The sequence below is a fragment of the Cololabis saira genome, chromosome 23 (assembly GCF_033807715.1).
Source record: "Cololabis saira isolate AMF1-May2022 chromosome 23, fColSai1.1, whole genome shotgun sequence".
NCBI lineage: Eukaryota > Metazoa > Chordata > Actinopteri > Beloniformes > Belonidae > Cololabis > Cololabis saira.
In genome coordinates this window covers 34,091,467-34,379,824 of record NC_084609.1, presented here as the reverse complement: position 1 = coordinate 34,379,824, position 288,358 = coordinate 34,091,467, and the positions used below count along the sequence as shown (strand labels likewise).

The following is a 288,358-nucleotide window of genomic DNA, read 5'->3' as shown; positions in this document are numbered from 1 at the left end:
GTAGCACTCACCGTTGGCAACAGCAACTGGTGCAGCCAAAAGACTCCAATAGTTATCAGAACCCTTCATCTGACGTATAAGCACCTTAATAGCATTGCTGCCAACGATCATGTCATCTGTTTGCCCTGGAATGACCAATGTTGGGACGAGCAGCTTGAAACCGTAGATGGTCACTTCCAAGTCATAGTGACATGTTGGAGTGACATGGTGGCCCCCAGCACCAATTACAACAATGTCATCAGCAGGACTTCTCTTAATATCAGGGCGGTGTTGTAAAAGGCGCACCACAGCAGCCTCACTCAGGGAACATGACATTGAGCCACTGTCAATCATGGCCTTCAGAACAACATCACCAGCAGCACAAACATCGGTATAGAACAAACTGGCAGCCCTCTGAAGCCTGTGTGTCATTTGAAGTACGGCAGTCTTCCCAGAGGCTGTGACAGAACAGAGAGAGTCATACATGGATTCCAAATCCTCGTCATCACAGTTGGGAGGGTCACGGTCATGATCCACACTGTCCTCCCTTAGGTGTGGAACCATCAGTTTCCCGACTGCTGACTGGAGGTTGGCAATGCCAAGTCTATGTTCCCGGCAGTGGGTCAATGCAGAATGTGCAGCATCTCGACAGACAGAACAGGGCATGTTGTTCAAACCGCGAACCCTGGGGAGTCGTGGACCAGACTGCCTGGTTGAACTCGGAACAGGCCCTTGCTGTAAAACCTTCTCCAACATGCTGATAAGGCGGTTCAAGGCGTCAGGGTCAGTGGCTTGAGGTTGCTTTGAGCTCTGCCTCTCAGCAGGTAGTACAGGTGGAAGAGCAGTAGCAAGAGCATTCACCGACACCCGCTCTTTGGGAGCCCTGCTAGCCGCTGATGCAGTCTCAGAGTGGTACTCATTCAAAATATCTTGAACCTCATGTACTGTCCACTTGTTTATCGTGTTGGACCTAAAGGTCAAAGCCAGCTCAGTGGAGGGGCAGTTCTTTATGAACATGCGTGTCACTTCAGTGCTAGGGCTATCTAGTGTCTTGCCTTGCTCCTTCAGGCGTCCAGCGGCTAGGTCGACAGCACGGTTCAGCCTGAGCCAATAGTCAAACGCACCTTCACCCTTCTCAGGAAGTGTGGTGAAGAAGTCCGCCAGTGGGAGGGACGAGCATGGGACAGAATCAAAGTGCTTCTGCAGAAGGCCATAAATAGCGTCAGGGTTGCGGGTGATGTTGATATCACTGTTCCTGGTCCCAAACCTGACAACATCCCTGGCTTTGCCTCTGAGGTGAACAAGGATCTCCTCTGCTTGTTCCTCAGGCTGCAAATTACACCTTTTAATGAAACTCCTCATGAGTTCCTCCCATTCCTGTACAGAAACAGAGTCTGAGCTGTCACCTCTGAAGCAGGGCGGCTCCTTCAGCTTCCGATGGGACACATATTGCAAATGGGAGACATCAAGTGCATTTGTCGCAGACACATTGGTATGGTTAGGTGGAGGGGCAGCGCCATGCAAGGCAGTACTGGTCAACACATTGGTATGGTTAGGTGGAGGGGCAGCATTGAGTAAGGGGGTACTGACAGACGGACTGAGGTGAGACATAATGTCCTGTGCTACACGTTGACTGACCTGCTGAATTAATACATCACCCATCTGACTGACAATACTGGCAGCAAAGGTGTAGGGGTAGGGACAAGTAAATCTGTACTTTGTCTAGCCCGGTCAAAAGAACCAGTGCCCTGCCTGGCTGTGATAGGGGAAGCTGTGGTCTGGCTAGCCGGGGTAGGGGAACCCGCACCTTGGCTGACTGGGGCACCGGTAACATAAGTACCGGGCTCTGATGCACTCTGGTAACCCGACATAACACCTCTACCCCCCTGAACAGGGCTGTCGAACTGTAAATTCACAGGAGCTATAAGGCCCCTACCTCTACCATACCCAAAAGGAGTCACAAAGAATAACTCATGTCAAGCACACAATCTCACAAAATAAAATAGAAATGAAACTTCAAAAGGCTTGCACAGATAACTGGTAAAATAAAACCAAAAAAATTTCCTCAATCTGAGTTCCTAACCACTCGCACTGCATCAAAACAAAACATCCACCTGACTTCATCAACTGTAGATGAACAGCAACAGCAGAACAGTCCCGGATCGATCGGTAGCATCCACAGCTCAACAGAAGTCTCGGGTCACAGCACCAATGTGACACCCTCTATCTGTCCTGCCTGCTGTCTCGATCAAGGATTCACAGAAGTCCAGGTTGGAGCAGAAGAGTGTGGTTTATTCACCTGAGTAAACAGTGGGACACACAACCACAGCTCAGACACAGTACAACTTGTGGTCATCTCCCTCAGTATTGAATTTCGCTGTACTCATATAGTGATCGTATAGTGGTTATTTGTTTAAACACAAAGTCTGACAAAAATAGGAAAATAAAATACAAAGCTCCTTTTTAATTAAGTGGAAACAAAGTTAACTTTAGTGCTACCTGTTAAAATAAATGTAAAATTTACAGGTAAACCTCTATTCTCCAAGTCTGCATACTGTGCAGACATAACAGCAAAAACAATATTAAACAGTATTGCACATATGCACAGAACATACCTGAGTAAACAGTGGGACACACAACCACAGCTCAGACACAGTACAACTTGTGGTCATCTCCTGTTTAGACACAGCATTCAGAATGTCAGTGGGTTCTTATGTGACAGCCGTTAGCATAACGAGCTAACATGCTAAACGTTTTTTCTACACCATAAAATAAGCAATTACATACAAAACAATACACAACGAATGTTACTGGGTAACATTATAAAAACATGAGTGCATATTTGGTCACTTATATGAAGCATAGATATTTTTAATTAATTCGTTTGTGTCTGAGCAAACAGGAGACCATCTTAAGGCGGGAATATACTCTACGTTGGTGCGTGCGTACCCTGCGTACGTGTCTGTTCGGCTCCCACCGTACCTCGCGTACCACACGACGAGAACGCGTCATACCGATGGTGACCGATAGGGGGCAGTAAGCAAAGCAACAGTTGGAAAAGCTACTTATATTAAGTAGCAGAAGTAGTAGCAGCAGCGGCGGCAGCAGATTAGAAAAACGAACAATTTTACAGGACAATTTTGGATGATGTAGGAGATTATAACATCGTGTGAATGTGTTTGAGTGTGTATGAATGTTGGTGGTGGTCGGAGGGGCCGTTTGGCGCGATATGGCAGCCACGCTTCTTTCAGTCTGCAGCGCAGCTGTGGCTACAGACGGAGCTAACACCGGGAGGATGTGTATGAATGAATAATGATCTCTGTAAAGCTCTGGGTGCCTTGAAGGGCGATATATAAACCACAGCATTATTATTATTATTATTATTATTATTATTATTATTATTATTATTATTATTACTCTTTATTAATTTGTATTACTTATTTATATTACTTTTTTACCCCCTTCCTACCTATGTGTGTGTGTACTGCTGCTACGTGAGTTTCCCCATTGAGGGAGTAATAAAGGACTATTTTATCTTATCTTATTATTATTGCTTATTATCAAAAATGGATAGTCTTTCCAGACTAATTTATCCGGCATTCTCCTTACCCATCTCACGCGTACCTCCGCCGGGGCTCGGCCGGGGGTCGGCCGGGGGTCGGCCGGGGCTCCGCCGGGGCTCGCCATCCGCGGTACTCCCGGGGACTCTAGTCCCGCAGCACCAGTGAGTATTTTCACCGGACATTTTGACCGGAGAGATTATAAAATACCGGACTTCGGCATATTTTACCGGACAACGGAAACCCTGAGGGGAAGTTGCATGGGGAACTTTCTCCAGGGGAGAGCAGCATAGTCATGCCAGCTGGGATCAGACCGGGAACAGCGATACTAGCGGCCAGAGCGAGAACTGCAGGTCGCGTACGCGTTCAGTGTCTTTTTGAGAACGTGCACGTCGACGCGTCAAATGAACGCAGGATACGCAGGATACGCGTGACGTGACGTCACACGTATCCTGCGTCGCGCGTACGCGTTCTGAACGGCAAGTATATACAGCCCTTTACCCTCAGTATTGAATTTCGCTGTACTGAGGATTACCCACAATGCAACACAATATCTTCAAAATAAAATACATCAAATACAAACTGAAATCAAATAGAACTAGCCATGGCTGTGTCCCAAGTTTAACATAATTGAACTATAATCAAAGTATTTCTTAACACTGTTACATATACACAAATATATACGTGTTATTCCCAGAAAATCCCTATTTCAGGTACTGGTTGGCTTGCTCGTGGATCAGGAAAACATCGTATTTTGCGTGATCTCAATATTAATAAGTTGGAATTTTTTTTTTTTTAAACACACACATGCACTTTCGTTTTCCTTTTGAAATATTTCTAAAAAGAAAAAAAAAGGCATATGGTTGTATAACTTGATATTTAAATTACTTAAAACTTTGTGTGACCTAATCTGTTATCCTTGTATTTTCACCTATAAACTTGTGTATGCAGTAGTCCTAAAAGAATGCCCTCTGGTCTGCATAATAGTAATTATTATATAAAATTCCAGAAATATCCTACAAAGAAGAGAACTAGGCTGATCTTTTGTCTTGATTATACTTTCACCACAATAGGTAAAATTCTAAACGTATTACTTTGTAATTTTCCAGGTAAATGATGCACAGATCTGAAATGAATAAAGTCTAGAGCACCTTAATTCAAAATAACCGTGTTGCAAATCTATCGAGTCTCTTTTGATATTACACTGAACTGGGATTTGACCTATCAGCAAACAAAGACCACCAGCAGTTCACTTTACGTTATGAATAATCAAAACTCTTGCGCTCGTTCATAAGATCTTGCAAGTTCATTCATTTGTTGGCTTTATTTAATAAGGCAGTGTGTGTGATAAAATACATTTAAATACGCAATAACGTAACACCTACTGTTTTCTCCAGGGTTTCTCTCAGACACTTTAACTACAGACCGCTACAGTAACGTTATATCACGCACTTGAGGTTGGCTGATGGATGTAAACATGACAAGTAGCCATGTACGTTCGGTGTAAGCAGAAATAAACAGTTAACCAGTCACCAGTAGGGTTGCCACCCGTCCCGTAAAATACGGAATTGTCCTTTATTTGAGAAAAAAATGTTGCGTCCCGTATTGAACTAATACGGGACACGATTTGTACCGTATTTTCATTAATTTTTACACCATATTCTAGTTGAATTATTGAAATAAATGAACCTTTACACCATATTCTAGTTGAATTATTGAAATAAATGAACTTTTACACCATATTCTAGTTGAATTATTGAAATAAATTAACTTTTACACCATATTCTAGTTGAATTATTGAAATAAATTAACTTTTACACCATATTCTTCACCTGTAGGCTATATTATACATCTGGGCTGATGTGGACATACATAGCATAGGAGGATATTTCAGTTACTAGTATGGTTGTCTGTCTGTACAGTCATGCAAGTTCAATGCTATTAAAGCACTTTAAACTTTAAATCAAAGCATTTAGTTTTTTCATATAAAATAAACACATTTTTATTCAGTTTAGAAGTTTTGGGGCTTTTTTTTTTGGCTCCTGCGCTGCTGAAATCAGGACGTCCCTTATTTCTATTTCTGAAAGGTGGCAACCCTAGTCACCAGAGGACTCTGTATAACTCTATGAAGACAAACAGTGAGGACATAACAATGTGGTTGTAATATATATATATATTGAATCAGCCGACAAACGGGTCGGCGGTCCGCTCGTTGGGTTATTATCATTACAGTCATGAATGTAAAACTCATGATAGCATGCAAGCTAGCTTAATCAGAGAAGTCCTTTCACACTTTTAAATGCACAAAAATCACACACGAACAAGTAAATATCTGTTTTACCTACCTTTTGCTCCGCCAGCAATGATATGTTGTCTTCAGAGACCCCTCTGTCTCGGAGGAAATCATCAATATCAGACATTTTCAGTCTTGCCTTGCTCTTCTGCAGTAACTGTGACACACTGACTGAAATCGGTTCGGTTCTGAGATTAAAGTCAGAATTCTGACTTTTTTCTCAGGATTCTGAGATTAAAGTCAGAATTCTTACTTTTTTCTCAGAATTCTTACTTTTTTCTCAGAATTCTGAGATTAAAGTCAGAATTCTGACTTTTTTCTCAGAATTCTGACTTTTTTCTCAGAATTCTGAGATTAAAGTCAGTATTCTGACTTTTTTCTCAGAATTCTGAGATTAAAGTCAGTATTCTGACTTTTTTCTCAGAATTCTGAGATTAAAGTCAGAATTCTGACTTTTTTCTCAGAATTCAGATTTTTTTCTCAGAATTCTGAGAAAAAAGTCAGAATTCTGACTTTTTTCTCAGAATTCTGAGATTAATGTCAGAATTCTGACTTTCTTCTCAGAATTCTTTTTATTTTTTCTAAGTGGCCCTAGACCTAGTCCGTAGACCTCTGTGATGGCATGCTGGCCAATGATATTCCTCCCTCGGCGCCTTCTTTTTACAGTTTTTCTCAATTGCTTAAGCATGATTTTCAAAACAGGGCCCGTGTTTTCAAAACACTACACACAATTAGCACAAAAACACACCAAATTAGCAAAACACTACAGATCCTTTGCAAAATTAAACACGCTTGCAAAAACTATACACTTATTTTTAAAAAACACACTTTACCATATGAAACACACACGTTTCACATTACTATACTCTGTTTGCACAAGTTACACTCTGCTGTGATAAACCTAAAACATTTTTAGCACTTCTACTTCCCTATGATTAGAGTAGGCTACTATCAACAAAGTACAAATATAATGTAAAGTCATCAAACACTACACAAGACCAATGTTGCAGACTAAAGAAACTCATTTATTACCATTTATAACACGCCCAAAATGTTGACATGGAGATTCATAATACTGTAACAGAACATCACTTTACATATTGCAAGTTACTGTAAAAAAAAACAAACAAACTAGATGTTGTCTCTTCTCCTAGCTGGATCTGGCCAGAGAATTTTATCAACATCGCAGGCAATGTTGTCATTAGCAAGACACCTTGGAAAGAAACGTCTTGAATGACGAATCCATCCTTGCATTGCTGGTACCTCCATCTGGTCACAGGCTTCCTCCATGGCTTGGATGAGGGACTTCAGCCTGGAGACGGAGATCATATACTTTCCACCGCCATGCCGAGAAAAACTCTTCTACAGTTTTTTACGATTGAATAAACACAATTTTGATTGTTTTGTTTTGTTTAGCAAAACCCAACACACGAATAGCACAACCACATACCCAATTAGCAAAACACCTTAGCTCCTTTGCAAAATGAACCACTCTTGTAAAAACTATACACTAACTTATCAAAACCATATTTTTTTACCATATGAAACACACACGTTGCATATGACTTAACTCTGTTTGCACCAGTTACACTCTGCTGTTGAAAACCTTAAACACTTTCGGCTAATTCTGCTTCTAAGTGCATAGAGTAGTATGGGTGAAGCACACAGTGAATTTGCAAAACATCACTCGGATTTGCACATCTGTAAACACAATGTCTGCTCACACTTTTTGCAAAACAATACACAGTGAACACTAAACACACTTGTATGCATTACTGTAGACACCACACAGGAGACAAGACTAATGCTGTTGACAATGTTACTTATTTTTTTCCATATACTCAAGCCAACATGGCGGAAAAAAAAAGCATTTCCCAGTTTTCATGAACAAAACATTTTATCCTGTACAACCCCCCCCCCCCCCCCCAAAAAAAAAAGAAAACACAGCACATAAATTGCTACTGTTGGTCTCTTCTCCTAGCTGGATCTGGCCAGAGAATTTCATCCACATCACAGGCAATATCCTCATTCGCAAGACAGCGGGGAAAGAATCGCCGTGCATGCCGTATCCACCCCTGTATGGCTGTGGCCTCAATCTGGTCACAGGCCTCCTCCTTGGCCTGAATGAGGGCTACCCGAGCCAGGGGGTGCAGATCGTAAACCTTCCACCGCCATGCAGAGAAAAATTCTTCAATTGGGTTAAGAAATGGAGAATATGGCGGCAGGAAAAGGACTGTGTAATGTGGGTGCTGCGTAAACCAGTTCTGAACCAGTGCAGAGGGGTGGAATGAAACATTGTCCCAGGTGACAATGTATTGGATCTGCATGTTTATGATTGTGAGGTTGTATACTCTGTCCAAAAATGTAAGGATGTGAGGTGTTTTATACGGACCCATGTTGGCATGGCGGTGGAGGACCCCATTCTGGGTGATTGCCGCGCAAAAGTTAATGTTACCCCCACTGTGTGCCCCGGGACACTAATAATTGCCCTCTGGCCAATTACATTTCTTCCACATTTCTTAAAGTTGGACCTCTTCTCCTTTCAGCTTCACCTCTTCCTGCTTGAAGTCTTCCTCTTCCTCTTCCTTGGCCTCTACCTCTGGCACGGCCTCTGCCTCCTTCTCCTCCTTCTCCGATTCCCCCTCTCATCCTCACTCTTCCTCTTCCTCTTCCTCTTCCTTCCATTTTGGTTAAGTTTGGTGAAATCACCTGCTGCATTTGTATAGTGCTTAAACCTGATTGGTGTGTCTACAATTAAGCAATCTTGTGTTTGCACACCAAATGGCAGTGTTCAATCAACTGGCTCATAGGTGTGGTAATTTGACAGTTAGTGCTTTAGAAGTGCAAGGAAGTGACATCTTGATATACTTCTGTGTCTAATGCATAGACGTGTGTGTTAGTGTTTCAAATCACTGTGTGTATTGTTTTGCACAAAGTGTGAATGGACTCATTGTGCTTACAGTGGTGCAAATCTGGGGCCGAGTTTTGCTCCTTGAGTGTAAGGTTTTGATAATTGGGCAAAACTTTAGATTTTAGTGTTTATTCAATTGTAAAAAACTGTATAGGGTTGAGGAATGGAGAGTATGGTGGAAGATAGAGGACGGTGTTAGCTTGGAGTTATAGCATTGTTGGCCAAAACCATGTTTACTATCTCCCTCTCTTGCTGTTCTGTGAACATAGGAGGCCTTCCCCCTTGTCGTTCCTTGCCGTTCCCTCAATCCTATGTAGAAATCAAAACAGTATACAATAGTACAGTAAAAGGTAACAGAAGTGCTGATAGTGCATAGAATACATTACTGTAAGCAGTTACTGAAACCGTGCAGATGTTTTTGATATGATGCTATTTTTACAATACCTATTTTCCAGTCAAAATGTTCTTATCACACTTGCCACTGTATATTGGCTTAGATTTGGCTGCACTCGCAGTCCAGCCTCCCTCAGCGTCAGGCCGTGGTTGACAACGTGGTCTACCAGTGTTCTCCCAGCTCGGATCTCATTGGTCAGATTCAGTCCTCTTTGAGCACCTTCTTGTCTTCCTCTACCTCCAGCATGGCCTCCTCCTCTGTTGATTCCTCTTCCTCCTCGTCCTCCTCCTCGTCCTCCTCCTCGTCCTCCTCGTTCTCCTCCTCGTCCTCCTCCTCGTCCTCCTCCTCGTCCTCCTCCTCGTCCTCCTCATCCTCCTCCTCATCCTCCTCCTCATCATCATCCTTCTCCTCCTCATCATCATCATCCTCCTCCTCATCATCATCATCCTCCTCCTCCTCATCATCATCCTCCTCCTCCTCGTCCTCCTCCTCCTCCTCGTTCTCCTCCTCGTCCTCCTCCTTGTTCTCCTCATCTTAGTCTTTCTCTGACTCTTTCCATTGTGCTTGAAAACCAATTAACTCACCTGCTGCTTTTTATAGTGAAGACACACCTGATTGGTGTGTCTACAATTAAGCAAACGAGTGTTTGCACACCTGATGACTGTGTGGAACCAACTGGTTGGACGGTGTGCTAATTTGACAGTCAGTGTTTTGGTATTGCAAGGAAGTGACTTCATGATAGATTTTTGTGTGTAATGTACGTTTAGTGTGTTTAGTGTTTTGAAAATCACTGTGTGTAGAGTTTTGCAACAAGTGTGAGGTTGACAATGTGCTTATAGTTGTGCAAATATGGGCTGATGTTTTGCTTCTTGAGTGTAAGGTTTGGCTAATAGCGTACTACTTTTAATTTTAGTGTGTAAGCAATCGAAAAAAACTAATACATTTATTGTGTATGTTAATATAATTTAAGTTATGTTCAAATATTGCAATTTAAATTGCTAATAAAATCCTGGGGCCTCATTTATCAACCGTTTGTACGCACAGATCTGTGCGTAAAGCGTGCGTATGAACATTCCCACACAAAGTATGGAATTTATCAACATGTACCTGTGCGCAGGAACGCATGTAAATGTAAGCACAACTCCGACCATGCGTACACACAAAACCTAGTGGTAGAACAGTGAAACTACAAATAGAACCCAGTAAAAGAGTCACAGAGTTCAGCGATCTCAAACTTCACACATGTTCCCCGTCTCCTCTAATTAATAAAGATACTCAATTAGTAAATTAGCAGACAGTTTGAATAATTGGTGTGACAGCCATAAAAGACACCTGTGGCAGGACGATCTGAAAAGAAAATACAAGTACCATGGCTTATCTTGCACTGTTGGAGGATTTAGAGACCGTGCGCTCCGCAAAAACGAGCTCCGCGGAGAGCGTGTTTTCAAAGAGTGTGCTGATGTTCAGTGAGAGCACGGAGCGGTTTCTCAGCAGGTACCGCTTCCCCAAAAACATTCTGATGGATCTATGCCGCGATTCACAACCTATGTTGGAGCTACATAATTTTGTTCAATAAAGTTTGAAAACCTCCAAGCGGGAGCTGTTGTTGCTGCCATATGGTGAATTGGAGGCGTTTCTGAATGCAAATAACGCTAACCGTGCTCGAGCACAGCAGTTAAGAACAGGTGGGATTTATCATCACTGATGTGCGTACGACCAGTGTCCGCACGTTTGATAAATCTGGATATTTTCTACTTACACACATTCTAAATTTCATTCCTACGACAGAATTTAGAACTTTTTCTACGAACGGTTGATAAATGAGGCCCCTGGAATATTCTGGAAGTTTTCAAAATGTATCTTTAGTAGTTTTTTAAAACAAATGTTTGAATCCAACTGTGTATCAGGTGAACCAATACACATGAAAGCTAGTATAAGTCAATACAGATTTTTGCATTGATCATTTAGCCTATCAATTAATTAGGTTCATATTCATGACAAATGTAGCCCTGCCCCACGTTCACCCAATCTGTTGGTCTTATTATTGTCCCGTCCCCAGCAAAAAGTGTACATGCAGGTTATGCTGTTATATCGTCCCTACCAAAACTTGAGACCAAACCTACGCCCTTGCTTTTTGGGCACGTTTAGGGGGACAAAAAGGCCCTCCTTTCGTCAGAAGAAAGAATAATTCCTACAGATACAAAAGGGCCTTCGCACTGTAAGTGCTCAGGCCCTAAATATAATATAACTATGATATAAATATAACTATGATATAAATATAATACGTATAAGTATACAAACATACAAAGACAACATGACGAAATAGCAAAACACACCCAGATGCTGATCTTTAAAGGGGACATATTATGGCATTTAATGTATATTTTAAAAAGGCCTTGAATGTCTTAAAAACAATCTAAAGCTTGTTTTTTCTACATACATCAGAAATTCAGCCTGTGAGCCATGTCTATAATTTTACCGCTTCTAACCCCTTTTTCTGTGCTCCATTCTAAGGGAAGGGGGGGGTATGATAATGAGGCTCTGTGCTGATTGGCTCCCTGAATGACGTGTAGCAGGGGAGGAGCATAAGCCTGGCATTCAGTTACACGGATCTTAAAGCCTGATTTACGGTTCTGCGTTAAATCGACACGTACCCTACGCCGTAGGCTCTGCATATGGTGAAACGCAGAACCATAAATCAGCCTTTAGTCACCTCAGATTCACACAGGAAGGCTAACAACCACACACACACACACACAAGCATACAAGTGTGGTATTTAAAAATAGAAACTTAGTTTGATTGTGCTTTATTTAAGTTATTACATTAATCAAACCCAGCGAAATCTCCATCCTCCGTTTCTTCATTCATCTGAGCCTGATCAATGAGACCATGAGAACTGCGACGGGCAGAGCCCGCAGCTCTCTGGCCGCGCTCCTTCAACAGTAAACGACGGAGCCCGCTGCCTGAGCGGCAGCCAACGCATCGGCTCCCGCTTGGGCGGTGGTTCCTCCGGGAGGAACCACCGCCCGGTCCTCCCGGAGGAACCACCGCCCGGTCCTCCCGGAGGAACCACCGCCCGGTCTTCGGGCAGAGACGGGTCTTCGAGCCCGCCTCTGGTGAGCAGCTCCCCGGGAGCAGCGTCTCCTTCTCCACTCCAGGCGCCCGCCACGGAGCCTACGCCGTAGGCTCTGCGTTGGTGTAACGCGGAACCATAAATCAGCCTTTTGCTTGGAAGATCTGAAATGAACAGAAGAAAAAAAAAAAGGTCTGTGAGTGGCCCCGGAGCTCCGAGCTAAGCTAAATACTTAGCCCATGCAAAGATCATACTTGTAGACAAATATAAATAACATAAAAAAATAACGTTCTTACCGCTGACTCGTGTGCAGTTGTCGGGTCCGTGCTGTTGGTACTGATCCTTTTATAAGGGTGTTGATGCAAAACCTCATCCGAACTGTCCCTCGCTGTGGAAACAGCCACCGCTGCTGAACATTGGCTGGAGCTCCAGCTGGCGTGGAGAGCTGGTTGTGGGCGTGGTTTCAGCAACGGGGGCCGACCTATGGAAATCAGATTCTCATCGGCTCAAAAAAAGTCACGTGACACTGGAAGACTCAGTCAGGCGGGGGGAGCAGACCCTGCAGAATTCCATGGTATTTTGTCTCCCCTGTGCTGACAGGGTGAGGGGAGACCACTTTATATATGTTAAAACAAGAAAAAACGTGTTTTTCATAATAGGTCCCCTTTAAACACAGTCTTCACTTTTATACCTCAAATAAACTATGTCTTTATATTTCTTCTTAAATTGTTATATGTGTAACCCCTGCCCCAGGTAGCTAATTAGTAATGATGGGGTGTTGTAGTACACTGGAACGGGGCCTGAGTTCGTCTAGTTTTGGCGCAACATACCGGTAAGGACCTGAATAATAATATGAAATAATATGGCGGTGCCTCCAATGATATCTAAGAAGTAGCACAAATTAGGTACTTCCCCTTTAAAATGTCTTGACTGACTTATATTTCAAATAACCACAGAGTATTGACTTTATAATCAAAACACAGATTTATTTTTAGCAAACAGGTATTTTATGAAACAATATGAAAGGTAGTCAAATTAGTTAACAGTTCACTGCTGACCTTTAAAGATGTAATGGTAACAAAGTTCAAAAACCCAATAAGGAACTCACTGTTTTGATCCACATTAAATCAGTGAATGAATGAAAATGACCATAAGTCACGATACCCACAGCCCACACTCACACACGCACTCACACCGGGCTGTTAAAGAAAATGAAAAATAAAATAAAGCGTTGCAGGCCCAGTCGATGCTCGTGAGCGGTGAGGCCAAAAACGAAAGGCCGGTTCACTGGGTTACCAGCATAAAATAAAACAGCACGTGCAAAGGTACTCACGAACCCAACAGTCAGAGATGTGGGGATGAGGGAAAAGGGCAGGAAGGCACGACGTGGTTTCGGCGGTCAGGATGAAGCGGGCAGCTCCACCAGGCAGGAACACGTGCTCTCAAGTACAGCAGCTTCAGCCTCTCACGGTCCAGGGCTCTCCTGGTCCTCCCTCACTCCCATACGGCAAATGTGCAGTCCTGAACCAAATAACTCCTTTTAATTTAAAACCACAGGCTGACTCGTGGCAAAGACTCACAGTAAACACCATTAGCAATTGCTAACCGCAATGCAAAATCACAATATAAAAGTCTATGAGCATGTTAAACCAACGGCTAGCAGCGCTTAGCATTTTAGCTCGTTTTTACACATGTCAAAAACAGTAAGTACATAAAACACATTCATTTACCTCTGGCAGCTTCTCAGAGTACACACACATCCACTACACGACGACTCTCCGTCAGTCTTGGGAGTTTAGAATGTTCTTATTTTAATTTTACTCTAGGCTACAGCATACAGCTCTTGTGCTCGACGCAGCCAAAGCGGCTCTGCCGATATATCATTGATGCGCCCGAGATGACGCTAAGCCCCTCCTACCTGAACAAGGTGAGGACAGGATTGGCTCAGGACTGGTGGCCCAAGATGAGATCATGAGAGGATGCTCCACTGTACCCAAAATTAACACCAACAAAACCCTTTACTCTCTGACTTTTTAACTGTAAATAGAATGCAATTTGAACATGTTATACTACAGCATTTTTAAACATAGTTACCCTTATGAACTATTATTTATTAATAACTTAAAACATTTTATCCTCTAAATAAAGGAATGAAATAAGAGCCACAGGGCTACATATGTTTGTACATTCTTTTAACTCCAAATTCAAATCATTCCACAGTTTGATTCCACAAAGCTGATACACAAAAACTTATTTTTGTTGTACGCACAAATAAAGATTTGAAGTTTAGGTTTCCCTTTAAATTATAACCCCCTTCCCTCCCAATAAATAATTTCTGAATGTTATCCGGTAGCGAATAATTTTTTGCTTTAAACATTACTTGTGCAGATTGAAATGCCACTAAATCTATAAATTTTAATACTTTAGACTGTAGGAATAGTGAGTTAGTGTGATCTCGATATCCAGCCTTATGGATGTATCGTATTGCTCTCTTTTGAAGTGTGACTAATGAGTGTAACCTGGTTTTATAGTTATTGCCCCAAATTTCTGCACAGTAAGTGAAATATGTGTTATTAGCAGGATGTCCAAGTAATTTGCTGAATAGGCTCCAGCTGATCCAAAATGCAGCAGCGCGAGTGCTGACAGGAATCAGCAGGAGAGACCACGTCTCTACAGTGTTAGCGTCGCTCCATTGGCTACCTGTAAAATTCAGAAAATTTAAAATTTCATTACTTGCGTATAAAGCCCAAAATGGCTTAGCTCCGCATTATTTGCAATATCTGATAGTGCCTTATGTTCCTGGCAGAGCTCTCCGTTCTCGAAGTGCAGGTTTACTCTTTGGGCCCGATTTACTAAGATCCTAAATAAAGAGTACTAAATTGCGTGTGCACTGAAAAAGTTTGCGTGTGCTGTTTGCGTGTGGTTTGCGGGTGATCAACTAAGATTGCATGCGCAATTGATAACAGGTGCAAACAGCAGTATTTAAATGAGGTGTTGCGTGTCTTAAGGTTTGCGAGCGCAAACTCTGCGCCATGGAGAGTGGATGGAATGCACAGTCACAAGTCACAAGCGCAAAATTAAATTTGACGAGTTGGAGTTAGAGATATTAGTGGAAGAGGCAAATAAACACATTCATGAACTACAGCAAATAAATTTAAACATTACCAAAAGAAACGCAATATCGGAGAAAACCTGCGATAGAATAAATGCAGTTGGTAACACAAAAAACGGAAAAACGTCTGTTTTTTCATATTTCAATTTTAGGCACAGATCAAAAATACGAAATAGAAAAACGGGCCACAGGACCGAATTTGATTTTAATATTGAATTGGTCGGGTTTGCGTGACCCAGCGGTGCTCGGCATGATCTGAGGAGAAAAAGACAATCAGACACAGAGCTGGAGAGCGCTTTGATTCATCTATTTATGAGTTAAGTTTTTATTCAGATGTCCACAGTATATTGCAAATATTATATATTATATAGCAAACACTGACAGTAAATGTGTGACAGACGGGACCATCATATGGCCGAAAGAAGAGAAGTGTTCAGAACAGCGCACAGAGCGCACACTAAAGGCTGATTTATGGTTCCGCGTCACACCAACGCAGAACCGACGGCGTAGGCTACACGGCGACGCACACCCCACCGCGACCCTATGCCGTCGATTTAACGCAGAACCATAATTCAGGCGAAGCTGCAGTCTCTGCGCTGATCCTGACACAGCGGGTCGGAGCGGATTTGGTCATGATGTTTAACCTGTGTTTTGTGATTAATAAGCACGGGTTTTAATTAAATGTAATTTACGAACGATGATTTCACGTTCAATAAGATAAGTAATGAATAAAATACAAAGTTTTGGCACAAAGGCTTGGCCTGCTTGTGGGCGAGTGGAGGGGGGCACATTAAAAGAAGGTGGCAAGAAGGCGGAGAACTAAAGAAAAAGTGGCCTTTAATAAAACTTGTGCAACCATTTTTAAAATAGCATGTAGCAGAATAAAGACTCTCTCTCTGCGTATTCTTTGATTTTGGATGTCGCCTCCTTGCCACAATAACAGCAGCAGCAGATTAGCACCTTCCTTTCAAACGTATTAAATACAGACGCAATCACAATACGCGCAATTACTTTCAGGCTTGGTAAATCTCATTGCGCGTGGTAAATGGAGCAATTTGCATCTTCCCCTCCCAGTATTTAGGATTTCTGCCGGGTACGCCCCATATTGATTATTCATCAGGGCAAAAGTACTAACTGAATTGCGTGTGCAATTTTGCGCATTTCAGAGACGCAGTCGTCTTTGCACGCCGTTGGTAGATCAGCTCGCACTTTGGTTTGCGTGCTGTCAAGTTTGCACACGTTTTAACACACGCAAACCTTTAGTAAATCGGGCCCTTAGTTCCTACAGTATCCAAATGTAGATTTGGAGGGCGGGCGTTCTGCTATCAGGCACCATTACTATGGAACCAACTTCCAATCTGGGTTAAGGAGGCTGACACCACCTCCACCTTTAAAACCAAACTTAAAACCTTTCTGTTTAGTAAAGCCTATAGTTAGTGTTTAGTAAACCTCTAGCTGGTGTTGGTAAATCTCTAGGTAGTGTAAACTCTAGTGTGTTAGAGTCAGTAGTCATAGTTGTAGCTATAGAACAAGACTATAATAGTTAGTCTCAAATATAGCTTCGTAGTAGATATGCTGCTATAAGCTGCAGGGGGGCACCGACATGATCCGCTGGGCGGTGCCTCTCACCCTTCTTCTCCTCTCCTCTTCCCTTCCTCTCTTCTCCATTTCCATTTTTATTTATTATAAGTATCTCATAGCTATCATGTTTGTCCATCGTTCCTGTAGTTTCTTGTGCCGGCCCCCCTTTTTTCTTCTTTTTGCTTGATTGCAGGCCGGAGCTTCGGGAGCTGCGTGCTGGCCTGCGGTCCAAGGGTCATCCCGTAGCTGCTTCCACCTGCCTGCCCCCCCCCCCCCTCTAGGCATCCCGCTGCTGCTTCCACCTGCCTGCTGTGTACTGCTGACGTCCCCGACCCCCCGAGTCTGGCCTTCGGCAGGAGGGTCCCCCCTTATGAGCCTGGTCCTGCTCAAGGTTTCTTCCCTCCTAAAGGGGAGTTTTTCTTGCCACTGTTTGGCTTAAGGCTTTTCTCCCACTAGGGGAGTTTTTACCTGCCATTGTTTTTGTAATAATTGCTCGGGGGTTTATGTTCATGTTATGGGTCTCTGGAAAGCGTCTAGAGACAACATCTGTTGTATTAGACGCTATACAAATAAAATTGAATTGAATATGGAAGAACTAGTGAACAGTAAAGAATGTGGACGCCTTGTAATCCATAACCTGTTTTGCTCTGTGTGCTTACAGTTTTTCACAATTGTTTAAACACATTTCCTGATAGACTACCTCACTTTCTCAAAACTCTAAACAAAAAAATAAAATCCTACACTTCTCTTGCAAAAGCAAACTCTACCCTCACTAAATGGTATTCCCTTCTCAAATGCCAAACACATACATCATTTGAGTAGACATTTCTAAGCACTCACTGAACACTGATGTGCAGAATGGAAGACACTATAGTATGAATGGAAAACACTATATGAATGTCTCAGTAGAATCATGCATTTGTATGTTCAGTGTTACACCTTCAGCTGTTGGATGGAATATATCACCATATAGTATTCTTATGTATAGGCTACTCAAATAGAAAACAACACACAATTATTTACTGTAACAACACATACATAATATTTTACAGTATGAGTAGGAATGCTAGAAGAAGTGCTGTGTTGTAAGGGCCAAGGGTGGTGGTGATGGAGGACGCCGTGGTGATTGAGTCCAGTTTGCCAGTTTGATTTATTTATTTTTGTTATTTATTTACTTTGCTTCTTTCTTTCTCTCATATATATATATGCATATATATATATATATATATATATATATATATATATATATATATATATATATATATATATATATATATATATATATATATATATATATATATATATATATGTATATATATATATATATATATATATATTTTTTTTTTTTTTTTTTTTTTTTTTTTTCTTCTCATGTAGTACTGTAAAAGGGTAGACAAAATAAGCTTTGGCTTCAGTCTACACCTTTTGGTCCTTGTTTGATATACATGCAAAAAAAAACAACTTTGTATTGACTACTGACTTCTATAACGTGACCAAATAAACATATCAAATCAAATCAATCAAATTGATGGCAGCACACATTGGGCCAAATCCACAAAAGGATTGCGCGGCTTTTGCGGCCGCTAAACCGGTGCAAATGAGACAAAAAGAGAGCGTCTAATTCACAAAGCACCCGCAAAGGGCGAATTGCTCCACAAACTGCGCTGCCAAGCAAATAGTGGCAGTCTGCGCCGGTGCCATTTGCATGCATGCAAATTAGGTAATATTCATAAATTCCGCCCAAATTTGCCCCCTTTCTATGCAAATAAGCCTCATTGCAAAAAGCGCCTAATTCAGAAAGGCAAGCGCTATTTGCCACACGCAAAAATAGTGGAGCAAATACCGTCTTTTGGAAGCGTGTATTAAACTGCGCGCAAACTTCAAGCCTGTGTGATACTGAATGATATTAAGGGTGAAATCTACATTCAGACATGACTGTAGACAATCAGATCAAGTGGGGTTGTGGACTTATCGGATTTAAAAATAAAAGTAACAGGACGTAGTTCAGGATTCATCCATACAATAAGAGGCTGCTTTATTACAAATAATTTCACCATATAAACATATAAATCTAGAATGTGTGTGTTTAACAGCTGACCTGTAGGTGTGTGTAGCAAAGAACATGAATTACCATTAGATCCTGATCTGATCCCGATCCAGTGTTAATGAAGTTACTGGTGCTGTGCCTTGTGCGTAAATGCGCACAGCATTGTAACGCCCACCAATGTAATATTGCCCGCAAACGTAATAAACCACAAACGTAATAAAAATATGCAGATTTTAATGTAATAATCCTGCAAATGTAATACATTTCCCACAAACGTAATAGCCCTGCCTACTACAAACGTAACATGCGATTTCCCACAAATGTAATAACTATTACGTTTGTAGAGATTTATGGGGAAGTGAAAATCTTCAACTTTCAATGTTGTAATAACTTCCCACATATGTAATAATGCAATTAATAATGGTTGTTGGTATGTATATATATGTTACGGTTAATGTAGAAAAACGGCTATTTTGCAAACTAGCCGGTGAATGAAAATTATAATAAAACCCATCCGCACTCTCGGAGCCTGCCCTGCATAATTAATGCTGTGGATGTGTCAGACCCGACACTTTTTCGGGGAGTGTAACGTTAGGCCAACTGAACTGTAGGCTATTCTGTAGTAACTGGACTATATCTACCAAATGAATTACGTTTGCTTAGTTTGTTTTGGTTTAATCAATTTGTGCAAATGGAGGAGGAGGAGAGACCTCATCTCCTCATGCGCTTCGGGTTTGCGCGATTCGGGTTTAGGAGCGCACCTTCTATGAGAGAGACGCAACAACTGTTTGTCTGTTTTGGAGGTGGCAAAGAGAAGAATAGATATTTCCTCACAAAGACTGTTACACTGGATATTTGCGAGTACATTACCCAGACCTATGTTGTGCCCAAATTCAGAGCGCACAGAGCGCACAGAGCAGAGAGCGCTTTGCCACCTCAGTGGCAAAGCTGTATTCTGGGGGGCCAATGACGTGATCTGTAACTTGCATTATTCGTTTTGGAATACTCAATTTAGATATATGGGATTTGGACAAATACGTGAAAGTTGAGGCTATTGTGCTCTCTGCAGTTTTCATTAGGGACCAATCTGTGTGCTGAAATACGGAGAACACTGGAAACAGCTCCGCTCACTCAGACAAGTGCAAATTGCACTCAGCCGCAAAACTTTATGGGCGTGTTTGCTCCGGTATATCATTAGAGCAAAATCTTTTGTGAATAGGACCTTAAAGCAGGGCAAATTGCGGGCGCTAATGCAGCGCAATTCACAGCGCTATTTGCGGGCGCAATCTGTTCTTTGTGGATTTACCCCATTGTTATGTTCCCTCCACGTTGGCCAGGGACCTCTGTGATGGCACACTGGCCGATGATATTCCTCCCTCGGCGCCTTCTTTTTTACAAGGTTGAACCGCTTCATCAATGAATATGAATTCAATGGCAAATTGCTGATTGCATATTGCACAACAGCCTTTGGAGTTTAGAAATGTGATTGACTGTGTGTTCTGTTTGAACAGCAAGAGAGGGAATTCAGGAAGAGTGTGCAGGATATTGGGAATTGTGTGTAGTGTTGTGAGAAATGTGTGGTATGGAATGGGAATTTGAGTCTAGAGCAGTAAATGTGCTTGGAGTTCAGCAGGATTGGTTTAGCCACCTGAAACATGAGTTTCAGGTTGTGCACATTGTGTCTGATGTTCCAATAAATGTGGTTAAACAATTGTGAAAAACTGTAATATGAGATTTCCAGCTAATTTGATCATCCATTATTACTCCAAGAAATATGATTTCGTTTACTGTTTCAATATTGCTGCCATCCAATTCAACTTTTATTTGCATATCACTTCTCCAATTACCAAAATACATTATTTTTGTCTTACTCATGTGTAATGATAATTTGTTATCAGTGAACCATATTTTTAACTTACTCAATTCTGTCGTGAGACCAAGCATTAGTTTTTGTAAATCAGTACCGGAGCAGAACAGATTTGTGTCATCAGCAAATAGCACAGGTTTTAGTACTTAATGGCGCTTTTGCACTAGTACCTAATCGGCCGACATGGCTCGGCGCGGCTAGTCGCGGCTCGTCGCGGCTCGCGTCGGCTCCACCCGTTTTGTCCTCGTTTGTTTTTCCACAGCCAGGTGAGGAGTGGGGGTTGGGGTGAAGCTGCGGTGACTTACTCGATTGCGCAACACCTTTGTTTGTGTCGGCGCTGATGAGAAATCAGCCGCGAGCGGCTGAGAAGAAAACAGCCCGTCTACATCCCTTTTTTAATTCTCTCGTCAGCCACCAGGTTTATGAACATTTGCACCTCAGAGTTGGATCACCAAACAGACGTTTGCGCTTTATAATAAAATCGCCGTGAGCCGCGGGTCGCTCTCGCGCTGACTCCCGCTTCCTGATTCAAACGTCTTACGGCCCCGCCCCCCGACCAATCAGTGGCGTGGAGGGTGGTGACGGCTCCGCCCTCCGACCAATCAGCTGCCTGTAATGTGATGACGTCAGAAATAGTCCAGGCTCAGCCTGGTTAGAACCTCGGCAGAATGGTTACAGAAAAAGTATCGGCTTGGAGCGACTCTACCCGCCTCAGCCCCTAGTGCAAAAGCGCAAGACGGGGCCGTGGCGGGTAGAACCGAGCTGAGGTGGGACTAGTGCAAAAGCGCCATTAGATACTTGTCATAAGTCATTGATGTAAAGAATAAACAATTTCGGTCCCAGCACTGACCCCTGTGGGACACCACAAGAAATGCTCAAACATTTGGAACAGTAATCACACAGCCTCACAAATTGCTTCCTGTCACTCAGATAGCTCCTCACCCACTGTAAAACTGTACCCCTGATGCCATACCGTTCCAGTTTAGCAAGTAAAATATCATGGTAGATTCTTCCACTGAATCTATTAATGCCAATGATGTAGATCTATTTGTCCTGAACCCATACTGACAATCAGAGAGTAATGTGTTTATTTATGAAATTTTCCAGCCGATTATTGAAAAGCTTTACTTTACAGTTTTTCACAATTGTTTAAACACATTTATTGGAACATCAGACACAATGTGCACAACCTGAAACTCATGTTTCAGGTGGCTAAACCAATCCTGCTGAACTCCAAGCACATCCATACCACACATTTCTCACAACACTACACACAATTCCCAATATCCTGCACACTCTTCCTGAATTCTCTCTCTTGCTGTTCACACACAGAACACACAGTCAATCACATTTCTAAACTCCAAAGGCTGTGCAATATGCAATCAGCAATTTTCCATAAAAGGGTCACAGGTGAGGCCGGGGAACAGATGGGGTGGGGAGGATCCGGCCGGAATAACGTGATCCTTCCAGGTTAAGGAGGAGACCTGAGCTCAGTGCAGGGCCCTCCCGGGGTTGGTTGGTAGAGGATGGCAATGACTGTAGCTTAGGTAGGAGCACTGGGGGATATAATGGGGGAAAAAAAAATCAGGGATATAAAAAATTAAAACAAAAAAAAAGAATTGTGTGTTGTTTTCTATTTGAGTAGCCTATACATAAGAATACTATATGGTGATATATTCCATCCAACAGCTGAAGGTGAACATACAAATGCATGATTCTACGGAGGCATTCATTCATTCATTCATTCATATAGTGTTTTCCATTCATACTATAGTGTCTTCCATTCTGCACATCAATGTTCAGTGGGTGCCTAGAAATGTCTACTCAAATGATGTATGTGTTTGGCATTTGAGAAGGAAATACCATTTAGTGAAGAGTTAACATTGTTTTGAGGGTAAAGTTTGCTTTTGCAAGAGAAGTGTAGGATTTTGCATTTTGTGTGTGAGTTTTGTAATTTGTGTTTAGAGTTTTGAGAAAGTGAGGTAGTCTATCAGGAAATGTGTTTAAAAAATTGTGAAAAACTGTAAAAACAGACTACTATCTATCTCATTTAATTAAAATAAAAATAAAAATTATTATGTTGTGATCAGGAGTTTCCAAGTTTTTGTGGGTTTACTCTGTTGCTCCTCTGAGGGCAGAAGCCAGTCATTTAACGCCGCAGTTGTCTTGATGTGTACAAAAGGTAGAAGTGGGCACAACTGGCAGCTTCTGCAGCTGTTGCAAGGAGAGCTGCCGACCCACAGGAAGTCCAGAGTGGACGCGAGTCAGTCGGTCTACGTTAGGGACTCTCGCAGGAAGTTGAGGTAGTTATCATCAGAGGAAAACACCAGTGGGTGTGTCTGAGCCTCTCTTGATTCAGGAGCTGATACCAGCAGGACAAACGGCTGGACATGTTATAAATCAGCCAGGACCGGTCCGGGTTCTGCAGCTCTGTGAGCAGTTTGGATGTTTTAGTTTGCAGTTTAGTTTAGTTTATTGGTCCTTTCAATTTCCACAACACAAATAACCCAAAGTAGCATATTCACATCAGGAAAACTGCCTTCCACCCCCTGAAAAACATTGCACGCCTCCGCCCATCACTCTCTTTCCCCGCCGCTGAAACTCTCATCCATGCCTTCATCACAGACAGACTCGACTACTGCAACAGCATTATTCTCTACGGCTCATCCTCCAAGGTCTTCAATAAACTTCAACACATCCAAAACTCTGCCGCTCGCCTGCTCCCTCACACCCTCCCGTGACCACATCACCCCAGTCCTCCAGAGACTGGACCACATCACCCCAGTCCTTCAGAGACTGGACCACATCACCCCAGTCCTCCAGAGACTGGACCACATCACGCCAGTCCTCCAGAGACTCCTCTGGCTCCCTGTCCCTCAACATCCATTTAAAAGTCCTCCTCCTCCCCCACAAAGCCTTCTACAACCAGCCCCTGCTACCTTACCGACCTGCTCCACCGCCACACTCCCTCCCGCAGTCTCCGATCCTCCAATGCCAACCTCCTGTCTCCAGCACTCAGAACCAAACACCGGACCTGGGGCACCGGACCTGGGGCCACAGAGCTTCTCCATAGCTGCCCCCCCTCTGGAACATCAGCAACTGCTCACACTTACCACCTTCACCCCGCATCTCCACACTCACCTCTGCACAACAGCTTTTAATGTGTCCTTTGTTTCTCATCCTTTTTCTTATCTTCTATCTCTTGTAATTTTTTTATCCTGGGGTTTTTTAATTTTTAATTTTCTTGATCTCAACATTTTATCTTTGTGTCTGTGAAGCGTCTTTGAGATCTTTGAAAAGCGCTCTATAAATAGAATGTATTATTATTATTATTATTATTATTATCATTATCATTATTATTATTATTATTATTATTATTATTATTATTATTAATAATAATAATAATAATAATAATAATGACTTGGATTTATATAGTGCCCTTCTATTACAGTTTTTTCTGAAAGCTTAGGCGCTAATTATGTTCTTGTAGCACAATTTCTAAAACTATTAACACACATAGCAAAACCACTCACTGAGTTAGCGAAATTAAAAGCACAAATACTGCTTTGCACTCAGTTTGTAATTTTGTAACACACACTTTTCAAAACTGTAGGCACAATTCACTGCTTACACTCAATTGCCAAATTTCCAAAACACTCCTAGCAAAATTATACACATGTATGGCTATTATTTACACTATTTTGCCAACTGTCTGGCACACTTTCACATGTGAAAACAATTTTAGAGAATTAGTTCACTTTGCAATCAGCCTAAGCACTATAAATAAGCCACAGGTAAGCTGTCTGTGTGGAGTACAATGGAAGGAGCAAGAAGAGTAAGAATCAGAGGAGGCCGAGGAAGAGGACGTGGAGGTGAAGGAGTTGGAGGAAGAGGACGTGGAGGTGAAGAAGCAAGAGGTTTAGAGGAAGTTAGAGGAAGAGGACAAGGAGCAGCAAGAGGAGGACGAGGAGGGGGAAGAAGAAGGGCCAGAGCAGACCTGATATGTCATCATATGGGACAATGTTAGTTTCCATAGGGCTGCTTTGGTCCGCAACTGGTTTACCGATCACCCACTCTTCATGGCACTCAACCTCCCCCCATACTCTCCATTCTTACTGTAAATCCAATTGAAGAGTTCTTTTCTGCCTGGCGCTGGAAAGTCCACGACCGCCATCCCCATCAACACGTAGCCCTTTTACAGGCAATGGAGGAGGCATGTGGAGATATTGAGCAGGCATCATGTCAGGCCTGGATACGGCATGCAAGGAGGTATTTTCCCCGGTGCCTTGGACTGAAAGGACATCGCATGCCATGTGGATGAGATTTAGTGGCCGGACCCAGAGAGACGGCATGATGTAGGCTGATTGTCTTTTTTTTGTGAATGTATTATTTTGTGTTCTGTGCTGTGTCTTTGTTTTGACGAGTGTGAATAAACACCAATACTTGACGTCTGGATCCCTGTGTGTTTACAGAACTATGACAAAAGTATGACCTCAAACTGACCTAGCCTACCTTGTGCACAGAAAAAGAAAAAGCCAGATGTGTTTTGTATTCATACCATCAGTGTGTAGTTGGCAGATTATGTGCTTAGTAAATGATGGCATGTGTTTACTGTCTGATATGAAAACACCATTTTTACTAAGGTGTGAAGAGTTAATCAAGCTGTGTTTGCTTTTGCAAGAGAACTATAAAGTTTTGATAATTTGGTGAAAGGTTTTCTCATTTGTGTGTAGAGTTTAGCAAAAATAGCCAATGTTGCAAAAAATGTGCTTAAGGATTCAGAAAAAACTGTAATACTTTTGTTTTGTTTCTATTTTCTGTCAAGTTTTCATCCAGTAAAGAATTGTGTGTTGTTTTCTATTTGAGTAGCCTATACATAAGAATACTATATGGTGATATATTACATCCGAAATTACCGGAGTCAAATTCTTTGTTGGACGATCGAACCTGGCCAATAAAGCTGATTCTGATTCTGATTCTGATTCTGATTCTGATCCAACAGCTGAAGGTGTAACACTGAACATACAAATGCATGATTCTACTGAGACATTCATATAGTGTTTTCCATTCATACTATAGTGTCTTCCATTCTGCACATCAGGTGCTTAGAAATGTCTACTCAAATGATGTATGTGTTTGGCATTTGAGAAGGAAATACCATTTAGTGAAGAGTTAACACTGTTTTGAGGGTAAAGTTTGCTTTTGCAAGAGAAGTGTAGGATTTTGCATTTTGTGTGTGAGTTTTGTAATTTGTGTTTAGAGTTTTGAGAAAGTGAGGTAGTCTATCAGGAAATGTGTTTAAACAATTGTGAAAAACTGTTATTCTTCTTCTTCTTCTTCTTCTTCTTCTTCTTCTTCTTCTTCTTCTTCTTCTTCTTCTTCTTCTTATTATTATTATTATTATTATTATTATTATTATCATCATTATTATTATTATTATTATTATTAGTATTATTATTATTATTATCATTATTATTATTATTATTATTATCACACGTACCGCCCACGTCGCACTGAACCAGGAAACGCCCACAAGCAGCTGCTGTGGAAGCGACCCGACTCTCGCTCAGAGTGAAAGTTAATCTGCCGTAACACATCTGGAAGATCAGGCGTTAAACGGGCCCGGTGAGGTGATCCGAGGACGGAGAACGACTGCTGATATAAAACTTTATTTCACTCCTGAACTTTGTCTTTCTACTCAAACAAGTGAAGGTAGGAATTTATTCTCACTTCTGATTTACCTGCATACTTTGATCATTCTTGTGTCTGAAGACAAATCTACATGATTGTTAATGACAACATTTTTATTGGTTGTATTATTGATCAGAAACATCGTGATGATCCGATGATTCGTTTTCTTCATCGATCAAAGTTTGGTGTTTTATTTCCTGGAATAAACCTGTCGTCTCCAGCATTAAAGTCAGACTGCTGTTTCCTGTGGAACCTTTCAAAATAAAGCGTAGTTCCTGGAGGAAATTGTTTGCTGCTTGTGTAACTGTTGTGTGATGAGGCTGTGAAGGAGGAGGACACGTGTCTCTACAGGACACGTGTCTCTGTAGGACACTTGTCTCTGTAGGACAAGTGTCTCTGCAGGACACGTGTCTCTGCAGGACAGTTTTCTCTGCAGGACAGTTTCACCTCTGAGCTTCTTCACATTTACAGAAACCAGACTCACGTAGAGGCCCAGTCTCTTTCTGCTTGTTCAAGATATTCAACTTCCTGTTTGTGCAGTAAAACTCTGTTGTTCACACAATTCTTCTAAAATATATGGGGAGCCAATGTGGGGAAGCCAAGACAGGGGTGATATGTCCATGGTTTCTTCGTTCGTTCGTTTTTATTTATTTCGAATATGTATAAAAAAAAAAAGAAACAAATACAGGTGGGCATTCCACCACATAAAGAAAAAAAAACACATCAAAACACATATTTCAATTACATGTTCGAAAAGGAGTGGGAGGAAGTATAAACTTATTTAATCCCACCCTCTTTCCAGAACTAAACATAAATGATATGCCTGTATTTACTTTTTATACTATACACTAATTTGTATAAATAGATATATATCACTTTTACCAAAAATAACCTGTTTAATGCCAGATGTAAGCTCTATCATAAATATAATATAACTATGATGTAAATATAATATAACTATGATATAAATACAACTATGATATAAATATAATACCTATATCTAAGTATACAAACATACAAAGACAACATGACGAAATAGCAAAACACACACAGCTGGGGTCCGTTTCACAAAGCAGTTTTAGTGAAAACTCGGAGTCTGTTAACCCTGAAATGAGGGAAACTCTGAGTTTTCCGTTTCACAAAGGGAGGTAACTCAAACCAGAGAAATAGGAGTAACTCTAGCCTGTTTCACAAAGAGAGGTAACTTAAGCTCTCGGTCAGTTACCGTAGTAACAGACTCTCTGAATCTAACCTGGTCGGGACCAGGTTTATTTCAGCGGACCTGGGGCCTGTACTACGAAGCAAGTTCAACATATCCAGGATATCTTTTCCTTATCCAGATACACTAAGCGGGACAATTGCAATCACGCTAAGCGGTCACACGACGGCGGTTATCAACTCGGTATATCAACCCAGGTTTCTCCAATCTGGATATGAGCGCGTGCACATAAAAGGGGCAGTGTTTTCAGTGCATGACCAATCGCAAGCATGGAGAAGTCCGCTGTCAGAGCCGCTTATTTCAGTAGCGAAGAGCAAACAATAATTTTACGGAAATATGATGAGTATAGGCATATAATACAGGCAAAAAGCAACACAGTTGCAGCTGCAAAATGCAGGAAAGACAGCTGGCAAAAGATCGCTGACTGTATAAATGCGTAAATTCATAGGGATATAAACATATATTTGAATATTCTGGGAATCTTAATCTTAAACTGTAAACCATGATCAGCAATATTAAAATAATAAAAGGCTTGCAATATTTCAGTTGATTTGTAATGAATCCAGAATGTATGACATTTTTTTTGTTTTTGTGTTTGCATTACAGAAAATCACAATATTCTAATTTTCTGAGACAGTCTGTATATATTGGTTCTATAACTATTGTTGTTGACCGATAACTTGTGCTGATGCTGTACCAAAGAATTGGTTTTTTTTATTTATTTTATTTAATTTTTTATTTTTTCAGGAGGGGGGTATTTAGTATTTTAAAGTGACTTCTCACTCAGAATGTTCGAGGGACGAAATTGAAAATCCCTTTTTTGCTATCCCCTTACAAATGCATCTTCTTTTTCATTTCTTCTTGATTTATTTATTTAATTGGTATTAGTTTTGGATTGACTGTACATCGGATTTTGGGTGATGATTTGTTTTATTTATTCATTGATTGATTTATTTTTTATTTTCTCCTCCACCTCTTTTTTCTTTTTTTCCTTTTTTTTTGGATCGTTCATACAGGTACTCATCAGGGAAAGCAAAGGGGTTTTGGTGGTCCCTGAATACGCGTTCTCTTCGGAGGGATCCTCTCACGATCCGCGCACCAAGCTCCACTTCACCAAGCTTCTCTTCGAAAGGGCATGTCATTTTCCAAGAGAGCTGATTGGTCAGTGGGCGGTGCTTTTACACCCGGCGATCTGTATCTCGAACATAACCTGCTCCGGAGCAGGTTAGCGGTTCAGCATAAGTTACCATGGCGATGTGCCCCGCTAAGAAGCGAACCACCGTCGTAGTCCTGAAAACCCAGGGTTAAACCTGAAGTTACCTCGCTAACCCCAAATCCCGCTTCGTAGTACAGGCCCCTGGAGTTTCTCTCCGTCTCCTCCCTCAGTGGCGTCAATTCAGCCAATGGGTCTTTACGCATCTGTTTTCTGCACCACGGACAGCAAGCGGCAGTTAGAGAGCGGAAAAAGCAAATCTGACAAACGCAATTTAACTCGTTCACTTTATTCATTATGTCAGTGCAACAATATCACAGGGACATCAGATTTTAACTTCAAACAGTTAAAGTCCAAATGCAAAAAGGAGAGGGAGAGTAAAAAAAAGTCAAATATTTCCCTTAAACAGATGTATAAGAGGATTTATATCTTTGAGATGAACTTGCATAATTAATCCATCAGTGGCTAACAGCCTCGTTAATATCTTCTGGACCCATCACTTGCCTTCTTTCTTTTTTTTAAATTGCGTGGTTGTCTGCTTCCTTTTCATTTTTGTAAGTTAGTAACACTGCAGAGCGCACTAAAAACCAGATTGATAGCGACCACTATCGTCAGGGACGCTGGGACATTTCAAGATATGAGGGGGGAATACAAGTGTTGGGATAGATAATACCTAGTGAAATCCATCATGTTGTTCTGATATGCATTTGTAGTTATTTTATATGTATGAAGTAATAGAATAAATCAATACAAATAGATGCAGAGTAATTCCATAAATGTATTTAAAAAAAGCATTTACATTTTCCCCTGAAGCCGAGGTGTGGCGGCTGCCCCTGATCTAAATGACAATAAAATGTCTTTTTTTTTTCCAAAATATGCTCTCATACTCGCCATATGCACGTATTAACACTTCTAACTCCAGTGGCGTGAAGTATGTGGATCTTGAGATGCAAACTAATGTTTCCTCAAAGGGATTTTGTAAATTGAAAAGATAAATAAAGTTAAAAAGAAAAAAAAGAAAATGTATGTCGCTCTTTTGTGTCGCCGGTTGCCATGGTGAATCCTTGTATCATCGCTCTACTGATGATGGCTTTTGATTTCCCTCACGCACGGGCTTAACTCCAGGTGAAACTACTTAGAGTTGAGTAAATTACCTCAAATCCGCTGTTCTGGAACCGAAAACTCAAAGTTTCCGATCTCAGAGTAGATCAACTAAGAGTTCAGGATTAGACTCAGTGTTTGTTGAACCTGCTTTGTGAAACAGACCCCTGCTGATCTTTAAACACAGTCTTCACTTTTATACCTCAAATAAACTATGTCTTTATATTTCTTCTTAAATTGTTATATGTTTGTACATTCTTTTAACTCCAAATTCAAATCATTCCACAGTTTGATTCCACAAACAGTTTGATTACACAAAAACGTATTTTTGTTGTACGCACAAGTGAAGATTTGAAGTTTAGGTTTCCCTTGAAATTACAACCCCCTTACCTCCCAGTGAATCATTTCTGAATGTTATCAGGTAGCGAATGATTTTTTGCTTTAAACATTACTTGTGCAGATTGAAATGCCACTAAATCCATAAGTTTTAATACTTTAGACTGTAAGAATAGTGAGTTGGTGCGATCTCAATATCCAGCCTTATGAATATATCGTATTGCTCTCTTTTGAAGTGTGAGTAATGAGTGTAACCTGGTTTTATAGTTATTGCCCCAAATTTCTGCACAGTAAGTGAAATATGTGTTATTAGTAGGATGTCCAAGTAATTTGCTGAATAGGCTCCAGCTGATCCAAAATGCAGCAGCGCGAGTGCTGACAGGAATCAGCAGGAGAGACCACGTCTCTCCAGTGTTGGCGTCGCTCCATTGGCTACCCGTAAAATTCAGGATCCAATTTAAAATATTATTACTTGCGTATAAAGCCCAAAATGGCTTAGCTCCGCATTATTTGCAATACCTGATAGTGCCTTATGTTCCTGGCAGAGCTTTCCATTCTCGAAGTGCAGGTTTACTCTTAGGGCCCGATTTACTAAGATCCTAAATAAAGAGTACTAAATTGCGTGTGCACTGAAAAAGTTTGCGTGTGCTGTTTGCGTGTGGTTTGCGGGTGATCAACTAAGATTGCGTGCGCAATTGATAGGTGCAAAACAGCAGTATTTAAATGAGGTGTTGCGTGTCTTAAGGTTTGCGAGCGCAAACTCTGCGCCATGGAGAGTGGATGGAATGCACAGTCACAAGTCACAAGCGCAAAATGAAATTTGACGAGTTGGAGTTAGAGATATTAGTGGAAGAGGCAAATAAACACATTCATGAACTACAGCAAATAAATTTAAACATTACCAAAAGAAACGCAATATCAGAGAAAACCTGCGATAGAATAAATGCAGTTGGTAACACAAAAAACGGAAAAACAGCTGTTTTTTCATATTTCAATTTTAGGCACAGATCAAAAATACTTGCATATAAAGCCCAAAACGGCTTAGCTCCGCAGTATTTACAAGATTTGATAGTGCCTTATGTTCCTGGCAGAGCTCTCCGCTCCCAGGGTGCAGGTTTACTCGTAGTTCCTAGAGTATCCAAATGTAGATTTGGAGGGCGGGTGTTCTGCTATCAGGCACCATTACTTTGGAACCAACTTCCAATCTTGGTTAAGGAGGCTGACACCACCTCCACCTTTAAAACTAAACTTAAAACCTTTCTGTTTAGTAAAGCCTATAGTTAGTGTTTAGTAAACCTGTAGCTGGTGTTGGTAAATCTCTAGGTAGTGTAAACTCTAGTGTGTTAGAGTCAGTAGTCATAGTTGCAGCTATAGAACAAGACTATAATAGTTAGTCTCAAATATAGCTTCGTAGTAGATATGCTGCTATAGGCCTCTGCTGCAGGGGGGCACCGACATGATCCGCTGGGCGGTGCCTCTCACCCTTCTTCTCCTCTCCTCTTCCCTTCCTCTGTTCTCCATTTCCATTTTTATTTATTATAAATATCTCATAGCCATCATTTTTGTCCATCGCTCCTGTAGTCTCTTGTGCTGGCCCCCCTTTTTTCTCCTTTGTGCATGTTTGCAGGCTGGAGCTTCGGGAGCTGCGTGCTGGCCTGCGGTCCAAGGGTCATCCCATAGCTGCTTCCACCTGCCTGCGGTCCCCCACCCCCCTCTGGGCATCCCGCTGCTGCTTCCACCTGCCTGCGGTCCCCCACCCCCCTCTGGGCATCCCGCTGCTGCTTCCACCTGCCTGCGGTCCCCCACCCCCCTCTGGGCATCCCGCTGCTGCTTCCACCTGCCTGCGGTCCCCCACCCCCCTCTGGGCATCCCGCTGCTGCTTCCACCTGCCTGCTGTTTGCTGCTGACGTACCCGACCCCCCCAGTCTGGCCTTCGGCAGGAGGGTCCCCCCTTATGATCCAGGTCCTGCTCAAGGTTTCTTCCCTCCTAAAGGGGAGTTTTTTCTTGCCACTGTTTGGCTTAAGGTTTTTCTCCCACTATGGGAGTTTTTACCTGCCATTGTTTATGTAATAATTGCTCGGGGGTTTATGTTTATGTTTATGTTTATGTTCATGTTCTGGATCTCTGGAAAGCGTCTAGGGACAACATCTGTTGTATTAGACGCTATACAAATAAAATTGAATTGAATTGAATATGGAAGAACTAGTGAACAGTAAAGAATGTGGACGCCCTGTAATCCAAAACCTGTTTTACGCTGTTAAGTACTGCAATGCTCTTTGAAACTTTGTTTTGTACATGCTTAATATGAGATTTCCAGCTAATTTGATCATCCATTATTACTCCAAGAAATCTGACTTCGTTTACTGTTTCAATATTGCTGCCATCCAATTCAACTTTTATTTGCATATCACTTCTCCAATTACCAAAATACATTATTTTTGTCTTACTCATGTTTAATGATAATTTGTTATCAGTGAACCATATTTGTAACTTTCTGTTGTGAGACCAAGCATTAGTTTTTGTAAATCAGTACCAGAGCAGAACAGATTTGTGTAATCAGCAAATAGCACAGGTTTTAGTACTTTAGATACTTGGCATAAGTCATTGATGTAAAGAATAAACTATTTGGGTCCCAGCACTGACCCCTGGGGGACACCACAAGTAATGCTCAAACATTTGGAACAGTAATCACCCAGCCTCACAAATTGCTTCCTGTCACTCAGATCCTCACCCACTGTAAAACTGTACTCCTGATGCCATACCGTTCCAGTTTAGCAAGTAAAATATCATGGTTAATTGTATCAAATGCTTTTTTTAAATCCACAAATATTCCAAGTGCGTGCTGTTTCTGATCTATAGAACTTGTTATTTCTTCCACTGAATCTATTAATGCCAATGATGTAGATCTATTTGTGTGAACCCATACTGACAATCAGAGAGTACTGTAGTTTGTGTTTATTTATGAAATTTTCCAGACGATTATTGAAAAGCTTTTCAAGAATTTTGGAGAATTGTGGAAGCGGAGAGACAGGTCTGTAATTTGTGAAGTGGTGTTTGTTCCCAGATTTGTACAGAGGTATTACTTTTGCAGTTTTCATTTTATTTGGGAATGTACCACTCGTGGTTTTGAAAATACCCTCAATTACTCTTTTAATTACACACATATCAATGTCGTCACAGTCCGTGGATTTTTTGCTTTTACATTTAGTAACAGAATGTATGACTTCTTCTTCCACGGCTGTAATAAACATTGAACTTAGATTCCTTTCAATAAAATAATCCTTCTCTCCCTCAGGTGTTACAGTATCAGGTATTTTGCTTGCTAGATCAGGGCCAAAATTCAAAAAAGAATTCATTGAATCTGTTAACATCATTCATATTATACTTTTCTTCGTTGTCCACATTAAAAAAGTTTGGGCAACTGCCTGGTTTTACTCCATTCTTTATCACATTATTTAGTATTCTCCATATTTCTTTACAGTTTTTCACAATTGTTTAAACACATTTATTGGAACATCAGACACAATGTGCACAACCTGAAACTCATTTTTCAGGTGGCTGAACCAATCCTGCTGAACTCCAAGCACATTTACTGCTCTAAACTCAAATTCCCATTCCATACCACACATTTCTCACAACACTACACACAATTCCCAATACCCCGCACACTCTTCCTGAATTCCCTCTCTTGCTGATCACACAGAACACACAGTCAGTCACATTTCTTTTTTTTTTTTTTTTTTTTTTTTTTTACCTTGTCTGCACACATATTATTGATTGATACCATGACGGTAGAAACCAAAAGTGTATATATGTGCATTATTACTATATGTAATATATACATATATATACGCACACATATGCGTACACATACATAAATATACACATACAAACCCAGTGTTTTTTTTTTTGTTTTTTTTTGGGGGGGGGGGGGGGTGACGACATCCACTGCCAATCCAGGAAGCAGGAACACACGGAGACACACGTCAAGCACTGGAAATCTGCAACAAAAAACCACAAACAAAGCACGAAACCGGCACGGAGCCATCCAAAACACGAACAGCAATCGACCTAAATCTTGAGATCTGATCGCAGTCTGAGCTAAGCTATCGCTACCGCTACCTAAACCCAAAAACTAGAGAGCCAGCATGCAGGTGAACAAGCCAGTGTGTATGTCTATGTGTGTGTGTGTGTATGTATATGATCATGCATGTGTGTGTGTGTGTGTGTGTGTGTGTGTGTGTGTGTGTGTGTGTGTGTGTGTGTGTGTGTGTGTGTGTATGCATGTGACTAAATGACTATATGTGTGTGTGTGTGTGTGTGTGTGTGTGTGTGTGTGTGTGTGTGTGTGTGTGTGTGTGTGTGTGTGTGTGTGTGTGTGTGTGTGTGTAATAAACCAAACAAAGCTCCACCTGAAGTGTATCTATAGTGGGGGAGGGGGGGGAGCAACCCCGCCACCCGCGAGACCAGAGGCCGACAAGGAAGAGCCCAGAACCCAGGCCACCGGCAACCCCACAGAGGGGAGAAGTAGGAGGGAGGCAACCCACCGCCTGCGAGGCCCCCCCCCCACCCGGCGGCGGCCGAGGGGGCCCGCGGGCGGGGCCCCCACGGCGCGGAAAGAAGCAGCCAGGGATCCCGCGGCGGCGGACCGCGACCCAGGCAATCCCCGGCCACCCGGTCCGGGCCGGACACGCGGCCAGGAGGCCCTCACCCTTCAGGCCAACGACCCCCACCCGGCAGGGGGCCAGCCTGCCCGGAGAGACAGAGCCGCCCCGGCCGCCGACGCGGGCAGGCGCACCCGTCCCCCACGAAAGTGGCCCTCCAAGACCAGAGGGGCGCCCCGCCGTAGAGGCAGCGGGGGGGACCGGAGACGGGCCCGGAGAGAGGGAACCCCCCAACAAGGCGACACCCGCGCAGGCCCGACAACGGAGGGCCCCAGACCCAGGCATCCCATTCATTCATCCATTCACCTATCCGATACCTATACTAATAATAATATAATATACTTTACATAATAATAATAATAATACTAATAATAATAATAATAATAATAACCATCTTTGTATAATATAATATTGATAAATTATTAAGTTTTTGATGTCCTGCCAATGGAGGCTCAAATCCTCCATGGCAGGACCCTTCCATACCGCATTCTCACCGACACAGACATACAATCACGCACCGTTTCCCCCTCCCCGGGGGGGTCCAGCACCGCCAGAAGGCACCCCAGGCTGCACGGCGGGCCCTGCCAGGCCCGGGTAACCCGACCCACCCGTCCCAGGCCCAGGCCGGTGAGGGAACGCGGGTGATGTGGGACCCCCTCCCGCCCCTTGTGTTGAGTGCATGTGATTAATGCCATAAAAACAGGGAGGAGGGAGGGCCAAGTATCGATTGACACCGACCCCCCCCCCTCCCGAACTACGTGTCCTTGTCAAGTGTATTTATAAAGTGTTGAATGTGCAGTGTCTATTTTGCTGTTAAAACCGTGAGGCGGGGAGTGCCAGGCCCCGCGGGACAGTGCCCCCCACGACCCGGACCCCCCGCCTTTCGCCTATGTGCGTATGAATCGTGTAGGGGGGGCAAGAGGGGGAGCGGAGGCCGAAGCCAGGAAGCAGGACCAGCAAAGCCGGCCCTGATAAGACACCCGCGTCCCCCCACCGGCCGTCCAGTAGACGGGGGCCGGCCCCCCGAGCCGGGCAAGGGCCCCACCGTACCTCCAAGGGTGCCCCCGGCGCCGCCGGAGCCCCCAGACGGAGGGGGAAACGGTCCAACATCCTCCCATTCATACTGACAACATAAGACATAGATACCTGGGAATGGTGCCACCCCGCCGTCGCGCCCGCCCGTGCACCCCCCGGTCAGGGGAGGCCCGCTCCCCGGACCCGGCCCCACCCCCCCCCGAGGCCACCCCGGCGGACACCCCAAGGGTCCCGGAGTCCCCACATCCGCAGGGGCACTTGGCCCCCGCCCAGCGACGGAGGACCAAGGCAGCAATGCCCCCCCAGCGCAGACAGCCACCCCCCCACCCAGGCAGGGCCGGGCCCTCCGGGTGGGACCCCCACGTCCACGGCCCCGCCCCCCCCGGGAGGCCCGGAGACACCCCAGCCACAGCCCCCCGCCCGAGCCCTCCCCAGCCACCCCCCCCCACCGCCATGAGGTAACCCCCCCCACAGGCCCCCAAGGCCCCCACCGGCTAGGGACAGGGCCCCGCGGCCCCCCCCACCGCCCCCCAGGGGCCACCAGAGGCCCGCGCCCCAGACCCCCCAAGCCGACCCCCAACCCCAAGGGCTACGAGATCACCACCCCCCCCGCCCCCACTAGGTAACGAAGCCAATAAACGGGGACCACAGAGAGTGCAATTCAGCCGAATGTTGTTCAGTGGAGGCAGACATTATCTCACTACTAATATGATCTGATAAAAGATTCCTAAAATGGTTGATACATAAACTGGATTTTTGTTTCCAATTTACTAGAATGGTTTTCTTTGCGATACATAAGGCAGTGAGTCAGTCACATTTCTAAACTCCAAAGGCTGTTGTGCAATATGCAATCAGCAATTTGCCATTGAATTCATATTCATTGATGAAGCGGGGTTCAACCTTGTAAAAAGAAGGCGCCGAGGGAGGAATATCATCGGCCAGCGTGCCATCACAGAGGTCCCTGGCCAGCGTAGAGGGAACATAACAATGTGTGCTGCCATCAATCACCACGGCGTCCTCCATCACCATGCCACCCTTGGCCCCTACAACCCTGCACTTCTTCTAGCATTCCTGGACCAGCTCTACAATATCATTGTCCAGCCAGACCAGATGGAGGACACAGAGGTGGTCAGGTTCGTTGTTATCTGGGACAATGTCAGTTTCCACCGGGCTGCTCTGGTCCGTGACTGGTTCACGGTCCATCCAGAAGTTGATGTCCTATATCTCCCTCCATACTCTCCCTTCCTCAACCCAATTGAGGAGTTTTTCTCTGCCTGGAGATAGAAGGTATATGAGAGAAATCCTCAGACACGGATCTCACTGCTGCAGGCCACGGAGGACACATGTGGCGATGTCACTGCTGAGGCCTGTCAAGGCTTCATGCGGCGTTGTAGGAGATTGTTCCCCCGCTGCTTGGCCAGGGAGAACATCGACGTGGACGAGGTCCTGTGGCCAGCCAGGGATGAAAGGCAGGATGCAGCCTAATACTTTTGTTCTGTTTCTATTTTCTGTCAAGTTTTTATCCACAGCTTGCTGTGATGTCCAGTGGACTGCACATTTTGAGTCCAAATACTGTACTCTAAAAATATTATTTGTTGTTACAGTAAAGAATTGTGTGTTTTCTATTTGAGTAGCCTATACATAAGAATACTATGTATAGGTCTCTGTAAAGCGTCTAGAGACAACTCTGTTGTATTAGACGCTATATAAATAAAATTGAATTGAATTGAATTGAATTGAAATACTATATGGTGATAAATTACATCCAACAGCTGAAGGTGAAACACTGAACATACAAATGCATGATTCTACTGAGGCATTCATTCATTCATTCATATAGTGTTTTCCATTCATACTATAGTGTCTTCCATTCTGCACATCAGTGTTCAGTGGGTGCTTAGAAACGTCTACTCAAATGACGTATGTGTTTGACATTTGAGAAGGAAATACCATTTAGTGAAGAGTTAACACTGTTTTGAAGGTAGAGTGTGCTTTTGCAAGAGAAGTGTAGGATTTTGCATTTTGTGTGTGAGTTTTTTAATTTTTGTTTAGAGTTTTGAGAAAGAGAGGTAGTATATCAGGAAATGTGTTTAAACAATTGTGAAAAACTGTAATAAAGACTGGGGGAGGTCAAGGTAGAGGCAATCGCAGTCATCAAAGCGAGATGTAATTACCCGGATTACTTTTTCCAAGTCATTATACGTTCAAAATGATTTAAGGTGGGAGATGTTACGGAGCTGATAAAAACTGTTTTTAACAACAGAGCTTATCAGTTTGTCAAGACTGAGCCCTGAATCCAGTATAACCCCCAGGTTTCTGGCGTGGGATTTAACATGCGGGGTGAGGTGAGCTAGTTTACTTGCAACAGCGTTTGTTGATTTAGGAGGACCAAAGATGATGACTTCTGTTTTAACACTATTTAACTGGAGATAGTTGTTTGACATCCAGACTTTGATATCTTCAAACAGTCCAGGAGAGACTGTACAGAGTTAGTGGATTTTAGTGGGAGGTACAGTTGAGAGTCATCTGCATATAAATGAAAAGAGATATTGTATTTTCTGATGATGTCACCAAGGGGAAGCATGGAGAGGCAGAAGAGCCATGAGACTAGTATGGGGGCCCCTGAGGGCCCCATAGGAGGCAGAGGCAATAGATGAGGAGAACCGGCCAATGGACACAAATAATGTCCTATGTTTAAGATAGGAATTGAACCAGTCCAGGGCTGTCCACTTAATGCCTACCCACTGTTCAAGGTGAGTTAGAAGAATGTTATGATCCACAGTGTTGAATGCAGCAATAAGATCTAATAAGATGAGGGTTGCCTTTTCCCCTGGATCCGTCTTCGCCAGTCGGAAGTGACCAAAAGGAATATTGTCTCGGTGTGTAACTACGCCAAAAGTATGTCGGACTCCGTAGGTTTCTCTGACCCCCTCCCCAATCCGACCAGCGATGACATGTTTAGTCGCATGCTCTCGCTCCGTCGCTGGTTGTATCGGTGGTGTTCAGAAAACGACGTGGCCTTTATTGACAATTGGGAAACGTTCTGGGGAAAGCCCGGCCTGATTAGAAGAGACGGCATTCATCCCACCCGGGCTGGTGCTGCTCTTGTCTCTAGTAATTTGGCCTGTTTTATTAGACCCTCTCCCTGACATCGCAGGGTCCAGGCCAGGATGCAGAGCTGTAGTTTAACACACTTCTCTGCTGCTTCTCGAGGACCAACGCCTGCCAACAAAACTGTAGGATTACATGATGTAACTGGTAACTCTAACCAGGTGCCTAGCAAAATAGAAGTGGTTGCAGTTCCCCGCCCTCCACAAGTTCACCAGGTGTGGCGTTATAGAGGCATTAACCAAAATAATCTTGTAAAAATTAAAACCAATGCACATTTGGTACCAATAAGAGACCGAAAAATTAGATGCGGACTACTAAATATACGATCGTTAAGCTCCAAGTCTCTGTTAGTAAATGATATAATTACAGAGAGTAGGAGTGATGTTTTCTGCTTAACAGAAACATGGTTACAGGAGGAAGAGTATGTTAGTTTGAATGAATCATCTCCGCCCGGCTACTTTAATCATCACATTCCTAGAAACACGGGCCGAGGCGGAGGAGTCGCAGCTATTTATAACTCCAGTCTCCAAATAAAAATTGAATCTAAGTCCAATTATAATACATTTGAAAGCCTCACGCTTAGTCTGAAATTTCCGAGCTGGAAATCAGAGAAGCCAGTTGTGTTAGTGGTAGTGTATCGGCCCCCTGCTGGCGCTTATCTAGAGTTTTTTTTTACCTTTCTGGATTATTGATCAGTACAGATAAATTCATCATAGTGGGTGATTTTAATATTCATATGGATGTTGAAAGCGATAATCTTAAATTAGCTTTCAATTCTCTTCTAGAATCAATGGGTATCTCACAAAAAGTGGACGGGCCGGCGCATTGTTTTGATCATACTCTCGGTCTCGTTCTCACCTACGATGTTGAAACTGATGATCTGTTGGTGTCACCTGTAAACTCCCTTTTATCCGACCATTATTTAATAACGTTTGAATTTAATGTTGTTGATGTTGAAGTGCAGGGCAGGAGGTATTATTTTAGCAGATGTTTGTCTGATGAAGCTATTGCTAAATTTAAGGAGGCCATTGCTCATCTTGCGACAGTGGAAAATAGTGAAGCCTCTACTGAAGCAATAGAGGCCAGTGACCTGGGTTCTACCTCTGATGTTGATGTTGATTTTCTTGTTAGTAACACTGCTGATCTGTTGCACTCAGCTTTAGATGAAGTTGCTCCTTTGAAAAGGAGGGTTTCTAGCCACAGGAGCTTAACTCCCTGGTACAATTCAGATATTCGCATGTTGAAACAAAATGTGCGTAAAATGGAAAGGAAGTGGCACTCTTGTAAGTCTGTAGACTTCTATCGTGAATGGAAAGATATTCTAATAGTATATAAAAAAGCCATTCGCAAAGCAAGAACAGCTTATTATTCAACGTTGATAGAGGATAACAAAAGTAACCCACGTTTTCTGTTCAGCACTGTAGCCAGGCTGACAAAGAGTCACAACTCTGTTGAGCCGTGCATTCCTGCAGCTCTCAGTAGTGAAGACTTTATGAGCTTCTTTAACAGTAAAATCACGAGAATTAGAGAAGAAATCAACCAGCCGGTTGTGGGCGTTTCTTCAGCTTTAGCGACTTCCCTAGGCTCTGACTTGACTCTAGACTGTTTTGATCCTATAGACCTCCCTGAGCTGACTTCACTCGTTAATAGAGCTAAGTCAACCACATGTATGTTAGACCCCATCCCGACTCGACTATTCAAAAATGTTTTTTCTCTTATTGGTGCGACAATACTAGACCAAATTAACCTATCCCTAAGCTTAGGATATGTACCACAGGTTTTCAAAGTGGCAGTAATCAAACCTTTACTTAAAAAACCTTCTCTTGACCCAGACACCTTAGCTAATTATAGGCCAATTTCCAACTTTCCATTTGTATCTAAAATTCTGGAAAAGGCAGTTTCAAGCCAGTTATGTGACTATTTGTATAGAAATGATCTGTTTGAAGTCTTTCAGTCAGGGTTCAGAATGCATCATAGCACAGAGACAGCACTGGTTCGAGTCACGAGTGACCTCCTTATGGCCTCAGATAAGGGATTAGTTTCCATACTGGTTCTACTGGACCTCAGTGCTGCTTTTGACACTGTTGATCATGGCATTTTACTGCACAGGTTAGAGCATGTTTTTTTTTTTTTTTAGGTTTTTTTGGGCTCTAGTGGCCCTTTATTAGAGATGCAGACTGGAAAGGGGGAGAACGGGGAAGACACGCAGCAAAGGTGCGCGGGCTGGATTCAAACCCGCGACCGCTGCAGGAGGAGGACTGTAGCCTCAGTATGGCCCGCTGCTTAACCCACTGCGCCACAGAGCGGCCCAGGTTAGAGCATGTTGTTGGGATTAAGGGGACAGCTCTACGTTGGTTTAAATCATATCTATCTGACAGGTTCCAGTTTGTTCATGTACATGAGGTTTCTTCAGAACAGTCAAGGGTCTGTTATGATGTTCCGCAGGGTTCAGTGCTAGGGCCAATCTTGTTCAGTTTATACATGCAGCCGTTGGGAAGTATAATCCAGAATCACGGCATACACTTTCATTGCTATGCTGATGATACGCAGCTCTATTTGTCTATGAAGCCGGATGAGACAGAACCGTTGGTTAAACTTCAGGCATGTCTTAGGGACATCAAGGAATGGATGTCCAGACATTTCTTGCTTCTAAATTCAGATAAAACAGAGGTTATCATTCTTGGCATCTTAGGAAGGGACTAGATGGTGTTGCGATTGCTTCTAGTGCAACTGTGAGAAACCTTGGTGTTGTTTTCGATCAGGATTTGTCGTTTAAACCATATGTTAATCAGGTTTGTAAAAAGGCGTTTTTCCATCTCCGTAATATTGCAAAAATTAGGAAAATCCTCTCGCAGAGTGATGCAGAAAAACTAGTTCATGCGTCTGTATCTTCTAGACTGGATTACTGTAATGTGTTGTTAGCAGGATGTCCAAGTAATCAGCTGGAGCCTATTCAGCAAATTACTTGGACCTGATCCAGAATGCAGCAGCACGAGTGCTGACAGGAATCAGCAGGAGAGACCACGTCTCTCCAGTGTTAGCGTCGCTCCATTGGCTACCTGTAAAATTCAGAATTCAATTTAAAATTTTATTACTTGCATATAAAGCCCAAAACGGCTTAGCTCCGCAGTATTTACAAGATTTGATAGTGCCTTATGTTCCTGGCAGAGCTCTCCGCTCCCAGGGTGCAGGTTTACTCGTAGTTCCTAGAGTATCTAAATGTAGATTTGGAGGGCGGGCGTTCTGCTATCAGGCACCATTACTTTGGAACCAACTTCCAATCTGGGTTAAGGAGGCTGACACCACCTCCACCTTTAAAACTAAACTTAAAACCTTTCTGTTTAGTAAAGCCTATAGTTAGTGTTTAGTAAACCTCTAGCTGGTGTTGGTAAATCTCTAGGTAGTGTAAACTCTAGTGTGTTAGAGTCAGTAGTCATAGTTGCAGCTATAGAACAAGACTATAATAGTTAGTCTCAAATATAGCTTCGCGGTAGATATGCTGCTATAGGCTTATGCTGCAGGGGGGCACCGACATGATCCGCTGGGCGGTGCCTCTCACCCTTCTTCTCCTCTCCTTTTCCCTGCCTCTCTTCTCCATTACCATTTTTATTTATTATAAATATCTCACAGCTATCATTTTTGTCCATCGTTCCTGTAGTTTCTTGTGCCGACCCCCCTTTTTTCTCTTTTGTGCATGTTTGCAGGCTGGAGCCTCGGGAGCTGCGTTCTGGCCTCTGTTCCCGGCCCCCCCCTCCCATTCCCGGTCATCCCGTTGCTGCTTCCACCTGCCTACGTGGATGTCTGCTGTTGCTGCTTCCGCCTGCCTGCACCCCCCCCCCCCCTCCCTCTGGCCATCCCGCTGCTGCTTCCACATGACTGCTGTGTGCTGCTGACGCCCCCACCCCCCCCCCCCCCCCCACCTCTGGTCATCCCGCTGTTGCTTCCACCTGCCTGCTGTGTGCTGTTGATGTCCCTGACTCCCCCAGTCTGGCCTTCGGCAGGAGGGTCCCCCCCTGTGAGCCTGGTCCTGCTCAAGGTTTCTTTCCTCCTAAAGGGGAGTTTTTCCTTGCCACTGTTTGGCTTAAGGCTTTTCTCCCACTATGGGAGTTTTTACCTGCCATTGTTTATATAATAATTGCTCGGGGGTTTATGTTTATGTTTATGTTTATGTTCATGTTCTGGATCTCTGGAAAGCGTCTAGAGATAACATCTGTTGTATTAGACGCTATATAAATAAAATTGAATATAAAGTGTGCAGCAGACCGTTAGTCACCGTAAGTAAGGGTGTTTTGGTCCTGTGAAGGGTTATAAAACCAGACTGAAAAGGTTCTGCAATGTTTTTCACGTTTGAAAAAGGGAGCAACTGAGAAAAAGAACTGCTTCAGAGCAGCTCGGATCAGTGAAAACAGCTGTATCAGTGACTTCCTCCACCTCCCACTGGTTTCTGACTGCATTCAAGTGACATTGACACTAAAGAGAGGAGAAAACCAGTGCAGGATCAGCTGATCTCTGTACAACACCAGTGATGTGTGTTTCCTCTGCAGATGAAGGTGTGAGTGTGAGCTGATGTGGACGTGAATTCAGCAGAATGGACCAGTGTGAGGACAGAGAGGAGGGAGTCCCTCCCACTAAAACCTCTCTATGTGGGGAACATGAGAGTCGGAGCAAAGCTCAGAGGTGAGATGAGCATCTCTAACTGTCCCTGACTCTTCTGCATGTCAGAGCTCAAGACTCTCATCACCAATCCTCATTATTACAGGAATCAACCTGAACCTGGACCTGGACCTGGACCTGCCCCCAGCTGTGTGTCCTTGAAGAGCGACCAGTCAAAGGAATATGTTATTAACTTCAAAAGAGACCAACGTTCTGCTGTAAAGAGGTGAGTGTATCCAAAATCTGCCAATGAATTATGTTTACGGAAATACTTTTTAAATATACTGAATATTTATTTTATATGTGTAACTTATTTTTCATATAAATAGAATATTTACATTTTGATCTTGTGTCTTCTGTCAGGGTCCATCAGAAAAGAGACTCTATTGAACATGAACCCAGCTGTTTGTCCTTGAAGAGCGACCAGTCAAAGGAATATGTCATTAACTTCAAAGGAGACCAACGTTCTGCTGTAGAGGGGTGAGTGTATCCAAACGCTGCCAATGATTTGCATTTAATACTTTTTAAATAGACTGAATATTTGTATCTGTATAACTTCTTTTTCATATAAATAGAATATTTAGATTTTAAACTTTTGTCTTCTTTCAGGGTCCATCAGAAAAGAGACTTTCTTGAACATGAACACAGCTGTTTGTCCTTGAAGAGCGACAAGTCAAATGATGGATTGATTAAATTTAAAGGAGACCAACAGTCTTCTTCAGAAAGGTGAGATGCATTTAAACACATTAAATGTATTTAAATCAGTTCTTGTGTTAGGAAATGTCCACATGTTTCTTCCTGAGTAGATCCTGTAGTCCTGGACCCCTGTGGTCCTCCATCACCTGATGGTGATCTGAGCTTCCTCCTCATAGATCTTCATCTCCTGTCAGGAGCTTTTTCCTCTGGTTGACACATCTAGAGGTCTTACCTTCCAGATGACTGATCCTGATGATGGTCCAGAGTTAATCAGCTGCTTCATGTCTCCATCAGTTGTCCATGTTCCTGATCTTGTTGTAACTTTTCACTGAGGTCACATGTACATTCTCAGTGGATCAGCAGGACTAGTAAACCTTCAGCTCCACCAGTCCTCTGATGGACGGTCCTCATCCAAACAGGACTTCATGGACCTTCAGCTGTTGTTTGTCTCTGTGAGGACAGTCATGATGTGAACTAATTCTTCCTGGTTCCTCCACAGAGTGGACCAGCAGTTCTCAGAGTCCCCCAGCGGTCCGTCTGTCCAGCAGCATCAGACACAGCTGGACTCCATATTTCTGGTCTGTACATGAACAACAACTGCTTCTCCACCTGTTCTGTTGATGTTTGTCTCCATGCTTGTCTCTGGAGACCAGTGGACTGTCAGTCTGTCCAACATGGGTCTGATGTTTGTCTCCATGCTGGTCTCTGGAGACCAATGGACTGTCAGTCTGTCCAACATGGGTCTGATGTTTGTCTCCATGCTGGTCTCTGGAGACCAGTGGACTGTCACTCTGTCCAACATGGACCTGATGTTTGTCTCCATGCTGGTCTCTGGAGACCAGTGGACTGTCAGTCTGTCCAACATGGACCTGATGTTTGTCTCCATGCTGGTCTCTGGAGACCAGTGGACTGTCAGTCTGTCCAACATGGGTCTGATGTTTGTCTCCATGCTGGTCTCTGGAGACCAGTGGACTGTCAGTCTGTCCAACATGGACCTGATGTTTGTCCCCATGCTGGTCTCTGGAGACCATTGGACTGTCAAGTCTGTCCAACATGGGTCTGATGTTTGTCTCCATGCTGGTCTCTGGAGACCAGTGGACTGTCAGTCTGTCCTTCATGGACCTGATGTTTGTCTCCATGCTGGTCTCTGGAGACCAGTGGACTGTCAGTCTGTCCAACATGGACCTGATGTCCATCTGCATGCTGGTCTCTGGAGACCAGTGGACTGTCAGTCTGTCCAACATGGACCTGATGTTTGTCCCCATGCTGGTCTCTGGAGACCATTGGACTGTCAAGTCTGTCCAACATGGGTCTGATGTTTGTCTCCATGCTGGTCTCTGGAGACCAGTGGACTGTCAGTCTGTCCTTCATGGACCTGATGTTTGTCTCCATGCTGGTCTCTGGAGACCAGTGGACTGTCAGTCTGTCCAACATGGACCTGATGTTTGTCTCCATGCTGGTCTCTGGAGACCAGTGGACTGTCAGTCTGTCCAACATGGACCTGATGTTTGTCTCCATGCTGGTCTCTGGAGACCAGTGGACTGTCAGTCTGTCCAACATGGACCTGATGTTTGTCTCCATGCTGGTCTCTGGAGACCAGTGGACTGTCAGTCTGTCCATCATGGGTCTGATGTTTGTCTCCGTGATTTCAGTCTGATTGTGTCCTTCATGTGGTCTTCTGTTCCAGCTGCTGGAGGACAACATTGTCATGTTTGTGAAGAACGAGCTGAAGAAGATCCAGAGGGTTCTGAGTCCAGATTACCCAGAATCCCTAGAGCATCTGTTGGAGGGTGAGGGTGAAGAGCAGAGGAGGAGCAGCAGAGAGGCGTTTGTTAAGATCACAGTGAACTTCCTGAGGAGAATGAAGCAGGAGGAGCTGGCTGAGCGTCTGCAGAGCAGTAAGAGGATTTCTCTGAACATTTAAGCTGCTGGATAAATGACCCAGAATGCCTCAGGAGATGAACAACATTCACAGATCAGCCACAACGTTAAAACCACTGAAAGATGAAGGGAGGAACTCTGCTCATCTTGTTCCAACAATGTTCTGCTGGAATCAGATCTGCATTCTTGATCCACATGAAGGTTATTTTGACCATTGACACCCAGCTCAAAATGTTTGCAGACCAGTCGCCCCCACATGGTCCCAGCACCCCCCTACAGTAGCACCCTCCCTGTACAGGACAGCAGTGGACCTCAATAAACTGTCCAACACCACAAGATAACTGGAAGATTTTAGTCCTGGTTTTCCTCTTACAGGAATCCTGCTGAACTCCAGATTGTCTTGATGGATCTGCAGATTATTGAATCAGATCATCTTCTGGTGTTTTCCAATCCTAAACCTAAACCACTTCACAGACACCACAACAATAACAAGAACACAACAACCCACAATTCCACAACCCATCAGGGCTGTACTGCTAACATCCTGGTACTAGAAACTCCAGGACTCCAGATGTTCTTGTCACTTCCACGTCCTGAATGTTCAGAGGTGTTTTGGTGGTAAAAGTGATTCTACTCAATATTGGACAGATCATCGTAACATTAGAGTCGATCATTGTCGGTTCACATGCTAATTATTTAGGAGAATTAAGTTGAACTTTATAAAACACTAATTGTTTTTTTTTCCATGTGTATTCAGATGGTTCTGCTGCAGTTTGTAAAAAGCATCTCAAGTCTAAGCTGAAGAAGAAGTGCCAGTGTGTGTTTGAGGGGATTGTTAAGGCAGGAAACCCAACCCTTCTGAAGCAGATCTACACAGAGCTCTACATCACAGAGGGAGGGACTGGAGAGGTCAACGATGAACATGAAGTCAGACAGATTGAAGCAGCATCCAGGAAACCAAACAGAGCAGAAACAACCATCAGACAGGAGGACATCTTTAAACTCCCACCTGGAAGAGATAAACCAATCAGAACAGTGATGACGAAGGGAGTGGCCGGCATCGGGAAAACAGTCCTAACACAGAAGTTCAGTCTGGACTGGGCTGAAGGCACAGCCAACCAGGACATCCAGTTACTGCTTCCATTCACCTTCAGAGAGCTGAATGTGCTGAAAGAGAGAAAGTTCAGCTTGGTGGAACTTGTTCATCACTTCTTCACTGAAACCGGAGAAATGTGCCGCTTTGAAGAGTTCCAGGTCGTGTTCATCTTTGACGGTCTGGATGAGAGTCGACTTCCTCTAGACTTCCACAATAATGAGGTCCTGACTGATGTTACAGAGTCCACCTCAGTGGACGTGCTGCTGACAAACCTCATCAGGGGGAACCTGCTCCCTTCTGCTCGTCTCTGGATCACCACACGACCCGCAGCAGCCAATCAGATCCCTCTTGAGTGTGTCTCCATGGTGACAGAGGTCAGAGGGTTCACTGACCCACAGAAGGAGGAATACTTCAGGAAGAGGTTCAGAGAAGAGGAGCAGACCAGCAGGATCATCTCCCACATCAAGACATCACAGAGCCTCCACATCATGTGCCACATCCCAGTCTTCTGCTGGATCACTGCTACGGTCCTGGAGAAGGTCCTGGAAACCAGAGAGGGAGGGGAGCTGCCCAAGACCCTGACTGAGATGTACATCCACTTTCTGGTGGTCCAGGCCAAACTGAAGAAGGTCAAGTATGATGGAGGAGCTGAAACAGATCCACACTGGAGTCCAGAGAGCAGGAAGATGGTGGAGTCTCTGGGAAAACTGGCTTTTGAGCAGCTGCAGAAAGGAAACCTGATCTTCTATGAACCAGACCTGAGAGAATGTGGCATCGATGTCAGAGAGGCTTCAGTGTACTCAGGAGTGTTCACACAGATATTTAGAGAGGAGAGCAGCCTGTACCAGGACCAGGTCTTCTGCTTCATCCATCTGAGTGTTCAGGAGTTTCTGGCTGCTCTTCATGTCCATCAGACCTTCATCAAGTCTGGAGTCAACCTTCTGGAGGAACAAAGAAACACCTCCTGGTTTAAAATAAGAGCAGAGACTCGCCTCTATCAGAGTGCTGTGGACAAGACCTTACAGAGTCCAAACGGACACCTGGACTTGTTCCTCCGCTTCCTCCTGGGTCTCAAACTGGAGACCAATCAGACTCTCCTACGAGGTCTGTTGGAGCCAAAACAAAGAAGATCACAGAACAATCAGGAAACAGTTAAATACATCAAGAAGAAGATCAGTGAGGATCTGTCTGCAGAGAAAAGCATCAACCTGTTCCACTGTCTGAATGAACTGAACGATGGTTCTCTGGTGGAAGAGGTCCAACGGTCCCTGAGGTTAGGACTTCTCTCCACAGATAAACTGTCTCCTGCTCAGTGGTCGGCTCTGGTCTTCATCTTACTGTCATCAGAAGATCTGGAGGTGTTTGACCTGAAGAAATACTCAGCTTCAGAGCAGGTTCTACGGAGGCTGCTGCCGGTGGTCAAAGCCTCCAAGAAAGCTGTGTAAGGACGAACACGGACACATCTGTTTTAGTTACAATCACTTGTTGTGTTCTTGGAGGAAACCAGTTAAATTCACTGTTCAACTAAGTTCAGGTTCATGTGGGACCAGTTCTCCTCAATGATTCATCTCAGGAAACTTTACAAGCAGAGAAGTGAAATGCAGCTTTGATCAAGACTGTAGTGCAGCAACCCTTATTGATTAATAGTTGAATTGATCAGTATTCATTTAAATTATATGCTTCAATGTATTTGTTGAATTAAATAATCAATGTTTAAATAACATGATTATTTCTCTTTTATCTCCTCTGCAGGTTGAGGGACTGTAACCTCTCAGAGAACATCTGTGCAGATCTGTCCTCAGTTCTCAGCTCTCAGTCCTCCAGTCTGACAGAACTGGACCTGAGTAACAACCACCTGCAGGATTCAGGACTGAAGAAGCTGTGTCCTGGACTGGAGAGTCCACACTGTCACCTGGAGTCTCTCAGGTCAGAATCCACCAAGTGTTCAACTGTGGACCGTTAGAACTGTGGTTGATATTGAAGGATTGTTGATGGGAGTGTTAATAACTGTAACTGAGTCCAGATCAGGTTGAAGCGCTACAGACGGATCGGTCAGAACTGTGTGGATTATGATCGAGGAGAAGAGCTCCACCAAGTCCACATAAACGTCTGTAGTTTAGTCAGTTTCAGGTTATTTCAGTGATCGGGGTGTTTTTTTCTTCCTTTAATTGAGTATCAACAAGTTTGTACACATGTGAACAATCTATAAGCTCCCCTCTCTAATCTGATCTCTTCTTTATCAATTAAAGTTCTCAAATAAGACGTTTATGTTAGACTTTGAAATGTTTCCTATTTAATATTGAATTAGTTTCCATAAAATGATCAAACTGGAGCACCAATAACTGTCAAATGGTGATGACCTCAGCAAGTGTCTGTTCTTCTAACCTCGACTCAGTCTGTGTCTGAAGCTCCACAAGGTGCTGGACTGATCAATATTCTGTCATTGATCCATTTCCTGATCATCTGACTTTGAATGAAAACCAGCAGATTGTTTCTGGAGACTTCAGAACATGTAAGACCAAACAACGTCCCTGGAAACACGAACGCTGGTTGGTTGAGAAAAAAGTCAGAAAGTTAAAGGAGCTTGAGGCAAGAATAAGAAATGAGACTCATTAGCGCCATGACGACCGTCGGGGTTACTGCAGCCAACAGCGAAGCGTCATTTGACGTCACATCTGCAGGACAGCGCAGGAAATTCGGGCCCGAAATTGCAGCACATTTTGCAGCACACAGCCTGTTCAAGGAAACGGAGAGATACACTAGAGGGCTCATTCTTTTTGGTTTGGAACGCTTTATCTGACATTATTACTAGAAAACTTAAAACGTATACGCATTTTTTTCATAAATCCTGCCTCAATCCTGCCTCATGCTCCTTTAAATGTTTATTCAGCTCAAATGAAGCTCATTAAAGTTATCTTTAAACACAGCTGGCTTATCTGGTTGTAAAACTCACTGAAGTGTTGAGGACAGACACGTCAGTCATGGAGTGTGATGTCACATGTTCAGGTCACATGATGCTCTTCACACGTCTCTCTCCACATCTGGATGCTGTCGGCCTCAGCAGCAGTGGGACTCTTTGTATGTTGATGTTCCTCCACAAGTTTAGTTCAGGCTGAAACGTCTCAGCAACATTTGTTGGATTCAGGGTGAATTCCAGTGTTTCTGCTGATCCTCTGACTTCTCCCTCAGCTCCATCATCAGGTGGACACGAGGACAGAGTCAGCTTTAGTCTCAGAGCAGTTCTCTCAGTCTCTGCATGTGTGTTGTGTTGTGTGTCTGCAGGCTGTCAGGCTGTCTGATCTCAGAGGAAGGCTGTGCTTCTCTGGTCTCAGCTCTGAGCTCCAACCCCTCCCACCTGAGAGAGCTGGACCTGAGCTACAACCATCCAGGAGAGTCAGCAGGGAAGCTTCTGTCTAGACTGAAGGATCCCCGCTGGAGACTGGACGCTCTCAGGTAGGAAGACAGAAGGACATCAGTGTGCTGGACTCTTCGTGGAGTTGTAGACATCATCTTTGTGGCTCTCTGGCTTTGAACAGAGATCTTTGAGCAGATTGAGCTGCTGCAGCTCATCTGGTGCTGCAGCAGAGCTGATAGATGCAGTTCACAACTCTGAGCCGTTATTGACCCAGTAAACATCCCAGAACCACAGCAGTGTGGTTTTCAGGCCCGTCACAGCACAATAACAGCTGCACCTTCACTCATCCATGACATGGTCTCCTCCTGCTGCTGATTCAGCAGAGATGAAACCAGATGAAAAGAATGTGTTGAAACTGTGCTGGAAGGTGACGAACACAGGACAGGACTTCAGAGATGCTGCATTCAAGTGCATCTGTCCAAGTGTTGGACTGTTCCTTCATCAATTCAATTCAATTCAATTTTATTTATATAGCGTCTAATACAACAGATGTTGTCTCTAGACGCTTTCCAGAGATCCAGAACATAAACATAAACATAAACATAAACCCCCGAGCAATTATTACATAAACAATGGCAGGTAAAAACTCCCATAGTGGGAGAAAAGCCTTAAGCCAAACAGTAGCAAGGAAAAACTCCACTTTAGGAGGGAAGAAACCTTGAGCAGGACCAGGCTCATAAGGAGGGACCCTCCTGCCGAAGGCCAGACTGGGGGGGTCGGGGACGTCAGCAGCACACAGCAGTCATGTGGAAGCAGCAGCGGGATGACCAGAGGTGGGGGGGGGAGGTTTTGTAAATACTGCAGAGCTAAGCCGTTTTGGGCTTTATATGCAAGTAATACAATTTTAAATTGGATTCTGAATTTTACAGGTAGCCAATTGAGTGACGCTAACACTGGAGAGACGGGGTCTCTCCTGCTGATTTCTGTCAGTACTCGTGCTGCTGCATTCTGGATCAGCTGAAGCCTATTCAGCAAATTACTTGGACATCCTGCTAACAACACATTACAGTAATCCAGTCCAGAAGATACAAACGCATGAACTAGTTTTTCTGCATCACTCTGCGAGAGGATTTTCCTAATTTTTGCAATATTACGGAGATGGAAAAACGCTATTTTACAAACCTGATTAACACATGGTTTAAACGACAAATCCTGATCAAAAACAACACCAAGGTTTCTCACAGTTGCACTGGAAGCCATCGCAACACCATCTAATTCCTTCCTAAGATGCTCTGGACCAAGAATGATAACCTCTGTTTTATCTGAATTTAGAAGCAAGACATTTCTGGACATCCAGTCCTTGATGTCCCTAAGACATGCCTGAAGTTTAACTAACGGTTCTGTTTCATCCGGCTTCATAGACAAATAGTGCTGCGTATCATCAGCATAACAATGAAAGTGTATGCCGTGATTCTGGATTATACTTCCCAATGGCTGCATGTATAAACTGAAAAGGATTGGCCCTAGCACTGAACCCTGCGGAACACCATAACAGACCCTTGACTGTTCGGAAGTTTGTGAGAGCCATGTAATGTCCATGTTTGCTGAAAGAGACTGTGCTGGTCTGACCCCCCTCCTCCTTTCAGGGTGGAGCCTGCTGGACAACGATGGTTGACACCAGGTCCATGGAAGTGTAAGTGTGTTTTTATTTCATTCACACATTCAACCATCTTCACACTGACACATCACTCATTCATGGGTCCATCAATGATCAATGACAGATCAATAATAACTGCAGCTGGGTTGTTTGTCATCTCCATCAGATTCCTGTCAACTCACCATCGACACAAACACAGTCAACGACAACATCAAACTGTCTGACAACAACAGGAAGATGATGTTTGTTAAGGAGGATCAGTCATATCCTGATCATCCAGACAGGTTTGATTACTGGCGTCAGCTGCTGTGTAGCGAAGTTCTGACGGGTCGCTGTTACTGGGAGGTCCAGAGGAGAGGAGGAGTTTGTGTATCAGTGAGTTACAGAAGAATCAGCAGGAAAGGAAACTCTGATGACTGTTTGTTTGGATGGAACGATAATTCCTGGAGACTGGACTCTTATGGTGATGGTGGGTACCGTGTCTGTCACAATGACATAGTAACACCTTCCTCCTCTTCTTCCTCAGTCTCTGACAGAGTAGCAGTGTACGTGGATGTTCCTGCTGGAACTCTGTCCTTCTACAGCGTCTCCCCTGACAGACTGATCCACCTCCACACCTTCAACACCACATTCACTGAACCTCTCTATCCTGGGTTCGGGTTTGGTCCTGGTTCTTCAGCTTCTCTGTGTTGAGTTCAGTCTCCAGAGTCTCCTCCTGTCAGAGAAACTGTCTCTGTTGGACAGAGAGTTGAGTCTGTACATGTCTGTCTCTGTTTCCATCAGAACACCTGAATCACATGTTGGTGAAACTGTTCTGAATGATTCCTTGGAAACTTCTTCCTCTTCCAGTCCTAAAGGTGGCAGAGGTGGACAGAGTACTCGACCCCAGTACTTGAGTAAGAGTACAAATACTATTGGTCAAAATTTACTCCGTTACAAGTAAAAGTAGCTCAGTCAAAATATTACTCGAGTAAGAGTAGAAAAGTACTTGCTTTTAAAGGTACTTAAGTATCCAAAAGTAAATGCTTTTAAATTTACTTTAAGTAAAAGTAAGAGTAAGAGTAAGAGTAAATTTCTTATTTTCCACATCAGTAAATTACTATATTTTTTCTAAATTAATTGTTGCAGCTCTGTCTTGACTTGTTGCGGCTCTGTCTTGACAAACGCAGGCTACTTTGGCGGTATCGTTTTGAGGAGGCTTGACGTATTTCCGCTTTACGTACATCCCAGTGGAGAGCGTGCACTGTGATAGGTCTCCTCCTTTGACAAAAACAGCTTGTGTCCAATAGGATTTTAGGGAAGAAGAAAAAAGAGCAGACCTGAAAGTAACAAGTACTTTTCAGCCTTCCTAGAAATTTACTCGAGTAAAAGTAAAAATATTTGTCTTGGAAATGTATTCAAGTAAGAGTAATAAGTACCAAAGAAATCTAATACTCAAGTAAAGTACAAATCCTCTGGATATGTACTTAAGTACAGTACTCAAGTAAATTTACTCCGTTACTGTCCACCACTGAAAGGTGGAAGCTGCCGTTATTCCAGGATCCACATGTTGTTCTTCTATCTGTTTCCAGTCAGAGCTTCACAGTAAACATCAGCATGTTGTTTCTCTGCAGCTCAATTCAGCTGACATCATTTGATTTGATTCTTATTTTGTACATGTAAAAGACAACAATTAAAGAGAAGATAAGAAAACAAAACAAAGCAAACAAAAAGAAAAAAAACAAAAATAATTTCATACTTTAACACTTAATATCTTAATTACATGTGCAAAAAGGAAGAGGAATAAGTGTAAACTTATTTAATCCTACCCCCATTCACTAATCATTTACTAACATGTATTTATAATAACTAACTATAATTATACTCACACACTGTACATACACCCTTACCTATACATATATACACATATTTGACTATTTCTCTATATAATTGTACACACATGCACATATAAATATTTCTATAAATATGCTTATTTACACCATGCTATAATGACTTGGATTTATATAGCGCCTGTTGAGGAATTTATCAAAACCAGTTCAGAAGTCCGCTTGTGAGTAATGAGTTTTATTCAGTAGCCAGTGGTGAGCAGGACCAGCACAGATCGTGTCTGAGTTGGTGTGCCGACCCAGAGAGATTCTACAACAGGGTTTTTATACAAGAAGTTCAATCAACAAAAGACAGGAATAAACAAGCCAAGTGAGAGACAAAAAGTAATTTACAGTCAGGTGTGATCTTTCAGTTTGGGACTACCCCCTGAGGAGTCAGGAAGTCCATATATGGTATCCTCCGTGGACCCAGTCCTCGTCTCTGCGAGGGCTGGAAGTCAAAGCCACTTCCACGGTGCCATCTCAGCAGGGATTCAGGACGTCGGAACTTGCGTGACAATGTGTCTCGAGCACTGTATGAGACTGGAGCCGCCTGCAAGTCCTCGTCCCTGCAGGGGTCCTCAGGAAGCTGGAACTTGCGTGACAATGGCTCTCAACACGCCCTTCAAGGCACCCAGAGAGCTTTACAGAGATCATTATTCATTCATACACGCTTCCGTCAGTCTGCCCCAGGGAAGCCGGCTGCCATATCGCGCCAAACTGCCCCTCCGACCACCACCATACACATTCAAACGGGGCAAGGTGGGTAAGGTGTCTTGCCCAAGAACACTACGACAGCAAAATGGGATGGAGCGGGATTCGAACCGCCGACCTCCCGATCATTGGACGACCCACTCTACCACCTGAGCTACTGCCGCCCCACTATCTCTATAGTAACTCCATCTGCTCTATATCTATATATATATATATATATATATATATATATATCTAATTACACACGTATTTACACACATACATACACATACACACATACACATATATATATATATATATATATATATATATATATATATATATATATATATATATATATATATATATATATATATATATATACACACATATACACACACATGCATACATACACATATAATTAGCTGCCCATTTCTGTACATAAATATAAACAAATCTACCCATTCACCCAATAGTGTTATATCAGGCCCCTAAAGGCCGCTAAACCCCTTCTTCTTTGTACCTTGTGAAAATCATGTTTTTTACATTTGTTTTTAAACTGGTTAATGTTTGGACATTGTTTTAATTCTGAATCCATTCTGTTCCATAGTTTAACTCCACTGACTGATATAGAAAATCTTTTAATTGTTGTTCGTGTTCTACGAGTCCTAAAATTTACCCCTTAAATTGTACCTCCCTTCTCATAAAACATTTCCTGCAAGTGAGATGGTAATAAGTTGTTCCTTGCTGTATACATGAATTGTGCTGTTTTGAATTCCACTATGTCAAAAAATTTGATTATTTTAGAATTGAAGAATAATTAATTGGTGTGTTCACGAAAACCGGCATTATGAATTATCCTTATGGCATAATGTGGCATAGAATTGTCAAATTGGTTCAATTCACCGTACGAATTGTTACAGATTACTTTTGTAATACTGTATTTGACCCAGTCTTTGTACGTTTTGACGTATAGAAACATAATTCTTGCCATTGTAAGAATGTTATATGTACGTGCTGTACTCTACTGCCTTTACTTTTTAACAACTTGTGCTTTCTTTTATTTTACCTCTTTTCTTATCATTTTATTTCATTTTATTTGTTATTTATGTTTTAAATGTGTCTTGTTGCTTAATGTTGATGTAAAGCACTTTGAATTACCTTGTGTTGAATTGTGCTATATAAATAAACTTGCCTTGCCTTATGGCTCTTTTCTGCAGTATAAATAGTGGTTGCAGCGAGCTTCTATATGTATTTCCCCAAACCTCTAAAAAGTAACTTAAATAAGGCAAAACCAGGGAACAGAACAGAATGCGGAGTGATTTATTATCCAGGAATTGCTTTGCTTTCTGCCGGTTCTTGTCTTATAGTCATGATATCGCTCCACTGGCTTCCAGTGAGTCAAAGGACAGAGTTTAAAATATTACTGCTGGTCTACAAAGAGCTGGATGGTCTTGGACCAAAATACATGCTGGATCTGTTAGTTCCTATGAATCTCCCAGACCTCTGAGGTTCATCTGGATCTGTTAGTTCCTATGAAGCTCCCAGACCCCTGAGGTTCATCTGGATCTGTTAGTTCCTATGAAGCTCCCAGACCCCTGAGCTTCATCTGGATCTGTTAGTTCCTATGAAGCTCCCAGACCCCTGAGGTTCATCTGGATCTGGTTTGTTGTGGTTCCAGAACCAGAACCAAGCAAGGTTCAGCAGCGTTCAGTTATTCTGCTCCTCACCGGTGGAACAAACTTCCTGTAGACCTGAGGTCTGCTCCAACTGTAGATCCTTTAAATCAGGATAAAAACATTACTGTTTACTCAAGCGTACTCTTAAATTAAATACTTACCTGCTGTACTCTACTGCCCTTATTTTTAACAACTTGTGCTTTTTATTATTTTACCTCTTTTCTTATTTTATTTCATTTATTTGGTATTTAAGCATACTCTTAAATTAAATACTTTCTGAAAACCGTGAATGAGATGTACCTGCTGTACTCTACTGGCATTAGTTTTCAGCAACTTCTGCTTTTTATTATTTTACCTTCTCTCATAATTCATTTTATTTGTTATTTACTGTTTAATTGTGTCTTGCCACTTTTAATGTCGATGTAAAGCACTTTGAATTACCTTGTGTTGAATTGTGTTATACAAATAAACTTGCTTTGCCTATATTCATTTTTTCTTTTTGCCTATATTCAGAAAAAACAACAAACACTAAAAGGATTAGTCATCACAATCATTTTATAATCTTTGTCATTCACAATTAAACATTTTGGGAAGCTTAACAGGCAAGATGTTTAAAAATGACAGAATTAAGTAGTTTCCATCTCTAACAGTTTAATTCTTATCCAATATCCCATGATGATATTCTGTCTTGACTCTTAGAATATTTGTTAGCTCATTTCTATTCATTCATTTACTTTCTGCCACTTTAGTTCTTTGCTTTATAAATTATTTAGCGTACTTTCTTTTGCAAACACCATTGTAATCCACAAATAAATGCTTTTCTGTTTATTAGTCATTTCCTTTAGAACAGTGATTCTTAACCATAGGGCCGCGGCCCACACTTGGGCCGCGAGCGCCATCTAGTGGGCCGCGAAAAAAAAATCAGTTTTGTACGTGTGGGCCGCGGGGGCCGCCGGACTGCATAGCAACTCCCGACCAAATGAGGAGAAGAAGACACTCAGCTAGATGTACGTGTAATAGTAAGAGAAATGGTGTGTATTTATAGAGAAAATCCTTCATTTTGCACAGAGTACGTTTAGATCCGCCAGGATCAGGGATCGATTACTTGGGTCTGCGCCCAGAGCGAGCGAGCGCGGCGTGATCATTTATCCCGACGCGTCCCCGCGGCCGGGGAGGTCGGCTGAGGCTGCCGCTCGGGCGGCTCCGTCGTTACTGCTGAAGGATTGTAGATGTAGATGTGCGGGCTGGACTGTTGTTCGGGCTCGCAAAAGCATCAGAAAGACTCGGCTGCAGCACGGCCAGAGAGCTGCGGGCTTGTGCTCGTCGCAGCTGATCAGGCTCGGATGAAATCCGACACGCGCAATCCTGACAACTTATTAATGTAAATAAAACTTAGTAAGTTACTTATAAAGTAATTAGCTTGACTCTTACAGAGATGAGAAGCGTAACAGGTGGAAAGGGAAGTTCAACCCAGAATGGACAGATTCATCCTGTTCAGTCTTCACACTGGGACAAAACCATTGTCTCATATGTTCAGAGACCGTGGCGTTCAAAGTGCGAAAGTGAAACGCCACTGAAACAAAACACAAAGTTTTTCATCACACATATCCACTCAAGTCTGAACTGAAGTCACAGAAAATAAGCTGACCATCTTAAAACATGTTTGGGTCCACATACAGCTGTGAGGCAGCTTTCTCCACAATTAACATAATTAAAACTAAATATCGTTCCAGGCTCATCAATGAGCACCTTCACATGTGTATGAGATCCTGACACCATCCAGCCCAGATTTAAAGTCCTGGCAGGAGAAGTTAGAGCTCAGTTCTGTCACTGAACGACAGAAAGTGGGGGCATAAGATTAAGGGGAAGAAAGGAAAAACTGCAAAACAGTTCAATTGTTAAGATGTGTTTATATTCATTTATTATAAACATGTGTTGAGGCAATTAACAAAGAAAAGGGGAAATTCAAACTGCTGGTAAAAAAATAAAATAAGATAGCATTTGAAAAATAAAATAAAATCTATTTTATTTTTAAGAGAAAAAAATATGTTTAATTCAAGTTACACATGTTAATGGGCAAATATGTACTTTTTTAATATAACAGTCAGATGCAGATGTTGATACAACTATGAGGCTACTTGAATATATATATATATATATATATATATATATATATATATATATATATATATATATATATATATATATATATATATATATATATATATATATATATATATGTATATAAAGAATGATGTTCTGGACCTTCGCTTGAGTAAATTTTCTCTAAATCAGATGCAGATGTTGATACAACTATGAGGCTACTTGAATATATATATATATATATATATATATATATATATATATATATATATATATATGTATATAAAGAATGATGTTCTGGACCTTCGCTTGAGTAAATTTTCTCTAAATGGACCTCTTAATGTTGAATACCCCTGCTATACAGTGTTAATATTTAATGGGCCCCGGGCCACTCTGTACTGAAAAAATTGGGCCCCAAGGTCAGAAAGGTTAAGAACCCCTGCTTTAGAAGACAGTTTTTTTAAATATAAATTCTTTAGATGTGACATCTATATATCATCATCCCAGTTATGCATCACTTAATCGTTTTAAAGGCATTTGATTTTCTTTTGTCGTCCTAATAGACTTTCGACTACCATCAAACACTGAAGACTGGTAAATGGTCGCGTCCTCGTTTATTAAAAGTCCACTTATTGTCCAAGTGTGTATCAGAGGCTTGGACACCACCAGTGGACTTCAGACAAACAATATGCATGAGTTTGTGTCCTCAGTCTTCACTGGGCCACGAACAGAAGATGTTCCTCAAAATATTAACTTGTCCTCTGTACTTTGCTGAAAGTTGAGGCTTTTGGGGTTTTTTTTGGGCCAAAAAGCACATTGTTTTCTGGAAAAGGGTCTCAAGACAGTTGAAGCAGTCTGGCCTGTAGGACATCAAGTATTTGATGTCCCTTATTCCTTATCTCCCCTCCGTCTGTAATGGCCAGTTATGTTTCATAACATCAACTTAATAATGATTCTAAGCCAAACCAAACAACCTCCATAAAACACATTTTGATGAACACACTGAAATATCAGAGCCTGGGAAAACATACATGTTGACCCAGTGTCGACATGACCCAACTCCAGTCCCCGTTTCCAGGATTTGTTTTCCTTTCTTCATCTTTAGGAGAGGACGGATGATTTCTTGGCACCACCTTAATACGTTATAAACTACAGCACATATTTCATCTTGTTTGGAAGTCCATAAATAAAGACTATGCAAGTGCAAAATATTTGTGATCATTATCTAATATGAAATAGCATACCTCAGTTTTGAGTCACACACAAATAAAATATCAGTTTTTATTTAAGCATGTCCTTCCATGTAAAACAAAAAGCTGTAACCTGACTTCAAATTAACAGCCGTAAAAATGTCAATGCCTGGGTTTGTAAATATGCTTGCCTCGGAGATCCTTGGCACAAACGACATGATATAAGACAGGGATGCTCAATTCTGGTCCTCGTGGGCCTGTGTCCTGCACGTTTTACATATTTCTCTGCTTTAACACACCTGATTCTAATTAATGGTTGACATCAGCACGTCATCAAGGTCTGGACCAGGGGTGCCCAGTCTGTGCAATAAATGGGAATGTCACCCAAAGAGAAGGGGGGGGGGGCTCGCTGGCGGTGGGTTGCCTCCCGCCCTCTTCTCCCCTCTATGGGGTTGCTGGTGGCCTGGGTTCCAGGTTCTTCCTTGTCGGCCCCTGGTCTCGCGGGTGGCACACACACACACTCCCATCCCATACAGACAGATATATATATATATATATATATATATATATATATATATATATATATATATATATATATATATATATATATATATATATATATATATATATATATATATATATATATATATATATATATATTCATACATGTACACATACGCACACATAGCTACACATATGCATACACACACACACACACACATACAGTCACTTAGTCATATACATATACACACACACCTACACACACATAGCCACACATACACAGCCACACAAACATATACATACACACATACACACACACACACACACACACACACACACACACACACACACACACACACACACACACACTCCCATCCCATACAGACACATAAACAATTCAATTCAATTCAATTTTATTTATATAGCGTCTAATACAACAGAGTTGTCTCTAGACGCTTTCCAGAGACCCATACCCAGAACATGACCCCCGAGCAGTTATTACATAAACAATGGCAGGTAAAAACTCCCCTAGTGGGAGAAAAACCTTAAGTCAAACAGTGGCAAGGAAAAACTCCCCTTTAGGAGGGAAGAAACCTTGAGCAGGACCAGGCTCATAAGGGGGGACCCTCCTGCCGAGGGCCAGACTGGTGGGTCAGGGACGGCAACAGCACAGCAGGCAGGTGGAAGCAGCAACGGGATGACCAGGGGTGGGGACCGCAGGCCAGCACGCAGCTCCCGAAGCTCCGGCCCAATCATTTTTAAGTCATGGACTTGGACTCCTGTGAACAGTTTTAGAGGCTTCTCTTTTACTATTGCAGTCTATGGGAAAAAAGCTTTCTGGGCCCCATGGGATTTTTTGTTGCAGTACCGCGGCTGGCCACTGGAAAAAATCGGCACACCTTCTGAGTGCGAGACTGGGGGGCTGGTGGTACCCCACAGTGCAGCTCCTTGCTGCCAGACAGGCTGCCATTAAAAAACACTCTTTGCCTTCTGCAGCTCAAGTAACTTCTCACCCAGGACAATACATTTGGTTTAAAACCATAACTTCTGAGTTTTTCAAGCAAAAGACAGTGATCAATAACGTCAAAAGCAGCACTAAAATCTATTAGTACTGCTCCCACTAATCTTTTGTCCTCCATACATTTCAACCAATCATCAGTCATTTGAGCCAATCCCTCTTTTTATGCATGTTGGCTGCCAATGAACAAAAAAGAGATCACAACATGTCTATTCTTCCAAACTGGTGTGTTGTGTGGAGTTAAATTGTGTGTGAAGATGAGCTTCAATACAAAAGAGGCTGTCGGTGGAAATCAGATAGTTTAGTCCATGAGCCAGACCACCAATTGCAATCAAACAGGTGGGCAATTTCTAATATGTTTTTTTTGAGTTGCTACACATCCCTAGTTGACAGTTTGGCATGATAGCACTTGCAGACTGGTAGCTTATTGGTGGTTATCATGCATTTAATATATGGACCCCTATAGCGAAAATACGAGAGCGGCGTATGGTGCTTGTTTGGTATTATGGGACTTGTTGACTACTTGTTGACTACTCAGACTGCCTAAATCAATCTAATATGTTCCTCAGATATTGGAGAACTGAAATAATGGTATTTTAGGTTTCCCAGATGAAATCTGAGGCTGTTCCAGCCTTCTTTTTAGAAAAACTTCATAGGCGGAAATCAAAATGTACCTTTTCTGTTGTGTTTCTTTCCACAGCAGAGTAATTGAATAATATAAACATTAATTTGTGGACCACATTTGACACCCCCCAGGCCCCACCTTTCAGCAGGTACCATATTTATGCCTGTAGCCCTTATACTTTTTGAGATATACTCATTTTTGTGTATGCATGTTGTTTTAGGCAGAATCTCGCCTGGATTTCAGCTGAATAGGGTAAAAACTATATAATACAGATATCACTATGAAACCTTCCCAGTTTATTACCAACCTCAAAACGAAGAAAATATTGATTGCACGTTTTCTGAGATTTTATGTTTATGTATGCAAATTATGCATTACCTCATATATGCACTAATTTGCATAATCTTACAAAACACAAAGTCTGAACATTGTGAGTTATCTGTGGCAATTATGTAGATCCTGAATAGGGTGTCGTATTGTTACAACTCCACCTGCATTTTGGAGCCGCAACAAGAAAGAAGCAGCACCAAAAGATGAAGTATTTATCCCAAGTAATAAGGTGCAGGCAGAGAAAGAAAAGTGAGGGCCCTAGTCAGTGGTCTGCCTGGAAGTCCAACGAAGGGGGTTGAGGGTTCTGCTTGCAGGCCGTAGAAAGGCCAGAAAGCACGAGGGAGAGGTCCAGGGCAAGTCCGTGGGGAATGTGAGGCTCGATAGGGGTCATGAAGAAGACGGCGAGGGTGTCTTGAGAGGTCCAGTATTTCTGGGGAATGAGAGAAACACAGGTGAGCATGGGGCTAGAGACATTCAGTTAGAGAAAAATACAAAACACTTGAGTCATTGAATAGACGGGTGACACCTTCTCAAGATCCGTCCTCAGTTTCAGAATCAGTCAGGTGATCTGAGATCAGATAGAGATCATCCTCTTGTGGTTGATTCTCGCAGGTCCTTAATTTGCATAGGTGGGTGCATTTCAAACCATTGGCCATACACTGGCATTCAGGTAGCTTGCATTCACGGCTGCAGTTGCAAGACAGCAGCTGCAGTACTGCCTCAAGAGTGAGCTGGCCATTGTCGTTTCTGGCCCAGCCATGCTCAACTGGGCTTGGGACGTGGAGATGCTGCTGCAGACTACCTGTTTGAGTTGAGTTAGAGTTATTATATTTGTTTGCAGTATTCACTGAATATGAGCAGAACATTTTATATATGCATAATTAGGAAATAAAGATATTGACATATATTCAGCCAGAACTTTTAGATAGTAGGCCCTCATTTACAGACAGTACTTAACAGAAGTTAAGTTGTATCTGTAATCTTCCAAGATTCAAATCACATCCCAAAAGGAAATCAAGTCCAGCTCAATGGCCATTTTTTTTCCATCTAGAGAACTAGCAGCACAATGTAACTTTCAGCTTTTGTTGAGTTTGGCGGCTCCTTTGGACAAAAGCGGTAGTGCTTTACCAGTAGTGTGGAAGGGTTCCTACCATCCACCGCGAAGTTACATAGTGCCAGTGAAGGAGATATAGACCCCTCAGACCATGATAGAGGTGTCATTAAACCTGTTGTAAGTTGATGTACCATCACAATGACTGGAAATATTATATTAAGGTGGAAAAGTTACATAGTGCTGCTTTAAGACAAAGATTAAATCTGGACAATAACAGCTGAACCTTCTGTGATAATAATATTGAAACAACAGACCATCTATTCATTTACTGCGTGTACTCTGGAAGCTTCTGGGACGACTTACAAGACTGGATCTCAACAAAAAATCTTCTAACTAACAAGAGAGGATATTTTATCTGGGACCACCCCTCGAAGATAAAATAGGTGACTTTGTCCTCAATAACCTGTTGATCCTTCTTCTTTTGTCATAGTTCTTTATTCACACATGCAAATGGGGAAACAGAAAACCAAACTTTTCAGCTTTTAAAAGATACCTGATAAACAACCATCTCAAGCCTTAAGACTGATTAAAAACAAACATGGTAAACAACTCTTTAACGCCTATATAGATCTGAAGATACTTGAAGATGACCAATGCCCCCGCTTCTCACTATTTTTATCATATTGTATTGTTATAATTGTATTCATTTATTTATCTTTAGTTATTAACTTTTTTTTACTTTTGACCCTCCTTTTGTTTATGTTCTTGCTTTACATCTTATCTGTTACATTTACTGTCGCAGTCTTCCAGTGATGCAGAATCTGTTGTGTGCCCTATAAATCTACATGCTGTTTTATATGTTTTATATGCCTCAAGGATTTGTACAATATTCAAGTGTTCAATAAATATTATATATATATATATATATATATATATATATATATATATATATATATATATATATATATATATATATATATACACATGTACATATACAGGACTGTCTCACTAAATTAGAATATTGTGATTTTCTGTAATGCAATTACAAAAACTAAAATGTCATACATTCTGGATTCATTACAAAGCAACTGAAATATTGCAAGCCTTTTATTATTTTAATATTGCTGATCATGGCTTACAGCTTAAGAAAACTCAAATATCCTATGTCAAAAAATTGGAATATTCTGGGAATCATAATCTTAAACTGTAAACCATAATAGGCAATATTAAAATAATAAAAGGCTTGCAATATTTCAGTTGATTTGTAATGAATCCAGAATGTATGACTTTTTTTTTTTTTAATTGCATTACAGAAAATAAAGGACTTTATCACAATATTCTAATTTTCTGAGACAGTCCTGTATATCACATCCAATATGGCAGTCGCGGTGACTATCACAGCAACGGGCCTCCCCGCCGTTTTATAATACATCCATGCTCCCCGCTCAATGAGGTGTCTACGTTTATATGTCTATGGTGGTGAGTGTCCATTCTGCCATCTGGTGGTGACATGTAGTAACTGCACAAAGTGTAAAGTTAGAAGAATTACATTACAAAATGACTTCCTGTTAATTCTTTCAAAATAAAATAAAATACAAGAGCCCTAACGAGTCTCTTTCTAGTGGAACTAGTGCAAAAACAGTCTTCATCCGTCCTCGGTCATTCATTAATGTAATTGCAGTCTGTAATTGATGAATACGTCTGTAATTAAGATGAGTTACACACAATAATGTGGTAAAATGGAACAAACATGTAGTTTCTAGCGTAACCACAAGAGGGCAGTCTTTTCTCATCATCACGCCAAACAAAAGCTACAAAATGGTTTCTGTTTTGTTTTATTTAATCTCATTTGTAATGTTATTATTCCTGCTGCCAAAGTTTGAACAAGGTTCCAGAATATATAACTATAATAGTCTGCTGTGAAGGGCAGTGTATATTATGGTTTCTTTACTTTACTATTTTATTATGTTATTTTACTTCTGTTATTATTATTACTCAATCTTATCTACTTATCTACTTATAAGCTACACCAAGACCTGAATTTTCCTTTCGTTTATCCTGTAAAGGGTCAAATGCCAATGAAGAAGTCTGAGTCTGAGTTTTGCTAACAACGTTTTAATTGCTGAACACCACATGAAAAGTGAAAAATAAAAATCACAAGAAAAGTTACAAGTTGGTTTGATCTGTTAAACAGCGTCAATGAAGAAGATAATTGGGAAATATAAAACGTTAAACATTCATCGAAGGAGGATCTTCCAGATGTGCCGTCCTTGGCTACCTGAGACCGAAGCAACGCCGGTCAGTGTCATGTGACCGACAGACCATGATTTGATTGGCTGGAAGCCGGTTTGACGTCATCATGGTGGATTAGTTATCCTAGTGGCCCGGGTGTTAAAACTGATTTTCTGACATTGAACTTTAACCTCTGAATTCTGAATAACTTTGATAATCTGAATTATTTTACTTTGAATTTCTCATCTTCAATTCTTGAAATTTAAAACACTGAAAAAATTGTGGAGAAAATAAAGTGTTGAAAAATTTAGGTGTTTAATTCAGATGCAGAAAAATTCACATGTATTAATTTGCTGTGGGAAATTCAAAGAAAGAAAGACTTTAGATCCACCGGCTACGTCACATCCAGCGCTGCCAGAGACGTGCAAATGCAGAAAAAAAATTAGCTGACAAAGCACCTCCAGGAAGCGTAAAAAGGTTTATTGAATATTCTGGAGGTTTTTGAATTAATGCCGTCTCCATTACAGGATTTCTGTTTGGATATCTGGGTTTTCTCCTGAATCTCAAGGTAATGGAAACGCCTGACTGGCATCCTGCAGTTGTGGTCAGCAGCACTCAAAAAGAGGTGAAGACACGAAAGTGGTTTCAAATCTCTAGTAAAAGATAACTGCACAAAGAGATGTTTTATTTTGTTATTTAAAATTTAAAATTGTATGATTATGATCTGTTAACTGCAGGTCTGGATCTGGACCCTAGTGGTCAGCAGAAGAACTGCAGGTCTGGATCTGGATCCTAGTGGTCAACAGAAGAACTGCAGGTCTGGATCTGGATCCTAGTGGTCAGCAGAAGAACTGCAGGTCTGGATCTGGACCCTAGTGGTCAGCAGAAGAACTGCATGTCTGTATCTGGACCTTCGTGGTCAACAGAAGAACTTCAGGTCTGGATCTGGACCCTAGTGGTCAACAGAAGAACTTCAGGTCTGGATCTGCCTGTTTTCAACATTTATGTCGTCATAAATATGTTCCAGTCATTGTTGGTATTTAATTATTGTAATATGTATTGAGAATTGTGCAATTAAAATAACTTTATATCTAGTGTGCAATTGGGCAAGTTGCAATATAATACGCACTCAACACGGAACTTTGTGTGTTTTATTAATAATATGATTTCTATGTTCAAAACCAACCTGCCAATGGGACTAGAGATGGAAATTAGCCATACGGCTATAATCTCACATGTTCACATGAATATGTATACCCATTTTTTCAAAAATAAATCAATTTACAAATCTACAAATGTCTTACATATAGTACCTTTAAGACTGACAGCAGTCAGTCTGTGACCATCGCTGTCTATGGTCCTGAAGTCTCAGACAGGTCACAGCCTAGAAGGTCCTACAATAAAACACATAAGATTTCTGAGCATTTACACCTCTGACCACAACGGTATAGACCACAATTGTAATATAAAGTATTACAATATCAAACTGCATTTTGTGAAAACAAACTAAATGCTGATGTTGTAAATGTCAGGGTTTGACACTTCCCCCCAGTTTTTGAGTTTCAGTTCTGTCCCTCCTGTTTCCCATTTGCCCTGATTGTGTCTGCACCTGTGTCTCGTCGTGTCTCGTTATCCCCTGTGTATATCTGGTCTTGTCATTCCTTTGTTCCCTGTCGGTCCGTATTGTTTCTAGCTCCATGTCTCCTCGTAGTGTTTGTCCTTCACGATCCTGGTTTTTTTTGTTAATCCTGCCAAGCAGCGCTTTGTTTTTGCCTTTTTTGTAAATAAACCTTTTTTTGTTGTGAACTCCTGGCTCCTGCTCTCCTGCGTTTGGGTCCTTAACTAAACCGAATCTTAACAGAACGGACCGACCAGATGGACCCAGCGGGAGAGCGCCGCGGTTGGAGTTTTTGGAGAACATGCACTGGGCCGAGGAGGGGGAGTATGGGGACCCCTTTTTGGGAACACGCCTGGCTCTGGGTGGGCCCAGGAGCCTGAAGGCTCAGGGGAGACGACGGCGTCGGCCTCAGCCCCAGCCTGTTCCTGCTCCCTGGGAATCGGCCGAGAATATGCGCTGGGCCGAGGAGGAGGAGTATTGGGACCCCTTTTTGGGAACACGCCTGGCTCTGGGTGGGCCCAGGAGCCTGCTCAGGGGAGGCAACGACGACGGCGTAAGCGCCAGCCCCAGCTTGTTCCAGCTCCAGCTCCTGCACCCGTCCCTGTTCCAGTGGTGGTCCCGGACTCACCTCCCCATGTTCCAGTGGTGGTCCCGGACGCACCTCCCCATGTGTTCCAGTGGTGGTCCCGGACGCACCTCCCCATGTTCCTGTGGTGGTCCTGGACGCACCTCCCCAGCATATAATAATATAATAATAATACAGCTGATCTGTGATATGAGCATCTCTCCATGGTTGATGCTGACGGGTTTCAACCCCATGGTTTCTGGTGCCTGTCCTTGGCTTTTTTTATTTACTTTTTGTATGAACAGCAGCAAAATTGAATAAAATGTCTATTTTTCATTGAAGTACCCATCTTTCTCGTGTTTATTATCATTTGCCACATAATTAAAGCAACCTCATACTAAATTTAAGAAAAAATTACTAATTATCCGATTAATCGACTAATCGATGACTAGTTGACTATTAAAATAGTCGTTAGTTGCAGCCCTATTTAAAATGCATTGTTTTTTTCTAAAATGTTTATTAAAATTGACATAAATTGTCAACCGGACCACAAGCTTTTTGTTCATACTTCTGCTGGTCCTTGGCACAAAAAAGGTTGGGAACCCCTGGTTTAAACGACAAATCCTGATCGAAAACAACACCAAGGTTTCTCACAGTTGCACTGGAAGCCATCGCAACACCATCTAGTCCCTTCCTAAGATGCTCTGGACCAAGAATGATAACCTCTGTTTTATCTGAATTTAGAAGCAAGAAAATTCTGGACATCCAGTCCTTGATGTCCCTAAGACATGCCTGAAGTTTAACTAACGGTTCTGTTTCATCCGGCTTCATAGACAAATAGAGCTGCGTATCATCAGCATAGCAATGAAAGTGTATGCCGTGATTCTGGATTATACTTCCCAACGGCTGCATGTATAAACTGAACAAGATTGGCCCTAGCACTGAACCCTGCGGAACACCATAACAGACCCTTGACTGTTCTGAAGAAACCTCATGTACATGAACAAACTGGAACCTGTCAGATAGATATGATTTAAACCAACGTAGAGCTGTCCCTTTAATCCCAACAACATGCTCTAACCTGTGCAGTAAAATGCCATGATCTACAGTGTCAAAAGCAGCACTGAGGTCCAGTAGAATCAATATGGATACTAATCCCTTATCTGAGGCCATAAGGAGGTCATTCGTGACTCGAACCAGTGCTGTCTCTGTGCTATGATGCATTCTGAACCCTGACTGAAAGACTTCAAACAGATCATTTCTATACAAATAGTCACATAACTGGCTTGAAACTGCCTTTTCCAGAATTTTAGATACAAATGGAAGGTTGGAAATTGGCCTATAATTAACTAAGGTGTCTGGGTCAAGAGAAGGTTTTTTAAGTAAAGGTTTGATTACTGCCACTTTGAAAACCTGTGGTACATATCCTAAGCTTAGGGATAGGTTGATTTGATCCAGTATTGTCACACCAATAAGAGAAAAAACATTTTTGAATAGTGGAGTCGGGATGGGGTCTGACATACATGTGGTAGACTTAGCTCTATTAACGAGTGAAGTCAGCTCAGGGAGGTCTCTGTTCCTGAGGCGGTCCCGCCGCCAGTCCCTGTTCCTGAGGCGGTCCCGCCGCCAGTCTCTGTTCCTGTTCCTGAGGCGATCCTGGATGGATCTGCCCAAAAAATTTAACATCAACATGTTTGACAATCTAGCGGACTGAACGTTTAAGGTAGATTTCAACGAATCCATTGATACCAAATACATCATGCTGGCTGACCGGGAAAGGAGTGAAAAGTTGTTGCAAAGTTGAACTGTTTTACCGCAAAGTTACTATCGACTTCATTTTAAGCTGGCATGTGGTGCAGCTAATTATGGTGGAGTATCATGCTACATAAGAGGAAAAAAATACAAGAGTGACACTTTTGACAATATAGCAGACTGAGCTTTAAAGGAGCATGAGGCTCCTTTTAAGAAATGAGACTCTCTAGCGCCACCCTTCACCACGACGGCAGTTGGGGGTACTGCAGCCAACAGTGAAGCCGGCACGGGAGAACGGGGAGAACGTGCATGCAGCGTCATGTGACGTCACATCCGCAGCCCAGCGCAGGAAATTCGGGACCGAATTGCAGCACATTTTGCAGCACACAGCCTGTTCAAGGCAACGGAGAGATACACTAGAGGGGTCATTCTTTTGGGTTTGGAACGTTTCATCTGACATTATTACTAAAAAACTTCAAACTTATACAAATTTTTTTCATAAATCTTGCCACAATCCGGCCTCAAACTAAAAACTAAAACCTAAAACTACCGTGAAACCATCATATATCTTGAGATTTCAATGAATTATTCGATACATCATGCTAACTTACTGGGAAAGGGGTGAAAAGTTGTAGCCTGTTTTACAGCGAATGGACCATTGCCTGTGCGTCTTCTTTGTTCTGATTGGCAGAGTGTTGGTGCATACCCATACATTCATTTATTTGCAGCAACAAATCATTAACAATTACATCACACTTAATTGAAAGGCTGTTTATTTAAAATAATGTAACATAATGTAACATTGGGAAATTTTCTGGTACTTACCGTAGCCTACATGGTAATTCTCACTTTCCTGCATTCACATAGGGTAGATTAATTTAAGTTCACCAGTCATTATTTACTTGCAAGCCTTTCATTTTCAGTGTTCAGACAGTCTTGGCCCATGTTACTATCAAAAAGAACACAGTCTTAAATCTTGACAAACGTTTTTATTAGGCCTACTTCAAAGAATGGACTACCTTTTCAAGTTTTTGGCTTTTGATATGCAGACATTGATTCAAACATTTGCTCATAAGCCACCAGCATAGGCTCGTAGCCATAGCCCTTAAAATCATATGAGCATGAATGACCTGTGTGCGTGCGTGCCTGCCTGCCTGCCTGCCTGCCTGCCTGCCTGCCCGCCCGCCCGCCCGCCCTTCATTCTTATTTTTGCCCCATGGGAAGGCTTAAGCAGATGTCAGACTCCCAGCTGTCCTTTAAACAATCCAAAGAGCGAAGCCCAGAGACCCAGGCCCATTGTTGCTAAATTCGAACACTATAAACACAAAGAGCAGGTTCGGAGACAGGGGCCACAGCTGCGCGGACTGCCGTTCTCCGTGAACGACCAGTTCCCCCGGGAGATCCTGGACCGTCGCGAGTCCTCTTCCCGGTCCGGAGGAGGTTCATGACGGAGGGATCTCGTGCTGTCATCACTGTGGACAAGCTGTTCGTGATCGGACAATTGTACCGCGACTCCAACATCACGCCCTGGCTCTTCTAAAAAGGATGAGTACAAATTTACTTTCTTCTCCTCTCTCTCTTTCTCACTAACTGGTGATTAGGTTAGATATAGTTACATAAACACTTGGTGATTAGATTAGATATAGTTTCATAAAACATTCTCGGTATATATTAATGTATTAATAATTCTTGCTCTGCTAGTCTCGGTAAGTTATAGGCTCACACTGGTGATTGCCTTTCTCTCTCTTTTTTTTATTTTCTCTATTTTTTTTCTATCATGTTTAGAATTATCTCCCTCCCCCCCATCTCACTCCCTTTCCCCTTTTTTTTTCTTTTTTCCCTCTATGTCCCACTCTGCTGCACTTTCTTTCTCGGTTTGGTAAATTGGTACAAACACACATTTCACACATTTAGAATAACATGGCACACACACATACAACAGCTTCTCATGCAACATTACCACTTGCATATAATGTTACTTTCAATGATTGGATTATGGATAAATTAAAGTTTGTCACCTGGAATGTAAACGGAGCCGGGAACACTTTAAAGAGATTAAAACTTCTTAACCAGATACAAACTCTGCAGGCAGACATTGTCCTACTGCAAGAAACTCATTTAGTTCAAGCTTCAGTAGATGCATTGGCCACGGCACAATTTCCGCATGTTTTCTCTGCCTGTTACAACTCCAGACAAAGAGGGGTAGCAATTCTCATTAATAAAAGAGTAAATTTCCCCGTAAAGGACACACACATTGACTCAGAGGGTAGATATTTAATTTTAGTCTTGCAAATTCAAAGCTTGAATTTATGTATTTCTAATGTATATGGTCCAAATGTTGATGACTCTTCGTTTTTTCACTCTTTTTTCACCTCACTTTCTGCTCACCTAGACAACACAGTCATCATCGGAGGAGACTTCAACATGGTTCTGGACCCTGGAGTGGACAGGCTCAGTAATGCAGGCGGACACAGGAGTTGGCAGTCAGCAAGTATTGTTAAGCAATACATGAATGATCTGGGTCTTTGCGATACATGGCGCTCTTTACACCCAACCCTTAGGAACTACACTTTTTTCTCAGCCGTTCATCACTCATACTCTAGGTTAGATTATTTTTTAGTCAGTAGCTCTCTGATGAGAGATATCTCAGAATCACAAATTCACCCAATCATTATTAGCGATCACGCACCTGTTTCTTTCACTCTGGGGAAGAGGGGGAGCCAAAGTTTGGAGATTTAATACATCATTGCTCAAAGACCCCGACTTTATTAATTTTTTTAAGAAAGAATGGGATATATTTTTACAAAATAACGACCAGCCGGAAATATCAGCGAGCGTTCTATGGGAAGCAGGAAAAGCAGTAATGCGAGGGAAAATAATTTCCTTTTCTTCAAATAAGAAAAAAAAAGACAACTTAAAAACAAAAGAATTAGAATATGAAATAAAGACGCTAGAGGAGGCCTTCCAGACCTCTGCAGACAAACAGTTTCTAGTACAAAGGCTTCGCCTGGAAAACTTTGCACATGCTAACAGATCGGGAAAATACTTAGCCAATCAATTAAAAATAAACAAAGAAAAAACAACCATAACATCCATTAAGGACCAGTCAGGGGGAGTTACACATGACCCCTGTTTAATAAATTCAGTCTTTAGAGACTTTTACTATAAATTATACTCGTCACAAATTGAACCATCTGATCAATCCATTAATGAGTTTCTTGGAGACATTAATCTGCCGAAGTTACATCAGGAACAGGTTACGAATTTAGACTCACCGCTCTCAATAGGAGAACTCCATGAAGCTCTTCAACATATGCCCAATAATAAAGCTCCGGGCCCAGATGGTTTCCCAGCTGAATTTTACAAGGAATTCTGGAGCATATTAGCACCAACATTTTATAAAATGATTCTAAATGCTAGGGAGAATAAAAGCTTACCCTTAAATATGAATTCTGCTAATATTAGTCTTTTATTAAAACCGGACAAAGATCCCTTGCTCCCATCGAGCTACCGCCCAATTTCATTGATAAATGTAGACCTTAAAATAATTAGCAAGGCCCTTACTGAACGTCTGAAAAGAGTCACCCCTTCTATTATACATCCGGATCAAACAGGCTTCATTAAAGGTAGACATTCCTCTACTAATATTCGCAGATTATTAAATATTATAGACTATTCGAGTATCAATAAACAGGAGACTACTATTATATCCTTAGACGCGGAAAAAGCATTTGATAAGGTAAATTGGAAGTTTCTATTGGCAACTTTGCATAAATTTGGATTTGGCGAATCTTTCATTGACTGGATAAAAATATTATACAGCTCTCCCAAGGCACGTGTAAGGACAAATGATCAAATCTCTACAAGTTTTACCTTGCAAAGAGGCACTAGACAGGGTTGCCCTCTCTCTCCCTCATTATTTGCAATATTTATTGAACCTTTAGCAGCAGCTATTAGACAAAATCAAAATATTAAAGGTATACAATGCAAAATATTAGAGCACAAAATAAGTCTTTATGCGGATGACGTACTCCTCTTCCTCCAGAACTCACGATCTTCACTATCACAGACAATTGCACTTATAGAGGGATTTTCATCTCTGTCTGATTATTCTATTAATTGGTCTAAATCCACTGTTTTGTGTGTTAACTGCAATTTTAGGAATATAACAAATACTCAATTACAATCAGGGAACATTAGATATTTAGGCATAAACATCTCCCCTAGGCTGTCAGAGTTAATAAAATTAAATCATGTTCAGCTTATAAAGAAAATAGAAGATGATCTTTCCAGATGGAGCTCTCTCCCCATTTCGCTCATGGGTAGAATAGCCACCATTAAAATGATGGTTTTACCAAAAGTAAATTATTTTTTCTCAATGATACCATGCAAACCCCCTCTTTCCTGGTTTAAATCGTTGGACTCATATGTATCAAAATTTCTGTGGAAAAATAAAACTCCACGTATTAGTTTAAAGACATTGCAAAAATCCAAAGAATATGGAGGTTTAGAATTACCTAATTTTCAGTACTACTTCATAGCCAGTAAGTTACAGTATATTGTAAAATGGTCAAAAGATCATCCTTTAGATAGTCAATGGCTGGACTCAGAGCAAGTGTTTTGTAATGAACTAGAAATCTCAGAGTTACCATTCATTAGTCAAAGTATCAAACATCATCAATGTTTCAAAAGCATTAATATTAGCACAACTTTATCAGCTTGGTGGGAATTTCTTAAAGTAGCTAAAATTTCACTTTTTCCATGTGACCGTACACCCATATGGAACAACCCAGACATCGTGAAAAATGATAAAAAAGATGGTTAATTTCGTTCAATGGAGAGATCAAGGAATACGGTATTTACAGCAGGTAGATTGTAGGAGGACAGTTTGTACCTTTCAATACACTTATTGTTCAATACGGAGTTAGCAGGAATACATGTTTAGAGTATCAACAACTTAAGGCCATAATAAATAAAACATACAAAATTAGCCAATTAGATTTACAACTTCCCGCTAAGATAACAGATTTATTGAATCTAAGCACTTTAAAGTTGTTATCAAAACTCTACAGGTTAGTGTCTAAACTGGACGATTCAGTCTCTCTCCCGATCTCCAAGTGGGAGGCGGATCTCTCTCTGAATACCGACCAGTTTTCTTGGTCACAAATATGCTTAAATACGTTTACTATGACTAAAAACCCAAACTTACAACTTATACAGTACAAAGTTCTTCATAGAATACATTATACTGGACAAAGGATGTTCCAGATGGGCTTTGTCACCTCTAATATCTGTTCACAGTGCACAGAGAACAACAGATAATTATATGCATGCTTTATGGTTCTGTACACCGGTACAGAGGTTCTGGAAGGAGATTTGTGAGGATTTATCCACATGGATCAACCACAGAAACCCAGTGTGCCCCACGGTATGTATATTAGGTCACCTGGGAGACACTCAAATAGAACCTAATTGGACACACCGGCTTCTCACTGCCTTATGTATCGCAAAGAAAACCATTCTAGTAAATTGGAAACAAAAATCCAGTTTATGTATTAACCATTTTAGGAATATTTTATCAGATCATATTAGTAGTGAGATAATGTCTGCCTCCACTGAACAACATTCGGCTGAATTGCACTCTCTGTGGTCCCCGATTATTGGCTTCGTTACCTAGTGGGGGCGGGGGGGGTGGTGATCTCGTAGCCCTTGGGGTTGGGGGTCGGCTTGGGGGGTCTGGGGCGCGGGCCTCCGGTGGCCCCTGGGGGGCAGTGGGGGGGGCCGCGGGGCCCTGTCCCTGGCCGGTGGGGGGCTTGGGGGCCTGTGGGGGGGGTTGCCTCATGGCGGTGGGGGGGGTGGCTGGGGGGGCTCGGGCGGGGGGCTGTGGCTTGGGCGTCTCCGGGTCTCCCGGGGGGGGCTGGGCCGTGGACGGGGGGGTCCCACTCGGAGGGCCCGGCCCTGCCTGGGTGGGGGGTGGCTGTCTGCGCTGGGGGGGCATTGCTGCCTTGGTCCTCCGTCGCTGGGTGGGGGCCAAGTGCCCCTGCGGATGTGGGGACTCCGTGACCCTTGGGGTGTCCGCCGGGGTGGCCTCGGGGGGGGGTGGGGCCGGGTCCGGGGATCGGGCCTCCCCTGACCGGGGGGTGCACGGGCGGGCACGGCGGCGGGGTGGCACCATTCCCAGGTGTCTATGTCTTATGTTGTCAGTATGAATGGGAGGATGTTGGACCGTTTCCCCCTCCGTCTGGGGGCTCCGGCGGCGCCGGGGGCGCCCGTGGAGGTACGGTGGGGCTCTGGCCCGGCTCGGAGGGCCGACCCCCGTCTACTGGATGGCCGGTGGGGGGACGCGGGTGTCTTATCAGGGCCGGCTTTGCTGGTCCTGCTTCCTGGCTTCGGCCTCCGCTCCCCCTCCTTCCCCCCTTACACGATTCATACGCACATAGGCGAAGGGCGGGGGGTCCGGGTCCTGGGGGGCACTGTCCCGCGTGGCCCGGCACTCCCCGCCTCACGGTTTTAACAGCAAAATAGACACTGCGCATCCCAATTTTAAGGACTATCCCGTTTATATGGCCAAGTTCAAGCAATGCCTCTCTAAAGCTAGGATGAACACCAGCTATACAACGAGTTCTTCTCTAAACCTACACTAAAACTTGACGAGCTGCTGGAGAAGTTGTGTTTGTCACTCTATGATGTCCTCCGGCCGCTCATTATCCACATCATCCACCTGGAAACCCTGTCTGAGCTCTGCAGCATCCTTAAGAACGAGATGCTCGAAGACCACGTCCAAAACAACGCTGCACAGATGGGAGCCTTTGATGCTGTGGTGAAGCAAATGCTGGAGGATGTTCAGGAGAGGCTGGTCTACAGGACTCACATTTACATACAGACTGATATCATAGGTTACAACCCAGCTCCAGGGGATCTGGCATATCCTGAAAAACTGGAGATGATGGAGAAAATTGCCCAGAGCTTGAAAGAAGAGCAGATGAAGCAGATGTCACAAGAATCCACGTTTTCTGATGTACAGCTTGAAGATGCTGACGGTAGAAGAAACAGCAGTGTCGCCAGCGTAGAGGCATCTTGTCTCAACACATCTGTCTCTCCCGCGGATCTGCACGGCATGTGGTACCCGACTGTCAGGCGAACGCTGGTTTGTCTGTCCAAGCTTTACAGATGCATAGATAGAGTGGTATTCCAGGGTTTATCTCAAGAAGCCTTGTCGGCTTGCATCCAGTCGCTGCTTAAAGCCTCTGATATCATCCTTAAAAATAAGACACAAGTAGATGGGCAACTTTTCCTGATCAAGCACCTGCTGATAATGCGTGAACAGATTGCCCCATTTCACACTGATTTTGCCATCAAGGAAATCTCACTGGACCTGAAAAAAACACGAGATGCCGCCTTCAAAATCCTGCACCCTAAGGCTGTTCCCAAATTCTTCCGACTCAATAGTCACAATGCCATACTTGAATTCCTGTTGGAGGGAACACCGGAGATAAAGGAGCACTACATCGACTCAAAGAAGGACGTGGACCGGCACCTGAAGTTCAGCTGTGAGCAGTTTATCCAACAGCAGACTCAGATCTTCGTGGGGAACCTTGAGGAGTTTCTCACCAAGGTCGCAGCCCTAAAGACGATGGCAATCCAAGGCGGCCCGACGTACAGCCTGTCTCAGCAGCCTTGGGCGCAGCCAGCAAAGATCAACGATATAGTGATGGCTACCTACCGGGTGATGAAGAGCAAGCTGCCAAGCACTTTACAGAGCATGTCCTTGTACTTGGCCAACAGAGACACAGAGTTCATCCTTTTCAAGCCTGTCCGGAATAACATCCAGCAGGTATTCCAAAGACTGCATGCCTTGCTTCAGGAGGAATACAGCGGGGAAGATCTTCAAATCATCGCGTGTCCATCAATGGAGCAGGTTAATTTACTTCTGTCGGTGAATAAGTAATGTTTGGTGAAGAGACGCTGGTGAACCCCCTCTGGACAAGCGATAAGAAACTGCAGCTACCGCCATGACCCGAAGCTGTGAGGTTGAGTAGGCGAGATGACCAGAAAAACTGTGCCCGTGCTGCCTTCTGGACCACAAATCCTGAACTGATGGCATTAAAGAAAAAAAGAAAATAATTCTCGCACGAGGCCCAAAAATGTTTCGATAGAGGTGTCTGTATTCATGTTGAAGCCTATAACGATCCAGGAGGTGCAGAGTAACGTGTAAGGGTATGAACTGATCATTTTATTTAACTAAAAACTGCTGTTTTGGTCAGGGTTGCTTTCACAGTTTCATCTCTGGACACCAAATCTTTGGGGATAAGGAGAATTTGCACTCTATGTGAAGGTGGGGTGGAGATGGTTCAGACAAGGACACATCCGGACAAATCAGATGCACGTGTCGCCCTACTGAGCAGCCAAGAAGCCCAAGACCAGGAAAAGAGAAATGCTGCAGGATATCATATTCCTTTATTTGGATTCTTTGTAAAACTCTCAGTAGAGCTGGATGATGACGTGTGCTACAGGTGACTCCGACGACTTTCCCAATCAAATCGCAGCACGTCCTTGTCGCTGCTTCTTAAACCTTTTCATCCACCACGTTCTTGTGATGGTCTGATATTTTATTGATGTGTAAAAAGATAAGGGACTCTTATGTTTTATACTTTCTTTTTTTTTTATAACCAGACAGATTAAAAATAAGTATGCATTTGCTCTTGTACAGTAATACACAATGTTCATAAGTGTTTGATCCTCACAGAGTAACAAAAGAAAAATCATCATCATACATATGCTTTGGTGTGTCCCATATAAAGATGACGTGTAAAGGTATTCTATTTATGGACTTTCTGATTAAAAAAGGTTAATGCTCAAAAAAAAATATATATATATATTATTATTATTATTATTATTATTATTATTAGTATTAGTATTATTATTATGTATAGTATATCATATTATTATTAGTATAGATATCGGATAGGTGAATGGATGAATGAATGGGATGCCTGGGTCTGGGGCCCTCCGCTGTCGGGCCTGCACGGGTGTCGCCTTGTTGGGGGGTTCCCTCTCTCCGGGCCCGTCTCCGGTCCCCCCCACTGCCTCTGCGGCGGGGCGCCCCTCTGGTCTTGGAGGGCCACTCCGTGGGGGGCGGGTGCGCCTGCCCGCGGCCGGGGCGGCTCTGTCTCTCCGGGCAGGCTGGCCCCCTGCCGGGTGGGGGTCGTTGGCCTGAGGGGTGGGGGCCTCCTGGCCGCGTGTCCGGCCCGGACCGGGTGGCCGGGGATTGCCTGGGTCGCGGTCCGCCGCCGCGGGATCCCTGGCTGCTTCTTCCCGCGCCGTGGGGGCCCCGCCCGCGGGCCCCCTTGGCCGCCGCCGGGGGGGGGGGGGGGGGGGGTCCTCGCAGGCGGTGGGTTGCAGATGTTGCACTGTTGCAGATTTACAGTGCTTGACGTGTGTTTCCGTGTGTTCCTGCTTCCTGGATTGGCAGTGGATGTCGTCACCCCCCCCCCCCCAAAAAAAAAAAAAAAAAAAAAATCACTGGGTTTGTATGTGTATATTTATGTATGTGTACGCATATGTATGCGTATATATATGTATATATATTAAATATAGTAATAATGCACATATATATACTTTTGAATTCTACCGTCATGGTATCAATCATTAATATGTGTGCAGACAAGGAAAAAAGAAAAAAAATAAATAAATAAAAAAAAACACTGAAAAAAAAGTGGAGACAATAAAGTGTTGAAAAATTGAGGTGTTTAATTCAGATGCAGAAAAATTCACATCTATTAATTTGCTGTGTGAAATTCAAAGGAAAGACCATCCGGCTACGTCACATCCAACGCTGCCAGAGACGTGAAAATGCAGAAAACATGTTTCCACGACACTTTGACACTAAACTGGATTATTAGCTGACAAACCACCTCCAGGAAGCGTAAAAAGGTTTATTGGATATTCTGGATGTTTTTGAATTAGTGCCGTCTCCATTACAGGATTTCTGTTTGGATATCTGGGTTTTCTCCTGAATCTCAAGGTAATGGAAACGCCTGACTGGCATCCTGCAGTTGTGGTCAGCAGCACTCAAAAAGAGCTGAAGACACAAAAGTGGTTTCAGAAATCTCTAATGAAAGATAACTGCCACAAAGAGACGTATTACTTTTTTTATTTATAGGGGACCTATTATGAAAAACAGGTTTTCTCTTGCTTTAATAAAGTGGTCTCCCCTCAGCCTGCCAACTCAGAGAAGGAGGAAAGCAACCCAATTCTGCAGGGTCTGTACAGCCGCCCGGATGAGCCATCCAGTGTGATGTGGATCTAGGAGCCGTTCAGATTCTGCGCCCGTCGTTACGTAACAACGGGCGCGATTTACATAGGTTGGCCTCCGATGCGTGAAACCACGCCCACAACTAACTCCGCCGGCCGGAGCTTCCACCGTTTTTTCGTAGCGGTGTATCGTGTCATTCAGGCAGCCAATCAGCACAGTGCCTCATTATCATAGCTGAATTTCTCATTTATTTAGCAAAAACAATCAAAAGCTTGTTTTTAAGACATTCAAGGCCTGTTTAAAATAGGTATTAGATGCCATAATAGGTCCCCTTTAAGTTTTAAAATTGTACGATTATGATCTGTTAACTCCAGGTCTGGATCTGGACCCTAGTGGTCAACAGAAGAACAGCTGGTCTGGATCTGGACCCTAGTGGTCAACAGAAGAACTGCAGGTCTGGATCTGGACCCTATTGGTCAACAGAAGAACTGCAGGTCTGGATCTGGATCCTAGTGGTCAACAGAAGAACTGCAGGTCTGGATCTGGATCCTAGTGGTCAACAGAGTAACTGCAGGTCTGGATCTGGATCCTAGTGGTCAACAGAGTAACTGCAGGTCTGGGTCTGGACCCTAGTGGTCAACAGAGTAACTGCAGGGCTGGATCTGGATCCTAGTGGTCAACAGAGTAACTGCAGGGCTGGATCTGGACCCTAGTGGTCAACAGAGTAACTGCAGGGCTGGATCTGGACTCTAGTGGTCAACAGAAGAACTGCAGGTCTGGATCTGCCTGTTTCCAACATTTATTTGGTCATAAATATGTTCCAGTCAAGTTGTCCGGAAGCTGACACCAGGACTTGTTCCTTTTTTGCATCTTTGGACAGTAGTTGGCATCGATGTTGATGGTTGATTTGTACCGACAAGATGGCAGCAACCAGAATGACATTTATCCAAGCGGCTTAAAGACAAACCAACACTCATGTGATGACATCATGAACACTTTAATATTGATCAGTAATCCACAAAACCACCTCCCTGAGCTACAGTCTGTACTCTAGATGCTGAAACAGCTTTTGATGGAGGAAAACAGCTGATTATATTTGGTATCTACAGAAATATAGATTTGGTGTCAATCTGATCCAATGGACGATGGAACATAAAATCTGTGGTTGTGGCAATAAAAACATCTTATTTCCAAACAGTTTTCTTGACTCACTGAATCATTAGGTGAGAAAATGAGAGCTGAAAACAACGTTACAGATGACATCATGGAGGGGTTGTCCAGTTCTTCTACAGTGTAGGAACCATAGAGCACATTATCGTTGTTGATTTCTCCTTCTACTGACAAATGTACATAAAAATCATCATAGTACATTTAAAATCAACAAGGCCGATCCCCGGGACCCTGAACATGAAGAAGCAGTTCTAGATAAAGGATGGATCATCTTATTCATCTTGGTGAGAGCTCACATATAAACAAACACTTTACCATGACAGAGACCTGACAGTCCAGTAGTGATGTCATGGCTGGAACAGGAACTGGTGAGAATAAAGACCAGGATGAACCCTGGCTGCACAGCAACCTTGTGCTCAGATTTGTCAGCAGGTTAACTATCAACTGAATGTCAACAAGACCATAGAGGTCATCATGGACCCCAGAAAGAACCAGCCTACACACACCCCTCTCCTCATAGGTGGAGCTGCTGTGGAGATCGCCCAGAGTACAAAGGTTCTGGGGGATCACATTTCCAGTGACTTGTCCTGGTCCACACATACAGCCTCACTGTCAAAGAAAGACAACCAGAGGCTGCACTTCCTACGTCGGCTGAGGAGAGCACACCTACCACCGCCCATCCTCACCACCTTCTATAGGGGCACAATTGAAACCATATCGACCAACTGCATCTCCATCTGGCATGAAAGCTGTACAGCAGCTGATCGAAAAGCCCTGCAGAGAGTGGTGGAAGCTACAGCCAAAGTCACCGGCACTTCCCTCACATCCATCAAGGACATTGCACACAGTCGTTGCCTATCAAGGGCAAACAAAAGGTTTCTGAGCGACAGGTGCAGAACAGCCAGGCTCCATGACAGTTTTTTCCCCCACTCCATAAGACTTTTAAATAAACAGTACCCATTTCCTGTCTACCCTCAACAACGACTGTTTACAGTACTGCACGCAGTGTTTTAGTTTTTAGCCTAGTGTTCTTATCTTTTAGTCTTTAGAGTTTTTAGTGTTTTAATAGTTTGTATTGCTTGCTTTGAGCCAGTGGCAACACAATTTCGTTCTACTTGTACTTGGACTTTTAGTATGACAATAAAGTGAACCTTGAACCTTGAGGTTGTAACTTCATCTTGGCTGATTGCACCTCAGTGATTCCTCTCTGACATCACAGTTGGTCACATGTGCAGCAAACTACCTGCAGCTGAAATGAACTGAATGATCTCAGCTGAACTGAGCTGCAGAGAAACAACATGCTGCTGTTCACTGTGAAGCTCTGGCTGGAAACAGACAGAAGAACAACATGTGGATCCTGGAATAACGGCAGCTTCCACCTTTAAAGGACTGGAAGAGGAAGAAGTTTCCAAGGAATCATTCAGAACAGTTTCACCAACATGTGATTCAGGTGTTCTGGTGGAAACAGAGACAGACATGTACAGACTCAACTATCTGTCCAACAGAGACAGTTTCTCTGACAGGAGGAGACTCTTGAGACTGAACTCAACACAGAGACACTGAAGAACCAGACCTAAACCAGAGCCAGAACCCAGGATAGAGAGGTTCAGTGAATGTGGTGTTGAAGGTGTGGAGGGGGATCAGTCTGTCAGAGGAGACGATGTAGAAGGACAGAGTTCCAGCAGGAATGTCCACATACACTACTACTCTGTCAGAGACTGAGGAAGAGGAGGAGGAAGATGTTCCTCTGTCATTGTGACGGACACGGTACCCACCTCCATCAGAACAATCCAGACTCCAGGAATGATTGTTCCTTCCAAACCTACAGTCATCAGAGTGTCCTTTCCTTCTGATTCTTCTGTAACTCACTGATACAGAAACCTTTCCTCTCCTCTGGAACTCCCAATAACAGCGACCCGTCAGAACTTCTCTACACAGCAGCTGAGAGAAGACATCAAACCTGTCTGGATGATCAGGATATGACTGATCCTCCTCCACAAACATCATCTTCCTGTTGTTGTCAGACAGTTTGATGTCGTTGTGGACTGTGTTTGTGTCGATGGTGAGTTGACAGGAATCTGATGGAGAGAACAAACAACCCAGCTGCAGTTATTATTGATCAGTCATTGATCACTGATGGACTCATGAATGAGTGATGTGTCAGTGTGAAGATGGTTGAATGTGTGAATGAAATAAAAACACACTTACACTTCCTCAGACCTGGTGTCATCCATCGTTGTCCAGCAGGCTCCACCCTGAAAGGAGGAGGGGGGTCAGACCAGCTCAGTCTCTTTCAGCAAACATGGACATTACATGGCTCTCACACACTGATGAAGGAACAGTCCAACACTTGGACAGATGCACTTGAATGCAGCATCTCTGGAGTCTGTCCTGTGGTCGTCACCTTCCAGCACAGTTTCAACACATTCTTTTCATCTGATTTCATCTCTGCTGAATCAGCAGCAGGAGGAGACCATGTCATGGATGAGTGAAGGTGCAGCTGTTATTGTGCTGTGATGGGCCTGAAAACCACACTGTTGTGGTTGTGGGATGTTTACTGGGTCAAGAACGGCTCAGAGTCGTGAACTGTATCTATCAGCTCTGCTGCAGCACCAGATGAGCTGCAGCAGCTCCATCTGCTCAAAGATCTTTGTTCAAAGCCAGAGAGCCACAAAGATGATGTCCACAACATCATGAAGAGTCCAGCACACTGATGTCCTTCTGTCTTCCTACCTGAGAGTGTCCAGTCTCCAGCGGGGATCCTCCAGTTCAGCAGACAGAAGCTTCCCTGCTGACTCTCCTGGATGGTTGTAGCTCAGGTCCAGCTCTCTCAGGTGGGAGGGGTTGGAGCTCAGAGCTGAGACCAGAGAAGCACAGCCTTCCTCTGAGATCAGACAGCCTGACAGCCTGCGGACACACAACACACATGCAGAGACTCTGAGAGAACTGCTCTGAGACTGAAGCTGACTGTGTCCTCATGTTCACCTGATGATGGAGCTGAAGGAAAAGTCAGAGGATCAGCAGAAACACTGGAATTCACCCTGAATCCAACAAATGTTGCTGAGACGTTTCAGCCTGAACTAAACTTGTGGATGAACATCAACATCCAAAGAGTCCACTGCTGCTGAGGCCGACAGCATCCAGATGTGGAGAGAGATGTGTGAAGAGCATCATGTGACCTGAACATGTGACATCACACTCAATGACTGACGTGTCTGTCCTCAACACTTCAGTGAGTTTTACAACCAGAGATAAGTCAGCTGTGTTTAAAGGGGACCTATTATGAAAAACACGTTTTTTCTTGTTTTAACGTATATAAAGTGGTCTCCCCCTGGAGCACAAGTCTTTTCCTGACCCTGCACCCCAACCTGGGACTTGCTGATTGGGCCGGAGCTTCGGGAGCTGCGTGCTGGCCTGCGGTCCCCACCCCCGGTCATCCCGTTGCTGCTTCCACCTGCCTGCTGTGCTGTTGCCGTCCCTGACCCACCAGTCTGGCCCTCGGCAGGAGGGTCCCCCCTGATGAGCCTGGTCCTGCTCAAGGTTTCTTCCCTCCTAAAGGGGAGTTTTTCCTTGCCACTGTTTGGCTTAAGGTTTTTCTCCCACTAGGGGAGTTTTTACCTGCCATTGTTTATGTAATAACTGCTCGGGGGTCATGTTCTGGGTATGGGTCTCTGTAAAGCGTCTAGAGACAACTCTGTTGTATTAGACGCTATATAAATAAAATTTAATTGAATTGAATTGACCCTGCCAACACAGAAAAGATGAAATGCCACGAAATTCTCCACGGTCTGTTCACCCCGCCCGGCTGAATCTTCCAGTGTCACGTGACTTTTACGAGCCGTTCAGAATCTGCGCCTATCGTTACGTAATGATAGGCGCTGATTTCCATAGGTCATCCTCCACTGCTGAAAACACGCCCACAACTAACTCCGCCGGCTGGAGCTTCCGCCATTGTTCAGAATCGTGTGGCTGTTTCCACAGCGAGGGGACAGTAAAAATGAGGTTTTGCATCAACACTTACCCTCATAAAAGGATCAGTGCCCACAGTACGGACCCGGCAACTGCACACGAGTCAGCGGTAAGTGACTTTATTTTTTTTAATGTTATTTATATTTGTCTACAAGTATGATCTTTGCATGAGCTAAGTATTCAGCTTAGCTCCGGGGCACCGGGACTCCTCACCGGACCGGACCGGTGAGGAGCCCCGGGCCCCGGTGGCTCCAGTGTTCCCTAACGGAGCCACTCACTCGTTAGGTAACAGCGGAGCTCTATTAGTAATACATTTTTCTTCTGTTCATGGTTTCAGATCTTCCAAGCACCTGAAGCTGTTCAACGACACCTTCAGAAGACGCACGGTCCTTCCTTGAGCCAGCAATAGGTCATACATGTTATTTATATACAACTTATGTTCTTTTATTTCTTTAACAATAAAGTTGCCATTTGTGAAAATTCAGTGTTGTGATTTCTTTACAGTTCACATGATTCATTTGTCTTGTAACATAAGAAATGAAATGATGAGGGATCGGAGTAAATAACTGTGGTGTACCTGTTTAGAATTAAATGAAATCTTCCTGTGTGAATTAGTGTGAAGACGAGGTGACCCGTTCCTTCTTCAGGTAACTAAATGCTGATTTATGGTTCCGCGTTACACCAACGCAGAGCCTACGGCGTAGGGTATGCGTCGATTTAAGATCCGTTTACACCGTTTAATAACTGCATGCGAGCGTCCGACTATCGCGTCGAGCTGCGTGACATTGGACGCTCTCTGTCCACACTGAAACCGTTAAACTTGCGGCCAGTAAGGACAGTCCAATAGAAAAAAAAATGAAGCAATGGAATTTATTTTCGTCGCCGAGGTTCCCTCGCATGGGACACGCTTTGTGTACGCAGCCGGCTCTTCTGGCCGGAGCAAGGCTTTGTTCCCTCCCCTGCTACACATCATTCAAGCAGCCAATCAGCACAGAGCCTCATTATCATAGCTTCCCCGCCCCTCAGAATCCAGCACAGAAAATGAGGTTAGGAGCGGTAAAACTAGAGACATGGCCCACAGGCTGAATTTCTGTTTCATGTAGAAAAAACAAGCTTTATATTGTTTTTAAGACATTCAAGGCCTGTTTAAAATATACATTAAATGCCATAATAGGTCCCCTTTAAAGATCACTTTAATGAGCTTCATTTGAGCTGAATAAGCATTTGACTTTCTGACTCTTTTCTCAACCAACCAGCGTTCGTGTTTCCAGCGACGTCGTTTGGTCTGAAATGTTCTGAAATCTCCAGAAACAATCTGCTGGTTTTTATTCAAGGTCAGATGATCAGAAATGGATCAATGACAGAATATTGATCAGTCCAGCACCTTGTGGACATCCAGACACAGAGTGAGTCGAGGTTAGAAAAACACACACTTCTGCTGCTGAGGTCGTCACCATTTGACAGTTATTGGTGCTCCAGTTTGATCATTTTATGGAAACTAATTCAATATTAAATAGGAAACATTTCAAAGTCTGACACAAAAGTCTTATTTGAGAACTTTCATTGATAGAGAAGAAATCAGATTAGAGAGGGGGAGCTTAAAAATTGTCCACATGTGGACAAACTTGTTGATACTCTACTGAAAAAAACACCTTGATCACTGAAATAACCTGAAACTGACTAAAGTACAAACAGACGTTTATGTGGACTTGGTGGAGCTCTTCTCCTCGATCGTCATCCACACAGTTCTGACCGACTGTCTGTAGCACTTCAACCCGATCTGGACCCAGTTACAGTTATTAAAACTCCTATCAACAATCCTTCAATATCAACCACAGTTGTAACGGTCCACAGTTGTACACTTGGTGGATTCTGACCTGAGAGACTCCAGGTGACAGTGTGGACTCTCCAGTCCAGGACACAGCTTCTTCAGTCCTGAATCCTGCAGGTGGTTGTTACTCAGGTCCAGTTCTGTCAGACTGGAGGACTGAGAGCTGAGAACTGAGGACAGATCTGCACAGATGTTCTCTGAGAGGTTACAACCACTCAACCTGCAGAGGAGATAGAAGAGAAATAATCAAGTAATTTAAACATTGTTCATTTAAATCAACAAATGAATGAATCATAGAATTTAAATGAATACTGATCAATTCAACTATTAATAAATAAGTGTTGCTGCACTACAGTCTTGATCAAAGCTGCATTTCACTTCTCTGCATGTAAAGTTTCCTGAGATGAATCATTGAGCAGAACTGGTCTCACATGAACCTGAACTTAGTTGAATAGTTATTTTAACTGGTTTCCTCCAAGAACACAACATGTGATTGTAACTAAAACAGATGTGTCCGTGTTCGTCCTTACACAGCTTTCTTGGAGGCTTTGACCACCGGCAGCAGCCTCCGTAGAACCTTCTCTGAAGCTGAGTATTTCTTCAGGTCAAACACCTCCAGATCTTCTGATGACAGTAAGATGAAGCCCAGAGCCGACCACTGAGCAGGAGACAGTTTATCTGTGGAGAGAAGTCCTGACCTCAGGGACTGTTGGACCACCTCCACCAGAGAACCAGCGTTCAGTTCATTCAGACAGTGGAACAGGTTGATGCTTTTCTCTGCAGACAGTTCTTTACTGATCTTCTTCTTGATGTATTTAACTGTTTTCTGATTGTTCTGTGATCTTCTTTGTTTTGGCTCCAACAGACCTCGTAGGAGGTTCTGATTTGTCTCCAGTGAAAGACCCAGGAGGAAGCGGAGGAACAAGTCCAGGTGTCCGTTTGGACTCTGTAAGGCCTTGTCCACAGCACTCTGATAGAGGTCAGTGACGGCTCTTGTTTTAAACCACCAGATGGTGTTTCTTTGTTCCTCCAGCAGGTTGACTCCAGACTTGATGAAGGTCTGATGGACATGAAGAGCAGCCAGAAACTCCTGAACACTCAGATGGATGAAGCAGAAGACCTGGTCCTGGTACAGACTGCTCTCCTTTCTAAAGATCTGGGTGAACACTTCTGAGTACAGTGAAGCCTCTCTGACATCGATGCCACACTCTCTCAGGTCTGGTTCATAGAAGATCAGGTTTCCCAGTTTGCCAGTTTTCCCAGAGACTCCACCATCTTCCTGCTCTCTGGACTCCAGTGTGGATCCGTCGCAGCTCCTCCATCATACTTGACCTTCTTCAGTTTGGCCTGGACCACCAGGAAGTGGATGTACATCTCAGTCAGGGTCTTGGGCAGCTCCCCTCCCTCTCTGGTCTCCAGGACGTTCTCCAGGACTTTCTCCAGGACCGTAGCAGTGATCCAGCAGAAGACTGGGATGTGGCACATGATGTGGAGGCTCCGTGATGTCTTGATGTGGGAGATGATCATGATGCTCTGCTCCTCTTCTCTGAACCTCTTCCTGAAGTATTCCTCCTTCTGTCCCTCTGACCTCTGTCACCATGGAAACACACTCAGGGGGGATCTGATTGGCTGCTGTGGGTCGTGTGGTGATCCAGAGACGAGCAGAAGGAAGCAGGTTCCCCCTGATGAGGTTTGTCAGCAGCACATCCACTGAGGTGGACTCTGTAACATCAGTCACGGCCTCATTGTTGTGGAAGTCCAGAGGAAGTCGACTCTCATCCAGACCGTCAAAGATGAACATGACCTGAAACTCTTCAAAGCTGCACATTTCTCTGGTTTCAGTGAAGAAGTGATGAACAAGTTCCACCAAGCTGAACCTTTACTCTTTCAGCACATTCAGCTCTCTTAAGGTGAATGGAAGCAGGAACTGGATGTCCTGGTTGGTTCTGCCTTCAGCCCAGTCCTGAGTGAACTTCTGTGTTAGGACTGTTTTCCCGATGCCGGCCACTCCCTTCGTCATCACTGTTCTGATTGGTTCATCTCTTCCAGGTGGGAGTTTAAAGATGTCTTCCTGTCTGATGGTTGTTTCTGCTCTGTCTGGTTTCCTGGAAGCTGCTTCAATCTGTCTGACTTCATGTTCATCGTTGACCTCTCCAGTCCCTCCCTCTGTGATGTAGAGCTCTGTGTAGATCTGCTCCAGAAGGGTTGGGTTTCCTGCTTTAACAATCCCCTCAAACACACACTGGGACTTCTTCTTCAGCTTAGACTTCAGACGCTTTTTACAAACTGCAGCAGAAACATCTGAATACACGTGGGAAAAAAACAATTAGTGTTTTATAAAGTTCAACTTAATTCTCCTAAAAGATTCAGCATGGGAACTAACACTGATTGACTCTAACGTTACGATGAGCTGTCCAATATTGTGTAGAATCACTTTTACCACCAAAACACCTCTGAACATTCAGGACGTGGAAGTGACAAGAACATTTGGAGTCCTGGAGTTTCTAGTACCAGGATGTTAGTAGTACAGCCCTGATGGGTTGTGGGTATGTGGGTTGTTGTGTTCTTGTTATTGTTGTGGTGTCTGTGAAGTGGATTTTCCAGGTTTAGGATTGGAAAACACCAGAAGATGATCTGATCCAATAATCTGCAGAACCATCAAGACAATCTGGAGTTCAGCAGGATTCCTGGAAGAGGAAAACCAGGACTAAAATCTTCCAGTTGTCTTGTGGTGTTGGTCGGTTAAACATGTTTATTGAGGTCCACTGCTGTCCTGTACAGGGAGGGTGCTACTGTAGGGGGGTGCTGGGACCATGTGGAGGCGACTGGTCTGCAGAAATGTTTAGCTGGTTGTCAACGGTCAAAATAACCTTTATGTGGATTAAGAAAGCAGATCTGATTCCAGCAGAACATTGTTGGAACAAGATGAGCAGAGTTCCTCCCTTCATCTTTCAGTGGTTTTAATGTTGTGGCTGATCTGTGAATGTTGTTCATCTCCTGAGGCATTCTGGGTCATTTATCCAGCAGCTTAAATGTTCATAGAAATCCTCTTACTGCTCTGCAGACACTCAGCCAGCTCCTCCTGCTTCATTCTCCTCAGGAAGTTCAGTGTGATCTTCACAAACGCCTCTCTGCTGCTCCTCTGCTCTCCATCCTCACCCTCCAACAGATGCTCTAGGGATTCTGGGTAATCTGGACTCAGACCCCTCTGGATCTTCTTCAGCTCATTCTTCACAAACAGAAGACAACATGAAGGACACAACCAGACTGAAGCCACGGAGACAAGCATCAGATCCATGTTGGACAGACTGACGTCCACTGGTCTCCAGAGACCTGCTTGGAGACTGTAGCACGTCTCGTTGCTACGGGGTCACACAAGACAGCAGATACCGGGATCTGGGTAGAAATCTTTTATTTCTTTCTACTGGCAAAAGTTTGTCTCTTTGCAGAGGTTCTCCGTGCATCAGCACCGTCAGCAGAGCTGCACCTCCGCTTCGCTCTGCTTCCGTCCTCTCCCACACACTACTGAAATACACAGAGAGTGATTAGACACACCTGTGTACCGTCAGCTGTTCCAGCCGCGTCACCTGTGCGCCACTCCCCCACACTCCCTCTCTCCCCTGCGGACCCCACCCTGCCACATAACCCCATCGCCCGACTCGGGCCGGGGACCATCCGACCTAGAGCCAACTGTCCCCCCCACCCCCCTCTCGGGAGAGGAAGTCAGGAAGTCATCTGAGCCCCCGGCAGTAAGGGCAGTAAAGCCAGATACCAACGTGTGATCCGCCCATTGGTATCTTTCATGCGATGGAGCCACTGGAGGTGAGCATGATCCGACCAGAGGGTGAATGGGCGCCCCAGCAGGTAGTAGCGCAGGGACCCGACCGCCCACCGAATGGCGAGGCAGTCCTTCTCCACCGTGCTATACCGCCCCTCCCTCTCTGACAGCTTGCGGCTGATGTATAGCACGGGGCGGTCCATCCCCTCCACCTGCTGGGACAAAACGGCCCCCAGCCCTCTGTTCGAGGCATCAGTCTGCAGGACAAAAGGGAGAGAAAAGTCAGGAGTATAAAGGAGCGGCTCCCCACAGAAGGCCTGTTTCACCATCTCAAACACCTGCTGGCACTGCTCCGTCCACTGGACCGGATCTGAGGCACCCTTTCGGGTCAGGTCAGTCAGGGGGCTGGACAGGTCGGCAAAACCAGGAATGAACCGCCGATAATACCCCGCCAAGAACTGCCTAACCTCCTTTTTGGTCTTGGGTCTTGGGCAGGCCGCAATCGCAGCTGTCTTATCTACCTGGGGACGAACCTGCCCGCCTCCCAAGTGGTACCCCAGATACCGTACCTCCCTCCGTCCAACCACACACTTCTTCGGGTTGGCCGTGAGCCCCGCCTGTCTCAGTGAACTGAGCACCGCACCCACCTTCCGCACATGCTCCGCCCAGCTGTCACTGTAGATGATGACATCCTCTAGATAGGCAGCAGCATACGCAGCATGCGGGCGCAGCACTCTGTCCATGAGACGCTGAAACATGGCAGGGCCGAACAAGCTGAACGGAAGTGTGCGAAATTGGTACAAACCGTACGGAGTGGAGAAAGCCGTAATCTCCTTAGACTCTGGAGACATGGGAATCTGCCAGTAGCCCTTGGTCAAATCCAGTGTCGTGAAAAAGTGAGCCGTGCCCAGCCGATCCAGGAGGTCGTCGACCCGAGGCATCGGGTACGCGTCAAAACTGGACACCTCATTCACCTTGCGATAGTCCACACAGAAGCGTATAGACATGTCTTTCTCCTCGGGTCGCACCAGGCTTTGGTGAATTACCGACTGCATGCAGCCAGAATCCACCAAGGCTGAGTGTATACCCCTTACCAGAACCCGGTACATCCCTCCTGAGTCTGGGGAGGATGCCGGCGGACCGGCCACCTGGATCACCTGGCTCACCTCCATCAGCGGGCACTCCCGCCTGATGTGTCCGGGCTGGCCGCACCGCCAGCAGCCCTGCCCAGGCGTTTGAGGGGCCCCCGCAGGGTCAGTTGGCGCGGGCGGAACCGTGTGCGAGCTCTGGGGAGGGGAAAAAGGAGAAGCAGTAATGGTCGTTGGCGGACCCCCGGCTGTGGCGAACCTCCGGCGCGGCGCAGTAATGGGACGCGTTGCCGGTCCCGCCGCTGCTGGGGCCGCCGGATGGACCGCCAGGTGGTCCTCCGCAAGGGTGATGGCCTCCTGCAGGGTCCCCGGGCGATGGCAGCGGACCCACGCCGCCGTCCGGGTGGGGAGCCCCTGCACGAATTGCTCCAGGACCACCTGCTTCATCAGCCGCTTCCCCCCCCCTCCGTCTCGCCGGGCCTCAGCCACCGTACCGCTGTGTCGTGGAGCTGGTGGGCGAAGGTGTAGGGGCGGTCCGTCGGCCCCAGCTTGAGCTCCCTGAAACTGCGGCGGTAGTCCTCCGGGGACCGCCCCAGCCGGTCCATCACCGCCCGCCGCACCTGGGCATAGGTGGCGCGTGCTGCCACTGGGAAGGCGAGAGCCGCCATCTGGGCCTCCCCTGCCAGGAGCGGCAGGAGGCGCACCGCCCATTCCGCCGCCGGCCAATCACAGGCCTCCGCCACCGCCTCGAATGTGTCCAAGAATGCGAGGGGGTCGTCCGCCTTGGTCATCTTCTGCAGGGCCACCCCCGCAAAAGGAGCGGGCGGGCGACCCCCCCTGCCTGCCGCTGAGCCGCCAGCGCATCCAGGGTGGCGGTCTGCCGCTCGGCCTGGCTCCGGATCATGGCCGACATCTCTGTCATCACCTGGGCGAGGGCCGCCACTGTCCGCTCCATCTCCCCTCCGCGTTCCGCTGTCATTTTTGAGGCCCCACATTGGGCGCCACTGTAGCACTGCTCGTTGCTACGGGGTCACACAAGACAGCAGATACCGGGATATGGGTAGAAATCTTTTATTTCTTTCTACCAGTAAAAGTTTCTCTCTTTCTTTCTCTCGCAGAGGTTCTCCGTGCATCAGCACCGCCAGCAGAGCTGCACCTCCGCTCCGCTCTGCTTCCGTCCTCTCCCGTCTCCAGGGCCTGCACACTAATGAAATACACAGAGAGTGATTAGACACACCTGTGTACCGTAAGCTGTTCCAGCCGTGTCACCTGTGCGCCACTCCCCCACACTCCCTCTCTCCCCTGCAAACCACGCCCCAATCCTGCACCCTGCCACAGAGACAAACATCAGACCCATGTTGGACAGACTGACAGTCCACTGGTCTCCAGAGACCAGCATGGAGACAAACATCAGGTCCATGTTGGACAGACTGACAGTCCACTGGTCTCCAGAGACCAGCATGGAGACAAACATCAGGTCCATGTTGGACAGACTGACAGTCCACTGGTCTCCAGAGACCAGCATGGAGACAAACATCAGGTCCATGTTGGACAGACTGACAGTCCACTGGTCTCCAGAGACCAGCATGGAGACAAACATCAGGTCCATGTTGGACAGACTGACAGTCCACTGGTCTCCAGAGACCAGCATGGAGACAAACATCAGGTCCATGATGGACAGACTGACAGTCCACTGGTCTCCAGAGACCAGCATGGAGACAAACATCAACAGAACAGAAGGAGAAGCAGTTGTTGTTCATGTACAGACCAGAAATATGGAGTCCAGCTGTGTCTGATGCTGCTGGACAGACGGACCGCTGGGGGACTCTGAGCTCTGCTGGTCCACTCTGTGGAGGAACCAGGAAGAATTAGCTCACATCATGTCTGTCCTCACAGAGACAAACACCAGCTGAAGGACCATGAAGTCCTGCTTGGATGAGGACAGTCCATCAGAGGACTGGTGGTGGTGAAGGTTTACTAGTCCTGCTGATCCACCGAGAACATGTGACCTCAGTGAAAAGTTACAACAAGATCAGGAACATGGACAACTGATGGAGACATGAAGCAGCTGAGGAACTCTGGATCATCATCAGGATCAGTAAGAGGAACTCTGGATCATCATCAGGATCAGTAAGAGGAACTCTGGATCATCATCAGGATCAGTAAGAGGAACTCTGGACCATCATCAGGATCAGTAAGAGGAACTCTGGACCATCATCAGTAAGAGGAACTCTGGACCATCATCAGGATCAGTAAGAGGAACTCTGGACCATCATCAGGATCAGTAAGAGGAACTCTGGACCATCATCAGGATCAGTTAGAGGAACTCTGGATCATCATCAGGATCAGTCCTCTGGAAGGTGAGACCTCCAGATGTGTCAACCAGAGGAAAAAGCTCCTGACAGGGGATGAAGATCTATGAGGAAGCTCAGATCACCATCAGGTGATGGAGGAACACAGGGGTCCAGGACTACATAGATCTACTCAGGAAGAAACATGTGGACATTTCCTAACATGAGGACTGATTTAAATACATTTAATGTGTTTAAATACATCTCACCTCTCTGAAGATGAATGTTGGTCTCCTTTAAAGTTAATCAATCTATCATTTGACTGGTCGCTCTTCAAGGACAAACAGCTGGGTTCATGTTCAAGAGAGTCTCCTTTCTGATGGACTCTGATAGAAGACAAGTTTAAAATGTAAATATTCTATTTATATGGAAAATAAGTTATACAGATAAAAATATTCAGTCTATTTAAAGAGTATTAAACATAAATCATTGGCAGCGTTTGTGTCATGGTTTGGTTGGTAAAGGACCCAAGTGCAGGAGACAGAGGGAGGCTGGAGTCAGGAGTTCTCAAAAACAAAAGGGTTTTAATCCAAAAAGGTAAAGCAAAGCGCTGCAGAGCAGGATAAATACAAAAACAGGATCAGGACCAAAACACGAGGAGACATGGAGGAGAGAACAGTACGGACCGACAGGGAACCAAGGAATGACAAGACAAGATATACTGAGGGGATAACGAGACAAGACGAGACACAGGTGTGGACACAATCAGGGCAGATGGGACACAGGCGGGGCAAGACAGAACTGAAAGTTACAAACACTGGGGGGGAAGTGTCAAACCCTGACAGTACCCCCCCCTCAAGGGACAGATCCCAGATGTCCCCAGAGTCCTAACCCAGGGTGGGCGGAGGGGGCCTGGAGGAGGGCCCAGGCCACACACGGCCAAAGTTCCGGGGGTCGACCTCGGGACCGGGCAGACCAGCGAGACCGCTCGGGGGGGCGTCCCCGAGGCCTAGGCCTGGGTCTTGGCGGGGGGCGTGACGGGGATTCTTGGCGTGGCTCGGGGACTTGACAGGGCTCGGGAACCTGACGGGGCTCTGGGACCGCCTCAGGAACCGAGGGCTGCGGGACCGCCTCAGGAACCGAGGGCTGCGGGACCGCCTCAGGAACCGAGGGCTGCGGGACCGCCTCAGGCACAGAGGGCTGCGGGACCGCCTCAGGCACAGAGGGCTGCGGGACCGCCTCAGGATCCGGAGTCGGGGCTGACAGGATGCGGGGAACCGGAACAGGGGCTGACAGGATGCGGGGTACCGGAACAGGGGCTGACAGGATGCGGGGAACCGGAACAGGGGCTGACAGGATGCGGGGAACCGGAACAGGGGCTGACAGGATGCGGGGAACCGGAACAGGGGCTGACAGGATGCGGGGAACCGGAACAGGAGCAGACAGGATGCGGGGAACCGGAACAGGAGCAGACAGGATGCGGGGAACCGGAACAGGAGCAGACAGGATGCGGGGAACCGGAACAGGAGCAGACAGGATGCGGGGAGCCGGCGTCGGGGGGCAGAGGATCCCCGGAGCTGCCCGAGTGGGGACCCGGGTCCGTGGCGCTGGCTGCGGGGGTACCCGGGTCCGAGGTGCCGGCTGCGGGGGTACCCGGGTCCGAGGTGCCGGCTGCGGGGGTACCCGGGTCCGAGGTGCCGGCTGCGGGGGTACCCGGGTCCGAGGTGCCGGCTGCGGGGGTACCCGGGTCCGAGGTGCCGGCTGCGGGGGTACCCGGGTCCGGGGCGCTGGCCCCCCCTCAAGGGACAGATCCCAGATGTCCCCACAGTCCACATCCAGGGCGGGCTGGGGGGGAACACGGGTCCTCGGAGCTGGCTGAGGGGGGGCACGGGTCCTAGGAGCTGGCTGAGGGGGGGCACGGGTCCTCGGAGCTGGCTGAGGGGGGGCACGGGTCCTCGGAGCTGGCTGAGGGGGGGCACGGGTCCTCGGAGCTGGAGCAGGAACAGGGGTCGATGCGTCCAGGACCACCGCTAGAGCAGGAACAGGGAGCGATGCGTCCAGGACCACCGCTAGAGCAGGAACAGGGAGCGATGCGTCCAGGACCACCGCTAGAGCAGGAACAGGGAGCGATGCGTCCAGGACCACCGCTGGAGCAGGAACAGGGAGCGATGCGTCCAGGACCACCGCTGGAGCAGGAACCGGCTGGGGCTGGCGCTGGCGCCGTCGCTTCCCCTGGGGCTGAGAACCCCTGGGCCCGCCTCGAGCCAGGCGTGTTCCCCAGAAGGGGGAAACAGGCTGGGATGCGTCCAGGACCACCTCGGGAACAGGAAGAGGTGCGTCCAGGGCCCCCACCGGAACAGGCTGGGGCTGGGGCTGACGCCGTCGCTTCCCCTGGGCCTGCAGGCTCCTGGGCCCACCCAGAGCCAGGCGTGTTCCCCAAAAGGGGTTCCAATACTCCTCCTGGCGCAAAAACTCCATAAAGGTGAGGTAGTCTCCCGCTGGGTCCATATGGTCGGTCCGTTCTGTCATGGTTTGGTTGGTAAAGGACCCAAGTGCAGGAGACAGAGGGAGGCTGGAGTCAGGAGTTCTCAAAAACAAAAGGGTTTTAATCCAAAAAGGTAAAGCAAAGCGCTGCAGAGCAGGATAAATACAAAAACAGGATCAGGACCAAAACACGAGGAGACATGGAGGAGAGAACAGTACGGACCGACAGGGAACCAAGGAATGACAAGACAAGATATACTGAGGGGATAACGAGACAAGACGAGACACAGGTGTGGACACAATCAGGGCAGATGGGACACAGGCGGGGCAAGACAGAACTGAAAGTTACAAACACTGGGGGGGAAGTGTCAAACCCTGACAGTTTGGATACATTCACCTCTTTACAGCAGAATGTTGGTCTCTTTTAAGGGTAATAACATATTCCATTGACTTGACACTCTTCAAGGACACACAGCTGGGTTCATGTTCAAGAGAGTCTCTTTTCTGATGGCAGAAGACAAAAGTTTAAAATGTAAATATTATATTTATATGGAAAAGAAGTTATACAGATAAAAAATATTCAGTGTATTTAAAAAGTATTACCTTTAACATAAATCATTGGCAGATTTTGGATACACTCACCTCTTTACAGCAGAACGTTGGTCTCCTGTAAACGTAATAATCCTGCCAATTGACCAGTCGCTCTTCAAGGACACACAGCTGGGTCCAGGTCCAGGTCCAGGTCCAGGTCCAGGTCCAGGTCCAGGTCCAGGTCCAGGTCCAGGTTGATTACTGTAATAATGATGTTTGGTGATGTGAGTCTTGAGCTCTGACATGCAGAAGAGTCAGGGACAGTTAGAGATGCTCATCTCACCTCTGAGCTTTGCTCCGACTCTCATGTTCCCCACACAGAGAGGTTTTAGAGGGAGGGACTCCCTCCTCTCCATCCTCACACTGGTCCATTCTGCTGAATTCACGTCCACATAAGCTCACACACACACCTTCATCTGCAGAGGAAACACACATCACTGGTGTTGTACAGAGATCAGCTGATCCTGCACTGGTTTGCTCCTGTCTTTAGTGTTAATGTCACTTGAATGCAGTCAGAAACCAGTGGGAGGTGGAGGAAGTCACTGATACAGCCGTATTCACTGATCCAAGATGCTCTGAAGCAGATTTTTTTCTCAGTTGCCCCCTTTTTCAAACATGCAGAACATTGTAGAACCTTTTCAGTCTGGTTTTAGAGCCCTTCACAGGACCAAAACACCCTTACTCACGGTGAGTAATGGTCTGCTGCACACTTTAGATCCAGGGGAAAATGCAACCCTGATCTTATTAGATCTTAGTGCTGCATTCGACACTGTGGATCCTAACATTCTTCTCACTCACCTTGAACAGTGGGTAGGCATTAAGGGGACAGCCCTGATTCAATTCCTATCTTAAACATAGAACATTATCTGTGTCCATTGACCGGTTCTCCTCATCTATTGCCTCTGCCTCCTATGGGGGCCCTCAGGGGTCCATACTAGGCCCATTGCTCTTCTGCCTCTACATCAGGGGTAGGCAAACCTGGTCCTCGAGTGCCACTGTCCTGCATGTCATGCTACCCTGCTTCAGCACACCGTAATAAAAGTACCTGTGTCATCAACGGAATTGTGCAGCCCTGGATGACAAGCTGATGATGATGATTAATTAGAATCAGGTGTGTTAAAGCAGGGTAGCATCTAAGACATGCAGGACAGTGGAACTCGAGGACCAGGGTTGCCTACCCCTGCTCTACATACTTCCCCTTGGTGACATCATCAGAAAATACAAAATCTCTTTTCTCTCATTTATATGCAGATCTTTGGTCCTCCTAAATCAACAAACACTGTTGCAAGTAAACTAGCTCACCTCACCCCGCATGTTAAATCCCACGCCAGAAACCTGGGGGTTATACTGGATTCAGTCTTGACAAACAGATAAGCTCTGTTGTTGAAAACAGTTTTTATCAGCTACGTAACATCTCCCACCTTAAATCGTTTTGAACCTATAATGACTTGGAAAAAGTAATCCACGTATTAATTACATCTCGCTTTGATTACTGCAACTGCCTTGACCTCCCCCAGTCTTTATTAACATGCCTGCAGTTGGTCCAAAATGCTGCAGCAAGACTGCTGACTGGTACAAGGAACCGTGGACATGTCACTCCTGTCTTGGCTTCCATTGGCTCCCCATATGCTTGAGAATTAAGTTTAAAGTTTTACTTATGGATTTTAGGGGTCTAAATGGGCAGGCCCCTGCTTATATCACTGACCTTCTTCAGTTCCAATCAGCCACCAGTCCCTGAGCTCCCCTAGTCAAAGAAAACTACCTGTGCCGTGGTCACGGCTGAAGCTGAAAGGTGATAGGGCCGTTGCTGTGGAACCAGTTACCCTCAGACATCCGATGTGCCCCCACTATCTCCACCTTTAAGATTAAAAACTCACCTCTATTCACTAGCTTTCCCAGTCCCCTAATCCTGTCATTTCTTGCATCTGTGTTTTTAGGTCAAATTTGTGATTTATTTGTTGACACTGAATGATCTCTCTTTCTTTTTTTAAATTATTATTATCATGTACAGCACTTTGGCTAGTAATATTTCAGTTTTAAATGTGCTTTATAAAGACACTTTAGTTAATTACTAACTCAGAACTTTCCTCATTTTCTGCTTCTGAGATTAAAAACATTAAATTGTGTGAACAACAGAGTTTTAAAGCACAAACAGGAAGTTGAATATCTTGAACAAGCAGAAAGAGACTGGGCCTCTACGTGAGTCTGGTTCCTGTAAATGTGAAGAAGCTCAGAGGTGAAACTGTCCTGCAGAGACACGTGTCCTGCAGAGACACGTGTCCTGCAGAGACACGTGTCCTCCTCCTTCACAGCCTCATCACACAACACTTACACAAGCAGCAAACAACTTCCTCCAGGAACCATGCTTTATTTTGAAAGGCTCCACAGGAAACAGCAGTCTGACTTTAATGCTGGAGACGACAGGTGTATTCCAGGAAATAAAAAAACACCAAAGTTTGATCGATGAAGAAAACTAATCATCGGCCGATCATCACGGTGTTTCTGATCAATAATAAAACCAATAAAAAGGTCATTAACAACCATGTAGATTTGTCTTCAGACAAAAGAATGATCAAAGTTTGCAGGTAAAGCAGAAGTGAGAATAAGTTCCTACCTTCTCCTGATTGAGTCAAAAGACAAAGTTCAGGAGTGAAATCAACTTTTAAGTATGAATCCGGTTATCAGCAGTGGTTCTCCGTCCTCGGATCACCTCACCGGGCCCGTTTAACGCCTGATCTTCCAAGTGTGTTATGACAGATTAATTTTCACTTTGACCGTGAGTCCGGTCGCGTCCACAGCAGCTGCTTGTGAGCGTCATAGATATATAAAGGCTAGATGACTCGCCCGCGCTGCTGCCAATGCAGAGCGACGTCGTCACACGGCGGCCATCTTGCCTCGGGGGAGCTCGCTCACTCATAACATTGAGTTTAATGGTGCATGTACTGCTTAAACAACCTTAATTTGCTCAATTTTCAACAGATTTTCAAACAGGTTGGTTTGTTATGAACGTCAGAGATGTAGTTATGACACTGCATACTTGTGAATAATTATAAACATTGACAAACGTACTTTTATATGAAAATAACAAGAAACAGATAGCTATGACATGGTATTTATATTAAATCAATATTTCTATAGTATTCTTAGTAATATTTATATTTACATTATAACATATATACATATAAATATTATTACCTTATAACATGTATATATATATATATATATTATTACATTATAACATGTATTTATATGACATTATAACATGTTTATATATTATTACATTATAACATCATGTATATATATATATATATATATATATATATATAAATATTTACATATATATATATATATATATATATATATATATATATATATATATATATATATATATATATATATTACATTATAACATGTGTATATATATTACATTATTACATTACGGCTTATTTAAAAGCAACAAATCAACAACAAATCCTGAAATTAAAGGTAGATTGATTAATAATATAAAAAACTTATATATAATAAATGAGCATGGTAAATTAGGTGGACTTTTTTTGGGGGGGACTATCGTCTGATTAATCGGCCATTTGATTTTGTGGTGGCAAAAATTGTTGTTCAAAAGAATGTCAGGACACCTCAGCTGTCTTTCGAAGATTTAATGGAAAGAGGACAAACATTCAATTGAACGGAGCCACACAGTCCAACCGGTCACATGAACCGACAGTCCTGAGTGAGCTGAAGAAGATTAGCGACAGGTTATTTTATAGTTGAGAGCAGGAAAAGACAAAACATCACCCATCACCCTGGCAACCGTGCCATGATCTGTGTCAAAGGAACATGACCTTGGCATAGGAATGAAAACAGGCAACAGACAGTGTTATACCAAAATTTTCCATTACATTCCACCCCTTTTAGCATTGTATGCTAAACCATAATAAAATAGGAAATTTTGCACTGACCTACCCCGCGACCAATATGCTCTGTCGCGCACCAGCCAAACGCTAGCACACCCCTTCTCCAACGCGGGAGTCACAGAAAACCCCGACAGAGGATCTTAGGTCACGGGTACAGAAGAGCCAAAACCTCTCCCTCCACTAGGCAAAAGGGGAGAGTCAAAAGACTCAATCTGTCTAGCTACCCTATCATAGATAAGGAAGGAAAAAACCCCCGTAGGGGAAAAACCCATCATGGAATATAAACTAATCTACTTCAAACAATACCAAAACAAATCACATTCAGCACAATAGTCCATGAAGGGAAAAGGAGAAGAGGAAAAAAATCAAAGGCACTGTGTGACTATGCAGTTCAAGGATAAAATGAGATAACATGTAAAATAATAATAATAATAATAATAATAATAATAATAATAATAATAAAAAAATGACAAAATTCCCCACATGTCCTGGCAAAACCCTCCATGGTTTAACCCACCGTACCACAGGGCTAATGCTTGATTCCCTCACAACCTGTCAACAGGACATAACAGCTCATAATCAGTTCAAAACAGCATAAATGAAAAAAACATCATCAACCTGAGGAAGGATTAATGCAGAATATAAATTAAAGTAGCCCTGGATCCTCCATGGAAGGAGGAACCCACTCATGATTGTGGTCCATCTCCTGGGCAAACCGTCGAGGTGCGGTGGGAATGGCAGAAGCTACTAGTTTCTTCACCCATGGCACAATAAAATACAGAAAAACACACAAACCCAAAAGAATAGTCAGTTCAGGGGCAAAGAGGTTGAACAGTGCAGTTTTCCACCCTGAAATGGAAAACCAGGACCTCCTCTGCAAATGCAACAATTCATTCAGGTGTCCGACAACATGTGTCACATCGATCTCGTTGGTCAGCTGCCTCGTCACAGTGGTCATGGTACGGAACCATATGTTGTCCTGTAGCTGCAACGCCGTGTTGGTCATGTTGGTCGTGTTAACAGCAGCCCTTCTCACCAGCCAAAGAGGGGTAGGTGCCGCCTCAGAATCGTGGTCAGGGGGAGGTGAGATTGTCGTGCAGTTGGTCTGTGACGTGTGATCGTGCAGGCTCTCCAACAGCAGCAGAAGCAACCTCACCCCTATGGAGACGACCAGCAGGACGCTGGTCGCCACCCTTAGGCCGCATCCGAGCCGCCTAAGGGGATGCCATCGGCTGTGGCCTCTCGATCAGGTGCGTGGCGTGCGCGTGGATCAGGAACCCGTCGGCAGTGGCTGGCGTGGATCCACGTGGTACGTCCCTCTGCAACCTCGACTGCTGTCTCCATCACCAGAAGCACTTGGAACGGTCTGTTCCACCTCCGAGCTTTCCAGTGTTTACGTCTGAAGTCTTTCACCACGATGTAGTCTCCACTCCGAGGTCATGGAGTTTCGTCTCTGCCAGTTTGGGGAGGGTCGCCTTAACCTGCTTGTTAATATCAGACAAAACAGACGACAAGGTTGCACAATATCGTAACATTTCGTCTTCACAAAGGACAGTCTCCTGCTGCTGCCTCTTAAACGGGCCCAATCCCTGTTTAAAGGTCTCTTGAAACAGGATTTCAAAGGGGCTCAGGCCATTTTTTGCTTCTCTGGCGCGCCACATTAGCACCACATTAAGCTGGGTGGTAGGAGCAATGTTGTCTTATATCCATGCCCATGTACTCACCGACCTGTTTCAGTGCCGCGCTCACAAACGGAGCGCCATTGTCTGAACTGATTTTTCGCCAGAATCCCCCGGGAATCCCTGGGAATTATCAGGTGCATCAAAGCCTTGGCCACTGCGGCGGAGTCCTGTCTTGTTGTGGGAAAAGCTTCAATCCATTTAGAAAACATGCAAATGATAACCAAAAACAAACCTTTTGCCTTCACTGGGTGTAAGTTCAATGAAATCCATCTGCAAATGTTGAAACGTCTGTCTGGTGGGGGCGAGTTGTGTCTTCATATTCACTCCTATTGCGTATTTCACTCACCATCCCCCACCCCTTGACACATGAAACCTTGTGTCAATTAAGCAAAGTGAGGGAAAAAATTATTGGGGAGACATGGCCGGCCGTCGGGCCCCATTCACACCCTGTTAATTACCCTGCAGTCCGCATCCTCCCAGGACCATATTTCAGTGTGCAAAGCCCTTAGTTACAATTCACCAATCTCAACCGAGGTCACAGCCGAGGACGGAAGTAGCAGGGAGACAGATCGTACTTTGAGAGACAAAGGTTGTTTGGACGCAGTTTCTTTTGCAGCTGCGTCAGCTTGAACATTTCATTGAGAGACAAAATCAGATTGTTAGTGTGATCATCACATTTACACACAGCAATTTGTGTAGGCAGGAACATTGTATCCACGTGATGCGCTATGGGTCTACCTGTGGAAAAAATAAAAAAAACGTATCGGGGACAAAAGCCCCAAAAGCAAAACCTGCAATGTTAACTCACGTAGCAGGAGCCCTGGAAGCAGAACCAACAACAAAAAGATCAAAGTCAGCATTGTCAATTGCAACATCACTCAAATTCAGGTCTTGGGGAACAAATGGATGTTAGCGTTGCGAGTGGTTCTCCATCATCCGCTGTTGGCAAAAGGGTAAGGGTTAAGAACTTGCTGTAGCACTTGAAGTCATGTAACCCCCCTTTCCGTCCACAGTCTGGACGAAAAGTCGTGAACAGTCAGGCAGTCCAGGTAGTGGAGGCGTCTGTAACGTCAGTTTCAGGTCAGTGAAGGCGTCGTCAGCCTCGTCAGTCCAGGTACCAGGGTCTGATGCTTGCCTTGTAGGCCTTCTCCATGGGCAATTGCTGCCAATGGTGCCTCAATTTCCGCATAATGCGAGACCCACTGTCGACAAAAACTGGTGGAGCCCAGAATTTACATAATTTGTTTCTTAACGACCAGTTCCGGCGTTTCTCCTTTTGAATGGCCGTAATTCTGCCAGGTGAGAGGGATCTGCCCTCCCCCGAAATGACATGACCCAGAAACGCAACCCTTGTGGCAACAAACTGCAGTTCGGACAGGCCGGCTTGATGCCCCTGTTCAGCCAAAATGGGTCAACAGGTCCAGAGAAGCTTTAACGCATTCGTCTCAGGACTCACTCGCAACCAAGATAACAACAACATACTGCAATAAGCACTTCCAAACTGCCTCTCAGAGCCAATGACAGTAGGCTCATGAACACTATATGGGTCAACGACATGGCATGCATATTTTGGTGTCCGGGTGCATTATTTCCCTTTAAAATGATTTTAATCAATTTATGACATATATCACTTTATTCTATAAAACCTATTTAGTTTGAATACCTCTCAGGTACATTCAGATAATATATGTTACTTTACATTTTGGCATCTCAAACCCCCAAAATGTCAAACGGTACAACCAATGTAAAACTAGGAAAATGTGATTTTATCATAAAACTCTCTATTCTATTTAAAAATGATATGTATGAACTTGACAGCCAAGGTAGCCAATACAGGTGTCCAAGTAGAAGCCCGTCTAATTTAAAATTAGCTGTAAAAGTCAGGTGGCACAACTGATGTCAGTTGGTGCGACCACATAAAACATTCATTTAAACCAATAAATAATAGGTTAAAGTGAACGAATGGTTGACAACTATGATGTGAATAGATATTGTATTAAATGCATTCATTTGTATATTTGTATAATTATTATTCCGTCTTCAAATGTAAAATTGGACGCTAAAGATACCAAATACCTGGCCACTGGAATGCAATAATCTTAAAATATTGTAGATACAACAGAGTTCTTTTAAAAATACCTTCTGCGGAAGCCTTATTTGTCATTGACCCATATCCAAAAAAAAACACAGGGCACTCATTTTACGGGACGAAACCCACTCCTGACGAAACCGTCAATCAACAGTATGTGACTTCACGACAGACAAAATAAAGGAAAATGATTGATATGTAACACGCTTTTCACAATCATACACAGCTCAACGGCAAGAATCCAATTTCCATACAACAAAAACCAGGGTCGTTGCCCTATAGATGTAGGTTTAAAAACACTAAAATACCTTTGTTTGAAGCTTTCACATACATGTACGTGTACACTACATTTCAAATGTTTGGAAAATGGCCAAAAATATCTATATTTTAAGTATTTTAAAAATGGGCTACTCAAAGGCCTTATACGTCCTTGACCCACAATCCGGTTCAAATACAGTATCACAAAAGTGACCTGCAACCATTCGAACGGTAAATCAACCCAATTCTGACAATTCCACATCATCAATTCCCCACACAGGGAAAAGAATGAGTAAAAAACTATTTTACTTGTATCAATTTAACAAAAAAAAAATGTCAACAGAAAGGAAAACGAGACAACATCTCTCTCCCATTCACGCAGCCTCACGTGAACGCTCCCTGCGTGAACGCGCAGTCAGACAAGCGACACGGAGCTTACACACCCACACACACCCACGCGTTTACACACGCACACACAGAGCGCAGGCGCATCAGCAGGTAATGCTGAATTTCACATACATTTCACAACCTCAACATCTCTGTTTATGTTTTTCAGGCCCATGTCAACATAGTAAAGTATCAACATAGTATCTTCACGAAGCCACGCCATCAACATCCAAGTTTATCTGGCAATTTAAATCCCTAGCTAAAAAAGGGGGGGGTCCCAGACCCCCGAAGGTCCCTGACCTTCAACTCAACCCCTCAGCGGGACTCAAACCCACTTTAATGCATTTACAGGAATCCCAATTCAATAAACAGTTCCAGTCATGAACACTAGACAAAAACATTGGACAGGAGAACCATTAGCCAAAACAGGCAAACAAAAATTCCCATTCCACTAGATCCATCGAGAGGAGTGTCTCTTACATCAGTTACCCCTCCTCCTTGCTGGTCACCGGGTCTCTTGACCCCCGGTCGAGCCGACCCCACACGAGTGAACGTATAACATATTACCATCAAAACAAACGTGTAACATTTTACCATCAAAACAACAGTGTAACATTTTACCATCAAAACAACAGCAAACAAAATTTTAGCATCAAAACAACAGCAAACAAAATTTTACCATCAAAACAACAGCAAACAAAATTGACTGTTAGGATGGACTGGAATGCCGAGCAAAAAATAAATAAAACTAAAACGTTCTACCGGAACCTGACAGAAAATAGTGTGTGAATTCAGGTCGAATCCATTTCACTTCTAGTCCATTTATATCACCTCATCTTATTTGTACCTCATTTTTAATTAACCGGGAATGAGGCGTACCAGTCTGGCATGTGATGCAGGAGTTTTCCTGCTGCAGAATAAACAAAAAGTCCCCTGCAACAATGTTCTAACAGCCGAAAGTATTATAATGAAGCCTTTAACTCACTAACAGTTCGGCATGAGTAAAATTACCGATACTTATTTAATTTTACAATTGTTTTCACGTAACTTGAAGTTTTTTATTTATCAATAACCACGTCTGAGACGATACCAATCACGGGAAAGCAGCTACAACAGCATTGGGGTGTGTACCCACACGTCATGAATAACCTCTCCTGACACAATACTCAATTCCAACGTCTATTAATAAATTACGTTATAATCTTAAATCATAACCTAATCTTAAACAGACAAGTGCTGATTTCCCTTCCATTCGGACATTAAACATAAAATCCAGACCTATTAAATGAAAAACAAGGTTCTTGTGTGTATGTGTATTTAGTATTCAGGTGCTCACGTGTTCTGCAGACCTCACAGCACAGCCGGCCTCTGCGTTTCCACCGGACACCTCACCGGCTCTCCTCGCCACCCCTAGACAGTCCGGCCCCCCTTTTCGCGTGGGCCCTCAATGTGTTCTGCCCCCCCGTTGCACTCTTTCAGCCTTTTGCAGCAATAGTCTCACAATTTTCCTGGCGAAACGCAGGCTTTCTGCCAGTCAAAAATGTCCTTGAGACAGCCAGTCTTCCCAGCACTTTTCCTCATCTGTCCGATGGGTGAAACGGGTGAAGATGGGGGAGGGGTTCTCCCACGGGTGGAGTTGGGGGCAGTGGGGGGCAAACGGACGCAGCTGGTTGAAGTCCAGGCGCTGGTGAGCTCTGCCTGAGGTCCCGGCGCTAGTTGGGGGGGCGGGTGGGGCGGGGGGCGCAGAGTCCAGACCGGGTCCAGCTTCACACACTGGGGCACAGTCTGTTTGGGTGTCTGCCTCACTCAGCAACATTCCAATCTATCTAAATTTGTTTTTCATTTTTCTTTTTAGCGAGTGATAACTGGCCTCTTAAACCTGCAAAGCCTCCAGCTGCTTAACGCTCAGGCTTCCTGTTTCTTGTGTTTTCTTTATTTTGGGAATTTAAGTTGTCTGACCCACAGTTCCGACAAAGGTTGTGGGTTCTATTCTTTTCCATAATTAACTATCATATATCTCACATTTAGTGCTGAAAAATCTGGTCCTTCGGAAAAATTACTCCCAGAAGGCTTGTTGAAAAACTGGCCTCCACAACTGATTATTTGATCCTCTCAAACATGTTGCGAGTCTAAATTTTCAGAAGGAGAGAGGAAAAAAAAAAAAAAAAAAAAAAAACACAAAAAAAACAACACCATGGCTAACCAAGGTCTTCCGCTTATCAGGGTTTGTGACGTCACAACAGCCGGAAACACTCGCGCAGCTCTTTCACAGAGAAAGTTGGATTAAAAATATATTAGAAAAAGTCACGGTTCAGATTTGACTGGAGTCCTGCATCTTTTAAATCCTACAGAAGAGTAGTACTTCGGATTACCCGTTTGCTTCCAAATGCTGCATCTTTTAAATCCTACCAGGTATACTTCGGATTACCCACTTAACTCAAACCGGATTCTAGACGCAGAAGCCCACGACATAATCAACAGGAAAACATTCCAACTCCAATTATTTCTCAAAATTATTTGTTATCCTCCAGACAGTCAAGATTGTTAGCCAGACATTAACAGACAGCTCAGAGCACAAACACAAAACCTCCGCTCCTTCTAGGATTGAATGAGGCATCCTAGCCGCCCCCAGATCCCGTCTGGCATACTCGGATTCCCCGAATCCAGAGCCCTCAAGTTCCCGACTTGAAGTAGTCTCCCTCTCAAACCACGGCTACAGGAGCACTCGTGATCCGTCACGTCTGGCGACCCACTGCTGATGTCGTACCGAAAGGCGAGTCTTTTTCTCTTAAACAAAATTCCTTCATCCACTAGAATTGATAGGCATTCTACCACGCCCCCAGACAAAATCTGGCCCTTCGATCACTAACTCCTAGGTCAGTAACAAACAAAATTCCTTCATCCACTAGAATTGATAGGCATTCTACCACGCCCCCAGACAAAATCTGGCCCTTCGATCACTAACTCCTAGGTCAGTAACAAACAAAATTCCTTCATCCACTAGAATTGATAGGCATTCTACCACGCCCCCAGACAAAATCTGGCCCTTCGATCACTAACTCCTAGGTCAGTAACAAACAAAATTCCTTCATCCACTAGAATTGATAGGCATTCTACCACGCCCCCAGACAAAATCTGGCCCTTCGATCACTAACTCCTAGGTCAGTAACAAACAAAATTCCTTCATCCACTAGAATTGATAGGCATTCTACCACGCCCCCAGACAAAATCTGGCCCTTCGATCACTAACTCCTAGGTCAGTAACAAACAAAATTCCTTCATCCACTAGAATTGATAGGCATTCTACCACGCCCCCAGACAAAATCTGGCCCTTCGATCACTAACTCCTAGGTCAGTAATAAAACAGCCCAAGGTCCTCAGACCCTGGCTGGACCAGCCCTCCCCGGTTCCAAATACTTGGACTACCGGCAACATCAGCAGTTTAGGCAGAGAGGAGACGTTAGCGCGCACCTTATTTCGGCCGTTTTCTTTCCAAAACTCACCCAAAAGAACAGTGAGGCGTTTCTGAAGCCACCGGGTTCGTTCGACCCCAGTCGGTGCGGGGACCTTCCCAACCCCCCTCCGGACGAGAGGCCCTCTTCTCGACCTTCACTTGATGGGGGAGTACGAGGTTGTTGCATGCTTAAAACACCTTCGATTCCGGAGGAGAGAAGGAAAAAATCCGGCACAGATGGGGTCCCTTCGTGGTCGCCAAATTGTGGTGGCAAAAATTGTTGTTCAAAAGAATGTCAGGACACCTCAGCTGTCTTTCGAAGATTTAATGGAAAGAGGACAAACATTCAATTGAACGGAGCCACACAGTCCAACCGGTCACATGAACCGACAGTCCTGAGTGAGCTGAAGAAGATTAGCGACAGGTTATTTTATAGTTGAGAGCAGGAAAAGACAAAACATCACCCATCACCCTGGCAACCGTGCCATGATCTGTGTCAAAGGAACATGACCTTGGCATAGGAATGAAAACAGGCAACAGACAGTGTTATACCAAAATTTTCCATTACAATTTGACTTTTGGCATTAACTGTTAAAGGAAAAATCCACTACTGGTCAACCTCTACCTGAAATGTACACAAGAGCATTGTCCAGAAGACCATCAAAGCGAGTGGGAAGGAGCTGTGGTCGTGAACAAGGGCAGGAATGTCGGCGAACGGAGATGGAAGCTCTTGGACTTCTTCACCACGAGTACTGACAGGAATCAGCAGGAGAGACCACGTCTCTCCAGTATTAGCGTCACTCCATTGGCTACCTGTAAAATTCAGAATCCAATTAAAAATTTTATTACTTGCATATAAAGCCCAAAACGGCTTAGCTCTGCATTATTTGCAAGACCTGATAGTGCCTTATCTTCTTGGCAGAGCTCTCCATTCTCAGAGTGCAGGTTTACTCGTAGTTCCTAGAGTATCCAAATGTAGATTTGGAGGGCGGGCGTTCTGCTATCAGGCACCATTACTTTGGAACCAACTTCCAATCTGAGTTAAGGAGGCTGACACCACCTCCACCTTTAAAACTAAACTTAAAACCTTTCTGTTTAGTAAAGCCTATAGTTAGTGTTTAGTAAACCTCCAGCTGGTGTTGGTAAATGTCTAGGTAGTGTAAACTCTAGTATAATAGTTAGTCTCAAATATAGCTTCGTGGTAGATATGCTGCTATAGGCCTATGCTGCAGGGGGACACCGACATGATCCACTGGGCGGTGCGTCTCACCCTTCTTCTCCTCTCCTTTTCCCTTCCTCTCTTCTCCATTTCCATTTTTATTTATTATAAGTATCTCATAGCTATCTTTTTTGTCCATCGCTCCTGTAGTTTCTTGTGCTGGCCCCCCTTTTTTTCTCTTTTGTGCATGTTTGCAGGCCGGAGCTTTGGGAGCTGCGCGCTGGCCTGCGGTCCCGGTCCCATTGCTGCTTCCACCTGCCTGTGCCAATCCCCCCCTCTGGTCATGCCGCTGCTGCTTCCACATGCCTGCTGTGTGCTGCTGACGTCCCCGACTCCCCCAGTCTGGCCCTCGGTGTTACGGTGTCACCTCCACTCATTCCACCTAACACTCACCCTCCACAACAACCAGCCTGCCCCACCCCCACAGCTCGTGCACTGCGTGCTCTTCGCCGCAGGTGATGTGAGTTGTGGGTGATTGGGGAAGGAGCTTCCAGCCAGGTCCAGCACAGCTGCAGCCACTCTCCTCATCAGATCCCTCTGCCTATTTAAACCCCGGTTTTCCAGTCATTCATCGCCAGACCTTCCTTAAGAATGGCCTGGCAAGTATCCCATCTGTGGTTGTCGCATACATAGCTGCTCGTTTATATGTTGACACTCCTGAAGCTACCTTTTGTGATTTTTTGATAACTGCCTCCTTTTTGTTTGCTCCACAGTTTTTGCCCTCACCGTTGTGCTGCGGTCTGGCTTGACCCCTTACCCACCTACTCCACTCCTTCACCCTCCTGTCACCCCAGCCTGCCTTGGATCCAGCCCGCCAGGCCTCAACCCTTTTCCCCCCCAAACAGCAATAAAGGCCCTCCCGGTTATTAAACCAAATCTATGCCATCCTGTGTCGTGCACTTGAGCCCAATGCCTACAGAGACATAACACTCATCAGGAGGGTCCCCCCTTATGAGCCTGGTCCTGCTCAAGGTTTCTTCCCTCCTAAAGGGGAGTTTTTCTTGCCACTGTTTGGCTTAAGGCTTTTCTCCCACTAGGGGAGTTTTTACCTGCCATTGTTTATGTAATAATTGCTCGGGGGTCATGTTCAGAGTCTATGAAAAGCGTCTAGAGACAACATCTGTTGTATTAGAGGCTATATAAATAAAATTGAATTGAATTTACCAGAGGACATGTCTACGGCTGACAGGTCATGAGAGATGTGTCAATCTGGTAGGACTGGGCAGCAGAGGCTGATAGGGACTCTGTGTCATTTTGTGCCGTGAAATTTCCTTTGCTGTTTGGTGTAACAACCCCACAACGGGCCCTCAGCCTTCCAAAGATGTACTTGAACTGGCTGGCGTTAGGGTTGTTATTCCAGCCACCTAACGCAAACATGTATGAGTATGTTAAACTGAAAAAAAGAAATTATAAATAGCCACCCCAAATTAACTTTCCACATAAATGAAGTTCTAGGACATTATCATAGAATTCAGACTGTATCACAGTGGTGACAAATTAAGCAAACAGAAAAGGACAGACAGATTTGTGACACTTCCACAGTGTTTCCCCTAGGTTTTTTTTCAAGGGGTGGTCGAAGTCTATCTTGTCCGTCACTGTAACATTTTCCTGATGAAGACCTAGTTGAAACGTTGCAAACCTATAATAAAAAGTAAGTTTTTTGGAGCTAGTAAACAGTGTGTGGACATTCCTCTTCTTTTTTCTAAATATAATTTATGAACCATACCAGAGGGTTATTCCAAGAAGGAAGTTCAACAAACACTGAGTTAAAGTCTCATCTTGAGGTTATTTGAACCAATTACGACTAAACCCGCTCAGTTGGTTACAACCCACCGGTTATGAATTAACTCAACTAACCCAGAGTTGTGCGTGTTGAATCTATAAAGACATCATCTATCGAAGGTCGAAAAATGGTTAAACGAAGAGCAACTTATATTTCATATTTCACATATTTCACAGAAATGGAGCAGCATGTCTTCCTCGGGGCGTACGAGGACGAGAGGGCAGTGATTAAAAAAAAAAGTAACACTAATACATCTGCCAAAGCACATGATATGGCTTGGCAGAGAATTAAGCCTGAATTATGGTTCCGCGTTAAATCAACGCAGACCTTACGGCGTAGGGTACGTGCACCTCACCGCGTACCCTACACCGTAGGCTCTGCGTTGGTGTAACCCAGAACCACAAATCAGCCTTTACTGTTTGCGTAAGTTCAAGTCAAGGCCATTATGTGAATTTTCTATTAAAAAGTTTGGGGAAACTGGCTTCACATCCTGTTTTCTTATTAATATGATGCTTTCTAATACAGACTACTGAATGATTTATTTATTAGATGTAACCCCGGTGGGCAGAAAAGAAACTGGAAACAGGTCAAAATGAAATATAAAAACATTGTCCTAATTGGTAACTATTTTTTTCAGATATCATGTCTCCCATATGGGCCTTTTATTGTCATGCTCCAACAAGATGCATCTATTTTAAAGCTAATAAGAAGACTGCAGAGGCGAGAACGACTGGCGCAGGGATAACTGAGCCCCTCACCCCTGTCGAGGAGCTGGCAGTATCAGTGAATCGGGGCCGGCCGATGATGGAGGGGTGTCAGTGTGTGACATTTCCCACAGTTTGTGTTTTCTATTCTGCCCCGCCTGTCTTCCATCTGCCCTGATTGTTCACACCTGTGTCTTGTTACCCCCTTGTGTATATCTGGTCTTGTCTTTCCCTTGCTCCTTGTCGGTCCGTACTGTTTCCTTCCTCCATGTGTCCTGCCAAGTTTTCCGTTTTTGCTCTAGTGTTTTTTGTTAATCCTGCTCTACAGCGTTTTTGGTTCCTTCCTTTTTTTTAAAATAAACCCTGTTTTTGCTGAACTCCTGCCTCTCGCTCTCCTGCATCTGGGTCCTCAACCACACCAGCCCGACAGAATGGACCGGCCCGTATCGACCCAGCGGGAGAGAGAGTTTTGCATTCTGGGAATAAGTGTACCGTGAGGCAGAACTCTCTATTCCTGGTTGGCGGCACCCGGAGGAGGAATCTCCCTTCTGGGGAACACGCCTGGCTCGGGGTGGGCCCCGGAGCATTCAGGCTCAGGACGACGACGGCGTCAGCGCCAGCCCCAGCTAGCCGCTATTCCGGCAGTGGTCTTGGGCGCATCGACGGCGGTGGTCCCGGACGCATCAGCTCCTGCTCCGGTGATGGTCCCGGTCCCCCCGCAGCCAGCGCCACGGACCCGGGTTCCCCCGCAGCCAGCGCCACGGACCCGGGTTCCCCCGCAGCCAGCGCCCTGGACCCGGGTTCCCCCTCAGCCAGCGCCAAGGACCCGGGTTCCCCCTCAGCCGGCTCCTCGTATCCTGTGTTCCCCGCCAAATCAAAGTTCCCCGCCAAGTCAAAGTTCCCCGCCAAGTCGTCCAAGTTCCCTGCCAAGACGTCCAAGTTCCCCGCCAAGTCGTTCAAGTTCCCCGCCAAGTCGTCCAAGTTCCCCGCCAAGTCGTTCAAGTTCCCCGCCAAGTCGTCCAAGGCCCACGCCAAGTCGTCCAAGCCCCACGCCAAGTCTTCCAACCCCCACGCCAAGTCTTCCATCCCCCACGCCAAATCTTCCAAGCCCCACGCCAAGTCTTCCAAGCCCCACGCCAAGTCGTCCAAGCCCCACGCCAAGTCGTCCAAGCCCCACGCCAAGTCGTCCAAGCCCCACGCCAAGTCGTCCAAGCCCCACGCCAAGGCCCAAGCCTAGGCCTCGTGGAAGACCCCCCGAGCTGTCTCGCCGGTCTGCCCGGTCCCGAGGACGGCCCCCGGAACTTTGGCCGTGTGTTGGCCCTTAAGCCCACAGCTAGTAGCCTATTTTGTTTTCTATAGGAGGATGATGAACAAGGATGATGATCAATTTCAAATTATTCAACCTACAGTTAAGTCTTCACTTAAGTTAAATGAATATGTACTTCAGGCTGATAACGAGGCAGATGCTGAGGAGCCTGCTACAAGCTCCAATCAATACAGCAACGTAAGAAATAATCATAGTTTATGCGTAAATGGGCCAAACTCCATCAAATGCTGAACACGGCTGCTTTGTTATTTCAGATGTCGGCAAAGGAACTCTACAGGTCCATCTGCAGCGCCAGATAGCCAAGGCTGATCTGGAGATGGAATATTTAAAACTTAAAATTGAGGTAAAGACATGATGTGCAGAACAACCTGTCAGTGATACCATTATTGTATCTTTAATACAATGTTTCTCTTTTCAGGCAATTCAATTCAATTCAATTCAATTTTATTTATATAGCGTCTAATACAACAGATGTTGTCTCTAGACGCTTTCCAGAGATCCAGAACATGAGCATAAACATAAACATAAACCCCAGAGCAATTATTACATAAACAATGGCAGGTAAAAACTCCCATAGTGGGAGAAAAACATTAAGCCAAACAGTGGCAAGGAAAAACTCCCCTTTAGGAGGGAAGAAACACTGAGCAGGACCAGGCTCATAAGGGGGGACCCTCCTGCCGACGTCAGCAGCACACAGCAGGCAGGTGGAAGCAGCAGCGGGATGACCAGAGGGGGGGGGGGGGGCAGGCAGGTGGAAGCAGCAGCGGGATGACCAGAGGGGGGGTGTTGGCGCAGGCAGGTGGAAGCAGCAACAGGATGACCGGGGATGGGGGGGGACCGGGACCGCAGGCCAGAACGCAGCTCCCGAGGCTCCGGCCTGCAAACATGCACAAAAGAGAAAAAAAAGGGGGGCCAGCACAAGAAACTACAGGACCGATGGACAAAAACGATAGCTATGAGATATTTATAATAAATAAAAATGGAAATGGAGAAGAGAGGAAGGGAAAAGGAGAGGAGAAGAAGGGTGAGAGGCACCGCCCAGCGGATCATGTCGGTGCCCCCCTGCAGCATAGGCCTATAGCAGCATATCTACCACCAAGCTATATTTGAGACTAACTATTATAGTCTTGTTCTATAGCTGCAGCTCTGCATCCTGGCCTGGACCCTGCATTGTCAGGGGGAGTGTCTAATAAAACTGGCCAAATTACTAGAGACAAGAGCAGCACCAACCCTGGTGGGATGAATGCCGTCTCTTCTAATCAGACCGGGCTTTCCCCAGAACGTCTCCCAATTGTCAATAAAGGCAACGTTGTTTTCTGAACACCACCGATACAACCAGCGACGGAGCGAGAGCATGCGGCTAAACATGTCTTCGCTGGTCAGATTGGGGAGGGGACCAGAGAAACCTACGGAGTCCGACATGCTTCTCACTATTTTTATCATATTTTATTATTATAATTGTATTTATTTATTTATCTTTAGTTATTTATATATTATTAAAATTATTTATATATTTATAAAATTATTTATATATTTATAAAAAAAAACTTGGCACCGCAGAGGATGGCAGCCACGGTGATTTGGTGCGTGTTACTTTGTCTCGTTTTGTTAAATAACCCGGAACTCTTTCACCAGAAAAGAGCTTATGAACATTAGGGGAACAACTCCAGCGGATTTATTTCCCACCTTTCTCTTACCTTCAGTGGAATTATTGGACATTCTGGTCAAAGGTGCGCTCACCTTTGTTCACGCAGTGAAGCGCAGGAGGAGAGGTAAACGACTGCATTCGCATTCCCCAGTTCCATCCCTCCAACAGCACCCCCCCCCCCCCCTCCCCAGCAGGGGCTGGATTCTCTCCACCACTTCACACCCCAGAGGCCCCATCCTCATCCCCCCACACCACTGAGGCGCCCCTCTCTTGCTGCTTTCCATTTACCTCGGAAGTCGGAACTGGGAATGGCGTCACAGCCGAGTTATCAGCGTTCCAGTTACAAAGTCGGAAAACAAGTTTGTAGTTCGCATATACCACATGAAAAATGTAAATTACACTATAGCAGCATATATATGCCGAACAATACTTGTATACGACTGATTTAGTGTGACCAAAACTAGACAGAAGTGCTACGAATTATTACAGAGTACTTACTGTTTACAGCCGGGGCAGCCATCTTGGAATGTTAACTCGGGGGTGGTGAAGATTCTCTGACTTTCCAAGTAGGAAATCCCACTTCGAGGGGCGTTCCAGTTGAAAATACCGACTCGGAACTCGGAAATTCCGACTTCCGAGGACAAATGGAACGCAGCATCTATCCTGGAGAGGGACGTTAATAAGATATTCAAAAGACTGAACCCCCGCAAAGCAGCAGGACCGGACTCTGTCTCCCCATCCACCCTGAGCACTGTGCCGATCAGCTGTCTCCGCTGTTCACGGACATCTTCAACACCTTCCTGGAGACATGCCTGCCTGCTTCAAAACCTCCACCATCATACCTGTCCCCAAAAAACCAAGGACCACAGGACTCAATGACTACAGGCCCGTCGCCCTGACCTCTGTGGTCATGAAGTCTTTTGAGCGCCTTGTGCTGCCACACCTCAAGAAAATCACCGACCCACTACTGGATCCCCTGCAGTTCGCCTACAGAGCCAACAGGTCTGTAGACGATGCTGTAAACATGGCCCTGCACTTCATCCTCCAGCACCTGGACTCCACAGGAACCTACGCCAGGATCCTGTTTGTGGACTTCAGCTCTGCTTTCAACACGATCATCCCATCTCTGCTCCAGGACAAGCTCTCCCAGCTGAACGTGCCTGACTCCGCCTGCAGGTGGATCACTGACTTCCTGTCTGACAGGAAGCAGTGGGTGAAGCTGGGGAAACATGTCTCTGACCCTCGGACCATCAGCACAGGATCCCCTCAAGGCTGCGTTCTCTCTCCTCTACTCTTCTCCCTGTACACCAACAGCTGCACCTCCAGTCATCAGTCTGTCAAGCTCCTGAAGTTTGTGGACGACACCACCCTCATTGGACTCATCTCTGATGGTGATGAGTCCGCCTACAGGTGGGAGGTGGACCAGCTGGTGACCTGGTGAGGTCAGAACAATCTACAGCTCAACGCTCTAAAGACAGTGGAGATGATAGTGGACTACAGGAGGAACGCAGCCTCAACTGCCCCCCTCACCCTGTGTGACTCCCCAGCAGACACTGTGGACTCCTTCCACTTCCTGGGGACCATCATATCCCAGGACCTCAAGTGGGAGCTGAACATCACCTCCCTCACCAAAAAAGCCCAGCAGAGGATGTACTTCCTGCGGCAGCTGAAGAAATTCAACCTGCCAAAGACAATGATGGTGCAGTTCTACACGGCCATCATTGAGTCCATCCTCACCTCCTCCATCACCATCTGGTACGCTGCTGCCACTGTAAAGGACAGGAGCAGGCTGCAGCGTATCATCCGCTCTGCAGAGAAGGTGATGGCTGCAATCTTCCATCCCTCCAGGACCTGGAGCCTCCAGGACCCTGAAGCGTGCAGGAAAGATTGCAGCAGATCCCTCCCACCCCGGACACAAACTGTTTCAGACTCTTCCCTCTGGCAGGAGGCTGCGGTCCACCAGGACCAAAACCTCACGCCACAAGAACAGTTTTTTCCCGTCTGCAGCTGTCCTCGTCAACAAGGCCCCGGTCCCCCCTCCCCCCCGACTACTACGGACTGCCGCCCCATCCCACTCTACGTTACATTAAAGTAAATATTCCAATCCTGTAACTTTTGTACAGACTCATATCCTGCACTTTAAAAACCTCATAATGTACATTTCTGTTTATACATTTTATTTTATCTCTTATATATTTGTTTTTATATTTGTATTGTATTGCACCAATCACCACAACAAATTCCTTGTGTGTGTTAACAAACTTGGCAATAAACCCTTTTCTGATTCTGATTCTGATTCTGATTCAGATTTTCCTCCATCAAAAGCTGTCTCAGCATCTAGAGTGCAGACTGCAGCTCAGGGAGGTGGTTTTGTGGATTACTGAATAATATTAAAGTGTTTAGGATGGCATCACATGAGTGTTGGTTTGTTCAATTCAATTCAATTCAATTTTATTTATATAGCGTCTAATACAACAGAGTTGTCTCTAGACGCTTTACAGAGACCCATACCCAGAACATGACCCCCGAGCAGTTATTACATAAACAATGGCAGGTAAAAACTCCCCTAGTGGGAGAAAAACCTTAAGCCAAACAGTGGCAAGGAAAAACTCCCCTTTAGGAGGGAAGAAACCTTGAGCAGGACCAGGCTCATCAGGGGGGACCCTCCTGCCGAGGGCCAGACTGGTGGGTCAGGGACGGCAACAGCACAGCAGGCAGGTGGAAGCAGCAACGGGATGACCAGGGGTGGGGACCGCAGGCCAGCACGCAGCTCCCGAAGCTCCGGCCCAATCAGCAAGTCCCAGGTTGGGGTGCAGGGTCGGAGAAAGACTTGTGCTCCGTAATGCAAGCTACAAGCCACCCACGACCACCTGCAGGTTCCGGTGTCCGGCAAAGGATGCTGCAACATGGACAAAAGAGAGAAAAGGGAGGAGAAGGGGGGGCCAGCACAAGAAACCACAGGAGCGACTCTGACACTAAAGTTTACACTACCTAGAGATTTACCAACACCAGCTAGAGGTTTACTAAACACTAACTATAGGCTTTACTAAACAGAAATGTTTTAAGTTTAGTTTTAAAGGTGGAGGTGGTGTCAGCCCCCTTAACCCAGATTGGAAGTTGGTTCCATAGTAGTGGCGCCTGATAGCAGAACGCCCGCCCTCCAAATCTACATTTAGATACTCTAGGAACTACAAGTAAACCTGCACTCTGAGAACGGAGAGCTCTGACAGGAACATAAGGCACTATCAGGTCTTGCAAATAATGCGGAGCTAAGCCGTTTTGGGCTTTGTACGCAAGTAATACAATTTTAAATTGGATTCTGAATTTTACGGGTAACCAATGGAGCGACGCTAACACTGGAGAGACGTGGTCTCTCCTGCTAATTCCTGTCAGTACTCGTGCTGCTGCATTTTGGATCAGCTGGAGCCTATTCAGCAAATTACTTGGACATCCTGCTAACAACACATTACAGTAATCTAGTCTAGAAGATACAAACGCATGAACTAGTTTTTCTGCATCACTCTGTGAGAGGATTTTCCTAATCTTTGCAATATTACGGAGATGGAAAAAGGCTATTTTACAAACCTGATTGACATATGGTTTAAACGACAAATCCTGATCGAAAATAACACCAAGATTTCTCACAGTTGCACTGGAAGCCATCGCAACACCATCTAATCCCTTCCTAAAATGCTCTGGACCAAGAATGATAACCTCTGTTTTATCTGAATTTAGAAGCAGGAAATTTCTGGACATCCAGTCCTTGATGTCCCTAAGACATGCCTGAAGTTTAACTAACGGTTCTGTTTCATCCGGCTTCATAGACAAATAGAGCTGCGTATCATCAGCATAACAATGAAAGTGTATGCCGTGATTCTGGATTATACTTCCCAACGGCTGCATGTATAAACTGAACAAGATTGGCCCTAGCACTGAACCCTGCGGAACACCATAACAGACCCTTGACTGTTCTGAAGAAACCTCATGTACATGAACAAACTGGAACCTGTCAGATAGGTATGATTTAAACCAACATAGAGCTGTCCCTTTAATCCCAACAACATGCTCTAACCTGTGCAGTAAAATGCCATGATCTATAGTGTCAAAAGCAGCACTGAGGTCCAGTAGAACCAGTATGGACACTAATCCCTTATCTGAGGCCATAAGGAGGTCATTCGTGACTCGAACAAGTGCTGTCTCTGTGCTATGATGCATTCTGAACCCTGACTGAAAGACTTCGAACAGATCATTTCTATACAAATAGTCACATAACTGGCTTGAAACTGCCTTTTCCAGAATTTTAGACACAAATGGAAGGTTGGAAATTGGTCTATAATTAGCTAAGGTGTCCGGGTCAAGAGAAGGTTTTTTAAGTAAAGGTTTAATTACTGCGACTTTGAAAACCTGTGGTACATATCCTAAACTTAGGGATAAGTTAATTTGGTCCAGTATTGTCGTACCAATAAGAGAAAAAATATGTTTGAATAGTCGAGTCGGGATGGGGTCTAACATACATGTGGTTGACTTAGCTCTATTAACGAGTGAAGTCAGCTCAGGGAGGTCTATAGGATCAAAACAGTCTAGAGACAAGTCAGAGCCTAGGGAAGTCGCTAAAGCTGAAGAAACACCTACAACCGGCTGGTTGATTTCTTCTCTAATTCTCGCGATTTTACTGTTGAAGAAGCCCATAAAGTCCTCACTACTGAGAGCTGCAGGAATGCACGGCTCAACAGAGTTGTGACTCTTTGTCAGCCTGGCTACAGTGCTGAACAGAAAACGTGGGTTACTTTTGTTATCCTCTATCAACGTTGAATAATAAGCTGTTCTGGCTTTGCGAATGGCTTTTTTATATACTATTAGAATATCTTTCCATTCACGATGAGAGTCTACAGACCTACAAGAATACCACTTCCTTTCCATTTTACGCACGTTTTGTTTCAACATGCGGATATCTGAATTATACCAGGGAGTTAAGCTCCTGTGGCTAGAAACCCTCCTTTTCAAAGGAGCAACTTCATCTAAAGCTGAATGCAACAAATCAGCAGTGTTACTAGCAAGGAAATCAACATCTGCAGAGGTAGAACCCAGGTCACTGGCCTCGACTACATCACTATTTCGCACTGTCGTAAGATAAGCAATGGCCTCCCTAAATTTAACAATAACTTCATCAGACAAACATCTGCTAAAATAATACCTCCTATTTTGCACTTCAACATCAACAAAATTAAATTCAAACGTTATTAAGTAATGGTCGGATAAAAGGGAGTTTACAGGTGACACCAACAGACCATCAGTTTCAACACCGTAGGTGAGAACGAGATCGAGAGTATGATTAAAACAGTGCGTCGGTTTATCCACTTTTTGTGAGATACCCATTGATTCTAGAAGAGAATCGAAGGCTAATTTAAGATTATCGCTTTCAACATCCATATGAATGTTAAAATCACCCACTATGATGAATTTATCTGTGCTGATCAATAATCCAGAAAGGAAATCTGAAAATTCAGACAAGAACTCCAGATACGCACCAGCAGGGGGCCGGTACACTACCACTAACACAACTGGCTTCTCTGATTTCCGGCTCGGAAATTTCAGACCAAGCATGAGGCTTTCAAATGTATTATAGTTGCACTTAGGTTCAATTTTTGTTTGGAGACCGGAGTTATAAATTGCTGCGACTCCTCCGCCTCGGCCCGTGCTTCTAGGAATGTGATGATTAAAGTAGCCGGGCGGAGTTGATTCATTCAAACTAACATACTCTTCCTCCTGTAACCATGTTTCTGTTAAGCAGAAAATATCACTCCTGCTCTCTGTAATTATATCATTTACTAACAGAGACTTAGAGCTTAATGATCGTATATTTAGTAGTCCGCATCTAATTTTTCGGTCTGTAATTGGTACCAAATGTACATTGGTTTTAATTTTTACAAGGTTATCTTGGTTAACGCCTCTATAACGCTGCACCTGGTGAACTTTTGGAGGGCGGGGAACTGCAACCACTTCTATTTTGCTAGGCACCTGGCCAGAGTCGCCAATATCATGTAATCCTACAGTTTTAGAGTCGCTAATTACATAATGCAATCCTACAGTTTTGTTGGCAGGCGTTGGTCCTTGAGAAGCAACAGATGTGTCGCTGAGTGGGGAAAAACGGTTAGACACATGAAGCGGGTGGTGGTGTTCTGTGAGCCCTTTAAGACTACCCTTCCTCCGAACCGTCACCCAGCTGCCCTGCCTGGCCGGCTGCCGGGGAGCTGCAGGGGAGCGGTTACGCTCAGCTGCTACGGGCCGGTCCGCAGAGGATTCTATCGGACTATGGTCTAGTTGGCCAAACCGGACCTCTAACTGACTAAGCCTCGCCTCCAGCCCTGTTAAACTACAGCTCTGCATCCTGGCCTGGACCCTGCATTGTCAGGGGGAGTGTCTAATAACATTGGCCAGATTTCTAGACATAAGAGCTGCACCATCCCGGGTGGGATGAATGCCGTCCCTTCTAATCAGACCGGGCTTTCCCCAGAATGTCTCCCAGTTGTCAATAAAGTCCACGTCGTTTTCTGAACACCACTGAGACAACCAGCGGCGGAGCGAGAGCATGCGACTAAACATGTCTTTTAAGCCGCTTAGATAAATGTCATTCTGGTTGCTGCCATCTGACGGTACAAATCAACCATCAACATCGATGCCAACTACTGTCCAAAGATGCAAAAGGGGAACAAGTCCTGGTGTCAGCCTCCGTACAACTTGACTGGAACATATTTATGATATAAAAAATGTTGGAAACAGGCAGATCCAGACCTGCAGTTCTTCTGTTGACCCCTAGGATCCAGATCCAGACCTGCAGTTCTTCTGATGACCACTAGGATCCAGATCCAGACCTGCAGTTCTTCTGTTGACCACTAGGGTCCAGATCCAGACCTGCAGTTCTTCTGTTGACCACTAGGGTCCAGATCCAGACCAGCAGTTCTTCTGTTGACCACTAGGATCCAGATCCAGACCTGCAGTTCTTCTGATGACCACTAGAGTCCAGATCCAGACCTGCAATTCTTCTGTTGACCACTAGGATCCAGATCCAGACCTGCAGTTCTTCTGTTGACCACTAGGGTCCAGATCCAGACCAGCAGTTAACAGATCATAATCGTACAATTTTAAAGAATAAATAACAAAATAATACATCTCTTTGTGGCAGTTATCTTTCATTAGAGATTTCGGAAACCACTTTTGTGTCTTCAGCTCTTTTTGAGTGCTGCTGACCGCAACTGCAGGATGCCAGTCAGGCGTTTCCATTACCTTGAGATTCAGGAGAAAACCCAGATATCCAAACAGAAATCCTGTAATGGAGACGGCACTAATTCAAAAACATCCAGAATATCCAATAAACCTTTTTACGCTTCCTGGAGGTGCTTTGTCAGCTAATAATCCAGTTTAGTGTCAAAGTGTCATGGAAACACGTTTTCTTTATTTATTCTTTATTTCTTTATTTCTCTGGCAGCGTTGGATGTCACGTAGCCGGTGGATCTAAAGTCTTTCTTTTTCTCCCAGCAGATTTTACGCAGCAAATTACAATTTTTCTCGATTGCTAAGACACAATTCCTGGAACAACTCACCATTTTTCCAAATCTTCGCAAACTCACACCCAACAGTCCAAACATCTAACTTCTGGGTATCAATGAGTCTTTACTAGGGATGCCCCGATACCGATACTGGTATCGGGGCAGATATTGCTCTCATATACTCGTGCTCGCAAAAATTATCCGTTATCACGCACCGAAACCACTTCATTGTTGTCGTAGTTACTTATTAGTGACTCTAGGGGGAGATGTTAAGCCACCCCGCGGCTCACCGGGTGAGTGTGCAGCCTGGCGGTAACTGCATTAGGGCTGTCAGTTTAGCGCGTTAATTAGATTAATTAATTACACTGCTAATTAATGCATTATGAAAATGAACTCAATTATGAGTGGCAAAATGCGCAAGTATTTATTTTTTTTGTGAAGGGGAGAGGGGCTGAGGGGTCACATCTGCTGCTAGTCTAACACGCAAAAAGCACAGGGAAACCCACAACGAGCACACAAGCCTTGGAGATCTGTAAGAGAAAAAACAAACAAACAGAGAACAGGCAGAGACATAAGCAGAAACCATTTCGGGTCCCTGGGACTGAATCAAAGCTACACTACCGCGATTATCTGTCCCCCGAAACTGTAGAGTGAGTATGGAGGTGACTGAGCAGACGTGTATGTCTGTGTAGCTGTGTGTGTAACAGTCAAATCCCTCTTCCTCTTCCTCTCCCTCTTCCTCTTCCTCTTCCTCTTCCTCTTCCTCTCTATTGTCTCTCAACCTCTGCATGGTTGGGATCCATTGTTCCAGTTTGATCATTTTATGGAAACTAATTCAATATTAAATAGGAAACATTTCAAAGTGTGACATAAACGTCTTATTTGAGAACTTTAATTGATAAAGATCAGATTAGAGAGGGGAGCTTAAAGATTGTTCACATGTGGACAATGTGGACCTTCCAGGTCTCTACTCCTCATCACCAGATCAGCCTGGCTGCAGCCAGTCTCCTGACCTTCCTCCTCAGCCTCAACTGGATGAGGCTGAACCTCAATCTCGTGCCAGGGGACAAAGTCATCGTCCTCCCCTGAACTTTTTGCCCATTCCAAAACCCCAGAGACGTTGCAGATCCCCAGACAGGTTTGGTGACTGGGTTGATCACTGAACACGGTTGGGATACAACTTGTCCTGAGGTGGGGTGTAGGTGGATCGCTGCCCTCCTCAGTTAAAAAAAAAGAGTTCCAGTAAAAAGAAAAAAAACAAAAGAGTTCCAGAAATGTTGCGAGTTGTGAATGTTCTGTAAAGTTTGCACAATTTTGTATATTTTTATGGGCCTGTTTAGTTAGTTAAATTACTAGAGTAGTAATTTGGACACTGTTTAGCTGTACATTATGGTCTCAGTACCCTGCGCATTTAAGTTACTGTTGGGATTTCAATATGGATGTACAAGCACAAAAAGGGAGCATTTAATTTGTTTATATGTGTAAACAAGGTGTTATTCTGATTTACCCCCTTTTAGAGCCTGTTGTCTTAAGAGTAATGTCACACCAGATTTGATTTAAGTTGTTAAGCATCACCCCTTTATTTTATTTTTTTTAGTATGTATATACTGGAGATGTTTTGTAGACATTTGTAGACATGAGAAGGATATGCAGTATGCTTTCATGGACATTATATGGTCATTGCTTTTGCCTGAAATTGTTTTGCCACAAGAAGAGAACTCATTTTAAGAATGTGGTAATCAAGGGTGCTATGTGGCATGTTTTCATTTATAATGTCTTATGTTTACCTTAGAAGTAACGTGCTGGAGTGATTTTAAGGGTTTAATAATCATCATCCAGAGTGGGGGGAGTGTTACCGGCTTACTGTGTGTGTGTGTGTGTGTGTGTGTGTGTGTGTGTGTGTGCGTGCGTGCGTGCGTGTGTGTGTGTGATGTAGTGGGTGCAGCGGAGGTGAGAGAGAGACGAGATGTCGGTGTGAGCGTGTGGAAGACCGTTACAAGTTTTTCAGTTACTTTCAGTGTCCGCCCGCAAATATTTTGTTTTGCTCTTTGCAAGGATTTAATAAATGTGTGGTGGTGCAGACAGTATTTTTCCTCCGTCCTTTTTCCTTCACTTTCCCCGGATTCCTAGACGACACTGGTTACCAGCAACGAGCCAGAATCTATAAATAACCACCAGCTCTCCCAACTACGGTTCGGTGATAGGACCTGAAGATAAGAAAGGTAACACAGTGATTATAAACTTTATTTTCTTTTAGACAAAAAAACACTGAAACATATTTTCTCATTGTCTGTGTTTGAGCATGTAGAACTCCTGATTCGTGGATCTGTTGCTCGAGGTGTGGTTATGTGTAGGGGGTTTTCGACGCGGCTCAAGGCTGATTTATGGTTCCGCGTTCCGCACCAAAGCAGAGCCTACGGCGTAGGCTACGCCTTACCCTACGGCGTAGGCTCTGCGTCGATTTAAGGCGGAACCATAATTTAGGCTTCATACTCCCTCATTGTGTGCTCGTGTGCTGTTCTGAACACTTCTCTGTTGGGCTCATTTTGCTGGGACGCCAGGTCCCTCCGCAAAGACACAACTTTTGCAGTATGCGTTCATTGTTGTGTCTAAAAATGATGCGCAGTGCCCACCCAATCAGAACCAGTACAGATATTTTGTGATATTTTTTATATAGGCTATATAAAAAAATAAAATTAGAAAAAAAATAAAGGATCCCCCATCCCCATTGGGTGGGCAGGACGCACGTTTGGGTGGGCACAGCCCCCCTCTTCCCCCCCTAAAACCGGCCTCGTTATTATCACACGTAGCCTACCGGACACGTCGCACTGAACCAGGAAACGCCCACAAGCAGCTGCTGTGGACGCGACCCGACTCTCGGTCAAAGTGAAAGTAAATCGGCCATGACACGTTTGGAAGAACAGGCGTTAAACGGGCCCGGTGAGGTGATCCGAGGACGGAGAACAACTGCTGATAACCGGATCAATACTTAAACGTTGATTTCACTCCTGAACTTTGTCTTTTGACTCAAACAGGAGAAGGTAGGAACTTATTCTCACTTCTGATTTACCTGCAAACTTTGATCATTCTTGTGTCTGTAGACAAATCTACATGATTGTTAATGACAAAATTTGTATTGGTTTTATTATTGATCAGAAACACCGTGATTAGTTGAAATCTTCATCGATCAAACCTTGGTGTTGTGGCAGGCTGAAGCTCGACTCCAGAGGTTGGTAAAACAGGACTTTATTCCCAGACAACGGAATCCAACTGACAACAGAAACTGACAGTTGACAACTAACAGCTGACAACTCAAACAGAACACGCGTTGCTAAGCAACCATAAATGCCCCGTGACCACGCCCCCTTCCGAACAGCCCTGATGGGTGCGAGGTCCATAATTGTGTACGCCACACAGCCCCCCCCAAAACACCCAGAAGGTTGTCCTGGAAGGGCCCATCAGTCCCTCACTGGTGGCTTAATCAGCCGACCATAACAGCTGCGCCGTCCTTCCTGTACCACAACAGGAGCATCACCGTGAGCAGGACGCTGAGGGGAAAACAACAACAGTCTTAGGTGGTAAACTAGAAAGTCCATCCTTTAAAGCAACGACAGGGGGCCTCAGAGGAGGGCGTCCACGATCTATCTAGTGCAACGTGCTCTTTGCGGCCACCTAGGTCTAGTAAAAAGACCTTAGGGCCCCTCTCAAGCACTTTAAAGGGACCATCGTAAGGAGGCTGTAGAGGAGAACGATGAGCATCATGCCGCACGAAGACAAACCGAGCCGACTTGAGCTCCGATGGGATGAATGCTCGCGGAAAACAGTGGTGAATGGGCCCCAGGGTCAAAAAACTATTCAATGCGAAGGAACTGCTTGCTGGGCGAGTTTGCGGAGCCGAACTTTGCACAAACCGAGCATGACCCACGATAAGCGGTCCATGCAGTTACCATCAGAGAGCGCAGCACGCAGTGCTGCTTTGAGGGACCTGTGAAAACGTTCACAAAGGCCATTAGCTTGTGGGTGGTATGCAGTGGTACGGTGTACCTGCACTCCCAAAGCTTCTGCCAACGACGACCAAAGTTCTGAAACAAATTGGGGGCCTCTGTCAGACGTGATGTCAGACGGGACACCCAACCGAGAGACCTAGGCACCCAGGAAAGCACGCGCCACATCTTTTGACCCTGTTGAGGACAGGGGCACTGCCTCGGGCCACCTGGTGGTACGGTCCACCATGGTGAGGTGGTGCGTATAACCCTGTGATGGAGGAAGAGGGCCCACCAGGTCGATGTGGACATGGTCAAACCGCCTGGCTGGAATCGGGAACGGTTCCAGGGGCGCCTTTGTGTGCTGGTGGTCTTTAGCCCGCTGGCATGCTACACATGCGGCTGCCCACTCTTTAACCTCCCTGCGGAGGCTGGGCCAGACAAACTTGGCCCCAACCAGCTTCACCGACGCCCGGATGTCAGGGTGTGAGAGGGAGTGTACTGAGTCGAAAACCCGCCGGCGCCAGAAAACTGGGACCACCAGACGGGGCAGACCAGTGGAGATGTCGCAGAGAACGGCTGGACCTCCAACCTCCACCGCCAAGTTCTCCAGTCTGAGACCGGTACCAGCAGAATTAAGAGTTGCGATGGCCTGGTCAGCAGCCATGGCAGAAAAATCAACTCCCAGATTTACAGGGCACACGAGCGCGTGTGACAGGCAATCGGCCACAAGGTTCGTTTTACCCGCCACGTGCCGAAAGTCCGTGGTGAACCAGATGCCAGATGGCGCTGCTGGCGAGCGGACCATGGCTCTGTCACCTTGGACATTGCAAATATCAATGGCTTATGGTCTACATATGCCGTGAATGAAGGGCCTTCCAAGAAAAAATGAAAATTACGGGTGGTGAGGTACAGCGCCAACGACTCACGGTCAAAGACACTATACTTTCGCTCACTGTCACGTAGTTGGCAGCTGAAAAAAGAGGTTGCCAAACTCCTGCCACCTGTTGCTCTACGACTCCCCCTACTGCTATGTCCGAAGCGTCGGTTGTCAAAGAAATGGGCGCCGAAGGTGAAGGGTGAGCTAAAAGAACTGCATTGGCCAGGGCAGACTTAGCACCCTCAAAGGCACTGATGCGGTCAGGTGTCCAGTCCACTGGGTCACAGCCTTTCTTTTTTTGCAAGGCTCCATAAAGTGGCTGCAGGAGGTGGGCGGCGCGAGGGAGGAAACGGTTATAAAAATGTATCATACCCGAAAACTCCTGCAGCGCCTTAACCGAGGCCGGGCGGGGAAAATCTGGCACCACTTGTACCTTAGACGGCAGTGGAACTGCACCCTGAGTGGAAATCTGGTGCCCTAAAAAAATCAATAATCGGCAAGCCGAACTGGAACTTAGCCGGGTTGACAATAAGGCCATGTTCATCTAACCTCTGAAAGACTAGTTTCAGATGTGCCAAATGCTCCTCTGCTGAGGAACTGGACACCAAAACGTCATCAGGGTAAATGAACACGAACGTGAGGTCTCGCAACACAGATTCCATCAACCTCTGGAAGGTCTGCGCTGCCCCCTTGAGGCCAAAGGGCAGAAATTCAAAAAGCCCAAATGGGGTAATTACAGCAGTCTTAGGCACATCCTCTGCTCTCATGGGAACCTGGTGGTAACCAGGTTCCCATAACCAGGTTTAGTACAGTGTGATGGTTGTCCCTGCTAAATGCGCAGAAAAATCCTGGATGTGCAGGACTGGATAGTGGTCGTGCACTATGACGTTGTTAAGAAATCCCCACACGGGCGCCACGAACCATCTGCCTTTGGTACCATGTGAAGCGGGGAAGCCCAGGGGCTCTTGGAGCATCTAACTATGCCTAAACGCTCCATAGAGGCAAACTCCTCTTTAGCAATGGCTAACTTCTGTGTGTCTAAACGACGAGCATGCACAAAAACCGGGGGCCCTGGGGTGGTGATGTAATGCTCGACGCCGTGCCTGGTTGCCGTGGTGGAAAAGACAGGTTTAATCAGACGCGGGAACACGTTGGAACACGTTGTCTGCTGCTAAAAAACTAGCGTGTGCAAGCGGCCCAGAACCCCCGGTCTCGCACGGGAAAGTCATAAAAGTCACTGCATTGATCAATCGGCGGTTTGCAACATCCACTAGCAAACCGTTAGCACACAGAAAATCAGCACCGATAATAGGAACAGCAACATTGGCGATGACAAAGTCTCTGTCAAACCGACGTCCGTGGAAACAGTCACTGACCGAGTCCCAAAAGTGGTAATGGAGGAGCCGTTAGCTGCGCTTAATGACGGTCCGTTACTTCCGGTCGACCGGTCCGTGGCGGTCGGCAGTAGGAGGCTCAGCTGGGAGCCGGTCAGGTGTCCAGTCCACTGGGTCACAGCCTTTCTTTTTTTGCAAGGCTCCATAAAGTGGCTGCAGGAGGTGGGCGGCGCGAGGGAGGAAAAATTAATCATACCCGAAAACTCCTGCAGCGCCTTAACCGAGGCCGGGCGGGGAAAATCTGCCACCGCTTGTACCTTAGACGGCAGTGGAACTGCACCCTGAGCTGAAATCTGGTGCCCTAAAATATCAATAATCGGCAAGCCGAACTGGCACTTAGCCGGGTTGACAATAAGGCCGTGTTCATCTAACCTCTGAAAGACTAGTTTCAGATGTGCCAAATGCTCCTCTGTTGAGGAACTGGCCACCAAAACGTCATCAAGGTAAATGAACACGAACATAGCACATAAGAGCGAGAAGAGAGTCTTTCTGTTGAAGAATCGTTTTTGCGATTTGAACTCCTCTCTCCGCATGTCCATTCCCTTGTGGATTATGGGGACTTGACGTAATGTGCTGAAAGTCGAACTCTTTTGCAAACTCTGGGAACTCCTCACATGCAAACTGGCCACCGTTGACGCTCACCACCTGGTCTGGGCAACTGAACCTTGCAAAAACAGTCTTTAGCTTTATCACCACCTGTGAGGCAGTGACTGTAGGCATGTGGAGTATCTCGAGAAACATGGAGAAGTAATCTGACACGACGAGGTAAGTGTGCTTGTTATATTCACACAGGTCAATAGCAAGTCTTTTCCAGGGCCGGTCAGGTAGAGGAGTCGAGATGAGGGACTCTTTGCGCTGTGTGTGTCTCATCTCACGGCAAACCTGACAAGTCTGGACTTTCTGTTTGATGTCAGATGAGATGCCGGGCCACCACACTGATGTGTTAGCCCACTTTCTGCATTTTGTCAGACCCCGATGTCCATCATGGATCTGATCTAGGACTTCCGCTCTTAGAGAGCTTGGGATTAACATGCGATATCCTCTTGTGACGATTCCATTGTACTCTGTATGGAACGTTGGCCACATAGTCTGGCCACCCTGACTTGATGTATTGCAGCAGCATCTGAAGGTTACTGTCAGCTGTTCTTATGTAAGCTTTTGTGGTGTAGCTGGCATGTAGTTGACAACTCAACTTCCGAGTGAGTGTCAATCACGTCCACTGTGCACTGTAGTGGGCTACGTGACAGGGTGTCTGCCACAGTCAAGGTCTTGCCCGGTGCATATTCAGCCATTGGTTTGAATCTCATTAGTCTCATTAGCAGTCTCTGGGACCGTATTGGAACATTGTCCAGATCCTTTTTGGTCATCAGTGGAACCAAGGGCTTGAGGTCAGTCACTAACCTAAAGTTTTCAAGGCCCACAAGGTACTTCTCGAACTTTTCACATGCCCAGACGCTTGCCAGGCATTCTTTCTCAATCTGAGCGTATCTGGTTTCGTCGTCAGACACACGATGTGAACAATAGGCCACCGGTTTCCAGTCACCGTTGTGTTGCTGCAGCAGCACGCCACCGATTGCCATAGCTGCTAGCGTCAGCCGACACCGCAGTAGGACGATTCACATCGTAGAATTTCAGAACTGGAGAAGTAGATAGGATGTCTTTGATGCGCTGGAACGCATCCTGCTGTGCGTGGTCCCACATCCATGCAGTTTCAGATCTCAACAGTTCATACAGTGGTTGGCCCACTGTTGACAGATTTGGGATATATTTTCCCAGGTACGTGAACATGCCTAGAACACGTCTCAGCTCCGCCACTCTCTGTGGTGACAGCAACTCTCTGATTGCCTTGACTTTCTCCGGATCGGGCTTCACTCCTGCTTTGTCGATCACCTGGCCAAGGAAATGAAGCTGTTCCTGTCTGAACACACACTTGTCTTTGTTCAACTTCAATCCAGCTGACTCAATCCTCTCCAGCACCTTGCTGAGGTACTGGTCGTGTTGTTCTGGAGTGTTTCCATAAACAAAAATATCGTCCATAAAGACAGCTACTCCATGAAGACCATTTAGAGTTTCAGCCATTTTGCGTTGGAATATTTCCGGGGCACTTGTGATGCCGAATGGGAGTCGCTTGAAGAAGTATCTCCCGAAGGGAGTTATGAAGGTGGTCATCTTGCTACTTTCGGGGTGTAGAGGTATCTGCCAAAACCCTGAGGCAGCGTCAAGGGATGTGAAGATTGTTGCGCCACTCAGCTTTGCAGTTATTTCCTCCAGCAGTTGGGAGGACGCACCTCTCTCTCCTCAAAGCTTCATTTAGCCTTTTCAGATCCACGTAGATGGACACTTTGCCATTCTTTCGTGGAACTGGCACCATCGGTGCACACCAGTCTGTAGGCTCTGTCAGCTTTTCAATGACACTGTTCTCCTCCATGCACAGTATCTTCTCTTTCACTTTCTTTCACCGGTGTCTTTCCAATGACAGTCTTAACTGTTCATCCTCTTTGTTTGTTTGTATGACTGCACCCAGGAAGTATGGGGTCTGTGAAACACTCTCTGTCTCTGTCACTTCTCTGACTGCTTTAGTATGACATTTTGCCTCCCAGTCACCCACCTTTTTGAATTTGTTGCACATTGATTTCAGGGCTGGACACCTTTCCTGGGGCCGTTTCACAAAGCAGATTTAGTGAGAACTCTGAGCCTGTTAACCCTGAAATGAGGGAAACTCTGAGTTTTCCGTTTCACAAAGGGAGGTAACTCAAACCAGAGAAAGAGAGGTAACTCTAGCCTGTTTCACAAAGAGAGGTAACTTAAGCTCTCGGTCAGTTACCGTAGTAACAGACGCTCTGAATCTAACCTGGTCGGTACCAGGTTTATTTCAGCGAACCTGGAGTTTCTCTCTGTCTCCTCCCTCAGTGGCGTCAATTCAGCCAATGGGTCTTTACGCAATACGCATCCGTTTTCTGCACCACGGACAGCAAGCGGCAGAGTTAGAGAGCAGAAAAGGCGTATCTGACAAACGCAACGTATTTTATTCACTATGTCAGTGCAACAATATCACAGGGACATCCCAGTTTAACTTCAAACAGTTAAAGTCCAAATGCAAAAAGGAGAGGGAGAGTAAAAAAAAGTCAAATATTTCCCTTAAACAGATGTATAAGAGGATTTATATCTTACTTTGAGATGAACTTGCATAATTAATCCATCAGTGGCTAACAGCCTCGTTAATATATTCTGGACCCATCACTTGCCTTCTTTCTTTTTTTTTTATTGCGTGGTTGTCTGCTTCATTTTAATTTTTGTAAGTTAGTAACACTGCAGAGCGCACTTTTTTTTAACTTTATTTAAAACTTTATTTAAAAGTTCCAATTACAGTCAGAACATTGACCGTGGACAGTCAGGCATCAAGGAATTAAATAAACAAATACATTATGAGACATAAAGTGGATGAAGTGCATAAGTCATTACATAAGTAACATAAATATAATAAAATAAATCAATTTAAATAAAAAGAAAGAAAATGGCAGGACATATATTATATCTGCAGAGCGCAGTAAAAACGAGATTGATAGCGACCACTGTCGTCAGGGACGCTGGGACATTTCAAGATATGAGGGGGGGGTACAAGTGTTGGGATAGATAATACCTACTGAAATCCATCATGTTGTTCTGATATGCATTTGTAGTTATTTTATATGTATGAAGTAATAGAATACATTAATACAAATAGATACAGAGTAATTCCATAAATGTATTAAAAAAAAAACATTTACATTCTCCCCTGAAGTCGAGGTGTGGCAGCTGCCGTACCCAATTGACGGCCCTGATCTAATTGACAATAAAATTTCATTTTTTTTTTCAAAATATGCTCTCATACTCGCCATATGCACGTATTAACGCTTCTAACTCCAGTGGCGTGAAGTATGTGGATCTTCAGATGCAAACTAACGTTTCCTCAAAGGGATTTTGTAGCATATATCAGGGAACTGACCTGAACTTCGCCGTCCTCCTTGTTAAGTTTTGTCGCCAGACGATACCTGCTGGAAACGCTGTTTTTACTTGGGCGGTCAAATGCAAAACTGTCCGGGGGATTAAACTTTGCCATTTTTCTGAAGCGATGTGTCCGTCGGTACTTCTGACACCATGTAATGGTTTTCAATAGCTCTACACAAATTGTACGATCTGATAGTTTACTCAGAACTTCAATAGGCAGGTGTAAAAACAACAGGAAGCCAGTAGTAGACTATTATAACCATTACGTCACCCGTTGGATCTGTTTACAGCACTGCAGTGATGTAACCCTGGCAACGCAGCACTGCCCAAAGGTGCAGCAGCATACATATATATTGCATATATGACAGACGACACGTGTCTCTGCAGGACAGTTTCACCTCTGAGCTTCTTCACATTTACAGGAACCAGACTCACTTAGAGGCCGAGTCTCTTTCTGCTTGTTCAAGATATTCAACTTCCTGTTTGTGCAGTAAAACTCTGTTGTTCACAAAATGTAATGTTTTTAATCTCAGAAACAGAAAATGAGAAAAGGGCTGAGAGTTAGTAATTAAGTAAAGTGTATTTATAAAGCACATTTAAAACAGAGATATTACTGACCAAATACATGAATGTATGAACGTGAATGAAAATACATGATAATAATAATCTCAAAAAAAGAAGGAAAGAACTTTCAGTGACAACAAATAAATCACATTTGACCTAAAAACTCAGATGCAAGAAATGACAGGATTAGGGGACTGGGAAAGCTAGTGAATAGAGGTTCAATTCAATTAAATTCAATTAAATTCAATTCAATTCAATTCAATTCAATTTTATTTATATAGCGTCTAATACAACAAAAGTTATCTCTAGACGCTTTCCAGAGATCCAGAACATAACCCCCGAGCAGTTATTACATAAACAATGGCAGGTAAAAACTCCCATAGTGGGAGGAAAGCCTTAAGTCAAACAGTGGCATGGAAAAACTCCCCTTTAGGAGGGAAGAAACCTTGAGCAGGACCAGGCTCATAAGGGGGGACCCTCCTGCCGAGGACCAGACTGGGGGTCGGGGACATCAACAGCACACAGCAGGCAGGTGGAAGCAGCAACGGGATGACCGGGGGTGGGGACCGCAGGCCAGCATGCAGCTCCCGAAGCTCCGGCCCAATGGTAAGTTTTTAATCTTAAAGGTGGAGATAGTGGGGGCACATTGGATGTCTAAGGGTAACTGGTTCCACAGCAACGGCCTTTCAGCTCACCTTTCAACTTCAGCCGTGACCGCGGCACAGGTAGTTTTCTTTGACTAGAGGACCCCTCAGGGACTGGTGGCTGACTGGAACTGAAGAAGGTCAGTGATATGAGCATGGGCCTGCCCATTTAGAGCCCTAAAATCCACAAGTAAAACTTTAAACTTAATTCTAAAATATATGGGGAGCCAATGCGGGGAAGCCAAGACAGGGGTGACATGTCCACGGTTCCTGGTACCAGTCAGCAGTCTTGCTGCAGCATTTTGGACCAACTGCAGGCATGTTAATAAAGACTGGGGGAGGCCAAGGTAGAGGCAATTGCAGTAATCAAAGCGAGATGTAATTAATACGCAGATTACTTTTTCCAAGTTATTATTGGTTCAAAACGATTTAAGGTGGGAGATGTTACGTAGCTAATAAACAACTGTTTTTAACAACAGAGCTTATCTGTTTGTCAAGACTGAGTCCTGAATCCAGTATAACCCCCAGGTTAAAGCAGCACAACGTAACTTTCAGCTTTTCTGAGTTTGGCGGTATCTTTTGGACAAAAGCGGTATTGTTTTACCAGAAAGAACACAACGTTTCCCATGAGCACCAGTGCGTACTGCAGGAAAACTCCTGTCCCGTCGCGTGCATTTGTTTTGATGAGAGAAGACGGGACGCTTTTCTGCTTCACCAAGTGAACAGACGGAACGCAAAAAAAAAGATGTTAAACTGCTGGAAAGGAACTGGAATTTACCGGGATACCTTAAACAAGGAAGCCAGGGTGCGGTATATGGAGAAAATAATTATTATTAACGGTCTGGATTCATATGAAATCCCTACTAAAGCATGGAGCTCCTCGTCGGAGCGCCACTCTTTATAAGGGATTACTGCCGCAGTTCTGCAGAAACACCGTCTCCGGCTACCTTGTTTAGGAGTGTTTGGGAGCTGCTTTGGTAAATGTTTGACTCGCCATGTGTTTCAATAAATTTGTATAATAGTACAACATACAGTACATGTTTTGTATCCCTCTTACTTCTCTTTTCTTTTTTTTGACTGCTATATTATGGTGAAGAGGCTCCGAGGCGTGAGCAATATTTTTGTTTTCCTCGTGAGATTATTTTCTTCCCCTGCAGCTACAAATAAGAGTTAATATTTTTTCCTCAACAAACTAGTTTTATCTGAAGAATGGGGTTAATTGCACCGCAGAGAGCTGGCCAGCAACTGCGTTTAGCTGGCGAAGTGGGGAATAAAACTTGTGTTTTGATCCGACCCGGTCTGTGTGAGTGTTTGTGGTTTAAGGCTGATTTATGGTTCTGCGTTAAATCGACGCAGAGCCTACGGCGTAGGGTACGCGGCGACACGCACCGTACGTTGCGCGTCGCCACGTACCCTACGCCGTAGGTCTGCGTCGATTTAACGCAGAACCATAATTCAGGCTTTACTGTGTGGAAGGTTATATTTGGTCGTTACAGCCGCGATCCAAGCGAGCCGACGACTCTTTCACTCTTTTACTTTGTTGTATCAGATACTTGGCCTGCGTGGTTCTGCCTCCGAGCAGGAAACCATTGAAAAGTTAAACCATTAGCGATCTTTTCCCCACGTCTGTTGTGTGTGGAGCTGCTGCAGCTACAACACAGCAACGGGTTACCAGCTTCTGCGGAGCTCTGCGCTCCACGCCCCGCCCATTTTCTTTTTTTTTTTTTTTTTACCTTGTTTGCACACATATTAATGATTGATACCATGACGGTAGAAACCAAAAGTAAATATATGTGCATTATTACTATATTTAATATATATACATATATATATGCATACATATGCGTACACATACATAAATATACACATACAAACCCAGTGTTTTTTTTTTTTTTTTTTGGGGGGGGGTGACGACATCCACTGCCAATCCAGGAAGCAGGAACACACGGAGACACACGTCAAGCACTAGAAATCTGCAACAAAAAACCACAAAACAAAGCACGAAACCGGCACGGAGCCAACCAAAACAATAACAGCAATCGACCTAAATCTTGAGATCTGATCGCAGTCTGAGCTAAGCTATCGCTACCGCTACCTACACCCAAAAACTAGAGAGCCAGCATGCAGGTGAACAAGCCAGTGTGTATGTCTATGTGTGTGTGTGTGTGTGTGTGTGTATATGCATGTGACTAAGTGACTGTGTGTGTGTGTGTGTGTGTGTGTGTGTGTGTGTGTGTGTGTGTGTGTGTGTGTGTGTGATAAACCAAACAAAGCTCCACCTGAAGTGTATCTATAGTGGGGGGAGGGGGGGGAGCAACCCCGCCACCCGCGAGACCAGAGGCCGACACGGAAGAGCCCGGAACCCAGGCCACCGGCAACCCCACAGAGGGGAGAAGTAGGAGGGAGGCAACCCACCGCCTGCGAACGGAGGCTCAAATCCTTCATGGCAGGACCCTTCCATACCGCATTCTCACCGACACAGACATACAATCACGCACCGTTTCCCCCTCCCCGGGGGGGTCCAGCACCGCCAGAAGGCACCCCAGGCTGCACGGCGAGCCCCGCCAGGCCCGGGTAACCCGACCCACCTGTCCCAGGCCGGTGAGGGAACGCGGGTGATGTGGGACCCCCTCCTGCCCCTGGTGTTGAGCCATGAAAATAAAAATAGGGAGGGGGGAGGGCCAAGTATCGATTGACACCGACCCCCCCCTCCCGAACTACGTGTCCTTGTCAAATGTATTTATTAAGTGTTGAATGTGCAGTGTCTATTTTGCTGTTAAAACCGTGAGGCGGGGAGTGCCGGGCCACGCGGGACAGTGCCCCCCACGACCCGGACCCCCCGCCCTTCGCCTATGTGCGTATGAATCGTGTAGGGGGGGAAGAAGGGGGAGCGGAGGCCGAAGCCAGGAGGCAGGACCAGCAAAGCCGGCCCTGATAAGACACCCGCGTCCCCCCACCGGCCATCCAGTAGACGGGGGCCGGCCCTCCGAGCCGGGCCAGGGCCCCACCGTACCTCCACGGGCGCCCCCGGCGCCGCCGGAGCCCCCAGACGGAGGGGGAAACGGTCCAACATCCTCCCATTCATACTGACAACATAAGACATAGATACCTGGGAATGGTGCCACCCCGCCGTCGCGCCCGCCCGTGCACCCCCCGGTCAGGGGAGGCCCGATCCCCGGACCCGGCCCCACCCCCCCCCGAGGCCACCCCGGCAGACACCCCAAGGGTCACGGAGTCCCCACATCCGCAGGGGCACTTGGCCCCCGCCCAGCGACGGAGGACCAAGACAGCAATGCCCCCCCAGCGCAGACAGCCACCCCCCACCCAGGCAGGGCCGGGCCCTGCGGGTGGGACCCCCACGTCCACGGCCCAGCCCCCCCCGGGAGGCCCGGAGACGCCCAAGCCACAGCCCCCCGCCCGGGGCCCTTCCCAGCCACCCCCCCCACCGCCATGAGGCAACCCCCCCCACAGGCCCCCAAGGCCCCCACCGGCCAGGGACAGGGCCCCGCGGCCGCACCCACCGCCCCCCCAGGGGCCCCCAGGGGCCACCAGAGGCCCGCGCCCCAGACCCCCCAAGCCGACCCCCAACCCCAAGGGCTACGAGATCACCACCCCCCCGCCCCCACTAGGTAACGAAGCCAATAATCGGGGACCACAGAGAGTGCAATTCAGCCGAATGTTGTTCAGTGGAGGCAGACATTATCTCACTACTAATATGATCTGATAAAAGATTCCTAAAATGGTTGATACATAAACTGGATTTTTGTTTCCAATTTACTAGAATGGTTTTCTTTGCGATACATAAAGCAGTGAGAACCCGGTGTGTCCAATTAGGTTCTATTTGAGTGTCTCCCAGGTGACCTAATATACATACCGTGGGGCACACTGGGATTCTGTGGTTGATCCATGTGGATAAATCCTCACAAATCTCCTTCCAGAACCTCTGTACCGGTGTACAGAACCATAAAGCATGCATATAATTATCTGGGGTGTTCTCTGTGCATTGTGAACAGATATTAGAGGTGACAAAGCCCATCTGGAACATCCTTTGTCCAGTATAATGTATTCTATGAAGAACTTTGTACTGTATAAGTTGTAAGTTTGGGTTTTTAGTCATAGTAAACGTATTTAAGCATATTTGTGACCAAGAAAACTGGTCGGTATTCTACTAACCTGTACAGTTTTGATAACAACTTTAAAGTGCTTAGATTCAATAAATCTATTATCTTAGCGGGAAGTTGTAAGTCTAAATGTCTAATTTTGTATGTTTTATTTATTATGGCCTTAAGTTGTTGATACTGTTGAAAAATCTACTCCTGCTAACTCCGTATTGAACCATAAGTGTATTGAAAGGTACAAACTGTCCTCCTACAATTACGTGCTGTAAATACCGTATTCCTTGATCTCTCCATTGAACGAAGTTAACCACCTTTTTATCATTTTTCACGATGTCTGGGTTGTTCCATATGGGTGTACGGTCACATGGAAAAAGTGAAATTTTAGCTACTTTAAGAAATTCCCACCAAGCTGATAAAGTTGTGCTAATATTAATGCTTTTGAAACATTGATGACGTTTGATACTTTGACTAATAAATGGTAACTCTGAGATTTCTAGTTCATTGCAAAACACTTGCTCTGAGTCCAGCCATTGACTATCTAAAGGATGATCTTTTGACCATTTTACAATATACTGTAATTTATTGGCAAGGAAGTAATACTGAAAATTAGGTAGCTCTAAACCTCCATATTCTTTACATTTTTGCAATGTCTTTAAACTAATGCGTGGAGTTTTATTTTTCCACAGAAATTTTGAAACACCTGAGTCCAACGATTTAAACCAGGAAAGAGGGGGTTTGCATGGTATCATTGAGAAAAAATAATTTACTTTAGGTAAGACCATCATTTTAATGGTGGCTATTCTACCCATGAGCGAAATGGGGAGAGAGCTCCATCTAGAAAGATCATCTTCTATTTTCTTTATAAGCTGAACATAATTTAATTTTATTAACTCTGACAGCCTAGGGGAAATGTTTATGCCTAAATATCTAATGTTCCCTGATTGTAATTGAGTATTGGTTATATTCCTAAAATTGCAGTTCACGCACAAAACAGTGGATTTAGACCAATTAATAGAATAATCAGACAGAGATGAAAATCCCTCTATAAGTGTGATTGTCTGTGATAGTGAAGATCGTGAGTTCTGGAGGAAGAGGAGTACGTCATCCGCATAAAGACTTATTTTGTGCTCTACCATTTTGCATTGTATACCTTTAATATTTTGATTTTGTCTAATAGCTGCTGCTAAAGGTTCGATAAATATTGCAAATAATGAGGGAGATAGAGGGCAACCCTGTCTAGTGCCTCTTTGCAAGGTAAAACTTGTAGAGATTTGATCATTTGTCCTTACACGTGCCTTGGGAGAGCTGTATAATATTTTTATCCAGTCAATAAAAGATTCACCAAATCCAAATTTATGTAAAGTTGCCAATAGAAACTTCCAATTTACCTTATCAAATGCTTTTTCCGCGTCTAAGGATATAATAGTAGTTTCCTGTTTATTGATACTGGAATAGTCTATAATATTTAATAATCTGCGAATATTAGTAGAGGAATGTCTACCTTTAATGAAGCCTGTTTGATCCGGATGTATAATAGAAGGGGTGACTCTTTTCAGACGTTCAGTAAGGGCCTTGCTAATTATTTTAATGTCTACATTTATCAGTGATATTGGGCGGTAGCTCGATGGGAGCGAGGGATCTTTATCCGGTTTTAATAAAAGACTAATATTAGCAGAGTTCATATTTAAGGGTAAACTTTTCTTCTCCCTAATATTTAGAATCATTTTATAAAATGTTGGTGCTAATATGCTCCAGAATTCCTTATAAAATTCCGCTGGGAAACCATCTGGGCCCGGAGCTTTATTATTGGGCATATGTTGAAGAGCTTCATGGAGTTCTCCTATTGAGAGCGGTGAATCTAAATTCATAACTTGTTCCTGTTGTAACTTTGGCAGGTTAATTTCTCCAAGAAACTCATTAATGGATTGATCAGATGGTTCAATTTGTGACGAGTATAATTTATAGTAAAAGTCTCTAAAGATTGAATTTATTAAACAGGGATCGTGTGTAACTTCCCCTGACTGGTCCTTAATAGATGTTATGGTTGTTTTTTCTTTGTTTATTTTTAATTGATTGGCTAAATATTTCCCCGATCTGTTAGCATGCGCAAAGTTTTCCAGGCGAAGCCTTTGTACTAGAAACTGCGTTTTTGCGTCAATTATTTTATTTAATTCTATTTTAGTTTTCCTTATTTTGTTAAGGATACATTCATCTGCAGAAGTCTGAAAGGCCTCCTCTAGCGTCTTTATTTCACCTTCTAATTCTTTTGTTTTTAAGTTGTCTTTTCTTTTCTTATTTGACGAAAAGGAAATTATTTTTCCTCGCATTACTGCTTTCCCTGCTTCCCATAGAACGCTCGCTGATATTTCCGGCTGGTCGTTATTTTGCAAAAAAATATCCCATTCTTTCTTAAAAAAGTTAGTAAAGTCGGGGTCTTTGAGCAATGATGTATTAAATCTCCAAACTTTGGAGGATGATACGCTCCCCCTCTTCCCCAGAGTGAAAGAAACAGGTGCGTGATCGCTAATATTGATTGGGTGTATTTGTGATTCTGAGATATCTCTCATCAGAGAGCTACTGACTAAAAAATAATCTAACCTAGAGTATGAGTGGTGAACGGCTGAGAAAAAAGTGTAATTCCTAAGGGTTGGGTGTAAAGAGCGCCATGTATCGCAAAGACCCAGATCATTCATGTATTGCTTAACAATACTTGCTGACTGCCAACTCCTGTGTCCGCCTGCATTACTGAGCCTGTCCACTCCAGGGTCCAGAACCATGTTGAAGTCTCCTCCGATGATCACTGTGTTGTCTAGGTGAGCAGAAAGTGAGGTGAAAAAAGAGTGAAAAAACAAGGAGTCATCAACATTTGGACCATATACATTAGAAATACATAAATTCAAGCTTTGAATTTGCAAGACTAAAATTAAATATCTACCCTCTGAGTCAATGTGTGTGTCCTTTACAGTGAAATTTACTCTCTTATTAATGAGAATTGCTACCCCTCTTTGTCTGGAGTTGTAACAGGCGGAGAAAATATGCGGAAATTCTGGCGTGGCCAATGCATCTGCTGAAGCTTTAACTAAGTGTGTTTCTTGTAGTAAAACAATGTCTGCCTGCAGAGTTTGAATCTGATTAAGAAGTTTTAATCTCTTTGATGTGTTCCCGGCTCCGTTTACATTCCAGGTGACGAACTTTAATTCATCCATAATCCAATCACTGAAAATAACATTATATGTAAATGGTAATGTTGCAGGAGTTGGATGTGTGTGTTCCATGTTAATCTAAATGTATGTTTGTACCAATTAACCAACCGGAAAGTGCAGCAGAGTGAGACATGGAGGGAAAGAGGAAAAAAGGAGTGTGACAATTGGGGTGGAGTGAGGGGGAGGGAAATAATTCTAATCATAATTAAAAGAAAAAAGAAAACAGAAAAAAAGATAGAGAAGAGGGGGAAAAGAAAAGAAAAAAAAGAAACGATCACCGATGTGTGACTGTAACTCATTGAGACTAGCAGATCAAAAATTATAAATACTTTAATATGTGCCGAAAATGTTTATGAACCTTTATCTGATCTAATCAACAAGTGTTTATGAAGCTATCTCTAATCTAATTACCAAATGTTTATAAAGCTATATCTAATCTAATCACCATTTAGTGAGAGAGAAAGAGAAAGGAAAAAAAGGCAAATTGTACTCATCTCTCAGAAGAGCCACGGCGTGATGTTGGGGTTCCGGTAGAGCTCCCCGTTCACGTACAGCCGGTCCACGGTGATGACAGCCTGACATCCCTCCGAAATGAGCCTCCTCCGGACCGGGAAGAGGACTCGGCGACGGTCCAGGATCTCCCGGGGGAACTGGTCGTTCACGGAGAACGGCAATCCGCGTAGCTGTGGCCCCTGTCTCCGAACCTGCTCTTTCTGCTTAAAGTGTTCAAACTTGGCTACAATGGGTCTGGGTCTTTGGGCTTCCGATCTTCTTCCTCCAAGGCGATGGACGCGGTGAAACGTGATGGAATTCGCCATGTCTTCTGGAAGCTTCAGGTGGTTGCGGATGAAATCCTGAACGGTTTCCTCAGGATCCTCATCAGCTTTTTCTGGGATCCCAGAGAATACTAAATTGTCCCGCATGCTTCTGCTTTGAAGGTCTAAATTTGCCTCTTTCATGGTCTTATTGTCCCTTTTAAGCTGGCTCATCCCCTCTGTCAGGGATTTTACCGACTCCTTTAAATCCCGGTTTTCAGCCGCGAGCGATTCCACCTGCCGTTGGCTGTATTCCAGGGAGGTCTGGAGCGCTTGTATCTCCCTGTGCAGGACCTCCAGGAGGGACAGACGGTTCTCAAAGCCACTTAGCCGGGCGTCGATGGACAGCAGGGCGTCTGTAGTGGTGTTACCTGGGGGGGAGATGGCTCCAGGTGATTTTTCGTCCCGGGATCTTTTTGACGATGAGGCGTTCGGGGTAGCTGCGTCTTTTTTACCCATTACAATTCTATTGTAATTTTCTTCCATATACTCCTGCAGGGACTCTATGGTTTCTTCCTGATCCAGATTATTTATTAGACCCTCCAGGAATCCGCGATTCCGTGATCGCGGAATTTTTCGCGGATTTCACGGCTGTCCGCGGATTTACAGACCTTCCGTGGATTTCAATGTCTGGTGCAGAAAAATCATTTTTTTTACATGTAATTTTCCTCCCGGCCGCTAGATGTCGCACATACGTAGTAACACTAGCCGGATAAGGAAACAGACAGTCACCACACTCGACTGTGGCCTACAACAACAACATTCCAGCAGCGGTCCTTGGCTTCCACGGAGACAAAGTAAAGTTTAAACTATTAACTACATACTGTAGATATGGGGAGACATTACTACATACAGGATAAAGTAAATATAAACCTTCAGTTATGGAGCGATTTCTCCGTCCGGTGCCGAGTAAGTCAAAGCTTCCTAATATTACCGCGGCTGACAGAGCAAAACAGTACAAAGAACTACACGAGGATGGGGGAAAGTTATTCTGTACAAGTTGCAACAAAGTCATCGATCACAGAAGAAATTCAACAATAAGGGACCACTTGTGTTCCGCTTTGCATCAGAGGCGAAAGTCTGAAACTCCCGCGCAAGTGGCTTTAAAAAGACAAACGACCATAACGACATCACTCAGCAGGCGCACGGTTGCTGCCGAAGAACGTGAAAAGGTATGCTGTTGTTGAATTTTGAACATGATTTAATTCATAATAGCCAATTATCCCCATGTTCCTTATTTTATTGTATAGGAAGTATGTAACTCGGATGGTATAGAAATATAGGCTACCCAAGTACAGTCGTGTGTGTGTGTGTGTGTGTGTGTGTGTGTGTGTGTGTGTGTGTGCGCTAGAGAGAGAGTGTCAAACTCTGTGCTTATATATTTACAGTGAATTTGATAAATTATATTCTTTAAATTATATACAATTAATTAATGCATAATTTTGTTTTACATTGCTTTTTGGCAGGTTTGCTTGGAATGGATCAAAGCTTGTACAGCAACAAACACACCACTGTCCAGATCTGACAGTCCCCTGATGAGAAGTTTCTTGCTCAACAGAGTAGTGAATGGAGGAGCCATCCCTGGCTTTAAACAACTACAAGAGAGGTACACAGTGCTTTTACATTTTTTACTAATAAGTTAACGTAACCTTAAACTGCTGTACCGCCTTTTGGGTGACAGATTTCCCCCATGGAATAATAAAAGTATCTGTCTGTCTGTCTGTCTGTCTTCCAAGGTATCTTCCAGAGGTATACAGCATAGAGAAGGAGGTCATCAAAAACATGATCAAAGATATGCCTGTCTCTGTCATGTTTGATGAAACACCCGATGCAGAAGGACGCTGCGTGCTCAACATAATGGTGTCTCCTCTCGTCAAGGATGAATCTGGAAAAATACGCAGCTACCTGATTGACACCGTTTTCCTAGACAAATGCAATCATTCAACAGTGGCAAGTGCAACAGTCAACGCTCTAAATGACTTTGGAGTGAAACCAGATGATGTGATTTCTATTGACACCGACAATGCTGCATATATGCTTAAGGCATACAAAACTGCCCTCAAAGCTCTGTTTCCCAATTCCATCCATGTGACATGCCTGGCACATATCATGAATCTTGTTGGAGAATCTTTCAGGAAGCCTTTTGCAGAGGTGAACACATTCATGAGGTATTTCTCACAGGTGTTTTACATGGCAGGTGCCAGGAAGAGGAGATACCTGAGCTTTCTCAAAACCTCGGGCACAACAGCAAAAATGGCTCCCAATCCTTGTGGCACAAGATGGAACTCATGGTACATGGCAGCAGCATACCATGCAGAACATTATGCCTTGTACAAGTCCTTTTTCACAGAGGAGCTGGAGATCTGCAGGCCATCTGCCCCCAATTCACTGGAGCAGCTGTATGCCATTACACAAGATGAAAGTCTCTCTATGACACTGCAGCTACACCTCAACATCATTTCTGAAAAGTCACAAGTGCTTCTCCAGCTTTGCAACCTGTTTGAAAGCAACTTGCCTGTCACAATGAAGGTTTTTGACATATGGGAAGATCTACAGATCACATTCGCAGCCAACAAAGAGCTAAAGTTGGAATCATGTGATCACTTCTTTGGTCCAAATCTCCCATATGCAAAGAAGAAGGAGACCCTGGCCATATTTGAACAGGCCTACCAACTAGCAGAAGAGAAGTTGTCCAAGTACATGGATGGTGCTCAGCCGGCCATGCAGTTCTTAAAAGAATGCAGGGTTTTCAATCCCAGATGTATCGTCCTGTTCAGCGAGGATGAGGATCTAAGCAGCATCCCTGGTTTTGAAGATATACCTAAGGAAGAAATCCACCTCTACTTCACAAAGTTTGGTCCAGCTGCAGTCATGGCCTCACTCTCTGGAGTGATTGACATGGATCTGTTTTGGCACAGCATGCAAGAGCCACTACCCCAGCTGTCTAGGTTAGCAATGAGGTACAAGGACTGTGTCACAAACTCAGCTGATGTGGAAAGGTCAAACAGCATTTACAAAATGGTGTTATCATCCAGGAGACGCTCACTGACTGAGGCCAACATCAAGGCATTGGTGTTCCTGTACGTAAATCTCAAAGCACAGTGTGCTCAGGAGTCAGTTAGTGAGAATGATGGTGATGATGATGATGATGATGAGATGCTGTAAATGGCATTTGTTTCACTGAGAAATGGGCAAGTTAAATTGTGGCACTGGAGTTTAAATTTATTGAAACATGTTTGTTTTTGTTAAAAAAAAAGAAAAGAAAAGGAAAAACTGAATCTATAATTTCATTTGCACTGATCACACAGCTTATTGTTATACCTGAATGTTTACATTTACTTTATGCTGTATGCAGTAAATGTTTCCCTTATCCACTGTTATGTAGTTGATAGTTTAAACTTTACTTTATATCCCAGTGGAAGCCAAGGAACGATGCTGGAATGTTGTTGTTGTTGTTGTACACAGTCAAGTGTGTTGAGTTAAAGAATCTGTGTACAGTTTGGACTAATTGCCCATTATGCCAGCATGCCATGCTGTGACTGAATATGTACATACTCTGTTCTGTAGGTTGCTGTACTAGCTGCTGTTCTGTAGGCTACAACTTGATTGATTTTCACAGCACACAGTTGGCTAACTTTATTTTCTGGTTTTCCCAGTGTTCAGGGAACAGTACTATACTGCATTTCAGAGACCAAGTGTCAGCATTTTATATTTTTTATTTTTATTTTTTACTGCAAATGGCCTTCTCTTTCGTTGCAAATAAATATGCCAAAGTGGGACAAAAAAAATGTTGATGTTCATTATTTTATAACCAGTAATAGTATGTTACACACTGTTTTACAGTTTTAGAGTGTTTTGGTAAAAATTTACCTAATTTTTACATTAAAAATGTATATTTTTTAATGCCCGCGGAATATTAACTTTCAAGCCGCGGAATAAAGAATTCCTCTCCGCGGAATTTAAACTTTTTCTTTGCAGATTCCTGGAGGGTCTAATTTATATCTATGTAACCTCTCTGTTGAATAAATTTTCACTTACTGTACAATTTACGATTTATTTGATAACCAAAAGTATATTTTTCAGCTCGACATTGAATGCTGCTGCTGTCTCTGTGTACCTCGTGCTCCTACCACATCTCGCGAGAACTCAGAACTCCTGCGAGAACTCCTCTCCTCGCCCCGCCCATTTTCGTCTCGACTGCGAATCGGGAAGGAGGGGGAAGTGACGTATGCCGTAAAGCAGTCAAAGTTGTAAAGATTTGTAGTTTTTTAGTGTGGCAGGGTTCCTACCATGCTCCTCAAAGTTACATAGTGCCAGTGAAGGCGATACAGACCCCTCAGACCATGACAGAGGTTCATTAAACCTGTTTGAAGTTGATGTACCATCACAATGACTCTGGAAATATGATATTAAGGTGGAAAAGTTACGTAGTGTCGCTTTAATGGTATGGGATTTAACATGCGGGGTGAGGTGAGCTTGTTTACTTGCAACAGTGTTTTTTGTTTTTTTTATAAATGTGTTTATTGTAAACAGGACAATGATAAAAACAATAACAAGAGCAACAAAGCGAGTAGAACATTACTATATACAGTACAGGTGCTTGCTGATCAGAGAAAACAATTAACAATTAATAATAATGGTGAATAACAAAAAGAGAAAGAAAAAAAAAAGAAAAGAAAAAAGGAGCACAATATATCGGAATCTCTTGAGAAAGGAAAAATAAACGGAAAGAAGAGGTGTGCTCCATCTTCACATCGAATCCTGTTTACATTATTTTTTCCATTTTTATAGTGAGCTTTTACCCACTCCCCCCACCCCCCACCCTCGCCCCTAGGTATGTTGAGCCACAAATAATAAAATGACTAAGTTAATAAAAATAAAATCATACGTTAATAAAGGGGGGAAAGCAAATAAGTGAACTGGTTAAAAAATAATAATAAAAAAAAATTTAAAAAAAAATTGTGGTGGGCATATTATCAGCTGGGGGAAGACCAAATAATGCAGTCAAGGGATTAGGTTGTAGTTATGTGTTGAAGGCCTGATCAATTGTGCCAAATATGTCAGACCAGAATTTATTCAGCCTTGAGCAGGACCAAAACATGTGGAGATGGTCAGTAGGTGATTGACTGCATCTGTTGCAAGCATCGTTTCGATCTGGAAAAATTTTAGCAACCCTAGCATTGGTAAAGTGAGCTCTATGGAGCAACTTACATTGCAGTAAGCCGTGTCTGGCACAAATAGATGATGAGTGGACTAAATTGAGAATATCGATCCACTGGCTATCAGAAATGTTGTCATCTAGATTACGCTCCCAGAGCTCCTTGAGAGGTATCAAGGGATCTGGATTCAGGGAACCAATCTGATTATAAAGAATAGAAATCAGGCGTTTTTGGTTAGGGTCAAATGAGAGAAGCTTATCCATTTCTGATTCAGGAGGACGATTAGGAAAATGAGGAAACAGCTTTTGAATAAAGTGCCTGATTTGGAAAAAGCGAAAAAGATGGCTGTTGGGTAAATGGTAAATGGCTTACACTTATATAGCGCTTTCCAGCTGTACTCCTACAGCCCCAAAGCGCTTTACACTGCAAACATTCACCCACACACGCACACATTCACACACCGGTTGTCGGCGGAGCTGCCATAGACAACGGCGCTGGCCTGACAACCGGGAGCAACCGGGGGATTCAGTGTCTTGCCCAAGGACACTTTGGTGGACACAGGCGGAACTAGGGTTCGAACCACTGACCTTCAGGTTCATGGGCGAACGCTCTACCAACTGAGCCACCTACCCCACAAACTTAAATTTGTCTGACAGGGACCTAAAGGAAGAGAAAATCCCATCCTCATAAAGGTCATCTAAGGTAGTGAGACCATTATTCGACCAGACGCGGAAGGTGGGGTCCGTAGACGATGGGGAGAATAAGTGATTGTTTAAAATTGGCGCGTGAATCGAGGCTCTATGTAGTCCATGTTGTTTTCTGAATTGCAGCCTGATCCTAATGGTGTTAGTAACAATTGGATTGCTGGAAATTTTATGGGTCACAACAGGAAGCTGAGAGCATATAATAGAGTGTAGGGATGCAGAGGTTGACAACTCAATATGTACCCAGGGGGGATAAGATTCTGAAGGTTTACATTTGGCCCAATATAGCAACTTGTTAATGTTGGAGGCAAAAAAATAATTACGAAAATTGGGGAGCGCAAGGCCTCCTTCTGATTTAGGGAGTTGGAGACACAATCTTTTAATGCGTGCAGGTTTTTTGTTCCAGATGAACGCATTTAACTGCTGATCAAGATCAGTGAAAAAGGATTTATTGATACACACATGGATGTGTTGAAAAAGATAAAGAAATTTAGGTAGGATGATCATTTTGACAAGGTTGACGCGACCCGCAAGAGAGAGAGGGAGAGAGGCCCACCTAGACACGTCAGCTCTAAGTTTGTCAAGTAATGGCAAGAATTTTTTTGGAAACAGTTCTTTAAAAGAGCTAGTAACAAACACCCCTAAGTACTTGAACCCCTCCGTGGCCATTTTAAAGGGGAATATGGATTGGGGAAGTGCCTTTGCCAGGTAATTTAAAAAAAAATACTTCGCTCTTATGGATGTTTAGTTTGTAGCCTGATATGCGGCCAAACCTATCTAAAATTGATAATATCGCGGGAAGAGAGGATATGGAGTTGGAGATCATGAGCAGCAGGTCGTCAGCGTAGAGAGATAGCTTATGAATCATGCAGTCAGAGCCGGATTAACGCAAAGGCAAACTAGGCATGTGCCTAGGGCCCGATTGACAGGGGGGTCCAGACAGAGGGACAAAAAAAAAAAAAAAAAAAAAAATCTTTCTTTTTTTTTGTCTGCACACATATTAATGGTTGATAACATCCCGGTAAAAACCTAAGGCATATATATATGTGCATTATTACTATATTTAGTATACATACATATATATATACGCATACATACGCACAGGGCCGCCGCAAGGGATGTGCGAACCGTGCAACTGCACGGGGCCTCGCGCCCCATGGGCCTCGCGCTATGGGCCTTTTTTTTCCCCCAATTTTTTCCCCCGTTTTTTTTTCCTTTTTTCCCTTATAAATATCAACAGTCACGTTCCATTACAGACCTAAATGTGTACTAGTCTGTGCATATCAATAAATATATGTGCAATGATGACGCGTGTCTGTTGTTCAATACAACTGATCAGACCAAGCGCAGACACAAGCTGCTCTGATCCAGACGGGTGGAGTTGGAACAAACTGTCGCACAATGTCGAGAGAACGAGACAGATTCAGGAAATTTCCATCAGGGGATGAAAAAAGAAAAAAACGAAAGAAAATGGAAGAGTTTAATGCCTCTCTGAAAGACACGTTTGATAAATTTGTTACAAAAATCACCGATGCGACCGGGTCTCAAGCAGCCATGGGGCCCCGCGTCGAGGCAAGCCCAGATGATGATGAGGCAGGGGAAGGTATCCAGTATTTTGCTAATTGGAGAGTTAAAATTGCGCATATAGACACCCGATCCGACCCGAAAACCCAAAAATTCCCCCCGTCCATTTCATACAGGGCCTCGCAAATCTCCCAAACGGCTCTGCATACGCATACGCATACACATATACACATACAGACATACATACTACAGCACACTTTGTCTTACTGCAAATTTTATTGGTCTTTGTAGATTTGACTTCTTATTTAACTATTCAATTTAATCAACACATTTAATTAAGATTTTCTGCAAAATGCTCACAATCGATAAGATAAGGATAATTTAAAAAATCCCAGTCTGCCTAGTGTAGTCCATTTATTTAATCCGGCTCTGCATGCAGTGGCGATTAATACCCTCAAACTTGTCATGGGTTCTGAGCCAGAGAGCGAGGGGTTCAATGGCTATATTGAACAGGAGCGGCGAAAGAGGACAGCCCTGGCGCGTCCCACGCTGGAGAGAGAAAGGCGGAGAACGAATTCCATTAGTGTGTACAGAGGCAGTTGGAGAGGCATAAAGTAATTTAATCCAGGAAATAAATTGGGAATCAAAGCCGAATTTTTCTAAAATGAAAAATAGGTAGCCCCACTCCACCCTATCGAATGCCTTCTCAGCACCAAGTGTCACTACAATTCCAGGGGTGATAGAGGAGGGTGAGAAAATGATATTAAGTAATCTCCTAGTATTGAAAAAAGAGTGTCTCCCCATCATAAAGCCTGTTTGGTCCGGCGAGATTATATCTGACAATACGCGTTGAAGGCGAAGGGCCAGTATTTTGGCCAGTATTTTGCAGTCCACATTGAGCAACGAAATCAGTCTATAACTGCTGCAGGAAGTGGGGTCTTTGTCTTTCTTGAGGAGCAGGGATATAGATGCCATGGACAGAGTTTCTGGTAATTGACATTACTGAAAGGAGTCATTGTACATCCTGGCTAAAATTGGGGCTAAATGAGAAGAGTACGCCTTGAAAAATTCCACAGTGTAGCCATCGGGTCCAGGGGATTTTCCATTTTGCATAGATTTAATTGCCTCTTGTATCTCAAGGGTAGGGACTGGGCTGCCTAATTCACTAGCGGTGGCCTTGTCAATTTTGGGGTACGTTAAAAAGTCAAGAGGGTTGGGAGTCATAGTGAAGATTGAGGGACATTCCGAAGTATAGAGTTTGGTGTAGAATTCCAAAAAAGAACTATTAATTTCAGCAGGATTGGATGTGAGTTGGCCATTGGGCGATCTGATTTGTGGGATTAGCCTGGACGCATTGGCTGCGCGAGCTTGTTGAGCTAGGAGCCTCCAAGCTTTGTCACCTTGTTCAAAGAAGCGTTGCCTGTATTGTCTCAGTTGTCTCTCAACTATGCCTGTCATAAGAAGGTCGTGCTATGAAAGTAATAAGAGGCGTTTTTTATAGAGTGGGGGGAGGGGGAAAGGGAGTATGCTTCATCAAGTGTGCGAAGTTCGTTGAGAATATCTGTTAGCCTTTTCTGCTCACCTCTTATGTGAAACGCACGCAATGACCTGCCCACGTACAGTGGCCTTAAGTGCCTCCCATAGAGTACCGCTACCAACGTCCGAGGTGTCATTTATTTCAATGTAAGAGGAAATCTGCGTGGAGATAAAGTCTCTAAATGCACTATCTGAAAGTAGATCAGAACTGAATTTCCAGAGTGGAGGGGAGGATGGAGCAGAAGAAAAAATGATGTCTACGGATGTAGGAGCATGGTCTGAGACAGCTATAGGATGGTATTCGCATGAGTTGGTTAGATGTAGCAAATTGTTGTCCAGTAGAAAAAAGTCAATTCGTGAGAAAGATTGACGTCTGTGTGAGAAGAAAGAAAAAGCTTTACTTTGTGGGTTAGTAAATCTCCAGGGGTCTGAGAGGCCTAATTGTGATGCGTAAAGTGGTGTAGTGTAAAACTACATTGGCTGATTTAGAGAGAGTAGTTTGTGTGGGTGATGATCTGTCGAGACCCACGTTCTGAACCAAGTTCCAATCTCCTGCCATAATAATATGACGGTTGTCAGCACTGGGGATTTTAGTGAAAAAGTTCACAAAAAACTGTTCATTGTCCCAGTTGGGAGCATACATCGAAGCTAAAATTACTGGCGTGTTCTCTAAAATGCCGGAAACTATAACATAACGACCGTTGGGATCTAATAACGAGTTTGTCAATTCAAATTTAACGTTTCTGTGGATAATAAGTGCCACTACTCTCGCTTTATGGAGGAATTGTGAGTGGAAGAAATGGCCCATCCATGCCCTTTTAATACGAAGGAACTCAGACGATTTAAGATGAGTTTCCTGTAAGAAAATGATGTCGCCATTGAGATGTTGTAGCCGTGTCATCACTTTACCAATTTTAGTCGCATTGTTCAAGCCCTTAGTATTCCAGGAGATCAAACGAATTCTTCAACGTGACGATGTCATAGCAACCATTTAAAAGATATTTTGAGGAGGAGATGGCCTGAGAAACCACTGTATAGCAGAAGAGGGAGAAAGTGAAGAGAGAGTGATGAGACGAAGCTGATGAGGGAGTAAGAAAGAAGGGTAAGTGGGATTGACAAAAGAGAGGGAAAAAAGGGGAGAAAAAAAAAAAAAAAAAAAAAAAAAACCCCATGTGACCATACCTGAGGCTAAACCCAAAAAAGCACCACAAAATCAAGCTCTATAGCTCAAATCTCAGTAATTACACTAACACTTGTAATTACACTGACACTATTCTTCCGGGGTCTTATTCCCTATCTAAACAGTGGAACCCAGAACAAGTATATCATAAAGACCCAGTGGATAAGTAATGGTAATTAAAATGATAATTCTAAACTTTTATGCAGAAATATCCATGTCGAAAAAAACCATTGAAAAAGAAAAAGAGAGAAAAATAAAAATAAATAACACTTGGTGCAATGAAAAACAACATTACGTGGCCAGAGCAACCAGCCCAATAAGTAAATCAAATACAATGAATCCCTATAGGTGTCAAAAATGAGAAAATAAAGTGGAAATAAAGGTCTCAGCAGGGAAGAGGGGCAGTCTATTAGAGAACATCCGAATCGAGGTTATGCGTGGAGCTAGCGCTCCCCCTACTGGCAACAGGGACCATTGCGTTAATAACGTCAAAAAGTAAACAAATACAGCACGTTACCAGGCTCCCGCGACGGTCAGCCGGAGGAGGACGCGTTGGAACCCGGGCGGTTGGCTGATATGAAGTCCTTGGCCTCAGACACGGAGGAAAGCCTCTTTCTGGATCCATCATTCAGGGTGATGTTGAGCCTCGCCGGGAAAAGCAGCGCCGGTTTAAATCCGAGTTGATACAGTTCAGACATCACCGCTTGGTATTCTCTGCGTTGCTCGAGTATTTCAGGAGGGTAATCCTCGTAAATTGCAATGGGGGTCCCGCGGTACTGGAGCTTCCCTCTCTTAGCTCTTGCCTCGCGGATGATCTGATCCTTCTGTTGGAACCTGTGGAGTCTGATGATCACGGCTCTGGGTCTATGGTCCGGACGCAGCTTGGCGGAGAGTGTACGGTGCGCTCTGTCACACTCCGGGGGAGATCCGAAAAAGCCCTCGCCAAAGACCTCAGACAGAAGCTCTGAGAAAAAGGTGGAGGGTCGAGGACCTTCGATTGACTCAGGTAAGCCAATTATCCGGATATTATTGCGGCGGCTGCGGGACTCGAGGTCCGTGAGCTTGGCCTGAAGCTTGATGTTGCTCTCCAGTAGCTTTGTACACGTCGATTCCAGGCTGTGTATGCGCCCATCTTGTTCGTTCGCATTTACTTCAAGTGAGGCAATTGACTGAGTGTGGTCAGAAACCGTAGCTTGAATGCGGCCCAGTTTGGTTTTGAGTGTGGAGATGGAAGCCTTGAAGTCCGCGGAGAGCGCCCTTCGGTGTTCCTCCAGCAGGGACGCTATGGTCACCATGTTAAGCTCGCTGCTGCTTTCCAGTGCGGGGTCGTTTTTTGTAGCATGTTCTTTCTTGCCCGATTTAGGATGTTTAGAGGCCATAATTCAGCACCAAGGTGTTCGAGGTGATAATTGTATCCACTTGGCAAAAGAAAAAAACAAGGCTATGAGGTTTGAAATGGAAAATGAATACAAGTTTAGGCAGCTACACCCAACGCGTGTCTACTCCGTCCTATCCCGCCGGAAGTCCCCCTTGCAACAGTGTTTGTCGATTTAGGAGGACCAAAGATGATGACTCTGTTTTAAACTGGAGATAGTTGTTTGACACCCAGACTTTAATATCTTCAAACAGTCCAGGAGAGACTGTACAGAGTTAGTGGATTTTAGTGGGAGGTACAGTTGAGAGTCATCTGCATATAAATGAGAGAAAAGAGATATTGTATTTTCTGATGATGTCACCAAGGGGAAGCATGTAGAGGCAGAAGAGCAATGGGCCTAGTATGGACCCCTGAGGGGCCCCTTAGGAAGCAGAGGCAATAGATGAGGAGACCGGTCAATGGACACAGACAATGTCCTATGTTTAAGATGGGAATTGAACCAGTCGAGGGCTGCCCCCTTAATGCCTACCCACTGTTCAAGGTGAGTGAGAAGAATGTTATGATCCACAGTGTTGAATGCAGCACTAAGATCTAATAAGATCAGGGTTGGATTTTCCCCTGGATCTAAAGTGTGCAGCAGACCATTAGTCACCGTGAGTAAGGGTGTTTTGGTCCTGTGAAGGGCTCTAAAACCAGACTGAAAAGGTTCTACAATGTTGTGTATGTTTGAAAAAGGGAGAAACTGAGAAAAAAAACTGCTTCAGAGCAGCTCGGATCAGTGAATACGGCTGTATCAGTGACTTCCTCCACCTCCCACTGGTTTCTGACTGCATTCTAATGACATTAACACTAAAGAGAGGAGCAAACCAGTGAAGAATCAGCTGATCTCTGTACAACACGAATGATGTGTGTTTCCTCTGCAGATGAAGGTGTGTGTGTGAGCTTATGTGGACGTGAATTCAGCAGAATGGACCAGTGTGAGGATGGAGAGGAGGGAGTCCCTCCCTCTAAAACCTCTCTGTGTGGGGAACATGAGAGTCGGAGCAAAGCTCAGAGGTGAGATGAGCATCTCTAACTGTCCCTGACTCTTCTGCATGTCAGAGCTCAAGACTCACATCACCAAACATCATTATTACAGTAATCAACCTGGACCTGGACCTGGACCTGGACCTGGACCTGCACCTGGACCTGGACCTGGACCTGGACCCAGCTGTGTGTCCTTGAAGAGTGACAAGTCAATGGAATATGTTATTCACTTCAAAGGAGCCCAAAGTTCTGCTGTAAAGACGTGAGTATATCCAAACGCTGCCAATGTTTTATGTTTAATACTCTTTAAATAAACTGAATATTTTTTATCTGTATAACTTATTTTCAATATAAATAGAATATTTAAATTTTCAACTTTTGTCTTCTGTCAGGGTCCATCAGAAAAGAGACTCTCTTGAACATGAACCCAGCTGTTTGTCCTTGAAGAGCGACAAGTCAAATGATAGATTGATTAACTTTAAAGGAGACCAACATTCTTCTTCAGAGAGGTGAGATGTACTTAAACACATTAAATGTATTTAAATCAGTCCTCATGTTAGGAAATGTCCACATGTTTCTTCCTGAGTAGATACGTGTAGTCCTGGACCCCTGTGGTCCTCCATCACCTGATGGTGATCTGAGCTTCCTCCTCATAGATCTTCATCTCCTGTCAGGAGCTTTTTCCTCTGGTTGACACATCTGGAGGTCTTACCTTCCAGAGGACTGATCCTGATGATGGTCCAGAGTTCCTCTTACTGATCCTGATGATGGTCCAGAGTTCCTCTTACTGATCCTGATGATGGTCCAGAGTTCCTCTTACTGATCCTGATGATGGTCCAGAGTTCCTCTTACTGATCCTGATGATGGTCCAGAGTTCCTCTTACTGATCCTGATGATGATCCAGAGTTCCTCTAACTGATCCTGATGATGGTCCAGAGTTCCTCTTACTGATCCTGATGATGATCCAGAGTTCCTCTTACTGATCCTGATGATGATCCAGAGTTCCTCTTAATGATCCTGATGATGGTCCAGAGTTCCTCTTACTGATCCTGATGATGATCCAGAGTTCCTCTTACTGATCCTGATGATGGTCCAGAGTTCCTCTTACTGATCCTGATGATGATCCAGAGTTCCTCTTACTGATCCTGATGATGGTCCGGAGTTCCTCAGCTGATTCATGTTTCCATCAGTTGTCCATGTTCCTGATCTTGTTGTAACTTGTCACTGAGGTCACATGTACGTTCTCAGTGGATCAGCAGGACTAGTAAACCTTCACCACCACCAGTCCTCTGATGGACTGTCCTCATCCAAACTTTTTACTTTTACTTTATTTATTTCTCAGGACAATGCACATTGATGAACATATATACATATGTAAATGTGCCAGATTGTAGCACAAGGCTAGTTTCCATCTGTAGTCCAATATAAGCAGGTAAGGTGTTAAAAGCAGAGAAGATAAAAATGCAATAAGAAAAAGAAAACAGAAACAAAGACAAGTACAACTAGAATTTCAGGAAATTTTGATATGGGCATGCCCTACTGCCCATTCGTCCCCTCTCGCTGCTTTGGTTTGGGGCTGTAGTGTTTGTGTTCGGGGTGGTTTTATGTCAGTTTGAGGTGTTTACGGTTGTATTGCATTCATTCCTGTGCTCCCAATAGCTATTAATGGGGCGCGCTTTTTGCCGTCTAGCGTCCCCATGGTAACGCTTTTGACTGAGAAAAGTAATGCCCATCAAGGCACAATGGAGACGCATACAAAGATATATGCCATGCATGGGTGCACATTCTGGTTCAGGCTAGGTTAACGGATAGGTTTTTTTTTCCACCATGGTAAAAAAAAAACATTCGAATGAATGGGGCCATTTGGCATGGATTTTACATTAAACTTTCCTTAGATCACAGCTTCATGAAATTTTAATATGTTGACGGTCACAGCGTGCCGAGTCAGGGAAAATTTGTATGATGTCTCTACGATAATCTGTTGCCTAGCAACAAGCGTCGAAAGTCAAACGGAATAAAAAAAAAATGAAAGGTCAATATCGCAAAAACTTTAAAAATTGGCATAATGAGGTTCTAGGGTCAGTTAGTGCCAGTCAAGCCGAGTGTTTGAAAGTTTGAACGATGTCTCTACGATAAAGTCCGGCCGAGCAATAAGCGTCTGAATTTTCGCCTTTTATTTTGCTTTTTGGCATTTAGCATTGCCACGGTAACACTTTTGACTGAAAAAGGTAATGCCCATCGAGGCACGATGGAGACGCATCCAACGATATATGCCATGCATGGGTTCACATTGCGGTCCGAGCAGCATTAACAGATTGTTTATTCACATGCTCCCCCATACAAATGCATAGGTTTTTGACGCCATGGTAACAAGCCCCATAGGATAGAATGGGACAATTTGGTTTCAATATCTCAAAAGCTGTAAACGACAGCGTAGTGAGACCTCAGTATGTTGTAGTCCACATCAAGCTGAGTCTTTTAACGTTGGAACCAAGTCTCTACGATACCGCGTTGCCGCGCAACAAGCGTCCAAAATTCCATTATCATCAAAATGAGAAAAGTGGAATATCTCAAAAACCGTAATAGCTAGCATGATGAGACTAAAATATGTGTCAGTACAACACGTCCTGGGTTTGTCAATGTTGTAATGATGTCTGTACGATAAACCGTTGCCTAGCAACAAGCGTCCAAAATAAAATAGATTTTTTTTTTAAATTGAAAGTTAAATATCGCAAAAACCGTAATAACTAGCATGATGAAGTTATACGGTCCTTTAGTGACAATCGGGCCGAGTGTTTGAAAGTTTGAACGATGTCTCTACGATAAAGTTCGGCCGAGCAATAAGCGTGTGAATTTTCGCCTTTTTTTTTGCTTTTTGGCAACTAGCGTTGCCACGGTAACCCCTATTACTGAGAAAAGTAATGCCCATCAAGGCACGATGGAGACGCATCCAACGATGTATGGCATGCATGGGTGCACGTTGCGGTTCGGGCCGTATTAACGGACGAAAAAAGAGTGCGGAATAAGAATAATAAGAAAAGGGAAACCTTTTCTGTATACTAATATATCGCCTTCATTTTCATGTTTTTCCTCATTTTTTCGGGCGTGTTTTATTTTTTGGGGATTTTTTTTTTCCACATCAGAGCGGGGTCATGCTGTACACCCGCTGGTGTGACGTGGGACTTTTGCGACTTTAGCTTGTTAGCAAAATGCTAGCAACAATGCTCTTTGGGCCATTCTGGACGATTGCAATATGGTCATGCCACTACTTGGCATGCCCATAATTAGTAAAGACAAGTACAATTAAAGCTGCAAGCAGCGATGAACGGGCCCTCGCACTCACGGCCACCGCCCCCCATAAGCATATCAGAAATGACACCACCCACGACTCTCTATGTCAAAGCATTCAAAAGTTATAGCAGGAAATAGGGACAACCAATCAGAAGAAGGGGCGGGGCTAATTAAGGCCAACGAAGCTCAAGGACTCCATACCGAGTCCCATGACACCACCCACGATTCTCTATGTCAAACCATTCAAAAGTTATGGCAGAGAAAAGTATTCTAGGGGGCGCTGTTGAGCCGTTAGGCCACGCCCATTAATGCCAACCATGAAATATCAAATTTATCGCCAAGCCTGGCTTGCATGCAAAATTTGGTGACTTTTGGAGAACTATCAAATATGGACCAATTAGATGAAGGGGGGCGCGCTTTTTTCGCGTCTAGCGTCGCCACGGTAACACTTTTGAAAGAGAAAAGTAATGCGTGTAGTAGCAAGATGGAGACGCACATTTTGATGTATAACACACCTGGGTGCACGTTACGGTTCGGGCCGTATTAATTGCCGAAGGAATGGCATAAATTGCGCCAAAATTACACAATTAATTCAAAATGGCTGACTTCCTGTTCGGTTTCGGCCATGGCTCCAAGAGACTTTTCTTTAAGTTGTGCCATGATACAGGTGTGTAGGGATTTTCGTGCATGTACGTCAAACCGTATTGTGGGGCTTGAGGCACAAAGGTTTCCGGGGGGCGCTGTTGAGCCATTTTGCCACGCCCATTAATGCAAACCATGAAATATCAAATTTATCGCCAGGCCTGGCTTGCATGCCAAATTTGGTGCCTTTTGGGGAACTATCAAATATGGACCAATCAGATGAAGGGGGGGTGCGCTTGTTGGCGTCTAGCGTCGCCACGGTAACACTTTTGAAAGAGAAAAGTAATGCGTGTAGTCGCAGGATTGAGACGCACATTTTGATGTATAACACATCTGGGTTCACGATACGGTTAGGGCCGTATTAATTCTCGAAGGAATGGCATATATTGCTCCAAAATTACGCAATTAATTCAGAATGTTCAAAATGGCCGACTTCCTGTTCGGTTTCGGCCATGGCGCCAAGAGACTTTTCGTTTAGTTGCGACATGATACAGGAGTGTACCGATTTTCGTTCATGTACGTCAAAGCGTATTATGGGGCTTGAGGCGCAAAGTTTTTTCGGTCTGAACCAATCAGATGAAGGGTGGGCACGCTTTTTGGCGTCTAGCGTCGCCACAGTAACGCCTTTGAAAGAGAAAAGTAATGCGTGGTGTCGCAGGATGGAGACGCACATTTTGATGTATAACACACCTGGGTGCACGTTACGGTTCGGGCCGAATTAACTGCAGAAGGAATGGCATAAATTTCGCCAAAATGACACAATTAATTAAAAATGGCCGACATCCTGTTCGGTTTCGGCCATGGCACCAAGAGACTTTTCTTTAAGTTGGGCCATGATACAGGTGTGTACTGATTTTCGTGCATGTACGTCAAACCGTATTGTGGGGCTTGAGCCACAAAGTTTTCCGGGGGGCGCTGTTGAGCCATTTTGCCATGCCCATTAATGTAAACCATTAAATATCAAATTTTTCGCCAGGCCTGACTTGCATGCAAAATTTGGTGACTTTTTGGGCACGTTTAGGTTGGCAAAAAGGCCCTCCTTCCGTCAGAAGAAAAAGAAAAAGAAAAAGAAAAAGAAAAAAAATTCCTACAGATACAATAGGGCCTTCGCACTGAAGGTGCTCGGGCCCTAAAAATAAAAATTCCTGCAAATACAATACGGCCTTCGCACTGAAGGTGCTCAGGCCCTAATAATAATAAAAATTCCTACAGATACAATAGGGCCTTCGCACTGAAGGTGCTCGGGCCCTAATAATACGAAGAATTCCTGCAAATACAATAGGGCCTTCGCACTGAAGGTGCTCGGGCCCTAATTAAAGCTGCAAGCAGCGATGAACGGGCCCTCGCACTCACGGCCACCGCCCCCCATAAGCATATCAGAAATGACACCACCCACGACTTCTTATGTCAAACCATTCAAAAGTTATAGCAGAAAAAAGGGACAACCAATCAGAAGAAGGGACGGGGCTAATTCAGGCCAATGAAGGTCAAGGACTCCATACAGAATCTGATGACACCACCCACAACTGTCTATGTCAAACCATTCAAAAGTTATAGCAGAAAATCAGGACAACCAATCAGAAGAAGGGGCGGCGCTAATTAAGGCTAAAGAAGCTCAAGGACTCAATACAGAGTCCAATGACACCACCCACAAATCTCTATGTCAAACCATTCAAAGGTTATAGCAGAAAATAGGGACACCCAATCAGAAGAAGGGGCGGGGCTAATTCAGTCCAATAAACGTCAAGGACTCAATACATAGTCCGATGACACCACCCACGACTCTCTATGTCAAACCATTCAAAAGTTATAGCAGAAAATAGGGACAACCAATCAGAAGAAGGGGCGGGGCTAATTTTCATCAATTATGGTCAAGGACTCAATACCGAGTCCCATGACGCCACCCACGACTCTTTATGTCAAACCTTTCCAAAGTTATGGCAGAGAAAAGTATTCTAGGGGGCGCTGTTGAGCCGTTAGGCCACGCCCATTAATGCCAACCATGAAATATCAAATGTATCGCCAGGCCTGGCTTGCATGCCAAATTTGGTGCCTTTTGGGGAACTATCAAATATGGACCAATCAGATGAAGGGGGGGTGCGCTTGTTGGCGTCTAGCGTCGCCACGGTAACACTTTTGAAAGAGAAAAGTAATGCGTGTAGTCGCAGGATGGAGACGCACATTTTGATGTATAACACACTTGGGGACACGTTTACGGTTCGGGCTGAATTAAAGCGACACTACGTAACTTTTTCACCTTAATATCATATTTCCAGAGTCATTGTGATGGTACATCAACTTCCAACAGGTTTAATGACACCTCTGTCATGCTCTGAGGGGGTCTGTATCGCCTTCACTGGCACTATGTAACTTTGAGGAGCATGGTAGGAACCCTGCCACACTAAAAAACTACAAATTTTACGGCTTTGACTGCTTTACGGCACATACGTCACTTCCCCCTCCTTCCCGATTCGCAGTCGAGACGAAAATGGGCGGGGCTTGGAGCTCAGAGCTCCGCAGAAGCTGGTAACCCGTGCTGTGTTATGGCTGCAGCAGCTCCACATAACAGACCAGGGAAAAGATCCTAATGGTTTAACTTTTCAACGGTTTCCTGCTCGGAGGCAGAACCACGCAGACCAAGTATCTGATATAACAGGGTAAAAGAGTGAAAGAGTCGTCGGCTCGCTTTGGATCGCGGCTGTAACGACCAAACACCGGCTTCCACACAGTAAAGCCTGAATTATGGTTCTGCGTTAAATCGACGCAGAACTACGGCGTAGGGTACGTGGCGACGCGCAACGTACGGTGTGTCTCGCCACGTACCCTACGCCGTAGTTCTGCGTCGATTTAACGCAGGACCATAAACAGCCTTAAACCACAAACACTCACAGACCGGGGTCGGATCAAAACACGGGTTTTATTCCCCACTTCGCCAGCTAAACGCAGTTGCTGGCCAGCTCTCTGCGGTGCAATTAACCCCAATCTTCAGATAAAACTAGTTTGTTGAGGAAAAAATATTAACTCTTATTTGTAGCTGCAGAAGAAAAAAATAATCTCACGAGGAAAACAAAAATATTGCTCACGCCTCAGAGTCAAAAAAAAAAGAAAAGAGAAGTAAGAGGGATACAAAACATGTACTGTATGTTGTATTATTATACAAATTTATTGAAACACAAGGGTCTTCAGTAGGGATTTCATATGAATCCAGACCGTTAATAATCATTATTTTCTCCATATACTGCTCCCTGGCTTCCTTGTTTAAGGTATCCCGGTAAATTCCAGTTCCTTTCCAGCAGTTTAACATCTTTTTTTTTGCGTTCAGTCTGTTCACTTGGTGAAACAGAAAAGCATCCCGTCTCCTCTCATCAAAACAAATGCAGCGACGGGATAGGAGTTTTCCCGCAGTACGCGCTGGTGCTCATGGGAAACGTAGTGTTCTTTCTGGTAAAGCACTACCGGTTTTGTCCAAAAGATGCCGCCAAACTCAGAAAAGCTGAAAGTTACGTTGTGCTGCTTTAACTGCCGAAGGAATGGCATAAATTTCGCCAAAATGACACGATTAATTCAAAATGGCCGACATCCTGTTCGGTTTCGGGCATGACCCCAAGAGACTTTTGTTTAAGTTGCGCCATGATACAGGTGTGTACCGATTTTCGTGCATGTACGTCTAACCGTATTGTGGGGCTTGAGGCACAAAGTTTTCAAGGGGGCGCTGTTCTTCGCACTGCAAGTGCTCGGGCCCTAATAAATTAAGTTCTTGACACAGGACTGTAGGTTTTCTTACTAGCTTGTTATCCACTTTGAATTCCAGGCCTTTGGTTTCCTGTTTGGGGCATTTCCCTGTCAGTTTATTAATATTCTGCCATATTTTTTTCCCGTCTCCTTTGGCGTTGTCGATAATCTGAATAAAGAAATTTGCCTTAGCCTTGAGTAGTTCGGATGTTACTTTATTTCTAGCTCTTGTGAAGTTAAGTCTGTCTATATTATGTCCAGACTTAACAGATTGTTTGAGTAGCTGATCCCTTTGTTTTATTAACTTTAAGCAATCAGGGTTAAACCAGGGAAGAAAGTTGCAATTCTTCCTTCCAGGGCGTCCCCTTCTGGAATAAGAAAGCACAACCTCATTCAGTTTTGAGAGAAATAAATCACAGCCAGTATTTGCGTCCTCGCAAACCATGAAGTCACTCCAGTCAATATCTTTTAGAGCTTTATCCACGTTTTCATGTTGGTTATTGGGAATGAACATGTTGGTAGACTTATTTTTGTTCTGAGAGTATGATTGGTCTGAGCGCTTGAGCTTCCTGGAAAAGACGATTACGTTGTGATCAGAGATACCTGTTAATAAATTATGAGTGTTTGTGATTCTTTCTGGTTTATTGGTGAAAAGTAGGTCAATTGTGGACTGTGTGCAGCATGTTATTCTTGTGGGTTGCTTTATTAGCTGAGTGAGGTTAAAATAATCAGTTATAAGTTTAAGTTTTTTTCTGTCTTGTTTATTCTCCCAATTGACGTTGAAATCGCCAAAGAGGAGTATTTCTCGTTTGTGATTACATGTCACAAGGAGTTCTTTAAGTTGGTCGTAAAATTCCGGACCAGCAGTCGGTTTGCGATAGACGCAGATAGCTGTCAGTGACATCTCTCTCGAAAGGTGAATGTCTACACCAATACATTCAAGTGTAATATTGCTGGGGATTTTAATTTCACTGCATTTGAACTTATTCTTTACATACATGAGAACCCCCCCTCCCTTCCCCTGCCCCCTATCTTTTCTGAAAATGATATATTCCTGTAGTGCCACCGCTGCTTCTGGTGAAGAGCTAGTGAGCCACATTTCAGTTAAACCAAAAAAGTCAACGTTAGAATGACATAACAAGTGCTCAATCTGTTTGCGTTTTTGAACCAGGCTGCGAACATTTAAATAACCACCAAATAAACCCCCTGTTTAAAATCTGGGTCCCATACAGTCCAAGCCTGATTTAGTGTCCTGAAGAAATTAAATAGTTTATGTTTTCTGAATACTGGGTTTCGAGGCTTACGTGCTCTCAGTCTTGTATGTGGAGACTGTTCATCTGTCACAACTGGCGATCTCCTCCTTGTCCGCGGGCCCTCCACCAACCGCTCACGCGAGGCGGCCGTGTCTCCGGTGGTACCCAGCCGGAGCTCTTGCAGCTGAGGTGGAGGTCCAGCTAGCAGAGGTGGAGGCCCAGGCAGCAGAGGTGGAGGCCCAGGCAGCAGAGGTGGAGGCCCAGGCAGCAGAGGTGGAGGCCCAGGCAGCAGAGGTGGAGGCCCAGGCAGCAGAGGTGGAGGTCCAGCTAGCTGGGATGGAGGCCCAGCTAGCAGAGGTGGAGGCCCAGCTAGCAGAGAGAGAGCCAGCAGCTGAAGGACTTCATGGACCTTCAGCTGCTGTTTGTCTCTGTGAGGAAAGACATGATGTGAGCTAATTCTTCCTGGTTATTCCACAGAGTGGACCAGCAGTTCTCAGAGTCCCCCAGTGGTCCGTCTGTCCAGCAGCATCAGACACAGCTGGACTCCATATTTCTGGTCTGTACATGAACAACAACTGTTTCTCCATCTGTTCTGTTGATGTTTGTCTCCATGCTGGTCTCTGGAGACCAGTGGACTGTCAGTCTGTCCATCATGGACCTGATGTTTGTCTCCATGCTGGTCTCTGGAGACCAGTGGACTGTCAGTCTGTCCAACATGGGTCTGATGTTTGTCTCCGTGGTTTCAGTCTGATTGTGACCTTCATGTGGTCTTCTGTTCCAGCTGCTGGAGGACGACATCGTCATGTTTGTGAAGAACGAGCTGAAGAAGATCCAGAGGGTTCTGAGTCCAGATTACCCAGAATCCTTAGAGCATCTGTTGGATGGTGAGGATGAAGAGCAGAGGAGGAGCAGGAAGAGCTTTGTGAAGATCACAGTGAACTTCCTGAGGAGAATGACGCAGGAAGAGCTGGCTGAGCGTCTGCAGAGCAGTAAGAGGATTTCTCTGAACATTTAAGCTGCTGGATAAATGACGCAGAATGCCTCAGGAGATGAACAACATTCAGCCACATTAAAACCACTGAAAGATGAAGGGAGGAACTCTGCTTATCTTGTTCCAACAATGTTCTGCTGGAATCAGATCTGCATTCTTGATCCACATGAAGGTTATTTTGACCGTTGACACCCAGCTAAGCATTTCTGCAGACCAGTCGCCCCCACATGGTCCCAGCACCCCCCTACAGTAGCACCCTCCCTGTACAGGACAGCAGTGGACCTCAATAAACATGTTTAACCGACCAACACCACAAGATAACTGGAAGATTTTAGTCCTGGTTTTCCTCTTACAGGAATCCTGCTGAACTCCAGATTGTCTTGATTGTTCTTCCGATTATTGAATCAGATCGTCTTGTGGTGTTTTCCAATCCTAAACCTGGAAAATCCACTTCAGACACCACAACAATAACAAGAACACAACAACCCACAAACCCACAACCCATCAGGGCTGTACTGCCAACATCCTGGTATTAGAAACTCCAGGACCCCCAGATGTTCTTGTCACTTCCACGTCCTGAATGTTCCGAGGTGTTTTGGTGGGAAAAGTGATTCTACTCAATATTGGACAGCTCATCGTAACGTTAGAGTCGATCAGTGTCGGTTTACATCCTGATTCTTTAGGAGAATTAAGTTGTACTTTATAAAACACTAATTGTTTTTTTTCCATGTGTATTCAGATGTTTCCGCTGCAGTTTGTAAAAAGCGTCTGAAGTCTAAGGTGAAGAAGAAGTGCCAGTGTGTGTTTGAGGGGATTGTTAAAGCAGGAAACCCAACCCTTCTGAAGCAGATCTACACAGAGCTCTACATCACAGAGGGGGGGACTGGAGAGGTCAATGAAGAACATGAAGTCAGACAGATTGAAGCAGCATCCAGGAAACCAGACAGAGCAGAAACAACCATCAGACAGGAAGACATCTTTAAACTCCCACCTGGAAGAAATGAACCAATCAGAACAGTGATGACGAAGGGAGTGGCCGGCATCGGGAAAACAGTCCTAACACAGAAGTTCAGTCTGGACTGGGCTGAAGGCAAAGCCAACCAGGACATCCAGTTCCTGCTTCCATTCACCTTCAGAGAGCTGAATGTGCTGAAAGAGAGAACGTTCAGCTTGGTGGATCTTGTTCATCACTTCTTCACTGAAACCAGAGAAATCTGCAGCTTTGAAGAGTTCCAGGTCGTGTTCATCTTTGACGGTCTGGATGAGAGTCGACTTCCTCTGGACTTCCACAACAATGAGGTCCTGACTGATGTTACAGAGTCCACCTCAGTGGATGTGCTGCTGACAAACCTCATTAAGGGGAACCTGCTTCCTTCTGCTCATCTCTGGATCACCACACGACCTGCAGCAGCCAATCAGATCCCTCCTGAGTGTGTTGACATGGTGACAGAGGTCAGAGGATTCACTAACCCCCAGAAGGAGGAATACTTCAGGAAGAGGTTCAGAGAAGAGGAGCAGACCAGCAGGATCATCTCCCACATCAAGACATCACGGAGCCTCCACATCATGTGCCACATCCCAGTCTTCTGCTGGATCACTGCTACGGTCCTGGAGAAAGTCCTGGAAACCAGAGAAGGAAGGCAGCTGCCCAAGACCCTGACTGAGATGTACATCCACTTTCTGGTGGTCCAGGCCAAACTGAAGAAGGTCAAGTATGATGGAGGAGCTGAAACGGATCCACACTGGAGTCCAGAGAGCAGGAAGATGGTGCAGTCTCTGGGAAAACTGGCTTTTGAGCAGCTGCAGAAAGGAAACCTGATCTTCTATGTACCAGACCTGAGAGAGTGTGGCATCAACGTCAGAGAGGCTTCAGTGTACTCAGGAGTGTTCACCCAGATCTTTAGAGAGGAGAGCAGCCTGTACCAGGACCAGGTCTTCTGCTTCATCCATCTGAGTGTTCAGGAGTTTCTGGCTGCTCTTCATGTCCATTGGACCTTCATCAAGTCTGGAGTCAACCTGCTGGAGGAACAAAGAAACACCTTCTGGTGGTTTAAAAAAAGAGCAGAGACTGACCTCTATCAGAGTGCTGTGGACAAGGCCTTACAGAGTCCAAACGGACACCTGGACTTGTTCCTCCGCTTCCTCCTGGGTCTCAAACTGGAGACCAATCAAACTCTCCTACGAGGTCTACTTGAGCCAAAACAAAGAAGATCACAGAACAATCAGGAAATAGTTGAATACATCAAGGAGAAGTTCAGTGAGAATCTGTCAGCAGAGAAAAGCATCAACCTGTTCCACTGTCTGAATGAACTGAACGCTGGGTCTCTGGTGGAGGAGGTCCAATGGTCCCTGAGGTCAGGACGTCTCTCCACAGATGAACTGTCTCCTGCTCAGTGGTCGGCTCTGGTCTTCATCTTACTGTCATCAGAAGATCTGGAGGTGTTTGACCTGAAAAAATACTCAGCTTCAGAGCAGGTTCTACGGAGGCTGCTGCCGGTGGTCAAAGCCTCCAAGAAAGTTGTGTAAGGACGAACACGGACACATCTGTTTCAGTTACAATCACCTGTTGTTTTCTTGGAGGAAACCAGTTAAATTCACTGTTCAACTAAGTTCAGGTTCATGTGGGACCAGTTCTCCTCAATGATTTATCTCAGGAAACTTTACATGCAGAGAAGAGAAATGCAGCTTTGATCAAGACTGTAGTGCAGCAACACTTATTGATTAATAGTTGAATTGATCAGTATTCCTTTAAAATTCTATGATTCATTCATTTGTTGAATTAAATAATCAATGATTAAAGCAGCACAACGTAACTTTCAGCTTTTCTGAGTTTGGCGGCATCTTTTGGACAAAAGCGGTAGTGCTTTACCAGACAGAACACTACGTTTCCCATGAGCACCAGCGCGTACTGCCGGAAAACTCCGGTCCCGTCGCGTGCATTTGTTTTGAGAGAAGACGGGACGCTTTTCTGTTTCACCAAGTGAACAGACGGAACGCAAAAAAAAAGATGTTAAACTGCTGGAAAGGAACTGGAATTTACCGGGATACCTTAAACAAGGGAGCCAGGGAGCGGTATATGGAGAAAATAATGATTATTAACGGTCTGGATCCATATGAAATCTCTACTAAAGAATGGAGCTCCTCGTCGGAGCTCCATTCTTTGGAAGGATTTACTGCCGCAGTTCTGCACAACCCACGTCTTAGGCTACCTTGTTTAGGAGTGTTTGGCAGCTGCTTTGGTAAATGTTTGACTCGCCATGTGTTTCAATAAATTAGTATAATAGTACAACATACAGTACATGTTTTGTATTACTCTTACTTTTCTTTTCTTTTTTTTGACTGCTTTGAAGAGGCTCCGAGGCGTGAGCAATATTTCTTTTTCCTCGTGAGATTATTTTTTTCCTCTGCAGCTACAAATCAAATAGTTAATATTTTTTCCTCAACAAAATTAATCGCACCGCAGAGAGCTGGCCAACAACTACGTTTAGCTGGAGAAGTGGGGAATAAAACCTGTTTGAATGATCCGACCCCGGTCTGTGAGTGTTTGTTTGTGGTTTAATAAACCCGTGTTTTGATCCGACGCCCGTCTGTGTGCGTGTTTGTTTGTTTACTGAGGAACGTTATGTTTGGTCGCACTCGTTACAGCAGCGATCCAACCGAGCCGACGACTCTTTTACTCTTTTAATTTGTTATCTCAGATAATTGGCCGGCCCCCGTGGTTCTGCCTCCGAGCAGGAAAGCGGTGAAAAGTTAAACCATTAGCGATCTTTTCCCCACGTCTGTTGTGTGTGGAGCTGCTGCAGCCACAACACAGCAACGGGTTACCAGCTTCTGCGGAGCTGTGCTCCAAGCCATTTTCGTCTCGACTACGAATCGGGAAGGAGGGGGAAGTGACGTATGCCGTAAAGCAGTCAAAGCCGTAAAAATGTGTAGTTTTTTAGTGTGGCAGGGTTCCTACCATGCTCCTCAAAGATACATAGTGCCAGTGAAGGTGATACAGACCCCCCCCAGACCATGACAGAGGTGTCATTAAACCTGTTGGAAGTTGATGTACAATCACAATGACTCTGGAAATATGATATTAAGGTGGAAAAGTTACCTAGTGTCGCTTTAAATTACATGATTATTTATCTTTAACCTCCTCTGCAGGTTGAGTGGTTGTAACCTCTCAGAGGACATCTGTGCAGATCTGTCCTCAGTTTTCAGCTCTCAGTCCTCCAGTCTGACAGAACTGGACCTGAGTAACAACCAACTGCAGGATTCTGGACTGAAGAAGCTGTGTCCTGGACTGGAGAGTCCACACTGTCACCTGGAGTCTCTCAGGTCAGAATCCACCAAGTGTTCAACTGTGGACCGTTAGAACTGTGGTTGATATTAAAGGATTGTTGATGGGAGTTTTAATTACTGTAACTGGGTCCAGATCGGGTTGAAGCGCTACAGACAGATTTGTCAGAACTGTGTGAGGATGATGATCGAGGAGAATGACTCCACCAATTCCACATAAACATCTGTTCGTAGTTTAGTCAGTTTCAGGTTATTTCAGGGATCGGGGGGGGGGGGGGTTCTTCCTTTAATTGAAGAGTATTGACAAGTTTGTTCACATGTTAAAAATCTTTAAGCTCCCCTCTCTAATCTGATCTCTTCTTTATCGATTCATTTCAATTCACTTTATGTCACTGTGGCAGGGTGGAGGAGGTGCAGCCACTCAGGCTGACGGGACACAGGTGTGGCCCGTCAGCCTCTCCACCCTGCCAGACTTATAAGAGGAGAAGCTGCTGCTGAGACCTGTGGTCAGACTGAAGCTGAAGCTGCTGAGTGATGCTGTGAAGGAGCTGGAAGCATGTGTCTTGGGTGATTATAATAAAAGGGATTCTGCACTAAACTCCGTGTCCTCTCCATCCTGTTGGTCGGGCCCCATGGCACTCGCCGTGCTACAGTCACACTTTGAAATGTTTCCTATTTAATATTTAATTAGCTTCCATAAAATGTTCAAACTGGAGCACCAATAACTGTCAAATGGTGACCGACCTCAGCAGCAGTTCAGAGTTTATTCACAAATAATTTAAAAACACAAATACAGATAGCAATCAATTGAGTTTTGTAAAATGGGACTCCCCAGAAGCTAAATGTAGCTTATGAATAGGGGCCCAGTCACACCGTAAAACAACTATAAATTACACAGCTACATATAATAACCTTTTAATCTAAAAAGAAAACAACAAAAAACAAACAATAATACCCTGAGACCTCCTCAGATTTCCTGGATACAAAGATATTCTTGTAAAAATAATACATCAGGTATTGGTACATAAACATTGACAGATAGTTTTAGAGTTAGACATAATTTGAGAATTAGACATTATTTAATAAGAAGAGACATGATTTAAAAACAATTTTTGTTTTAGTCTCTTTTTGAAAATTGAGAGAGATCCAGACTCTTTTATAGCACGATCAATCTCATCCCAAATTTTTGGACCTTTACAGGTTACACTGAAACTTGTACATTTCAGTTTCCTTTTTATTTCCCTTTAAACGTTGTTTTCCCCTTGTGGTGTGTTCATGAGTGGGAGCATAAATGGGGATGAGATGACAGAGTCTGTCATTGAGTCTAAACACTACATTATACATTACACAGGCATTGTGGAAAATGTTACCCTCAGTAAGTTTCAGAAGCTTATATCCATAAAAAAGAGGATCAGAGGGAGCATTAAATTTGCTCCATGATATAACTCGGATCACTTTCTTTTGTAAGCAGAAGCAGAAGTGTCTGTTCTTCTGACCTCGACTCAGTCTGTCCACAAGGGGCTGGACTGATCAATATTCTACCTGACCTTGAATAAAAACCAGCAGATTGTTTCTGGAGACTTCGGAACATTTCAGACCAAACGATGTCCCTGGAAACACGAATGCTGTTTGGTAAAGAAAACAGTCAGAAAGTCAAATGTTTATTCAGCTCAAATGAAGCTCATTAAAATGATCTTTAAACACAGCTGACTTATCTGGTTGTAAAACTCACTGAAGTGTTGAGGACAGACACGTCAGTCATGGAGTGTGATGTCACATGTTCAGGTCACATGATGCTCTTCACACGTCTCTCTCCACATCTGGATGCTGTCAGCCTCAGCAGCAGTGGGACTCTTTGTATGTTGATGTTCATGCACAAGTTTAGTTCAGGCTGAAATGTCTCAGCAACATGTGTTGGATTCAGGGTGAATTCCAGTGTTTCTGCTGATCCTCTGACTTTTCCTTCAGCTCCATCATCAGGTGAACACAAGGACAGAGTCAGCTTTAGTCTCAGAGCAGTTCTCTCAGAGTCTCTGCATGTGTGTTGTGTTGTGTGTCTGCAGGCTGTCAGGCTGTCTGATTTCAGAGGAAGGCTGTGCTTCTCTGGTCTCAGCTCTGAGCTCCAACCCCTCCCACCTGAGAGAGCTGGACCTGAGCTACAACCATCCAGGAGAGTCAGCAGGGAAGCTTCTGTCTAGACTGGAGGATCCCCGCTGGAGACTGGACACTCTCAGGTAGGAAGACAGAAGAACATCAGTGTGCTGGACTCTTCATAGTGTTGTGGACGTCATCTTTGTGGCTCTCTGGCTTTGAACAGATATCTTTAGCAGATGGAGCTGCTGCAGCTCATCTAGTGCTGCAGCAGAGCTGATAGATGCAGTTCACAACTCTGAGCCGTTCTTGACCCAGTAAACATCCCAGAACCACAGCAGTGTGGTTTTCAGGCCCATCACAGCACAATAACAGCTGCACCTTCACTCATCCATGACATGGTCTCCTCCTGCTGCTGATTCAGAAGAAATGAAATCAGATGAAAAGAATGTGTTGAAACTGTGCTGGAAGGTGACGACCACAGGACAGGACTTCAGAAATGCTACATTCAAGTGCATCTGTCCAAGTGTTGGACTGTTCCTTCATCAGTGTGTGAGAGCCATGTCATGTCCATGTTTGCTGAAAGAGACTGAGCTGGTCTGACCCCCCTCCTCCTTTCAGGGTGGAGCCTGCTGGACAACGATTTCTGACACCAGGTCTGTGGAAGTGTAAGTGTGTTTTTATTTCATTCACACATTCAACCATCTTCACACTGACACATCACTCATTCATGAGTCCATCAATGATCAATGACAGATCAATAATAACTGCAGCTGGGTTGTTTGTTGTCTTCATCAGATTCCTGTCAACTCACCATCGACACAAACACAGTCAACAACAACATCAAACTGTCTGACAACAACAGGAAGATGATGTGTGTGGAGGAGGATCAGTCATACCCTGATCATCCAGACAGGTTTGATGTCTTTCCTCAGCTGCTGTGTAGAGAAGTTCTGACGGGTTGCTGTTACTGGGAGGTCCAGTGGAGAGGAGGAGTTACTGTATCAGTGAGTTACAGAAGAATCAGAAGGAAAGGACTCTCTAATGACTGTTGGTTTGGAAGGAACGATCATTCCTGGAGTCTGGACTGTTCTGATGGAGGTGGGTACTGTGTCCGTCACAATGACAGAGGAACATCTTCCTCCTCCTCTTCCTCAGTCTCTGACAGAGTAGTAGTGTATGTGGACATTCCTGCTGGAACTCTGTCCTTCTACAGCGTCTCCTCTGACAGACTGATCCTCCTCCACACCTTCAACACCACATTCACTGAACCTCTCTACCCTGGGTTTGGGTTCAGGTTCTGGTCTGATCCTGGTTCTTCAGTGTCTCTGTGTTGAGTTCAGTCTCAAGAGTCTCCTCCTGTCAGAGAAACTGTCTCTGTTGGACAGATAGTTGATTCTGTACATGTCTGTCTCTGTTTCAATCAGAACACCTGAATCACATGTTGGTGAAACTGTTCTGAATGATTCCTTGGAAACTTCTTCCTCTTCCAGTCCTTTAAAGGTGGAAGCTGCCGTTATTCCAGGATCCACATGTTGTTCTTCTGTCTGTTTCCAGTCAGAGCTTCACAGTGAACAGCAGCATGATGTTTGTCTGCAGCTCAGTTCAGCTGTATGGAGCTAGAACAGTCTCATAATTCGCAAATGCACACACCGTTTCACAAATGCACAGGACAAGCTTCACAAATGCACACACCGTTTCACAAATGCACAGGACAAGTTACACAAATGCACACACCGTTTCACAAATGCACACACCGATTTGCAAATGCACACACCGTTTCACAAATGCACAGGACAAGTTTCACAAATGCACAGAACAATTCACACGTGCGTAGGACAAGATATACAAATTTATTTTTGATGCACTCACAAATATAACCTGATTTACAAACGTTTTTTTGTCTGTGAGCTGCACTGGATTTGCGTGTGACTTTTGAGACTCCCCTGATGTGACTCGATCCACAAATAAGTTTTTTTTTTAACACAGAAGGATCTGCAACCAATCAGATGTCTTCCTTTGTTTCAGCCAATCATAAGAGCGCACCCCACATGGGTGACGCAGAGCAGTGGATAAAACACAACTTACTCATAAACCAATCAGATTAAAGGGGCGGATACACCTGCTGTTTGAACTGCGTTAGTGCCGTTAGCTTAGAAAAGTGATTCATATTTGGAGTTGGTGGAGTAAAGATAAATAAACAGCAACAGGAGATAAAAGATAAATAAACAGAATGGAGAGGAGATCACTGTTCTGCTTTTCTTGTGATCTCAGTAAAGAAAACAGCGCGATCTGAGATGGTTTGTCAGGCCATTCAACCAGAGCCATCGGGAGAGCTCTTAGTCCTGCCGATGCGGCAACTGATGATGAGAAACAGCGGAGATATATATGCAAATCGGTGTGTGCATTTGTGAAACTTGTCCTGTGGATTTGTGAAACGGTGTGTGCATTTGTGAAACTTGTCCTGTGGATTTGTGAAACGGTGTGTGCATTTGCGAATTATGAGACTGTTCTAGCTCCATACAGCTGAGATCATTTGATTTGATTTTTATTTTGTACATGTAAAAGACAACAATTAAAGAGAAGATAAGAAAACAAAACAAAGCAAACAAAAAGAAAAAAAACAACAAAACAAAGAATTTCATACTTTAACACTTAATATCTTAATTACATGTGCAAAAAGGAGTAGGAAGAAGTGTAAGTGTACTTATTTAATCCTACCCCCATTCACTAATCATTTACTATCACGTATTTACAATAACTAACTGTGGCAGAGTGGAGGAGCTGCAGCCACTCAGGCTGACGGGACACAGGTGTGGCCCGTCAGCCTGAGTGGCTGCCACTCCTCCACTCTGCCACACTAACTATACTATAATTATACTCACACACTGTACTCACACACTTACCTATACATACATACACATAGTTGAGTGTTTCTATATATGTGTACACACATGCCCATATTAATATTTATATAAATATACTTATTTACACCATATGATCTCTATATTAACTCCATCTTCTCTATATCTATATATATCTACTTACACACGTATTTACACACATATATACACATACACCCATACATACATACATACATACATACATACATACATACATACATACATACATACATACATACATACATACATACATACATACATACATACATACATACATACATACACATATATATACACATGCATACATACACATATACATAGCTGCCTATTTCTGTACATAAATATAAACAAACCCATTCACTCAATAGTGTTATATCAGGCCCCTAAAGCCGATAAACCCCTTCCTCTTTGTACCTTGTGAAAATCATGTTTTTATATTTGTTTTTAAACTGGTTAATGTTTGGACATTGTTTGAATTCTGAATCCATTCTGTTCCATAGTTTAACTCCACTGACTGATATAGAAAATCTTTTCATTGTTGTTCGTGTTCTACGAGTCCTAAAATATACCCCTTAAATTATACCTCCCCTCTGTCATAAAACATTTCCTGTAAGTGAGATGGTAATAAGTTGTTCCTAACTTTATACATGAATTGTGCTGTTTGGAATTCCAATATGTCAAAAAATTTGATTATTTTAGAATTGAAGAATTATGGAGCCCCTCTGGTGACATTTGAAAAAAATAAAATAATCCGTGGCCACGCATTAATAACTCGTGGCCACGCTTTAATAACGCGTGGCCACGAGATAATCAATGCGTGGCCACGAGATAATCAATGCGTGGCCACGCATTATGTTTCTCGTGCCCACGCATTATTTTACTCGTGGATGGCATTATAACCTACTGTCTGGACTTCGTGGATGCAACTTCCTTGGTGGGATGGTTATTCATCATTAATAACAGTAATTACAGTCTATTTATATTAAAGAGCAAGAGTATTGTCATGGCGAGTGTAGTAATAACATGTGACATTTGTAATAATGAGTGGCCGCGCATTAATAACTCGTGACCACGCATTAATTATCTCGAGGCCACGAGTTATTAATGCGTGGCCACGAGTTATTAATGCATGGCCACGCATTATTTTATTTTTTTCAAATGTCACCAGAGGGGCTCCGTAAAGAATAATGAATTGGTGTGTTCACAAAAACCGGCATCATGAATTATCCTTATGGCATAATGTGGCATAGAATTGTTAAATTGGTTTAATTCACCGTTTGAATTGTTACAGATTACTTTTGTAATACTGTATTTGACCCGGTCTTTGTACGTTTTGACCGTATAGAAACGTAATTCTTGCCATTGTAAGAATGTGATGTACCCGCTGTACTCTACTGCCCTTACTTTTTAACTACTTGTGCTTTCTTTTATTTTACCTCTTTTCTTATCATTTTATTTCATTTTATTTGTTATTTATGTTTTAAATGCGTCTTGCCGCTTTTAATGTTGATGTAAAGCACTTTGAATCATAGGCGCCGAATTATGTTTTTGCTGGTGGGTGCTGAATGTCATGTAGTGTAGTGTAGCAATTCAGCAACGTAGATTTAACAGCGGTAACGGACATGAACGCCGCACGCACACACACACAGACACACACAAATAATAATCAAATTCTAAACAAATTCGGGTGTTCATCTGAGGAAAAAGGAGGCTATTTTTCTATAGTTCATAACCAAGATCATTCTTTCTTCCATCTTGATCGTTTCTAATCTACAACAGTAGAATTGAATTTTTTTTAATTTCACCGTGCGCCCTGTGACGGCATCTCGGCGGTGTCCAATAGGAAAGAAGGTGGAGGGAGAAAAAAAGGTTGTAGCTTGTAGATCAGAGACGATCAACATGGAAGAAAGAATGATCTTGGCTGTGAGTCTGTGAGGAGCTGTGGGATGAGACTGCAGGACTATCGGGACATCAATAAAAAGGGACAAAAGTGGAGAGAAATCTCACATAATTTGGACACACCTGGTGTGTTTAAAAGTGGTAGAAATGTGATATACTTTTGCTCTTTTAACAATAAAATGTTAATTTAAAAATATAGCATTTCCATGCCTCATCTGGGGATCAATTGAATCATTGATCAATATATGGTTATGAAAAGACCACGTGTCAATACTTTTGCAAACTGAAGCACTACAGGTCCGCTAAAATGACTGACATGAGCTAAAAAAAACAACATAGTTCAGAAAGGTTTTTTAATAAAATATGATTCAGCCTGACCTGGCCATCATGGAGCTCCCGAACGAGCCTTTATTCCCCCAAATCCTGTCTTCATGAGGATTTCATGGACCCATCCCCTCCTTGCTGCTGCTGCTCGTCTCCTCCTCCTCAGAAGAAGAACTAAAGCCAGGGCTTTTCTTTGAATCAGGGACACATGCATTTTGCAAACCGAGCTGTAGCTACTGTACGTCCAAATGAGTGGGAAAACGGCGCCAGACCGGAAAAACTTTTTTTCAGTCGCCAAGCAACTTGCAACAAATGTGTACACAGGTGTATGCGCGCAGGCTCTGCGTCACTCAGACCCTGTGCTCTTGCGCAGCGGCAGTACATACACTTGAATGGGAAAGCCGGCGGCGGCTGTGCGCCCTTTATTTGAAAACCGCTTTAGCCAATCAGTGATTGTTGACATGGGGGCTCCCCTACTCGGCTCTCCCCGTGGGTGCTCGGCCATCTCCGTGGGTGCTCGGGCCCCGAAGCACCCACGGTTCCGGCGCCTATGCTTTGAATTACCTTGTGTTGAATTGTGCTATATAAATAAACTTGCCTTGCCTTATGGCTCTTTTCTGCAGTATAAATAGTGGTTGCAGTGAACTTCTATATGTATTTCCCCAAACCTCTAAACAGTAACTTAAATAATGAAAAACCAGGGAACAGAACAGAATGCGGAGTGATTTATTATCCAGGAATTGCTTTGCTTTCTGCCGGTTCTTGTCTTATACTCATGAAATCGCTCCACTGGCTTCCATTGAGTCAAAGGATAGAGTTTAAAATCTTACTTAAAATACATGCTTGATCTGTTAGTTCCTATGAAGCTCCCAGACCCCTGAGGTTCATCTGGATCTGTTAGTTCCTATGAAGCTCCCAGACCCCTGAGGTTCATCTGGATCTGTTAGTTCCTATGAAGCTCCCAGACCCCTGAGGTTCATCTGGATCTGTTAGTTCCTATGAAGCTCCCAGACCCCTGAGCTTCATCTGGATCTGTTAGTTCCTATGAAGCTCCCAGATCCCTGAGGTTCATCTGAATCTGGTTTGTTGTGGTTCCAGAACCAGAACCAAGCAAGGTGAGGCAGTGTTCAGTTATTCTGCTCCTCACCGGTGGAACAAACTTCCTGTAGACCTGAGGTCTGCTCCAACTGTCAGCTCCTTTAAATCAGGATAAAAACATTACTGTTTACTGAAGCTACTCTTGAATTAAATACTTACCTGCTGTACTTTACTGCCCTTAGTTTTCAGCATCTTTTTATTATTTTTCCTTCTTTTCTCATAATTTGATTTCATTTTATTTGTTATTTACTGTTTAATTGTGTCTTGCCGCTTTTAATGTTGATGTAAAGCACTTTGAATTACCTTGTGTTGAATTGTGCTGTACAAATAAACTTACCTTGCCTTGCCCATATTCCGAAAAAACAACAAACGCTAAAAGGATTAGCCATCACAATCATTTTATAATCTTTATCATTCACAATTAAACATTTTTGGAAGCTTAACTGGCAAGATATTTAAAAATGACAGAATTAAGTAGTTTCCATCTCTAACAGTTTAATTCTTATCCAATATCCCATGATGATATTCTGTCTTCACTCTTAGAATATTTGTTAGTTCATTTCTATTCTTTTATTTACTTTCTGCCACTTTAGTTCTTTGCTTTGCTAATTAAAAAGGTATTATTTTAGCAGATGTTTGTCTGATGAAGCTATTGCTAAATTTAAGGAGACCATTGCTCATCTTGCGACAGTGGAAAATAGTGAAGCCTCTACTGAAGAAATAGAGGCCAGTGACCTGGGTTCTACCTCTGATGTTGATGTTGATTTTCTTGTTAGTAACACTGCTGATCTGTTGCACTCAGCTTTAGATGAAGTTGCTCCTTTGAAAAGGAGGGTTTCTAGCCACAGGAGTTTAACTCCCTGGTATAATTCAGATATTCGCATGTTAAAACAAAGCGTGCGTAAAATGGAAAGGAAGTGGCACTCTTGTAAGTCTGTAGACTTCTATTGTGAATGGAAAGATATTCTAATAGTATATAAAAAAGCCATTCGCAAAGCAAGAACAGCTTATTATTCAACGTTGATAGAGGATGTTACGTATACTAGTATGTATGGGCAGTTTGGTGTTTTCTCCTCTTTGCTCCTGCTTCTCTCTCTCTCCCTCCACTCTGCCTCATACTCACAGGTCCAGCCCATTCCCTCCACTCGGTTCCACCCCTCTCCACCGGTTGGGCCACCACTCAGCGGTCCCACCAATCAATTCAGCTCGTCACCATATAAAAAGCACCTGTGTCCCAGCCATCAGGTCTCTTCTCCTCCTGCTGCAACCCTCCTGTGCTGCAGCCAGCAGTCTCAGTACTTGGTTTCTCAATTCTTAGTTTGTGGAGTCCTCAGTTAACCTTCCACAGTAGTGCATTTTCAGTTTGCAAACTTTCTCACTCAGTTCCTTACGGGGAAGGGACAGGGTAAGATGGGGTACCCTGTACACTGCATCACGTAGGTCATTTTTTGTTAAGTACACCAGGTTAGAGGTGAGTGCCACATGTTGTAACTTCTTTTTTTAGGTAGAGTAGGAAGTTTTATTTTGGCTAGGTAGGTTAGATTTTGTTGACTATTAGAATAACATTGTTTTGATTGTACTCTTTATTTGGCACCACCAGTCCCTTCCCTTAACCTTTTGTGTTGTTGGATTTTCAGAGGCTTTTCGTTAATAAACAAGTCTTTTCTGTTCACTTTAAACATTTGTCAGTTTCCATTTCTTTCATTTTTGGGTATACCCATGTTAATGTCCCTATCGAGCCACTTACCACCACCTTGGGACATTACAGAGGATAACAAAAGTAACCCACGTTTTCTGTTCAGCACTGTAGCCAGGCTGACAAAGAGTCACAACTCTGTGGAGCCGTGCATTCCTGCAGCTCTCAGTAGTGAAGACTTTATGGGCTTCTTTAACAGTAAAATCACGAAAATTAGAGAAGAAATCAACCAGCCGGTTGTGGGCGTTTCTTCAGCTTTAGCGACTTCCCTAGGCTCTGACTTGACTCTAGACTGTTTTGATCCTATAGACCTCCCTGAGCTGACCTCACTCGTTAATAGAGCTAAGTCTACCACATGTATGTTAGACCCCATCCCGACTCCACTGTTCAAAAATGTTTTTTCTCTTATTGGTGCGACAATACTGGACCAAATCAACCTATCCCTAAGCTTAGGATATGTACCACAGGTTTTCAAAGTGGCAGTAATTAAACCTTTACTTAAAAAACCTTCTCTTGACCCAGACACCTTAGCTAATTATAGGCCAATTTCTAACCTTCCATTTGTATCTAAAATTCTGGAAAAGGCAGTTTCAAGCCAGTTATGTGACTATTTGTATAGAAATGATCTGTTTGAAGTCTTTCAGTCAGGGTTCAGAATGCATCATAGCACAGAGACAGCACAGGTTCGAGTCACGAATGACCTTCTTATGGCCTCAGATAAGGGATTAGTGTCCATATTGGTTCTACTGGACCTCAGTGCTGCTTTTGACACTGTTGATCATGGCATTTTACTGCACAGGTTAGAGCATGTTGTTGGGATTAAAGGGACAGCTCTACGTTGGTTTAAATCATATCTATCTGACAGATTCCAGTTTGTTCATGTACATGAGTTTTCTTCAGAACAGTCAAGGGTCTGTTATGGTGTTCTGCAGGGTTCAGTGCTAGGGCCAATCTTGTTTAGTTTATACATGCAGCCGTTGGGAAGTATAATCCAGAATCACGGCATACACTTTCATTGCTATGCTGATGATACGCAGCTCTATTTGTCTATGAAGCCGGATGAGACAGAACCGTTGGTTAAACTTCAGGCATGTTTTAGGGACATCAAGGACTGGATGTCCAGAAATTTCTTGCTTCTAAATTCAGATAAAACAGAGGTTATCATTCTTGGTCCAGAGCATCTTAGGAAGAGACTGGATGGTGTTGCGATGGCTTCCAGTGCAACTGTGAGAAACCTTGGTGTTGTTTTCGATCAGGATTTGTCGTTTAAACCATATGTTAATCAGGTTTGTAAAATAGCGTTTTTCCATCTCCGTAGTATTGCAAAAATTAGGAAAATCCTCTCGCAGAGTGATGCAGAAAAACTATTTCATGCGTTTGAATCTTCTAGACTGGATTACTGTAATGTGTTGTTAGCAGGATGTACAAGTAATTTGCTGAATAGGCTCCAGCTGATCCAGAATGCAGCAGCACGAGTGCTGACAGGAATCAGCAGGAGAGACCACGTCTCTCTAGTGTTAGCATCGCTCTATTGGCTACCTGTAAAATTCAGAATTCAATTTAAAATTTTATTACTTGCATATAAAGCCCAAAACGGCTTAGCTCCGCAGTATTTACAAGATTTGATAGTGCCTTATGTTCCTGGCAGAGCTCTCCGCTCCCAGGGTGCAGGTTTTTACCTGCCATTGTTTATATAATAATTGCTCGGGGGTTTATGTTTATGTTTATGTTTATGTTCATGTTCTGGATCTCTGGAAAGCGTCTAGAGACAACATCTGTTGTATTAGACGCTATATAAATAAAATTGAATTGAATTGAATCTTTAGGTGAGGGCGGATGATTTCTTGACACCACTTTAATGTGTTATAAACTACAGCACATATTTCATCTTGTTTGGAAGTCCATAAATAAAGACTGTGCAAGTGCAAAATATTTGTGATCATTATCTAATATGAAATACCATACCTCAGTTTTGAGTCACACACAAATAAAATATCAGTTTTTATTTAAGCAAGTCCTTCCATGTAAAACAAAAAGCTTTAACCTGACTTCAAATTAACAGCCGTAAAAATGTTAATGCCTGGGTTTGTAAATATGCTTGCCTCGGGGATCCCTGGCACAAACGACATGATATAAGACAGGGATGCTCAATTCCGGTCCTCGTGGGCCTGTGTCCTGCACATTTTACATATTTCTCTGCTTTAACACACCTGATTCTAATTAATGGTTGACATCAGCACGTCATCAAGGTCTGGACAAATCTGACAATGGCACGGTGTGCTGAAGCAGAGAAACATCTAAAAGGTGCAGGACACTGGCCCACGAGGACCGAAATGGAAGACCAGGGATATAAGAGACGGATTTCCATCCTCTCCTGGGGCCTCATGTACAAAGAGTGCGTGGATTTCAACGTGAAACCTTGCGTGGAATTTACACGTACCCAAAAAAAAAATTCAGACGTACAAAACTGTGTGTACACCCAAATCCACGCAGGTTTCTCTGTACATACTGTACCAATCAGCGTGGATTTGAGCGCACATGCGGGAGCACAAAACTCCGCCCTGTTTCCTCCCTCAAATACATATGTTTGAATATGATAATGAAGATAATTATCCATAACCTGTATGTTAGACCCCATCCCGACTCGACTATTCAAAAATGTTTTTTCTCTTATTGATGCGACAATACTGGACCAGCTCAACCTATCCCTAAACTTAGGATATGTACCACAGGTTTTCAAAGTTGCAGTAATTAAACCTTTACTTAAAAAACCTTCTCTTGACCCAGACATCTTAGCTAATTATAGACCAACATTCCATTTGTATCTAAAATTCTGGAAAAGGCAGTTTCAAGCCAGTTATGTGACTATTTGTATAGAAATGATCTGTTTGAAGTCTTTCAGTCAGGGTTCAGAATGCATCATAGCACAGAGACAGCCCTGGTTCGAGTCATGAATTACCTTCTTATGGCTTCAGATAAGGGATTAGTGTCCATACTGGTTCTACTGGACCTCAGATAAGGGATTAGTGTCCATACTGGTTCTACTGGACCTCAGATAATGGGATTAGTGTCCATACTGGTTCTACTGGACCTCAGATAAGGGATTAGTTTCCATACTGGTTCTACTGGACCTCAGTGCTGCTTTTGACACTGTTGATCATGGCATTTTACTGCACAGGTTAGAGCATGTTGTTGGGATTAAAGGGACAGCTCTATGTTGGTTTAAATCATATCTATCTGACAGGTTCCAGTTTGTTCATGTACATGAGGTTTCTTCAGAACAGTCAAGGGTCTGTTATGGTGTTCCGCAGGGTTCAGTGCTAGGGCCAATCTTGTTCAGTTTATACATGCAGCCATTGGGAAGTATAATCCAGAATCACGGCATACACTTTCATTGTTATGCTGATGATACGCAGCTCTATTTGTCTATGAAGCCGGATGAAACAGAACCGTTAGTTAAACTTCAGGCATGTCTTAGGGACATCAAGGACTGGATGTCTGGAAATTTCTTGCTTCTAAATTCAGATAAAACAGAGGTTATAATTCTTGGTCCAGAGCATTTTAGGAAGGGACTAGATGGTGTTGCGATGGCTTCCAGTGCAACTGTGAGAAACCTGGGTGTTGTTTTCGATCAGGATTTGTCGTTTAAACCACATGTTAATCAGGTTTGTAGCATTTTTCCATCTCCGTAATATTGCAAAGATTAGGAAAATCCTCTCGCAGAGCGATGCAGAAAAACTAGTTCATGCGTTTGTATCTTCTAGACTGGATTACTGTAATGTGTTATTAGCAGGATGTCCAAGTCATTTGCTGAATAGGTTCCAGCTGATCCAGAATGCAGCAGCGTGAGTGCTGACAGGAATCAGCAGGAGAGACCACGTCTCTCCAGTGTTAGCGTCGCTTCATTGGCTACCCGTAAAATTCAGAATCCAATTTAAAATTTGATTACTTGCTTATAAAGCCCAAGACGGCTTAGCTCCGCATTATTTGCAAGACCTGATAGTGCCTTATGTTCCTGGCAGAGCTCTCTGTTCTGAGTGCAGGTTTACTCTTAGTTCCTAGAGTATCTAAATGTAGATTTGGAGGGCACGCGTTCTGCTATCAGGCACCATTACTATGGAACCAACTTCCAATCTGGGTTAAGGAGGCTGACACCACCTCCACCTTTAAAACTAAACTTAAAACCTTTCTGTTTAGTAAAGCCTATAGATAGTGTTTAGTAAACCTCTAGCTGGTGTTGGTAAATCTCTAGGTAGTGTAAACTCTAGTGTGTTAGAGTCAGTAGTCATAGTTGCAGCTATAGAACAAGACTATAATAGTTAGTCTCAAACATAGCTTCGTGGTAGATACTGTATGTTGCTATAGGCCTATGCTGCAGGGGGCACCGACATGATCCACTGGGTGGTGCCTCTCACCCTTCTACTCCTCTCCTCTTCCCTTCCTCTCTTCTCCATTTCCATTTTTATTTATTATAAGTAACTCATAGCCATCGGGAGCTGCGTGCTGGCCTGCGGTAACACCCCCCCCCCAAGCTGTTCCCAGCTTTTTTTGAATGTGATTACAGACAAATAGAAACCCTTTTTTTTTGTCATTTACTTTTTATTGGTTTTGATTTTACATGTAAACAAACAAATAGTCAAACAATCAACATGAAGACCTATACATCCGAACAAAAGCATCAAGGGGAAAGCAAAAGCGTACATAAGGGGACTGGTAAACACCTCCAGAAAAAAGAAAAAAAGTACGTACATAAAAAATATTATGATATTCCAGTCTGAAATTACCTGAAGTCCGGTCTAGTGGTAGAGACATATGTAATCCACTTTTGCCAATTATCAATAAATGCCTCTTTTTGTGTTCTTAAATTAAAAGTAATTCTTTCCATTACATAAATGCTGTACACAATATCAATCCATTCATCTACACTAGACCTCCCTCTTCAGCCATTTCTTTGTTATTGATTTCTTACAAGCCACCAGTAATATTCTCAGTAAATATTTATCTTTATTCCTCCATTCCAGTTCCTCTATATCCATCAAATATAACAAATTAAAGCAAAAAGTTATTTTTGTTGAAAACACAGTCTCAAGAATTTGATGGACTCGCAACCAAAATGGGGTCACAACAGGGCAACACCAGAATATGTGATAGTGATTCGCCTCTTTGCTTCCGCAACATCTCCAACATTCTGTCTGATTAGAATATGATCTCTTTTGATATAGAGTGCAAAAATAGCGGATTACATTTTTCCATGCATATTCTCTCCAGAGTGGAGAATTTGTTGTTTTCCATTGTTGTTTAAAAATGTCCTTCCATTTCTCTTGAGAAATTATGATATTGCTTTCAGTTTCCCATCTTGATCTAACATTAGCTGTATTTTAGAAACCCTTTTTACTTTGAGTTTCAGCTCCTTCCCTCCACATTTAAAGTTGTAAAATTGTTTTATTATTATTTAAATTATTTATTTATTTTATAAATAATTATTTATTTATTATTTAAATGTACTTCAGCACATGTAAAAAAAAAATACTGAAAACTAAAAATGTTACAACGTCTACATCTTCTATGCCCATAGAGATATTTTACTGTGAAACAACTGACAGGATGTTCAGGTTGATGATCGTTTCACTGATAGGATGGAGTCCTCCCGTCATCTAGTGGTGATGTGTGGTAAATACATTAAGCCTTTTCTTCCTGTCCAGATTTTAAATCGTATTCACGTGAAAGAACATAGTTGTTCCACATTTGTTGTAGATCTTGGTGGTCCCTTGGTAGCAAGCCGAGTGGGTGGTGGTGGCTGGTGCTGAGCATAGATATACACACGGAGATGCCTCACTGAGCACTGAATCTCACCACATCGCTGCCGTAAACATAAACATACATGTATCAATTGATGAAGTTAAAACGTTTTTTATACTAAATGGAGTTAGTTAGATTATTTACAGGAATTACATAATTGTTTGTATGTGAATGGATCAATGACAGACATTGGCTTAAAACACTTTATTGATATAAAGGTTACATGAAAAGGTACCATAACGTGTACTTTATGTGTTCACATCACCAATTTAAAGAGTAAAATGTAACAGATAACCAAATTAAGCAGGGCATGTACACAACACAAAAACAAGCAAACAAAAAAAAACACAAAACAAAAACAGGGCAATATATTAAAGTGTAAATTTGATCAAAACAGAGGTCCGCTTAGAAGCATTTTTTGACTTCACTGAAAAAAGGACTTAAAACAAATTGAACTGGTTCTTCCACGTTAGGGACGGTTTTAAAGAAGCCACATTTGTGTGTGTAGTGTTTGTCTAATAGGAGAACATTATTTACAGTCAGTGACATGGTCATTAATAAGAACACCATATTTAACTCTGGGATGGTTATTTCTGTTAAATGTATCCCACGTGCACAGATAAACCGGTGATAGTCCTGCAAAAAGGTTGTACACGGTCACATGTGGAAAACAGAGGATTCAAGTCCTCAGTTACTTTCTCACAGAAGACACATTTATCCACTTTAAACCTCTCAGAGAGTCAGTAGTTGGTGCATTTCATTTATACATTTAAACTGCATTTCTTTTAATTGAGTGGAAAGTATAAATATTAAGATCTAATCTTCTTAAGGTCTCTGAGGATGTCCTCCCTTCTAAGCACACCAGAGGCTCAGTAACTGGATAAACATCTTCTGATGAACTTTGTATTGCATTTGACATCAGAAATCAACATTATTAATAGAAAGTGTCTGTAAAAGAGGGGAAACCTTGAAATATATTCAGTCTTGTCTAACCATGGATTGAAGCTGACGAGGAAAAGCTTTGATTATTTGTTTATATTTTGATTGAGTGCAACATATTTGAACATTTACCACAAAACTCAGCATGTTGTAATATGTTTCCATCTGCATCCATTAAGTGAGCAGCAGCCCACATCCCTTTATATACCCGTTCCTCAATAAAAACTGATCTTCTACTAATCCATACATGTGTAGAAGCCATTTCATAGTTTAATTGTTGTGTATGTGTTTAGTTTAGTTTTTATGTATATGTTTTGCCACTAGAGGAGGGAGGGCTCACTCTGATGCTGTCAGTCACACAGGTAATCAGCAGCTGCACTCACAGGTGTTAAAGGTTGGTGATTATCAGCAGTCAGGGCAGAGCGGTGGTGAAGCACATGGTTCTGACCAGAACCCAGTATGTGTTCAAACCAGCAACATCATTTGATATATACGTTTCTTTTTTCTGAACTAACACTCTGCAGTATGGGAATGTCACCCAAAGAGAAACGACATCTGGACAGTGTAATTAATAGGCCTGGAATATGTGTAAAGGACATTCCTAACCACGCAGGTGACTAATTAAGTTTTTGTTTTGAGATAGTCACCACAACATGTCTATTATTCCAAACTGGTGTGTTGTGTGGAGTTAAATCGTGTGTGAAGATGAGCTTCAATACAAAAGAGGCTGTTGGTGGAAATCAGATAGTGTAATGGAAAATTTTGGTATAACACTGTCTGTTGCCTGTTTTCATTCCTATGCCAAGGTCATGTTCCTTTGACACAGAGCATGGCACGGTTGCCTGGGTGATGGGTGATGTTTTGTCTTTTCCAGCTCCAAACTATAAAATAACCTGTCCCTAATCTTCTTCAGCTCACTCAGGACTGACGGTTTATGTGACCGGTTGGACTGTGTGGCTCCGTTCAATTGAATGTTTGTCCTCTTTTCATTAAATCTTCAGAAAGACAGCTGAGGTGTCCTGACATTCTTTTTGAACAACAATTTTTGCCACCACAATTTGGCGACCACGAAGGGACCTCATCTGTGCCGGATTTTTTCCTTCTCTCCTCCGGAATCGAAGGTGTTTTAAGCATGCAACAACCTCGTACTCCCCCATCAAGTGAAGGTCGAGGAGAGGGCCTCTCGTCCGGAGGGGGGTTGGGAAGGTCCCCGCACCGACTGGGGTCGAACGAACCCGGTGGCTTCAGAAACGCCTCGCTGTTCTTTTGGGTGAGTTTTGGAAAGAAAACGGCCGAAATAAGGTGCGCGCTAACGTCTCCTCTCTGCCTATTCAGCTGATGTTGCCAGTAGTCCAAGTATTTGGTACCGGGGAGGGCTGGTCCAGCCAGGGTCTGAGTACCTGGGCTGTACTGGGACCCCATTCAGTTTGCGAGAGGAAAAGCCCCTGGGCTGTTTAAGCCAGGGTCTGAGTACCTGGGCTGTTTATTACTGGGACCCCATTCAGTTTGCGAGAGGAAAAGCCCCTGTGCTGGTCCAGCTGGGGTCTGAGTACCTGGGCTGTTTGTTATTGGGACCCTATTCAGTTTGCGAGAGGAAAAGCCCCTGGGCTGTTTAAGCCAGGGTCTGAGTACCTGGGCTGTTTGTTACTGGGACCCCATTTAGTTTGCGAGAGGAAAAGACCCGCTCTTCGGTGCGACATCAGCTGTAGGTCGCCAGACGTGACGGATCACGAGTGCTTTTGTAGCCGTGGTTTGAGAGTGGAGACTACTTCAAGTCGGGAACTTGAGGGCTCTGGATTCGGGGAATCCGAGTGTGCCAGACGGGGTCTGGGGGCGGCCTGGGATGCCTCATCCAATCCTGGGAGGAGTCGGAGGATTTGTGTTTGTGCTCTGAGCTGTCTGTTAATGTCTGGCTAACAATCTTCACTGTCTGGAGGATAACAAATAATTTTGAGAAATAATTGGAGTTGGAATGTTTTCCTGTTGATTATGTCGTGGGCTTCTGCGTCTAGAATCCGGTTTGAGTTAAGTGGGTAATCCGAAGTACTACCTGCTTCTGTAGGATTTAAAAGATGCAGGACTCCAGTCAAATCTGAACCGTGACTTTTTCTAATATATTTTTAATCCAACTTTCTCTGTGAAAGAGCTGCGCGAGTGTTTCCGGCTGTTGTGGCGTCACAAACCCTGATAAGCGGAAGACCTTGGTTAGCCATGGTGTTGTTTTTTTGTGTTTTTTTTTTTTTCCTCTCTCCTTCTGAAAATTTAGACTCGCAACATGTCTGAGAGGATCAAATAATCAGTTGTGGAGGCCAGTTTTTCAACAAGCCTTCTGGGAGTAATTTTTCCGAAGGACCAGATTTTTCAGCACTAAATGTGAGATATATGATAGTTAATTATGGAAAAGAAAACACGAGAAACAGGAAGCCTGAGCGTTAAACAGCTGGAGGCTTTGCAGGTTAGACCAGTTATCACTCGCTAAAAAGAAAAATGAAAAACAAATTTAGATAGATTGGAATGTTGCTGAGTGAGGCAGACATCCAAACAGACTGTGCCCCAGTGTGTGAAGCTGGACCCGGTCTGGACTCTGCGCCCCCCGCCCCACCCGCCCCCCAAACTAGCGCCAGGGCCTCAAGCAGAGCTCACCAGTGCCTGGACTTCAACCAGTTGCGTCCGTTTGCCCCCCACTGCCCCCAACCCCACCCGTGGGAGCACCCCTCCCCCATCTTCACCCGTTTCAACCATCGGAGAGATGAGGAAAAGTGCTGAAAAGGACATTTTTGACTGGCAGAGAGCCTGCGTTTCGCCAGGAAAATTGTGAGACTATTGCTGCAAAAGGCTGAAAGAGGCAACGGGGGGGCAGAACACAGTGAGGGCCCGCGCGAAAAGGGGGGCCGGACTGTCTAGGGGTGGCGAGGAGAGCCGGTGAGGTGTCCGGTGGACACGCGGAGGCCGGCTGTGAAGTCTGCAGAACACGTGAGCACCTGAATACTAAATACACATACACACAAGAACCTTGTTTTTCATTTAATAGGTCTGGGTTTTATGTTTAATGTCCGAAGGGAAGGGAAATCAGCACTTGTCTGTTTAAGATTAGATTATGATTTAAGATTATAACGTAATTTATTAATAGATGTTGGGATTAAGTATTGTGTCAGGAGAGGTTATTCTTGACGTGTGGGTACACACCCCGATGCTGTTGTAGCTGCTTGCCCGTGATTAGTATCTTCTCAGACGTGGTTATTAATGAATAAAGAACTTCAAGTTACGTGAAAACAATTGTAAAATTAAATAAGTATCGGTAATTTTACTCATGCCGAACTGTTAGTGAGTTAAAGGCTTCATTATAATACTTTCGGCTGTTAGAACATTGTTGCAGGGGACTTTTTGTTTATTCTGCGGCAGGAAAACTCTTGCATCACATGCCAGACTGGTACGCCTCATTCCCGGTTAATTAAAAATGAGGTACAAATAAGATGAGGTGATATAAATGGACTAGAAGTGAAATGGATTCGACCTGAATTCACACGCTATTTTCTGTCAGGTTCCGGTAGAACGTTTTAGTTTTATTTTTTGCTCGGCATTCCAGTCCATCCTAACAGTAAAATTTTGTTTGCTGTTGTTTTGATGGTAAAATTGTGTTTGCTGTTGTTTTGATGGTAAAATTTTGTTTGCTGTTGTTTTGATGGTAAAATTTTGTTTGCTGTTGTTTTGATGGTAAAATTTTGTTTGCCGTTGTTTTGATGGTAAAATTTTGTTTGCTGTGGTTTTGATGGTAAAATTTTGTTTGCTGTTGTTTTGATGCTAAAATTTTGTTTGCTGTTGTTTTGATGCTAAAATTTTGTTTGCTGCTGTTTGATGGTAAACTGTTACACGTTTGTTTTGATGGTAATATGTTATACGTTCACTCGTGTGGGGTCGGCTCGACCGGGGGTCAAGAGACCTGGTAACCAGCAAGGAGGAGGGGTAACTGATGTAAGAGACACTCCTCTCGATGGATCTAGTGGAATGGGAATTTTTGTTTGCCTGTTTTGGCTAATGGTTCTCCTGTCCAATGTTTTTGTCTAGTGTTCATGACTGGAACTGTTTATTGAATTGGGATTCCTGTAAATGCATTAAAGTGGGTTTGAGTCCCGCTGAGGGGTTGAGTTGACGGTCAGGGACCTTCGGGGGTCTGGGACCCCCCCTTTTTTAGCTAGGGATTTAAATTGCCAGATAAACTTGGATGTTGATGGCGTGGCTTCGTGAAGATACTATGTTGATACTTTACTATGTTGACATGGGCCTGAAAAACACAAACAGAGATGTTGAGGTTGTGAAATGTATGTGAAATTCAGCATTACCTGCTGATGCGCCTGCGCTCTGTGTGTGCGTGTGTAAACGCGTGGGTGTGTGTGGGTGTGTAAGCTCCGTGTCGCTTGTCTGACTGCGCGTTCACGCAGGGAGCGTTCACGTGAGGCTGCGTGGATGGGAGAGAGATGTTGTCTCGTTTTCCTTTCTGTTGACATTTTTTTTTTGTTAAATTGATACAAGTAAATTAGTTTTTTACTCATTCTTTTCCCTGTGTGGGGAATTGATGATGTGGAATTGTCAGAATTGGGTTGATTTACTGTTCGAATGGTTGCAGGTTACTTTTGTGATACTGTATTTGAACCGGATTGTGGGTCAAGGACGTATAAGGCCTTTGAGTAGCCCATTTTTAAAATACTTAAAATAAAGATATATTTGGCCATTTTCCAGACATTTGAAATGTAGTGTACACGTACATGTATGTGAAAGCTTCAAACAAAGGTATTTTAGTGTTTTTAAACCTACATCTATAGGGCAACGACCCTGGTTTTTTGTTGTATGGAAATGGGATTCTTGCCGTTGAGTGTGTATGATTGTGTATGATTGTGAAAAGCATGTTACATATCAATCATTTTCCTTTATTTTGTCTGTCGTGAAGTCACATACTGTTGATTGACTGTTTCGTCAGAAGTGGGTTTCGTCCCGTAAAATGAGTGCCCTGTGTTTTTTTTTGATATGGGTCAATGACAAATAAGGCTTCCGCAGAAGGTATTTTTAAAAGAACTCTGTTGTATCTACAATATTTTAAGATTATTGCATTCCAGTGGCCAGGTATTTAGTATCTTTAGCGTCCAATTTTACATTTAAAGACGGAATAATAATTATACAAATATACAAATGAATGCATTTAATACAATATCTATTCACATCATAGTTGTCAACCATTCGTTCACTTTAACCTATTATTTATTGGTTTAAATGAATGTTTTATGTGGTCGCACCACCTGACATCAGTTGTGCCACCTGACTTTTACAGCTAATTTTAAATTAGACGGGCTTCTACTTGGACACCTGTATTGGCTACCTTGGCTGTCAAGTTCATACATATAATTTTTAAATAGAATAGAGAGTTTTATGATAAAATCACATTTTCCTGGTTTTACATTGGTTGTACCATTTGACATTTTGGGGGTTTGAGATGCCAAAATGTAAAGTAACATATATTATCTGAATGTACCTGGAAGGTATTCAAACTAAATAGGTTTTATAGAATTAAGTGATATATGTCATAAATTGATTAACATTATTTTAAAGGGAAATAATGCACCCGGACACCAAAATATGCATGCCATGTCGTTGACCCATATAGTGTTCATGAGCCTACTGTCATTGGCTCTGAGAGGCAGTTTGGAAGTGCTTATTGCAGTATGTTGTTGTTATCTTGGTTGCGAGTGAGTCCTGAGACGAATGCGTTAAAGCTTCTCTGGACCTGTTGACCCATTTTGGCTGAACAGGGGCATCAAGCCGGCCTGTCCGAACTGCAGTTTGTTGCCACAAGGGTTGCGTTTCTGGGTCATGTAATTTCGGGGGAGGGCAAATCCCTCTCACCTGGCAGAATTACGGCCATTCAAAAGGAGAAACGCCAGAACTGATCATTAAGAAACAAATGATGTAAATTCTGGGCTCCACCAGGTATTGTCGACAGTGGGTCTCGCATTATGCGGAAATTGAGGCACCATTGGCAGCAATTGCCCATGGAGAAGGCCTACAAGCATCAGACCCTGGTACCTGGACTGACGAGGCTGACGACGCCTTCACTGACCTGAAACTGACGTTACAGACGCCTCCACTACCTGGACTGCCTGACTGTTCACGACTTTTCGTCCAGACTGTGGACGGAAAGGGGGGTTACATGACTTCAAGTGCTACAGCAAGTTCTTAACCCTTACCCTTTTGCCAACAGCGGATGATGGAGAACCACTCGCAACGCTAACATCCATTTGTTCCCCAAGACCTGAATTTGAGTGATGTTGCAATTGACAATGCTGACTTTGATCTGTTTTGTTGTTGGTTCTGCTTCCAGGGCTCCTGCTACGTGAGTTAACATTGCAGGTTTTGCTTTTGGGGCTTTTGTCCCCGATACGTTTTTTTTATTTTTCCACAGGTAGACCCATAGCGCATCACGTGGATACAATGTTCCTGCCTACACAAATTGCTGTGTGTAAATGTGATGATCACACTAACAATCTGATTTTGTCTCTCAATGAAATGTTCAAGCTGACGCAGCTGCAAAAGATGCTGCGTCCAAACAACCCTTGTCTCTCAAAGTGCGATCTGTCTCCCTGCTACTTCCGTCCTCGGCTGTGACCTCGGTTGAGATTGGTGAATTGTAACTAATTTTGCAGATGGATTTCATTGAACTTACACCCAGTGAAGGCAAAAAGTTTGTTTTTGGTTATCATTTGCATGTTTTCTAAATGGATTGAAGCTTTTCCCACAACAAGACAGGACTCCGCCGCAGTGGCCAAGGCTTTGATGAACCTGATAATTCCCAGGGATTCCCGGGGGATTCTGGCGAAAAAATCAGTTCAGACAATTGCGCTCCGTTTGTGAGCGCGGCACTGAAACAGGTCGGTGAGTACATCGGCGTAGATATACGACAACATTGCGCCTACCACCCAGCCTAATGTGGTGCTAATGTGGCGCGCCAGAGAAGCAAAAATGGCCTGAGCTCCTTTTGAAATCCTGTTTCAAGAGACCTTTAAACAGGGATTGGGCCCGTTTAAGAGGCAGCAGCAAGAAACGGGCCTTTGTGAAGACGAAATGTTACGATATTGTGCAACCTTGTCGTCTGTTTTGTCTGATATCAACAAGCAGGTTAAGGCGGCCCTCCCCAAACCGGCAGAGACGAAACTCCATGACCTCGGAGTGGAGACTACATCGTGGTCAAAGACTTCAGACGTAAACACTGGAAAGCTCGGAGGTGGAACAGACCGTTCCAAGTGCTTCTGGTGACGGAGACAGCAGTCGAGGTTGCAGGGAGACGTACCACGTGGATCCACGCCAGCCACTGCCGACGGGTTCCTGATCCACGCGCACGCCATGCACCTGATCGAGAGGCCACGGCCGTACCATCCCCTTAGGCGGCTCGGATGCGGCCTAAGGGTGGCGACCAGCGTCCTGCTGGTCGTCTCCATAGGGGTGAGGTTGCTTCTGCTGCTGTTGGAGAGCCTGCACGATCACACGTCACAGACCAACTGCACGACAATCTCACCTCCCCCTGACCACGATTCTGAGGCGGCACCTACCCCTCTTTGGCTGGTGAGAAGGGCTGCTGTTAACACGACCAACATGACCAACACGGCGTTGCAGCTAAAGGACAACATATGGTTCCGTACCATGACCACTGTGACGAGGCAGCTGACCAACGAGATCGATGTGACACATGTTGTCGGACACCTGAATGAATTGTTGCATTTGCAGAGGAGGTCCTTGTTTTCCATTTCAGGGTGGGAAACTGCACTGTTCAACCTCTCTGCCCCTGAACTGACTATTCTTTTGGGTTTGTGTGTTTTTCTGTGTTTTATTGTGCCATGGGTGAAGAAACTAGTAGCTTCTGCCATTCCCACCGCACCTGGACGGTTTGCCCAGGAGATGGACCACAATGATGAGTGGGTTCCTCCTTCCATGGAGGATCCAGAGCTACTTTTAATTTATATTCTGCATTAATCCTTCCTCAGGTTGATGATGTTTTTTTTCATTTATGCTGTTTTGAACTGATTATGAGCTGTTATATCCTGTTGACAGGTTGTGAGGGAATCAAGCATTAGCCCCGTGGTACGGTGGGTTAAAACATGGAGGGTTTTGCCAGGACATGTGGAGAATTTTGTCATTTTTTGATTATTATTATTATTATTATTATTATTATTATTATTATTATTATTATTTTACATGTTATCTCATTTTATCCTTGAACTGCATAGTCACACAGTGCCTTTGATTTTTTTCTCTTCTCCTTTTCCCTTCATGGACTATTGTGCTGAATGTGATTTGTTTTGGTATTGTTTGAAGTAGATTAGTTTATATTCCATGATGTGTTTTTCCCCTACGGGGGTTTTTTCCTTCCTTATCTATGATAGGGTAGCTAGACAGATCAAGTCTTTTGACTCTCCCCCTTTTTCTAGTGGAGGGAGAGGTTTTGGCTCTTCTGTACCCATGACCTAAGATCCTCTGTCGGGGTTTCTGTGACTCCCGCGTTGGAGAATGGGTGTGCTAGCGTTTGGCTGGTGCGCGACAGAGCATATTGGTCGCGGGGTAGGTCAGTGCAAAATTTCCTATTTTATTATGGTTTAGCATACAATGCTAAAAGGGGTGGAATGTAATGGAAAATTTTGGTATAACACTGTCTGTTGCCTGTTTTCATTCCTATGCCAAGGTCATGTTCCTTTGACACAGAGCATGGCACGGTTGCCTGGGTGATGGGTGATGTTTTGTCTTTTCCAGCTCCAAACTATAAAATAACCTGTCCCTAATCTTCTTCAGCTCACTCAGGACTGACGGTTTATGTGACCGGTTGGACTGTGTGGCTCCGTTCAATTGAATGTTTGTCCTCTTTTCATTAAATCTTCAGAAAGACAGCTGAGGTGTCCTGACATTCTTTTTGAACAACAATTTTTGCCACCACAATAGTTTTATCTGTAATCTTCTAAGATCTAAATCACATCCCAAAAGGAAATCAAGTCCAGCTCAATGGCAATATTTTTCCATCTAGAGAACTATTAAGACAAAGATTCAATCTGGACAATAACAGCTGAACCTTCTGTGATCAGTGACGTGCAGTGAGGTTCATGGTTGGTGAGGCACTGACTCCTTTAGTGTCAAATTTACAACTATATAAACCCAAAAGGGTAGCTTATTCAATTGGCTACTGGTTATTTCATGTCTCAGCATTCTTTACACAAACACACAGACACACACACACACACACAGACACACACACACACACACACACACACGAGGTACGTATATACGTAAAGATGAGAAAATAAAACGTTACAATTACAGCAGCGAAAGAAAGTGGATAGAGGACAGTTGCTCTGCACCTTCTGTGTGTTGGCCGTCGCAATTCTACAATTCATACAACACAATTGAGAGTTTGTACAGTGTACGCTGTTTGTACACCATAGAGTGGTGTACAAAAACACAGATTAAATTTTGACCTTTAGTGAAATATTCAGTTGTTTTTAAAAAGCTTTTAATTCAGATTTTCTTTCAACTTTTTCTCAAACAAGAAGCCCTAAAGCCAATATCTAAAAACTCCATATACGTTTTATCAACAAAAGGATTTGATTTATAACAACTTAAAAATACATATGCAACAAATGATGGCTCCACCAACGCGAGCGACCCCCGCAGCAAAATTTAACAGAACGCAAGATCAATTTTCTCCACCCCAACGTAGTGGGTATCAAATGAAACTACAAAAGCTACACTTTTTTTTTATAAGATTGAAATGAAAACTACGGAACGAGTATTAGGGCCAGGCAGGAGGAAAAATATAAATTATATTTTAGAGGAGGAAGATTTTTTTTTTCATTATGCACTTCGAGAAAAAAGTCAAAATGTCGAGAAAAAAGTCAAAATTTCGTGAATAAAGTTGAAAGGTTGTGAAAAAAGTCGAAATGTTGAGATCAATGTTGAAGTACAATTTTGAGAAAAAAGTCGAAATGTTGAGAATTATGTTGAAACACAATTTCAAGAAAAAAGTCGGAATGTCAAGAAAAAAGTCAAAATTTTGTGAATAAAGTTGAAATGTTGAGAAAAAAGGCGAAATTACGACTTTATTCTTGAAATTGTATTTCAACATTAGTCTCGACAGTTCGACTTTTTTCTCGACATTTTCAACTTTTTTCTCGAAGTGCACAATAAATCTTTCTCTCAAAAATATTTGTTCTCCTGCATGGCCCTAATATTCCGTGGAAAACTGTTTGTGGTCTTACCTTTATTTGTAGATGAAGTCCATGCGCCTATCCTTCGTCACAAAAACCTCAGTTACCTTGTTGTAAAAGTCCTCCTTATTTTCCTTTAGTTTTAAAAGTCTCTCTGCCTTAATGGAGAATATCGCCAGGGATGAAAGCCGTCCTGGTTACCTTCTGTCCCGCAGTTTGAAACAAACCTTTTAGCACTGGCGTTGGTCTTCCGTTGTTAATCACTTTGACTTTGTCCAGTTGTGAGAAATTTTTAAGTTTAAATATATAATCTTCTTCCATTTTGGCAGTCCGACGAAGCAAAGCGTCAAAATAAACGGCTCGCAGCAGCAGCAGTACACTTGACTCTGTGTGAAGAACAGCAGCCACGAGCAGCCGTTGACTCATGTACGGACGGCAGAGTACTGTCTGCATGGGCCTTTTTCAATGCGGTTTTATGTCCCATCAGCGAAACTAAATATGTCACTTACAAACATTAAACTTTTATGGTTAAAGGCATTAGCCAGACTGTGGAAAATCCGGGTATATAAATGTATTTTCAAACATTATATTGGCGACATGGAGAGATACGGCAACCAGCACGCGCCAATTGCACGTATCAACACAGTTTGTGATGGATTGCGCAATCAGAGGTGAGGCTCGCTGCTGCCTCACCTCACGTTTCAGCACCGTTTTTGAACAGGAAATATGCAAATTCAACGATTTTGACTATAGAAATGTTGAAAATGAATCATACATAAAGATCAGTGGACAAATATTAATATGTATTTGATGTTATCATTATTATTCTTTTTACTTGTCATGATGACAGGTGAGGCTCTGCCTCACCTGCCTCCCCTGACCGCACGTCCTTGTCTGTAATAATAATATTGAAACAACAGACCATCTATTCATTTACTACGTGTACTCTGTAAGCTTCTGGGACGACTTACAAGACTGGATCTCAACAAAAATTCTTCTAACTAACAAGAGAGGATATTATATCTGGGACCACCCTTGAAGATAAAATATGTGACTTTGTCCTCAATAACCTGTTGATCCTTGCCAAATTCTTTATTCATACATGCAACTGGAGAAACAGAAAACCAAACTTTTCAGCTGTTAAAAGATACCTGATAAACAACCATCTGAAGCCTTAAGAGTCTGTCCCTCTTGGAGTCAGCCAGTCCTCTCTTGCGCGTCTCCAGTTAGTTCAGAACGCTGCCGCTCGTCTGCTAACTGGAGCGCGTAAGAGAGAACACATTACGCCCATACTGGCCTCCCTCCACTGGCTGCCTGTGCGTTTTAGAATCCATTTTAAGATTATTTTATTTGTTTTTAAATCTTTAAATGGTCTTGCTCCACCCTACCTCTCGGAGCTTCTTCACCCCCACGCCCCCGCCCGGTGCCTCAGGTCAGCTGACCAGCGGCTCCTCGGGGTATCGAGGTCCAAACGGACGCTCAAATGTGCCCCCTAGTGGTGGAACATTTTACCTCTGCACATCAGACAGGCCTCCTCACTGTCTGCTTTTAAAAATGACCTCAAAACCCACTTTTACTCATTGGCTTTTAACCCAGTATGAGACCTTGCTCTGTTTATAGTGGTTTTATGTAATTTTATTTTATATATATATATATATATATATATATATATATATATATATATATATATATATATATTTATGTTATATATACCACATCAAACATGGCAGACGTGGAGACGTATCACAGCAACGGGCCTCCCCGCTCAATGAGGCGTCTACGTTTATATGTCTATGGAGGTGAGGGTCCATTCTGCCATCTGGTGGTGACATGTGGTAACTGCACAAAGTGTAAAGTTAGAGGAATTACATTACAACATGACTTCCTGTTATTTCTTTCAAAATAAAATAAAAAACAAGAGCACGACGCTAACGAGTCTCTTTCAAGTGGAACTAGTGCATAAACAGTCTTCATCTGTCCTCGGTCATTAATTAATGTAATTGCAGTCTGTAATTGATGAATACGTCTGTAATTAAGATGAGTTACACACAATAGTGTGGTAAAATGGAACAAACGTAGTTTCTAGTGTCACCACAAGGGGGCAGTCTTTTCTCATCATCACACCAGTCATCAAACTGTAGAAAGTTAAACAAAAGCTACAAAATGGTTTCTGTTTTGTTTTATTTAATCTTATTTGTAATATTATTATACCTGCTGCCAAAGTTTGAACACGGTTCCAGAATATATAACTGGATAACAGTCAGCTGTGAAAGACAGTGTATATTATGGTTTCTTTACTTTACTATTTTATTATGTTATTTTACTTCTGTTATTATTATTACTCAATCAACTTATAAGCTACACCAAGACCTGAATCTACCTTTCCTTTATCCTGTAAATGGGTCAAATGACAATGAAGAAGTCTGAGTCTGAGTTTTGCTAACAACGTTTTAATGGCTGACACCACATGAAAAGTAAAAAATAAAAACCACAAGAAAAGTTACAAGTTGCTTTGATCTATTAAACAGCGTCAATGAAGAAGATAATTGGGAGATATAAAACGTTAAACTGTCTATCTAAATTATTTTACTTTGAATTTCTCATCTTCAATTCTTGAAATTTAAAACACTGAAAAAATAGCGGAGAAAATAAAGTGTTGAAAAATTAAGGTGTTTAATTCAGATGCAGAAAAAATCACATCTATTAATTTGCTGTGTGAAATTCAAGGAAAGGCTTTAGATCCACCGGCTACGTCACATCCAGCGCTGCCAGAGACGTGCAAATGTAGAAAAAAAATTAGCTGACAAACCACTTCCAGGAAGCGTAAAAAGGTTTATTGGATATTCTGGAGGTTTTTGAATTAGTGTCGTCTCCATTACAGGATTTCTGTTTGGATATCTGGGTTTTCTCCTGAATCTCAAGGTAACAGAAACGAGCCTGACTGGCATCCTGCAGTTGTGGTCAGCAGCAAAAAGAGGTGAAGACACAAAAGTGGTTTCAAAAATCTCTAGTAAAAGATAACTGCACAAAGAGACGTATTATTTTGTTATTTAAGCTTTAAAATGGTATGATTATGATCTGTTAACTGCAGGTCTGGATCTGGACCCTAGTGGTCAACAGAAGAACTGCAGGTCTGGATCTGGACCCTAGTGGTCAACAGAAGAACTGCAGGTCTGGATCTGGACCCTAGTGGTCAACAGAAGAACTGCAGGTCTGGATCTGGATCCTAGTGGTCAACAGAAGAACTGCTGGTCTGGATCTGGATCCTAGTGGTCAACAGGAGAACTGCAGGTCTGGATCTGGACCCTAGTGGTCAACAGAAGAACGGCTGGTCTGGATCTGGATCCTAGTGGTCAACAGAAGAACTGCAGGTCTGGATCTGGACCCTAGTGGTCAACAAAAGAACTGCAGGTCTGGATCTGGACCCTAGTGGTCAACAAAAGAACTGCAGGTCTGGATCTGGACCCTAGTGGTCAACAGAAGAACTGCAGGTCTGGATCTGGACCCTAGTGGTCAACAGAAGAACTGCAGGTCTGGATCTGGATCCTAGTGGTAAACAGAAGAACTGCAGGTCTGGATCTGCCTGTTTCCAACATTTATTTGGTCATAAATATGTTCCAGTCAAGTTGTACGTAGGCTGACACCAGGACTTGTTCCCCTTTTGCATCTTTGGACAGTAGTTGGCATCGATGTTGATGGTTGATTTGTACGGACAAGATGGCAGCAACCAGAATGACATTTATCTAAGCGGCTTAAAGACAAACCAACACTCATGTGATGACATCATGAACACTTTAATATTGATCAGTAATCCACTAAACTATCTCCCTGAGCTGCAGTCTGCACTCTAGATGCTGAAACAGCTTTTGATAGAGGAAAACAGCTGATTATATTTGGTATTTACAGAGATATAGATTTGGTATCAATCTGATCCAGTGGACGATTGAACATAAAATCTGTGGTTGCAATAAAAACATCTTATTTCCAAACAGTTTGCTTGACTCACTGAATCATTAGGTGAGAAAATGAGAGCTGAAAACAATGTTACAGATGACATCATGGAAGGTTTGTCCAGTTCTTCTTCTACAGTCTAGGAACCGTAGAAGCATATTATTGTTGTTGATTTCTCCTTCTACTGACAAATGTACATAAAAATCATCATAGTACATTTAAAATCAACAAGGCCGACCCCCGGGACCCTGAACATGAAGAAGCAGTTCTAGATCATGGATGGATAATCTTATTCATCTTGGTGAGAGCTCACATATAAACATACATTTTACCATGACAGAGACCTGACAGTCCAGTAGCTATGTCATGGCTGGAACAGGAAGTGGTGTGAATAAAGACCAGGATGAACCCTGGCTGCACAGCAACCTTGTGCTCAGATCTAACAGCAGGTTGTAACTTCATCTTGGCTGATTGCAGCTCAGTGATTCCTCTCTGACATCACAGTTGGTCACATGTGCAGCAAACTAACTGCAGCTGACACGAACTGAATGATCTGAGCTGAACTGAGCTGCAGAGAAACAACATGCTGCTGTTCACTGTGAAGCTCTGACTGGAAACAGACAGAAGAATAACATGTGAATCCTGGAATAACGGCAGCTTCACCTTTAAAGGACCGGCAGAGGAAGAAGTTTCCAAGGAATCATTCAGAACAGTTTCACTAACATGTGATTCAGGTGTTCTGGTGGAGACAGAGACAGACGTGTACAGACTCAACTATCTGTCCAACAGAGACAGTTTCTCTGACAGGAGGAGACTCTTGAGACTGAACTCAACACAGAGACACTGAAGAACCAGAACCAGACCAGAACCTGAACCCAGGATAGAGAGGTTCAGTGAATGTGGTGTTGAAGGTGTGGAGGAGGATCAGTCTGTCAGAGGAGACGCTGTAGAAGGACAGAGTTCCAGCAGGATCGTCCACATACACTGCTACTATTTAAGAGACTGAGGAAGAGGAGGAGGAAGATGTTACTCTGTTATTGTGCCAGGCAGAGTACCGACCATCACCAGAACATTCCAGCCTCCAGGAATGATCGTTCAGTGTGCCAGTTTGATGTTGTTGTTGACTGTGTTTGTGTCGATGGTGAGTTGACAGAAATCTGATGGAGAAAACAAACAACCCAGCTGCAGTTATTATTGATCTGTCATTGATCATTGATGGACTCATGAATGAGTGATGTGTCAGTGTGAAGATGGTTGAATGTGTGAATGAAATAAAAACACACTTACACTTCCTCAGACCTGTTGTCAACAATCGTTGTCCAGCAGGCTCCACCCTGGAAGGAGGAGGGGGGTCAGACCAGCACAGTCTCTCTCAGCAAACATGGACATTACATGGCTCTCACACACTGATGAAGGAACAGTCCGACACTTGGACAGATGCACTTGAATGCAGCATCTCTGAAGTCCTGTGGTCGTCACCTTCCAGCACAGTTTCAACACATTCTTTTCATCTGATTTCATCTCTACTGAATCAGCAGCAGGAGGGGACCATGTCATGGATGAGTGAAGGTGCAGCTGTTATTGGGCTGTGACGGGCCTGAAAACCACACTGCTGTGGTTCTGGGATGTTTACTGGGTCAAGAACGGCTCAGAGTTGTGAACTACATCTATCAGCTCTGCTGCAGCACCAGATGAGCTGCAGCAGCTCCATCTGCTCAAAGATCTCTGTTCAAAGCCAGAGAGCCACAAAGATGACGTCCACAACTCCATGAAGAGTCCAGCACACTGATGTCCTTCTGTCTTCCTACCTGAGAGTGTCCAGTCTCCAGCGGGGATCCTCCAGTCTAGACAGAAACTTCCCTGCTGACTCTCCTGGATGGTTGTAGGGCTGGAGCGTCTGACGTAATGCGGACATGATGACGTTATGCGGAAGGGGAGATCTAACATAGCGGCACCCGGTCACTGAAGAAAACATCTGTTTGACTTCTTTTTTTCGGACTTTTTCTAATAAAAACTCAAATGCCATACGTTGATTACTAACCGGAATACTATTACCACGCACTGGAGGATTTAGCAGACCTAGAGGATTACATCGATCACTATTACAACCACTCCAACATGGACAACAACCCAATCCAAACAAACGGAAAAAAACTTCATCCACAGACACAGACGATCTGCAACCCACTACAGAAATCGAGGTCAGTATACTGCAATCCATAAATAAAAAACTGGACTTACTGGTAACAATGCATGAGGAAATAAAAGAACTTCGGACAAGCCTAGATTACGCCCACATCTACATCCAGAAATTAGAACAGTCAAACAACTCCCTTCAAACCTCCGTCAAAACACTCACTGAAAACATGGACTCATAAAAGAAAACAAAAAAATGGAAGAAACCATACTGGACATTCAAACCAGAAGCATGCGTGATAATCTTATATTTTCTGGCATCCCCGAACACCCATCTGACAACCCAGAAATATTCGTTAAGGATTTCCTGAGAACTGAACTTAAACTCCCTGTAACACTGTAAACCACATCACCTTTCACCGTGTTCACCGTCTTGGATCCCGCACAAACAATTCACCCCGACCCATCGTCAAACTGGAACACTACAAACATAAGGAACTGATTAAAAGCAGAGGAAAGGAACTCAAAGGCACGCATTACGGACTCAACGACCAATACCCACGCGAAATAAATGAACGGCGCAAAGTACTGTACCCCATCTTCAAACAACACAGGCAAAACAATAAACGCGCTAACCTGGTGGTGGACAAACTCTACATCGAAGGACAATTATATAGAGACTCTAAAATAACAGCTCTTCTGAAAACCCATAACCCGCTACTCACATTAACGTGAATTATAAACACCCCTACACTGATGTTCTCCCTGAGGTAAAATACCATGCTCGTCTATACGTTTAAATGTTGATGTGTCTATGTGTATGGTTTGTGTGGTTTCTACCGTTCTTGCTCCCCTTACCCCTCCCCCTTTTATTTGTATCTTTTTTTCTTGTCACACACACACACACACACACACACACACACACACACACACACACACACACACACACACACACACACACACACACACACACACACACTTTTCGTGGTTTATTTGACATTGAATATTTAATATCTCATGGCTCTACCAGTAAAAATAACCTCCTGGAATGTGAGAGGAATCAGCTCCCCTGCTAAGAGAACAAAAATATTAAACCAGCTGAATATATTGAAATCTGACATCTGCTTTTTACAGGAAACCCATTTTACAGAGGCAGAATCTCGGAGACTTACAGCCAGGTGGATTGGCCAGACATACCACTCCGATTTTAACTAAAAAAAAAGAGGTACTTCCATTATAATCAATAAGAATACCCCTTTCTCTCATACCTCAACATTCACTGACCCAGGGGGTCGTTACATTATCATCACAGGAAAAATTGGAAAAGACACAATAACACTTGCAAATATTTATGGTCCTAATACAGACTCTCCCCCGTTTTTTCACTCTCTATTCTCAGCATTATCCAACTTCTCTGACTCTTATATCATTCTAGGCGGCGACTTTAACACAGTACTAGATCCAAACATAGACCGTTCCTCATCAACCTCCATCAATAGATCTAACCAACCGTCGTCCCTTCTTAAACAGTACATGTCAGATTATGGACAGATGGACATCTGGAGACAAAATAATCCTAGCAATAATGAATATTCATATTACTCACCTTATCATAAATCCTACTCCCGCATAGATTACTTTTTAGTCAACAATTCTATCACACATAAGATAACAGACCCAACCATCCATAACATTATAATCTCTGATCATGCACCCATAAGTATTACTTTCCTAGCAGAACACCAACCCCATCCTCCCCCCAGATGGCGCTTCAACAACTCATTACTCAAAGACAAGGAATTTCTGGACTACTTTGAACAAGAATGGGCATCCTTCATCGAAATTAATAATACCCCTGGAATAACAGCATGCACATTATGGGAAACAGCAAAAACCGTCATGAGAGGTAAAATAATATCATACACTGCATACAAAAGGAAAGAAGAAACCAAAAAAGAACACAACCTTCAGAGGGAGGTGAAGAGATTGGACCTTCTAGCCTCTAACACCCCCACCGACTCCGTTATGAAGGAACTCCTAAAGACCAAACACGAACTAAATAATATACTGAATAAGAAAACTGAAGAAACCCTGATCAAACTCCGACAATAACATTTTGAATTTGGAAATAAAACAAGCAAATTTCTAGCAAATCAACTTAAACAACAAATAGAAAACTCCATCATAACCTCAATTGTAGATACATCTGGTAACATAACTCACGACTTTTCCATAATTAATGACTCTTTCAGAACTTTTTACTCAAACCTCTATACTCCAACACAGAATACCCCACTTGCAGAAACTGAGACATTTCTGAGGAATGTCTCCCTCCCCAAACTAACCCAAACGCAATCAGAAAACCTAGACCGACCTCTCTCACTACAAGAAATCACCAAAGCTCTTCATCTCATGCCCAACAATAAATCACCCGGTGTAGATGGCTACACAGCAGAATATTATAGACAATTTTGGCCACTTCTCTCACCACTGTTCTTTACAATGATCTCTGAAATCCACCAAAATAAAACTATACCCCATCACATGAATACCGCCTATATTACACTCATACCAAAACCAAACAAAGACCATACCAGCTGCTCCAATTACCGACCCATATCATTAATCAATACAGACATAAAAATCTTAAGCAAAGCTCTGTCAGTTAGACTGGAATCTGTCATCTCATCACTAATACATATAGATCAAACCGGCTTCATTAAAGGGAGGCATTCCTCAGAAAACACTCGAAGGCTATTTAACATCATACATTTCTATAAAAACAACACCTCTCCAAAAGAAACACCATTCATCATAGCAACCCTGGATGCAGAAAAGGCATTCGATAAGGTGGATTGATCCTTTCTCTTCACCTCCCTTAATCACTTTAGATTTCAACCATATTTCACCAACTGGAACACTATACAACTCACCCACTGCATCTGTTATAACCAATGGAATCATATCAAAACCATTTCAATTACTTAGAGGAACGCAACAAGGATGCCCATTATCCCCATTATTATTTGCACTATTCATTGAACCACTGGCAGCTTCCATTAGACAATGCAACCATATTACAGGTATCCAATCAAAATCACACCACCATAAAATTAGCTTATACGCTGATGACATTTTATTATACATCACAAACCCCTCATCATCACTTCCATCAGTCCATAATCTGATCAGCAACTTCAGTCGGGTGTCTGGCTACTCCATCAACTGGACTAAATCCGAGATTCTGCCTATGGGCGGGTGGGATGCTGAGGCTGGGGACCCCATTTTCGCTCGTACAGCAAAATCTATCAAATACCTTGGAATACACATCTCCCCAAACCTAAATGAATTATTCAAACTCAACTATACCCCCCTATTACAAGAAATAAAAGACAACCTGGAAAGATGGAATAATCTACCACTATCTCTAATTGGCCGTATCTCAACAGTTAAAATGAACATCCTTCCAAAAATAAATTACCTTTTTTCAATGATTAATGTCACCCCACCCCTGGGCTGGTTCTCCTCTCTTAATAGTACAGTCACCAAATTCTACTGGATAAACAATAAACCAAGAATTAAACTATCAACCTTACAAAAACATAAACAGCACGGAGGACTCGGGGCTCCAAACTTCCACCTCTACTTCTTATCACACCAACTACTGTATATCCGTCACTGGATAAATAACATTAACTCACCATTGCTAGAAATAGAAAGTAATTTAACTCAAGAACTAAGCATCCAAAATCTACCATTCATAGACAAATCCATAAAAACTCATCCATGCTACAAAAATAATAACTCTATCAGCACCACTCTTTCAGCCTGGTGGAAATCTAATGAAATTCTCCATTACAGCTTCTCACCATCCCCTCATACCCCTCTTTGGAACAACCCTATGTTTTTAATCAACAAAAAGATTTCTGCATTTTCCCCCTGGATTGAGAGAGGAGTAACCAGCCTGGGACAGCTACTCAATGATGGCCTGTTCGTGACCTTCGACCACATCCAAAAATAGCACAATATACCGGATCACTGCTACTTCCAATTTATTCAGTTAAAAGAAGCCATAAAGAAAAGCATCAACATTAGAGAATTCAGTAACCACAGTCCCCCCCTGTACACTAAGCTCAAATCACTCAAACCTCAGAAAACACTATCTCAAGTTTACAAGATCCTAGCATTCAATGACACCACAATATCAATCCCAATAGACAAATGGACCACAGATCTCAACAACCTACCGACAGACACCAACTGGTTAAACATATGCAATAACACCTTCTCTATGACATGCAACTCCAAAACCTGACTAATTCAGTACAAAGTTCTACACAGAGCACACATTACCACACACAAACTCCACCGCATGGGTTTCATCCAAAACAATACCTGTTCACTCTGCTCAACTTCCGTAGACAACTACATCCACGCCCTCTGGCACTGCCCACCCATCCATAACTTCTGGTCGAAGGGTCATGAACAGGCTATCAGAGATGCTCGGCCTCAGCATCCCCATAAGCCCCATTATAGCATTACTTGGTGACCTATTTTCATTACATATACCCAAACAACACACATAATTTCTGTTAATATCTTTAACTATCGCCAAGAAAACCATACTATTGAACTGGAAAGACAGGACAAAGATATCCATAAACCACTGGCTTAATCTTCTAACAGATCATTCAGACCTAGAAAAACTCACTGCAATTTTGAAAAATAACATCTCATCCTATGAAAACACTTGGTCCCCCTTTCTACAATACATCCAGAGCTGATTCCTCTCACAAATACCTCACAAATACCTCTCTTTTCTGTCCATTTACAACTCTTACTTTATTGTTATTTTTTATGATCATATTAATTAGGGGTGTCACGGTACAGACAAGTCGCGGTTCGGTACGTACCTCGGTTTAGGGGTCACGGTTCGGTACGGGTTCGGTACAACGGAAAAAAAATACAAAAAGTCCCAAATGTATAAGACGAGTTTTTTCTTCCTTTATTTTGATCATAGCATTTGAAAGTTAAAGTTTGTTCAAATGGCTACAAAACTAAAAAGCATCTCTTATTAAAGTGTAAAATAAATAGAATAAAACATTTAACTTGTGCATTAGTGTTTTTAATTTTACCACGGACTGGTTTATGTGAGCGCGGGATGGGACATTGTAACGAGCTCGAGCACTTTTAATAAATACTTGAACCCGGGCTCTTATGATAGTTATTTTAACGTTCAACAACACCTCATCCTACCCATTAAACTACATTTATTCTCACTTTTAGTGAGCCAAGCCTATAGGCCTATGCTGCAGAAAGCAGAGTAAAGTCACAAACTTGTTCAGAAGAACACACACACCCACACACACACACACACACACACACACACACACACACACACACACACACACACACACACACACACACGGCGCTGAAAACTCAGATAGTCACGGACTGACTCAGTTCCATCTTTGATACAGCTTACAAAAAAGAAAACATAACTGGTCTAAATTACACAATCTATTTAGATAGATAGACACAGCGGTCTATAACATAATTTCTGAGCTCTATAACAGAGAATAGACTCGGCGGTCTAGTTGAAAACAACACAAAGCTCATTAAAATAGGCAGGTGGTCAAGAAAGAAATTATTTATGAAGGTTACACTGACTCACAAACGGTAGTTGACTCTTCCATAACCCAAAATAATCCAGGTAACGTGGAAAACGGGGTAACATTCAAAACTTTGTACAAATGTAGTCCTCTTTTAAACTTTAGCGCTAATCTCCTTCACGGCAAATTTGCTGTGACTGTTAAGGCTGATTTATGGTACCGCGTTACACCAACGCAGCGACTACGGCGAAGGTTGCGCGTCGCCGCATAACCTCGCCGTAGACTGCGCCGTACCCTATGGCGTATGCTCTGCGTCGATTTAACGCAGAACCATAAATCAGGCTTTACACCCAATAAACGGCCCTGATGCGTTCAGGACAGTTGTAAATTAAGAATTAGAACATTTTATCGTTATTATAGCCTACAATTTATGATGATATATGAATTGCACATATATTTATTGATAGGCACAGACTAGCACACATTTAGGTCTGTAATGAAACGTGACTGTTGATATTTATAAGGAAAAAAAACGATGATTGATTTTTTTTTTTTTTTTTTTTTTTAACTCAGTCAGACGTATTCGCCGTATGACTGCGTGCACCGAACCGTGACCCCCGTACCGGGATGGGACGGGACGAATACAAATACCGTTACACCCCTAATATTAATATAAGATCATATATTATATATAGTATTACTACATATTATACCTGTCATATATTACTACTGTAAAATTTTTTGAGAAAAAAAAAAATATATATATATATACTTAAAGAAAAAAAAGGGAGGGGTGGTTTCCTTTCTACGGAGCCCCTAAAGGGACACAGATTATTATTTTTTTTACAATGAGTTTTAAGCGTGCGCGTGAAACCTTTACGCGCGCGCGTAAAACCTTTAAGTGAGCACGTAAAGTTGTTTACTTGCAAGCAAAGTGGTAATGTCCTTATAATGGAGTCCCAGGTTAAAATATAGCTCAGCTAAATCCTGTAATGTCATTTCCATTCATAAACAGAGCAGGGCGCAACTGGAGGGTCTCCTGTTCCAGCAAAACTCCCATGCACTTGTTTTTACGTGCTCACGTAGAACAACTTTTAGGCGCTCACTTATAAGTTTCGCGAGAGCGCGTGAAACTTTTTAGTGAATGCATAAACGTTTTACGTGCTCACGTAAACAACTTTACGTGCTCACTTAAAGGTTTTACGCGCGTCCCTTTAGGGGCTCCGTACCTTTCACTGCCGTCCTACTTGCCTCCTGCTGGGGCTCCCGGTCGGGCAACTGGAGTCTGGTGGGGGCCTCCTGCGCGCTTCCCTGACGCCCCGGTCTGACCTCACCCCTCATTGCAAAACATAAATTACCAATTCTAACTCTAATAATTATTTCTGGCATTATCATGATATATTGTTTCATATTATCATATTAAGTTATGAAATCTCATGGGATGTTAAACTATAGTATTACATACAGTATATAATAGTATGTTGATATAATTTGGTTATATGTTATAATATTTTATAAAAATTATGTTATATTTGGATATTACTATATTTATTATGCTATATTTATATGATATCATGCTACACCAGTCTATATGATAATTATTTATTTGTTTACTCTTGAATTAATATTCTCAATTTATGTATCTATTTTCATCATCTTATTTACACTCAAACACGGAACGCACACACACACACACACACACATACTGATGTTGTCTTTTGTCGTTGTTTGCACTGTATGTTAATAAATAAAAAAATAAAAAAATAGTGTTAAGATGGTTGAATGTGTGAATGAAATAAAAACACACTTACGCTTCCACGGACCTCGTCTCAACCATCGTTGTCCAGCAGGCTCCACCCTGAAAGGAGGAGGGGGGTCAGACCAGCTCAGTCTCTCTCAGCAAACATGGACATTACATGGCTCTCACACACTGATGAAGGAACAGTCCAACACTTGGACAGATGCACTTGAATGCAGCATCTCTGAAGTCCTGTCCTGTGGTCATCACCTTCCAGCACAGTTTCAACACATTCTTCTCATCTGATTTCATCTCTGCTGAATCAGCAGCAGGAGGAGATCATGTCATGGATGAGTGAAGGTGCAGCTGTTATTGTGCTGTGACGGGCCTGAAAACCACACTGCTGTGGTTCTGGGATGTTTACTGGGTCAAGAACGGCTCATAATTGTGAACTGTATCTATCAGCTCTGCTGCAGCACCAGATGAGCTGAAGCAGCTCCATCTGCTCAAAGATCTCTGTTCAAAGCCAGAGAGCCACAAAGATGACGTCCACAACTCCATGAAGAGTCCAGCACACTGATGTCCTTCTGTCTTCCTACCTGAGAGTGTCCAGTCTCCAGCGGGGATCCTCCAGTCTAGACAGAAGCTTCCCTGCTGACTCTCCTGGATGGTTGTAGCTCAGGTCCAGCTCTCTCAGGTGGGAGGGGTTGGAGATCAGAGCTGAGACCAGAGAAGCACAGCCTTCCTCTGAGATCAGACAGCCTGACAGCCTGCAGACACACAACACAAGACACATACAGATACTCTGAAAGAACTGCTCTGAGACTAAAGATCACTTTAATGAGCTTCATTTGAGCTGAATAAACATTTTACTTTCTGACTCTTTTCTCAACAAAACAGCGTTCGTGTTTCCAGGGACATCGTTTGGTCTGAAATGTTCTGAAGTCTCCAGAAACAATCTGCTGGTTTTTATTCAATCTAAAATGATCAGAAATGGACCAATGACAGAATATTGATCAGTCCAGCACCTTGTGGACATCCAGACACAGACTGAGTCGAGGTTAGAAGAACAGACACTTCTGCTGCTGAGATCGTCACCATTTGACAGTTATTGGTGCTCCAGTTTGATCATTTTATGGAAACTAATTCAATATTAAATATGAAACATTTCAAAGTCTGACATAAACATCTTATTTGAGAACTTTAATTGATAAAGAAGAGATTAGATTAGAGAGGGGAGCTTAAAGATTGTTCACATGTGGACAAATTTGTTGATACTCATACTTCCTTCAATTAAAGGAAGATAAAAACACCCCGATCACTGAAATTACCTGAAACTGACTAAACTACAAACAGACGTTTATGTGGACTTGGTGGAGCTCTTCTCCTCGATCATCATCCTCACACAGTTCTGACCGATCTGTCTGTAGCGCTTCAACCCGATCTGGACCCAGTTACAGTTATTAAAACTCCCATCAACAATCCTCCAATATCAACCACAGTTCTAACGGTCCACAGTTGAACACTTGGTGGATTCTGACCTGAGAGACTCCAGGTGACAGTGTGGACTCTCCAGTCCAGGACACAGTTTCTTCAGTCCTGAATCCTGCAGGTGGTTGTTACTCAGGTCCAGTTCTGTCAGACTGGAGGACTGAGAGCTGAGAACTGAGGACAGATCTGCACAGATCTTCTCTGAGAGGTTACAGTCCCTCAACCTGCAGAGGAGATTAAGGAGAGATCATAAGGTTATTTAGGAAAGTGTATTTGTAACATTTCATGAACACGACAACTCAAAGTGCTTTACATAAAAACATTTTTTTTAAATGCATTAAAAAGTCAAATAGTTTAATAGCATAAGACCTGGAGTTATGTGGTCCACTTTCTTGTTCTTAGTGAGGACTCGGGTCTCCTGGTCTTAGTGAGGACTCGGGTCTCCTGGTCTTAGTGAGGAATCGGGTCTCCTGGTCTTAGTGAGGAATCGGGTCTCCTGGTCTTAGTGAGGACTCGGGTCTCCTGGTCTTAGTGAGGACTCGGGTTTCTTGGTCTTAGTGAGGACTCGGGCAGCAGGTTCTGGACTGACTGCAGGTCATGGGATGATCTCTGTTGTGAATGTCTTCATCAGGTCACTAAAGCCGGGTAAAATAGTTTAATAGCATAGAATCTGGAGTTATGTGGTCCACTTTCTTGTTCTTAGTGAGGACTCGGGTCTCCTGGTCTTAGTGAGGACTCGGGTCTCCTGGTCTTAGTTAGGACTCAAGTCTCCTGGTCTTAGTGAGGACTCGGGTCTCCTGGTCTTAGTGAGGACTCGGGTCTCCTGGTCTTAGTGAGGACTCTGGTCTCCTGGTCTTAGTGAGGAATCGGGTCTCCTGGTCTTAGTGAGGACTCTGGTCTCCTGGTCTTAGTGAGGACTCGGGTTTCTTGGTCTTAGTGAGGACTCGGGTTTCTTGGTCTTAGTGAGGACTCGGGCAGCAGGGTTCTGGACTGACTGCAGGTCATGGGATGATCTCTGTTGTGAATTTCTTCATCAGGTCACTAAAGCCGGGCATACACTGTGTGATTATCGGCTCGTATTGAGCCGATTTTCCAGTCGTGCGAATATTTTGGATCAGGCCGATTTCGACCCAATCGTTGGTCGTGCCTCATGCAGTATACGTGGGGTAACGACGAGAGATTAACACCTCACGACCCTCGCGTACCCTACGCCGTAGGCTCTGTGTTGGTGTGTGTTCTGTGCGCTGTTCTGAACACTTCTCTGTTGTGCTCATTTTGCTGGGACGCCGGGTCCCTCCGCCGAGACACAACTTTTGCGGTATGCGTTCATTGTTGTCTAAAAATGATGCGCAGAGCCCACCCAATCAGAAACGGTACAGATATTGTGATTTTTTTATATATATATATATATATATATATATATATATATATATATATATATATATATATATATATATATATATAGAAATAAATAAAATTATAAAAAAATAAAGGATCCCCATAACCTTTGATTGAGTGGGCAGGACGCACGTTTGGGTGGGCACAGCCCACCCCTGCCCCAAAACCGGCCTCGCAGTTCCAGTACTCAGAAGTCCGACGGGAGGATTATGATCGTATAGTGTGAGCATCCGAGCATCGGGTCGTACAGTGTGAGACCATAAATCGTGGGCTGTGAACTTTTGAACTCAGCGATCTAGTCGTGCAGTGTGAGATGGGGCTGAATCAAACGATTTAAAATATTGCACAGTATATGCCCAGCTTTAGTCTCCTGTCATTTCAGATCCTGCCCCCTCATCATCCAGGTAATTATCTCATTCCACTCACCTGTGCTTCCCCCCATCTCCACCCCTGGTTTTCATTGTCATCAGTCCTCCTTCAGATACCAGCCCAGGTCCACATGTCCTCTGCCAGATTGTCTAGTGTGTTTGCCCAGCTCTCCAGCACTTCCCAGCCTACTGACACTGCCTGCCTGATATCAAGTCTGTTTCCCCGTTTTTGGATCAGAAAACTTTATTTAAATTCTGCAAGGTAGATTTTTTTAACTATTCAAGCAACAACAACACAGAGATATATCATTAGCTGCTACACCCATCTCACTCATGGTGCACCAGCAACCAGAGCATCACCTGGGAAAACTATCACAACTGGGAGACCAAACAATAAAAAATAATAAAAAACAGTAAAACCACACATATAAAACACACAAAAGCAGTTAGTGAAGGAAACCTCCAAAGTAATATGGCATCCCATAAATCCCTGCACCATCCCATCTGACAAACCCCTCCATGGACAGCTGCCACTACAATAATATGTGGATTGTATTGGTAGCTGCACAATTAAAGCGGTTGAGATTAATAAGTAAACATTTCTCATAGCAAACAAGGACATTAAGTAGCCAAACATATTAAATTAGATGTTTGACTTATCGCTCTGCTGTCCGTGCTGGAAGCCATGTTGAACTGACTGAAATGCACATGCATATAGTGGTTTGAAAGGCTTAATGTGATTGGCTGATGAGTATATTGTCCCCCACGTGTGGTGCGTTCTTATGATTGGCTGAAACAGATATCTGATTGGTTGCAGATCATTCCATATTTTAAAAAATACATTTGTGGATTGAGGCAAGTCAGGGGAGTCTCAAAATCACGCACAAATGCAGCGAAGTTCACAAACCAAAAAACGTTTGTAAATCAGGTTATATCTGTGTGTGCATCAGAAATACATATGTGTATCTTGTCCTACGCAGGTGTGAATTGTCCTGTGCATTTGTTACTATTGAAACTGTTCTAGCTCCATAGACTCCAAGTTCTTTTGTTTTCACTGGATGGGATGAAATCTGGTCCACCATTGTGATTGTGATGAGACCCCAGAGAAACTGCTGTGAAAGGTCAGCAGCTAACAGGGATCTAACAAAACAACCAAACAAACAGTTCTAACGGTCCACAGTTGAACACTTGGTGGATTCTGACCTGAGAGACTCCAGTTTACAGTGTGGACTCTCCAGTCCAGGACACAGCTTCTTCAGTCCTGAATCCTGCAGGTGGTTGTTACTCAGGTCCAGTTCTGTCAGACTGGAGTACTGAGAGCTGAGAACTGAGGACAGATCTGGACAGATGACCTTTGAGAGGTTACAGTCCCTCAACCTGCAGAGGAGATTAAAGAGGGATCATGAGGTTATTCAGGAAAGTTTATTTGTTTAACATTTCATGAAGAAGATAATTCAAAGTGCTTTACATAAACATTCTTAAAAAGTGCATTCAAAAGTAAGAGTTTAATTGCAGCAATTAAAGACAAGTTAAAAAGAATAAAACAAATGAGATGGAAGAAATAAAGGTAGCAGTGCATTGTGGGAGATTACTGAAATGCAGCAGGAAATAAAAATGTTTTCAACTTGACTTAAGGGATAAAGAGAGTTTCAGCAGCCCTGATGCATTCTGGGAGTTTGTTCAACAGCATGGACCAGGAGGTCAGAGATGTATTTTGGTCCGAGATCATTCAGAGATCTAAGACCTGGAGTTATGTGGTCCACTTTCTTGGTCTTATGGCCCTTTTCGACTAGTACCAATCAGCGCTCCCCGACTCGGGACGGCTCGTACCGCCTCCACCCGCTTTGTCCTCGTTTGTTTTTCGACACCCAGGTGAGAAGTGGGCGGGTTGGAGCGAAGCTGCTGTGACGTATTTGATTGTGTGATCTAAAGTTTAACAGAGAAGACAACAACTAAAGATGTAGAACCTGGAGGAGATGATAGATGTGCTGCTGGGTCTGTGACTTGTGTTCGATATCAGGTTAAAAAATGAGAGAGAGAGAAGCTTCAAGCGCCAACTTTTTTATTTGTTATTTTGTTCGTCGGCGCTGATGAGAAATAAAGCCTGAATTATGGTTCCGCGTTAAAACGACGGCGTAGCCTACGGCGTACGGTGCGCGTCGCCGCGTACCCTACGCCGTAGGCTCTGCGTTGGTGTAACGCGGAACCATAAATCAGCCTTCAGCTGAGAGCCGCGAGCGGCTTGGAAGTGACAGAGAGCCTGGTGGATCTTGTCGTTCATTATCGCCCGTCTAGATCCCTTTTTAATTCTCTCGTCAGCCACCAGGTTTATGAACATCTGCACCTCAGAGTTGGATCACCAAACAGACTTTTGCGCTGTTATTGCCTGTCGGATAAAATGAGGAAGCGTGGGCTGCTCTCACACTGACTCCCCGCTTCCTGATTCAAACGTCTCACAGCCTCGCCCCCTGACCAATCGGTGGCCTGTAGTGTGATGACGTCAGATACAGGGCCGACTCAGCACGCTCAGAACCTCGGCAGAATAGGTACACAAAAAGTATCTACTTGGCACGCCTCTACCCGTCTGGCCCGTAGTGGAGAAGCGCAAAACGGGGGCGTGGCGAGTAGAAGCGCACAGAGTAGGTAGTAGTCGAAAAGGGCCATTAGTGAGGACTCGGGTCTCCTGGTCTCAGTGAGGACTCGGGTCTCCTGGTCTTAGTGAGGACTCGGGTCTCCTGGTCTTAGTGAGGACTCTGGTCTCCTGGGCCCTCATTTATCAACCGTGCGTACGCACAGATCTGTGCGTAAAGCGTGCGTACGAGCATTCCCACGCAAAGTATGGTATTTATCAACATGTATTTGTGCGCAGAAACACGTGTAAATATACGCACAGCTCCGACCATGCGTACACACAAAACCTAGTGGTAGAACAGTGAAACTACAAATAAAACCCATTAAACTTTACAAACTTTACATGTGAAGTTTGAGACCGCTGAACTGTGACTGAACGGGGAACATGTGCACATGTTCCCCGTTTCCTCCAATTAATAAAAATTCTCCATAAGTAATTCAGACATTTTGAATAATTGGTGTGAAAAGCTATAAAAGACAGCTTTGGCAGGACGACCTGAAAATAAAATACAAGTACCATGGCTTATCTTGCACTGTTGGAGGATTTAGAGACCGTGCGCTCGGCAAAAACACGCTCCGCAGAGAGCGCGTTTTCAAAGAGCGCGCTGATCTGTTCAGTGAGAGCACGGAGCGGCTTCTCAGCAGGTACCGCTTCCCCAAAAACATTCTGATGGATCTATGCTGTGATTTACAACTCCATCCCAGTCACATCCAGCTCCTGTCCACCCTGGGATGTTTGTGCACCGGAACATTTCAGAGAGAGATTGGAGACATGCGGCAGGACGACCTGAAAATAAAATTTCGCAGCAGAATCATGCCGGCAGTGTTGGATGCAATAATTTCTCTGGCCCTAATTTACACCCAGTTTCCATACACACATCACCAACAAGCCCAAATTAAACGAGGATGTGAGGTAAATCAACCTTTGAACTTGTTTTGTCATTGTGTAACTGTCACATGCGTGGCTAACAGAAGCCACATCAGCCACTTCCTGATGTACTAGGTTTTGAACTGTCCTGTGACAGTTGACCACTGTAATGTCAGGACTCAATCAAACGTTATCACTTCCACCCCATTGTCTACTGTATAATTGTTTACTATGCATTGTCCTTATTAGGGCTGCAACTAACGACTATTTTAATAGTCGACTAGTCACCGACTATTGAAACGATTAGTCGACTAATCGGATAATTAGTAATTTTTTCTTAAATTTAGTATGTCGCTTAAATTATGTGGCAAATGATAATAAACACGAGAAAGATGGGTACTTCAATGAAATATACAGGACTGTCTCAGAAAATTAGAATATTGTGATAAAGTCCTTTATTTTCTGTAATACAAAAATGTCATACATTCTGGATTCAGTACAAATCAACTGAAATATTGCAAGCCTTTTATTATTTTAATATTGCTGATCATGGCTTACAGCTTAAGAAAACTCAAATATCCTATTCAAAAAATTAAAATATTCTGGGAATCTTAAACTGTAAACCATAATCGGCAATATTAAAATAATAAAAGGCTTGCAATATTTCACTGGATTTGTAATGAATCCAGAATGTATGACATTTTTGTTGTTTTATTTGCATTACAGAAAATAAAGAAATAAAGAACACAATATTCTAATTTTCTGAGTCCTGTAGATATTTTATTCAACTTTGCCGCTGTTCATACAAAAAGTTAATAAAATGTCCTATTTAAAACCAAGGACAGGCACAGTGATCATTTAGACATAAATCCATGAATAAATAAACATCTATCCATTATTTTTCATTTTTTAAGAACAGGCAAATGTGTTATATAAAAAATAAAATAAAACGTCTCATATTTTTTCTCCATCAAGTGGGTGAAATCGGTTCTGGATGGCAGGACGTGCTCTGGGTTGAACTGGTGTATCATTTGTTGAAACTCGTCACCCAGACCCGACGTGCTTTCTCTCCAAATGCTTGTGCATTACCAACGTGCTCCCGTGATAAGCAAGGTCTGCTTTGCAAACCTTGCAAGTAATCTTTTATTTACCGTATCGTGGCTAAAGGGCTCCAAAACTTTAGAAGTTAACTTTTGTTACATGCAGCGGCACTACAGGACGGGACGCCGTCATTATTGTTTACCCGCTGCTGCTCGGCAGAGACGCTATCGCGCATGCGCGACTCTCAGCAGAGATTGTATTGAAGTGAGATGCCTCACTCCGTTGGAAAAACACGTCTGGCGACTATTGTCGACAATGGAATTCATTGTCGACAATTTTGATTATCGATTTTTGTCGACAACGTCGACGAATCGTTGCAGCCCTAGTCCTTATATGATCAATTCCTGTCAAAGTTTCTTAATAAAAGCATCTTCTAGAGGGAGGATCTTGGGGAAAGCTCAGGAGTTCTCACTGAGGGCTACGTTGCTCTGCACTCCTGTGTTGCTCTCCCCCCTCCTGCAGGAGTGCGCTGAAAACCCATTCCAAGGTAGTCTTTGTGTCTTTCCTCATTATGAATTTATTTAATATTGTGTTAAACCTAACATTTTTGGTCCCGAAACCCGGGACCCCAACATCTGAGGCGTCAGGACGATGCCCGGTGACGGGGTTCCTCGAGCCAGGAGGGGCACTGAGACTGGGTAAGAAATGCTCCTCTCGATAAATACCTGGGGTATTTAAATGTGTTACTTTAATAGATGGGGTTATGGGGCTAATGGGGTTAGCCTGTGGTCTGGGACCACTGTGGAGAAGTCATGGACTTCACCAACACCCACGGGTCTGGGGACCCAACGAGAGGAGGTTTCTATTTGGAATGGGGTTTTAGGTTTTTTGTGTATGTTTGTTTTGGCCAATGTGTGTTTTGTCTAATGTTCTTGTTTAATGTTCATGACTGAAACTGTCTATGGACAATGTTGTGGTTTCTAAAATTGTGAAGTCAAGTTTCAATTGTTCACTGAAAAGATCAGTGCTAAACTGTCAAAAAGGGAAACTTATGAGCTAAAAGAAACTTAAAGTTAAGAAAAATAGCTGGCTAAAATAGCAGATGCGTGGTTAAACTGAAACTTATGCCTAAAATAATTTCTAAAAGATGCTTAATACGGGAGACGTCCCTAAAAACTAGGAAATAAAAGCTTGTGAAAAAATATTGTGCAAAATAATATACGGGAACTTTAAAAGATTGAAAATAAATTAATTTAAGGCTAAAAGAAAAAACTGATCAAAATGTTCAAAATGGGACAAGGTTCCAGCAAGAGTAAAAAGAAAGAAATGGGAAAGTTGTGAAAAAGAATGGTATAAGAGATGTGATTTGATGGGAAATTGGGAAGTAGGAGAGAGAGGCTGCTGCAGAGTTTGCAGGGCAAGTCATGGTGCAGGGGGTGTGTGTGTGAGTGTAAACGGCTGAAGCAGGCCAAAGGTCATGACAAGCTGCAGATCAGATTGTCTGTGTAAGAAGTGTTGCATGTTGCCTGTCTTGCTACGAGAAGCTGCATGGGATGAGGCTTGGTGAATACAGAGGGAGGTGTCTTCTCATTTGGAGACTGGTGAGTGTTAAATTTTCTATGGGGAAGTTTTTGTTGAAATGATACAAATAACTGTATTTGGATCTGTGTCTGCAAAAGGAGACTTTTTGTAAGCTGGACAACACAAGAGCTCCAGAGGGTGTTTTGTTTAGTGTTTCAAGTGAGAAACTCCCCTCTTGAGGAGGCAGAGAAATTGAGTAATATAGTTTTTTATCATTCTAAGCCCTGAATGAAGGTGTGGTGATGTAGAATTGTCAAATGGGGTTAATTCACTGTTGGATGATTGCAGATTACTTTTGCAATACTGTTTTTGGTCTTTGTATGTTTTAATCGTATGGAAAGGTGACTGTGACATGAGTGTGAAACAAATCAATAATTTGTCTTTACTTTGTCTGTCTTGAAGTCACATACTTATGATTCACAGCTTCATCAGGATGTGTTTTCGTCTAGGGCTACAGCTATCAAATATTTTTGTAATCAAGTATTCTACTGAAAATTCCATTGATTAATCGAGTAATCGGATAAAACATATTTTTGTTTAGTTAAAGAAAAATTATAAATATACATAAGATGTTAGATGTTAGTTGACATCACTAAGACTAAGTTATGTGGTACAGTGGGTTCATGGCTGTGCATTTGAAGACCTTGTTGATGTTGAAGATCCTTGTTTCTAACATAGAAATGCCATTGCACCTGGTGTCACACATAACTTAAAAGGTTGGGTGTTTTTTCCACGTGTTCCAACTTTCATTTGAGTCAAGCTAATTTTAAGTTCTAGTTAAGTTTTAAGTGAGAGTATTGGCAGTGTTCAAAATAAAATTATGAGACCTGCTGTATTGGAGCACATTAGGCACCAGCGCTACTTGTTTTATCCATGAATGATTACAGAGCTAAAATTGTAAACTACCCAGTTTAGCTTTATTATGTTTTTATTTGTCTGACATTTTCTGCCTTTTCTTTTAATTAAAACTGTAGCGGGAACAGAGGTTTATGTACCGGGTAAGGGCTGATTTATGGTTCCACGTTACAACAACGTAGAATGGGGCGCGTCGCTGCATAGCCGTGGCAAGAGAGCCTGTACGGCAGGGCAGCACCGCCAGCCGGACCGGCGCTCTCTGCCCTTGCCAGAGAGTGGCGTAGGCTGCGGCGTAGGCTCTGGGTCGATTTAATGCGGAACAATGATTTTGGCTTTAGAAGGGGAACATGGGAGAACGGACCGGAGGAATATGGCGTGGATTGGGGATGGGAGTTAAGCACTGAGCTACATGAGTCTCCCGTCAGGGCCATTACAGACTGCTTGAGCATGGCATGTTACAAAAACCAAACATGCCCGCCGCCTCTTTCTTCCCCCTTTAACGTGCGCAGCGCATGGATATAGGCACAGGCATGGATCTATTTTGGGCACAGCGTCAGCACGTTGTGTTCCATTTAATGTAGTCGGGGCGTGTGACGGCCTGCCCCTCTCCCTCCTGATTGGCCATTCGGCTTCCTGGATGGAAGTTGTGGCAGGTCGTCAGCCCAATTGGCCTCACCTGTGTGTGTGTGTGTGTGTGGGAGCCAGGGTATCTAGGGGCTGGTTCTGGGTTTCCACCTGCCAATGGGGAACTAAGTATTCTTTCCTCCTGCACAATACTTGCACTCAGCATACTTCATTCACCCACACATAGCATACATGACTGACACTCTACATTTAAACCTACATATACTTTTGGTTTGTTTTGATTTAATTTTTACTTTAATAAATTACATTTTTGAATTTGGTGACTCATGTGTGGACTCCCTCTTTGTCACTAACTGGCCCGGTGTGTGACAAAATGGGGGTTCGTCCGTTGGTCTGACTATTGGTTTTTGATGCTGGCATATGGTTTGTGTTCCTGTTAGGAATTTTAGTTTGGCCATAGTTGTATTTGAAGTTATTTGGTTTCAGAGTGGCTTATTAGTAGCACCTGTTGAAGCCAATTAGTTAGGAACCACTGTTGGGAGTTCCACATGTGATTCTTCTCTTTCTGATTTTCAGTTTTGAAGGAGGTTTTGGTCAGGTGGAGTTTGGGAGTAGGAGAGCATTTGTCCTTAAGTTTTGTTTTTGTGGTTTGTAATGCTTTGGTTGCAATAGATAAGGTGAGGGTTGGAACTTTGAGACTGGTCTTGGGGAAGGTGTGTTTTCCTCTGTCCATATTGGCAGAGTTTTCTTATTTTAGTTTGAGTTGGAGATTGCCGGTAGTCCTGTTTTGTCGGTTTTGTTTAAGGTTATAGATTTACCTGGTTTTTCTTTAGTGGGGAAAGTGCATGGTCCGACGGCCCATTGCGTGGCTGGCCCTGTGCTTACCCCTCTTTTGTTCTTTTTGGCCGGAATCTCCATCTCCCTTTGGTTTTTTACTTTTGGGTTTACCTTTTTTCCTTGTTTATTTTTTCCCCCAGGCTTTGTTTGTGGTTCCAACACTTAAAGTATTGATTTATTTATTTTTTCTTTGTCACTTTGTGTAGATAGTGTAGCATGGCATCTGTAGTGGATGAATTTGTTGATTCGCCGTCAGCAGCACTATTAGATCAGTGTACAAAGGACCAGTTGCTGCTAATTGCTGAGAAGTATGAGCTTGAAGTAGCAGATAGAAAATTAAAGGAGTCTGTTAAAGTCAGTGTGAAGGCAGGTTTGTTGGAGAAAGGAATTCTTAAACCTGGTGTGGGGACTCGTTCTTCAGTTTCTGCAGATACTGTTTTGAGTTTTGAGCAACAAAAGGAACTTTTGTTGTTAAAGCAAAAACATGAATGGCAGCTAGAACTGGCTTTGGAAGAGATGAGGTAAAAGACTGAGAGGGATAAGTTGGAATTGCAGCATAGAAAGCTAAGCTTAATTCAAGAGGGTAAATTGTCAGGTTCGACTGATGGTGAAGGCCCTCTGTATCAGTCTGGTGCATCAGTGCCATCTAATACGAGGCTTTGAGATGGTGAAATTAAACGGAAAAAAAAGAAATTAAACGATTCCTCGAGGCAAAGAAAATTCCTTGATCCTTTTTTGTAATCGAATTACTCGAATTATTCGAGGAATCGTTTCAGCCCTAGTTTCGTCACGTAAAATGGGCGCCGCTGTGTTTTGGATACATTGGAGTGAGGCGTGTTCATGAGCCTATTGTCATTTGCATGTCAGTCAGTGACATTTTACACAGGAAAGGAGTGTGTGGAGAAGAAACAAACCCGTTGAGCAGTTCTTTTAGACACGAACGAACTGAGTGCACACCAGATGTGATCAGTGTGGAGAGGGTTTTGTGACAATGAGTTATTGATTGTTTATATATATATAAGTTCACTGAGGACTAGTGTTTTACGTTGTAGGAAAGTTGCTGCATGGACAGCTTTGTGTCTGTGAGACAACTGAGCCTGAACGGCTAGGACCGTTATGTGACTAACTGTTTGGTCACTGGACCGTGATGTTAACTTGTGTGTTATTACTTTCATAAAACCATAACACACTTGGCGTTGAAATACGAAAATTATGGAATGAAGAGAGTTCTGTGGTCCTTGAGATAGGAGACAGAATTGAACAGGTTTTGCCCCCTTCTAAATCTAAGGTGATGGGAGGGGGGATCTGGGGGATCTCTCTGGGACATAGAGATAACCGACCCTAGAGAATCATTAAGTCAGACTGCCAACTTGCCAGGGTGCAAAGGTCAAGAAGTGGGAGAACCATTTGCTTATCTGGGGAGAAGTCAGGATTCAGGCAGCGATGACAACGAGACCTCCACCTCTGTTGACAATACAACTCAAATTCTAGGTGACACGAAAATCTGTTCCCCCTGGTGGATAAATTGAGCCATGGGAAGTCCCATAGCTCAAACAGGAGGGATGAATAGTATAGTACACAAAGAATTAAAAAAACTTTTTAGGCTCAGGAAAGCCATGGCCTGAATGACGGCCATTAGTCGAACTGTACATGAGAATCGTCTTCTTGTGGGCTGCTGGTTTCTGCTCTCTCTCTCTCTCTATCTTCTAAGCAGGAACTGCTGAAACCAGATCCAGATCCTGATTGGTGAGACGAAAAACATGGTCATCACCCCGTCAGGATGGCCCCTTTGTGGTCTAAATCAGGACACCAACAGCAGTAAATATGGCTGAACGATCTACATGCGTCCACCAGTTGCAGTGAAAGCTAGCCTGAAGATGACTAGCCCAAACTGACATGCAACAACAGACTTGAGAGGAGTCCGAGAGATGGAAGAAACCTTTCCACTAATGACTCATGCTGACATGTTAGGAATTGTTCCTTAAACTCTTTACTTGCATTGCTGTGTTGTAATATGATTACACTGATGTACGTTCATAAACTGAAGCTGAATGTTACCAAAGCTATAGCCCAATTATGTCAGTTAGCCAAAGTTGTGTCAGAAGACGCTCAGCAGGAGACCACTTTTGGGTCCTGGCTGACTTCCGGCCCCTGGACTGACATAATGGCTAGATTATGATTTCGATTATTACTGTCCTTGTACTGTTCTGTGTGTATCATTCTGTGTCTAAGTGCAATGATCCAAAGAACCATCCAACCATCCACTGGACTAAGGAAGTTAGTCCAGTATTGCCAACAACTCCATCAAACTCTAAATGAGGACAACCTGTTTATGATAACACTGGAGTATAGATTGTTTCATTTTGTTTACTGTGAAATGTTTTAAGCTTTTATGTGTCTTGGCCAGAGTGATTGCTCACTAGGAGGGTCGGAGAGGAATTTTGCCCCATATAATCGGGTTTTCGCCTCTCCCTTGACATATAATTACGCGATAAGTCCTAGCTATTTCTTAAATGTTTGACCTTAAATGTTTATGAGGCTATTATTCTAAGCCTAATGGACGGATTTTAGTTGAAGTTTCAAATTGACAAGAGGAGGGAAATGTGAGGTAAATCAACCTTTGAACTTGTTTTGTCATTGTGAAACTGTCACATGCGTGGCTAACAGAAGCCACATCAGCCACTTCCTGATGTACTAGGTTTTGAACTGTCCTGTGACAGTTGACCACTGTAATGTCAGGACTCAATCAAACGTTATCACTTCCACCCCATTGTCTACTGTATAATTGTTTACTATGCATTGTCCTTATATGATCAATTCCTGTCAAAGTTTCTTAATAAAAGCATCTTCTAGAGGGAGGATCTTGGGGAAAGCTCAGGAGTTCTCACTGAGGGCTACGTTGCTCTGCACTCCTGTTGCTCTCCCCCCTCCTGCAGGAGTGCGCTGAAAACCCATTCCAAGGTAGTCTTTGTGTCTTTCCTCATTATGAATTTATTTAATATTGTGTTAAACCTAACAGAGGATTTCACGCCATCGCCGGATTCCCAAACATAATTGGAGCTATATTGCACCCAAATCACAATAAAAGCACCATCACGCAATGAATTTAGTTACGTGAACATGAAAGGATTTCATTCAATCAATGCACAAATAATCTGCGATGCAACTATGTCTCTGTTGCCCGTCGTTGCCCGGTGGCCTGGAGGAATGCAACACTCATTTATTCTGCAGAACAGCTCTATTGGTGTTTGCACCTCCAAGCAGGAGCTTTTGACTCCAACCAAATCTTAATTTATATGGATAATATTCCAAGAAATATATCAAACATGGTCAACATAATTATTTTACAAGCCAAATATCACATACATAAATGCAAATGGAATAACAGCAAACCCTCCATTGTACACCTGAAAAATGAATGTAAACTGTAGTGTTTCTCAATCCTGCTCCTCGTGGGCCCCTGTCCTGCATGTTTTAGATGCTACCCTGCTTCAGAACACCGTGATAAAAGTACCTGTGTCATCAACAGAGTTGGGCAGACCTTGGTGACAAGCTAATTAGGACCATTAATTAGAATCAGGTGTGTTGGTGCAGGGAAACATCTAAAACATGCTGGATAGGGGCCCACGAGGACCAGGGTTGAGAAACACTGTCTTAAACTGATGCGTGAAAAAAACGATATTGCCAAAAGCTTATATGAAACGATGTCTTTGTTTCTTAATTTTTATTAATACACTCCCCATAGCTTGTCAGTAAATGTATCTTTTTTTTTTTGCTCTCAACCCCCCCAAATGTTGAATATTTGTAGATAATTGATTATTTTGTTTCATTTGCCTTTTGTTGTAAACTCTACAGAATTTTGTTCAATAAAGTTTGTAAACCTCCAAGCGGGAGCTGTTGTTGCTCCATATATGGTCAATTGGAGGCGTTTCTGAATGCAAATGACGGTAACCATGCACGAGCACGGCAGTTTAGAACAGGTGGGATTTATCATCACTGATGTGCGTACGACCAGCGTCCGCACGTTTGATAAATCCGGATTTTTTTGTACTTACACACATTCTAAATTTCACTCCTACGACAGAATTTAGAACCTTTTCTACGCACTGTTGATAAATGAGGGCCCTGGTCTCAGTGAGGACTCGGGTCTCCTGGTCTCAGTGAGGACTTGCGTCTCCTGGTCTTAGTGAGGACTCGGGTCTCCTGGTCTCAGTGAGGACTTGCGGCTCCTGGTCTTAGTGAGGAATCTGGGCTCCTGGTCTTAGTGAGGACTCGGGCAGCAGGTTCTGGACTGACTGCAGGTCATGGGATGATCTCTGTTGTGAATGTCTTCATCAGGTCACTAAGTCTCCTGTCATTTCAGATCCTGCCCCCCTCATCATCCAGGTAATTATCTCATTCCACTCACCTGTGCTTCCCCCCATCTCCACCCCTGGTTTTCATGTCATCAGTCCTCCTTCAGATACCAGCCCAGGTCCACATGTCCTCTGCCAGATTGTCTAGTGTATTTGCACAGCTCTCCAGCACTTCCCAGCCTACTGACCCTGCCTGCCTGATATCAAGCCTGTTTCCCCGTTTTTGGATCAGAAAACATTATTTAAATTTTGCATGGTAAATGCAGGGGTTAATTTGTGCCGGATCCTGCCGGAACAAGATCCGGCACCTCTCGATTTTGGCCTCCCTGTGTTCCGGGACTTATTTGGGCAGATCCGGCACCTCTCGTATATATAAAACAATAATAATATAAAAAAAAATTTTTTTAATGTATAAAAAATAATTATATGCATACATTCATTTACAGAACAAATCCCAAGAATTTCATGTTGTTTATAAAGATTTAACGTCATTTGAAAGAGTCGGAGATTTGGTGATGCAATGAAAAGATGGGCCAGCAAACCACGCCCCTGACCAAAAAAACTTTGGAAATTTGCTGGATCTGGGGAGCAAGCAGCGAGCAATGCAAACATGTCAAAAAGACAGCTGAATTTACTGTATTTTTTCAAAAAGAAGGAAGAGTTGCATGATTCTTCAAAACGAATCAGAAAAGCAACAAGCGGCGATGAGGGCAGCTGCAGCACAATCAATGTGGTCCTTGCGCCGCGGAGCACATACACATGAATGGATTTGTGGTTGCTGTGTGGATTATGATCTCACTACAAATAAAAAAAACGGGCTGAAGCCCCCCCAAATTTGATCTCAGCCCCCCCAAAATTAAGAGGACATTTTTCCCTTTCCAACGATACCAATATTGTGTTTGTACAATTTAAAACGGCATTATTTTGGGGTTGATGCAGCCGCGTCTCTGCCTGCAGTCACTGCACTGTGCAGCAATGTCCCGCCCACAGCACCATCTGATTGGTTACACACAGAGACAGGCACGGGAAACAGCCAATCAGTGGTGAAGGCTGTGCATGCTCTGTGCTCACACACAAACATAGCGGAGAATAAGTTTAGCCGGGTAGAGAAGCTCCGGAGCTATGTTTCCAAGGTAAGTTAAGGCAGCAGACACCCTATTATTGTTATTCTAGCTTTCCAAAGTGCACCAGATTGATGCATTTAAATGCATTATGCTGAAAAAATTTCCCGTAGTGGGGGTGGGGGGGGCGGGGTGTGTGTGTTGTGCGTGCGTTCCCCCCCGGGAAATTTCCCCCCCCCCGCCCGGTACCCTCTCGATGTTCCGGGACCTCTTCATGGACAAATTAAGCACTGGGTAAATGTTATTAACCACAAGCAACAACAACACAGAGATATATCATTAGCTGCTACACCCATCTCACTCATGGTGCACCAGCAACCAGAGCATCACCTGGGAAAACTATCACAACTGGGAGACCAAACAATAAAAAGTTTAAAAAAAAACTGTAAAACCACACATATAAAACACACAAAACCAGTGATATGAGTAAAGGAAACCTCCAAAGGAATATGGCATCCCATGAGTCCCTGCACCATCCCAGCTGACAGACCCCTGCATGGACAGCTGCCACTACAATAATATGTGGATTGTATTGGTAGCTGCACAATTAAAGCTGTTGAGATTAATAGCTAAACATTTCTCATAGAAAACAAGGACATTAAGGGCCCGATTTACTAAAGGTTTGCGTGTGTTAAAACGTGTGCAAACTTTTTTTTTTTTCACCTTGTCTGCACACATATTAATGATTGATACCATGATGGTAGAAACCAAAAGTATATATATGTGCATTATTACTATATTTAATATATATACATATATATACGCATACATATGCGTACACATACATAAATATACACATACAAACCCAGTGATTTTTTTTTTTTTTTTTTTTTTTTTTGACGACATCCACCGGCAATCCAGGAAGCAGGAACACACGGAAACACACGTCAAGCACTGGAAATCTGCAACAAAAAACCACAAAGCACGAAACCGGCACGGAGCCAACCAAAACAATAACAGCAATCGACCTAAATCTTAAGATCTGATTGCACTCTGAGCTAAGCTATCGCTACCGCTACCTAAACCCAAAAACTAGTGTGTGTGTGTGTGTGTGTGTGTGTATATGCGTGTGACTAAGTGACTATGTGTGTGTGTGTGTGTGTGTGTGTGTGTGTGTGTGTGTGTGTGTGTGTGTGTGTGTGTGTGTGTGTGTGTGTGATAAACCAAACAAAGTTCCACCTGAAGTGTATCTATAGTGGGGGAGGGGGGGGAGCAACCCACGGCGCGGGAAGAAGCAGCCAGGGATCCCGCGGCGGCGGACCGCGACCCAGGCAATCCCCGGTCACCCGGTCCGGGCCGGACACGCGGCCAGGAGGCCCTCACCCTTCAGGCCAACGACCCCCACCCGGCAGGGGGCCAGCCTGCCCGGAGAGACAGAGCCGCCCCGGCCGCCGACGCGGGCAGGCGCACCCGCCCCCCACGAAGTGGCCCTCCAAGACCAGAGGAGCGCCCCGCCGCAGAGGCAGCGGGGGGACCGGAGACGGGCCCGGAGAGAGGGAACCCCCCAACAAGGCGACACCCGTGCAGGCCCGACAACGGAGGGCCCCAGACCCAGGCATCCCATTCATTCATCCATTCACCTATCCGATATCTATACTAATAATAATATGATATACTATACATAATAATAATACTAATAATACTACTACTACTACTACTACTACTAATAATAATAATAATAATAATAATAATAATAATAATAATAATAACCATCTTTGTATAATATAATAATGATAAATTATTAAGTTTTGATGTCCTGCCAATGGAGGCCCGAATCCTCCATGGCAGGACCCTTCCATACCGCATTCTCACCGACACAGACATACAATCACGCACCGTTTCCCCCTCCCCGGAGGAGTCCAGCACCGCCAGAAGGCGCCCCAGGCTGCACGGCGAGCCCCGCCAGGCCCGGGAACCCCGACCCACCTATCCCAGGCCGGTGAGGGAGCGCGGGTGATGTGGGACCCCCTCCCGCCCCTGGTGTTGAGTGTATGTGATTAATGCCATAAAAACAGGGAGGGGGGAGGGCCAAGTATCGATTTGACACCGACCCCCCCCCTCCCGAACTACGTGTCCTTGTCAAATGTATTTATTAAGTGTTGAATGTGAGGCGGGGAGTGCCGGGCCACGCGGGACAATGCCCCCCACGACCCGGACCCCCCGCCCTTCGCCTATGTGCGTATGAATCGTGTAGGGGGGGAAGGAGGGGGAGCGGAGGCCGAAGCCAGGAAGCAGGACCAGCAAAGCCGGCCCTGATAAGACACCCGCGTCCCCCCACCGGCCATCCAGTAGACGGGGGCCGGCCCTCCGAGCCGGGCCAGGGCCCCACCGTACCTCCACGGGCGCCCCCGGCGCCGCCGGAGCCCCCAGACGGAGGGGGAAACAGTCCAACATCCTCCCATTCATACTGACAACATAAGACATAGACACCTGGGAATGGTGCCACCCCGCCGCCGTGCCCGCCCGTGCACCCCCCGGTCAGGGGAGGCCCGATCCCCGGACCCGGCCCCACCCCCCCTCCCGAGGCCACCCCGGCGGACACCCCAAGGGTCACGGAGTCCCCACGTCCGCAAGGGCACTCGGCCCCCGCCCAGCGACGGAGGACCAAGGCAGCAATGCCCCCCCAGCGCAGACAGCCACCCCCCACCCAGGCAGGGCCGGGCCCTCCGAGTGGGACCCCCCCGTCCACGTCCCAGCCCCCCCCGGGACACCCGGAGACGCCCAGCCACAGCCCCCCGCCCGAGCCCCCCCAGCCACCCCCCCAATCGCCATGAGGCAACCCCCCCCATAGGCCCCCAAGGCCCCCACCGGCCAGGGACAGGGCCCCGCGGCCCCCCCCACCGCCCCCCAGGGGCCACCGGAGGCCTGCGCCCCAGACCCCCCAAGCCGACCCCCAACCCCAAGGGCTACGAGATCACCACCCCCCCGCCCCCACTAGGTAACGAAGCCAATAATCGGGGACCACAGAGAGTGCAATTCAGCCGAATGTTGTTCAGTGGAGGCAGACATTATCTCACTACTAATATGATCTGATAAAAGATTCCTAAAATGGTTGATACATAAACTGGATTTTTGTTTCCAATTTACTAGAATGGTTTTCTTTGCGATACATAAGGCAGTGAGAAGCCGGTGTGTCCAATTAGGTTCTATTTGAGTGTCTCCCAGGTGACCTAATATACATACCGTGGGGCACACTGGGATTCTGTGGTTGATCCATGTGGATAAATCCTCACAAATCTCCTTCCAGAACCTCTGTACCGGTGTACAGAACCATAAAGCATGCATATAATTATCAGGAGTGTTCTCTGTGCACTGTGAACAGATATTAGAGGTGACAAAGCCCATCTGGAACATCCTTTGTCCAGTATAATGTATTCTATGAAGAACTTTGTACTGTATAAGTTGTAAGTTTGGGTTTTTAGTCATAGTAAACGTATTTAAGCATATTTGTGACCAAGAAAACTGGTCGGTATTAAGAGAGAGATCCAGGAAAGAGTGGGTTTGCATGGTATCATTGAGAAAAAATAATTTACTTTTGGTAAAACCATCATTTTAATGGTGGCTATTCTACCCATGAGCGAGATGGGGAGAGAGCTCCATCTGGAAAGAAACGTGTGCAAACTTGACAGCACCCGCAAACCAATGTGCCAGCTGATCTACTAACAGCGTGCAAAGACGACTGCGTCTCTGAAATGCGCAAAATTGCACACGCAATTCAGTTAGTACTTTTGCCCTGATGAATAATCAATATGGGGCGTACCCGGCAGAAATCCTAAATACTGGGAGGGGAAGATGCAAATTGCTCCATTTACCACGCGCAATGAGATTTACCAAGCCTGAAAGTAATTGCGCGTATTGTGATTGCGTCTGTATTTAATACGTTTGAAAGGAAGGTGCTAGTCTGCTGCTGTTATTGTGGCAAGGAGGCGACATCCAAAATCACGAATAAGCAGAGAGAGAGTCTTTATTCTGCTGCATGCTATTTTAAAAATGGTTGCACAAGTTTTATTAAAGGCCACTTTTTCTTTAGTTCTTTGCCTTATATCTTGCAACCTTCTCTTATTGTGCCCCCCTCCACTCGCCCACAAGCAGGCCAAGCCTTTGTGCCAAAACTTTGTATTTTATTGATTACTTATCTTATTGAACGTGAAATCATCCTTCGTAAATTACATTTAATTAAAACCCGTGCTTATTAATCACAAAACACAGGTTAAACATCATGACCAAATCCGCTCCGACCCGCTGTGTCAGGATCAGCGCACAGACTGCAGCTTCATCTGAATTATGGTTCTGCGTTAAATCGACAGCGTAGCCGACGGCGTATAGGCTTGCGGTACGGTTTGCGTCGCCGCGTACCCTACGCCGTCAGTTCTGCGTTGGTGTGACGCGGAACCATAAATCAGCCTTTAGTGTACGCTCTGTGAGCTGTTCTGAACACTTCTCTTCTCTTCTTTCGGATGATGGTCCCGTCTGTCACACATTTACTGTCAGTGTTTGCTATATAATATATAATATTTGCAATATACTGTGGACATCTGAATAAAAACTCAACTCATAAATAGATTGAATCAAAGCGCTCTCCAGCTCTGTGTCTGATTGTCTTTTTGTCCTCAGATCATGCCGAGCACCGCGGGGTCACACAAACCCGACCAATTCAATATTAAAACCAAATTCAGTCCTGTGGCCCGTTTTTCGATTTCGTATTTTTGATCTGTGCCTAAAATTGAAATATGAAAAACCAGACGTTTTTCCCTTTTTTGTGTTACCAACTGCATTTATTCTATCGCAGGTTTTCTCCGATATTGCGTTTCTTTTGGTAATGTTTAAATTTCTTTGCTGTAGTTCATGAATGTGTTTATTTGCCTCTTCCACTAATATCTCTAACTCCAACTCGTTCAATTTCATTTTGCACTTGTGACTTGTGACTGTGCTTTCCATCCAGACTCTCCATGGCGCAGAGTTTGCGCTCGCAAACCTTAAAGGGATTGTGACATGAAAAACACATTTTTCTTGATTTTTTGTGTTTTGTTGGGTGTCTTGACATCAATTACACCCAAAAAACAACGAACTTTTAACATTCAGTGTATTGTGTGCTTTCTGGGATTTTCCGCATAACTGTACAAAAACGGCGCATGTGGTTTGGTGGCGGGCCGTTACGTAACGGCCCGCTAAATCACCGCCCCCTCCACCCAGCTCCCTGTCTCCTCTCCTCTCCAGCGCACCATAAAGGCTGATTTATGGTTCCCCGTTACACCGACGCAGAGCCTACGGCGTAGGGTTACGCGGCGACGCGCACCGTACGCTGAACCCTACGGCGTAGGGCTCTGCGTCGATTTAACGCGGAACCATAAATCAGGCTTAACACGGAGCTGATCAGAGCGTCTTTTGTTCTAATCACCGGAGGAAAACTGCTAAGAACACCCGCGGCCACTGACTGGACTTAAGATAAGGGGACAGTGCTGCTTGCATGCCTTTATTTTTATGATTGTTTGCTGTGGTTCGCCGTGCTGCTTTTCCGTGCATGCTTCGCCTGGCGCTCCCGGCTCTCTCCGACGCCGCTGTGAGCGTATGGCTGGAGGAGGAGGAGGTTTGGAGGAGGAGCGGAGCAATGATTGACAGGAAAGGGGGAAAAGGAAGCATTTTTCACGGCGCAAAAAAACACTGTAATAAAAAGCCAGGAATAGAGTACTAGAGTGAATATTTTCTTGTTACACTCTTTTAGACACATTTGAGGGATGTTGGCCAAGACTTTTAATAGTGTTAAAAGCATGTTAAAAATGATGTCACAATACCTTTAAGACACGCAACACCTCATTTAAATACTGCTGTTTGCACCTGTTATCAATTGCGCACGCAATCTTAGTTGATCACCCGCAAACCACGCATCAACAGCACGCGCAAACTTTTTCAGTGCACACGCAATTTAGTACTCTTTATTTAGGATCTTAGTAAATCGGGCCCTAAGTAACATATTCAATTAGATGTTTGACTTATCGCTCCGCTGTCCTTGCTGGAAGCCATGTTGAACTGACTGAAATGCACATGCATATAGTGGTTTGAAAGGCTTAATGTGATTGGCTTATGAGTATATTGTCCCCACGTGTGGTGCGTTCTTATGATTGGCTGAAACAAGCGAGATATCTAATTGGTTGCAGATCATTCCTATTTAAAAAAAGACATTTCTGGATTGAGGCAAGTCAGGGGAGTCTCAAAATCACACACAAATGCAGCGAAGTTCACAGACCAAAACCCGTTTGTAAATCAGGTTTTATCTGTGTGTGCATCAGAAATACATTTGTGTATCTTGTCCTACGATGGTGTGAATTGTCCTGTGCATTTGTTACTATTGAAATTGTTCTAGCGCCATAGACTCCGAGTTCTTTTGTTTTCACTGGATGAGACTAAATCTCGTCCACCATTGTGATTCTGATGAGACCCCAGAGAAACTGCTGTGAAACGTCAGCAGCTAACGGGGATCTAACAAAACAACCAAACAAACAGTTCTAACGGTCCACAGTTGAACACTTGGTGGATTCTGACCTGAGAGACTCCAGGTGACAGTGTGGACTCTCCAGTCCAGGACACAGCTTCTTCAGTCCTGAATCCTGCAGGTGGTTGTTACTCAGGTCCAGTTCTGTCAGACTGGAGGACTGAGAGCTGAGAACTGAGGACAGATCTGCACAGATGTTCTCTGAGAGGTTACACTCACTCAACCTGCAGAGGAGATTAAAGAGAAATAATCATGTAATTTAAACATTGATTATTTAATTCAACAAATGAATGAATAAATGAATACTGATGAATTCAACTATTAATCAATAAGTGTTGCTGCACAACAGTCTTGATCAAAGCTGCATTTCTCTTCTCTGCATGTAAAGTTTCCTGAGATGAATCATTGATGAGAACTGGTCCCACATGAACCTGAACTTAGTTGAACAGTGAATTTAACTGGTTTCCTCCAAGAACACAACATGTGATTGTAACTAAAACAGATGTGTCCGTGTTTGTCCTTACACAACTTTCTTGGAGGCTTTGACCACCGGCAGCAGCCTCCGTAGAACCTGCTCTGAAGCTGAGTATTTCTTCAGGTCAAAGACCTCCAGATCTTCTGATGACAGTAAGATGAAGACCAGAGCCGACCACTGAGCAGGAGACAGTTTATCTGTGGAGAGACGTCCTGACCTCAGAGACCGTTGGACCTCCTCCACCAGAGAACTATCGTTCAGTTCATTCAGACAGTGGAACAGGTTGATGCTTTTTCTCTGCAGACAGATCCTCACTGATCTTCTTCTTGATGTATTTAACTGTTTCCTGATTGTTCTGTGATCTTCTTTGTTTTGGTTCCAACAGACCTCGTAGGAGAGTCTGATTGGTCTCCAGTTTGAGACCCAGGAGGAAGCGGAGGAACAAGTCCAGGTGTCCGTTTGGACTCTGTAAGGCCTTGTCCACAGCTGTCTGATAGAGGTCAGTGTCTGCTCTTGTTTTAAACCACCTGGAGGTGTTTCTTTGTTCCTCCAGCAGGTTGACTCCAGACTTGATGAAGGTCTGATGGACATGAAGAGCAGCCAGAAACTCCTGAACACTCAGATGGATGAAGCAGAAGACCTGGTCCTGGTACAGGCTGCTCTCCTCTCTAAAGATCTGGGTGCACACTCCTGAGTACAATGAAGCCTCTCTGACATTGATGCCACACTCTCTCAGGTCTGGTTCATAGAAGATCAGGTTTCCTTTCTGCAGCTGCTCAAAAGCCAGTTTTCCTAGAGACTTGATCATCTTCCTGCTCTTTGGACTCCAGTGTGGATCCGTCTCAGCTCCTCCATCATACTTGACCATCTTCAGTTTGGCCTGGACCACCAGGAAGTGGATGTACATCTCAGTCAGGGTCTTGGGCAGCTCCCCTCCATCTATGGTTTCCAGGACTTTCTCCAGGACCGTAGCAGTGATCCAGCAGAAGACTGGGATGTGGCACATGATGTGGAGGCTCCGTGATGTCTTGATGTGGGAGATGATCCTGCTGGTCTGCTCCTCTTCTCTGAACCTCTTCTTGAAGTATTCCTCCTTCTGTGGGTTAGTGAACCCTCTGACCTCTGTCACCATGGAAACACACTCAGGAGGGATCTGATTGGCTGCTGCGGGTCGTGTGGTGATCCAGAGACGAGCAGAAGGAAGCAGGTTCCCCCTGATGAGGTTTGTCAGCAGCACATCCACTGAGGTGGACTCTGTAACATCAGTCAGGACCTCATTGTTGTGGAAGTCTAGAGGAAGTCGACTCTCATCCAGACCGTCAAAGATGAACACAACCTGGAACTCTTCAAAGCTGCACAATTCTCTGGTTTCAGTGAAGAAGTGATGAACAAGTTCCACCAAGCTGAACTTTCTCTCTTTCAGCACATTCAGCTCTCTGAAGGTGAATGGAAGCAGGAACTGGATGTCCTGGTTGGCTTTGCCTTCAGCCCAGTCCTGACTGAACTTCTGTGTTAGGACTGTTTTCCCGATGCCGGCCACTCCCTTCGTCATCACTGTTCTGATTGGTTCATCTCTTCCAGGTGGGGGTTTAAAGATGTCTTCCTGTCTGATGGTTGTTTCTGCTCTGTCTGGTTTCCTGGAAGCTGCTTCAATCTGTCTGACTTCATGTTCATCGTTGACCTCTCCAGTCCCTCCCTCTGTGATGTAGAGCTCTGTGTAGATCTGCTTCAGAAGGGTTGGGTTTCCTGCTTTAATGATCCCCTCAAACACACACTGGGACTTCTTTTTCAACTTAGACTTCAGCCGCTTTTTACAAACTGCAGCAGAAACATCTGAATGCACATGGAAAAAAATCAATTAGTGTTTTGTAAAGTTCAACTTAATTCTCCTAAAGAATCAGGATGTAAACCGACAATGATCAACTCTAATGTTACGAAGAGCTGTCCAATATTGTGTAGAATCACTTTTACCACCAAAACACCTCTGAACATTCAGGACGTGGAAGTGACAAGAACATCTGGGGGTCCTGGAGTTAATAGTACCAGGATGTTAGCAGTACAGCCCTGATGGGTTGTGGGTTTGTGGGTTGTTGTGTTCTTGTTATTGTTGTGGTGTCTGTGAAGTGGATTTTCCAGGTTTAGGATTGGAAAACACAAGAAGATGATCTGATTCAATAATCTGTAGAACCATCAAGACAATCTGGAGTTCAGCAGGATTCCTGGAAGAGGAAAACCAGGACTAAAATCTTCCAGTTATCTTGTGGTGTTGGTCGGTTAAACATGTCTATTGAGGTCCACTGCTGTCCTGTACAGGGAGGGTGCTACTGTAGGGGGGTGCTGGGGCCATGTGGGGGTGACTGGTCTGCAGAAATGTTTAGCAGGGTGTCAACGGTCAAAATAACCTTCATGTGGATCAAGAATGCAGATCTGATTCCAGCAGAAAATTGTTGGAACAAGATGAGCAGAGTTCCTCCCTTCATCTTTCAGTGGTTTTAATGTTGTGGCTGATCTGTGAATGTTGTTCATCTCCTGAGGCATTCTGGGTCATTTATCCAGCAGCTTAAATGTTCAGAGAAATCCTCTTACTGCTCTGCAGACGCTCAACCAGCTCCTCCTGCTTCATTCTCCTCAGGAAGTTCACTGTGATCTTCACAAACGCCTCTCTGCTGGTCTGCTCTTCATCCTCACCCTCCAACAGATGCTCTAGGGATTCTGGGTAATCTGGACTCAGAACCCTCTGGATCTTCTTCACCTCGTTCTTCACAAACATGACAATCTTGTCCTCCAGCAGCTGGAACAGAAGACCACATGAAGGACACAATCAGACTGAAACCACAGAGACAAACATCAGACCCATGTTGGACAGACTGACAGTCCACTGGTCTCCAGAGACCAGCATGGAGACACACATCAGGACAACAGATGGAGAAGCAGTTGTTGTTCATGTACAGACCAGAAATATGGAGTCCAGCTGTGTCTGATGCTGCTGGACAGACGGACCACTGGGGGACTCTGAGATCTGCTGGTCCACTCTGTGAAGGAACCAGGAAGAATTAGCTCACATCATGTCTGTCCTCACAGAGACAAACAGCAGCTGAAGGTCCATGAAGTTGTGTTTGGATGAGGACAGTCCATCAGAGGAATGGTGGTGGTGAAGGTTTACTAGTCCTGCTGATCCACTGAGAACGTACATGTGACCTCAGTGAAAAGTTACAACAAGATCAGGAACATGGACAACTTATGGAGATATGAAGCAGTGGAGGAACTCTGGACCATCATCAGGATCAGTAAGAGGAACTCTGGACCATCATCAGGATCAGTAAGAGGAACTCTGGATCATCATCAGGATCAGTAAGAGGAACTCTGGACCATCATCAGGATCAGTAAGAGGAACTCTGGACCATCATCAGGATCAGTTAGAGGAACTCTGATTTAAATACATTTAATGTGTGTAAATACATCTCACCTCTCTGAAGAAGAATGTTGGTCTCCTTTAAAGTTAATCAATCTATCATTTGACTTGTCGCTCTTCAAGGACAAACAGCTGGTTTCATGTTCAAGAGAGTCTCTTTTCTGTTGGACCCTGATAGAAAACAGAAGTTTAAAATGTAAATATAATAATATAGATCAGAGTAACAAGAACAAGAAACTGGGTTTCCCAGCAGCAGCGAACACACCACGAGATGTTGTAGTATCGCGAGAAGCTACGAGGCAGCAGAATCCAACATGGCGAGGTAATACTTTCGTTTTCAATAAATGCTTTAAAAACGATTATATACTCAGATTAAAATAACGAAAGGGTAGTTTATAGGCAGATTATATAGTTACGAACCCAACCTGGAGCAAAGCAAATCTTTAGACGCATCCATAGACGAGTATTTTGAGAGATTAGTCATGGTGAAGAAGTCTGGGGGCGCGTCCTCCACGCCGAAGCGGTCCCGACCTGAGGATTCCCCTGGAGCAATCTCTCCTCCAGGAAATACCACCGAGGACATTCTGAGGTCTATCGAAGCCCGTTTGGCCTCCCATGACGCCCGTTTATCCCTGGTGGAAGTCCTGCACAAGGAATTCCAGTCATTAAGAGAAGCGGTGGAATATGGTAACCAGCAGGTGGAAAAATTGATGGCTGAAAACACCAGTCTGAAGGAGTCGTGAAATCTATGTCAGAGGGTTTTAGCCGGCTCCAGAATGAGAATAAATCTTTAAAGGAGGCCGTTTTAGACCTTCAATCTCGGTCCATGAGGGACAACCTGGTATTCTCAGGGATCCGGGAGGAGCCTGATGAAGATCCTGAACAATCCGTCCAGGATTTCATCCGGGACCACCTAAAACTTCCGGAAGATATGGCGAACTCCATCATGTTTCACCGCGTCCATCGCCTAGGAGGAAGAAGATCCGAAGCCCAGAGACCCAGGCCCATTGTTGCTAAATTCGAACACTACAAACACAAAGAGCAGGTTCGGAGACGGGGGCCACAGCTACGCGGATTGCCGTTCTCCGTGAACGACCATTTCCCCCGGGAGATCCTGGACCGTCGCCGAGTCCTCTTCCCGGTCCGGAGGAGGCTCATGACGGAGGGATCTCGTGCTGTCATCACCGTGGACAAGCTGTTCGTGAACAAATTGTACCGCGACCCCAACATCACGCCCTGGCTCTTCTGAAAAGGATGAGTACAAAATTTACTTTCTTTTCCTCTCTTTCTTTCTCACTAACTGGTGATTAGGTTAGATATAGTTTCATAAAACATTCTCGGTATATATTAATGTATTAATAATTCTTGCTCTGCTAGTCTCGGTAAGTTATAGGCTCACACTGGTGATTGCCTTTCTCTCTCTTTTTTTTATTATTTTCTATTATGTTTAGAATTATCTCCCCCCCCCCCCCCCCACCTCACTCCCTTTCCCCTTTTTTTTCTTTTTTCCCTCTATGTCCCACTCTGCTGCACTTTCTTTCTCGGTTTGGTAAATTGGTACAAACACACATTTCACACATTTAGAATAACATGGCACACACACATACAACAGCTTCTCATGCAACATTACCACTTACATATAATGTTACTTTCAATGATTGGATTATGGATAAATTAAAGTTTGTCACCTGGAATGTAAACGGAGCCGGGAACACTTTAAAGAGATTAAAACTTCTTAACCAGATACAAACTCTGCAAGCAGACATTGTCCTACTGCAAGAAACTCATTTAGTTAAAGCTTCAGCAGATGCATTGGCCACGGCACAATTTCCGCATGTTTTCTCAGCCTGTTACAACTCCAGACAAAGAGGGGTAGCAATTCTCATTATTAAAAGAGTAAATTTCACTGTAAAGGACACACACATTGACTCAGAGGGTAGATATTTAATTTTAGTCTTTCAAATTCAAAGCTTGAATTTATGTATTTCTAATGTATATGGTCCAAATGTTGATGACTCTTTTTTCACCTCACTTTCTGCTCACCTAGACAACACAGTCATCATCGGAGGAGACTTCAACATGGTTCTGGACCCTGGAGTGGACAGGCTCAGTAATGCAGGCGGACACAGGAGTTGGCAGTCAGCAAGTATTGTTAAGCAATACATGAATGATCTGGGTCTTTGCGATACATGGCGCTCTTTACACCCAACCCTTAGGAACTACACTTTTTTCTCAGCCGTTCATCACTCATACTCTAGGTTAGATTATTTTTTAGTCAGTAGCTCTCTGATGAGAGATATCTCAGAATCACAAATTCACCCAATCATTATTAGCGATCACGCACCTGTTTCTTTCACTCTGGGGAAGAGGGGGAGCGTATCATCCTCCAAAATTTGGAGATTTAATACATCATTGCTCAAAGACCCCGACTTTACTAATTTTTTTAAGAAAGAATGGGATATATTTTTACAAAATAACGACCAGCCGGAAATATCAGCGAGCGTTCTATGGGAAGCAGGAAAAGCAGTAATGCGAGGCAAAATAATTTCCTTTTCCTCAAATAAGAAAAAAAAAGACAACTTAAAAACAAAAGAATTAGAATGTGAAATAAAGATGCTAGAGGAGGCCTTCCAGACCTCTGCAGACGAACGTATCCTTAACAGAATAAGGAAAACTAAAATAGAATTAAATAAAATAATTGACGCAAAAACACAGTTTCTAGTACAAAGGCTTCGCCTGGAAAACTTTGCACATGCTAACAGATCGGGAAAATACTTAGCCAATCAATTAAAAATAAACAAAGAAAAAACAACCATAACATCCATTAAGGACCAGTCAGGGGAAGTTACACATGATCCCTGTTTAATAAATTCAGTCTTTAGAGACTTTTACTATAAATTATACTCGTCACAAATTGAACCATCTGATCAATCCATTAATGAGTTTCTTGGAGACATTAATCTGCCGAAGTTACATCAGGAACAGGTTACGAATTTAGACTCACCACTCTCAATAGGAGAACTCCATGAAGCTCTTCAACATATGCCCAATAATAAAGCTCCGGGCCCAGATGGTTTCCCAGCTGAATTTTATAAGGAATTCTGGAGCATATTAGCACCAACATTTTATAAAATGATTCTAAATGCTAGGGAGAATAAAAGCTTACCCTTAAATATGAACTCTGCTAATATTAGTCTTTTATTAAAATGTATTAGATCCCTTGCTCCCATCGAGCTACCGCCCTATTTCATTGATAAATGTAGACCTTAAAATAATTAGCAAGGCCCTTACTGAACGTCTGAAAAGAGTCACCCCTTCTATTATACATCCGGATCAAACAGGCTTCATTAAAGGTAGACATTCCTCTACTAATATTCGCAGATTATTAAATATGATAGACTATTCGAGTATCAATAAACAGGAGACTACTATTATATCCTTAGACGCGGAAAAGGCATTTGATAAGGTAAATTGGAAGTTTCTATTGGCAACTTTGCATAAATTTGGATTTGGCGAATCTTTCATTGACTGGATAAAAATATTATACAGCTCTCCCAAGGCACGTGTAAGGACAAATGATCAAATCTCTACAAGTTTTACCTTGCAAAGAGGCACTAGACAGGGTTGCCCTCTCTCTCCCTCATTATTTGCAATATTTATTGAACCTTTAGCAGCAGCTATTAGACAAAATCAAAATATTAAAGGTATACAATGCAAAATATTAGAGCACAAAATAAGTCTTTATGCGGGTGACGTACTCCTCTTCCTCCAGAACTCACGATCTTCACTATCACAGACAATTGCACTTATAGAGGGATTTTCATCTCTGTCTGATTATTCTATTAATTGGTCTAAATCCACTGTTTTGTGTGTTAACTGCAATTTTAGGAATATAACCAATACTCAATTACAATCAGGGAACATTAGATATTTAGGCATAAACATCTCCCCTAGGCTGTCAGAGTTAATAAAATTAAATCATGTTCAGCTTATAAAGAAAATAGAAGATGATCTTTCCAGATGGAGCTCTCTCCCCATTTCGCTTATGGGTAGAATAGCCACCATTAAAATGATGTTTTTACCAAAAGTAAATAATTTTTTCTCAATGATACCATGCAAACCCACTCTTTCCTGGTTTAAATCGTTGGACTCATATGTATCAAAATTTCTGTGGAAAAATAAAACTCCACGTATTAGTTTAAAGACATTGCAAAAATCCAAAGAATATGGAGGTTTAGAGTTACCTAATTTTCAGTATTACTTCATAGCCAATAAATTACAGTATATTGTAAAATGGTCAAAAGATCATCCTTTAGATATTCAATGGCTGGACTCAGAGCAAGTGTTTTCTAATGAACTAGAAATCTCAGAGTTACCATTCATTAGTCAAAGTATCAAACATCATCAATGTTTCAAAAGCATTAATATTAGCACACCTTTATCAGCTTGGTGGGAATTTCTTAAAATAGCAAAAATTTCACTTTTTCCATGTGACCGTACACCCGTATGGAACAACCCAGACATCGTGAAAAATGATAAAAAGATGGTTAATTTCGTTCAATGGAGAGATCAAGGAATACGGTATTTACAGCACGTAATTGTAGGAGGACAGTTTGTACCTTTCAATACACTTATTGTTCAATACGGAGTTAGCAGGAATACATTTTTAGAGTATCAACAACTTAAGGCCATAATAAATAAAACATACAAAATTAGCCAATTAGACTTACAACTTCCCGCTAAGATAACAGATTTATTGAATCTAAGCACTTTAAAGTTGTTATCAAAACTCTACAGGTTAGTGTCTAAACTGGACGATTCAGTCTCTCTCCCGATCTCCAAGTGGAAGGCGGATCTCTCTCTTAATACTGACCAGTTTTCTTGGTCACAAATATGCTTAAATACGTTTACTATGACCGGTACAGAGGTTCTGGAAGGAGATTTGTGAGGATTTATCCACATGGATCAACCACAGAATCCCAGTGTGCCCCACGGTATGTATATTAGGTCACCTGGGAGACACTCAAATAGAACCTAATTGGACACACCGGGTTCTCACTGCCTTATGTATCGCAAAGAAAACAATTCTAGTAAATTGGAAACAAAAATCCAGTTTATGTATCAACCATTTTAGGAATCTTTTATCAGATCATATTAGTAGTGAGATAATGTCTGCCTCCACTGAACAACATTCAGCTGAATTGCACCCTCTGTGGTCCCTGATTATTGGCTTCGATACCTAGTGGGGGCGGGGGGGTGGTGATCTCGTAGCCCTTGGGGTTGAGGGTCGGCTTGGGGGGTCTGGGGCGCGGGCCTCCGGTGGCCCCTGGGGGGCGGTGGGGGGGGTTGCCTCATGGCGATGGGGGGGGGGGTGGCTGGGGGGGCTCGGGCGGGGGGGTGTGGCTTGGGCATCTCCGGGTCTCCCGGGGGGGGCTGGGCCGCGGACGTGGGGGTCCCACTCGGAGGGCCCGGCCCTGCCTGGGTGGGGGGTGGCTGTCTGCGCTGGGGGGACATTGCTGCCTTGGTCCTCCGTCGCTGGGCGGGGGCCGAGTGCCCCTGCGGATGTGGGGACTCCGTGACCATTGGGGTGTCCGCCGGGGTGGCCTCGGGGAGCGGTGGGGCCGGGTCCGGGGATCGGGCCTCCCCTGACCGGGGGGTGCACGGGCGGGCGCGGCGGCGGGGTGGCACCATTCCCAGGTGTCTATGTCTTATGTTGTCAGTATGAATGGGAGGATGTTGGACCGTTTCCCCCTCCGTCTGGGGGCTCCGGCGGCGCCGGGGGTGCCCGCGGAGATACGGTGGGGCCCTGGCCCGGCTCGGAGGGCCGGCCCCCGTCTACTGGATGGCCGGTGGGGGGACGCGGGTGTCTTATTATCAGGGCCGGCTTTGCTGGTCCTGCTTCATGGCTTCGGCCTCCGCTCCCCCTCCTTCCCCCCCTACACGATTCATACGCACATAGGCGAAGGGCGGGGGGTCCGGGTCGTGGGGGGCACTGTCCCGCGTGGCCCGGCACTCCCCGCCTCACGGTTTTAACAGCAAAATAGACACTGCACATTCAACACTTAATAAATACATTTGACAAGGACACGTAGTTCGGGAGGGGGGGGGGGCGGTGTCAAATCGATACTTGGCCCTCCCCCCTCCCTGTTTTTATGGCATTAATCACATGCACTCAACACGAGGGGCGGGAGGGGGTCCCACATCACCCGCGTTCCCTCACCGGCCTGGGATAGGTGGGTCGGGATACCCGGGCCTGGCGGGGCTCGCCGTGCAGCCTGGGGTGCCTTCTGGCGGTGCTGGACCCCCCCGGGGGAGGGGGAAACGGTGCGTGATTGTGTGTCTGTGTCGGTGAGAATGCGGTATGGAAGGGTCCTGCCATGGAGGATTTGGGCCTCCATTGGCAGGACATCAAAACTTAATAATTTATCAATATTATATTATACAAAGATGGTTATTATTATTATTATTATTATTATTATTATTATTATTATTATTAGTATTATTATTAGTATTATTATTATTATGTATAGTATATCATATTATTATTAGTATAGATATCGGATAGTTGAATGGATGAATGAATGGGATGCCTGGGTCTGGGGACCTCCGTTGTCGGGCCTGCACGGGTGTCGCCTTGTTGGGGGGTTCCCTCTCTCCGGGCCCGTCTCCGGTCCCCCCCGCTGCCTCTGCGGCGGGGCGCCCCTCTGGTCTTGGAGGGCCACTTTCGTGGGGGGCGGGTGCGCCTGCCCGCATCGGCTCTGTCTCTCCGGGCAGGCTGGCCCCCTGCCGGGTGGGGGTCGTTGGCCTGAAGGGTGAGGGCCTCCTGGTCGCGTGTCCGGCCGGGGATTGCCTGGGTCGCGGTCCGCCGCCGCGGGATCCCTGGCTGCTTCTTCCCCCCCACTATAGATACACTTCAGGTGGAGCTTTGTTTGGTTTATTACACACACACACACACACACACACACACACACACACACACACACACACACACACACATATAGTCACTTAGTCACATGCATATACACACACACACACACACACACACGCATGATCATATACATACACACACACACACATAGACATACACACTGGTGTTGGACCACCGTCCATATGGTTATGAATTCATGACATCTATGATTGGGTGAACATTTATTTTGGACCAGTAAAGGGCCGAAGCCAAAGCTAAAGTCTCATGATCCCTGCCTCATGGTGAGTTTACGACACCTCCAGCGTGGTCTGGAGAACGGAAAAACCCCATGGACACCAGGATTTGCATATGTGACCCTCTTGGTGATAAGGCACCACACTTTGATTGGACAAGGACCCCGAGCTGCAGGAAGGGGTATCAACTTCCTGTATGCAGCTATAAAAGAGAAGACCGCCCACTCTCCCTCCTCTTCTCTCTTTTCTGCTTCTTCCTTCTCACCCACAGGTCTCTGTAACACCAGGGAGCCAGCCAAGGGCCGGCTTTCTCCTTCGTGAACGAAGGAGCGTCCGTTTTGCAGCGCTGCACGAGCGACCCACGCAGTTCCGAGCCCAGAAAGCCGAACTAGGGACCCTGCATTGCCTCGACGTGAACGCGACGCCGATCCGAAGTTGAAGGAAGCCAAGTGCTGTGCCCAGCTGCTATCCCCTCATCTGCAGCAAGGACACAGGAGGGAGTGATAGCCGCTTTATCAGGATCCCCTGCTGAGCGTAAACACCCAGCTGTTCCCCGAGGAACGCTGACCGACCACCCTTTTTTCCTTCAACTACAAAGATTCACGTGAGAGGCTGTTTTTGGTGTCTGGGCAGAGAAAACTTAGTAATACACTTTAAAAGTTAGTTTACGCTGTGAGCTGGACTGCTGATCCCATCATAGTTGTGTTTATTAACTTAAGTGTTTTTGTTTATCTTCTTATTGGTCTACTGCTGCATCCACATTGCTGGATCGTTATGACATGCTTCTCGACAACCGAAAACAAGGCCCTTCTAAATTTCCCAGTTGAATGACCAGAGCGCACGTGTGAAGTTTAGTTTCACAGTGGGGCATTTCTGGGTGGGAAAGATCAGAAGGTCTTGGGTTTCTGGTAATGAGAAATTATTTAAGAGTGTCTATTATTTTACTTTTCTTCTGCATCTCTCTCTCTCTTCCTCTCGTACTAACCCCCCCCCCACACGCACACACACACACACACACACACCCAGACGCTCCCCTCGGTCATAAATTCCCGAGCCGTTCTGAGTTCCGACACACACACACACACACACACACACACACACACACACACACACACACACACACACACACACACACACACACACACACACGCACACACACACGCACACGCGCACACACACACACACACACACACACACACACACTAGTCACACCCCACACAGATGACTGGAACTTTTGCATTGTATAATTTCTGTCCCTGTTTACGTAGTGTGCCATCAGGATTTTATTTGGGGTGTTGCGTCTATCATCTTTTGACACCTGTATGTAAATAAATCCTGATTGATTTTTAATGAGTGGTTTCTGTTGTTTCATGCATTTTGGTCACAATTGATTTGTTTGACAGAGCCTAGTGCTCGAATTTCACCCTTCAATTACTGTATTAGGCATAAACCTTAATTTCTGAGACTGATATTCTGCTGTAAAAGTTATCATTTCCCTGCTTAAGGAACAGGGTGGTGCCCCGAGGATTTTATTTATCATATTGGTCATTCAATTTGATAAATAGTCGACTTTATTAATTATTAATAATTCTTGAATAAAATTATTAATAACCCTTCGATAACTGATCAGCCAAGCTACCTGAGTTGCACAACATAATGGAGCCCCAGCGTGAGGTTCTCGAAACGATATTTGTGGCCAAGTTTGTATGAAATAACAGAACATTAATTTTGATCGGAAAAGAAAATATTTTTATTTTTCTTCCCCCCTCATTATCTGATTCCTACGATTTTAAAACCTCCCGGTTCTAATGGCAACCTCGCTTCACTAAGGGTTGGTCGCTTTAAGTTTATTAACTTGAACTTTTATTTTTATCACTACTTTTATTAATCTGTTTGATTAATTTTCCTCTGCAACCTTGCTTCACTGAAGTTAATGGTTGGGTTTGTTTCAAGTTCTTTAAATTCTATTAATAGAACTTTGTCGGGATTACCCCATGTGAGTTATTCTTTCGGATTAATTTCTATCTTGTTTTTTAAATTGAATCTTTAATTTGGGTTGCATTTAAATTTCAATCCACCTTATTGATTCTTTTATTTTTCTTTTGCTTCCAAGGTTATCTCGATTCCTTTTATGATAACCAAGAACCCAACTGCTTTCAGGCACATATCAGAGTCTCTCATGCTTCATTCATTGTCTCATTCCTCCTAATCTGGGTGATAACGTGAATCTACTTCATTACTGAGTGTTGATCTCTTGGCAGAGTTGCAAGCGAAACACTGGTGTCCGGTTCGTGAACTGCGTGTGGTGTACAGGGCAGGAAACTCATCGCATTTGGACGCAGAGCCAGCAGAGGTGACCAGAGGTTGACTAAGAAGGACCGTCAGGCAAGTTCCGTTTGAATAGGAAGCTTTTCGCCAGGTTCCCTTCCTTCCCGGGCCCCTGGCCAGACGCGCGATGACTAGCCCAGGTAACCATGAAAGGGGGGCCGAGGCTTCCCCCAGCGTCACTTTTACCGACACTCAAGAAGTAATTGCACGTATTATGGAAATACCCAGAGATGAGCTGAGCATAATAAATAACTATGACCTCCAGACCTGCGAAGGGAGGATAGCAGAGCTCACTAGCTTCGCCAAGAAACCGTATAAAAAAGCCTGTGTAGCCAACGTCCTGGGTAAACTGACGTTGCTATGGCAACGTAAGGCAGAACTCCAGGCTGGGGAAAACAAACACAGGTGGCGACAAAAATACGAGGGGGAAGTGTTGGCGCACTGCGAGGCGCAGGAAGAGATTGAACGCTTGAAAAGCCTGTTAAGAGAGGCTCAAGCACGAATCCGAGAAACTAGTCGATGCGCCTCAGAGGAGGTGAATAACGTCCATAATTATGAACGTAACGCTGGTGATAGGATACAGGAGTTGATCTCTTTAATTAAAAGTTCTTCCAGAGAAGCATTCTTCTCCGATGTGCTTAGTTGCAAAACCCAGCTCCAGTCACATAAGTTCAGCCACGTGGAGGAACGCCATGAAAAGTCATGGCTGCTCCGTGAACAAGCACTTAGCCTCCGTGAGAAGGCATTAAGCCTCAATGAGCAGTCGCTTAGTCTCCGCCAGCAGTCGCTGGACCTCCGTGAGAGGTCACTGGACTCCTGTAACGGGTCCACTCGAAGCTCAGAGAAAATGGAGCCGCACTGGGTTGAAAACAAGCATGTGAACCGCGAGCCACGGCTCGAATCAGAAATTAAAGTAGATCAACTCTCCAGTGTCCCGATCATTAACAATTTGCAGCAGTGTGATGAAAGGCGTGACCAATCTCACACTGACCCACGGCCAGCAGGGGGCCAGAGAAAGGATCCAGCAGTTAACCAGCTGATCCCGTCTGAGCCCAGGGGGACAGCCAGTAGCCCAAACGCTACTGACACCGTTCCAGACCTTATCACCTGGGATGAAATGAAAGTGCAGCCACCCAGGTGCAAAATGAGGAAAGGGGGGTCAGACTTAAAGCGTGCCCCCCCGTTCACCCTCAGGCCCACTGCTCCGCGTGTTCAAGATGAGGTGCTGAGTCCGAAATGCGGCCAGCCTTATAATCTGAAGGCCGTAAATCCAAATTTCCGGGAGCCTTTCCCTGATGGACAAAAACTTGTGTCAGGTGGTTTAAACCCCCACTTTGACCTACCTGTTCCACACCAGACAAGAACTAATTATTCTTCTCGGCACAGGGACCGGTTGTATCAGGAATGTTCTGGTGGACCAGACGACCCTGGCCCGCCACATAGACAAGGCTTGCGTCTCCGTGACCTTGAGTCCCTGGCCAATGACATAGAACACTTTGACCCGGATGATCCAGGGTCAAATATTGAGAATTATCTCGATGAGGTTCAGGATAGCCTCCGAGATTTACCTCATGCATCCTCTAGCGAGAAGGTAAAGTTTCTTTGGAAAACCACAGCCAGGAGCGTTCGTGTTTTCATAAGATCCCTTCCAGCTAAAACCAGAGACTGCTATGACGCACTCCGTCAGGCTTTGCTAGAGGAGTATTTTTCTGAAACCGACTGGGCTTCAGCTACTCTTGCTGCTTCTTCAATTAAGCACCAGGAGTCAGAAACCCCCAAAAGGTTATTACTGGCGTCTGAGAGCTGCGTTTTTCCAGGGACGCAACACTCCAGGTTTGGAGAATGATCGTCATTTTAAGTCTCTATTCCTCCATAACCTACATGAAAGCGTGCGATGTAAGGTAACTCTTTACTGCAGCAGGATGAGAGATCTCAGCATGCGACGAATACGTGAATACGCCCAGCTGGCGTGGGAAACACAGAGACGTCCCACTGTAGATTCTGAGAACGGTCCACAGAGTGACCGAGCGGTGCTCCACCCCGGTGCTGACGCCAGGTTACAGCCCAAGAGACGGCGCAGACGTCGTAGATCAGCAGGCCGGGGGGGTGCCATATATACCCTGTTGGCCAGAGCACTGAACGAGCTGCATGACTCGTCTGCAGCTGACTGACAACTTCTGACCCAGAAGTGCAAATCCCCCCACCCCTGAAAAAGGGGGGGGCAGGGATCTTGGAGTGTTAGGGAAGTAAAACTCAGACCTACACTCACAATTTTATTTCATTTGTTGTTTTTCCGGGTCTAGCAATTAATCGCAGAATGATTAAATTGTTAGGGAATAAGACTTCCTTCTTCCGTTACCCAAGGTCGGTTCTGTTACAGGACGGACCCCCTCCGATCCGTTTCCTTCCTCAGCACCACTCTGCCAAGGGATTAACACGTAGTGAACACCCACTGAGCCTGGTCTGCTTCTGGCAGTTACGTATCGAGGGTCCGTAACCTAACTAACCTCCCTTCTTTTTATCTTTATCTACCTCATTCTGCTAGTAATGACACTGAACAGCATAATCGAATCCCTTATCGTTTCTATATGTTTTATGTTTTATGTTTATTGTTATGTTTTATACCCTAGTCTCGTATAGCATAGCGTATTTCCGTCTGCCCAGACGTGCCTCACCTCTGCCCAGACAAAGCCTCCAGCGCTATGCTAACCTCTGAACTTTTAAGTACTGTGCCCCTCTGCCAACCAGGACTGCATCACATGGACTGTTGCACCGTTGGTAGATTTGACAACCAGACCCTGCATTCCCGCCGTCAAATCTAAGGGGGGATGTTGGACCACCGTCCATATGGTTATGAATTCATGACATTTATGATTGGGTGAACATTTATTTTGGACCAGTAAAGGGCCGAAGCCAAAGCTAAAGTCTCATGATCCCTGCCTCATGGTGAGTTTACGACACCTCCAGCGTGGTCTGGAGAACGGAAAAACCCCATGGACACCAGGATTTGCATATGTGACCCTCTTGGTGATAAGGCACCACACTTTGATTGGACAAGGACCCCGAGCTGCAGGAAGGGGTATCAACTTCCTGTATGCAGCTATAAAAGAGAAGGCCGCCCTCTCTCCCTCCTCTTCTCTCTTTTCTGCTTCTTCCTTCTCACCCACAGGTCTCTGTAACACCAGGGAGCCAGCCAATGGCCGGCTTTCTCCTTCGTGAACGAAGGAGCGTCCGTTTTGCAGCACTGCACGAGCGACCCACGCAGTTCCGAGCCCAGAAAGCCGAACTAGGGACCCTGCATTGCCTCGACGTGAACGCGACGCCGATCCGAAGTTGAAGGAAGCCAAGTGCTGTGCCCAGCTGCTATCCCCTCATCTGCAGCAAGGACACAGGAGGGAGTGATAGTCGCTTTATCAGGATCCCCTGCTGAGCGTAAACACCCAGCTGTTCCCCGAGGAACGCTGACCGACCACCCTTTTTTCCTTCAACTGCAAAGATTCACGTGAGAGGCTGTTTTTGGTGTCTGGGCAGAGAAAACTTAGTAATACACTTTAAAAGTTAGTTTACGCTGTGAGCTGGACTGCTGATCCCGTCATAGTTGTGTTTATTAACTTAAGTGTTTTTGTTTATCTTCTTATTGGTCTACTGCTGCATCCACATTGCTGGATCGTTATGACATGCTTCTCGACAACCGAAAACAAGGCCCTTCTAAATTTCCCAGTTGAATGACCAGAGCGCACGTGCGAAGTTTAGTTTCACAGTGGGGCATTTCTGGGTGGGAAAGATCAGAAGGTCTTGGGTTTCTGGTAATGAGAAATTATTTAAGAGTGTCTATTATTTTACTTTTCTTCTGCATCTCTCTCTCTCTTCCTCTCGTACTAACCCCCCCCCACACGCACACACACACACACACACCCAGACGCTCCCCTCGGTCATAAATTCCCGAGCCGTTCTGAGATCCGACACACACACACACACACACACACACACACACACACACACACACACACACACACACACACACACACGCACACGCGCACACACACACACACACACACTAGTCACACCCCACACAGATGACTGGAACTTTTGCATTGTATAATTTCTGTCCCTGTTTACGTAGTGTGCCATCAGGATTTTATTTGGGGTGTTGCGTCTATCATCTTTTGACACCTGTATGTAAATAAATCCTGATTGATTTTTAATGAGTGGTTTCTGTTGTTTCATGCATTTTGGTCACAATTGATTTGTTTGACAGAGCCTAGTGCTCGAATTTCACCCTTCAATTACTGTATTAGGCATAAACCTTAATTTCTGAGACTGATATTCTGCTGTAAAAGTTATCATTTCCCTGCTTAAGGAACAGGGTGGTGCCCCGAGGATTTTATTTATCATATTGGTCATTCAATTTGATAAATAGTTGACTTTATTAATTATTAATAATTCTTGAATAAAATTATTAATAACCCTTCGATAACTGATCAGCCAAGCTACCTGAGTTGCACAACACTGGCTTGTTCACCTGCATGCTGGCTCTCTAGTTTTTGGGTTTAGGTAGTGGTAGCGATAGCTTAGCTCAGACTGCGATCAGATCTCAAGATTTAGGTCGATTGCTGTTATTGTTTTGGTTGGCTCCGTGCCGGTTTCGTGCTTTGTTTGTGGTTTTTTGTTGCAGATTTCCAGTGCTTGACGTGTGTTTCCGTGTGTTCCTGCTTCCTGGATTGGCAGTGGATGTCGTCACCCCCCCCCCCCCAAAAAAAAAAAAAAAAATCACTGGGTTTGTATGTGTATATTATGTATGTGTACGCATATGTATGCGTACATATAATATATATGTAGTGTATATATATTAAATATAGTAATATATACATATATACTTTTGGTTTCTACCGTCATGGTATCAATCATTAATATGTGTGCAGACAAGGGTAAAAAAAAAAAAAAATTAAAAAAATTAAAAAAAATAAAAAATAAAAAATAAAATGTAAATATTCTATTTATATGAAAAAGAAGTTGTACAGATAAAAATATTAATTCTATTTAAAAAGTATTAAACGCAAATTATTGGCAGCGTTTGGATACACTCACCTCTTTACAGCAGAACGTTGGTCACCTTTGAAGTCAATAACATATTCCTTTGACTGGTCGCTCTTCAAGGACAAACAGCTGGGTTCATGTTCAAGAGAGTATCTTTTCTGATGGACTCTGACAGAAGACAAAAGTTTAAAATGTAAATATTCTATTTATATGAAAAAGAAATTACACAGATAAAAAATATTCAGTATATCTAAAAGGTATTACCGTAAACATAAATCATTGGCAGATTTTGGATACACTCACCTCTTTACAGCAGAACGTTGGTCTCTTTTGAAATGAAAAAGATATTCCTTTGACTGATCGCTCTTCAGGGACACACAGCTGGGTCCAGGTCCAGGTTCAGGTCCGGGTCCGGGACCGGGTCCAGGTCCAGGTCCAGGTCCAGGTTGATTCCTGTAATAATCATGTTTGGTGATGTGAGTCTTGAGCTCTGACATGCAGAAGAGTCAGGGACAGTTAGAGATGCTCATCTCACCTCTGAGCTTTGCTCCGACTCTCATGTTCCCCACACAGAGAGGTTTTAGAGGGAGGGACTCCCTCCTCTCCGTCCTCACACTGATCCATTCTGCTGAATTCACGTCCACATCAGCTCACACACACACCTTCACCTGCAGAGGAAACACACATCACTGGTGTTGTACAGAGATCAGCTGATCCTGCACTGGTTTGCTCCTTTCTTTAGTGTTAATGTCACTTGAATGCAGTCAGAAACCAGTGGGAGGTGGAGGAAGTCACTGATACAGCCGTATTCACTGATCCGAGCTGCTCTGGAGCTGTTTTTTTCAGTTGCTCCCTTTTTCAAACATACACAACATTGTAGAACCTTTTCAGTCTGGTTTTAGAGCCTTCACAGGACCAAAACACCCTTACTTATGGTGACTAATGGTCTGCTGCACTTTAGATCCAGGGGAAAATGCAACCCTGATCTTATTAGATCTTAGTGCTGCATTCGCCACTGTGGATCATAACATTCTTCTCCCTCACCTTGAACAGTGGGTAGGCATTAAGTGGACAGCCCTGGACTGGTTCAATTCCTATCTTAAACATAGGACATTATCTTTGTCCATTGACCGGTTCTCATCATCTATTGACTGCCTCCCATGGAGACCCCTCAGGGGTCCATACTAGGCCCATTGCTCTTCTGCCTCTACATGCTTCCCCTTGGCCACATCAGAAAATACAATATCTCTTTTAATTCATATGCAGATGACTCTCAACTGTGCCTCCCACTAAAATCCACTAACTCAGTACAGTCTCTCCTGGACTGTTTGAAGATATCAATGTCTGGGTGTCAAACAACTATCTCCAGTTTAAAACAGAGTCATCATCTTTTGTACTCCTGAATCAAAAAATACTGTTGCAAATAAACTAGCTCACCTCACCCCGCATGTTAAATCCCACGCCAGAAACCTGGGGGTTATACTGGATTCAGGGCTCAGTCTTAACAAACAGATAAGCTCTGTTGTTAAAAACAGTTTTTATCAGCTACGTAACATCTCCCACCTTAAATCGTTTTGTACCTATATGACTTGGAAAAAGTAATCCGCGTATTAATTACATCTCGCTTTGATTACTGCAATTGCCTCCACCTTGGCCTCCCCAGTCTTTATTAACATCCCTGCAGTTGGTCCAAAATGCTGCAGCAAGACTGCTGACTGGTACAACGAACCGTGGACATATCACCCCTGTCTTGGCTTCCCTGCATTGGCTCCCCATATGTTTTAGAATTAAGTTTAAAGTTTTACTTATGGATTTTAAGGCTCTAAATGGGCAGGCCCGTGCTTATATCACTGACCTTCTTCAGTTCCAGTCAGCCACCAGTCCCTGAGCTCCTCTAGTCAAAGAAAACTACCTGTGCCGCAGTCACGGCTGAACCTGAAAGGTGATAGGGCCGTTGCTGTGGAACCAGTTACCCTCAGACATCCGATGTGCCCCCACTATCTCCACCTTTAAGATTAAAAACTCACCTCTATTCACTAGTGTGGTGGCAAAAATGGTTGTTTAAAAATGAACGTCAGGACACCTCAGCTGTCTTTCTGATGCTTTAATGAAAAGAAGGAAAATTCATGAATGGAAGATCACACAGTGCCGATCTGAACAGACGCTCAGTCAGCCAGTAATGCCCTAGCAAGGTTTAAGCACACGCTATCTTATAGTGGCCAGGCTGGGAACAACTAGACAAAATATCACCCTGGCAACCATGCCAGGGTCTGTGTCAAAGGAACATGACCTCGGCATTGGAATGTTCACTTTAAAACAGACAACAGTGTTATACCAAAATTTCCCATTACACTAGCTTACCCAGTCCCCTATTCCTGTCATTTCTTGCATCTGAGTTTTTAGGTCATATTTGATTTATTTGTTGCCACTGAAAGTTCTTTCTTTCTTTTTTTGAGATTAGTATTATCATGTACAGCACTTTGGTCAGTAATAACTCTGTTTTAAATGTTCTTTATAAATACACTTTACTTAAAGGAGCTTGAGGCCGGATTGTGGCAAGATTTATGAAAAAAATCTATATACATTTTAAGTTTTCTAGTAATAATGTCAGATGAAGCGTTCCAAACCCAAAAGAATGAGCCCTCTAGTGTATCTCTCCTTTGCCTTGAACAGGCTGTGTGCTGCAAAATGTGCTGCAATTCGGTCCCGAATTTCCCGCGCTGGGCTGCGGATGTGACGTCACATGACGCTGCATGTGCGTTCTCCCCGTTCTCCCGTGCCGGCTTCACTGTTGGCTGCAGTACCCCCAACGGCCGTCGTGGTGAAGGGTGGCGCTAGAGAGTCTCATTTCTTAAAAGGAGCCTCAAGCTCCTTTAATTACTAACTCTCAGCACTTTCCTCTTTTTTTTTGTTTCTGAGATTTAAAACATTAAATTGTGTGAACAACAGAGTTTTACTGCACAAACAGGAAGTTGAATATCTTGAACAAGCAGAAAGAGACTGGGCCTCTACGTGAGTCTGGTTCCTGTAAATGTGAAGAAGCTCAGAGGTGAGACTGTCCTGCAGAGACACGTGTCCTCTGTCATATATGCAATATATATGTATGCTGCTGCACCTTTGGGCAGTGCTGCGTTGCCAGGGTTACGTCACTGCAGTCCTGTAAACAGATCCAACGGGTGACGTAACGGTTATAATAGTCTACTACCGGCTGCCTATTGTTTTTACACCTGCCTATTGAAGTTCTGGATCTGAAACTGCATGGATGTGGGACCACACACCGCAGGAGGCGTTCCAGCGCATCAAAGACATCCTATCTACTTCTCCAGTTCTGAAATTCTACGATATGAATCGACCTACTGCGGTGTCGGCTGACGCTAGCAGCTATGGCATCGATGGCGTGCTGCTGCAGCAACATGACGGTGACTGGAAACCGGTGGCCTATTGTTCACATTGTCTGTCTGACGCAGAAACCAGATACGCTCAGATTGAGAAAGAATGCCTGGCAAGCGTCTGGGCATGTGAAAGGTTCGAGAAGTACATTGTGGGCCTTGAGAACTTTAGGCTAGTGACTGACCACAAGCCCTTGGTTCCACTGATGAACAAAAAGGATCTGGACAATGTTCCAATACGGTCCCAGAGACTGCTGATGAGACTAATGAGATTCAAACCAATGGCTGAATATGCACCGGGCAAGACCTTGACTGTGGCAGACACCCTGTCACGTAGTCCACTACAGTGCACAGTGGACGTGACTGACACTCACTCGGAAGTTGAGTGTTACATTGCAGCGGTTGTCAACAACATGCCAGCTACACCACAAAAGCTGGAGAACATAAGAACAGCCACAACAGCTGACAGTAACCTTCAGATGCTGCTGCAATACATCAAGTAAGGATGGCCAGACTATGTGGCCAACGTTCCATTAGCCATCAAAGACTATTTCCCTATACAGAGTGAATTGTCTGAGTACAATGGAATCGTCACAAGAGGATGTCGCATGTTAATCCCAAGCTCTCTAAGAGCGGAAGTCCTAGATCGGATCCATGATGGACATCAGGGTCTGACAAAATGCAGAGAGCGGGCTAACACATCAGTGTGGTGGCCTGGCATCTCATCTGACATCAAACAGAAAGTCCAGACCTGTCAGGTTTGCCGTGAGATGAGACACACAGCGCAAAGAGCCCTTCATCTCGACTCCTCTACCTGACCGGCCCTGGAAAAGACATGCTATTGACCTGTGTGAATATAACAAGCACACTTACCTCGTCGTGTCAGATTACTTCTCCAGGTTTCTCGAGATACTCCACATGCCTACAGTCACTGCCTCACAGGTGGTGTTAAAGCTAAAGACTGTTTTTGAAAGGTTCAGTTGCCCGGACCAGGTGGTGAGCGACAACGGTGGCCAGTTTGCATGTGAGGAGTTCCGAGAGTTCGCAAAAGAGTTCGACTTCAGCACATTACGTCAAGTCCCCATAATCCACAAGGGGATGGACATGCGGAGAGGAGTTCAAATCGCAAAAACGATTCTTCAACAGAAAGACCCTCTTCTCACTCTTATGTGCTACCGTGATACACCATACACTACCACAGAAGTGAGCCCGGCTGAACTGCTTATGGGCCGGAAGATCAAGACAACACTTCCAACACTCGAGACAAACCTTCCACCTCGATAGCCTAACCTGAAAGCCGTCAGGTGCAAGGATACAAAGGGGAAGGAGAAACAGGCTTTCTACTTCAACCTTCGCCATGGGGCAAAGACCCTACTGTCGCTGAAGCCTGGTGATCCCATCCTCGTAAAGTTGGACCATCAGCACACGTGGGGAACACCCACTGTCATCGCTGGCGACAGTTCTACTCCTATGTCATCGAGACTCAACAGGGTGCGACACTGAGGTGCAACCGTCGTCACCTGCAACATGTCCCTGCGCCAGCTGGAGACACACCAGCGCCAGTACCAGATAGACAGCAACAGGAAGCTGCTACATAGCAGTCTGACCCTAACATTGCCACTGACACTGCTTCACCAACACCCAATACTCGTCCACCGCCCACACAGGATGGACTGTTGTTCACTAGGTCTGGCAGACTGAGAAAACCTGTGGACAGACTGAATTTGTGAGTTACTGGACACTTACATAAAAAAAGAAGAGAAGTTCTATTGTTGTTCGATTGTGCTATGTTTAAAAAAAAAAAAAAAAAAAAAAAAAAAAAAAAAGAAATGTGAAGCATGGTATTCTGTGCATTGTTGATGCTTTGCTGTTTTTGTTTCGGTTCAGTTGAATATTGAGAAGTCCTATTGCATTGCCTAATGTTTTTTACAGGAGAAAACAAGTTTAAAAGGGGAGATGTCATATATGCAATATATATGTATGCTGCTGCACCTTTGGGCAGTGCTGCGTTGCCAGGGTTCTAATTCTAATGTATTTTATTTAATAGGGACAATGCAGGTTTACATGTGATCACATTCACTCATTACAAACAAGCCAATGTGACTGATGTTCTGCATACAGAGATTATAGCTATTGCTAGTTTCCATCTCCTGTCCCTAGTTAGGCTTTTAGTAAAAGAAAACGAAAGAAAGGAGAAAAAGAATACAAAAATACATTCAATTTTTAACATGCAAAGCTATATCCTATTTACAATTCTCAGCTTGCAAGAGAGCACCCTATTAGCGGTTACAGGTGATTAAAAATGCGTACATTTCTGATTTTGCTTCAACCAGTCTTTGACATTTTTAGTAAAAACCTTAAAATCTTGAGTTGTTTTTATCTCAGTTGGCAGTGTGTTACGTCACTGCCGTGCTGTAAACAGATCCAACCTGTGACGTAACGATTATAACGGTCTACTACCGGCTGCCTGTTGTTTTTACACCTGCCTATTGAAGTTCTGAGTAAACTATTGGATTGTGTGGAGTTATCCTCCTCCTTCACAGCCTCACACACAAGAGTTACACAAGCAGCAAACAACTTCCTCCAAGAACCACGCTTTATTTTAAAAGGCTCCACAGGAAACAGCAGTCTGACTTTAATGTTGGAGACAACAGCTTCATTCCAGGAAATAAAAACACTGTGGCGGACACAATTATGGACCTCGCACCCATTAGGACTGTTGGGAAGGGGGCGTGGTCACGGGGCGTTTATGGTTGCTTAGCAACGCGTGTTCTGTTTGAGTTGTCAGCTGTTAGTTGTCAACTGTCAGTTTCTGTTGTCAGTTGGATTCCGTTGTCTGGGAATAAAGTCCTGTTTTACCAACCTCTGGAGTCGAGCTTCATCCTGCCACATTGGTGACCCCTGTTTTGAACATTTTCGAGGAAACAGAAGACATCTCGTCCTCATCTCATCAGCTTCCGCAGCCCGCAAGTTCTGCTGCGGCTTTGAGGCTCCCTGAGTTATGGCAGGAGGACCCAGGCTCGTGGTTCGAGCACATTTAGGCGCTGTTCCAGCTGCGGGGAATCACGGAAGATGATTCCAGATATCATCTTGTCGTCGTCACTTTGGGCCAACAGTCAACTCGGCGGGCCCTGAAGCTGCTTCGTGCGCCCCCGCGACGAGACAAGTACGCTGCGCTACAGCTGCTATTCCGGAGGTTCAGCATTTCCGCCTCGGAGAGAGCGGACAGAATCATCTCCATGCCGGGCTTGGGTGACATGTCGGCGGTGGATCTGATGGACCAGATGCTTTTACAGCTGGGCCCTGACGATGGCGGATTCCTGTTTCCACATATTTTCCTGCGGCAACTGCCGCCGCCCGCCCGCGCAGCGATGGCGAACTCCAGCTGCCTTGCAACGGGCGACTACCGCGGTTTGGCTGAGGAAGCGGACCGAGTTCTGCTCGCTACCCGGAGTTTGGCCGTTCACCACGTCGCACCAACCGCCCAGCAATCGACGTCGGAGGACGCAGACCCAGCTGCAGTGAATACCCGGAGACGACGCGGGACAGATCTGTGTTTCTTCCATCAACGCTTCGGCGCCAAGGCGAGACGCTGCGTCCCTCCGTGTCAGTTCGAGCTGCCGGGAAACCGGCGGTCAGTAGCAGTGATCGGAGGTCAAGAGCTGCTATTCATTGCAGACTCTGCGTCAGGGAAATGTTTCCTGGTGGACTCCGGCTCCCAGGTGAGCCTCCTACCGCCGACCGCCATGGACCGGTCGACCGGAGGTAACGGACCACCGTTAAGCGCCGCTAACTGCTCCTCCATTACCACTTTTGGGACTCAGTCAGTGACTGTATGTTTCCACGGACGCCGGTTTGAGAGTGACTTTGTCATCGCCAATGTTGCTGTTCCTATTATCGGTGCTGATTTTCTGTGTGCTAACGGTTTGCTAGTGGACGTTGCAAACCGCCGATTGATCGATGCAGTGACTTTTATGACTTTCCTGTGCGAGACTGGGGGATCTGGACTGCTAGCACACGCTAGTTTTTTAGCAGCAGGTAACATGTTCCAACGTCTGCTGGCTATTTCCCACGTCTTTTCCACAGCGACAATCAGGCACGGCGTCGAGCATTACATCACCACCACAGGGCCCCCAGTTTTTGCGCGTGCTCGTCGTTTAGACACACAGAAGTTAGCCATTGCTAAAGAGGAGTTTGCCTCCATGGAGAGTTTAGGCATAGTTAGACGCTCCAAGAGCCCCTGGGCTTCCCCGCTTCACATGGTGCCGAAGGCAGACAGTTTGTGGCGCCCGTGTGGGGATTTCTTAACAACGTCACAGTGCACGGCCACTATCCCGTCCCGCATATCCAGGATTTTTCCGCGCATTTAGCAGGGACAACCATGCGCATGCCCTTTGGTGGACACAATTATGGACCTCCCACCGATCAGGGCTGTTGGGAAGGGGGCGTGGTCACTGGGCATTTATGGTTGCTTAGCAACGCGTGTTCTGTTTGAGTTGTCAGCTGTTAGTTGTCAACTGTCAGTTTCTGTTGTCAGTTGGATTCCGTCTGGGAATAAAGTCCTGTTTTACCAACCTCTGGAGTCGAGCTTCAGCCTGCCACAACACCAAGGTCTGATCAATGAAGATTTCAACTAATCACAGTGTTTCTGATCAATAATAAAACCAATTAAAGTTGCAAGCAGCGATGAACGGGCCCTCGCACTCATGGCCACCGCCCCCCATAAGCATATCAGAAATGACACCACCCACGACTTTCTATGTCAAACCATTCAAAAGTTATGGCAGAGAAAAGTTTTCTAGGGGGCGCTGTTGAGCCGTTAGGCCACGCCCATTAATGCAAACCATGAAATAAAATGTATCACCAGGCCTGGCTTGCGGGCAAAATTTGGTGGCTTTTGGGGAACTATCAAATATGGACCAATCAGATGAAGGGGGGGCACGCTTTTTGGCGTCTAGCGTCGCCATGGTAACACTTTTGACTGAGAAAAGTAATGCGCGTTGTCGCAGGATGGAGACGCACATTTCGATGTATAACACACCTGGGTGCACGTTACGGTTCGGGCCGTATTAACTGCAGAAGGAATGGTATAAATTGCGCCAAAATTACACGATTAATTCAAAATTGACGACTTCCTGTTTGGTTTCGGCCATGGCGCCAAGAGACTTTTCTTTTGCGACATGATACAGGTGTGTACCGATTTTCGTGCATGTATGTCAAACCGTATTGTGGGGCTTGAGGCACAAAGTTTTCTAGGGGGCGCTGTTGAGCCATTTTGCCACCCATTAATGCAAACCATTAAATATCGAATTTTTCGCCAGGCCTGGCTTGGGTGCAAAATTTGGTGACTTTTGGGGCACGTTTAGGGGGGCCTCCTCTTGTCAGAAGAATAAAAATAAAATTCCTACAGATATAATAGGGCCTTTGCACTGTAAGTGCTCAGGCCCTAATAAAAATGTTGTCATTAACAATCATGTAGATTTGTCTTCAGACACAAGAATGATCAAAGTTTGCAGGTAAATCAGAAGTGACAATAGGTTCCTACCTTTTCCTGTTTGAGTCAAAAGACAAAGTTCAGGAGTGAAATCACCGTTTAAGTATTGACGCGGTTATCAGCAGTCACCTCACCGGGCGCGTTTGATGTCTGTTCTTCCAAACGTGTCAGGGCAGATTTACTTTCACTTTGACTGAGAGTCCGGTCTCGTCCACAGCAGCTTCTTGTGAGCGTTTCCTGGTTCAGTGCGACGCGTCCGGTAGGCTACGTGTAATAATAACGAGGCCGATTTTAGGGGGGGGCTGTGCCCACCCAAACGTGCGTCCTGCCCACTGCACTGCGCATCATTTTTAGACACAACAATGAACGCATACTGCAAAAGTTGTCTCGGCGTAGGGACCCGGCATCCCAGCAAAATGAGCACAACAGAGAAGTGTTCAAAACAGCACAAAGAGCACACAATGAGGGAGTATGTAGCCTAAATTATGGTTCTGCGTTAAATCGACGCAGAGCCTACGCCGTAGGGTAACGGCGTAGCCTACGCCGTAGGCTCTGCTTTGGTGTAACGCGGAACCATAAATCAGCCTTGAGCCGCGTGGAAAACCCCCTACACATAACCACGCCTTCAGCAACGGATCCACGAATCAGGAGTTCTACATGCTCAAACACAGAAAAGGAGAAAATACGTTTCAGTGTTTTTTTGTCTAAAAGAAAATACAGTTTATAATCACTGTGTTACCTTTCTTATCTTCCAGTCCTATCTCCGAACCGTAGTTGGGAGAGCTGGTGGTTATTTATAGATTCTGGCTCATTGCTGGTAACCTGCGTCGTCTAGGAATCCGGGGAAAGTGAAGGAAAAAGGACGGAGGAAAAATACTGTCCATGCAACACCGCACATTTATTAAATCCTTGCAAAGAGCAAAACAAAATACTTGAGGGCCGACAACTAACGGTGGACACTGAAAGTAACGGAAAAACTTGTAACTGTCTTCCACACGCTCACACCGACATCTCGTCTCTCTCTCACCTCCGCTGCACCCACTACGTCTCACACACACACACACACACACACACACACACACACACACACACACACACACACACACACACACACACACACACAGACTCAGCCACCGCTTAAAGGGACAGGGCTGGCCGGTAACACTACCCCCACTCTGGATGATGATTATTAAACCCTTAAAATCACTCCAGCACGTTACTTCTAAGAAGGTAAACATAAGACATTATAAATGAAAACATGCCACATAGCACCCTTGATTACCACCGTCTTAAAATGAGTTCTCCTCTTGTGGCAAAACAATTTCAGGCAAAAGCAATGACCATATAATGTCCATGAAAGCATACTGCATATCCTTCTCATGGTTACAAATGTCTACAAAACATCTCCAGTATATAGATACTAAAAAAAATAAAATAAAGGGGTGATGCTTAACAACTTAAATCAAATCTGATGTGACATTACTCTTTAGACAACAGGCTCAAAAAGGGGATAAATCAGGATAACACCTTGTTTACACATATAAACAAATTAAATGCTCCCTTTTTGTCCTTTTACGTCTATATTGAAATCCCAACAGTAACTTAAATGTGCAGGGTACTAAGACCATAATGTACAGATAAACAGTGTCCAAATTACTCCTCTAGTAATTTAACTAACTAAACAGGCCCATGAAAATATACAAAATTGTGCAAACTTTACAGAACATTCACAACTCGCAGCATTTCTGGAACTCTTTTGTTTCTTTTTTCTTTTTACTGGAACTCTTTTTTTTTAACTGAGGAGGGCAGCGATCCACCTACACCCCACCTCAGGACAAGTTGTATCCCAACCGTGTTCAGTGATCAACCCAGTCACCAAACCTGTCTGGTGATCTGCAACGTCTCTGGGGTCTCGGAATGGGCAAAAAGTTGCCCATTCCGGAGACTGGCTGCAGCCAGGCTGACCTGGTTATAAGGAGTAGAGACCTGGAAGGTCCACATTGTCCACATGTGAACAATCTTTAAGCTCCCCTCTCTAATCTGATCTTTATCAATCAAAGTTCTCAAATAAGACGTTTATGTCACACTTTTTTTCTCTGCATTTAACCCATCTCTAGAGACTAGAGATGGGGCCCAGGGTGGTTGACCTGGGTTGCATTCTGGGGGCTTGAACCTGGTCCTCCAGACTCCAGTCCACTTCTGCAACCACTAGGCTACCACTCCCCTTTGAAATGTTTCCTATTTAATACGTGACGACCTCAGCAGCAGAAGTGTCTGTTCTTCTAACCTCGACTCAGTCTGTGTCTGGAGGTCCACAAGGTGCTGGACTGATCAATATTCTGTCATTGATCCATTTCTGATCATCTGACCTTGAATAAAATCCTGCAGATTGTTTCTGGAGACTTCAGAACATTTCAGACCAAACGACGTCCCTTGAAACACAAACGCTGTTTTGTTGAGAAAAGAGTCAGAAAGTCAAATGTTTATTCAGCTCCAATGAAGCTCATTAAGGTGATCTTTAAACACAGCTGACTTATCTGGTTGTAAAACTCACTGAAGTGTTGAGGACAGACACGTCAGTCATGGAGTGTGATGTCACATGTTCAGGTCACATGATGTTCTTCACACGTCTGTCTCTACATCTGGATGCTGTCGGCCTGAGCAGCAGTGGACTCTTTGTATGTTGATATATATATATATATATATATATATATATATATATATATATATATATATATATATATATATATATATATATATATATATATATATATATAAAATCTCCATTAGGGCTGTCAGTTTAGCGCATTAATTCGATTAATTAATTACATTGCTAATTAATGCCTTATGAAAATGAACGCAATTATGAGTGGCAAAATGCGCAAGTATTTTTTTTTTTTGTGAAGGGGCGAGGGGGTGAGGCAAAAGCACAGGGAAACCCACAACGAGCACACAAGCCTTGGAGATCTGTAAGAGAAAAAACAAACAAACAGAGAACAGGCAGAGACATAAGCAGAAACCATTTCGGGTCCCTGGGACTGAATCAAAGCTAGACTACCGCAATTATCTGTCCCCCAAAACTGTAGAGTGAGTATGGAGGTGAGTGAGCAGACGTGTATGTCTGTGTAGCTGTGTGTGTAACAGTCAAATCCCTCTCCCCCTCCCTCTCCCTCTTCCTCTTCCTCTTCCTCTTCCTCTTCCTCTCTATTGTCTCTCGACCTCTGCATGGTTGGGATCCATTGTTCCAAAGGAAATGGGCATGCCTCTAAACTCTCTTTATCGACCCCCAATTCTGATTGGTATGTTAACTATTTTCAGGCTGAGTGTTTTCAGCTTAATTTCAATTTTCAATTCAATTCAATTTTATTTATATAGGGACTAATACAACAAAAGTTGTCTCTAGGTGCTTTCCAGAAACCGAGAACATGAGCAATAGAAGGGTGTGGTCTCTGAGTTTATGTTATGATAACTTGAGTTAATTATATTGAGAGCATGTGTTTGCTGAATGTACGGAAGCCGAGAACGGCCATGCCCCTTTTTTATTTTTGCACTGTTTTTTTCTTTTTTTTGCACTGTTATCTCGTGATAACGAATTAATTATTTCGTTATCTCGATATAACAAAAATCGTTTTGTCGTGATAACGAATTAATTTAATTCATTATCTCGACATAACAAAAATCGTTTTGTCGTGATAACGAATTAATTCGTCATAACAGAAGACGTATTTGTCGTTTAGTCGAGCACCGAGTGCTCGATCAAATACGCCACAGGATCCAGTCGTGCTCTGGTTCGGATCATCCTCAGCCTGACGAGCTGCCACGACTTCCACCGACTGCGTCAACTCAGGTAAAGTAACGTTTATTTAGCCTCATGTAATGTGTATGTAACGTAATTCCTTTAATCGTGCTTTGATATGTGTCGTGTTTATTATTATTATGGTTTGTGTGGCACATAGCATTAGTGATGGGCAGCAGCTACAAGTGTAGCATAGTTGTTAAACTAACGTTACATTTCTCAGTGGCCGCAGAGTCGCTGTTTTCTCAATCAATGATCTTTTCAGTAGCTCTTTCATTGATGGAGTTGTGCGAGCCTGCTGTTAGGTTGAACTGGTCACATCTTGTTCAGGCTACTGTTGCTTGTAATATTACGACTTAACTCTCATAATTTTACGACTTTATTCTCATAATATTACGACTTTATTCTCATAATATTACGACTTTATTCTCATAATATTACGACCAGGGTGGTGTGATTTGCCGGTGGAGATGGCGGGGGTCTCCCCCCCCTCTCTGGTTTACACGTCGTACCCTCTGCTGAATTATTTTTATCCTCGGTGGGGACAAAATGTACCCCCTCCCCCCCCCACCCCCCCCCACCTAAAGTATTTTCACCATTACATCGTAATTATTAACAAGTAATAACAACCAAAATACACAGTCCGTGTTCATTCTGATTGTGTGTGATTTTGATACCGGGAGCGAGTCGCGCCCACAGAAAGCAGTTTTATTTTGAAAACCAACCGTATTTTCTTGTATTCCAAAAGTCCGACTTCCGGTCCGCCAAAATAAAAGATACAGTCAGTCAAATGAATGAAAAAATTAAAAGAATCCAGAGAAGCATATCTTCATATTTTACAGGATCACAACCAAAAATCCAGAGAAAAAATGCGACAGAAGATGAAACAAGATCTGACATTGCTGATTGCAGCTCCCATGTTTTCTGTTAAACTGATATCGAGAAATAATTAAAAAAATATAAATTTTGTTTATTTATTTTTATTTGGCACATTTAAATATTATCATAAAGAAAAAATATATCAATGAAGTAAATTATGACTCAATATGGTCCTTTACACAAGCTGTTTCACAAGTAGAGGATAAATCAATCAGTTTATTTGTGTTTTTTACTGTTTATGTGTATTCATCAGTTATGAATCTGGCTTTGGTCTTTGTGGGTCTCTAATACATTGGCAGGGTGACATCTCTTATCATTATCAATTGAAATCTTGTAAATGTTTGACTGTCTTGATTTATTGCCTACCAACCACCTAAATGTTCACTGAATAATCCTGATATCCTGGCACTTATTATTAAAGGCCACTCTTAAAATGCAACATAATTTTATTTCTAAATATAGCAGGGATCCTGCTCTGCTTCTCTATATTAACAATGGGCTAGAAGATCCCTGACAGAAACATATGCTTTCATTATTGTTATTTTAACATATAACTACACTATGGTAACATAGAGTTTAATAGTGGGTTAACATAACAGACCTACATGGGTTATATTTTTGACACTACAGCATTTAATCCACAGAAATGATGTAACCCTGCTGAAGTGGAGCTTCCCATGGTTTGGATATAGACTAGACTATGGCTCAATCTAGGAAACTGGAGCACTGTAACTATTCTGCTGATAACTCCACCATAGCATAAAAAAATCATATTGAATCCTGCATTTCCCAATGATGGTGCTATGTACTCATTTTCAAAAGAACTCATCATATGTATTGAAATCTTCATGTTTTTGTGTTGCAGAACGAGCTGGACACCATTGTGACAATGTGGGACAAGCATCGCATTCGACCAGGTGGAAACGGACTTGCTTTGTATCATTGAAAACAATGTATGATGTACAATGTACCTGAGCTCTATCATGCACAAAATTATTTGCATCCACTAGCATATGAAAGAGTGGATATTGTTCTCCAAGAGGACATCTGTCTGTGGAAAACAGACATTCCCTGTGACCATGACCTCCATGAGCTCTGTTTGGTGGTTATGGAAGAGAACAACATAACATTAGCACAGTCTACTAGTGCTGCAGAGGGTATAAGACTTTACAAAGACCTAAGGCCTTTAATAAGGGCACTCCTGCCAGAGCCTCATCATTGATGTCTTTAGGATAGACAGATGCTGTCCATCGTTCTAATAATGACATGATAGCATCATGCTGTGTTGAAATGTTTTACCAAGATAATGTGATTTCTGTGTAATGGGCCAGGTTGTTGTTTTTTATTGTTGTTAGTCTTGTGTATTTTGTTTTCATTGTTCTGTCAGCCCAAATTATTCTCAGATGTGGGTCCAAGAGACAAGTTTACATCAAATTGGGTTCTGTGTCGCTAATATGTAATAAATGCTGGGTCCATGCTATGCAAATGTTGAAAAATGTTGAAAATCACTTTAGCGTAGTGCTGTCCTTGATTAAAGAAATTCTTAGTCAACTAGTAGACATAGAATTGGTCGACTAACTGATTAGTTTATTCCATCGACAAGTCTGTAAAGTTTGACTTTTCCACATGCAATAATGCAAAAGTATCCCATTGAATATCATATTTATCAGAGATGTCTTCCAGGAAATGGCTAATTCAGCAATAAAGCATTACAACTGACTAACTGACTACCAAAATCTTTGTTGACACCTTTACACTGTGAAAAAAAAGACAGTGAATATTACAAACAGTTAAAACATTTTAATGTATTAAAGATTTTAATTGCAAACATTTCAAACCCATAAGCCAGGGCTTTCATTTAAAAAACATGAGGTTGGACCCAGGAAAGTACAGGGTCCTATTAGTGGGGCACTGCACTATTCTAAATCAAATTAAAAAAAAACAAAATCAGTATAAAAACTGGTATATAAATGAAACACATATTGGCTAACATATTCCACTTCTCTTAAAGGGATATTTTGCTTTATTAGAACAAGTCAAAATCAGCAGCCTTACATCTATGTTAAGTAATCTACAAGACCACCAGCACCACCTACTAACCACTACTCCTAGGTGTCAGGCTCCTCGTTCACTCCTATTCATTTTCAAGGGCCTAGTCTAAATATCATACTTGTGAATTATAAACAAACAATACAGCAACATTCTGTGTAATTTTTTTTCTGAGTCAAAGGAAGAGAATGAGGGGCCTGACACCTGGGAGGAGTGGTGATGTTGACAGCAGAAAGGAACAGCAGTGGTCACTAGCTTATTTGTACTGGTAGATAACTTTAGATAGAGACTGCTGAAACTTGACAAGTTACTCTAAAGTGAAATATTCCTTTGACAGTGACAACACAGAACAGTACTGACAATAGTAGGTCTTCCAGGTTTGAAGATCTGCATAGGATTTCAAACCTTTTAATTTATGAACTATGTTTAGGTTTAATTTTAACAACACTAAACAATGGAAAAACATCAACCACAAACAGTTGGCCATTTTCTTACATACAACTTTCTTTTCATGTAAATACAATGGCTTTATTGAAATATTAACTTATGTGTGACTTTTTTACCATTTTCCTTCAGCTGACTTATTCGAATTTTAAAGAAATCATACATTGAAAAGAAAAATCTACCTCCTTGTACTACAATGATGCATCTGCCCTCCACATGTACACTGGATATATCTATAAGAGGCTGACTTGATGTGTGAGAAGCAGGAGGAGGTTGGAGTGTTGAGGTAGTATTGGAATTGCTCCAAGAGAAAAGTCTACTGCCGTACCGAGATCTTTTGACAGGACTGGAGGAGAACAGTGACGGGCTGGATGAGGAGGACGATGCATGTGTAGCTGGCCCTAGCATGTTGGATGTGTCAGATGAAAGGGGCATGTCTGCTGTTGCATCACTAAGATCAGAATCACCCCAATCTATTGGCTTTGTACAGAGGTATACTCTCAGCATCTTGTGATTAGTTTGCTGTAACAAACATCCGACTGTGACACTGACACTACCCTCAAGGGGCTCCTCAGAACCAATGACAGAAAGCATGCACTCAAAGTCTTCTAATTTGCCTTTTGGTGATGTACCATTGGGGAAAAATAGTGTTTTCCCTTTTTCCATAATGCTTGATACAGTATCATCTTTGCTTACAACTATCTCTCTTGTTCCACCCCCAGTTGGCCTTCTTACTTGTTTGTACATAGAATCTTGGTAGTTCAACCAGCCAAGTTCTATTTTCCTTGTCTTCTTTTCAGCATTCTTATTTCCAAGAAGTGCAGTCTTGGAGTTAAAGCTGCCAGATGCTGTGGCTGATGAGCTGGATGGCAGTCTCATCTTTTCTCTTATTCTATTTATTAATGTTTATTTTTTTTGCTCTGTATCTCCTTTACTTTCAGTTGAGGATAACTGCTTCCAATTCTTCGCAAAGACACGGTCACCATATCTTGGAATGTAGTTGGAGAGTTTCTCTTCTGTAAGAAGCTGTACAATGTCTTGATTGATCTAAAACACAAAAGCAGATATAATGTCATTATTCACCTATAGTATCCATCACACTCAAAAAAGAAGGTTCTAAAAGGGCTCTCAGAGAAATTGAGTTCTACCTATAATATTTGACTCTAGAGAACACATTTCTCTTGGCACTTTTCTCCCCCGTATCCAGAGGTGGGTAGAGTAGCCAAAAATTGGACTCAAGTAAGAGTATTGTTTCTTTAAAACAATATTGCTAACAATATTAACCCTAGAACACCAATGTAATTTCATGAAACACCTTCACTAACGTCGGGTATATTTTACCCAATATAATATACCACATAAAAAATACTTCTCATCAAAATATATCAAAGTACAACAATACATTGAGGTACTTTTCTTTCATGTTTCCTTATACAATGTCACAAAAAATGAAAAAAAAAAAGGTATCATGGGGCGACCCTGTAAAAAAGCTGTAAAATTGGTGAAAAATTGGGGAATCGTTTAGGGCTTGGGAGTGGGTCCTATGCTTGGTTGTTTGTGCATGGATGGCAGGAGCAGGACAGGCTTCATTTTTGAAACTGTTTCAGGGAGGAAGGACACCAAAGTTAGTTCTTTGGTGAAAAGAAAAGCATTGGAGCCTGGTGTGCAATTTTTTCTTTCTTTCATCACCTGTGGGATTTCCCTTTTGTCTCCCAGAGTCACCAAGCCTGTGACAGGAAATAGCTGTGCATGATATGGGGCAATAAGTATGGTAATAACATCATCTGATATAATACACAAACACTAACGTCGGGTAAAATCCACCCGAAAGTTGTATACTCTCAACCACTAACGTCGGGTGAAAATCACCCAATACTTTTACTTGAGTACAATTTTTGGCTCTACCAACCTCTATATCAAGAACCTTTCTATTTAAAAAACACTGAAGGAACTAAACCTTTGGAAGAAAAATACCAAATGTTATACTTGGATATGAGTCAATATTGCCACCTTGTGACCAAAATCAGCAACAACATGCTAGTGTCAAAATCTGCTTCACTTTTTACTTATTTCACAACAATGTTACACTCGAATGAAAACAAGTAACACTTAGGCCAGCTTTGAGAACTATCTCACATCAGTGGAAAATTATATCTGAATTAATGCACTACACGGCTACATATATTTGAGTAATGAGTGTTTTGAGTTTCTGTTTATTGAGTGAGAAAACATAATTCTATTCACTTCTGTTGTAATAATGAGTGTTTAATGATATTTTTGGTTAATATTTTTGTAGAAATCCACACTCAGTGTAAGCTCCAACTGTCTGTGTGCTGCTTTAAAGGAAAGTAAACTGAAAGCATATCAACCTCTAAACTTTTCATTTCCCCACATACTCTGAATTGTGGCCTCAAGTGATGTTCTGGCCGACACCCCGGCGTGAGCCTTGTGATAAACCCTGAACAAGTGCCCAGTCTGAACTGTACTATCAGTTTCTCCACTACACCCAGAATGACATTAGCTGGTTTAAGCTGGACACCAAATGAGCCACCAGTTCAACCAGCTTGAAACCAATTACATTACAGATCACAAAACCTCTTACACTGGTCATAGCTGTTTTTATTTGTTTTTAACAGCAAGTTCATACTATATGACCAGTATTAACTCATATAAATCATTTTATGTCCATCTTGTGCAGGTAAATACAGGTATTATGCCATTATTGATGACAAAATGGATCATATTTGATTATACTGACTTACAGCTACTAAATTGGACCAAAATAGTTCTTTGTTGGAATGATGTGCAGGCAATGCCTTTGAATATTGACTTAGATTATGTACTTAACCTTGTCTTCTGCCATTCTTCTGAGGTTCTCCTCAGGAACACCCCTTTCTCTCAAGGCAGAGAGAAACTGGTCCATGATCTGTAGGATTCAACAATAAATGTAGTCATACTTGTTAGCAGCTGCAACAAAGTTTGTCAACTCTTGACTGATGTCCCTTCATTACACAAAAGGGTTGTTATTGTTCTTCTGATTAGTTAATCAACATGTCAGGTCATGTTTATTTTGCATTAAAATAGGAGAATTAGGAAATTAGGAGAATAAAGTCGTAAAATTACGAAAATAAAGTCATAGCCTAATGTTGCGAGAATAAAGTCGTAATATTACGAGAATAAAGTCGTAAAATTACGAGAATAAAGTCGTAATATTATGAGAATAAAGTCGTAATCAGGGTGCGATTTGTGAAAAAACCAGAGGGGGGGATAATTTTGAGAAATATTTCTATTCAGAAAAATTACCACACAACAGCAGTCCAACAGTATAGGCTATATGAAAACGTGTTTCTTGTGTAAACATTACACTTAAACTACATAACGTCAGGCAGTAGGCCTATTTTGAACATGAACTGAACCACTGTATTTGCAGAAATGTTTTCTCCTAATATTGTTTTTAAATGTGCCAAATAAAAATAAATAAACAAAATTTATATTTTTTTAATTATTTCTCGATATCAGTTTAACAGAAAACATGGGAGCTGCAATCAGCAATGTCAGATCTTGTTTCATCTTCTGTCGCATTTTTTCTCTGGATTTTTGGTTGTGATCCTGTAAAATATGAAGATATGCTTCTCTGGATTCTTTTAATTTTTTCATTCATTTGACTGACTGTATCTTTTATTTTGGCGGACCGGAAGTCGGACTTTTGGAATACGAGAAAATACGGTTGGTTTTCAAAATAAAACTGCTTTCTGTGGGCGCGACTCGCTCCCTGTATCAAAATCACACACAATCAGAATGAACACGGACTGTGTATTTTGGTTGTTATTACTTGTTAATAATTACGATGTAATGGTGAAAATACTTTAGGTGGGGGGGGTGGGGGGGGGAGGGGGTACATTTTGTCCCCACCGAGGATAAAAATAATTCAGCAGAGGGTACGACGTGTAAACCAGAGAGGGGGGGGAGACCCCCGCCATCTCCACCGGCAAATCACACCACCCTGGTCGTAATATTATGAGAATAAAGTCGTAATATTATGAGAATAAAGTCGTAATATTATGAGAATAAAGTCGTAAAATTATGAGAGTTAAGTCGTAATATTACAAGCAACAGTAGCCTGAACAAGATGTGACCAGTTCAACCTAACAGCAGGCTCGCACAACTCCATCAATGAAAGAGCTACTGAAAAGATCATTGATTGAGAAAACAGCGACTCTGCGGCCACTGAGAAATGTAACGTTAGTTTAACAACTATGCTACACTTGTAGCTGCTGCCCATCACTAATGCTATGTGCCACACAAACCATAATAATAATAAACACGACACATATCAAAGCACGATTAAAGGAATTACGTTACATACACATTACATGAGGCTAAATAAACGTTACTTTACCTGAGTTGACGCAGTCGGTGGAAGTCGTGGCAGCTCGTCAGGCTGAGGATGATCCGAACCAGAGCACGACTGGATCCTGTGGCGTATTTGATCGAGCACTCGGTGCTCGACTATACGACAAATACGTCTTCTGTTATGACGAATTAATTCGTTATCACGACAAAACGATTTTTGTTATGTCGAGATAATGAATTAAATTAATTCGTTATCACGACAAAACGATTTTTGTTATATCGAGATAACGAAATAATTAATTCGTTATCACGAGATAACAGTGCAAAAAAAAGAAAAAAACAGTGCAAAAATAAAAAAGGGGCATGGCCGTTCTCGGCTTCCGTATGAATGAACACGTAATGTAAAGAACGATTTATTTGGGCCCTTTTGTGTAAGGTTTTTCAGAAAGTGTTTTGAATATTGAGACGTTTGGACACAGGTGAATTGTGTTTTTGGTTATGGGAAATGTGTGTGTGCTTCTGGGAATGACGAAAAGTTTTGGATGTTTGTGCTACAGGAACCAGGTTTTGTGTCTTAGCAATCGAGGAAAACTAATAGATGTGAATTTTTCTGCATCTGAATTAAACACCTCAATTTTTCAAGACTTTATTTTCTCCTCTATTTTTTCAGTGTTTTAAATTTCAAGAGTTGAAGATGGAAAATTCAGAGTAAAATAATTCAGATTGTCCAAGTTAAACAGGCCAAATTCAGAGGTTAAAGTTCACTGTCAGAAAATCCCTTTTACCATCCGGGCCACTAGGATAACTAATCAACCATGATGACGTCAAACCGGCTTCCAGACAATCAACTCATGGTCCGTCGGTCACATGGCACTGACCAGCGTTGCTTCGGTCTCAGGTAGCCAAGGACGGCACATCTGGAAAATCCTCCTTTGGTGAGTGTTTAACGTTTTATATCTCCCGATTATCTTTTTCATTGACACTGTTTAATAGATCAAACCTTTCATGTGTTGTTCAGCCATTAAAACATTGTTAGTAAAACTCAGACTCTTTTTTGTCATTTGACCCATTTACAGGTTAAACGAAAGGCAGATTCAGGTCTTGGTGTAGCTTATAAGCAGTCTGAGTAATAATAATAACAGAAGTAAAATAAAGTAAAAGTAACCATAATATACACTGCCCTTTACAGCAGACTATTATCCAGTTATATATTCTGGAACCTTGTTCAAACTTTGCTGGAGCTGGAATAATAACATTACAAATAAGATTAAATGAAACAAAAGAGAAACCATTTTGTAAGTTTTGTTTATTTTTCTACAGACAGTTTGATGACTGGTGTGATGATGAAAACAGACTGCCCTCTTGTGGTGACACTAGAAACTACACATTTGTGTTGTCAGAGTCAGAAAGCTCAGCGGCGCTGCATGTACACCCAGTGCTAGACCGAAAAATAAAGATGAGTTGTTGAAGAATAACAGAGGCATCAGTCTTGCTTGTGACTGGAACTCACTGTGTTACTTTATTGTGACACACCCATTAATAAACACCATATCACATGTCAACTTCAAGACATCTTTTTGGCTATCATAACATTAACATAATAAATTTGCCTCTTTTTTTTTTCCCTTGTCTGCACACATATTATTGATTGATGCCATGACGGTAGAAACCAAAAGTGTATATATGTGCATTATTACTATATTTAATATATATACATATATATACGCACACATATGCGTACACATACATAAATATACACATACAAACCCAGTGTTTTTTTTTTTTTTTTTGGGGGGGGGGGAGGGGGTGGGGGTGGGGGGTGACGACATCCACTGCCAATCCAGGAAGCAGGAACACACGGAGACACACGTCAAGCACTGGAAATCTGCAACAAAAAAACCACAAACAAAGCACGAAACCGGCACGGAGCCATCCAAAACACGAACAGCAATCGACCTAAATCTTGAGATCTGATCGCAGTCTGAGCTAAGCTATCGCTACCGCTACCTAAACCCAAAAACTAGAGAGCCAGCATGCAGGTGAACAAGCCAGTGTGTATGTCTATGTGTGTGTGTGTGTATGTATATGATCATGCGTGTGTGTGTGTGTGTGTGTGTGTGTGTGTGTGTGTGTGTGTGTGTGTGTGTGTGTGTGTGTGTGTGTGTGTGTGTGTGTGTGTGTGTGTGAAATAAACCAAACAAAGCTCCACCTGAAGTGTATCTATAGTGGGGGAGGGGGGGGAGCAACCCCGCCACCCCCGAGACCAGAGGCCGACACGGAAGAGCCCGGAACCCAGGCCACCGGCAACCCCACAGGGGGGAGAGGTAGGAGGGAGGCAACCCACCGCCTGCGAGGCCCCCCCTCCCCCCGGCGGCGGCCGAGGGGGCCCGCGGGCGGGGCCCCCACGGCGCGGGAAGAAGCAGCCAGGGATCCCGCGGCGGCGGACCGCGACCCAGGCAATCCCCGGCCACCCGGTCCGGGCCGGACACGCGGCCAGGAGGCCCTCACCCTTCCGGCCAACGACCCCCACCCGGCAGGGGGCCAGCCTGCCTTGAGAGACAGAGCCGCCCCGGCCGCCGACGCGGGCAGGCGCACCCGTCCCCCACGAAAGTGGCCCTCCAAGACCAGAGGGGCGCCCCGCCGCAGAGGCAGCGGGGGGGACCGGAGACGGGCCCGGAGAGAGGGAACCCCCCAACAAGGCAACACCCGTGCAGGCCCGACAACGGAGGGCCCCAGACCCAGGCATCCCATTCATTCATCCATTCACCTATCCGATACCTATACTAATAATAATATAATATACTATACATAATAATAATACTAATAATAATAATGATAATAATAATACTAATAATAATAATAACCATCTTTGTATAATATAATATTCATAAATTATGAAAAGTTATATAAAGTTTTGATGTCCTGCCAATGGAGGCTCAAATCCTCCATGGCAGGACCCTTCCATACCGCATTCTCACCGACACAGACATACAATCACGCACCGTTTCCCCCTCCCCGGGGGGGTCCAGCACCGCCAGAAGGTACCCCAGGCTGCACGGCGGGCCCCGCCAGGCCCGGGTAACCCGACCCACCTGTCCAGGCCGGTGAGGGAACGCGGGTGATGTGGGACCCCTTCCCGCCCCTGGTGTTGAGTGCGTGTGATTAATGCCATAAAAAACAGGGAGGGGGGAGGGCCAAGTATCGATTGACACCGACCCCCCCCCCCCCTCCCGTACTACGTGTCCTTGTCAAATGTATTTATTAAGTGTTGAATGTGCAGTGTCTATTTTGCTGTTAAAACCCTGAGGCGGGGAGTGCCGGGCCACGCGGGACGGTGCCCCCCACGACCCAGACCCCCCGCCCTTCGCCTATGTGCGTATGAATCGTGTAGGGGGGGAAAGAGGGGGAGCGGAGGCCGAAGCCAGGAAGCAGGACCAGCAAAGCCGGCCCTGATAAGACACCCGCGTCCCCCCACCGGCCATCCAGTAGACGGGGGCCCTCCGAGCCGGGCCAGGGCCCCACCGTACCTCCACGGGCGCCGCCGGAGCCCCCAGACGGAGGGGGAAACGGTCCAACATCCTCCCATTCATACTGACAACATAAGACATAGATACCTGGGAATGGTGCCACCCCGCCGCCGTGCCCGCCCGTGCACCCCCCGGTCAGGGGAGGCCCGCTCCCAGGACCCGGCCCCACCCCCCCCCGAGGCCACCCCGGCGGACACCCCAAGGGTCACGGAGTCCCCACATCCGCAGGGGCACTTGGCCCCCGCCCAGCGACGGAGGACCAAGGCAGCAATGCCCCCCCAGCGCAGACAGCCACCCCCCACCCAGGCAGGGCCGGGCCCTCCGGGTGGGACCCCCACGTCCACGGCCCAGCCCCCCCCGGGAGGCCCGGAGACGCCCAAGCCACAGCCCCCCGCCCGAGCCCTCCCCAGCCACCCCCCCCCACCGCCATGAGGCAACCCCCCCCATAGGCCCCCAAGGCCCCCACCGGCTAGGGACAGGGCCCCGCGGCCCCCCCACCGCCCCCCAGGGGCCACCGGAGGCCCGCGCCCCAGACCCCCCAAGCCGACCCCCAACCCCAAGGGCTACGAGATCACCACCCCCCGCCCCCACTAGGTAACGAAGCCAATAAACGGGGACCACAGAGAGTGCAATTCAGCCGAATGTTGTTCAGTGGAGGCAGACATTATCTCACTACTAATATGATCTGATAAAAGATTCCTAAAATGGTTGATACATAAACTGGATTTTTGTTTCCAATTTACTAGAATGGTTTTCTTTGCGATACATAAGGCAGTGAGAACCCGGTGTGTCCAATTAGGATCTATTTGAGTGTCTCCCAGGTGACCTAATATACATACCGTGAGGCACACTGGGATTCTGTAGTTGATCCATGTGGATAAATCCTCACAAATCTCCTTCCAGAACCTCTGTACCGGTGTACAGAACCATAAAGAATGCATATAATTATCTGGGGTGTTCTCTGTGCACTGTGAACAGATATAAGAGGTGACAAAGCCCATCTGGAACATCCTTTGTCCAGTATAATGTATTCTATGAAGAACTTTGTACTGTATAAGTTGTAGGTTTGGGTTTTTAGTCATAGTAAACGTATTTAAGCATATTTGTGACCAAGAAAACTGGTCAGTATTCAGAGAGAGATCCACCTCCCACTTAGAGATCGGGAGAGAGACTGAATCGTCCAGTTTAGACACTAACCTGTAGAGTTTTGATAACAACTTTAAAGTGCTTAGATTCAATAAATCTATTATCTTAGCGGGAAGTTGTAAATCTAATTGGCTAATTTTGTATGTTTTATTTATTATTGCCTTAAGTTGTTGATACTCTAAAAATGTATTCCTGCTAACTCCGTATTGAACAATAAGTGTATTGAAAGGTACAAACTGTCCTCCTACAATTACGTGCTGTAAGTACCGTATTCCTTGATCTCTCCATTGAACGAAGTTAACCATCTTTTTATCATTTTTCACGATGTCTGGGTTGTTCCATATGGGTGTACGGTCACATGGAAAAAGTGAAATTTTAGCTATTTTAAGAAATTCCCACCAAGCTGATAAAGTTGTGCTAATATTAATGCTTTTGAAACATTGATGATGTTTGATACTTTGACTAATGAATGGTAACTCTGAGATTTCTAGTTCATTACAAAACACTTGCTCTGAGTCCAGCCATTGACTATCTAAAGGATGATCTTTTGACCATTTTACAATATACTGTAACTTACTGGCTATGAAGTAATACTGAAAATTAGGTAATTCTAAACCTCCATATTCTTTGGATTTTTGCAATGTCTTTAAACTAATACGTGGAGTTTTATTTTTCCACAGAAATTTTGATACATATGAGTCCAACGATTTAAACCAGGAAAGAGTGGGTTTGCATGGTATCATTGAGAAAAAATTATTTACTTTTGGTAAAACCATCATTTTAATGGTGGCTATTCTACCCATAAGCGAAATGGGGAGAGAGCTCCATCTGGAAAGATCATCTTCTATTTTCTTTATAAGCTGAACATGATTTAATTTTATTAACTCTGACAGCCTAGGGGAGATGTTTATGCCTAAATATCTAATGTTCCCTGATTGTAATTGAGTATTGGTTATATTCCTAAAATTGCAGTTAACACACAAAACAGTGGATTTAGACCAATTAATAAAATAATCAGACAGAGATGAAAATCCCTCTATAAGTGCAATTGTCTGTGATAGTGAAGATCGTGAGTTCTGGAGGAAGAGGAGTACGTCATCCGCATAAAGACTTATTTTGTGCTCTAATATTTTGCATTGTATACCTTTAATATTTTGATTTTGTCTAATAGCTGCTGCTAAAGGTTCAATAAATATTGCAAATAATGAGGGAGAGAGAGGGCAACCCTGTCTATTGCCTCTTTGCAAGGTAAAACTTGTAGAGATTTGATCATTTGTCCTTACACGTGCCTTGGGAGAGCTGTATAATATTTTTATCCAGTCAATAAAAGATTCGCCAAATCCAAATTTATGCAAAGTTGCCAATAGAAACTTCCAATTTACCTTATCAAATGCTTTTTCCGCGTCTAAGGATATAATAGTAGTCTCCTGTTTATTGATACTCGAATAGTCTATAATATTTAATAATCTGCGAATATTAGTAGAGGAATGTCTACCTTTAATGAAGCCTGTTTGATCCGGATGTATAATAGAAGGGGTGACTCTTTTCAGACGTTCAGTAAGGGCCTTGCTAATTATTTTAAGGTCTACATTTATCAATGAAATTGGGCGGTAGCTCGATGGGAGCAAGGGATCTTTGTCCGGTTTTAATAAAAGACTAATATTAGCAGAGTTCATATTTAAGGGTAAGCTTTTATTCTCCCTAGCATTTAGAATCATTTTATAAAATGTTGGTGCTAATATGCTCCAGAATTCCTTGTAAAATTCAGCTGGGAAACCATCTGGGCCCGGAGCTTTATTATTGGGCATATGTTGAAGAGCTTCATGGAGTTCTCCTATTGAGAGCGGTGAGTCTAAATTCGTAACCTGTTCCTGATGTAACTTCGGCAGATTAATGTCTCCAAGAAACTCATTAATGGATTGATCAGATGGTTCAATTTGTGACGAGTATAATTTATAGTAAAAGTCTCTAAAGACTGAATTTATTAAACAGGGGTCATGTGTAACTCCCCCTGACTGGTCCTTAATGGATGTTATGGTTGTTTTTTCTTTGTTTATTTTTAATTGATTGGCTAAGTATTTTCCCGATCTGTTAGCATGTGCAAAGTTTTCCAGGCGAAGCCTTTGTACTAGAAACTGTGTTTTTGCGTCAATTATTTTATTTAATTCTATTTTAGTTTTCCTTATTCTGTTAAGGATACGTTCGTCTGCAGAGGTCTGGAAGGCCTCCTCTAGCGTCTTTATTTCACATTCTAATTCTTTTGTTTTTAAGTTGTCTTTTTTTTTCTTATTTGAAGAAAAGGAAATTATTTTGCCTCTCATTACTGCTTTTCTTGCTTCCCATAGAACGCTCGCTGATATTTCCGGCTGGTCGTTATTTTGTAAAAATATATCCCATTCTTTCTTAAAAAAATTAATAGAGTCGGGGTCTTTGAGCAATGATGTATTAAATCTCCAAACTTTGGAGGATGATACGCTCCCCCTCTTCCCCAGAGTGAGAGAAACAGGTGCGTGATCGCTAATAATGATTGGGTGAATTTGTGATTCTGAGATATCTCTCATCAGAGAGCTACTGACTAAAAAATAATCCAACCTAGAGTATGAGTGATGAACGGCTGAGAAAAAAGTGTAGTTCCTAAGGGTTGGGTGTAAAGAGCGCCATGTATCGCAAAGACCCAGATCATTCATGTATTGCTTAACAATACTTGCTGACTGCCAACTCCTGTGTCCGCCTGCATTACTGAGCCTGTCCACTCCAGGGTCCAGAACCATGTTGAAGTCTCCTCCGATGATGACTGTGTTGTCTAGGTGAGCAGAAAGTGAGGTGAAAAAAGAGTGAAAAAACGAAGAGTCATCAACATTTGGACCATATACATTAGAAATACATAAATTCAAGCTTTGAATTTGCAAGACTAAAATTAAATATCTACCCTCTGAGTCAATGTGTGTGTCCTTTACGGTGAAATTTACCCTTTTATTAATGAGAATTGCTACCCCTCTTTGTCTGGATTTGTAACAGGCGGAGAAAACATGCGGAAATTGTGCCGTGGCCAATGCATCTACTGAAGCTTTAACTAAATGAGTTTCTTGCAGTAGGACAATGTCTGCCTGCAGAGTTTGTATCTGGTTAAGAAGTTTTAATCTCTTTAAAGTGTTCCCGGCTCCGTTTACGTTCCAGGTGACAAACTTTAATTTATCCATAATCCAATCATTGAAAGTAACATTATATGTAAGTGGTAATGTTGCATGAGAAGCTGTTGTATGTGTGTGTGCCATGTTATTCTAAATGTGTGAAATGTGTGTTTGTACCAATTTACCAAACCGAGAAAGAAAGTGCAGCAGAGTGGGACATAGAGGGAAAAAAGAAAAAAAAGGGGAAAGGGAGTGAGGTGGGGGGGAGGGAGATAATTCTAAACATGATAGAAAAAAAAATAGAGAAAAATAAAAAAAGAGAGAGAAAGGCAATCACCAGTGTGAGCCTATAACTTACCGAGACTAGCAGAGCAAGAATTATTAATACATTAATATATACCGAGAATGTTTTATGAAACTATATCTAATCTAATCACCAAGTGTTTATGTAACTATATCTAACCTAATCACCAGTTAGTGAGAAAGAAAGAGAGGAAAAGAAAGTAAGTTTTGTACTCATCCTTTTCAGAAGAGCCAGGGCGTGATGTTGGAGTCGCGGTACAATTGTCCGTTCACGAACAGCTTGTCCACGGTGATGACAGCACGAGATCCCTCCGTCATGAACCTCCTCCGGACCGGGAAGACGACTCGGCGACGGTCCAGGATCTCCTGGGGGAACTGGTCGTTCACGGAGAACGGCAGTCCGCGCAGCTGTGGCCCCTGTCTCCGAACCTGCTCTTTGTGTTTATAGTGTTCGAATTTAGCAACAATGGGCCTGGGTCTCTGGGCTTCGGGTCTTCTTCCTCCTAGGCGATGGACGCGGTGAAACGTGATGGAGTTCGCCAGGTCTTCTGGAAGCTTCAGGTGGTTCCGGATGAAATCCTGGACGGATTGTTCAGGATCTTCATCAGGTTTCTCCGGGATCCCTGAGAACACCAGGTTGTCCCTCATGGAACGAGCTTGAAGGTCTAAAACGGCCTCCTTTAAAGATTTATTCTCATTCTGGAGCCGGCTAAAACCCTCTGACATAGATTTCACCGACTTCTTCAGACTGGTGTTTTCAGCCATCAATTTTTCCTCCTGCTGGTTACCGTATTCCACCGCTTCTCTTAATGACTGGAATTCCTTGTGTAGGACTTCCACCAGGGATAAACGGGAGTCATGGGAGGCCAAGCGGGTGTCAATGGACCTCAGAATGTCCTCGGTGGTATTTCCTGGAGGAGAGATTGCTCCAGGGGAATCCTCAGGTCGGGAACGCTTCGGCGTGGAAGCAGCTGCGCCCCCAGACTTCTTCACCATGACTAATCTCTCAAAATACTCGTCTATGGATGCGTCTAAAGATTCGCTTTGCTCCAGGTTGGGTTCGTAACTATAAACTACCCTTTCGTTATTTTAATCTGAGTATATAATCGTTTTTAAAGCTTTTATTGAAAACGAAAGTATTACCTCGCCATGTTGGATTCTGCTGCCTCGTAGATTCTCGCGATACTACCACATCTCGTGGTGCGTTCGCTGCTGCTGGGAAAAGATGCTAAATTTGCCTCTTTCCAAAAATAAACATCTTGTACAATTGAGGGCACATTTATTCATATATGTTAAAAGTTTGTTCCATTTAACCACATTATCGTGTGTAACCCATCTTAATTACAGAGGTATTCATCAATTACAGACTGCAATTCTCTAGGTAGTGTAAACTCTAGTGTATTAGAGTCAGTAGTCATAGCTGCAGCTATAGAACAAGACTTGATAGTTAGTCTCAAATATAGCTTGGTGGTAGATATGCTGCTATAGGCCTATGCTGCAGGGGGGCACCGACATGATCCACTGGGCGGTGCCTCTCACCCTTCTTCTCCCCTCCTTTTCCCTTTCTCTCTTCTCCATTTCCATTTTTATTTATTATAAATATCTCATAGCTATTGTTTTTGTCCATCGTTCCTGTATTTTCATGTGCCGGCCCCCTTTTTTCTCTTTTGTGCATGTTTGCAGGCCGGAGCCTCGGGAGCTGCGTTTTGGCCTGCGGTCCCGCCCCCCCCCCCCCCCCCGGTCATCCTGTTGCTGCTTCCACCTGCCTACGTGGATGTCTGCTGTGTGCTGCTGACGCAGTTGTTTGCTCATGCGCAGCGACCTATGACCTCAGACAAAATTCAGATGTCATCTGATTGGCTGCCCTGTATATCAATCAAAAGACGGGATGGATGATAGGTTGACGTCAATTTTTTTAATGTCACGCGAGCTACCAATAATACCGTTGCGATCGACTGGTAGATCGCGATCGACGTATTGAGCACCCCTGCTCTAAACTCTCTTTATCGACCCCCAATTCTGATTGGTATGTTAACTATTTTCAGGCTGAGTGTTTTCAGCTTAATTTCAATTTTCAATTCAATTCAATTTTATTTATATAGCGTTGAATACAACAAAAGTTGTCCCTAGGTGCTTTCCAGAGACCGAGAACATGAGCAATAGAAGGCTGTGGTCTCTACGTTTATGTTATGATAACTTGAGTTAATTATATTGAGAGCATGTGTTTGCTGAATGAACACGTAGTGTAAAGAATGATTTATTTGGGCCCTTTTTGTGTAAGTTTTTTCAGAAAGTGTTTTGAATATTGAGACGTTTGGACACAGGTGAATTGTGTTTTTGGTTATGGGAAATGTGTGTGTGCTTCTGGGAATGACGAAAAGCTTTGGATGTTTGTGCTACAGGAAGCAGGTTTTGTGTCTTAGCAATCGAGAAAAACTAATAGATGTGAATTTTTCTGCATCTGAATTAAACACCTACATTTTTCAACACTTTATCTTCTCCTCTTTTTTTTCAGTGTTTTAAATTTCAAGAGTTGAAGATGGAAAATTCAAAGTAAAATAATTCAGATTGTCCAAGTTAAACAGGCCAAATTCAGAGGTTAAAGTTGAAATCCCCCCCCCCCTCTGGTCATCCCGTTGCTGCTTCCACCTGCCTGCTGTGTGCTGCTGACGTCCCCGACTCCCCCAGTCTGGCCTTCGGCAGGAGGGTCCCCCCTTATGATCCAGGTCCTGGTCCAGGTTTCTCCCCCCCTTATGATCCAGGTCCTGGTCCAGGTTTCTACCCCCTTATGATCCAGGTCCTGGTCCAGATTTCTCCCCCCTTATGACCCAGGTCCTGGTGCAGGTTTCTACCCCCTTATGATCCAGGTCCTGGTCCAGGTTTCTACCCCCCTTATGATCCAGGTCCTGGTCCAGGTTTCTACCCCCTTATGATCCAGGTCCTGGTCCAGGTTTCTCCTTATGATCCAGGTCCTGGTCCAGGTTTCTTCCCTCCTAAAGGGGAGTTTTTCCTTGCCACTGTTTGGCTTAAGGCTTTTCTCCCACTAGGGGAGTTTTTACCTGCCATTTTATGTTCATGTTTATGTTCATGTTCTGGATCTCTGGAAAGCGTCTAGAGACAACATCTGTTGTATTAGACGCTATATAAATAACATTGAATGCAATTTAATTGAAATTACATTCATTAATGACAGAGGACAGATGAAGACTGTTTTTACACTAGTTCCACTTGAAAGAGACTCGTTAGCGTCGTGCTCTTGTTTTTTATTTTATTTTGAAAGAAATAACAGGAAGTCATGTTGTAATGTAATTCTTCTAACTTTACACTTTGTGCAGTTACCACATGTCACCACCAGATGGCAGAATGGACCCTCATCTCCATAGACATATACACGAAGACGCCTCATTGAGCGGGGAGGCAATGGATGTATTAATAGAACGGGGGAGGCCCGTTGCTGTGATACGTCTCCACCTCAGCGATGTTGGATGTGGTGTATATATATATATATATATATATATATATATATATATATATATATATATATATATATATATATATATATATATATATATATATATATTATATATATATTTATTTATGTTTTTTATTGACCACTTGTACAAATCCTTGAGGCAAATAAAACATATAAAACAGCATGTAGATTTATAGGGCAGGCAACAGATTCTGCATCACTGGAAGACTGCGAGAGTAAATGTAACAGATAAGATGTAAAGCAAGGACATAAACAAAAGGAGGGTCAAAAGTAAAAAAAACTAAATAAGAACTAAAGATAAATAAATAAATACAATTATAATGATAAAATGTGATAAAAATGGCGAAAAGCAGGGGCATTAATTATCTTCAAGTATCTTCAGTCTTAAGGCTTGAGATGGTTGTTTATCAGGTATCTTTTAAAAGCTGAAAAGTTTGGTTTTTGCTTTCTCCATTTGCATGTATGAATAAAGAACTTGGCAAGGACCAACAGGTTATTGAGGACAAAGTCACCTATTTTATCTTCGAGGGTGGTCCCAGATAAAATATCCTCTCTTGTTAGTTAGAAGAGTTTTTGTTGGGATCCAGTCTTGTAAGTCGTCCCAGAAGCTTCCAGAGTACAAGCAGTAAATGAATAGATGGTCTGTTGTTTCAATATTATTATCACAGAAGGTTCAGCTCTTATTGTCCAGATTTAATCTTTGTCTTAATAATCTCTAGATGGAAAAATATTGCCATTGAGCTGGACTTGATTTCCTTTTGGGATTTAGATCTTAGAGATAAAGAGATCTTACAGATAAAACTATTTAACTCCCCACAACACACCAGTTTGGAATAATAGACATGTTGTGGTGACTATCTCAAAACAAAAACTTAATTAGTCACCTGTGTGGTTAGTAATGTCCTTTACGCATATTCCAGTCCTATTAATTACACCGTCCAGACGTCATTTCTCTTTGGGTGACATTCCCATTTATTGCACAGACTTCGTTCAGAAAAAAGAAACTTATCAAATGATGTTGCTGGTTTGAACACACATACCAGGTTATGGTCAGAACCATGTGCTTCACCAACACTCTGCCCTGACTGCTGATAATCACCAGCCTTTAACACCTGTGAGTGCAGCTGCTGATTACCTGTGTGACTGACAGTGAACCCTCCCTCCTCTAGTGGCAAAACAAATACATAAAAACTAAACACCTACACAACAATTAAACTATGAAATGGCTTCTACACATGTATTGATTAGTAGAAGATCTGTTTTTATTGAGGAACGGGTCTCTAAAGGGATGTGGTCTGCTGCTCACTTTATGGACGCAGATGGAAACATATTACAACATGCTGAGTTTTGTGGTAAATTTCAATTATGTTGCACTCAATCAAAATATAAACAAATAATCAAAGTCTTTCCTCATCAGCTTCAATCCATGGTTAGACAAGATTGAATATATTTCAAGGTTTCTATGGGGGTATTATTGTTCCAATATTATTTGTGTGTGCGTATCTCAATCTGTGTGTGCGTAAAAAGATTTGTGTGTCTGTATTCAGATTTGTGTGTGTGTAAAAAGATTTGTGTGTCTGTATTCATATTCATGTGTGCGCAAAAAATCAGCCGGGAGCTCTCGATTGGCTGTCTTTGTACACGTGGATTTTGACACACTTCTGCGCGGCAAATCTGTAAAAAGATTTGTGCGTTGCGCTCCTTTGCCCTGAGCTCGGACTCACAGGCTCACGCCAGGCTACAGTAGCAATACAGCCTTCACACCACTAGTCGGCGCGTAGCACTCAGTCGGATATTTAGTAATCGGGTTGTTGGACAATGTTCGAACCTGGCCAATAAAGCTGATTCGGATTCTGATAACTTCCAAAAAGATGTGTCCATGTTATAACTATTCGTATTCGTAATGATAAACATTTGTATGTAAATAAAAAAGTTGTACCCCAAATTCTGCAGCTACGCACAAATCGTTTTACAGATTTGCCGCGGCAGAAGTGTGTCAAAATCCACGTGTACAAAGACAGCCAATCGAGAGCTCCCGGCTGATTTTTTGCGCACACATGAATATGAATACAGACACACAAATCTTTTTACACACACACAAATCTGAATACAGACACACAAATCTTTTTACGCACACACAGATTGAGATACGCACACACAAATAATATTGGAACAATAATACCCCCATAGGTTTCCCCTCTTTTACAGATACTTTCTATTAATAATGTTGAATTCTGTGATGTCAAATGCAATATGAAGTTCATCAGAAGCTGTTTATCCAGTTACTGAGCCTCTGGTGTGCTTAGAAGGGAGGACATCCTCAGAGACCTTAAGAAGATTACATCTAAATATTTATACTTTCCACTCTCCTCTCAATTAAAAGAAATGCAGTTTAAATGTATGAATGAAATGCACCAACTACTGACTCTCTGAGAGGTTTAAAGTGGATAAATGTGTCTTCTGTGAGAAAGTAACTGAGGACTGTAATCCTCTGTTTTCCACATGTGACCGTGTACAACCTTTTTGCAGGACTTTCACCGGTTTATCTGTGCACGTGGGATACATTTAACAGAAATAACCATCCCAGAGTTAAATATGGTGTTCTTATTAATGACCATGTCACTGACTGTAAATAATGTTCTCCTATTAGACAAACACTACACACACAAATGTGGCTTCTTTAAAACCGTCCCTAATGTGGAAGAACCAGTTCAATTTGTTTTAAGTCCTATTTTTAGTCAAGTCAAAAAATGCTTCTAAGCAGACCTCTTTTTTGATCAAATTTACTTTAATATATTGCCCTGTTTTTGTGTTGTGTTTTTTTCGTTTGCTTGTTTTGTTTTTGTGTTGTATACATGCCCCGCTTAATTTGGTTAGCTGTTACATTTTACTTTGTAAATTGGTGATGTGAACACATAAAGTACACGTTATGGGTCCTTTTGATGTAACCTTTATATCAATAAAGTGTTTTAAGCTAATGTCTGTCATTGATCCATTCACATACAAACAATTATGTCATTCCTGTAAAAAATCTAACTAACTCCATTTATTATAAAAAAAAAAATGTTTTTAACTAATACATGTATGTTTATGTTTACGGCAGCGATGTGGTGAGATTCAGCGCTCAGTGAGGCATCTCCGTGTGTATATCTATGCTCAGCACCAGCCACCACCATCCACCCGGCTCGCTACCAAGGGACCACCAAGATCTACAACAAATGTGGAACAACAAAGTTCTTTCACGTGAATACGATTTAAAATCTGAACAGGAAGAAAAGGCTTAATGTAGTTACCACACATCACCACTAGATGGAGGGAGGACTCCATCCTATCAGTGAAGTGGTCATCAACCTTGGGGGTTTTCCAGAAACCGGGTTTTGTGAAAACTCTTGAGTTCGTTAAGCCTGAGATGAGGGAAACCCGGAGTTTTCAGTTCCAGAAAGCGATGTAACTCAAACTCTGAGTCAGTTACCACGGCAACTGACCCTGTGAACCTAACCTGCTCGCTAACAGGTTTACTTCAATAAAGCCTGAGTTTCTCTCCTTCTCCTCCCTCAGTGGCGTCAATTCAGCCAATGGGCCTTTACGCAATACACATCTGTTTTCTGCACCACGGACAGCAAGCGGCAGAGTTAGAGAGCAGAAAAAGCGTATCTGACAAACACAATTTAACTCATTCGGTTCACTTTCATTCACTATGTAAGTCAATCAGTTAAAGTCCAAATGCAAAAAGGAGAGGGAGAGGGCAGAAGAGAGAAAGAAAGAGAGAGTAAAAAAAAAAGTAAAATATTTAGATTTATAAGAGGGTAGGGTGATTTGATATCTTACCTTAAGAACTTGCATAATTAATCCATCAGTGGCTAACAGCCTCGTTAATATCCTCTGCTGCTGGGGGAACATTGGACCATCACTTGCCTGCTTCCTTTTTTTTTTTTTTATTGCGTGGTTGTCTGCTTCCTTTTCATTTTTGTAAGTTAGTAACACTGCAGAGCGCGCTAAAAACAAGATTGATAGCGACCACTGTCATCAGGGACACTGGGACATCACATTTCAAGATATGAGGGGGGTACAAGTGTTGGGAAAGATAATACCTGGTGAAATCCATCATGTTGTTCTGATATGCATTTGTAGTTATTTTATATGTATAAATAGAATAATACAAATAGACACAGAGTAATTCCATAAATGTATTTAAAAAAAAAAACATTTACATTTTCCCCTGAAGCCGAGGTGTGGCGGCTGCCCCTGATCTAAATGACAATAAAATTTCATTCAATACCATTCCACCACTGTTTTCATCTGTAATATTATAATACAGTGTGCTTAAATGTTAAATGAATACTGCATTCAAACTTACACATTGACTCGGGCAGCAACTTTATCCCACTCCAAT

At 43.8% G+C, this 288,358-nt stretch overlaps 5 protein-coding genes across 5 annotated transcripts; 3 read left to right on the top strand and 2 right to left on the bottom strand.

Annotated features, from left to right (window-relative positions):
• Positions 1-26,441: 26,441 nt before the first annotated feature.
• Positions 26,442-53,373, top strand: LOC133424184 (NACHT, LRR and PYD domains-containing protein 5-like). The gene is made up of 11 exons (XM_061714632.1): positions 26,442-26,530; positions 43,734-43,866; positions 43,949-44,068; positions 44,206-44,314; positions 45,060-45,116; positions 46,226-46,433; positions 47,177-48,956; positions 49,268-49,441; positions 50,798-50,968; positions 52,517-52,563; positions 52,694-53,373. The coding sequence occupies exons 2-11, from the start codon at positions 43,778-43,780 to the stop codon at positions 53,218-53,220; spliced, it is 3,282 nt and encodes a 1,093-aa protein (XP_061570616.1). The 5' UTR covers positions 26,442-26,530; positions 43,734-43,777; the 3' UTR covers positions 53,221-53,373.
• A 13,015-nt stretch (positions 53,374-66,388) lies between these two features.
• On the top strand, positions 66,389-78,604 carry LOC133424183 (conserved oligomeric Golgi complex subunit 3-like). The gene is made up of 2 exons (XM_061714631.1): positions 66,389-66,442; positions 76,351-78,604. Exons 1-2 carry the CDS (start codon positions 66,389-66,391, stop codon positions 77,698-77,700), a joined length of 1,404 nt encoding a protein of 467 aa, XP_061570615.1. The 3' UTR covers positions 77,701-78,604.
• Positions 78,605-82,485: 3,881 nt separating this feature from the next.
• Positions 82,486-261,827, bottom strand: LOC133424182 (NLR family CARD domain-containing protein 3-like). Its single transcript, XM_061714630.1, is given in 17 exon segments — positions 82,486-82,566; positions 83,059-83,255; positions 83,386-83,432; positions 210,527-210,697; positions 211,469-211,642; positions 214,388-214,561; positions 233,599-233,772; positions 234,073-234,317; positions 234,319-235,856; positions 236,610-236,814; positions 236,977-237,055; positions 237,490-237,606; positions 237,861-238,079; positions 252,013-252,129; positions 252,265-252,414; positions 252,497-252,629; positions 261,584-261,827. Coding segments are annotated over 16 exon segments (3,777 nt in total). The 5' UTR covers positions 252,586-252,629; positions 261,584-261,827.
• LOC133424335 (E3 ubiquitin-protein ligase HUWE1-like) lies at positions 97,036-99,971 on the bottom strand. Its single transcript, XM_061714867.1, has 4 exons — positions 99,824-99,971; positions 97,493-97,625; positions 97,261-97,410; positions 97,036-97,122 (listed from the first exon to the last, which is right to left on the bottom strand). Exons 2-4 carry the CDS (start codon positions 97,579-97,581, stop codon positions 97,080-97,082), a joined length of 282 nt encoding a protein of 93 aa, XP_061570851.1. The 5' UTR covers positions 97,582-97,625; positions 99,824-99,971; the 3' UTR covers positions 97,036-97,079.
• On the top strand, positions 143,565-146,369 carry LOC133424333 (uncharacterized). The gene is made up of 3 exons (XM_061714865.1): positions 143,565-143,981; positions 144,276-144,415; positions 144,546-146,369. The coding sequence occupies exons 1-3, from the start codon at positions 143,691-143,693 to the stop codon at positions 145,972-145,974; spliced, it is 1,860 nt and encodes a 619-aa protein (XP_061570849.1). The 5' UTR covers positions 143,565-143,690; the 3' UTR covers positions 145,975-146,369.
• Positions 261,828-288,358: the final 26,531 nt, after the last annotated feature.

What these genes read in the sequence shown, in the direction of transcription:
- LOC133424184 (XM_061714632.1), top strand. Translation starts at nt 43,778, where the DNA reads ATGGACCAGTGTGAGGACAGAGAGGAGGGAGTCCCTCCCACTAAAACC. An exon ending in CAACGTTCTGCTGTAAAGAG is followed by an intron (nt 44,069 to 44,205) that starts GTGAGTGTATCC and finishes GTCTTCTGTCAG; the next exon opens with GGTCCATCAGAAAAGAGACT. An exon ending in AAGGAGACCAACGTTCTGCT is followed by an intron (nt 44,315 to 45,059) that starts GTAGAGGGGTGA and finishes CAGTTCTCAGAG; the next exon opens with TCCCCCAGCGGTCCGTCTGT.
- LOC133424183 (XM_061714631.1), top strand. Translation starts at nt 66,389, where the DNA reads ATGGAAACGCCTGACTGGCATCCTGCAGTTGTGGTCAGCAGCACTCAA. An exon ending in TCAGCAGCACTCAAAAAGAG is followed by an intron (nt 66,443 to 76,350) that starts GTGAAGACACGA and finishes CTCTAAAGCTAG; the next exon opens with GATGAACACCAGCTATACAA.
- LOC133424335 (XM_061714867.1), bottom strand. Translation starts at nt 97,581, where the DNA reads ATGGACCAGTGTGAGGATGGAGAGGAGGGAGTCCCTCCCTCTAAAACC. An exon ending in AGTCGGAGCAAAGCTCAGAG is followed by an intron (nt 97,411 to 97,492) that starts GTGAGATGAGCA and finishes TCATTATTACAG; the next exon opens with TAATCAACCTGGACCTGGAC. An exon ending in CAACGTTCTGCTGTAAAGAG is followed by an intron (nt 97,123 to 97,260) that starts GTGAGTGTATCC and finishes TTCTGCCATCAG; the next exon opens with AAAAGAGACTCTCTTGAACA.
- LOC133424333 (XM_061714865.1), top strand. Translation starts at nt 143,691, where the DNA reads ATGGAGCGATTTCTCCGTCCGGTGCCGAGTAAGTCAAAGCTTCCTAAT. An exon ending in CTGCCGAAGAACGTGAAAAG is followed by an intron (nt 143,982 to 144,275) that starts GTATGCTGTTGT and finishes GCTTTTTGGCAG; the next exon opens with GTTTGCTTGGAATGGATCAA. An exon ending in TTTAAACAACTACAAGAGAG is followed by an intron (nt 144,416 to 144,545) that starts GTACACAGTGCT and finishes CTGTCTTCCAAG; the next exon opens with GTATCTTCCAGAGGTATACA.